Raw genomic sequence first — 252,275 nt, 5'->3', positions numbered from 1 at the left:
GGTCTGGGGTTGGGACAGGACCCTATGCCGTCCACTGGGACACACATGGCCTCACCCAAAGGCAACAACATCCCAGGAAAACCTCTGTACCCCTGCCTATGGCTGATGTTTTGGACGCCCACCCTAGTTCTTTCTGAGGCCCATTGCTTCTTTCCCCAGGACGGAAGCACCCCCAACCTGAGCAGAAGCAGCCTCAGCCTGTGCTCAGAGGGGCTCGGGGGTCCCAGGAGCCACTGTGACCAATGGCAGGTGGGAGTTGGTGGCTGCAAGTCCAGCTCTCTCGCCCTTCGGTGAGACCGTGCTGAATCGGGTTCTCTGCCGTCTCCCAGAGAACCCCCGGAGGAGTGAGCCCCAGGGTTCCACAGTCACGATCTGCTCATGGATGCATCCGGCATTGGTGTCCGTCCCTTCCCTGCTTCACTCTCTCACCCCTGCTGCTTCCTGAGGTCATTTCCCCAAAAAACTACCGATACGCAAATCCTTGTGTTAGAGTCTGATTCTTGGGAAACTCAACCTAAGACTTGGCAACTCCTGCTGGCTCTGCTCTGCTCTGGCATTTGGAACATTCTTTACTCCTCATTGATCTTACCCCCAGGGACACATGAGAGGCCATTGTCTTGTCCCAGGCACTCACTCCATTCCCAGATCTCTGGTGTGCCCTGCCCTCCTTTCTCTGGCTCCCCATGCCCTGTCCTAACCTTTGCGTAAAGACCCATCTGTGCTTTCTTTTCTGGTTTTGCACAGTTGGCCGCCATTATGTTCGGGTTCTCTTCTCCAGCCATTTCCCTGATTCCTCAGGCATTTATCACTCTGCATAAGAGACTGTCAGTTGCTGTCTTCCACCTCTCATCTGCCCCCGTGCAATCCGCTCTTCCTTTAAGCCAGATGATAAAGACGGAAACCCCCAAGGAGTTTGCCGGAATCATTCAGTGAGCTCGAGGGTGGAGGAGACAAGAACAGTGCCAACACCCACCCGGTGCTCGGTTGGCCCCCCGCTGCTGGTTATACATCAGAGGTGTCCTAGTGCACCTTGGATTGAGTTCTGCTCCTTATTTGGGGCCTGGGACCAGGAGGGTGGCCCAGAGAGGCAGCTCAGCCTGGCTCTTGTGGGTGGAGCAGTATGTCTCATGATACATTCACAGAAATCATACTGTTGGATGGATTCCTACTGGCCCAATTGATGGCCAACTATCAGCTTGGAGTGGTCCATGACACAGCAGCCATCTTGCTAACAGCAACAACAAAGGCAACAATAATAATAACAGTTATTTCTTGACCTTCAAATGACTTTCCATTTCCCATGCACAGAGAAAGCCAAAAACTTTACAGTGGCCACAAGGTCATATGTAATCAGCTCTCCTTTCCTTCTTTCCTGATCTTATCTTTTCCTCCTCTCTTTTTCTTGCCCCAGTAATGTGAAATACAAGATACAAATAGAGGAGAGATAAACAAGGAGGACAAACCAGAAAATATTCAACTTATTCTTAATTAGGGTTTCTGAGAAAGAAAACAGAAATATGGGAGAAAAATTGTACACATATGTATTAGAGCAAAACTTTCCTGAAATAAATACACAGATTAAATAGGCAAAGTCTCAGGGGAAAAAAGCCTGCAAAATAACGAATGCCAAGATATAGTTATTGAACTTTAATGCTAAGAGAAGGACCAGAGTGTCCGTGAGCTTTTCTTGGAGGAAGAAAGAAGAAAGCAAGAGAAAAACCAGTTGATATGAATTCCTGTCACCCAAGCGATAAATCAAACACAGGACCCAGAGTTGGAGAAGCTCCATAAAGAGACTAATGATGAACATCTAGCCCATTTAAATGCCCAAGTGATTCAAAACAAATGCAAGAATTATGGTTCTGAAATAGAATGCAAGTTGTATCAAATTTAATATTGAATTCCTCTATAATCATAAAAGTGTCATAACCAGGTGGTAGAAATGGAGGAATGTTAGAAACATGCACAAGGACATAGATTTCCTTTTCATCATAATTCATTCACTCAACAAATATTAGTTGAGCACTTACTATGTGTCAGAACAAGGAAAAGTCCCTGCTCTCATGGAGCTAATATTCTACTGGGCACTAAGACAATTATTCCTGCTACTTGCCTCGTTTGGGGTCCTGTTATGAATCCCTTGAAGAGTTTCAGAACCCACCATGCTTGTCCATGCTTTTAAGTGTCCTTTTTGCCTGGAACGCTTTTCCCACCCTTCTTCTGTTTTGCTTTGTTAACTCCCACTCAACTTTAGATACTCAGTTTAGGCATTACCTCTTCCAGGAAGCCTTCCCTGATCTCACACTCTGGCTGTTTTAGGTATCCTTCAAATGTGACTTCTTCAGCCACATCTCCTCTCCTTACCCCTGAGAGCTTTTGCTATCTTGATATTTATCATACTTATTGTAAGTGGCTTTTATTCATCTGTCAATTCTTCTAGAAGCTGAACTATTCAAGACATAGATTATGTCTTTTGTGTCTTTGTATTCTGAGCGCAGTGCCAAGCAGAGAAATAAGTACTAAATACTGTAAATGTTTATTAAACAGATAGATAAGTAGATGAACTGAGGCTGGATGGATGGGAGGATGGATGGATGGATGGATGAATAAGTCGGTGAATGGATGATGAATGAAAGAATGGATAGATAAATAGTTTAATGGACAGATGGATGGATGATAGTTGTATGGATGGATGAAAAATTAAAGAATGGATAGATAGATTAGTTGAATGTAGGTATACATGTATGTATTTATGAATGAATTAAAGAATGGGTGGATGGACAGTTGGATGGATGATGGATTAAAGAATGGATAGATAGTTGAATGCATGCATGGATGGATGGGTGAGTGGATGGAAGGATGGATGGAAGGAAGGTAGCGGATGAGCTGGTCTCTCCTCGTGCAGCATCACCCTCTGTAATCCACACTTCATCTTATTGTCATAACCTAGAAATCTAAGCATGTCACACAGTGCTCTCAATCTTTCTCCTTCATCCCACTGGCCACTTAATAAAGTCCAGGCTTTTTACTGTGACGTATGATGCCCTCTGTGATCTGGTTTCTTCTCTCCTCTCCAGGCTCCTGTCTCAAAGCCACGTCAGCCCTCGACTCAGCCAACACTTGTTACATATAAGCAGCCACATGCTCTAATCTGGAATGACAGTCAGCTCCTTGACACGACCTCTAACTGGCCTCTTCTCCCCTTTATGCTTTTTTTTTTTTTTTTTTTTTTTTGCGGTATGCGGGCCTCTCACTGTTATGGCCTCTCCCGTTGTGGAGCACAGGCTCCGGATGCGCAGGCTCAGTGGCCGTGACTCACGGGCCCAGCCGCTCCGCAGCATGTGGGATCTTCCCAGACCGGGGCACGAACCCGTGTCCCCTGCATTGGCAGGCAGACTCTCAACCACTGCGCCACCAGGGAAGCCCCCCCGCTTTATGCTTTTGCTTTTCCTCCTCCCTCTTCTTGGAATTTCTCAGGCTTCTTTTTCTCCTTGGTTGTCCTGCCACTCCCTGCATAGAATTACATCTTTACAACCGAAACTCTCTAATTTGCTTATTTGTTTACTTGTTTGTCATCTGTACTAGCCTGTGAATTCCTTGAGAAAACAGCCCTAAATACTGTTCACTTTAGAATAAGATACTACACCTGGCAAAGAATAGGTACTCAGTAAATATGTGTGAAAATATAATTGTGTGATAGGCGGACTAATGGCCCCTAAAAATGTCCACGTCCTAATCCCCAAAACCTGTGAATATCTCACTTTACGTAGCAAAAGGGACGTTTAGACAGGGAAATTGTCCTGGATGATCTGGGTGGGAGCAAAGTAACCACAAAGGGCCTTCAGAGATGGAAGAGGAGGGTGCAAGAGTCAGAAAAGGAGACACGATAGAAGCAGCTGTCCCAGTGAAGTGACTGCTGACTTTGAAAGTGGAGGGAGGAGGTGGGGGGAGAGGTGAATTAGGAGTTTGGGATTAACAGATAACACACACTACTGTAGATAAGAGAGATAATCAACAAGGACCTACTGTAGAGCGCAGAGGACTCTCTTCAATACTCTGTAATGACCTATATGGGAAAAGAATCTGAAAAAGAATGGATATATGGAGAGTTCCCTGGTGGTCCAGTGGTTAAGACTCCATGCTCCCAATGCAGGGGGCATGGGTTCAATCACTGGTCAGGGAAGACCCCGCATGCTGTGTGGCAGGGCCAATTTTTTTTTTAACTTAAAAATTAAAAAAATAAAAAGAATGGATATATGTATTGTATAACTGAATCACTTTGCTGTACAACTGAAACTAACACAACATTGTAAATCAACTCTACCTACCTCAATATAAAATAAAAATTAAATTAAATTAAAAAAAGAGAAAATGAAGGGAGGGGCCACAGGTCAATGAATGCAGGCCGACTCTAGAAGCTGGAAGAGACAAAGAAGCAAAATTTCCCCAGGGCCTCCAGAAGGAACACGGTCCTGCTGACACCTTGATTTTAGCTCATGGAGTCCCACTTAGGACTTCCGACCCCCAGAACTGTAAGATCCTAAGTTTGTGTTGTTTTAAGGCACTGACTACTTGTTACAGCAGCAATAGGAAAATATCGCAAAAGGAATAGCTAATATATATATATATATTTTTTGCGGTACGCGGGCCTCTCACTGCTGTGGCCTCTCCCGTTGCGGAGCACAGGCTCCGGACGTGCAGGCTCAGCGGCCATGGCTCACGGTTCCAGCCGCTCCGCGGCATGTGGGATCTTCCCGGACCAGGGCATGAACCCCCGTCCCCTGCATCCGCAGGCGGACTCTCAACCACTGTGTCACCAGGGAAGCCCAGCCTGCTGCATTTGTTGTGTCATTTAGGCTGAGAAGTGACGTGACAGTCACATGCATACTAAGTGGCAGTGGGGATTGGAACTCTGGCTCCAGAGCCCCAGCTCTTAGCTGCTCCCCTGAATTAAAGGGTTTGGGCATCCTCACCTCTGTGATCTCAAGACACTGTAGTTGTAGTTGACTGTGTTAGTGTTGATTCTGAGGAAGAATCTAAAAGGATCTTATTTCCTTCCTAATCCAGACCCCGGAGGTAGGAACCTCTCTTTCTTCTTTCCCTTTCCTTTTTACCTTCTTTCTCCCTCCTTCCCCGAGGAGGAAGCTGGCAGGAAAACAGCTGGAGCAGAGGTTTGTCCTCGCTGGGAGCCAAGTGAGCTGAGAGGCAGGTCGGGGAGCCAGCCAGGCTGTACCCCGCCTCTGCCCTGTGGCCTCCACGCCTGGCTTCCCACTGGGGAGCAGAGGTTTTAGGGTGCCAAGGAGGCCTAGGGCGCTGGCCAGGTGGGCTGTGGCTTTTCCCAGAAATCGTCACTCTGTGCCAGACGTCTCCTGGAATCCACGCTGCTCGCCTGTGCCAGGCGGAGTTCTGGTTCTGCAGCTCTGGCCAGCCTGCATGGGAGTGGGCACCAACCGGGACCTTGGGGCAGGACAGGCTTCCAGGTCCTTCTCCAGAGCTCTGCTAGAGGTCTAAACCCACGGCTCCTGTGAGCACAGAGCAGAGCAAGAGGAAATGTGGACAGCGAATAGGTGGAAGACACAGCTCCCCTTGCCAGCAATCAAAGAAACGTACACCAGTTACCTGTCACATTCGTGAAGTTAAAAATGCTAATACTCTCAAAGGTCTTGAAATAAATGTGCTAGAAATCAATTTAGGCTTATGTATTATTTGGAAAACTTCATACTCTCTGACCCACTAATTCCACTCCTAGGGACTCATATTCAAAAGGGAAGGAAGACAAAGCAGACATCTGAGCAATGATTTATGTAGAAACATCATCAATGCCATGTTAGGTATAAGAATAAAAAAAGGAACAATACAAAAGTTAAATTAGGGGTAATTCTGTATGATGGTAGGCTACATAGACTATAAAATGAATATTTTATAGGACTTCAACAGCATGAGAAACTTTTACTGATAAAGGATTATGTGAAAATGAGAAATTACAAACCTATACATACTGTGTGATTCAATAAGGATGCGGACACACACACACACACACACACACACACACACACATTTTTAAAAGAATACACCAGAATGCCTAAGCATGGTTATCTCTGTGACTACTAGGTATAGCTTTTATTTTCTTTCTTATAATTCTTTATGTTATCCCAAATGACATTATATTAAGTTTTGGTTACTTCTTTTTTTTTTTTTTGGTTGCTGCAGGTGGGCTCCTTAGTTGCGGCTCGCCAGCTCCTTAGTTGTGGCATGCGAACTCTTAGTTGCGGCACGCACATGGGATGTAGTTCCCCGATCAAGGATCGAACCCCCTGCGTGGGGATCACAGAGTCTTATCCACTGCGCCACCAGGGAAGTACCTTGGTTACTTTTAAGTCAGAATAAACATAGGTGTTATTTGTTTAACCCACATCAGAGATACTCTGTCTCCTTCATGCATCATGTTTACCAAGTGCTGACGCTTCTGTCAGTACTAATAAACCCAGGTGTTACCGAGATGCTCAGGCCACGGCAGGCAAGCCTGCAAGGAGCCCTCAAGTTCACGGAGGCGGCAAGAGCTGCGGCCAGCCCAGGGACACCGAACCCTCCTGAGCCACCTCTTCTTATAAAAAGAGGCAGGTCTGTCTGTGAGCTCCACCAAAGCTGCACGTTGAAACAATCGGCCCCGGGATGCATCAGCTAACCTCACCCTGGCTTCACACGTGCCTTTCTGGGAAGGACTCCAGGCCCCTCAGGTGGACATTTATATTTTTGGAAACAAAACTGATCAACAACAGGCAAAAGCATTCTTTGCCTCCAGTTTCAGAAACCCAGCTCTGATCTCACAAGGTGGTGTCTCAGACTCCTTCTTCCCCTCATCGGGCAGCCCCGGGTGTCCAGGCTCCTTCCCTTCTCCTTCCTGCTGTGTAGACGGTGCTCTTTCCCCAGAAGACCTGGCCGTGTGGACGGGAGGCTGAGAGCAGAGCGGGAGGCAGAGGCCTGAGTCTGAAGTCCAGTTTCGCCACTTACAAGCTGCATAACCTTGAGCAAATTACTAAACCTCTTCAAGCTCAGTTTCCTCATCTGAAAAATGCTTCCTCTTTCAAAGAAATGGATATGTGAGTGTTCATCAATTACTGAGTTCTTACTGTGTGTGGGCCCCCTGGTACAGAGGGCAAGAGGCCGTGCTGGTAAACCACACTCTGCAAAAGAAGAAAAAAGCCCTGGTGTGTGGCCTTTGCCAGATGCTGTGGTGTAAACACACCCACTATCATCCATTTCAAGCTACCAACAGTTTAACTGGTTGGCAAGATTCCTGCATCTTTAACAATCAGGTTCTCATGAGCTTCTGCACTCCATCTGTCCCCCGAGGACAAACTTAATCCTGATCTTCATGGGATCCCGGTTTAATGGGAGAAAATCAAGAACTCTTTGTATGGTAATTTAATATATATCTGTCCCACCTCTAGGCTTTGTGATGGCAAAGACTATTTTTATTTTTAAAAAAACTTTTTTGGGGGGCTTCCCTGGTGGCGCAGTGCTTGAGAGTCCACCTGCTGATGCAGGGGACATGGGTTCGTGCCCTGGTCCGGGGAGATCCCACATGCCGCGGAGCGGCTGGGCCCATAAGCCATGGCCGCTGAGGCTACGCGTCCGGAGCCTGTGTTCCACAACGGGAGAAGCCACAACAGTGAGAGGCCCGCGTACCGCAAAAAAAACACAACTTTTTCTTGCCATGTTATCTTTATTTTTGTGGGGGAGGGGGGTGCCCCATGGCTCGGACCTTAGCTCCCCGACCAGGGGTCGAACCTGCGCCCCCTGCAGTGAAAGCAGAGTCTTAACTGCTGGACTGCCAGGGAAGAGCCTTGCTGTGTTATCTTTAGTCCTGGCAGATAGGAAGGTGCTTAATAACACCAGTAACGTGTTGAATGAATGAATAAATGTCTTCAATAAAAAACCAAAATGATCGAATGCTGAGTTAAATGCTGAGATGCAGAGTAAGAAGGAAAAAGTCTTTTCAGTAGGTGGCCTCTCGGAGGAAAATATATTTAAGAATTAAACAAAACAATATTTTTATAGGATGTAGCACCGTTGTCCATTATATAGAAACTACTCAATAACTCAATATATGATACCTAATGTTCCCTTTCTTTGTTCTTTGAGGCCAAATCTCATCACTATCCCAGTCCAAATGGTACGTCACTTCCTGTCACCGTTTCCTCTAACTTTCTTCCCCCTACCATGACCCTCTGTGGGGACCCCCGTGGCGGCCCTGCCCTAGCTTCCTGGAGGGGTCTGCATCTTCTCTCGCCCATGGCTCTGGTGGCTGAACAGAGGCACCTGCGCATTCTCATACCCACGCTCTGGAATGTTCTGGCTCTTGCTGCCCAGCCGAGAGTGTTGGGTCTTCTCTCCAACAGGGGTGGCCTGGGAGCCTGAGGCTGCTGGGAGGAAGAGTGCAAGGGTAGAACTGGCCTGTGTAAGGTCACAGGTCTACGCAGGGCATAGCCCTGGTTAGGAAGACCTGGCCAGTTACCTGACTGCCACCTTGGGCAAATCCCCATGCTTTGGCATTTCAGCTTCCTAATCTATAGAATGAGGGTTTGGACCCAACGGTGTCTGTGCCTCCTTCAAGTTCTAACGTGTTACGTTCATATCAGTTGACACTCTCCGAAATGTCCTTCAGACTCTCTGGGCCTCAAGAACAAGCTGTGCCCGGGAATTCCCTGGAGGTCCAGTGGTTAGGGGGTCCGTGCTTCCACTGCAGGGGCCACGGGTTCAACCCCTGGCCGGGGAACTGAGATCCCGCATGCCGTGCGCGGCATGGCCAAAAGAACAAGCTGTGCCTTAAACACGGCCATCAAATAGCCTCTGGCAAGCACACACAGCCTGGACCCCGTGTCCTGGCAGAAGGCAGATCTGACAAATGGAGGTGTCACCTCTGCTGTTCTCCCCCAGAATTTCTTCCCATCTCTCCAGGGGTCAGCATCTCTGGAGTCTCCTGCAAGCAACATGTGGCTCCACAGAATCTTAGGCCACTGAGGAGGCCCACATACGTCAATCTTTTCTCTTTTTTTTTTTTTAACAAATTTTAATTTTTAAATTTATTTTAAAATTTATTTTTATTTTTTGGGCTATGCTGAGTGGCTTGTGGGATCTTAGTTCTCCAAGCAGGGGTTGAACCCAGGCCATAGCAGTGAAAACGCAGGGTCCTAACCGTTGGACTGCCAGGGAATTCCCTCAAACATTTCTTAATACCCCACGTGTGGAAGTCCAATCTCTCCTCAAAAGCTTCCAGCCGTGGGGAGCTCCCTACCATACAGAATGAGGCTTTCCATTGTTGGGGGTCTCCAAGGGTGGGTTTGAGGGCTGTGGAGCTGATAGGAGAGAAAGGAGCCCACCCCTACTAAGCACCTCCTATGCACCAGCCACGCAGGGCACAGCATTCTGTCAATCACCTTACTGAGTCCTTCTAATCTGGGGAGGCACGACTCACTCTCCTCATTTCAGATCTGAGGAAACTGAGGCTCTGAGACACTGAGACACTCACTTGAGGACACACAGCTGGGATGCCTGAACCTGGCTCTTTGCCTCATGCCACATGCTGCCTGGTGCACAGAGCCTGAGCCTGACACCACTGGGATGGCCACCCCTGTCCCGTGTCCACCTGAACGATGCCCCTCACCAGCCGGACATGCCTCTCTTAGAAACCCTGGGTCACTGGGACCCCCCTGAGGGCAAACTCACACCAACCTGGGTGACATCTGGGGACGGAGGGGAAGGGGACCTTCATTTACTGGGTACTTGTCAGGCAGCCCAAACTCCTTCATCTACTTCCCTTCCATCCTATCACATACTCCTGAGCACAGGCAGTAGCGTTCATGGTTAATAAGCATTTGTCAAAAGGACAAAGGCATGTCCCTTGCAGAGGCAGACACGGGGGCCTTGAGAGGTGGGGTGACCCACAGCAGGTAAGGAGAGCTGGGTCCAGAACCCAAGACCGGCTGGCTCAGGGCTCAGGCCCCCATCCCCACAGGAAGCTGCATGTTCTCAACTATGTCGGATTTGCCCCCAGCCCAAAGTCCCCAGGGAGACTGGGCCCAGTGAACGGTGTTTATAAAAGGCAGGTATGGAAGCCTCTGGATGCAGGTTACTCATTACATTTTATTAAATGCTGATAGCGCCAACCCTCATAAATAGGCCAAGGGGTGCTAAGTCATCAAAAGGCCAAGTCAGACAAACAAGAGCCTTACTGATTAACCAAGCCCTGCTTTCCAGGCCTGCCAGCTGCTCAGCAGCCTTGGGGAGGCCAACACCGCCATCTCTGCCAAGGTAGCCAAGGATCAAAGGCTGGGCTTGTTTGGGGGCCACTGTCAGGAATCTTGAAAAACAGGAGTGGAAAGGGCCCCTGGAGTCTCCCAAAGGCCCTGTTGGGGGTGAGTATTTTTCAGGGCAGGTGCTCCTTGAGTCCTGCCTCCTCTGACACCACGAGGCCCACTGGAGAGAAGCTGGCTGTCCCCCACCCTGGCCCCAGGCAGCTTGGGGACTAGGCGGTCTCCCTTCCCACTGGACCCAGGGCCTCAGCTGCCATCTCTGTCCTGGCTCTCATGCTGGCTCCAGGTTGGGGACACTGGCAAACATTCTCTGGCACTCCCAACATGAGCCCACAGTTCGTGTTGGCTTCAGAGTTTCATGAATAATATTTGTAGAGAGACAGAAAAACGGGAAGAAAAATGACCACCAAGAGAAGCAAACAACAACCTCAAAGAAGTGCTGGAATCTTCCAAAGTCCCCACGGCACTGTCTTAGCTGATGGGCGTATGAGCTTCCTATGGCTGCTGTAACAAATGGCCACCAACTTGGGGGCTTAAAGCAAAAGGAATTGGCTACCTTATATTTCTGGGGGTCAGGAGTCCAAAATGAGACTGTGTTCCTTCTGGAGGCTTGAGGGGAGAATCATTTGCTTGGTCTTTCCAGCTTCCAGAGGCTGCCCACCGTTCCTCGGCTCAGGGCCCTGCATCATTCTGCCGTCACATCTCCCTCTGGGATGCTGCCACTCCTGCCTCCTTCTTATAAGGACCCTTGCGACCACATTAAGCCCAGCCAGATAATGCAGGACGATCTTTCCACCTCAAGACCCTTAACTTAATCACATCTGCAAAATCCCTCTTGCTACCATGTAAGGTAACATGTTCCCAGCTTCTGGGGTCAGGATGTGGACATCTTTGGGGAGGGGGCCATTATTTAGGGGGGCACAGTGGGTTTGAGCGCTCTCTGCAATGAGCACTGACAGCCCCATTGTCCTAAGGTCACCAAGCTTCCCACTGACCCTAGACACAGGAATCCCAGAATCTCCTTCCTTATGGCCTGCTCCCCAGGCCGGGAGGAGCCTTCCCTGAGGCTGACATGGCGCAGCTGTGCTCGGCGGGGGTGGCACTCATGCTGCCAGGAATCAGCCCCTCTGGGCACATCCTCACCCTTGGATCCTGATGGAGCTCTAGCTCTAGCTTCTATTCTCTTTTTTTTTTTTTTTTTAAAGAAGATGTTGGGGGTAGGAGTTTATTAATTTATTTATTTATTTTTGCTGTGTTGGCTCTTTGTTTCTGTGCGAGGCCTTTCTCTAGTTGTGGCAAGTGGGGGCCACTCTTCATTGCGGTGCGCGGGCCTCTCACTATCGCGACCTCTCTTGTGGTGGAGCATAGGCTCCAGACACGCAGGCTAAGTAGTTGTGGCTCACGGGCCCAGTTGCTCCACGGCATGTGGGATCTTCCCAGACCAGGGCTCGAACCCGTGTCCCCTGCATTAGCAGGCAGATTCTCAACCACTGCGCCACCAGGGAAGTCCTCTAGCTTCTATTCTCAACCAGGGCTCCTCTCTCAGCCTTGGCTTTGGAACCAGACTTGGCCAGGCCAAGGTCATGAGTAACACTGGACAGATTACTCCCGTCTCTGACCCTCCATTTCCTCATGCACACAAGAGTGTCAATGCCATCTCCTCCCCAAAGCTATTGTGAGGATTGGAAATGGCAAACTGTAATTCAGATAACTCAGACACCCATAAAGGTCTCTTTGCCCTTTGGAATAAGGACAAGATCTCTGAAAAACACAGCTCGGATTCTGGCACTCCCTGCCTGAAATGCTTCAGCGGCTTCCGGTAGCGCTTGGGTTAACATCAGGCTCCCTCCCGAGGCTTCCTGGAACAGCAGAGCCAGGCCCCTGCCCACCTCTCTCCTCTCACCCCAAATCATCCCCACCGGCCCACTTCCTTTCCTTACATACATCAAACCCACTTCTGGGATTTGTCCTTCTCTTTCTGTCCAGAACACTCTCACCCAGCTATGTGAACCAGCCTCCCTCTCGCCCTTCGGCTCTTAGCTCAAATCCCATCTCTTAGGAGCATTCAGTCTGAGTCGGTTCCTCCACTTCCTCTCCATCTGCACACCGTGTCTCTTTCCTTCATCACACATGTCACTTTCCTCCTCCTCCTGGACATCCATCTGGACCACACCTCCCGCCTTCCTTGCAGTGAGATGTGGTCACATGTCTGTGCCCTCTCCGCCAGTGGCACGTGGGCAGGAGGGGTGCCCACCGTTACATCAGTCTGTTATACAGATCTCCTGCACGGTCCTCCCTGCTCTCTGCTCCCATCTATAAGGCCAAGTACAGAGGATCTGGGGAGGATTAGGAGGTCCTAGCAGATGGGGAGGGGGCCACATTTGAGTAAAGCCTGCACCCCCTAATCTGAGAAGACCTGATAAACACCTGTATTGGATTTCTCCATAAGAAATACAGTTTTATTGTTTTAAGCGGCTGAGATTTGGGGGTTGTTGGCCAATCCTGACATTTTTGTTTGTATCTGCTTCCTTGTTTATTGTCTATCTCACTAAAATGTCAACTCCAGGAGCACAGGGGCACTGGATGTCTTGGTCCCTGTTGTTGTCTCAGCTCCGAGCACAGTGTCTCTGACACAAGGTAGGTGCACAACCTAAGCTTTTTGAATTAATAAATACATGAGTGAATGAATAAAGTTGGCCTGACTCCCCTTTCTATGTTCTATAGAAATCCGAAGCCCACCCCACGGTTTTGCAAATTCCCATGGACTTGGGCTCAAGGGTTCAGAGTTCTGGCGTTTTGCTCCCCTTTCCGCTGGATTATTTAAGTCTAAGCATCTTCATTTCATCATATTCACAGTTTGATAAGTCAAGCGTGGAAACCCATCTCTTTCTGTGTGCGCATGCTCACATAGAGCCATGCACATGCACACACCAGCCCAAGACTGACTAAAGTTCATGGAGGGAAGAGGATGACATTGCACGCAACATCCAAATGAAGTCAACAACTCATTTTCACTTTCTGGGGCCACCCACTGCTCCGCCCAGGCACTCTCCCCAGCCATTTCCCTCTCTATGTTGTTCTCACCGCATGGCCCTTTTCTGGTTCTCTTTTTCCTCCTCCTCCTCTCCTCTCTCTCCTCATGGCAGATTGCGCCAAGATTGCAGCATCTTCTCCCATTGTGCACGCTCTTCAGCTATGGGACCTCTCCACCCTCCCGTCAAGAGGTGGAGTCTCCGTCCTCCTCTTAACTCTGAGCAGGTCTGTGGCTGCTTCACCCCGATACAATGAGGGGGAGGTCACATCACGTGATTTCTGAGCCCAGGTCATGACAGGAAGTGCAGCTTCTGCCTCGTCCACTGGGATGCTTGCTTTCGGGAACCTTGGCTGACATGTAAGAGGTCCAGCTCCCCTGAGGCCGCCATAGTGTAAAGAAGCCCAGACCACGTGGAGATGCCATGATGCTGGCTGTGGTCACCCGCTCCAGCTGAGGCTACACCAGCCACCAAACTGGTGAGTGCAGATGCCTTTTGTTGCTACCTGCTGTTGAGACACCCCATTCGGCTGAGTCTTCCCAGCTGAGCCACCTGTCTGTGCTCCACCCCAATTTCCAACCCACAGAATTCATGAGCGTAATAAAATTGGGGTTTTCCAACAGCAGGTCTGGGGGGGCTTTGCTCTCCGGTAATACAGCAATTGAAACATCCCTTCCCAGCTCTCCCAGAGGCAAAAAAAGATTTTCCTCATTTTCTTAAGCATCCCATTAGCCACTTCTTTTGTTGTCCCAAGTCTCTGCCCTCAGGGTCTCAGATTCCATCCCAAGTAGCTTATTAAGGTATTTTCCTAAACAAAACTTCTCTCTGGGATGTGTCCTGATGCCAGCAATTAAGATAGCAGAATGTTTTATTTCTGCCAATTTTTTGAGTGCTTGGCATCTAGAGATGCTGAATTAATGTTAGTTTTGAATTCCGTCTTCTTCTTCGAACTCCTGGGGAGCTGGAAGATGAATAGAAGGCTGGGGTAAGGGAGCAACTTTAGAATTCCAGAAATAAGCCATTGGATCCTGCTGGACTCGGCATTTATACCAAGCAGGATCCAGCAACGAAAGAGCCCTTACCAGGAAGTTTAATAGAGAACATTTAATACAGAAAGTTATTATTATTTTTTTTCCTGAGGAGCCATGCAATTTTTTTTATTAGTTTCTGCTTTATAACAAAGTGAATCAGTCATACATATACATCTGTTCCCACATCCCTTCCCTCTTGCGTCTCCCTCCCTCCCACCCTCCCTATTCCACCCCTCCAGGCGGTGCACGGAGCTGATCTCCCTGTGCTATGCGGCTGCTTCCCACTAGCTATCTACCTTACGTTTGGTAGTGTATATATGTCCATGCCACTCTCTCGCTTTGTCACAGCTTACCCTTCCCCCAGAAAGTTAGGTACAGTAGTGTAGGAAGAATTGAGAGGCCTTACATGTAGGGTCGCCAGATAAAATACAGGACAGCCAGTTAAATTTGCATTTCAGGTAAGCAAGAATTTTTTTTTTTCACGTAAGTATGTGCCATGTAATATTTGGGAATACTTACTTATACTAAAAAAACGATGTGGGGCTTCCCTGGTGGCGCAGTGGTTGAGAGTCCGCCTGCCGATGCAGGGGACACGGGTTCCTGCCCTGGTCTGGGAAGATCCCACATGCCGTGGAGTGGCTGGGCCCGTGAACCACGGCCGCTGAGCCTGCGCGTCCGGAGCCTGTGCTCCGCAACAAAATGATGTGCTGTTTATCTGAAATGCAAATTTAACTGGGCTTCCTGTATTTTTATTTCTTAATTCTGGTAAACTCTACTCGTGGGAAACTCTGAGGCAACCTAGAGTTCAGCAATAGCAGGAAGCATCCCTTCCTGGGGCTGGGGGACAAAAAAGGAGGGGCTATTACCAGGGTCCAGGGGCTGAGGCTGCTCCCTGGAGCTGGTACCGTGGCAGGGAATGCCTCGCTGGGGCTGGGGCCCAAAGCTAGGAGAAGTTCCTCAGCCTCTAGGCTATTTTCCCAAACAACTAGATTCTGTGGCGCGAGGTTGGCCTGGCCGTTTCTGGGCAGTAGCTGCCACGGCTTTATTAGTGGAAGAAGCTAACAAGCTTACCTTCAGACAGCCACTGGAAGTCCAGACCCCTCATCAAGTACAAGGGATTCTGGAAATTAAAGGCCACCATTGCCTAACTGGAAGCTGCCTTACTAAGTACCAGGCTTTACTCCTTGACTCCCCAGAACTAACCCTTAAAACCTGACGCACCCTCAACCCGGCTACACTGATGCCTGCTGAGGCCCGGAACTAACACATTCCTGCCCTGAAACCCTTGACCAGGTTTAGACCTGTAGGCCTGATCTAACAGATCAGGCCACAGAAAACCCTGAGGAAGAACGGTTTACTGATGGCAGCACTTTCGGAGGGCAGGGTATGCTACTGTGAGCGTTTACATTGTTAATATAGAAGCAAAACCTTTGCCACCTAACACTGCAGCCCAGAGGGCTGAGCTAATAACCCTAACTGGAGCCTTAACCTTAGGGGAAGTAAATTATAAATATATACACAGACTCAAAATATGCCTTCCTTGTGTTACATGCCCACGCAGCTATCTGGAAGGAAGGGGGACTTTTAAATGCAAAAAATCCCCTGTAAATTACGGGCCTGAGATTTTATATCTTATAGAAGCTGCTCAAAAACCAAAACTAGTAGCAGCCCTTCACTGCCACGGGTACCAAAAGGAAATTCTCAAGTTACCCAAGGGAACAACGGGGCAGATCGGGAAGCAAAGAAAGCAGCCCTGAGGCCCACACCAGGTAGAAACCAACACTGAGAAAATTCGACAACAAGCCACTTGGCTTCAGCAGGCAATTAACCACCAATCCTTGCTATTTGATATGGGTGAGGAAATTGAAAACTGGTTCTCTAGTTTGTTCTCTTGGATCCCACAAGGTAAAAAAAACTTTCTGGGGACTTCCCTGGTGGCGCAATGGTTAAGAATCGCCTGCCAATGCAGGGAAAACAAGTTCGAGCCCTGGTCCGGGAAGATCCCTCATGCCGTGGAGCAACTAAGGCATGTGTCACGACTACTAAGCCTGCGCTCTAGAGCCCATGAGCCGCAACAACTGAAGCCCACGCGCCTAAAGCCCGTGCTCCGCAACAAGAGAAGCCACCACAATGAGAAGCCCGCACACCACAACGAAGAGTAGCCCCTGCTCACCGCAACTAGAGAAAGCCTGCGTGCAGCAACAAAGACCCAATGCAGCCAAAAATAAAATTTAAATAAATTTAAAAAATAAACTTTCTGGCAGGAGGCTTTTATTTTCTTATAACCCTTTTCTTTTCAGTCATACTGACTTATGCTGTTTCATCTAGTGCCCCATTGTCTTCCCTACTGTTGTAAACCTGTGACTAAGATTTTCTGTCCAAGAAGGAGACCTGGGACCAACGGGTCCAGACCTTCCATTCTAAAAATAGAGAAACACATTAAACTTTAACCCTGAGATTAACAAAAATACATACCCAAGCAGAATGGCTTTTTGGCAGGGGTGACATCACCTCCCCTGTCTGGTCAACGGTTAAGGAAGCCCTCCCAAAGTTAAGCTGGTTCCTTCCCTTTCCAGGCCCTTTAATGGCTATTGTTGTTCTTCTCCTTTTTGGCCCTTGTTTATTTAACCTTTTGATTGAGTTCGTGTCTTCTAGGCTCCAATAGTTTGAAGTAAGGCTCATGATGACTCAAGAATTCAACCCATTCCAGCGGAGGGTGGCCCAGGTCCCTACAGGTCCTTGGAACAGTCAGCAAGGGACTTCTACACCTCTAGGGGAGGCTAGGGTCTGTGGCCCCTGTCCAGGAGGAAGAATTTTCAGAAGAAGAGACCTCTGGCCCCTTACCCCTTAAGAATAAGAGTGTAGGGTCTCTCAGGGGGAAATGAGACCGGCAGGGACCTGGGACCCTTTGCTGCAGTGCTTCAGTGCTCACACCTGGACAAACCTCTCCTCCAGCAAGAAAATACAAAGAAACTATAAGGGACTAAAAATAATTTCATGCATGCACAGTTGGGGCAAATTCTGGACAAAAGGTACAAAAGACCAAAAAACTCAACTGCCACTTCTGAAGATCTGGGAGCAAAAACAGGGCATTGGGAGCAAAAGCTGGGTACTGAGCATGCCCCCTGCACTCAACACCACCTAAGTGGTGGGCAAAACACCTAAGCTACCCCTCCAGCCCGACTCCTGGACACACCCCTACCCTCACCCCACATAAGGAGCAATCTCACCCCCCAACCCGGGAGCCAGCAAGCAAGGGAACCTGTTGTTTGTTCTCACTGCCCGCTGCTGCAGCAGGGGCCCCAATAAAGCTTGCCTGAAAAAAAAAAAAAATATATATATATATATATATATATATATGACTTCTTTAACCATTTCTTGAGCGAGCCCTCACAATATTTGTGGCATCATATTGAGCAATTCATAAGCATCATGTCCTTCAATCCTTAACCAAACTTCAAGGAAGACACGACTCTTTTGCACATTTTACAGAGGAAGACATTGAGGCTCAGTGAGATTAGGAAATTTGCCCCAAATCCCACGTAAAGTACATGGCAGGGTCAGGTCTTTGCTATACCAGCAGGAGGTACTTCAGCCCTGTGGGCAGGATGGGAGTCAGAGAACCACAGCAACATCAATTCATCATAGACTGTTGGGTCTGGAAGGGACGCCATCTTGATCCATGTCCATAGGCTCTGGCTAACAAAGTACCTGAAATGCCTTCTCATTCTTGGTCTTCCTAAAGGCATTCAATCCATTAGTTCTTCCATTCCAACACCCCCAGACTCACCTGTTGGCAGTCCCGTGTGGTAGAAAACAGCAGAGTATACTAGTTAAGAGCTTGAACTATGGAGTCAAAGGGCCGCTTCAAATCCTGGCTCTGTCATTTACTAGCTCTGTGACTTTGGGCAAATTCCTGAAGCTCTCTGTGCCCCTCACTCTTCATTTATAAAATGGGGCTGATGATGACAATGACGATGGTGACAATGATAATGATGGTGTCTACATTACAGGTAGGGTCACCACGCACAGTCACTGCTGCAGGCTGCATATGGGTCGCTGCTCAAGGCTGTCTCTACAAGCAACAGGCCAGGAGCAACCCTGCCCATAGCTGTGCACCTTCAGTGGATTCATCCATGGGGGGAACCAGTACAGCGCCCAGCCCATAATCTGCACCTGATAAATGTCAGCTGTTATTATATATATACTACAGAATTGACTAAGTGCGGGGCACTATGGGAAGCACTGAGTGTACAAACCTAAAAGCCCCCGTGAACCGTGTGATAGGGGAGGGGAGAGGGGGGCGGGGAACCACACCGTTTTAGCAAGTTGTACTGCGTGCTGATTAGGGCACTGTCGTTAGCCCAGGGGGACAAAGGAGAGAAGGGACCAGTTCTGGCTGGAAATAAACATCAGGACTGGGAAGGAGTTGGTCTTATAGAAAAGGGCATCAGAGGCAGGAGTAGACAGGGTGTAGGCATGGAGGTGGGGCGTGACGGGCAGGTGTCCGAGGGAAGGCGGGGAGAAGGGGCGTGCAAGATGCAGAAGGCTGGAGAGGTTGGCAAGAGGCAGGGCCCTCACAAGGAACCCTGGCTGTCTTCAGTGACAGGGAAGCTTTTCAAGTTGAGAAGTTGAAAAATCTCAACAGGAGGGCAGGAAGGAGCATGCTTGGTGTCAAGCCTGTCACTGTTTTCCTTGCCCCACCAGCACCGATCGGCCATCACTTTGTTGCACTGAGGCTGGCATGCCAAGTAATTTACACACAGGGTCCCAGGCATCCGGACTTACTGAGCGCTTTCTCTTGGGTCAGTTTTGCATGTGAACAGAGACCTTCAAAGCCTAATGAAGGGTGGCAGTGCTATGTGTTGTGAGGTCTTGGATAAGCCACCGCTCCTCCCTAAACGTGGAGCTGGTGCCCTCTGCTCCCGGCTGTATGCACGGGTGCAAGCAGCAAATATGGTTGTGGACACGAATGCATAAGGGGAAAGTCAGAATTTGGAATACTGCGTGATATTCCTGGGGACCCCTGACTCCTAGCACAAAGTACCCCCCCGATCCGTCCACCCCTCATCCCTACCCCAGGTGGATCCTTCCAGGTGATGTATCTTGGTCCAAGACTGCTGACCTGAGACTTCGGCCTTGGGAAAACCCCTCCATGCCACCTAAGGCCCCAGGCTCCGAGTCCCATAGAGGATCAGATTAGGAGAGGCCTTCTGGGATTGGGTCGTCTAAAGCCCTTACTTTATGGCCGAGAGAACCAGGGTCAGAGAAGGGACAGGGAAATCCTATGGCTTTCCAGTGGGTCTGGGATGACGCAGGGAGGACTCTCCGACCTTCACACTTCTTGCCCCCCATCCTTCAGGTTCAGCTTCATCTCTTCCATTTACCTGTCCACCTATCCAGCCAGCAATTTTTTTTTTTTATTTTTTTTTTTTTGTGGTACGCGTGCCTCTCACCACTGTGGCCTCTCCCGTTGCGGAGCACAGGCTCCGGATGTGCAGGCTCAGCGGCCATGGCCCAAGGGCCCAGCCACTCCGCGGCATGTGGGATCCTCCCGGACCGGGGCACGAACCCGCGTCCCCTGCATCGGCAGGCGGACTCAACCACTGCACCACCAGGGAAGCCCTGAGCCAGCATTTTTAAAGTGATGCCTTTTCCCATTCAGCCAGCACTGCCCGAGCACCTGCCAGCTACCAGGCACTGTGAGAACACAAGGAGGACTCCCCCAACCCTGACTAAGAGCTGCTAATTTTAAAATAAATAAATAAATAAACCATTTTATTTATTTATTTATTTTTTATTTTTTGGCTGCACCACACGGTATGTGGGACCTCCCTGACCAGGGATCGAATCCGTGTCCCCTGCAGTGGAAGCGTGGATTCTTAACCCCTGGACCCCCAGGGAACTCCGCAAAGAAACAATTTTGGTGCAGAATAAGCATGTTCTTCTGAGGATGGATGGCTGTCCTGGGAGCTCTGGAAGCAGGATGAGACATGAGATGTAGGTGCCAGGAGGGAAGGGGTGATCCATCCTTCAGACCAAGCTGAGAGGGCAGTGAATGGCTTTCCTGTGGCCCAGAAGGCTGCTCCTGTCCCCATCCAGCCAGTTAACACCAAAGCAGGAAGGGAGGTGGTCCACGGCAGGCCAGCAAGGAGATGGCTGGCGGAGCTGGAGGTTGGGGACGGGGCTGGGACAGGGCTTTGGTCACCTGGTCACCTGGGCTGGGACTCGGAGCCCCCGGGGAAGAATCTGACCAGAGGCATCACCTGATCAGCTCTGCTCTTTCTAACCTTCCACTCTCAGCCGTGCCTACGTGCGTCAGGACGGAGAAACTTCCACTGTTTATGCAACTATGACCTGGAGAGGCTGCGCTGTTCATTTGCTACCTTTATTCGGAAAGTTCAGCTGGTAAAGGGGAGCCATGTGTTTGGAACAGGAAGTCGGATTTCCAGGACGTGCCTGCAGTCACAGCTCTATTTCTGGAACAATTCTCGGGCTCCAATTTCTTTAGAAAACTTAAATGAAACCCTGCAAGGCCAGCTTTTCTCTCTCGTTGTCTCTGGTCCTGACTCGCCCTCCCTGCCTTCTCCCCGTCCCTCCTGCCCTTTGCAGAGACCCGGCTGTGGGGAATGTGTAACCTGGACACCTTCCTTCGGGGCTTCGAAAAGAATCCCCTACCCATCGGACACAAGGCTGGACAGCTGCCCAGGGACTCCACCCAGAGGGGGCTCCCGTCTCCCTAACCTCTGGCCATGGGCCCAGTGATGCAAACACTGGCCCCTAGATTCTTCCCCAAAGCTGGACAGTCAGGGAATCTGGTCCAATCTTTCTCCTGCTGCTAAGACCCTGTTAGACTCTGAGCAAGCCTTTAACATGCTGGGCCCTGGTTTCCACGTCCATAAAAAGGGATTATTAATCCACAGTCTGCCCCCCTCACAGGGCTCATCAAATGGGAGAATACAGGAAAACAATTATTGATTACTATTTTAATCTTTTAACTTATGCGAAATGTAGATAATATATAAGTAAGCATTTTAAAGTATACTATCTAGTGGCATGTGGTACTTTCACAATGGTGTGCAATTACCGCTTCTATTTAGTTCCATGACACTTGCATCAACCCAGAACATACCTCTGTACCCGCTGAGCAGTTACTCCCAGCCCTCCCCTTGACCCCACCTCCAGCCCTTCCTGTCTCTGGATTGACAAAGTATGGATAGTTCACAAGAATGGACTCATATCATAGGTGACCTTTTGTGTCTGGCTTTATTTGCTTAGCATAATAATCCACATTGCAGTGTGTATCAGTACTTCACTCCTTTTTATGGCTGAATAATATTCCATTGTGTGTGTACATCACAATCTACCCACTCTTCTGCTGATAGACACTTGGGTTGTTTCCACCTTTGGGCTATTTGAATAGCACTGTTACAAACATTAGTATGACAATAGCTGACTGATACAATCAAGTTTGGGTTTTAGTAGATTACATGCATGTGGATAATGAATTGGAGAGTGACAAGACCAGTAGCAGAGAGAGGACTTTATAGTTAGTAGGTCCTTGATATTATCTAATTGGAAGGTAATAAGGAAGGCTTAATGGGGGCTGAGGGAATGGAGCCGGGGAGAAGAGTAGATGTGAGCAATACATGTTCTAGAAGCAGAATGGACAGGGTTTGGGGGTGGGATAGCTGTGGTGGGTGAGAGAGAGGGAGCCCCAGGGATGCTACCTTGCACATCTGTTTTGCAGACCAGAGAGGCCAGTGGAGACCCCAGGAGCAAGAGCAAGGGAGAAAGATGATGGATTTGGTTTGGATTTGTGGAACGTGAAGGGCTTTGGGACATAGAAAGGAGGATATGCAGAAGACACATGGATATGTGGGTCTGAGGGAGGAGAAAGGGAAAAAATAGAGAGTCGTGGCACCAGCAGTGAGGGGCAGTGTGACTGTAATTTGTAAGAAGAGGACCAAAGACGGCGTCTTAGGAAGCCCAGATATATGAAGATGAAGTGGGAGATGGGGAACGTGCAAAGGTCCAAGAAGGAATCAGAGAGGAAGGAGGCATGCCACAGAAGCTGGCCCTTCAGCTGGGGAGGCCCTTTCCCTGATTTTCCCTTTTTGGTAAACTCCTATTATACCCTCAGCACCCAGCTGAGTGTGACCATCTTCTCTTTTTGGAGCTGCACCAGTATGGCTGCACCCTCCACCCCAGTCTGGTCAACACTCTTGGCCAAGGTGAAAATTAACCTTCTGGCATCCCCGGGCATTCCCCGGACTGGGCTGGCTCTTCTGTGATGAATCAGCCCATGGGGCTCACCTCCAAAATGCCTCGGTTTAGAGCAAAGCTGAGTTCCCTGTCCCCATGGCCTTGGTGGCAGATGGAGCACACATAATCCTTAGTCATGACTCATTTCATTCCTAGCATAGTTTATCTCTAGGAGCTTGTCCTCTGTATGTCCCACGGCCTTAGGTGCCTCAAAGGTGTTTGACAGCTATTTTGGGAGACACTGCAAGGGGCTTAGGGGTTCCGAGTGCAGGCTCAGAGCCTGACTGCCTGGTTTACATTCAGGGTCCACTGCTGATGGGCTGTGTGCCCCTGGACAAGGTGGTCTACCTCTCAGAGTTTTGGCGGGTTTTTTTAACTTTTTATTTTACATCGGAGCATAGTTGATTAACAATGTTGTGTTAGTTTCAGGTGTACAGCAAAGTGATTCAGTTAAACATATACGAGTATCTACTTTTTCAAATTCTTTTCCCATTTAGGTTGTTACATAATATTGAGCAGAGTTCCCTGTGCTATACAGTAGGTCCTCCTTCATTATTCATGGTTACTCATTTTAAATATAGCAGTGTGCACATGTCCATCCCAAACTCTCTAGCTATCCCTCCCCCCGACCCTTCCCCCTGGCAACAAGTTCTCTGAGAGTGTTTCTGCCTTGTAAATAAGTTCACCTGTATCATTTTTTTTAAGATTCTGCATATAAGGTAAATCATATGATATTTGTCTTTCTTTGTCTGACTTACTTCACTCAGTATGACAATCTCTAGGTCCATCTATGTTGCTGCAAATGGCATTATTTCATTCTTTTTAATGGCTGAGTAATATTCCACTGTATACCTGTACCACATCTTCTTTATCCATTCCTCCGTCAATGAACATTTAGGTTGCTCTCATGTCTTGGCTATTATAAATAGTGCTGCAATGAACACTGGGGTGCATGTGTCCTTTCGGACCATGTTTTTCTCCAGATATATGCCCAGGAGAAGGATTGCAGCATCATATGGTAGCTTTATTTTTAGTTTTTTAAGGAACCTCCATACTGTTCTCCACAGAGGCTGTTTTGGGTTTGTTTTTGCAGGTCTTTTTTCTTCCCTTCCTCTCTTGTGGTTTGATGACCATTTTCAGTGTTGTGTTTGTGTTGCTCTTTCTTTTTTATCTGTAAAATGTGCATGCCAGGAAGAATACTTGCCCCTGGAATTGTGTAGCATGTAAGTTACATCCTGCAAACACTACAAACAGACTGGAACCTGGGAGATATTTAATAAATGTTAGCATTCATTCTATTTAAACTGAATAAATTCCCAAAGGCTCACTTAGTCAAGCAACACAATTTTTGAGTGCCTACTACATGCCTGCTACTGTGCTAGGAGCCGGGAATTCAGAAGGGAAGAAATTGACACCATTCCTGGCCTCAGGGAACTTCTGTTTGTGACTTTGGGCAAGTAGGAGATTAGATGTCCTTCGGTATAAAGGCTTGAAACACATAGATTTTGTCCAGATCCTCCAACGTACAGATCTGGAAACGGAGACCCCAGAGCCAGTGTGTGGTCCAGCTGCCATGCTGTCTGCAAGAATGGGAATGGCTTGGAGTCACTGGCAAACTCCACCCTCTCTTCCCAGTGTGTCTTCCCTGACGTCCAAATTGCTCTTAGCATCTACCAAACGTGGTTCTCTGGCCTTTGCTCAGACAGCTACCAAAAGAGAGCTCACTTCCTTCCTGGGACAGCAGCTCATGCCATCGCCGGGGGGTCTACATTGGGAAGAACCGTCTTGCACAGAAGGAGCCGGACAAAGGTAATGCTAACAGCCGCCTGGACACACCAAGCTTCTCATCTGCACAACAGCCCTTCGGATAATAGAAGGCATTGATGAAGACGAGGCTGAACAGCCTTGATTCCACTACCCCTGTCTCTGGGGTCCTTCCCTAGGGTCTGGGCTGGCCTGTCTGCATTTCGCTGAGCCTGCAGAACGGAGCGCTCTGCCCAGGCACACTCAGGACTCACAGGGCAGAGCCAGGGGGCCTCTCACCAGCAGCTCTCTGATGTCTGTGACGTCAAGGAAAGACATGGGTGGAGATACTGCTCCTCTCCTATCCCAGACACTCCACCGCATTCCCAGCCTCCCTTGCAGCTTTGTTTGGACCACGTGGGTCGTTCTGGCCACTAGACCTTGAGTGGAAGTGGTGGGTGTGGACTCCAAGTTAAGATTTAGTGAGTCATTCCCATCCCCTTGTCCCCTTGCCAGTGACCTTGAAGGCCACGGATTGAAGCTGAAGCTGGTACTGTCACAGGATGAAAACAACAGGGCAGCGCAAGTCACCACATGGAGGGCCCATGTAGGGAAATTGCCAAACCCACCAGACTCTGACACAGCAAGAAATACACGCCTGTCATCTGTTCTAAGTCACTGGGATTCTCGGGCTTATTTGTCGCTGCAGCACTAGGCTGTTGTATCCTGACTGATGGAGTCAGGTCTGATCTTGAATCCTCTGATCCCTCGTGGCGTATGTGGCCACAGGCAAGTAGCTAACAGTCTCTGAGCCTCAGATCTTCCGTGAAGGCGGTAGCACTATCGCATCCAAGGGGCTCTTGTGAGAACTGAATGAGAAAATGCATGAGGAATGCCTGGTACAGAGAAAGAACTCAGAAAGTGTGATGTTGCCATCTTCGCTTTCCGTGTACTTTTTCATTTAATACTCATTCTACAGATTAAGAAACTAAGTCCAAGAAATCAGGTTTACCCCATAGATTAGAAAGCTAACGAGTCGCAGAGAAAGGGTGGGAGTTTGAAGCTAGTGAAATTCTGAGGTCTGGAGGTACAGCAGGGGCCTGGGCCCAGGTACGCTGTGTGACAATGCGACACCATGTAAAGCTTTTTAGCCAGTCCTCATTTGCTTGGGGTTTTGACCTTTTCCAACTGCGTCCAGGCTTTTCCTCTTGACCCAGTTCTCTTGGCTGAGTGACAAAGATCTCAATCTCCTTATCTGGAAGTGGTGGACTTGATAATAACCAAGTCTTTTTAAGTTCTGACCTGGGTGTGTGTGTTTTTTCATGTGGTTTTCAAACCCTTTCTGTGTTGAAAATCCGGCTGAAGGCGATTCCATTGCACCCTCTGGTGGCCACTGTCTCTCCGTGTTCTGGTCAGGCTCTTTCAGTGTGGAGCAAAGCAGACAGTCCCCCGTCCTCACACTCCTGTGGGGAACTCAGCACCTTGCTGTTGAAGTCCTGGCACTACCCCTCCCACCCTGACAAGTTACTTCATCTCCTGGAATCTCAGTTTCCTTGTTCAATTCTCCTCTAGAAGGAACGGTGCCTTTTGGCAGGATTGCTGCAGGATTAAATGAGACTAACGTAGGCAAAGCACTTAGCGTGTGAAAGGGAACTCTGATCATTATTAATAATCTCCCGCTTTTCCTGGTGTTACCGTTGTCTCCCCTATAAGACTGTGACCTTCTGATGGTGCAGAACCTGTCTTGCCGAGCCCCCAGTGGCTCTCGGTACATATTTATCAAATGAAGTGTATGTGTACATAACGTATGTTAGTTTCTCATACACTCCCATGAGACAGGCAAATCAGGAATCATCGTTCCTACTTTACAGAAAAGGTCCATGTCTTTGACTCCCAGGACCTGTGTGTACCTGTGATCCAGCCAAGCCTCCTTCTTGGGGGACTTACAAAGGAAAGGAACCTTCCAGCGATCCACAAATCTACACCACCTCTAGCTCCCTGTTTTGGATAAAGTTTCAGGAAAGCCAGTCCAAATGTTTTAAAACATGGAGGGGAAGGAGTTCTCAGAACTGGTCGGTCCCCACAGGAAGCTGAGCCTGGACATACGTGGATCTGAAGGTGCCCTCAGGGCACTCAACTTACCACAGTGATAGGTTATACGTAAGCACCCCTTCCCCAGGGCTGGAGAAAGGATGCTCTGAATTGATAGCAATCAGGACCCTTTGCTGAGGCCTTCCGCAAGCCAGGAAGTGTGCTGGGCATGGGGCGTCCAGGGGATCCCTGGCCTTGAAAAGAGGGTGGTAGCTCGTTGCCCTGTTTTGTGAAATGTGCCTGGATGGTCCTGTGGACACGACTGCCACCCCAGCCTATGGCCACTCACGTCCAGCTCTCAGCAGCAGTGTCCAGGGTGAGGACCATGTCTCCGTTGGCCACACTGATGTTTCTGGACATCACACACGCCCACTCCCGAAACCCTCCTTTGCAGCATGTGCCATCTGGGTGCAACACGTGCCTTTCCCTATCACTGGTACCCACAGTCTTGCTGTCTACTTTCCCTCGTTCGCGGCAGACTGCAAATTGGGGATGTGAGTTTCTACCAACTTGTGCCCTTGGCCTGCAGGCTTCCAGCCAGATCCACGGCCTCCAAGGTCCATAGCCTGACAAGGCCCAGGTCTCTGATTCCAAATGGCTGGGGCCTTAGGGCCTCAAGTCCACCTTACTGTCCTGAGCTCTGGGGTCATGGCAAGATTGCTTCAGGAGCCAGTCAAAATCAAATGCTAATTGTACTTTAGGTCAAGCTGAATTGGAGAGTGCGGCTTAAAACTGGAGCAGAATATTCAATTCCCTTTTGCTTATCTCATCCAATTGAACTGACTTTTCTATCACTGATTGCAGCAGCCAGGACAGCCTGAGCAGTGAGCCACATGGAGTTCTGGAGATGGGGGAGAGATGGGGGGAGGGATGTGCTTCCCAGAGCCCAGCTGGGATCTGGTTTTGCTGAGCTGCCTTCTCACTAGGTATCTTCTTAAAAGGGCACTAATCCCATTATGGGGCCTCATCTAAACCTAACCATCCCCCAAAGGCCTCATTTCTAAATACCATCACACTGGGGGTGAAGGCTTCAACATACGGATTTTGGGGACACAATTCAGTCCGTAGCAGTGGGACTGGAGTTGAGTGTAACCAGTCTCTGAATCCTTCCATGTGACCACAGATAAAAGGTGTGGCGAGGTGCCTAGCCTCTCTGAGAAGCAGGTTACCTGGAATTTGCTGATTCCATGAGGATCTGATGCTTCAGCCGAAGATGACCAAACAGCTGTGACTCTGACATGTGGAAGGGGCATCGTCTTGCTCTTCAGGGCTCCAGAGTTTGGACAGACCCAGTGGTGGGCTTTGGGGGCGGGGTCGGGGGGAGAGGGGAAAAATGCATCATCATCATCGTCCCACAGATGGATACTGATAAAGTAGGGCTGGTTAGTACCCGAGCCCCGGAGGTGTTTGGTGGGCGCTGACTCAGTGAACGAAGCAGAAGTGAAGGAGAAGCTGGCCCTTCCCCAGTGGGTACAGAGGGACCCACGAATCAGTGGTGGTGTTTCTTCTCAGGCCCTTAGAAGTACAGCATCCTGGACCTCACATGACCTCCTTGCTTAGGAAGGGACAGACCTTTGGTGACATGACTTTAGTGAATCCTGGTGTAAATAAACCACCTTCCAAAGGCATTTGGAGGACAGGGCGCCAGAGGGCCTGGGGACGCCTCCACTTGGTGGGTGACACTCGGGCGGATGGGACAGGCACGCTCTGAGAGAACTACTCCCTCACGCACAGGGGCCAAGTGACATCTGAGGCAGATCCCTAAACACAGCTGGACATGAAAAAGGATGATGAAAAAGAAAGGAAAAGAAAAAATGAGGGGGCGTGTATGGAAAAACACTGAGGATCGTTGAATCTAACACCTGGGATCATATACTCTCTCCTTTCAAGCTTTGTGTACATGTAAAGATCCTTATGGTAGAAAGTTAAAAGAAATTAGAATTTTTTTGGTTGGTTTTTTATCTATTTTTAAAAATTTAACTAACTTATTATTTTTTTAATTTTAAAATAATTTTTATACAAGTTTTAAAGGTTACTTTCCATTTACAGTTATTACAAAATATTGTCTATATTTCCCGTGTTGTACAATACACCCCTGAGTCTATCTTTTTTTTTTTTTTTTTCTTGCGGTACGCGGGCCTCTCACTGTTGTGGCCTCTCCCGTTGCGGAGCACAGGCTCCAGACGCGCAGGCTCAGTGGCCATGGCTCACGGGCCCTCACGGGCCCAGCCGCTCCGCGGCATGTGGGATCTTCCCAGACCAGGGCACGAACCCGTGTCCCCTGCATCGGCAGGCGGACTCTCAACCACTGCGCCACCAGGGAAGCCCGATCTTACACCCAGTAGTTTGTACCTCCCTCCTCCCACCTCTTGCCCTCCAGATTGCTGCCCCCCATCCCAGCCCATAACCACTGGTTTGTTCTCTATATCTGTGAGTCTGTTTCTTTTTTGTTATTACTAGTTTTTGTATATTTTAGATTCCACATATAAGTGATATCATGCAGTATTTGTTTTTCTGTCTGACTTACCTCACTTAGAGTCATGCCCTCCAAATCATCCATGCTGTAGTAAATGACAAAATCTTGTTGTTGTTGTTGTTGTTTTTTATCCCATTAGCTCTTTGTTGAACAATCAAGTGCGTGTTTGGAGCAGCCTGAGGGGTGTTGTCGGGTGGATTTCCCCAGGGTTCCCACAACCAAATCCTGGGGGACCTGCGTTTGTGGGAAGGGTCGGGCGGTGCAGAGTAGGCTGGCTTTGGCTTGTCTCGGGTGCCTGAAGGGTCGCGAAGAAGTGCCTTTAGATCCTCGGGGCTCCCTGTGGAGGGCCCTGGCTGATTCCTTTCCCTGCTGGGGGGCCCATGGAGTGAAGAGTTCCTGCCTGGCCGAGCTCATCCAGTGGGGCTGGGGTCCATGTGTCGGCACCTCGTGGTCACTTGTCCACATTGCAGCTCTAATGTGATATCAACTAGAAATAAATTTGGGGTAAGATGGGTCTCTGATGTAGTGGAGGGTCAGGAAGCCCGTGAACCATTGATGAGAGAAGGTCCCAGGTATGGTATAACTCATTTAACCCTGAACGCCTGTTTATAGGGGAGGTACTTCATCACCCCAACTTTATCCATAAGGAAATATGCACAGAGAGGTTAAATAACTCACTCACACTCACACAGCTAATATGTAGGACCCCAGGCAGCCTGACTCCTGGGCGCCTGTGTTCATCTCTGTACCGTCCCGCCTCCGGGGGCTGCCTTCAGAAAGTCACCACAGACAAACTTCTCAATTGACTCGGGAGGTGTCACCGCAGAGAGCAGGGAGCCCCAGATCTGGAGAGGGAAGGCTTGGCTTGCACCTTACCTCTCCCCTCAGCTGCCTGCACCCATTCACCAGCTCTGCAGTGCTGCTGAGAGAGTTCAAGATCGTGCCTAGGGAGGCACTGTGCAAACTGTAAAGTGCCACGCAAATCGGGAAGTAGTATTATTTACACCAACTTTACAGAGTCCTGGTAGTGGATTGTTGGATCTATTTTAAAAAATTGGGCAGTTTGTGCCAACTCTGGATCAGACTTGCATCCATTCATGGACGAGCCTTCCTGGGGAAGGATGGACACTAACTCTGCCCACACTGGGCTATTCCATTCAGCAAACGCCTGGAGCAGCGGGCTTGTGTCTCCTCCAGCCTCCTACGATGCATCTATGCTTGATTTCACACTCCCTCTGCTGGCCCGTAGAGTGGTCCCCATTGGACAGATGAGGCAGCTGAAGTTCAGAGAGGTTGGGCGACTTTGCCACAGTCACACAGCAGGGAGAAGGCACGGGTGCATCTGAGGAGAGGCTGTCTCTCCATGTCCTGAACATCTGGGCACTTGGTTCAAGGCAGACACTAACACAGGAGGCGTCTTTTTAGGACTGAAAACATCTCCTGAGTGGAAACCAAAAGAGATGGCACCGAGGTACAGCCCTCACAGAAAAACGACAGACACACCCAAACAATAAAATAGCTCTTCTTTATTCACTTTGATTCGGATCATTGGAAATGTTCAACAATAAATTAAAAATAAAAACAGAGCAGAGGCTGAGGAAGGCAGACTCTTGCCAACTTCATTCAAAAAGCATCCAGATGAACAAACATTTAGCTGCAAAACATGGGAGTGAGGCAATGGGGGGCAAAGAAAGCAGATTTTAAAACACCACCAACCAACCCAACAAGATTGCAAAGAGGAAAAAGTGCTCAGGAAACTTTGGCTTTGACATGAATTCAGTTAAGTGCTAACGTGATGGTGCACCCATATCCACCTTACCGGGGCCCAGTGAGGGCTCCCAGGTTAAAGCTGATGTCTGGACCAGGACGTTGGGCAGGAGGGCGACAATGGCAGTTCAGAAGCTGAGCAACGGGGTCAAGTTCAACACGAGAACAGACCTCTGATGGTCTGGGAGGGAAACAGGAGGCCAGAGGCTGGCTGCATGTAGGAAATGCAGTGCTTTGGCTAAGGACAGGCTATGTGATGCTGCTTTGCCTGGCCCGCTGTGCCTCCTACAACCTCTTCTTTTTTTTGAAGAGGTGTCGTGGACTGCCCCCCAGGAGGGCTCAAAACTTGTTAGCCCAGACCCCAGGAGAGGATGACCAACCAGTGGCCTGAGGCCACGTCTGCTGCAAACCAGATTCCATGATGGACACAGTGACGTCCCCGAACTCTTTGGAGGAGCGAGGACAGTTGCTGGTCCCTGATGGCACGTGGCTGGAGTCCAGCCATCTCTGGCTTCCCTGGAGAAAGCATTTCCGACCACAACCATGAGACGGAGAGTGCCCTCTTTTCAGTTTTCCACTTTTCCTTTGGGTTCAGGCTGCCTTGAAGAGAACAGTTAAAGCAAACATCACAGTTCTAAATATTCTCTGCGATTCTATTCCACCTTTGATCCAGAGGCCCAGATTGCGTCGAGGTAGGATTGGCCTCTCGCTGGTCCTTCTGGCCACGGCAGAGCCTGGGATGCCATCAAGTCCCCGAACCCACCCCCACTCCCTGCGACAAAAATCCTCTCCCCCCTTCTAACCTGGCTTCTCTCTTTTAGGTCCTATTTCCTTGGATCTGGCTTCTCCCACTAAGCCCAGCCCACGTGGTTTGCTGGACGATGCCTGATAAAGCCAGGGTTTCAAAAGGCATCAATTCAAGAACTTTTTTCTCTTCCCTAGATTACTACAAACCCACCCTCCTTTCTTCCCCTACAGGTGGGTGACGGCAGGGGCTCCAGGGGTCTTGTGGCTGCAGGCATTGCTTTGCTCCAGCTGAGAAAGCAGCCTCTGCACTCCCTGGGGGAGTCAGATGTCTGGGATGTCGGTGACATCTTTCTCCCTCATCAGTTCAGCCTTTTGGCTTCAGGCTCAGCAGTGATTGTTGCAAGCTTTGTGCCTGGGGCTGGTCTCCAAGGAGCTCTCTGTCCGCGGGGTGGACAGGGCCCTGGGCTGGGATCCCGGAGCCCCGGGGAGCCCAACTGCGTATACTGTTCATGCAAGAGCCTCCTCGTGTGGGTGCTTCTCGTCCTCCAGCCGATGGCCAAATCCCCCTGGGAAACACTCTTGTCCAGTTCTCAGCCACCTTTACCCCGTTATGGGCCCCGCTGGTTTAAGGCAATGGTGCATTAATCCCGGCCACAATGGCTGGCTGGATTCGGTTAGGTAGCCGTTGTTAAGCCACAAGATGATGTCTGTCCCAGCTCTGGGAAAGCATGATGCTATGTCCTCCACTGGAAGGATGGTGTGAGAAGGCCGAGGTTACAGCTTGCCTCGGGTCACCGTGGGCAGCCTGAGAACGAAGCCCGGTGGTGAGAGGCTTGTAGTCCGAAACCTACACCGACTACGGCTCTTTGAGGGGCTGGATGAGCCTGGCTGGGAAAGCCCACCTCTAGATATTATAACGTGGAGCCAAGAACACCCTATTTTGGCTCAAAATCTGTTTCACAATTGGTTCACTTTTGCAATCACTTGCCTTCTCTGGCGGTGCTTTTCTCATCTGTAAAATGGGATCCAAGGGCTGAAAGACATCTCACAGTGAACAGCCTAGTGGGAAGGAGAGGTGGAGTGGGGACCAGGCGGCCGACCCAGGTGGCGTGCAGCTCAGCTGTGGACACCTGTCTGCTCTGGGGACCTGACTCAGCACATCCAGGAAAGTTGGGTGCTCTCTCTGACCCCATCATCCTGAACAGACTTGGCTTTCAGGAGAAGGAGAGAGTGAGCTCAGGGGTCAGCCCACACCACTCCCTGCGCCAGTGTCCATTTCTGCAAGGTTTGTCCCTGGGATTAATCAGCCAACCAGCACGTTTGCTGAATTCTTCACGTCAAGTACTCCCATGAGCTCTAGCCTCTGAGGATTTATGCTCAGAATAATGACCTCACAGCAATTTACAAGCCTTTTATCAGTCAAGAGGGTCTTCAATTTTGCAGAATTTTAAAGCTGGAACAGGTTTTTGTTTGTTAGCTTTTAAAAAACACTTTCTGGATCCTGAATCTTTGAGAATCAAATAAAAACTGGAACCTCTCTCCAGGAAAATACTCATATACAGGGACTCAGGGGAAAAACAAACGTGGTGTGTGACTTCTAGGGATGCTTGTGAATGCCCGTTGCTATCTGTGGTCCGTGACCTTCATAATTCCTCCCTCCCCATTTGCAGAGGGAGAAAGTGAGGCTGGGGAGGGCAGGACTTATCCAGAGGGCTGCAGGGAGCAGCAGAGGCAGGCTCCTGGCTTCCCAGACCAGGACACGGTCACAAGTCCTCAAAGTATCAGTGGCCTTTTAGAAAACGCTCTTGACAGAAAAAACGGACTGGTTTTTTTTGTTTGTTTGTTTGTTTTGTTTTGATTAAATGTCAGCAACTGGAGCCAAAGCTCCCTGTCCTTTTACGCCTGTGACTCCACTCCCCACCCGGCCCCAAGACAGTGCCGCTGCGTTTGGGATTCCTAGCCTGAGGCTCAATCTAAGCCCGTAATGAGAGAGAAGAAAGGTAGGACTGGGAGAGAAGGAGGCACAGAGCATTCTACAAGCCTACCGACCTGACACCCCAGGATCTGCCCACCAGCAAGCCCTCAAGCCCTAGACACCACGGTACCCCAAGTCTGAGGATTCCTACAAAACTGGCTTTGAGCGCCCACACCCCAGCTGCCAGCTGAAGCGAGAGCAATTGAGTCACAAAGTGCAGATGATGTCAGCTGAATTTTAAAAACAAAACAATAAATAATCAGGAAGGCGGACAAGGAAGGAAGAGCAGCTGGGACGTGAAGGATGAGGTATGACTTCTTCCCTGTGATGGTCACATTCCTAGGATGACCCTGCAACCCCCAGGACACCACACAGGTGGCCAGGAGGGATCTGGCCCAGAGCGTAGACCCCTGGGGGAAACTGCTGGCTGGTGGCGGCCTCCTGCACAGCTCTGGAAGGTGACGGGCACCAAATCCAGCAGTCTGTGAAAATAAGAATGGACAGTCCATGGCTGATGGGCCTCTGGATGGAGCCAAGTATCATCCGAGCTTTATTCCAACTCAGACGCTGGCTCAGGAAACTAGAAAACTGTCCCCAGCTACAGAGTCAGGGGAGTACACGGCTGCGGTGCCCTTTCCCAAGTCGGGGCTTTTGCCTCATTTCAGCCAAGTGCATGCATCTCTCTCGCCAATACAAAGGCACACGGAAGGCGTCAGATCTTCTCTCAGCCATCATGATAAACACAAAGATTGATTACTCAAGGGAACAGCAGCTTGGGAAGGAGACATCTGGATATTTAGAGTCTCTGAAGACCTTTGAGTGAGGAGCCCTCCTGGCCACCATAACTCAGCTGTGGGCAGAAAGGGGAGGCGTGGTGGTCCTACCATGTGAGGGAGGCCCCACATGGCCGTCCTGGGGGGTCATCCTCACCCAGGAACTTCCCAGCGAGAATCAGAGACCTGGCCCCAGACCCCTCCGCAGAGGAGAGTCTCTGTGCATCCTCCCCAGGAGACCATCCTCTTCTTTAGAATGCGGGAATCTTCAGATTGGACCTCTCCCCAGTCTCCCCACCTTCCCCAGCCCGGAACAGCAGCGAGAGGGGTGTCCCCACCCCAGAATGGTTCTGAGACTTGCTCTGCAGCCCTGGCAGGGCTCGGTGACCTTGCTGAGTAGATGCTGTCAATTGGGGTGCAAGAGGCTGCGAGGGGCACCTGGACACACCCCTAAGGCCGGCCCTCCGAGTTCCCAGAGCACAATGGCTCCGGCGAGAAGCTGGAGCCGGATGTGGAGAGGTGTGCTCCGGTGCATCTGTCCTCAGCCCTTCACAGCGTCATCTTCCCTTAAAGATCCGGATTTTGTTGATGGATGCCAAGGCGGCCGTCACATTGGACTCGAAGTCCCCGTCGTGCACCCCAGTCTTTCGAAAAGCCCCTGCCGATGGGTTGTTTTCCCAATAGTGGTGCCAGTTCCCTCTGCTGTCCGCCCCGAAGCCGTACAAGTCCACCTGCCGGGGCAAAGCACAGGTGAGAACTGGACAGCAGGGCTGCAGGTGGACCCTCTAACAAAGAGAGCCGGCAGACACCCCCGGAATCTGTAAACACCACTTCCAAGGATTCACATAAACCCCTCCCCAGGAGCCTGGAACTCCCAGAGGCTTGGTGAAGCAAAGGCAAGTTGAGTAAAAGTCAAGTCCAATGCCAGAAGGCACAGTGGGGGACCACTGCTTGTGGGTGGCCCTGAGGGTGTTGGGTCCGCCTCTGGGGAGGCACAACCTCTTCTCCAAGGCTTGAGGAGCAGGGCTTCGAAGCCCAGCAGCCTACCCCAAATCCCAGCTCTACCTCTTGCTGATACATCCTGCAAGTGCCAAATCACTTCTCTGAGCCTCACTTTCCTCATATGGAAAATGGGGCCAAGAGTGAGGACCACAGTGAGGTGGGCGGTAGGTGCGGATCCCTGTCTTCCCTTAGGCGAATACCCATCTGGTCCAGGGGTCCTCACTGTCCGGTGGGCAGGGCAGCGGGGAGTGCTTCTTACGCATGACAAACTTTTACTGAGCACCTATTCTATGTCAGGTGCTGCATTAACTCCATCAGAGTTCAGGCGGATGCTGGTGCAATCAGGGATGCAGGATTCAGGTTTCAGCCCCTGGCGCTCCTAAATTCTAACAAGCACCAACCGAGCCCCCGTGGGGGACAGGGGCTAACGCCGGGGCTCCCTCAGCACAGAGGACGCAGGGGCAGGAGGCCGGAGAGAGCAGAGAGAGCTCTTTCGAGCAAGGGACGCTTGAACTGGGTCTTGGAAAATGAGCAGAAGGTGACCAGGAAGGGACAGGAGGAGGGGCTTCCAGGGAGAGGGAAAGCTATGTGGGCCGCAGCATGGCAGACAGCTTTCAGGGGCGGGGACCCACCAGGGGCAGGAGACAGCTCCGTGGCAAGTGCAGCCTTTTCCGAAAATGCCAGCAGGGACACAGGCCCGCCCCAGAGCACGCGCTAAGGGATGGGAGGGGCATTTCTGAGGCAGAGGCCCACGGGCTCTTTGACCAGCCAGCTGGAGGTAGGGGCTTGGTGGGGAGATGCGAGGCAGGTGTGGTTTCTGGGGTGAGGGGCAGGTGAAGATGGTGGCAGAACAACCGAGGCAGAGACGGTGGGTGGGCCTTGCTACCCCCTCGACCCCTCCTCCCTGCAGTGTCCACTGATGAGCCTGATGGGGCGAGGGTGGGGTTGGGCTGTACGTGACAAGAAGGGACAGTGGAGTGCCCTGCCTGAACCCAGGGCCAGGGGAGAAGCAGGGGGCACTGCGGTCCCCGTCCTGCTTCACTGTCCAGGGGCAGCGAGCACCCCAGATCATTGATGGAAACCCAGGCCCAGGCTGGCGGACGGTGAGGCGAGTCCACGATTGGAAACACACGGTTGGCAAAATCACTGATTCTCAACCTCCGTGAACGGTGGAACCCCTGGGTGCCGGGTTCCCAACCTCAGGAATTCTGGTGGAAGTGGGCTGGGCTGGGGCCTGGGGGCCGGCATTTAGCTCCGCAGATGATCCTGATGAGCAACTGAGATCAAAACCACAACCCCAGACAGCTCCCCCGATTATAATATACTCCTGGGGACAAGATATGCTTATTTTGCCCCCAGATCAGATCTGAGCTTCCATCTGCTGGGCCAGGCTCTGCCTTGGGACCTCACACACCAAGAGAACACGGTTACTCCCCAAAACTTCCTGTGTGGGAGACAGTGCAAGCCTCACCGTAGAGACAGGATTGGAGCTTCTAGAAGAGACAGGCTATGCCGGGGCCGGGAGGGGGGATGGGGGTCTGCCTGACTGCAGGCGCTCTCGCCGCCCCTCTTGAGAACACGGAATGAGGAGCCCTCGGTCCCCGACCCCCTGCGGGGGGCAGGCAGGCATGGGGGAGGGGGTCCTACCTCATCACAGATGTGTAGTGAGAAGATGACCGAGAGGATGCCGGTGGATGGGTACCGCCCGTGGCCCTGCAGCCAGGTGTCGAAGACATACTTGATGAAGGCTGGGTGGTAAATCAGGATCTGCGGGAGGGGAGGACACGGTGAGGGGTCTGGAGAAGGATACCAGGCATGTGTTAGGGGCCACACGCTACTGTAACCTCAGGGGACCCTGTGTGACCGGAACTCATAACCCTGCACTTGGGGTGGGGGGTTTACGTACTAGTGGAGGAGATGGACCGTGACCTAAATCACAGAGACACAGAGGACGCTAGAAAAGAATGACGAGACTGTGGAGACAAACAGAGCAGAGGAAGGAGATAAGGCGCTGGGGTGAGAAGGCTTGCAGACAAGGTGACATCTGAATTACAATCCAATGAGGCCAAGGAGTGGGACAGAGGCTGCAGGAGAAGGTTCCAGGGAAGAGCATGAGCTGGGGGACAAGGACACTCCTGTCACACTGCAGGAAGGCACCGAGCCACCCGTTCTGCCTAACATGGGCCTGAATGATCTCCAGTCCCTAAAATGACCCCACATGCCAGCTCTCCCTCTCCTCATGTTACAGATGAGGAAACCGAGGCTCAGAGAAGCTAAGTGACATGCTCAGTGTCACACAGCCACCATCGGGAAGACATCAGCTCCAGCCATACAGTGAACTAGCTGTGTGTCTCTGGGCAAGTTACCTGCCCTCTCTGAACTCGATCTCTCCATCTACACATGACAGTGTATACAAAGGTCTGGTGTGGTGGACACTTCATTTCCTCCATCCCTCTGCCCTTTGCCCACGTCTTAGCCAACCCCATTCCCGGGCCCACTGGGGAAGGTGCAGATATGGAGACAGGTGACGAGGTCTGGCTTTGAGATGCTCATGCTGTGGGGCAGTGGTTCTCGAACAGCACCAGAATCCCTGGGGGGCTTGTAAAAACCCAGCGTTTCTGATTCAGCAGATCTGGGGTGGCCTGAGGATCTGCATTGGTGACAAGCTCCCGGGTGGTGCTGCAGGTCCAGGCGCCACGCTTAGGGAACCTCTCCAGTGTTCGTCTCTCCACTCTCTAAGTGGAGGGCCACCCCCCCACCAGCCCGGGGTCCCAGGGGCTCTCCGCCGCCAGATGCTGGCAGAGCGGGGAGATGGTGCTCTCTGCCCTCACGCGGAGCCTTGAAAGCAAGGCTGAGCTCAGAGGACAAGGCACCTGAGCCTCGACTCACCTTATCCTTTTTCACCTTGATCTTCGTGGGGACAGGAATGTAGGTGCTGCGGGAGGACAAGGCAGGTGGTTAATGCGGGAGGGGGCTGGCGGCCTGGGCATCAGCTGGTAGCGGCAGCTGGAGAGGCAGGTGGGGCAAGCGGGAAAGCACACTCATTCCCCAAGGGACCCCACCTCCTCGCAGTGGCCCATTATGGACACCAGAGGGCGATCGTGGCTCATTCGAGGACCTGCTGCTGCATTATGCCGCCTTCTCCCAGAAAGTTTAAGAAGGGGGATTGCTCCAAGCCGTGCACACAACACAGGAAGCACGGAGCCCACAACACCCATCCCCCGCTGCTGGGACGCTGGCTGATAGGCCCACAATCAATGGCCCCCTTTTCATCTGCAAGATTTCACGTGCCCCCAAGATGACGGTATACGTGCCTGGCCACCTGGCCTCACGTTGCATCTACCTCGGGGACAAGTCACGTTCCAGCCTGTGGGACCAGGAGGAAGGAGCCGGCAGCGGAGCCCTGGCTGGTCCAGCTCCACCCCTGGCTGAGCCCGCTTCCCTCACTGCCCTCCTCCTCCGAGCACAGCCCCCCGGTTTCCCGCACCCAAATCCCTCGGGCTTCCTATTCCTAACCAGGCCTCAGACAAGGAGCCTTTTGGCCATCTGGGCACTAAGCCACTTCTCTTCAGGCAGGTGCGAGCCTGGCTCTGCGTAGGGGCCAAGTGGAGGCTGGAGGTCATGAGAAGGACTAGCGGGAATTCACTGAGACCCGTGCCAAGTGCCCGGAACAAATCAGAAGATGTGAGCTCCTCGGTGCTAAAGGCAGCCGGAGCCGACGTGCTCCGCGCCCAGTCTCCCCGCCCACCCCGCCCAGCGCAGCCGGGGCCATTTTGACGGTTTGATAAGCGGGGGTGGGCGGCGGCTGCCATCAACAGGGAGCACCCCAGAGATGAGGACGGGGTCACAACTAACACGTGCTGTGCCCTTTCCAGCGGGGCTCCCTCTCCCGAGGGGTTTCCAGGGTGTCTGGGGAAGCAAACCTGGGAGGTCTATTCGGGGGAGCGGGAAGTCGCGAGGAAGAGGAAGGCCTGAGCTCTGGGTGCATCGGGGTGATGGGAGGAGGGGTCCCAAGAAGAGCCGGAGGGTCTGGAGGCGGCCGGGGGGCTGGGGCTCTGCCCTCCAGGAGGAGGCCTGGGGAGGGGAGGTGTTCCGGGGGAGGAACAGCACGAGCGTAGCTGTAGGGGGTGGCGGGGGGCTCAGAGGCCCTCACACAGCAAGGAGCAGCAGCGGGACAAGCAGTGACCCTCATCCAGACGCCCCGAGGGGACTTACTGGGAGATGGTGCCTGTGGTGGTAGCGCTGACCACCCACTGCAGGTCGATGGTCTTGAAGGGGACCAGGACCATGCTGACGTTCTCCGCCAGCTCCCGGAAGCTCTCGGGGTACACGAGGTGGTGGGTGGTCTTGCTGCCCACGTCGGCCTCGAACCCTGCCGTGGGGGCCTTGTTCATCCTGGGAGAGGGAGGGAGAGAGGACAGGCATCACACTGGGGCACCGATGCTGAGGGTCAGCTTCAGCTCTGTGAGGCTGCGCTGTGCCCCTTCCACTGGGCCCCAACTTACGCATCTGTAAAATGGGGGCGATTGCGGCACAGCTCAGAGGCTTTTGCAACCTTTTTCTCATTTATGATCTCGAGGGAGCCTGACCACCGCCACCATCGATGGCCTACTCCGTCCTGGTCCAGTGACGCACATCACTGACGCTTAATGATGACGGTGTCCAGTACATACTTTATGGTCCTATTCTTATGGCCAAAGAAGTCTGAGTGCAAAGAATGTATCCCAGGACACAGAGGAACCCAGAGGCAGCCTTGAACTCAGGGCCTGTCTGACCCTGAACCTGACTCTTTCCCCTTCACCATGGACATTCCTACTGGACACCAGGTACACTGAGGCTCCCTGAGGCCAGGTAAGTGGTCTAAAGACATAAAGTCAGAGACCAGAGAAACAGCGGATGGTTCTAGAAGGCGCCTATGCTTCTCACCTGAGTCACTGGTGCCCCTGGGTCGAGTGACTGGTGTGGGGATGACAAGAAACGCGGGAGAGACGTGGGGCATCTTCCTGGAATATCCATTTTACTTGGTGACAGGGAAACATATTTTACATTAAAAGTATATAGTTATGTTATGGCCTAGATGGCAAAACAGAGATGGCTTTTGTTTTATTTATTTTTTTTGGCTTGTGCAGCTTGTGGGATCTTAGTTCCCAGACCAGGGATCGAACCCCGGCCCCTGGCAGTGAGAGTGCCGAGTCCTAACCACTGGACCGCCAGGGAATTCCCAGACAGGGATGGATTTTAAAGATTAAACAAGAGTCCTCAAGTTAGCCTTGCCCTCTGGCCAGGCCTCTCAAGGCCAAGCTCCCAGTCCCCTGGGTGCCTCTGTGTATGGTTTCCTCTCTCCATCCAGAGAGGCCCTGTTGGTCCATCTGCAATGCAGATGGGGAAATTGAGGCCCAGAGGGGGCAGGGAGGGGCCCGAGGTCCCCAGGTAAGGCTGGGTATACCCGGACTGGGGTCTTGACCTCCTGACGCTGAGCCATGAAGCCCCCTGCAGCTCCAGGGGCCCGGAGGGCAGCGGGGCGGCCTGGGGGGGTGAGGGGCTGGCACTCACCTGAGCACGAAGTCGTGACTGTCTATCTGAGGCCCGTACCAGGACTCTCTCAGGTTGCCAGAGTTGCCCACGACGGCACAGCGCCGACAGCCCACCAAACTCTTCTCCAGCAGGGGGTCCACGTTCCCGGGCACCACCTGGAACAGCTCCTTGATGGTGTCATTCAAGTTACTGGGCTGCTTCTCCCGCTGGAGCCTCTGTGGGCGGAGGATGCAGGACACAGTCAGCCTGGATGTGTCACCTTTGGCCCCCGCTGCTGGGCCCTGAACCCCCTGTGGTTGGTGACCCAGCCCCTCCCAAGTACCCTTCTCTCCGCTGGGCACCAGGAGAGGCAGGCGGCTCAGACAGCCACCTCCCCTGCCACGAGCCCAAGGGCCACTCAGGGAGATGGGAAGGCAAGAGATCACTCACTCATTCTACAAAGGTTTATTGAGCACCTACTATGTGCGAGGTACAGCTCTGGCCTCGACGCAGTGAGACTGGCTGGTATGAGTAAAGCACATGGGAGAAGGGTCGGGTGACCCTCCACGCTCGCCTCCCCTCCCCTCTGTTCCCCTCACCCTCCCGCCTCTCAGCTCCCACAGCCCCAGGACCACCGGGCTCCAGCCAGACTCAAGAGTCAGCCCTTTGCTGGATGCATCAAGGAGTCCAATGTCTGCTTAACAAATTGTTTTCACACCCACACCCAAGGTCACCTGCCCTGGGACCTCTCTGACCCACAGGTGGAGGCAAACACCGGGTTTATCCTGAGGGTGACCAGCCACCTGGTTGGCCCAGGGGTTTCCCTAGAAGCAGGAATCTCAGTGCTAAAAATGGGACGAGCGGGTCGCCCTATTGAGCCCTCTCTCTGTACACCCACATCCATCCACTGCCTCAGGGGGAGCTCGGCCACGCTGCATGGTGACCACTCGCTGAGGCACATTACTCCCCCACTCAAGAGTGAAACCTGGAGAGATTTCCTAAGATCCATCGCATCTGCCTGTGTCACCAAGCCACAGGGCTGTGTCACTTCAAAGGCAGATGAGAAAGGATGCTCTGGGGCCCAGGTCGGTTGAGCACGTGTCCCGAATCCAAAGCAGGATTTGAAACCAGGCTTTTATAAACCCACCTTGAAGTCTCTCCCGCAACATCACCCCTGCCTCAGAGCCCTGGAACCTTGACCTTTGGAAAGCCCAGTCCCTGAGCTTGGGGAGGGGTAGGTGGCTGTGGGGTGAGTCCCACCAGTCACTCCCAGCCCCAGGGACAGGAGAGGGGCTGGGTGAGAAAAGTGAGGCTAGCAGCTGCTTTGGCCACTGTCTAGGAGGTCAGTGACGGGGGGGATTGCGTAGGGAGATCCCCAGGCGTCTGCATCTGGTCCCCACCTGGCATTGGAGGAATCAGCATCCCCAAGGAGAGGCACACCAGGAGACCTGGATGGCCCTCTAGATAAAACCACCTAGCATCTCCTCTAGCCTAAGACACTCACATGCTGCGAGAGCCACAGGCAACGACATCAGGACCGCAGACACACTTCTACTTAGAAACATCACTGGTTACAATAAAAGAAAAAGGGAAAATAGCAAGCGTTGGTGAGGACGTGGAGTATCTGGAACACTCGGGCTTTTGCTGGTGGGAATGTAAACTGGTGCAGCCACTGTGGAAAACGGTTTGGTGGTTTCTCGGCAATTCCATTTCTAAGTATTAAAAAGAACTGAAATCAGGGAATTCCCTGGCAGTCCAGTGGTTTGGACTCCATGCTGAGGGCCCAGGTTTAATCCCTGGTCGGGGAACTAAGGTCCCACAAACTGCAAGGTGAGGCCAAAACAAAAACAAAAACAAACCAAAAAAAGAACTGAAACCAGGGTCATGAGCACATACTTGTTCACTCGTGTTCATTGCAGCGTTACTCACAATAGCCAAAAGGTGGAAACAACCCAAGTGTCCATTGACGGATGAATGAATAAACAAAATGTGGGACATCCAGACAATGGAATATCATTCAGTTATAAAAAAGGGACATGCTGATATATGCTCCCAATGGATGAATCTTGAAAACACTTATGCTAAGTGTTATTTCACTGGCTTATTTGCCGGACACAGAAGGACACATATTGTACAATTCCACTTACAGGAGATACTAGAATCGCCAGATTCTAGCATGTAGAATGGTGGCTGCCTGAGGGATGAGAGGGGTGCTGAGGGGGGTGGTTATTTATTAATGGGTACAAGGGGCTTTTGTTGGAGGTGACGAAAGTGCCAGGTACGGGTAGTGGTGATGGTAACCCAACATCGTGAATGCATTTAATGCCATGGAATTGCACACTTATAAAACAGTTGATAAATATTATGTTATGTATATTTTACCACAATAAGACAAAAACTATATCCAGATGAAACACCTCTGATCGGATCTCCTGGGGCAGCTCCAGGCTCCTGAACCCACGATCACCTGGGCAACAGAGCCATTTCTCACAGGCTCCCAGGTGATGCCGCTACTGATGCAGGGACCACACTCTGAGAACCCCTGGGATCGAGGACCACAGCCAAGCCGCCTGGCAGGGACCTCCTCGGGGGCCCCCACCCAGGAAGAGCCCTGACAATGTGAAGATGCACTCAGAACCAGAGGGTGTCCTCCATCCATGTCATTACCTCGGGGAGCATGACACTGCATGCTGGGTTAAGGGAGCAACACGGCATTCTTTAATCCAGCGCTCAGCAATATTTACTGAGCACCTACTATGTGACACATGTGCCTGCTTTGCCTCGGGGGCCCCGGGGTTTGAAGGCTCACAGCCGGCAGGGTACCCACGCTGGGAGTGCAGCATCACGTTGTCCCGTCCACCTACTACTGACTTAACCCCTCTTTAACGATTCACTTTAAAAAGTAAGTTTATTTTTAAAGGAAATCTCATATTTCTGCCACAAGCGGAAAGCAAGAGTTACTTGGCAAAAGTTAAAAAATCTGTCCAAAAAAAAGGGAAAGTGTCCAATACAATGAAAACAAAACCACTTTATTCGATTCCAGCTCCATCCTGTTGCTTGCCCAGGCAAGCCGCCCTCCTCTGCTAGAACCAAGATGGGCAGGTGTTAAAGAAGCACATCGTGAAACAAGGAGCGACATTTAATCCTTGCAACTTCAAAGATGGAAAGAGAATTAAAGCCGAATGACTTCCTCGCCCTGAGCGTGATGCGATGCTCTTAAAGGCCCTGCCCCTGTATCACCAGGAATCACGCTGCCGCACCGGCTCACACTTCAGGAACCTTGGCTCTGTTTCAGACCCTCACTGGCAGGAATGGAGATTGAGGCCCAGAGAGGGAAAGATCTAGGCCACGGGGTGAGTACAGAGCTGAGCAGAACTCGGGGACAGCGGGCTGGAATCGAGCTGTGTCTCTGGGGATTAGAGCCCTAAAGCATCCACTCACCAGCTGGGGTAGATGAGGCTGGTCAAGTACCGCTATGTCCCTGTCGTCCTTGGGAAGGAACTCTCTGACTTCTCTGCCTTTTGTAAATGACAACGGAAGTCCCAGAGGGCTGCTGACATGTACGCAGGAGAGGAAGGGCAGAAGTTCCAAGACACCCTCTCCCCTCTCACTCTTCCTGCCTAGTTTCCAAGCGGTGTATTTCTTTGTGTACAATCAGCGCTCAAGCAGTGGCTGCTGCTGGTTGTCAGAGGCTCCCTGAGGAAGCATCACGTCTTAAGGCAGAGCCTGGAGGCAGAGGCTGAGACAGCCAGCATCACCCCACTGCTGCAGGACACGGGGGACTTCGCGATACCCAAGGCACCTGAGCTGTCAGCCCCCAGCTCCTGAAGGCTTCTTCCTGATTCCCCCTCGCCTGCCCTCCCTCCCATGTGGGTCTGGAGGAGCAGCAGTGGGCAAGAGGACGGGAAAACAAGGGTGCCTTGGGGCGGGGGCCGGGTCCCAGGCCTGGCTCTGTATGGATGGCTGAGTGACCTCAGTCAAGTCCTTCCCCTTCGTCCCGGAGACAAAGTAGGAGAAGAGGCAGGAGACACGAGGGGTATGCTGCAAACCAGGGCTCCGAGGAGGTCTGGGGAACAGCGTGTCTAGGGCCAGCCCCTCGGACACCTGGCATCAATCACCTTCTGCGGGTTCCCTGCCAGCCGAGCATCCTTCAGGGCATTTCCCACCAGGCTCGTCATACTTTAAAAGCAGGGGCTCTGTGTTTGGGGTCCTAAATCTGGATCTGTCAGAGATCGTCCTGGCTGTCTGGGGGCCTTTATGCAGAGCTACGGTGCCTGCTGGAATTCCCAGGGTGGTTTTTATTTCAATATTCTGTGTCTCCGTCTGGAGGGACGGGAGTGCTTGTCAGATGTGGTGCCCTGATTCTTTATTCAAAACATGTGGTCTGTGTGTTGTCAAGGAACCCAGAAGCTCTAAAGCCCTGCTCCTTTCTGTTGATTTCTATTCATGAGGAACCTTCTCGCCTTCCTTCCTACCCTGCAAAATCCCTTCCAAGAGGCTAAACTCCAGCAAAGAAGGACTGCACATAACGGCTGGGGTGGGGACGTGGGAGGACAATTTGATGAAACGGTAAGAGCCACATGGGAAAACATTCAGCCTTCCTATGTGCTGAAAGAATGCAAATTCATTTCCCCTTGCCCATTAAACCAGCAAAAATAAATAAAAATGTTAAAACCTAATGTTTGTGGTGCTATAGAGAAACCTGGTGAGGTGACTATTATTACCTCAATCTGAGAATCTGAGATGAAGAGCTTCCTCAACATCACTCTTGATAAAATATAGAAAGTCAGGAGCAAAACCCAGGGACCCTGGGTGCCTATCACCTATCACCCTGCCTTCTGATGATCTGTTTTCCCTTCTCTCCCAACCATCCCTGCAAGCTAAAAAGGGAAGGCTGTTTTGTTCCATCTCAATATATTGGCATCTAATAGATGCTCAATAAGTCTTCAATGAATGGATATTTCTCACTCCTCTTCAATCCACTTTGCACTGAACAACTAGATCAGATCATGGACCTCCCCTAGTTAAAATTCTACAGTGGTTTCCTGTGGCACTGAGAACAAACCCCAGACTCCTGGCTGTGGGTCCTGCCCACTCCCAGATGTCCCCGCTCACGGCCACACACAGCTCCAGATCCTCCAAGACACCAAGCGGATGCTGCCCCAGTGCTCTTGCACTCGCTGTCCCCGTGCCCGGCGGCACTTTCCCCAGATCCTCCCGCAGCCGGCGCCCTCTCTGCCTTTGGGTCTCAGCTCAATTCCTGGCTGCTCAGAGACCTTCCCGATGAGCCCAGTTACAGAGGCCCCTGCCCCAAGTTTCTCCCAAACCCCTTTGATCCTCCTCCGAGCACTTCTATCTGAGTCTATCTTGTTTATTTGTTTCTTATCTGTCTCTCTCTTCCAGAATATAATTCCATGAGAATAAGGATCTGTTTTTTTTTTTTTTGCTTCTCCATACCCAGAGTGGGTTAAATAGTGGCCTCTAAACAGATATGTCCAAGTCCTAATCCCTGGAACCTGTGAATGAGACTTTATTTGGAAAAGGGGTCTTTGCAGATGTCATTAAGGAATTCAAGATGAGGCACCTGGAGAAACCGACCCCGCTGACACCTTGAGCTCAGGCTTCTGCCTCCGGAATCGCGAGAGAATGTGTTTCTGTTGCCGTAAGCCACCAAGCGTGCCTTCACCTGTTACGGCAGACACAGGGAACTGCTACAGGGCCCTCTGCTCTGATTTATAACATATACAGGAGATGCTCAATAACAGAGGCTGAATGCATGAACGAACGAACGTACGGATGACCAGTATTCTGAATCCTGCCAAGCGCCTGGCAGGGCCCCTGGTGCACGCTTGGGCCTGAGCGTTTGGCAGCCAGGGGCCACCCACATCTCACCCCCAGACCCACACTTAGCCCCGGCTCTCACCAGCCACCAGTTGTAGGTGTCTTCATCCAGGAGCGCATTCTTGGCCGTCAGCAGCGGCTGCAGGGACCGGTTGAATCTCTCATCGAACCAGGAGGACACCCTGCGCTGTCCGATGCAGCGGGCGCAGGTGCAGGGCCTGTGGGGGTAATTCACGAGCCTCCTGAAGTTCTCCGAGAGCTCGAGGACCATCTGCTTGGGGAACCACGCAGTGGTCACCATGGTGTGGGAGTAGTTCAGGAAGAAGGAGGTGAGGAAGATGAAGAGGATGAGGAACGTGAGCACTTTGAGAGTTCTTTTCCTCATGGTCACCATTTCTGCTTTCCTGATGGGGGGCCTCCCAGGGATGGGCTGGAGGAAACCAGGCCTAATTGAGGAGGAACTTCCAAGAAAGATCCCAGAGACAGAGGATCGATTGTAAGGCAAGGCGGTGACACCCAGGGAGCCTCAAAGCCTCCTACGGCCACTGCTGCTGGGCAACGGCCACCCGGCTGTGCTCATCACCCGTGATACTCAAAGGCTAAGTGGACCACTTGTGGCGGGGTGCCTCTGCTGGCATATAATTTGTCTTTTCAGGAAATAAAGTGGCCTGCTTCGTCAGCAATCCTTAAACAGCCAATAATGTCTTCTGATGAAGCTTTAATCGAAACTTGATAACAGTGATTTCCTTTCCCATACAAGGGGGTTGAGGGGTAATTAATCCTTGTGACAGTCCAGGGTCCCTCAGAGGTGAGGGCCTCGAAGGAGGGGTCGTGGTACAGGACAGGGGCAAGCTGTCTTTGTCACTGCCCTCCAGAGAAGACGGTGTGTGACGATCCTTAATTAGAACTTGGTCTTGCCCATGCTGTCACCAGAGATGCGGCAGTGAAGCAGCCGGCTTGACAAAGGCACTGAGGGTTGTCTGTCATCTGCACAGAAAAGGAGGAAGAAAACAGGATGAACTTCTATTACTTTTTTATAAAAACCATTTCTCTCTCTCCACTTCCTCCCATCATCTTCCGTTCTGTTGTCAAGCCAATGTGGCAGGTGGCTACAGACAATTTTTTACCCTTTTGAGCCTCAGCGTGTGCATGTGTACAGTGGGATGTTAACGACTATTTTCTTCAAGGTTGCTAAGAGACACGGAAGGTGGCCCACCCATCTTTCCTGCAACCAGAACCTAGTACATTGAAGAATCAGACCTAAGTTTGTGAAGTGAGTTAATAATACACGTACAGTGCCAGGTACACAGAGATTGCCAAGTACATGCTACTTTCTCTCTGCTTCACTCTCTCTCTCTCAGATTCTAAAGTTCAACCACAACCAAAATGGTATGCTTAGGGGGTGGCCCAGGCTTCCACCTGGTCCAGGTTCAAGTACTGGTTTACCAGTTGTATGGCTTTGGGAAAGTTATTCAACCTCCCTGACCCTCAATTTTCCCTTCTGTAAAGTGGGATAATAATAGCTCCACTTACAGAATGGTTATGAAGATAAGACAAAATGCTATATGCTGGGACTTCCCTGGTGGTGCAGTGGCTGAGAATCTGCCTGCCAATGCAGGGGACACAGGTTCGAGCCTTGGTCCAGGAAGATCCCACTTGCCGCGGAGCAACTAAGCCCGTACGCCACAACTACTGAGCCTGTGCTCTAGAGCCCACGTGACACAACTACTGAGCCCACGTGCTACAACTACTGAAGCTCGCACGCCTAGAGCCCGTGCTCCACAGCAAGAGAAGCCACCGCAATGAGAAGCACGTGCACCACAACGAAGAGTAGCCCCCGCTCGCCGCAACTAGAGAAAGCCTGCGCACAGCAACGAAGACCCAACGCAGCCAACAATAAATAAATAAATTAATTAATTTTTAAAAATGCTATATGCTGAGTTTCTGGTATTCATTAAGTAACTGCTAAACTTTCATTTTCCATTTTCAATGTAGAATGAATGTTCTTGGATGAGCCAGTAAGAGCCAAACAGGATGGTACACTCATACATATCTATTTCCTCGGATGACTGACAAAGTATACCATCAGCTAGATAGGGGTTTCCGAGGTTGTCCTAAGAAGAAACGGAGATTCAGAGAGATTAAATGACTTTCCCAAGGTCATGGGGAAAGTAAGAAGCAGGGCCTGAATCCAGATCCACACCCCTCTGACTCCATGCACCTGGAGGGGCCAGGGTACCAGAAACACGAGCAGGAGGTCTGCCCTGGACGGGACACCCTGTCTGTAAACTGGGCTCCAGATGACCATAGCTGGAGGGATACAGAAAAAGCTGGGAGTTATTTAATCAAAGAAAGCAAACCAGGACCCCTCAAATGCTTGTAACACAAGTTCCCACACCTCACTGACTTTCCGGGCTTCTGCAGAGTGCAGCTGTGGCCACACCTCTGCACCCGAACATGATTCCCTTTGGTACTTGCCTGGAATGTGCCCCTATCTCTATCGGTCTGATCAATTCCTTCCCCATCCTCAACATGTAGACTATCAACAAGCAGGATACATGTTTTCCAGGAAAGCAACAGTGGAAGGGAGATTGATTACCTTTTTGGTAGAAAGAGGGGCAGCTCAAAAATCAGATTAAGTCCACAGTGCCTTCCTGGAGACAGCCAGGGCTCAGGATGTGCTGCTTCCACTGCTTCCTCGACACCTCAGCCCAGGTGGCAACGTCTCTCCATTTGCCTACTGCTCCACTTCCTACTTGTCATGACAACGTGACTTGTATGTTGAACCTAATGGTGTCCAGAGCTGTCCCTTCCAGCTGTCCCCTGCTTCTCCATCAAGCAACCAGCTCTGTCATCTGAGTTAGATTAACCTGCTTATCCTCCAGGGCAGGCTCTGATTTAACTTGGCAGGCAGAGGGTTCCCACCCCTCCTACCGCAGTAATTGGTCCAGGGATGGATATGTACCCTAATTCATCTGGAGTGAAACTCCTGGGCAAAGAAACGTCCTTTTGCTCTGGCCAGTTTGCTGTTTGGATGCGAGGTCAGGGTCGTACTGGACATTTTGCTAGCTCACTGGAAGAGGCGAACAGTGTTGAATCCCCAGTCAATCCAGCCCTGCAGCCCACCCTGTGCCTTGACTTTTCAGGGGCATGAGAGAATAAAGCCCCTTTGTTGTGTAAAGCAGATTGTAACTTGAAGCAACATGACTGGCCCACGGGTCACAGTTGCTCCTGCCTCTGGGCACCTACCCAGACTGTTCCTACCGTGCGGAAAATCCACCGCACCCCACTTGGCTCTGATTCATTCTTCAGGACTCAGCTGGCACTGAACCTGGAGGGAGGCCTGCCCACTGCTGGCCTGCGTAGGGGCCTCTCCTGGCCTCCACAGCATCCTGGCTCCACTCTGCCTGTGCTGTGCACTTAATCTGTCTCCTCCCTGAGCTGGGAGCTCCAGGAGGGTAGAAACTCAGTCCCACTCATTGTCGTGGCCCGGAAACCGGGAACACACATGGCATGAAGGAATGCAGAGGTGAATAAAGGGAAAGAGCCGCCAACTCAGAGTGGAGACCTGAGCAAGAACGCACAGACTAAGAGTCGGAAGATTCTGATTCTCATCAGGCTGCACGACCCAGTTGCTGTGTGACTGTGAACAAGTCACCGACCCTCTCTGAACCATCCCTTCAACAGGAACATGGGGCTGACAACACAGATTCTGCCCATTGCTCAAGGCTATTAACCAAGCAAGGTCTGTCCATTCACGTGATTCACTCGCTGCATATTTGCTGGGGCCCTGAGCTGTGCCAGGCTCTGGGCTGGGTGGTGAGGGACCCGTCATGAAAGATTCTAAGGTGGGAGCTTCCCAGGCATCTGCAAGGCTCCAGTGCCTTTGGGAGAAAGGAGGCTGGTGTCCTTGGATTGGAGAGGAGCATGTATGTGGCATGTATGTGGGTGGGTTCGAGGGTGTGTGGGACTCAGAAGCCATGATCAAGCCTAAGTTTCTCTGAGGGATATGGAGACCACTGGAGGGTCTAAGCAGAGGACTCACGTGGTCTCATTACATTTGTCTTTGTCACGAGCAGGGCCCATGATGCTCTTATTGACTCTGTATCCTGATGCCAAGGGCAGAGACAAGTTCACTGAAATAGATGATTACTGAATCACGTTGATCAAATAAAATTCTGAAGGAGAGGTTAGGTTCCCTACAACGTCCCAGCTCCACGAGAGATATTAATGTTCTACACTGATGCTGGCGGAGGCCGGGGGAAGGTGTGGTGAAAGTTGGGACAGAGAGCAAGGCTGAGCTGCCGAGGTACAGATTGTGACACCCTCCTCCCGTCCAGCTGGGACGTCCTGGGAGCTGCATCTCTGAGGCCAGGGTGCTCGTTCTGAGCCCACCTACCAGCAGACACTTCCAGGCTGGTATCAATTAGCACTTTGGAAAGCCCTGGAAAAAAACTGCAGTGGAAAAGTAAGAACAGCCCTCCACCTTCCCCCCAGCCCCAGGGAAGAAAGGAGGAATGCGTGACTTTCTGTACTCTGCGATGTGAGGCAGCCTGCTACACACGGGGAGCACCAGCCCTGGCTCCCGGAGATGGAACTGAGGCCAGTACACCATGGGCCACAGATCTCCACGAGCCAAGAGTGCAGCCAGGGACGGAGGCTGGCCAAGCCTCCCAAAACAAAGAGGACGAGGAGAGGGAGGGGGGAGGAGGACACAGCTCCCTGTCCCGTCTGCAGAGAGACAGTCATCTCACGGCCACAGACGGGAGTTCTGGGAGAGGCACACAGGACGTGGATGTGATGGTCTAACGGGGTCACTGCAAAAAGCTGACACAAGCTGGTGCCCTTTCAAGAACTCACAAAGTAAGGATTCCCCAAAGGAGGGTCCCTAATGAAGATATACCCCCCCTACCCCGTCAATAAGGAGAGGGCAGCAATTACCAGCCACTGAGAGAAGAGTTGTTTCCAATACTTGGAAAACCAAATGAACGGACAGTACGGGTTTGCGAAAGTTTATTTAATGCCTGCTGAACTGCACAGTAGTTCTCACAAGGCTGGGATGCCCTCCTAGCTCTCTGCATAGCCTCCTGCCCTATGACTGTTGGTGAAATGACCGAGTGAACGCTAGGTTGTCGGTAATATCAGCACTTCTAATAAAGAGCTGCCATGACCATCCTCCACGGGATCCTCACGTCATCTGGGTGAAGTGAGCCATCATGCTTATTTCTCTGAAAGGAGAAACTGAGGTTCAGAGAAGGCAAGTGACTTGTCCAAGGTCACACAGCGAGATGGTGGCAAAGTCAGCACTTTGCTCCAGGCTCCTGCCTCCTCCTGGGCTGTCCTCTGTAGACACAGCTAATTGTTCTACTTCCATCAGGACTTGCTCTCGTTTTCATTCCCTTTCTTGTCATTTCTTTGGGTTTGTAACCTGTCTTCTTTTCAGCTTCCTGAGATGGATACTACCTGGTCCGTCCTCTCTTCTGCTGTGTCTAATCTGTTTAAATTATATACTATATTCATTTCAGTTGTGTTTTTCAGTTCTAGCATTTCCATCTGAGTAATTTTTTTAAACAAGTTCTAGGTTTCAGGTGAAAATCTGCACCTTGTCATCTATCTTCCTCCAATGATCCATCCCAGTTATTTAAAGACCGTCTAACCCTCGTGCCAGTTGGAGGAGAGGTGGGTCTATTTCCGTTGTCTACTTTCTCTCCTTCTCTCTCTTTGGTCATTTGGTTCTGTCTCCTGGCACGCCTGGCAACAGTGGATACTGCCCGTGTTGGAAGTGTAGCAGTTGAGGATAAGGCTGTCCCTATTCAGGGAGGCATTCGTGTGCTCCTGGAGCTGGGTAGAGCACGGGCACACTACCTTGTTCCAATTGGTGACCAGGACGATTGGGGCCACACTTTGTCTTCACGATGACTAGTTATTTCTGGCTTGCCCTTACTTCCAGGGCATAGCCCTTCTTAAAGGAAAGCCAGGATGCCTACCAAGGACCTCTTCCTTGCACGTTCTCACTACCAATTTCTGTCTCCCCTACACTGTGAGATTGTCAAAAACTCAGTCTAGCTTTTCAACCTCTCAGCTGCTGTTTCCAGCTTGTTTCCTTAGGCTCTGGTCCCACGCAACTTAAATTCCGGCAAATGCCTTGAAAGGAAAAAGAGGTGCGGAATAATGACTCTCTGCCTGTGGTTTCTGTTGCTCTAGGTTCTTGGCCCCTTCATTTTAGCTGACTTGGTAGTCCTGCACTGCATTTTTATTTCATTTCTTTACTATTATGTTTTATTTCCAGCCTCGTGAGACTGCTCAACACCGAGCTGCTTCTCTCCGTCTGTCCTCTGGAGCCTCCCACGAGCCAGTGCATCCCTTGGGCGGGCGGGCGGGAGGAAGCATCAGGCTCACCCCCGACCATTTCTCTCCTTCCAGGGGTCTTCGTCCCTCAAGTCCTGGCTGCCTGGTTGTTCTCTAAAACCTTCAAAGAGCTGAATTTCTATCTTATCCAGCTCTTATAGTCCTTGGTGGGATAAGTGGTCTGACACAAGCTTCAGCCACAGCCAGAAGTGGAAGGCATGGAATCTTTTCTTTGCCACTCTGTGTGCTTGGCGTGGTGTCCTGCACATGATGAGGGCTTGGTGAATCCGGAGAAGGGGGAGGGGCAGAGAGTCCCCAGAGGTGCCAGGGCAAAGCTCCTTGCACCAGCTGAGTGAGCAGACGGTGGGAGGGAAGGAAACAAACCAACAAGCAGAGGGTTGCAGCTGCAGCCTCTCATCTGCCACCACTTCCCTGTCCCCGAAGAGGCCCAGCCCCATCTGCTTTCACTTTGCTTCCTCACACACCAGCTTTGGGACACACAGCGAGATGACTTGCTGGCTCAACCGTCCTGAGAACATGAGGAGCAGTGGTGGGGAATTAGCATCTGTGAACCTGCTGATCACGGAAAACTGGATCCCACCAGGGTCCTGGCTGGCTTTACATGGAGGCACAGGGTGGCATGAAATCAGAACACTGGTGAAGGGCTCCCAAACCTTCCATCAGAGAAGAACAACTCTGGGGGAGTGGCCAAGATGGTGGAGTAGGAAGCCCTTAAGTCCACCTCCTCCCATGGGCCAAATAAAATTACAACTATTTACAGAATAACTATTGATGAGAAAGACCAGAATCTAGCAGAAAAGATCTTCTACAACTAAAGACATAAAGAAGGAACCACAATGAGATGGGTAGGTGGGGCAGTCTTACGTTATATTCAGGACCTCAGGTAGGCAACCCACAAACGGGAGGGTTATTACAGCCGCAGAGATCCTCCCCAAGGAGCGAGGGGTCTGAGCCCACACTGGCCTCCCCAGCCTGGGGGTCCTGAACCAGGAAGACGAGCCCTCAAAACGTCTGGCTTTGAAGGCAAGCAGAGCTTGCTCTGGGGAGAGCCAGAGGACTGTGGAAAATAGAGCCTCTGCTCTCGAAGGGCACATACAAAACCTCATACGCTCCGGGACCCAGGGCAGAAGCAGTAACTTGAAAGGAACTTGGGTCAGACCCTAATGCTGATCTTGGAGAGGCTCCCGGAGAGGCAGGAGGCAACTGGAGCTCACCCTGCGGACACAGACACTAGAGACAGCCTTTTTGGGATGCTCGTTCTACCACGAGGATGCCGGTGCTGGCAGCACCATTTTGGAATCCTCTCTATAGCTTATTAGCACCAGGACCCAGCCCTGCTCAACAGTCTTTGGGCACCAGTACTGGGATGCCTCCGGCCAAACAACTAACGGGGCAAGGTCACAGCCCCACCCACCAGCAGGCCAACACACTAACTCTGAGACCCCCAGGGCCCTGCAGCCAGAGACCCTGGAACCCAGCTCTTCCCATCAGCAGACTGACACTAGCCCCAGGAGGCCTTGGGCCCCAGCCCAGCCCACCAGCAGGCCAACAACCAGACCCAGGAACCTTCCTCCCACCCACCACCGAGCCCCAGCCCTGCCCACCAGTAGGCAGGCCAACACCAGCTCCAAGACACTTCAGACACCTCAGCTAGCTGCCCTGGGATCCAGCCCCACTTACCAGCTGGCTGACACCAGCTTTGGGACACCCTGGACCCTGTAGCTAGCCATGTCAGGATCTGACCCTGGCCACAGCAGGATAACACTAGATCCAGGAACCTCGGAGCTGCAACCACTCACCCTGGAACCCAGCTCCATCTACCAGTGGGCCAGCACTAGCCCTGGGGTCCCCTAGGGACCCATGGCTAGGTGCCTCATTACCCAACCACTCCCACCTGTGGCTGGCACACTCCATACAATGCAGGGCCTGGCAATCCCCCAGACTGGGGGCCGGCCACACCTACCAGGCCACCCACAGTAGTTAGCCTGCCACAATAGAGAGACCCACACAGCCCACATAGGGGGCACTCCCTCTGTTCCATCTCCCAAGACTAAATCAGGAATAAATATAAAATATGAAGAGACCAATGACCAGTAATGAAACTGAATCAGTAATAAGACAAACAAACAAACAAAAACCTCCCAACAATCAAAAGTCCAGGATCAGATTGCTTCACAGATAAACTCTACCAAACATTCTGAAAAGAGTTAACACCCTTCCTTCTCAAACTATATCAAAATATTGCAGAGGAAGGAACACTTCTGAGCTCATTCTATGAGGCCAGCATGATACCAAAACCAGAAAAAGATATCACACACAAAAATATTACAGGCCAAATATCACTGATGAACATAGATGTAAAAATCCTCAGGATTTCCCTGGTGGCCCAGTGGTTAAGAATCCGCCTGCCAATGCAGGGGACATGGGTTCATGCCCTGGCCTGGGAAGATCCCACGTGCCGTGAAGCAACTAAACCCGTGAGCCACCACTACTGAGCCTGCGCTCTAGAGCCTATGAGCCACAACTACTGAAGCCCACGCACCACAACTACTGAAGCCCATGCGCCTAGAGCCCAAGCTCTGCAACAAGATAAGCCACCGCAATGAGAAGCCTGCGCACCGCAACGAAGAGTAGCCCCCGCTCACTGCAACTAGAGAAAGCCCGCACACAGCAACAAAGACCCAACACAGCCCAAAATAAATAAACGAATTAATTTTAAAAATCCTCAACAAAATATTAGTAAACCATTCAACAATACATTAAAAGAACATATACCATGATCAAGTGGGATTTCTCCCCAAAATGGAAGGATAGTTCAATATCCACAAATCAATCAATATAATATATGACATTAGCAAACTGAAGAATACAAATCACATGATCATCTCAATAGATGCAGAAAAAGCTTTTGATAAAATTCAACATCCATTTATGACAAAAACTCTCAACAAAGTGGGTATAGAGAGAACATATCTCAACATAATAAACACCATATATGACAAACCCACAGCTAACACCATACTCAATGGTGAAAAGATAAAAGCATTTCCTCTAAGGTCAGGAAAAATACAAGGATGCCCACTCTCACCAGCTTTATCCAACATAGTACTGGAGTTATTAGCCACAGCACTTAGACAAGAAAAAATAATAATAAAAGGAATAAAAATTCCTTTGTTAGGAAGGAAGAAGTAAAACTGTCACTGTTTGCAGAGGACATGATACTATACATAGAAAATTCTAAAGAGGCCTCCAAAATCCTAAATCAATTCATAATGAATTCAGTAAAGTTGCAGGATACAAAATTAATATACAGAAGTCTGTTCCATATCCATACACTAACAGCAAACTATCAGAAATAGAAATTAAGAAAACAATCTCACTTAAATTACTTCAAAAAGAATAAAATATCTATGTATAAATCTAACTAAGGAGGTAAAAAAGACCTATCTATACTTGAAATTATCAACAAAACAAAAAGGCTGCCTACTGAATGAGAGAAGATATTTACAAATGATATAGCTGATAAGGGATTAATATCCAAAACATACAAAGAACTCATACAACTCAACATCAAAAACATATAACCCAATTAAAAAATGGGCAGAAGACCTGAATATATGTTCTTCCAACAAAGACATACAGATGGTTGACAGGCACATGAAAAGACGCCTAACATCACTAGTCATCGGGGAAATGCAAATCAAAACCACCATGGTATCACGTCATGCTGGTCAGAAAAGCTATTATCAGAAAAGTACCACAGGGCTTTCTTGGTGGTGCAGTGGTTGGGAATCCGCCTGCCAATGCAGGGGACACAGGTTCGAGCCCTGGTCCGGGAGGATGCCACATGCGCCGTGGAGCAACTAAGCCCATGCACTACAACTACTGAGTCTGTGCTCTAGAGCCCGTGTGCCGCAACTACTGAGCCCACACGCTGCAACTACTGAAGCCTGCGCACCTAGAGCCTGTGCTCCGCAACAAGACAAGCCATTGCACTAAGAAGCCCACGCACCGCAACAAAGAGTAGCCCCCACTCACCGCAACTAGAGAAAGCCCACACAGGAATGAAGACCCAATGCATCCAAAAATAAATAACTAAAGTAAATACATTTTCTAAAAAAGTATCGCAAATAACAAGTGTTGGTGAGGATGTGGAGAAAAGGGAACCATTGTGCATTGTCAGTGAGAATGTAAATTGGTGCAATCACTATCGAAAATAATATGGAGATTCCTAAAAATATTTAAAATAGAACTATCGTACGATCCAGCAATTCCAGTTCTGGGTATTTATCCAAAGAAAACAAAAACATTAATTACAAAATATATACGCAGCCCTATGTTCACTGCAGCATAATTTACAACAGCCAAGATATGGAAGCAATCTGAGTGCCCATCAACAGATGAGTGGATAAAGAAGATGTGCATAAATAACTGTGCCATGAAGCAGATTTGCAATAGCATGGATGGACATGGAGGGTATCATGGTTAGTGAAGTTAGAAAGAGAAAGACAAATACTGTATGGTATCGATTACATGTGGAATCTAAAAAACAACAAATGAACAAACATAAAACAGAAATAGTCACAGACACAGAGAGCAAACAGGTGGTTGCCAGAGGGTAGGGGAGTGAAGGAAGAAAGAAATAGGGAAAGCAGATTAAGAGGTAACAAACTTCCAGTTGCAAAATAAATGAGTCAGGGGAAAGAAAATATACAGTGTGGGGAATAGTCAATAACTTTGTAATATCTTTGTATGGTGACATATCATAACTAGAATTATTATGGTGAGCCCTTTGAAATGTACAGAAATATGGAATCACTATGTTGTGTAATAGGAACTAACATAGGGTTGTAGGTCAATTATACATTTATTATTATTATTATTATACATTTTTTATACATTATTATACATTTATATAATTATACAATTATTCAAAGACAAACAAACAAACCAACTCACAGAAAAAGAGATCAGATTTGTGGTTACCAGTTCCCACTCCTCCCACCCTCTCTGGTAGGAGTGGGAACAGGATGAAGGCAGTCAAAAGGTACAAACTTCCGGTTATAAGATAAAGAAGTGCTAGGGATGTGACGTACTACACGATAAAGACAATGAACACTGTTGTGTGTTACATAGGAAAGTTGTGAAGAGAGCAAACCCTAAGCGTTTTCACCACAGGAAACATTTTTTTCTACTTCTTTTATTTTGTATCTATATGAGATGTTGGATGTTCACTAAATCTACTGTGGTCATCATTTCACGATGTATGTTAAGTCTAATCATACTGTACACCTTAAACAGTGCTGTATGTCAATTATATCTCAATAAAACTGGAAGAAAAAAACTCCAAAGAGCTCCAAATGACGAATAAAACATAAATTAAAAACAGAAGAACCATCTTTCCTGCACTGTTCTGCAGCCCCTGGTCACTGGACACTAGGAATCCATCTATTCTGGTTCTGTGCCACTGGATCATGGCCAATGGTTGTTGGAATAAAAGATGGCCCAGACAAACCTGGGTTCAAATCCCAACTCTTCCCATTCCCAGTTTTGTTCTCATGGGCAAAGCACTGCATCTCTCTAATACTCGGTTTCTGAATCCACAAAGTGGGACTAATAATGCCCAAATGGAAGGTTGCTGTAGGATAAAAATTATTGGCACAAAAGCGACCAGCTTGGTTTCTGGGACACAGAGAGGGTACGTTATAAATGTCAGTTCTCTTCCCTCCGTAAGTTTCAGGCTCCTCATTTGTAAAAAGTCCAAGAGAGTCCCTGGCTTGCCCTACTGACAGGGTTACATAAAAGACCAAACAAAATCAGGCATGAAAGAACAAGCCAGGGCAATTATGAAAATTATGATTCCGACTCGCTTCATTAGTTGCTTCCATTCCTCAAGGGACGGGACAACCAGCGCTTCATTGCTCTCTGCTCTACCCCTGAGAACCTGCAGGGAAGGGGGTCCCAAAGTAGTCAATGGGCTAGAGGCATAAGGGGTATCTGTAATTCACACGGCCCAGATTCTCTCTTCAAAGGGTTAATTCTCAGGGCATCAACCCGTGTGCCTGTGAGGGTTTTGGGGGCATCCTGATTCCTTCTGCTTGCAGGGACCCCTGCTGGTTAGTGTCTGTGGGACTGGGGATTCCTTCCTCCCTCTGTGCTCTCGGCCCTGTGCCGCAGGGGCTGGATGTCTGGAAACTATATTTCCCAGCTTCCGCTGACCGGAGGGCTCTGGATGCAGTTGAGAATCGGCCAATAAGAGAAGGATAACCACTGCGGGTCGTCCTCCCTCCTGCAGGGGCGGAGGCTGCTGTGTGGCCTGAGCATTGGACCCAGGCCCTCTGCCTCCCTCTGCCCCCTAGTCTGCAGGGCAGCCTCAGATTCTGTGCTGGCTTCCTGTGGCTTCCCGGCCTCTGGGCCCCAGCCTGCAGCATCAGGACCAATATGCCCCCCATCACCTTTCCAACAACTTTGTAAGCACCAGATCCCCTGAACCAAATCCTTTTGCATGAAGTCACTGCCTCAGTGAAGTGTCATCCATCACGTGGGGATAAGGTAGTGTCCACCTCACAGGGTTGGGCCGAGAAAGACTTGAGTCAGTGCAGGTAAAGCTCATAGGTCTGTGCCTGGCACACAGCGAGTGCTCCCTGAATATTACATCTGATTACTGGTATTCCTCCTGCGGTTTCCTGCAGGGAATGCCAACTAACACTCCCACCTGCCCCCTCTCATTTCTGCCCCACTTCATTTAACAGATGTGGAGGCTGAGCTCAGAAAGGGGAAGCGACTCATCCAATGACACACAGCAAAGTCCAGAGCTCAGAGGGGAACCAGGCTCCCAACTCCAAGACGGGCTTGGCCCCTTAGAAGGAACTGGCTGTATTCACGCAGCTGCCCTAGCGTGGCTGTTTCTACACCTCCCAGGGAAGGAGCTCAGAGGGCGTCATGGGCCCAGATGGAGCCATCAGGGGTTGAGGTGGAGAGGTCAGAGGTCAGGAGTTAGTCTGGCTGCTGCAGCCAGGGGTGGGACCCTGCAGGAAAATCCTAAAAGCACCGAGCCCTTTACGGTGTAACCCAGGGGCATTACAGGCGCTGCCTGAGCTTCAAGTGCCCAATGTATAAAATGGGGTAAAAAACCATCCCTGCCTCTGAGGGGGCCGTACGGGGCACGAATTAATCTATTATCAGGGGCCACCTTCCATTCATGGAGGGGCTCTCCTTGCAGACCCTGTTTCAACCACGGTACTGGACAGTCACATGGCACTGGCACCAGCTCCATCTTTCAGAGGTGGGAAGAGAGGCCCACAGCTGTCCATCGACTTGCCCAAGGAGCCGGGATTCTGGGCAAGGGAAGGTCCAGTGGGTGGTGGCCCAGCCCTGAGCCCTGCGACGTCTGAGCTGAGAGAGAGGGACCGTGACAATCTGCACTCCATGGTGGCAGCCCAAGCACTGAACAGGGTTTACGTGCGGCCAGTTCAGGGCCTGGCAGGCAGCGGATGTGAACCCTCCCTTCCCGGTTTTGTTTTCTCCCTGGTCAGCTCCTCCAGCCCATCCCCACCCTCTGAGTCACACACGAAATCAGCAGCCAGGCCCGTCCTGGGCCAGCTCCTGTGCCGTCTCCTGTCCCCGCTCAGGAAGGACCAGCCTCGGCTGCAGCCAGACCCAGGTCCGTCCAGAAAACATCATCCAAGAGAAGCCCTGCCTGGTGCATTGAGGCCTGAGAGATGGCCCCAGGCAGCCAGAGGCAAACAGGCCGTGACACAAAAGTAACACAGGGCTTCCCTGGTGGCGCAGTGGTTGAGAGTCCGCCTGCCGATGCAGGGGACACGGGTTTGGGCCCTTGAACCATGGCCACTGAGCCTGCGTGGCCGGAGCCTGTGCTCCGCAATGGGAGAGGCCGCAACAGTAACAGGCCCGCGTACCACAAAAAAAAAAAAAAAAAAAAAAAGTAACACAGAAATCCTGCCTGACTTTCCAGCCCCCTGGCTTGCCCTACAGATTTCACACACTTAAGGCCAAGACATCAGCTCTTTCCTAGTCCCCGGCCTGCAGGCCTGCCATCCAGGTTTTGACTTTGCGAGCCCCACTCGCAAAGCATGAGCCGATTCCTAAAAATTCACCTCTGCGTACACACATACAGCTATTGTACTGGTTCTGTTTCCCCTGGAGAACCAAATGATACGGGCTCCTTCAGGGCGACGGGGGATCGAGCATGGGATGAGCCAGCGGGCATCCCGAGCAAGTGGTAGTGGCCGGAGGACTGCAGGATGGGCTGGTAACTGGGCAGAGAGAGCCAGGGCCGCCAGGCAGAGGAACCTGCAGGTGCAAAGGCCTGTCAGGAGAGCAGGTGAGTCCGAAGGAACTGAAAGAGAGGTCAAGTCAAGCAGAAACCCAGAGAGGAAGATGCAGGATGGGGCTGGGGGGCGGGCAGGCAAGGTCGGCTGGAGCCACATCTCAGGCACCATGGGAAGCCCCTGCAGGGTCTGAAGCCGCGGGGTCTCTCCTGATCAGGCTCAGGGAGGTCTAGACTTGCCTAAGTCACACCAGTTGGAGGAAAACCAGGGTGACAGCACAGCACCTCCCGCAGTGCCACCCTTGTCCCTGCCCTGCCTGCCAGGGAGGGCCGAATGTGGCAGCCGGGCCTTCCGGGCTCTCGGGAGGTGAGCCGGGCACCTTGACTTCCCTTCCAGACGGTCCCTCCACCTCCCGCACCCTGCCCCGTGCCCAGGGGCTGCACGCACAGGTTCCCACACTGGCGGGCTCCCTGGGGGCTTTGGGCCATGGGGACGCAGAAAGGAGACTGGAGGGAGAAAGGGGGCTGAGGGCAGGTGCTTAGGGCCCTGGCCCCCTCCCTGGGGGGCAGCCAGGACCTGGTGGCCTCTGGCTCCTGTCAAGCGGCCCTGTCTATGCAATGGCTCCATTTGGGGGGTCTCTGTCCTTGTTCTCTTGCCTCTTTAGCCCCAAGGTTAGAAACACCCCAATGTTTTCACTCCCAGGGACCACACTGTCCTGGTGTTTCCCTATCCCTTACCAAGCCCTTGAGAATCACCCTGGCATTAACCTGCCCTCGGTGGCCCACTCTGAGAGCCCCATCTGCATCCTGCAAGCAGTACCGCCTGGAGGTTTGGCCCACAGGGAGCCCTGCCTCCCCACCACTCCTCCCTCCAGAGAAACAAGCTGCTCTGAGAACAGCCCTGGCAGCTCAGAGGATGTGCAGGAAGAGCTGGCGCAGGCCAGCTGGATCCCCCTGTGCCCCGGCTCCCCTCCCTCCTCCTGCGCTTTCTGGAATCCTCCCAACCCTGCCGCTCCCAACGCTGCCTGGGACTCACCCATCGGGAGGCCTCCTTGTCCTCCTCACGCCATTGAGACAGCCTGGGGCAGGGACAGGACTGGGGGCGGGGAGGCTCCCTGTGGGCACCACTCAAGTTCCAGGCTCACCACATTCCAGTTCCCACTAGGGGACGTGCTAACAAGGGGACACCCACCAGCCACCTCCCAACACTGCCTCCCACTGGATCGCAGGGGAATCACAGGGCAAGGCCCCTTGAGCCCTTGGCCGCTCTGGGCAGTGACTGGAGCTTGAACCCCACCCACTCCTGAGCCCCGCTCTGTGACCATTTCACCTGCTCTCTCCCACTTGTCAACTCTCTGACTTCTGCTGGACTTAAATATCCAGATATCAGAGAGAATCCTCATTGTTTTTCCTGCAGACTAAGGACCCTAGAACATCTCTAACCAGGTCTGGTGGCCACTGGTAGTGTCTCCTTCGTCCTGTCTCTGGATTGATTAGGCAGCTGCCACCTTATCCCCATTTATCCATGCAATCCACCCATCTGGCAGTATCAGTATCTGACTCTTTATGTGCCGGACACCTGGCAAGGCACCCAGAGGATCTCCAGGGCAGATACACTTCAAGGCTATGTAGCTTCTTAGGGACCAGCCAGGATGGGAATGAGAGAGTTGCAGGTCATGTGGGGAAGGCAGTGTTATCTTATGGAGAGGGAGCTGGGGTCACACGACTACCGAGGGCTGGGGTGGATTCCCAGCCTTGCTCTTCAGTGCCAGCCTGCCTGGGCACGCGAGGACCCCGCAACACCTCACTGAGCACACCGGCCACGCCTCTCCTCACCGCTAGATGGTGAAGCCAGCCTGGGCCACTCCAGGATCGTATGCATGGCAGTTCATACATATAACTCTGTGCTTGTGAGGGACCAGCATTTCCAAGGAGGGAATCCCAAGGGCCCCAGGGATGCGGGAGTGGCGTGCTGGTGATAACCGAAGGGAGAAGGGAGACAACCTCTGTGGAGGAGGTGGCCATGGAGCCTGGCTTTGAACACAGGGGACCTCTGGCACTGATGGAGGGGAACGGAGAGGGTGGGGTAAACCAGGCAGCTCCCAAAAAGTGCACGGTGGAGGCAGCGGTGATGGGGGCACTTGGCACAGTTATGGAAAACAAGGTGCCCTTAGGAGTGACTTTGGTGGGCAGGGGCCTGGTTATGGAAGTCTTAAGAGATATGGACTTTGGGATGAAGGCAATGGGGAGCCAATGATGCTTTGTGAGCAGCAGACAGTAGTGACACAATTCGCATATGGAGTCTGGACTGGAGAGGGTGCACACAGCGCCCCCTAGAGTCTGGAGAGCAGCCCTGCCTCCGTCTCGGCGCCTTGGGAAGCCTGTTTGGGAGGGCTGTTTCCCCACTCCTGCACCAACTTGACCGTTTGCCCATTTCCCCCACACCCAAGAAGTGTGGCTGACTGGGAGAACCCTCCCCAGAGCTTGCAAATCCTCCTGCCCTCACCCTAGTACCTCTTGCCTGCTCCTTTGCTGGGGAACACTGGAGGAGAAAGCAGAGGTTCCCGGAAGCTCAAGCAGTGCTTCAGAGCAGGTGCTTTGGAGAAGCGCCCCCGAGAAACATGATTGACCAGGATTAGGGTCATATGAGAAGGAGCTGGATAAATTTTCCTATTGTGAGCTGCACAAAAGGAATTTAAATCCACAAATCTTCTTATGTGTGTAGACTGAAGGGTGCTCAATTTGGAGTCCAAAGACATCCGTACAACATCCAAAGCGTGTAACGTGGTCAGGAATTTAAGGGGTTGCCCTGTATAGGCAGCACATCAGGAGGACATGGGTCCCCAGAAGAAAGAGGGATTTCCCTGATGTGGGTGGCACAGAAGTCATGACAAAGGAAAGACGATTCTGAACTCTGAATCTCCACCCCAGGCCCCGCCTCGGGGGTTGGCCCCCGACTCCAAAGAGCTTTGCAGAAGTGAATGGCTGGAGTCCTGACTGGTCTTAAAGAGATAACTTCCTCCCAGGCCCCCTAACTTCATGGGGAGATTTGTACTCTAATGATTAACAAGGGGCTTCCAGAAGGCTCCTGAAGGAGTTGGGGGTCGATCTCTGGTGATGCCCAGAACGGGGATTCAGACTGCCTGATAAACCCAGCAGCCAAAGTGGCGAGGACCCCGGCACCCCCTGCCCACCATGTTCTGGGATGGGCGGGGACCCCAGACAAGCACGTGTCTGGCACAAACCATCCCTGGAAAACAAGGGTGAGAGGGGTATCATGGCATCCAGTGGAGCCGCTGGGATAAAACTGCCCTGGCCCAGGGGACCTCCCTGGCGGTCCGGTGGTTACGACTTTGCCTCCAATGCAGGGGGTGTGGGTTCGATCCCTGGTTGGGGAGCTAAGATCCCACATGCCCCGCGGGCAAAAACCACATAAAACAGAAGCAATATTGTAACAAATTCAATAAAGACTTTAAAAATGGTCCACATCAAAAAAAAATCTTAAAAAAAACCAAAAACTGCCCGGGCCCAGCTTCCCTCCCCATCCCCCAGCTGAGCCCCACTCAGGAGGAAAGGAAAGGCAGCTCAGCCCATTCAACCCCACAGCACTCAGGGCCCAAGCCACCTGCATGGGGCCCCCTCCCGGGCCCGGAACTTGGGAAAGGAGGGAGACCAAAGGAGGGAGACCTTGCCCCCTTGACAAGCGATGACGCAGCAGTCCAGTGGGAGGACCGAGAAGAAGGGTGCCTGGAGCAGATGCACGAGGATGGTGTCATGGGGGCCAGGGAGCTTCCAGGGCAGCTGAGACCAGGAAGCCCGGGAAAGCCTGGGGCAGGAAGTCTGAGAGAACACGGGCCAGCCTGGGGCAGCAGAATCCCAGCGAGCAGGGCAAGAGCAGAGGCCAGGGATGACCTGGCACACAGTGGGAGGATGTGGCAGATGTCCCCAGAGCCCAGCGTAGCTAAGGTGGGCAGGAGGTCTCGGAGCCACAGAAGAGAGGGAGATCCCCGGGTTGCTACCTCTCCGTTTGCACCCACAGCTGGAGAGTCTTGGAGAAGTCTGTGCTAATGTGTGTCGGGGACCTGTCCCTAACATCTACAACTGTGCGCCGGGCACAGAGCTGGGCGCTTCTCCCAGGGCATAAGGGGGTGATGTTGCCTCTGTCATAGCCAACGCTGAGGGCACTTGTGCAAGGGCACACGGCCAGGGATGGACCTGAGATTCAACCCAGAGTCAAAGCTGCACTGCAGCCGCTGTGCCTACTGGGAGGCACTGCCCTGCAGGTATTTGTATCTTATTGGGAGATGTTAGGGAGTCTGGGCAACACCCGGATGACCCTCTCCCGCTGCTGGAGCTCCGGCCCCTCGGTCTCCCTTCTCACATCTGTAACTAACGAATATCATCTAGTAAGTGCTCATAAGTGCTCATCATCCAAGCATTTATTTGACCAAAGGGGCTCAGGCAGGTTAAAGGACCTGCTCACGGTCACCCATCGGGGCAAGCAGTGGATGGAGACAGACAACTCAGGCCAGCATCCATTTCCTGTGGGGGAAGTAGAAAGAGGACGGGGGCTGCAGTTCCAAAGACTGATTAGCTGTGTGACCTTGGACGAGCCACCTGACCACACTGAGCCATACCCAGCCCTTGTGTGCAAAACTGAAACAGTAAAGACCCATGCCTTAGGAGTCCTAAAGGAACGGAATGAGACAAGGACAAGCTTTGGCCTCCATACAGGCCAGTAGCCTATCTGATCCCTCCTCTGTATTAATCCGATTAAGAGCAGACGTATCCTGTGCCCTGACTTTGGGCTGAGTGCAGCTCTTAGAGCTGGTCTAAGAGCTTTATTCCTGCGAACTTGTTGAATCTATTAATACAGCCATTTTACAGATGGAAAAATGGAGGCTCAGGGAGGTTAAGCCATTTGGCCCAGGGCTGTACATTTTGTAGAGTGACACTAAAAGGTGATCCAAGCCATCTGGACCCAAGTGCCTGGGCTCTGCACCAAAGTGCCCTGCAGCCTGACCTGCTTTCACAGCTGGAGTCCTGGCTGGAGCCCATCACCTCCCCTGCGGGTGCATCCATGCCAACTCGACCCCACTCAGGACTATTCCCACCCCCACCCCTCCCCGCAAAGTGCTCACAGCCACTACTTATCCTCTACGCAATGGAAGAGGCAACTCAAGCAGGAGAGAGGGAAAGAGCGAGCTACGCTGACCCCCAGATGGCGAATGCCCCCCTTGTGGTCAGGTGTGCCCCGGGGACGGAGCTGTTCCTCCCCAGCTCCCGAGGGCTTCGAGCGGGAGACTTCAGGGTTTGTCCCCTGCTGCCCATCAAAGGGCCTCCCACTTGGGGAACACAGCACTTTCAAAACCTCTCGTTCTGCCTAATTTGCTTTAAAACACACAGGAGTCCTTTCATCTTCTCCTAAAATGCCTGTGGTGAGAGGCGGGCTTTGAAGAAGCTGGCTGCTGTCCTGGGGTCTCAGAGGCTGGCCAGGATGGCAAGTCCAGGCATGTCTCAGGGTCTGGCGGAGCACACCTGACACCAGTCAGGGTCTCCATCTGAGGGTCCCAGCGCTTCTATTTGCCAGCTAGGTGACCTCGCCCAGCCACGGGGCGGTATCCCGGGTTGACACAGGGACCGCTGGAGTTTGTGGAAGGGACATGGGGGTAACTACACCTCTCTCCAGATGTACAGCACGGGGTGGGAGTGAGGGACGATGAAATCAAATTCATATTTTATGGCAACTCAAGAAAAATTTAAACACAAAAGTTTTCTTTGCCCATTTGGACCTCCTCCTTCTCTTTAGTGGGTGTTGTGCATCTGCATCCAGACCTCCTTGGAAGATAACATTCCTCCTTAATCTCTTAAAGGGTCACAATTCCTTAGGAGATAACCTTTCCTCTTAATCTCGTAAGGGGTCACGATGACCCATGACCCATTACTTGCTTTGGACGTGTAGATCTGGATTGTGTAAACTGCCCATAATACGTCATTTGATATCCAACGCTTTGTCTCAAAAACTTGTATAACTGTGCTCTGACCTTTAACGGGAGGAATAGTCCTCAGAGCTTTCTGAAAGACTGTCTCCTGGGTTATAATCCTCAGGTTAGCTCGAATAAGATTTTCCATTTATTTCTTAGGTGGACTATTGATTCGTTTTTTTCATCCATAGGAACAAGATCTGCAGAGGGGCTGCCCCAGCTGTTTTCTCTGGCTCTAGGAACCTGACCTCTGGGAACCTGACCCTTCTCACCTTCACATCCTTCCCTCTCCCAGTGAATGACCAACATCTTTATCAAGGAAGATACTGGCAGGTGAATTCTACACGGGTGTCTGCGTGTGTGCTGTGAACTAGAGCTGCACATCAAACAGTTTCAATCTCAGTTAAAAAAAGGAATAATCTAAAACCTAGAAGGCTGAATTATTAGAATGAGTTTGCGTCCTCATATAAATGCAAATAATAAGTACATGGTCTTCAGATTCAACTTATATTCACGAGGCCTCCACAATAGGCCCAGATGCTAATTTCCTTCCTATTTTATGGGTAGATAAGCAGGCTTAGTAGAGAATAAGTGCCTTCTGACAAGCCATGACCTGGAATTGGTCCCAAGAACCTTCACTCCCTTTTGTTTCCTGAGCTCAGCCTCTGAAAGCACTCACTGAGCTAAAATCGTCCCTAAAATTTAGAAGAATTCACCCTGAACTCAGGCTCCAGGCATGAAAGGAGTGGGGTCTCTCCCACCTTACACCAGTCTCTCTTCTCTGACCCAGGACTCTCCTGTCTTCTGCCAGCATCCCTGAAACACTAACAAGCTAGCTTATTAGCTTGTTAGTGGAATAAAATCAAACCCCAGACCTTACATCCATGCTTTTCTACTTTCCATATCTTCAACTATTTTGTTATCAACCAAACGACCTTGTTGATGGAGTGGCTTTCTGCCTCCTGTCCCCTCCCAGCTGGTGAATTTCATGTCTCCAGCATCACCTTCCCCCAAATTTCCCTGGTTCCCTCTCTTCCCCTTTTCCCCAGAATTCATACAAGACTGGGATGTATTGGATGGAACGGACCAGAAGAAAATTTGATTTGATTAAAGCAAAGAGTGACATTAGCTTTAGTTAGTAAACATAGAACATGTTTCGCCAATGAATTTGGGGCAGACATTGTGGAAAACAGAAAACGTAGAGAAGTGAAAGTTTCTGAACATTTATATTTTTGTGACCTTGAGAGCGAGCTCAGTCACGGAGTCTCTAGAGTTTGACCAAATGTTCAGGTTGAGCCTGAACTGCCCTTGAGAGCACAGACTGTGTCTTATTTAGTTCTGTGTCTCTGGTGCTGTGCCCTTGGTCCTGGCCCCTCATGGGGGCCTGTTAATGGGCAGATGGACAGGTGGATAGCCCAATGATGCTGATGGGCTTGCTGGTCGACCACCAGGCTCCCTGCACCTTGGGGAGGAAGCAGGGAGGGCTGAGCCTCATGGTACATGAGCTTTTTGACCCTTTCTCATGGGAAACTTTCAAGGAACTCATGGTAACCAGGCAGAACTGCTTTCTGATTATTATTTTTCCATCGAATGATATTAAGTTCACGGAAGACTTAATAAGTCCTTTTGGGCCCTGAGGGAAGATACATATTCCTTTGCTCCCGGAAATGAGTTTCTGGCTCTGCAGACCCAGGTCTCAGATCAGGGGGAGGTGAGGACTATTTGAAGCCCTTACATGAATGCCCGAGGCAGGACGGCCAAGGTCGTGCCCCCTTCATTGGGCCCCTCCCTGCTGAGAGCCCCATGTCTACAGAATCAAAGGGAAGCTGCTGAAACTCTCTGTCCCTGGGCCTGACTACTGCCTGCTTTGAAGCAAAGGCTTGTGGCATTTCAGGATCGCAGAGGGTCATAGGGAGCATCACACATTTCTGCTTTTTCTTTTTTTCCAGGTGCAGAAACTAAGGCTCCGGGGTCGGGGGGAGAAGATGTGACTTGTCCAAGGTTGTAAACGAGAATGTGGTGGCAGCAAGATTCGAAGCTGGGGTCCCTCACTCCCAAAGCATGTCCCTTCTGGCACACCTGGCCCATGAGCTGCTCCAGCAAGAGCTAGACAAGCATCAGTACCAACACAGATACAGAGCAAACGGAGCCCCAGATGGGACGGGCCTGCCCGAGATCGCAGCCTGCTAACAACCATGCCCCCGTCCCCACCCCAGGCTCTGTGGGCTGGAGCCCCCTCTCCTGCGCTCAGCTTGAGGTCAGCAGTACAGCTCCAACCTACTTTCTTGCTCTGTGTCTGTGATTTTGGAATACAGATTCCTGCCCTGCTTGGAAGCATGGGCCTGAAACAGTACATTACAGTGCACGGAAAACCCACAGTCTTGGTTTAAACACACATTTTGAGAATAAATGCAAAGCAAGAATGTGAAACTATTTCAAACGTCACCCAAGAGTGAACCGTGCAAAAAGGATGAAGAAATGAGATAAGTGGTTTCCTGTTAGAGATACACCGTCTCTCTGCCCCATTCCGTTCTGTTTGACTTTTCTTGCTACACAACTGCTACTCCCTGCCACACCCCTAGACACTTGGAAGTGACAGATGGAGGGAACAATGGAGATGATTAGGAACTGTGTTGCTGGAAGGTGGGGAGGCAAGCACATAGAGAATCAGAATCCAAGGGTGCAAAGGTACAATAAACACATGCCCTGCCCCAGGGCTTTTGCGCCTGTCCCTCCCTCTACCTAGAAGGTGTTCTTAAGGTGGAACCCACAGGGCTTGCTCCTTCACTGCGTTCATTCTTCTGCCCAGCTGCCCTCCTAGGAGAGGCCTTCCCTGATCACCCCAAGACAGTCTCGCTGTCAGTATCCCTTTGCTCAGCTGCATTTTCCTTCAGAGCCTTAATCAGAAAAATGACACTCCATTGTATACTGAATTCCTTGTCTGTCTCCTCCCCACCAGGAGGGCAGGAACGTCACCTGTGTCCCTCACTGCTGTGTTCCCCCCTGCTGAGAACAGAGTTAGGGTCTCAACAGATATGTGTGGACTGACGGCAGAGTGAAAAGTGCTCCAAGCTCAGGCGGCAGAGGTTCGTTCTGGTGTGGGCACAGTGAAAACGAGCGAACTTGGTCATTTCCGGGCCTCAGTGTCCTCATATGGTGAATGGGATGATTCCAATGACAAGCTCAACCAGCCTGGCCCATGAACGGCCGGCCACAGCACCCTGCTCAGAGCAGGTGCCCTCCGAACTCTGGACCTTGCGTCTTGAGGTTTCCTCTCCTAGCTGAGCTCTGCTTGTCCCCGCCCAAGCAGATCAGCCGTCCTCAGGGAGAGGAAATCAGGGCCCAGCCTACAGATTTCCTTTGGCTTTTGCAAAAACAGCGAAACCAAAAATACTACAAAACTACACTGTGTATCTGTACAGGGCTCGGAGCTGTGGCCAGCAGGTGTGAGTCCTGCCTGCTGGGATCCTCTGGGGCAGGAAGAGAACACAGAGCACACAGCTCGTGAGCAGGCGCCTGGCTCCGCTGTGGGGTCCACGGGTCTGGTTCCCGAGATCCTGGAGCCTCCGTCTGACCACCCTGGAACAGTAGGATGGCCTCTGCCGGCCACGGGAGGCTCATTCCTGAACCCACGTGTGCATGTGGCTCTGGGCTTGTCCTGACCAGGGTATGCATGGAGGATAGGGTGGTTTTTTGTCAAATGCCACCCCCTTCTCGGCCCTCTGCTCCCACGGCTCTTCCCTGTCAACCAGGAATCTGCATGAGCATCATCAAAGGCTCACCGATGCCCCAGCTGGGAAACCACAGCCGAGGGTCAGCCTTGGCTGCACTTGGTCCATAACCCACTGTACAGATGGGAAAACTGAGGCCCCGTGAAGAGGAGGGCCTTGGCAAAGTCCACACAGTGTGATGTGGCAGAACCAGACCTAGAAACAGCTTTCCAGACTCCTGGACAAGGACAATGGTCATTAGATTGTGGTTTTCATATTTTCTTTAAACTGAATCTCACCCAGGCAGCAAGTAGCTATTGAAACTCAGATTTTCCGGTGGACGCAAGGGTGGGGACTCCTGGCCCAGCTGCTGGGCCTCCTCACCACTCCCAAGGGGGTTTTAAAACCAAAGCCCTTCACAGACCACACCCACTGTCCACTCTAGTAGCCTGTGAATGACACACCCACTTCCACCCCGACTCCAGGGTTTTCTTTGAGGACTTTGGAGACCAAATCAGGTAGTTTATTTGTGGTCAGGTTACTAAATGGGGCTTGTTCATTCTCAAAGGTTTTTCAAAAATGAGTTCTAGGAAATCTTCTGAAAAGGAAGAGAGTAGGTTTCAAAGATGAGAAAGAGGAGATGGAAGAAAGGGGATGTGAGAAGCAAGAGGACCAGGAGAAAGTGGATATGGTCGGAGCCACAGTGAGGATGCAGGAGAGAGGCTGGTGGAGAGCGTGAGCACCCAGTGGGTGCCTATCTGCATGTGGGGTGGAGGTGCTGGGGGCCTCCAGGCTGGACCCACCTCCATGCCTGCCCTGCCTTCCTTCCCACCACGAAGTCAAGGGTCCTGCTTTTGGAATCACAAAGAAAGACCCATTCATCTTCAAAATAGTCTATAGATACAGTCTGTGCATAGAGTATCTGCACTTTATAACGGGGTTATAACACATTTCTTATTTGCACGTGTTGGCTACTTGCTGATGCTACTGAATGTGGCAAAAAGGGGAAACACTTAGTTAACCAAGACTTCTCTATGATTAGACACACATCCCTATCCCTGAACATTGCATGATCGCGTGAGATTAGAAAGGACTGCCTTCTAAACACCCTGTAGGTACGGAGAGCCTACCGTGTCCTGGATGCTGTAAAAGGCATCGGAAGAAATATGATAATAACCAAGACACAGGCCTCCCACGCTTGGGTGGAGGAGGTCGGTCATTTCAGCATGGTTTAAGGCACAGATAACAAGGCGATTAAGAGTACAGATTCTGGTGTCAAAGAGAGCTGGGTTCAAATCCCAGCTCTGCAACTTACCGGCTGTGTGACCTCTGGGGAGTTCCTTAACCTCTCTGAGCCTCAGTTTCTGCATCTGAAAAATAGAAGAAAATACTCAGTCTTAAGGAGAGGGAGTGAAGATCTAACGAGAGTGCCTGCCTTCTACTCAGCTCAGACACAGAGTAAATATTGACTGCTGATGAGAAGAGGCATGCCGCGGTGTGGGGAGGGAACAGCGGTCACCTACAGAGCCCTGCGGGGAGTCAGGGGACCAGAATGTGGAGGCTTCCTGTTCCAAACTGTAAATGAAAGCTCTGTGCTGCCTGATCACCATGACCGCTTCCTGCTCTAGACAGAAGACAGAGGAGGGCGTATTCTGATCCTGAGACTGCTGTGCGCCCCACACTGAGCTAAGATTCTTCACATGTGGTTTAACCTCCCAGCCTCCGATAGGACAGAGGAGGAAACGGAGGGCTCATCAGGCGGAGCCCAGTGGGGTCAGAGCGGGGCTGGAAACCTGTCTGTCGGGTCGAAGCCCTTCTCTACCCAGAGGACAGAGGGCAGACATGAGCAGGTGGCACCTGCAACCGAATTCGTGGCAAGTCCCAGATCACATGTGGGGTGGGAGGGGGTCTGACTCGGGCATATTCTAATTGGCAGCAAACAGCTGCATGTTTTACATTTGCAAAGGGAGAGAGAAGTTGAATCTGAGAGTTAGGAGGTGTCATTGCTATTTTAGCACTTTTTCCTAAATGTGGGGTAGGGGAAGGGCCCGCCCCAAACAACAAGAACGACATTCTAGGGTATTATTAGTAGTAATAAGCCTGCGGGCTTGCAGCTGCTTCAGCCACATGCTGCCTTAGCTCTTGTCCCCTGTGAGGTGTGCAAAACGCTCCTGCTCCTGGGGGTGGTGATGAAAACGACTTTCTGAATGGTCAAGACCTCCGGGTCCTCTTTCTCTCCCCCTCATCTGAGCACACCCGCGACCATGGACCTGAGCTGGCTGACCTCTGCCCGTCAATAATGGATGACCTGTGGACATTAGTATCACATAGCACCCGCCCCGGCCAGCAGGAGGAAGTCCCTGCCCAGGATGGGCCCAACCTGCCTCTGACTCTCCATGGAAACAACAGGAAAGGAGGAATTTTTTTGGTTTTTTATTGAAGTATATCTGATTTACAGTGTTGTGTTAGTGTCCGGTGTAGAGCACAGTGATTCAGTGATATATACATATTCTTTTTCAGATTCTTTTCCCTTATAGGTTATTACAAAATACTGAGTATAGTCCTCTGTGCTATATAGTAGGTCCTTGTTGTTTATCTATTTTATATATATTAGTGTATATATGTTAATCCCAAACTCCTAATTTATCCCTCCCCCCCTTCCCTTTTGGTAACCATAAGCTTGCTTTCTAGGTCTGTGGGTCTATTTCTGTTTTGCAAATAAGTTCATTTGTATCTTTTATTTTAGATTCCACATGTAAGTGATATCATATATTTGTCTTTCTCTTTCTGACTTACTTCACTTAGTGTGATGATAATCTCTAAGTCTATCCATGTTGCTGCAAATGACATTATTTTATTCTTTTTCATGGCTGAGTAATATTCCACGGTGTGTGTGTGTGTGTGTGTGTGTGTGTGTGTGTGTGTGTGTGTGTGAGAGAGAGAGAGAGAGAGAGAGAGAGAGAGAGAGAGAGTGTGTGTGTATAAAGATAACATCTTCTTTATCCATTCATCTGTCGATGGACATTTAGGTTGCTTCCATGTCTTGGCTATTGTCAATAGTGCTGCTATGAAATTTGGGGTGCATGTGTCTTTTCAAATTACAATTTTCTCTGGATATACATCCAGAAAGGAGGAATTTTAAAAAATCATCAAATAGTTTAATTAAAAGTAATTACTTTCCAGAACAAGCAGCACGTATTGTTTGTACCCCTTCTCCCACCACATGCAGGGAGCTATGGGAGACACAGTCCATAATTAACGTCAGGTAAGCCTCAAGGCCATACATGCAGTGGCAAGGGGCACGGGCTGTGAAGCCAGACTGCCAGCTCTGTCACTGCTGGCTGTGCCTCCTTCAGTGAGTAACTTACCCTCAGTTTCCTCATCTGTAAACTAGGAACATTGAGACTGCCTACCTCCTAGGGCTGCTAAGAAGATTAAGAAGGTCAATGAATATAAAGTGACAAGGAGACAGTGCTCTCTAAGGACCAAACTATCATCACCATCACCATGATGTCATCCTCACCATATCATCATCATAATTATATCATCATCATTATTGTCATCATCACCATCATCATCATCACCACCATCATCTCATCATCATCATCACCATCATCATCATCACCATCATCACCATCATCACCATCATCACCATCATCATCATCATCATCATCTCATCATCATCGTCTGCTCTTGGCCAGATGCTGCACATCACATGAGAAGTGTCACTGCTCCCATTTCCCAGATGAGGAAACTGAGCCTGAGATAGATAGCACACACTGAATTATTCATCATGCCAATAATTAATTAGCAATGAGCTGGGAGGAGGCCCAGAACTTTCACATGTTACTCTCTTCTCCATGACACCGTTGGCCTGAGCACACCAGGCAGAGGGCTTGCAAAGGCCAGCTGTCCCCATGTCCTTTAACCTTTTCATCCCCAGGCAATAGTGCCATCTGCTAAACATCCTCAGACACAGCCCTTCCTAAGCAAGGCCAGAAGTGGGAAAGGTAACATGAATGAGGAAAGAAAAACGAACACAGGGTTTTTGAGTGTTGCCATGGAACCCCAAGAGGTCATTCCAAGCTTGTGGTTCTGTGTCAGAAACTTCCCCGGACCCAAAGCAGCGAGGGTAAGTTCTCCCGATGCCCATCCATGCCCAGCCCTGTCACATTATGGTGCTTTGCTGGTGGGGGACGGTATCTGAAGGAGGGAGTTTAGAGAATTATGGCCACCTTGGAGTTTATAACAACATCGTCGTAAAAAAGGATCTCTCTGAGTCTACCCTGGCTCTGAATATTGCCTAACTACCTTGGTATAAGCACAAAGGCCATGAGAAATCTGCTGAGATTTTGTTGACAAACCCGCTCTGTCTAATGTGAGGGATCCTGGTTGGCCTGAGACCGTCACTTGTCCACACAGCAGACTCACAGCACAGCCCAGGGCCTCCTAACCCTGGGTGGCTCCTGTCAACTGCCTCAGGCTTCACGGTAGGATCCCAAAAATATATTTTCTGAGCACCTAGTATGTGCCAGGAATTGGGACACAGGCCAAGGATATAAAGATAAATGGAATGAGAGATCATCTACACAGGGGAACACCCAAAACGTGGGACAAACTACCACCAAGTACTCCCAGCAACCTTGCACCTGTTCAGTGCTCCCAAGCCAGACGTCCTAAGTGCCTGGCCCATCACATTCAAAACAGCCCTACAGAATAAGGCACTGAGTGGTATCTCCCCACCAAATATCTCATATGCTAAAGCCCTAACCTCCAATGTGACTGAATTTGGAGACGGGGCCTTTAGAGAGGGAATTAAGGTTAAGTGAGCTCATAAAGGTGGGACCCTAAGCTCATAGGACTGGTGTCCTTATAAGACGTGCACACACAGAAGGAAGGCTGTGTGAGGACACCATGAGAAGGTGGCAAGAGAGGCCTCGCCAGAAACCAACCCTGGCAGCACCTTGATCTTGGACTCTGAGCCTCCAAAACTGTGAAAAAAAAATACATTTCTTTCATCTAAGCTACCCGGTTTGTGATACTCTGTTACGGCAGCCCTTGGAGGCTAATACAGGGCTATAACTGTCATCCCCATTTTGCAGATGAGGAAGCTGAGGCACAAGCAGGTGACGGACCATACTGAAGGCCACACAACCACTAAGAGGTAGAGCCAGGAGTCAGACCCACGCATCTGGCTGCAGAGCCCAGTGGTTTACGGCCAATTGTATTATGCAAACATTGTTCCCCTCTCTTTGCCCCCAACCCCTCACCATGGGGGACTCTTAACTCCCTGCTCCACTGACGCTGGTTTTGGCCATGTCCCTTGCTTTGGCCAATAGAGTGTGAGCAGACGTGCTCTGTGTGCCACCTCTAAGCAGAAGGTTTAAATTTGATTGTGTGGCTCGCTCAGTTCTGGCGTGAGCACAGCGTGTCCTAGATGGCGACCACCTTCAGCCTGGGCCTCTGACCGAGAAAACTCAAGGAACGTGGCTGAGCCGCAGTCACCCTGCCGTTGATCACAGTCTGCCTGTGATGTGAACAGGAAATAAGCATGTGTTGTACGTCACTGAGATTCGGGGACTCTTTGTTACGCAGCGCCATACACGGTTCCTTCTGCAATTATCCAGTCTCCTTCCAACAAACATTCCATTTTGAAGAACTGAGGAGGTGGTCCGGAGACTTCCAACCCAGGCTCTGCCATTCACCAGCTTTGTGGCTTTGGATAAGCCACTTCACTTCTCCGAGCCTGTTTTCTCATCTGCAAAATGGGCATAATAACAGCACCCCCCCCACACACACACACACATCCCGATCCTGGGGTTGTTGCAGAGACTCAGTGAGAGATGATAGAAAGTTCTCAGCACAGTGTCTGACATAGTAGGTGTCAGTACGGTTGGTAAGTGGGATGGTGGTGTGATGTGTTAAGTCGGAAGGTGGACAGGACTGGATTCGAATCAAGTGGTCCTCTTTCAGCACATCCTTACAGCAAGGGCTGCCTCCATGTCGATCGGGTGGAAGTTTGCATTCTACAGGAGGGGGCAGGGCCGGTCCCATTCAAGAAGGCAGCAAGAAGTAGGCTGCGCGAGGAAGTGCGAGGCACTTGGTTCTCGCAAAGGCAAAGCTGGGCTCTCCCCAGCCCAGAGTCAAGAAAGCCTGGACAGAAAGGAAGGCTGGGAAGGCACCTTGAGGGTCTGGCTTCTCTTCTCCCCGTCCAGTCCCAGTTCCTGGGAAGGGGGAGTGTCTTCCCCAGGGTCACACAGCCACTTAGCATCGGAACTTGGAATAGAACCTTGGTCTCCTGAGATGAGCATCTTCCCTCCGCCTCTTGCTCTTTTACGAGGAAATGTGGCTCATTCCTTCTGCTGGCTTGGAAGGCAAATGTCAAGTTTCTCTATCTCCGTGGGTGGATTTACCAAAACTCAACATAATTTAACAAGCTTTTCTTTGAGTCACTTCAAAATATCTCCCTTGTCTTTCAGGGAGAGTCGATCTCATTCACATGCTCCATGGATCCTGGAATGGGAAGTGGGGTAGTCAACTGTGAATTCAATGCAGGGCATAAAGGAGGAGTTGGTGGGCACTGGATTTGGTTTGGGGTCTTTGTTTCTTGGTCTGCTTTCCCCCAAGCCTTGCGATTGGCATGGGGGGAGAGTGGGGTGGGAAGGTACAGAATCTGCTCTTCAGAGCTGCTGGTCCAGAGTACATGAGACAGGACGCTGTATGTTAGAGAAGAGACAGGAAAGGTGAGCACAGGCTGTGCTAGACAGGGAGGGCTTCAGGGAAGAGGTGAGCCTGGCACTGGTTCTCAAAAGACGGGGAGAATAAGACAAGGTAGAGGAGAAAGAGAATTCCAGAGTCTTGTGGGGTAAAGTTTTGAAAGAGAGCAAGGAGGACAAACATCCCACTTTGATGTTTTTGTTTTTGTTCACAGGGTCGGGGGCAGAGCTGATAATGAGTAATAGGTAGAATCCATGATTTGAACATTCAGGGAGCATCACCGGAGTGTGCCTCAGTTTATCCATCTGCAAAATGGGGAAACTGCAGCCAACTGTATAGGCTTCTGGAGGGTAGTGAAGGATGAAACCCATGTGGGACATCCCAGAGGAGGCCCTGCAAGTAGTCTAGAGTTACACTGCCCAGCACAGCAGTCACTGCTGAAAGGCAATTCTTCATGGGTCTTCCGCACGTCTACGTGTCTTTGGAGCAGAAGCAGCGACAGCTTCTGTTCTGGACTATCTTTTCAGGGATGCAGAGGGAATGGAAGCTAGAGGTGGTGTGTCCCTCTGCAGCAGAGCCCAGGTCTGCTTACCATCCAGTATTATAATAAAGATTATTTTTTATTAGCAATAAATTTGTGTAGGTTTGCTTGCAGACCATTATAAAAGATCATGGATCTTCATCTACAAAGCAAAGCCATGGGACTTGGGAAGCAAGTAAATGATACAAACTAAAGCACAGGCTGCCTTCTGTGTGTGCTATGAGTAATACAGTCCTTTGTATCTGATCCAGGAAGCTCATGTCTTCTGCCAGCATCTGCCAACAGATACTTAACTTACAAGTAGAATAACGTCTTAAGATTTTCAGTTCTTCACAGCCACTGGCCACATGTGGCTATTTTTAATTAAAATGAAATAAAATGTAAAATACAGTTCTTCAGTTGCGACAGCCATATTTCAAGCACTTAATAGCCTCGTATGGTTAGCAGTGACTGGACAGGACAGATGGGAGCCATCCCCATCATTGGGAAAGCTCTATGAAGAGCACTGATCTAATACATAAGGGCACAGGGTATGGGGCCAGACCAGCTTGGGTTCAATCCTTCCTTCTACAATTTCTGGCTCTGAGACTTTCAGCAAGTTATTTCAGCTGAGTTCCCTTTCCTTGTCTGTAAGGCAAGAAAAACAGGGCTGACCTAAGGGTTCTTATGAGGATTCAGCAAGACAACACATACAAAGTGTGCAGCCCAGCCTGCTGAGGGGGTCCCTAAACAGGAACTAATACTTTAGATATTGAGCAAAGGCCAGTTCCCCTTCACACTACAGTGGCAGGTGGTGGCAGGCAACATGGAGTGGTGCAAATGAACAGGAAGCAAGGTGACAAACACAGACAGGCCTAGGAAGTCAAGCCCAAAGGTTTAGCCTGAGGGCAAGTGGGAGCCTCAGAAGACTGTAGGCAGAGGGTGGCCTCTTCTCTGCCCACCCAAGCTCATGGAGGCAGTGTGGGAGGGGAAAGATCACAGGCGTTGGTCTAGAAGACATGGCTGGGATTCCAACACTGTCCCTCTCGAGCTGTGAGGCCCTGGGTAAGTATTTTATCTCGAGAGCCGTGGCTTTCACCTTGCAGACGCTGGCACTGTAAGCCCCACCTCGTGGGGTTGGTGGGAGAGGTAAATGAGATAATACACTTAAAGCTTCTAGAACAGTTCCTGGCATATAGTAGGCACACTAAGAAAGGAAAATCCATTACTTTCTTCTCTGGGCTGGCCTAGAGGACAGGCAGGAAACCTGAGTGGCCTGGAGGGGCAGGGGGTGGTAACCAGGAGCTGCTGGCCTTTCCTCGGGTAGCAGATTACTCGCAGTGACCCTCAGAGACACCTCACCTGGAAAGGCAGGTCGCAAGTTTGAATTCCCTCGCCTGGGGTCAGGCTACGTGGAAGGGGCCGCCAGGTCCCTGGAGAGTGGCCGCTAACACCCCTCAGCTGTTGTGTCTCTTGGCTGCTAGCAGAAGACTGCCCTGGCCAGACGGGAGCTGCCTCGCCCAGGAGGTGACCACCTCTGGCCCCTGCCACCCTGGGCTGCCCCCAGGCTATGACTGAGGGAATCGGGGCTGCACGAAGCTGACCCCCTTTGCCTCCACATGGAACCAGCCCTGTGGTGGGTGCCCTGTATGCTCCAGGGTCCCGTGGGGTCAGGCTGAGGGTTGGCTCCAGCTGAGACACCTCTTTACCCAGCCTCTCTCCTCCCCCTGCCCTGTCCAGCCTCTCTCACCGCCTTCTGGATTCCACAGGCACCAAATCCCTGCCTCGGGCTCTGCTGGGAGGGAACTGGGCCCCCTGCATGAGGCTGGTCTGAGCAGTGACCATCAGGAAGAGAAAGCCTCAAAGTGAAGCGCTCGCTCTCAAGTTCAGATAGCTTTTTCCAGAGTAGGGAGGCTCCCCGACCACCGCCTGGTCCAAACTCTTGGCTTTATACCAAGCAGCAGAAGCCATTGGTCACTTAGCAAAAACTGACTGGGGCCCAGAATGTCCTGGGCTCTGTTCTGGATGCTGGTGACACCACGGTGAACAAGGAAACAGCCTTCTCCTCTGGAAACTTAGGCATCAAATCAAACAGAGCAGATCACGGGAAACACTTCAGCAGCAAAGTCAAGGGGGTGGCGTGACAGTGGATGACAAGGAAGGTGCCACTGGGGTAAACTCCAAGCTGAGCTCCTGAATGAGTCGGCCGTGCAAAGGCAGGGGCGAGGAGACCAGAGTTCAGGCGGAGGGAGAGTCCGTGCAAGATGGTAAGGCAGAAACGAGCTATGCATGTTCAGCCCAAAGGCCAGCGCGGTGCAAGCACACTGGCTAAGGGCTAATTTTACAGGATGGGGTCAGAGAGGGAAGCAGGGCCTGATCATGTGGCCCCGGGAGGGCAGTGGCTTGTCACCCAGCAAATTAGCAAAGGCAAGAGACTCTTCACGACCCCCTTCCTAGTCACCCCCTCTGGGTGAGCTCTGTCCTTGGAAACCAGCGGCACACCAGTCTCACTGGGGTTCCCCAGGCCAAGCCCATCTTTCACGTCGAATATTTCAAAACCAGAGATTAAGACTCGTGAGTAAACCAATTAGCGGCCTTTGGAACATCACCTCCACTTCCCAAAGTGTTTCCCTGGGCTTTCATGTGAAGGCGCCCAGCAGACACGAGACTGATAAATATTTCATCGTCCTTCATTTCATTTCACATCAAATGAAGGGGCGGTGGAAGGCGTGGGGAGGACCTGCTGGAGAGATGAGTCAGGGCAGAGCACGGATGGGCCTTTGGAGGCGGGGCAGCTGCATGTCCTGCGGCTCGCTTGCCTGGCAACCTGCAGCCAGTGCTGAAAGCATCTGGAGCCTCAGTGTCCTCCTCTGGAAGATGAGAGTGCTAGGAACCGTGACAGAGTGGACTGAAGGCGGCTCACATGCTGGGCACACGCTGAGGACAGGTGACCGGGATTCATCACTGACAGAGTCCCGTGACTGGACTCAGGTCCTCCTCTGCCCAGGGCGCCCACCCCAGCTGGGAGCAGCACGGGGACACGGGGACATGGGGAAAAGTGCATCATGGGGAAAGGACAGGGCACGGAGCAGAAATCTGAGGACGCCTGTCTCCAGTGCATCCTTCCTGAGTCCTCACGCTGTGTGATTCACGCAAACAACCGCTGACCTTTTCAAACAAGATTTTAAGTGATAAACAGAAGTGCTTGTTGCCACAGCAGATAGAGGGCAAAGAAAGGAAAACCTTGTCATTTCCCTCTTTAAATCTCCAGCCTTATTATCCAATGCCTGAATTAAATCCCTTTGATATACTTGTACATTTTGGCAGTAAATACTCATCTCAGGGGTTTTAAAAGATCGACAAACACATTTTGAAAATTCTCATCAAGCCGAAGCTTGCTAAGGATGGAAAAGCAAGGTTATCTGAGCTTAGAACGTTCATTAACAGTGTATGCGGAAGTAGATATGCATGAAATCTGCAGTCCCTGTGCAAGATTAACATATGGAATTGTTCTGGAGCGTCTAATAACACAGAAGGGTGACTGTCTTTAATGAGCACCTACTATCTGCCCGGCACTTTACATACAATAGAACATTCACTAACTACTTGGATGTGCACTGTTTCAAACAGTTTATGTGAATAAAGCCATTCAATCTTCCAAACAGCCTGATATTAGGTACCTTATTGTCACCCCATATTTAGGCTAGCACAGAGAGGTGAAGTCACTCATCCAAGGTCACACAGCGAGTAGATGGTAGAGTCAGTACCAGAATCCAGATTGCCGGGCTCCGGAGCTGACGCCAACAGTGACAAACTATCCTAAGGTATCTCCCCTCCTCTTAGCTACAGACCTTGACAGTGACATATCATTACTTCCATTCTTAAGGAAAGTCCATCAAGTCGCAGAAGGAGAAGGGCTTTTCCCAGGTCACAGGCCAGATATGAGTCAACTCAGGGACAGTCCAGGTCCCAAGCCTCATTTCTGCAGTGTGTCCCAAGGCTAAGCAAGTTAGGGGTGGGTGGGAAGTGAGCTGGGAGGAAAGGAAGACAAGGCCATTTGGCCTCTTCAAATTCAGAGAACCAAACGCATCTCCCTATTTGCCCTTTGCCAAACGAGTTCGGGTTTTCAAGTGAATAATTAAGATTCTTAACAGGAAATCTGTATCTTAGGCACAGCACTGGGTATGAGGATATCTTCAAAATAGGACCAGAAGAAAAGGGTGGAGGAGTCTCCTTTCGCTTAGTATAAAAGTCGCATGTGATTCTCTAAGATCAGGCTGGCAACCCAGTCCATGGAAGGGTCCAGACTGGGGGGAAGGGACTGGTGGCTTCTGTGGAAGTAGGGGGTTCTCACTTGGGGTCCTATTGCCAAGGACTGGCTGGTGGACTAGACAGGTCTCTCAGGACATGACGGGCCCAGTAACCCCTGAGAACACAGTTTTCAAGGTCAGGGAGAAGCACAGAACGACAGCGCTGTCCCCACTTCAGCCACCCCTGCTCGGAGGTCCCACCAGGCCCCCAGGCTCTGGCTTTGCCTCTGCCTGCATCAGTGCCCCGCCCACTTCTCCTGCTGGGGACCTAAGACTGACCAAGATGCAGGTCGATGCCAGCACGTCCAGGATGCCTCATCCAGAACCACCCGTTTATACCACTTTTGAGTACTTTTTTCTTCTTTTTTTTGTTTGTTTTTGCGTTTTATCTTGGAATGGAGAAGGTCCATGCTTAGTGTAAAACTCCATATTTACATCAAGGAAAAGGCTGAACACACAAGAAATGTAAACTTCTCTAAGGCAAGGGTTGGTAAACTACAGCCTGCAGGCTGGTCACCTGCTTCTATAAATAAACTTTTATTGGAACACCATTGTGCACATTCATTTCCGTATTGTCGATGGCTGCTTTTGTGCTCCAAGGGCAGAGAGTTGAGTAGTTGTAACAGAGACTCTCAAAGGCTCTCAAAGCCTAAAATGTTTACTACCTGTCCCTTTATATAAAAAGATGGCTTTTTTTTTTTTTTTTGATCCCTGACCTATGGGACCAAATGCCTTGAACTAATTTTTTTTTTTTTAAGGGGAAAGGACATAAAAGGCAAATCAGCACAAAAGGAAGGCAGGTGACCCATCAACTCTCAAGAACACTTCAACTTCACTACTAACCAAAGTCATTCAAACAGCAAAGAGACATCATTTCTTACATATCAGAATCTCAAGGATGCCGACCCCTGACCCCTAGTTCCCTCTTTGCATGACCCCTCCTGCCCTGCACAGCACACTCCCAGGCAACCCACAGTTGACTCACTGTGGTTTCGGGCTCACAGACACGCTCAGAGTGGACCAGCGCTGCCTGCACTGGCTCAGCGTCACCCTGGGAGCACGATGCACAGAGTGGATGCGCCCTCCGAGCTGTGGGAGACGAATGAAGGGATGGCATCAGGAGGTATAAGAGCCACCTGGTCGCTTTCCTCCCTTCCAACTGCTGCCCAGTCTCCTTCTGGTGAGTCCCTCTCCTCCTCCGCGGGCCCTCATGGGATGGTAAACACCACAACGTGAGCACAGGGGTCCCTGGAGACTCCTCAGGCTTCTGCATTCTCGGGCAGTGAGATTCGCTCCTGGGGCCTTGACCTCTGAGCACATGAGTGAGGCTGGAAGGAATGGGTGGGCAAGGTTCTGAATTCCTGGGGCACTAGGTGGAGACATGGGGTCCAGACATCCCATGGGTTTGCCTGCTAAGACCCTGCCTTTCTAGTCCAGGGCTCAGGGCCTTCTCTTCAATCCTGCAGCTCGCCCACAGTTTCATAGAGAGAGGGAGGCCACACTGGCCCCTCCGCCAATCCAAAGCCCTACTGGCAAAATCCATCTCCCTCTCACTGTCCAGCCAACCCTACTCATACCTCACAGCCCAGATGACCTACCCTCCCTTCCTTAACGTTTTTTGGGGTGATCCAGCCTCCTCCTCCCCACCGTCCTCTTCATTTTCTGGACCTCTCGTTCCCCCACCCACAGTCCTGGCCTCACTAGAAGGGCCTGTCTCAGAGGGTGAGCTCCTTGCCACCATCTTGGGGGAGAGCACCTTTCAAGAAAGGGCAGGCAGCTCGCCCTCCCTCCAGAGACCCACACCCACTCCTGGAGTCCTCGGCCACCTCTCTCTGCGTCACCCTCACATGTTCTCCCCTGCCCTCTCTGTTCCCATCCTGCTAACCCAATATCTGTGCTTGAACTCTCCAAGTTCATTCTGCCTCAGGGCCTTTGCACTTGCTGACTATACTGACTCCTTCTCCTCCTTCCTTTCCCAGCTCAAATGCCACCCTCTGGGGAGAAGGAATAGAAGGGCAAAAGTAGTTCACGTTTCTCTAGCCTTTTCGTTGGCAATTTAGATCCATCCACTCGATTACACTCTCATAATAGCTCTGCGATAGCAGCAGGGCCACAGCAATGGACACGGGCAGCCCAGTGTCAGAGCTGGGACATCGTGAACTGGACTGCTATTCACTCTCAACTCCAAGCTCAGGTTCACTTCCCTAAGCCATGTGTCTGACCACAAACGAGAGAAGACACCCCCACTCCGCCTGAGACTTCACAGGCAGACTCTAAGGATGCCAGTTCAAGGGCAATCAGACTCCAGGCACTCAGTCGAAGAGACCCTTTACAAAGAGGCCAGAGCTGATCTCTGCACCGTCGCTGCTCAAAGTGTTAGTTCAGCAAATGTACAAACAGCTCTCCTGCCAGCAGGAGCACCCTGGCATCCCTGTCCCGCTGCGTGCCAACCGTTTCCTGCCGAATGAGAAGTCAGAATTTGCCCTGTGCCACACTCTTGGTCAGGCTTTCACCGAAACCATTCCAGGGTTGTTTTTGGCAACACAGTCGCTGGACAATCCCATGCAGGAGGGCCCAGAAGCCTGGCCCTACCCCAGGCCCTCACATGCCCAGAGGGCTGTTTCAAGAGATAATGGCTCCCATGGGGCTTGAGGTTTCTAAGCCAGACTCTGCCATTACCAGCTGTGTGACTTAGAGCTGGTCCCTTTCCTTCCCTGGGCTTCAGTTCCTGCCTTGGCAAAAGGTGGGGATAGGAGACCACTGGGATGTTGGACTACGCTTTACGTCCCTCAGGGTCACTACCTCCCCAGGAGCCTTTGGCAAAAGTTCCCAAATTCTGAACCTCAGTTTCCCAATCAGTCAAATGTTGTATCAAATCAGAAGATACGGCAACTGCTGTTTTACAAACCGATTCTGTCTGTGCCATACAGCCATTGACAAAACTTTGAATTAGCTATAATTTTCAAAAATCAGAAAGCTTTACATAAAAATCTGGGCCTCAAGCTTCTTTTGATAAAGAAGGGGAAAATCCAGGAACCCTGGGCTCACATTCCCCAATTCCCACGGCTGAGCAGCAGCCATCTCCTTTGGTCAGAACCTGGTCGATTTTCTAGTTTGCTGCAGGCCCCACTATTCCCTATTGTCTTACTAGGTCTCTTTATCTGTTCATATCACCCACCTGGTCCCTATGAACCTAGGGGACTATGACTCCTGGACTGGAGGTCCTAAAGGTCTCCGCTGCTCCTGCTTTCTGTGACTCTCCTGATATTATTCATACACACTAGTGCTACCCTGCCATACCCTGGGGTAGAGAGTGGAGGGCCGCCCAGCTTGAGGCTGAGACCTCCAGGGCTTCCTCCCACTGCCTGGCTGAAGGGAGAGGCCCTGCCTCTGCCAGGATTCCGATCCCCTGGTCAGCGGAAAGATGATAGCCTCTGGAACACACCTACCAGCCATCAGGCCGTGTGGAGCTCCCTGCGGCCACTGCAGCCTCCTATAATTACCTGCAGTGTGTAATAAAGCCCCATTTAGAAACCTTAGAAAGGACCCCACAAGGAGAACTGTTTCCTGGATAACTTCCTGATCACAGAATTTCAGGGTTGGAAGGGACTTTAAAAAAGCATCTAGACCCACCATCTGATGCTTAAATCTCCTCCAGAGAGGCTGACAAGATTCATTCCAGGTCTTACTATTTGCCCAGCACCGTCAGAAGCTGAAAATATAAAAAAGCAGCAAATGCAGCCTCAACTGCGAGTCCTCCCAGGCTGTGGAGGCCAGTCTGGCAAACAGACAGTGAGAATGCAGGATGGCACGGGCTTTCACACCCAACAGCTACCAGGAACTCGGCCATACTATTTGTCAAACACTCTGCATAAATAATCTCAGCTACTTCTCAAGAAAACTCTCCCAGGAGGTGCTATTCTTTTGTTATTTCCTCAACTTTTTGTTTTATTCACAATATAACTACAACACACACCACACATTAACATTTTCTCCATCACGTTCTTAAGCCTAGACAATCAACAAAACAAAAATCAAACTATGATTTGTGTAGATTTGTCAGTTTCCATATGAAAATATTCCCATTATGGCCAATTTCAAGCTACAGGGAATTGGGAAGAGATATACAGTAGACAACGTTATATAGCGCTTACACAGACAGTAAAACAGACCTAAGTAACCCAGTAACATAGATATTACTCATATGTACTAAAGCAATAACAAAGTGATGAATTTCAAGTATTTATTCAGGAGGTGCTATCCTTAACCTCTCATTTGCAGGTGAGGACTCTGAGGCTCAGAGAGGTTAAGGCCCTTGGTCAAGGTTGCACAGCCTATAGATGTTGGAGCAGGCTTTGATCCCAGCAATTTGAGACTCCAGAACTGGGTTTGTAAACACAACCTTAGTCTGCTATTCTGAAGGACAGCCCGGGGAGCAGAGAGGAGAGACTGGGGAGCAGCGCCTGCTGAGGGGACAAAAGTCTGTCCTGAATCCTGAAGGACATGCAAAAGACAGAGTAAGCCCGAGGTGGACGAAGGGCCAGGCTGAGGGCTGGGCCGGTGCAGAGGTCTGGGGCCTCATTAGTAATCAGAGAAATGCCAATAAAAACAGGATGAGACATCGCTTGACACCTATTAGCTTGGCAAAAAAATCATCAGGCGCTGCGATGCCAACTGTCGGTGGGTGGCGGCAGACGTGAGAACTCATGCCCTGCTGATAGGAAGGTGGACTCGGCAGCTGTCCTAGGACACCACCTGGCAGTACCGGGGCAAGTTACACATAGGCATCCTCTATGCCCCAGCAATGCCACTCCCACCTATCCAAAGTGTTAAGGAATCTATCCAGCAAATTCTGGAATGTTCTTACGTATGTTAAAGGAAGATAAATTCTGGTTCACAAAGAATTTATTAAAACATGGGGAAATGTTTCTGTTGTAAGGCCAAGGAGGCAGGAGGCAGGAAATACATGAGCTGAGAACAGAGCCACCTTGTAGGGTAACCCGGGAAGTGTCCGGGATTACATGCCAGGCATATTTAATTCAATAAATCAATGCGCTCAGGTCCTGTTACCTCTGACAACCATGTTCTGGGGAGCTTTGGTCTGATCTTTACATTTTCCCGCATTCATTCATTCATCCATTCATTCATTCAATATATATTTACTGAACACCTGTTAAATGTCAGGTAATGTGTCAAGAGGCAACACAATGGATGAAGGGAGCTTAAGTTCTAGGCGCGAAAGACAATCAACAAAGAAGTAAACGTGTAACACGTCAGGTGTCCAGAGACCAGTGATGGAGAATAAAGGACGGGGCATGGGCGGAGAGTGCAGGGAGTGGGAATGTGCACACGCAGCTGGATGATGTTGTGGATACACCCTGCAGGGAACCCCGTCTCGCTAGAGGCAGCCCCAAAGCTTCTGCGTCCTGCCACGTCTGCTCTCCTAGGGCTCCTAGTCGTACCAGCTTCAGGTGAAACTTCATTTAGCTCCTGAGGACTCGAGCTGCTTCGAAGTCATCGAGAAGAGACACTGAGTCTGGTCCATCTGGTACCTTTCCTCTGAGTCAGGAACACATGGTTTCAGATCCTTTTTCAGCAGAAGCATGAGCCCCCTGCAGCAGAGGTGCTGTCACTGCCAGCTCTGCTCACCACAGTCTCCAACAAGAGGACATTCATGTTCGGCATCAAAAGCCTCAACAAGTACTCAGCTTCCACCCTGGAGTCCCCTTCTAGGGATCTATTCCCAGAAGTGGCTCAACATGTGGACAGAGTTTTGTGCCCAAAGAGGTTTATCACCGTGTTAGTTTTTTTTTCTTCCAGTCTTATTGAGATGGAATTGACATACAGCACTGCATAAGTTTAAGGTGTACAGCATCATGGTTTGACTTGCATACATCATGAAATGATAAGTTTAGTGAACATCCATCCTCTCATGCAGATACAAAATTAAAGAAATAGAAAACATTTTGTGATAAGAACTCAGGATTTAGTCTCTTAACAATTTTTATATATAACATACAGCAGTGTTAATTACATTTACCGTGTTGTACGTTACATCCCTAGTACTTATTTATCTTATAACCGGAAGTTTGTACCTTTTGACCACCTACATCCAATTCTCCCTCCCTCACCTTCCCCCCTGGTAACCACAAATCTCACCTCTTTTTTTTTTTTTTTTTGCGGTACACGGGCCTCTCACTGTTGTGGCCTCTCCCGTTGGGGAGCACAGGCTCCGGACGCGCAGGCTCAGCGGCCATGGCTCACGGGCCCAGTCGCTACACGGCATGTGGTATCTTCCCGGACCGGGGCACGAACCCGTGTCCCCTGCATCGGCAGGTGGACTCTCAACCGCTGCGCCACCAGGGAAGCCCTCATCTCTTTTTTATGGGTTTGTTTGTATGTTTGATTATTTTTGAAGTGTAATTGACCTACTGCACTATGTTAGTTCCTGTTAGTTCCTAGCGATTTTTTTCCATATATGTCAAATGATCACCACGATAAGTCTAGTTATGATATGTCACCATGCAAAGATATTATATCGTTACTGACTATATTCCCCACACTGTATATTTCATACCTGTGACTCATTTATTTTGCAGCTGGAAGTTTGTACCTCTTACTCTCCCTCACCTATTTCTTTCCTCTCTTCCCCTCCTTCTCCTCTGGCAACCACGTGTTCGTTCTCTGTATCTATAACTCTGTTTTGGTTTTGCTATATTTGTTCGTTTGTTTTGTTTTTTAGATTCCACATATAAGTGAAATCACACAGTATTTGTCTTTCTCTGTCTGACTCATTTCACTTAAATAATACCCTCTAGGTCCACCCACATTATTGTAAATGGCAAGATTTCATTCTTTTTTTATGGCCGAGTAATATCCCATTGTATATATTATATATACCACATCTTCTTTATCCATCATCATGTTATTTTTAATAGCAAAATGCCACAGAGCTCCAACACGCTCCACCATAAGGAAATTACTAAGTGCATCATGGTATGAGCGAATATCTGTTATACCATGGAAAAGTCTGCATCTTCAATAATGCTCATGAAGAATTTAAACAGGAGAAAACATCTGCTATACTGTTAAATTGTTAAAAGACAAAGGAAACAATATCAGAATCAGAATGACAGTTTTAACAATAGAGGAACCGAAAAACATACAGTTAAAGGAAATTCTCTAAAATGTTAAGATAGGTACTTTCTGGGAGAAGTGGTTCTGTAGGATTTTTTATCTTCACACTCTTCTCTCTTCTCAGGATTTTCTTCAGTGATCATGGCTACTTTTATGATCGTGAAATAAAACTACCAACACTCCCCAACCCTAAAAAATGGTGGCACCTTCAAAACGTTCTCCAGCCACCCAACGCTCAGCTCTAGGACCTTGACCTAGCAATCTCTCAAGGCTGTATTTAATGAGAAAGCCTCCTAGGATTTGGGATTTCATTTCCAGAAGCTCAGACGCAAAGAAGAGAAGGAAAAATAGAAAGCAATACAGGATGTCAGCAAGGGTGTGTCAGAATGCAGACCCAGCCAGGGTGGACCTGGCTCCCAGGAAAGAGGGCTTGGGAACACTGTCCCTGGATTCTGAGGCTCCCTAGGGCCCCGCCCAGCCCCCAGTCCCCTCTCCAACCCCAGCTAAAAGCCTGTGGCGACTGCTTCACTTTCACCCAGGAGCACAGAGAGGTCCTTCCTCGCCTTTCAAAGCACTGTCCCTGGCTCAATATGGGTGAAGCTCCTTGCACTATCCTTGTGGGAATGTATTACAGTGTCATGTATTATACGCCACAGCAGAAGGTCTGAGGCTCAGAGAGGTCAACCGACTTGCCCGAGGCCACACAGCTGGTAAGAGACAAAGCAAGGCATGGGACTCAGGCTTCTGCTCTGACCCCCGGAGGACTTCACCCCACACCACAGCTGGCCCAGGAGCCCAGCAATGGCATCTGGAAGCCTGGGTTCAAATCCCAGCAGAGTCGCTCAGCCTCCGTGGGAGTCTCGCTAGTTAACCCCTAGGAGCCCAGGTTCCATCCGTGAACGGGAGACAAACCTAATACTGACCCTAGGGGTCAAATGCTAAGCCGCTGGTACCCTGTAAGCACATAATCAATACTATTATTGTTGTTATTTGTCACTTTTGTCCTTCCTGGAGTTAGGTCCCTCTCTGGCCTCCTGGTGTGCCCCAGCACACTGGCCCCCTCCTTCCACCCTCCCAGGCCGAGGAAAGGGCCTCGCCAGCTCCATCCCCAGACCAGCGTGGAGAACGTGCTGGGCAAACGAGCCATGGAGTAAAGAGACCAGGACAGCATCACAAGAGGAGGGTCAGCTCTGCTGAGACATTTGCGGAGCATTTCCAAACTCTGCTTTTTGGCTTCATGTGGCTGCTTTCTGGCCAACTGTGCTCAATTCGTGTCTAATTCCAAACAGATGGGTCTGGCCCCACCCTCACCCGGCTCAGTCTCTCCCCACCTCCTCCACGGGCCTCCCGCCTTCAGACCAGACCAGAGGGGTGCTGCCCGGCCTCCTGGGGAGGGTGGGGCGCAGCCCTTCCTGGGGGTGTTGCTCAGTCCTCCGAACACCACAGAGGCGGAGACTGAGAGGTCCAGGCCCACATAAGCCAAAGGACAGACAGGCCCGCCCTGTCCCTGTGCGTGCCTCTTTCACAGCACATGTCACACGGCAACAACCACGCCTGTGCGCAGCTGTTGCTCCCTCCACGCTGAGAGGCAGGAAAGTCTAGTGGTTAAGCACATAGACTCTGGGGCCAAGAGGCCTGAGTCTGAAACTGGCTCTACCAAATCTTTGCTGGGCACCCCTGGGCAAGTCTCTTAACCTCTCTGTGCCTTTTTCTCCTTTCTCTGTAAAGCAGGGATTGTGATGTTAAAACTAGCACCTGCCTCAACGGGGCCCTGCAAGGATGGATCGGGAGTTTATGTAAAGACTGAGAAGAATCATGCCATAGACGGAGACCAGCCATGTTTCCCGCTCTGTGTCAAATGCACAGTCAACTCCCATGGGATTCCCAGGAATTCCCTAGGGTCTGCACTGGGGTCAGTGCTCTTCCAGGGTAATATTTATGACTGGTAAAAATATATATATACCTGTTTGTTTGTTGGTTGGTTTGTTTTTTGCACTACGTGGGCCTCTCACTGCTGTGGCCTCTCCCACTGCGGAGCACAGGCTCCGGACGTGCAGGCTCAGCGGCCGTGGCTCACGGGCCCAGCCGCTCCACGGCATGTGGGATCTTCCCGGACCGGGGCACGAACCCGTGTCCCCTGCATCGGCAGGCGGACTCTCAACCACTGCATCACCAGGGAAGCCCCCTATATACCTGTTTTTAATGAAGGTTGAGCAAGTTATTATCACCCTAAATTTTCAGATGAAAATCGGAAACACAGAGAGGTTAAGAACTTGTCCAAGGTCACCCAGCCTGTAAGTGGTAGAACCAGGACACAAACCCAGAAAGTGTTCCCAGGACAGAGCTTTAACCACCAGGCAACACTGCCACCTCCAGCTGACATCACCGTTTTGCAGGTAAGTGGACTCTGCCACTTCCTTTAGTTCTCCCAAAGGTAGCCTTGCATTGGAAGGCAGGCCTGGACCCTAGGCAGCCTGCATTTTGACAAGCTCCTAAGCTGAAGACTCTCCCACCTTTGCAGACCTGACAACTCCCCAGCCCTGGGCACCAGAGACCCTCACCTTCTGCCGTTCCCTCTTCCATCACTCATTCCCCAGCCAGTATCCAGGGTCTGGGCTCCTACAGATTGTTCTAGATCAAGAGAAAGGAAGCTAGAAAGAGTTGATGAAGACTTCAAGGCTCCCCAAGCATTCAGAGCCAGCAAATCCATGCAGAGGCTTCAATAACGGGTTGTCTAATCACCATTGCTTCTTTCTTTTCATCCAGACATCTGTCTCCACAGAAAAAAGGCATCCACTGAAGGGCCAGGGGCCTAATTCCTGTGGGTTCCTGAGATACAATTACATGTCAGAGAGAAACCGAGCGAATACTGGGACTTTCGGGCAACAGAGAAACCACTGTAAAACCCTGCAATTACAGGGCAAAAGCAAAAAAGTGAGCTGCCACGGCCCCTGGGGTAGAAATAGCCCAGCGTGGTTTCCTGGATTTGCAATACTGCCCAAGATGAGGTCAGAGCGCCCACTCACAAGAGGAATCATGGGACGAAGTTCTACAGCTGAGTGCAATGGGAGGGGTGCTCGCAGTTCCCTGGTGCAGAGGGGGTGAGGGAGCTGCAGGGAGGGAATGAGGAAGTGGGGACCAGAGGCCATACTTGCTGAAGGCTGAGGGCTCTGTGATGGCTGGACACTCAGATACATCAGTGTACTTGGTTCTAAGAACAACTCAGCTGAGTGGGGCCTGTAGCCCCAGTTGCCAGATGAGAAACCAGAGGGTCAGAGATTTGCCCCAGCCCATCAGAGTACTGATTCTTGAGCCCAGATCCGGCTGATTCCGGGCCCAGAAACCCATCCATGTTAACGAAGGTGTGCGTCTGTATTGCCACCTCCTGGAGAAGGGGCTGCTTTTTAACAAAGGGTAAGGTGAGAGGCTATATTACTCTGGGTGGGAGGAGAGAGCTCGCCTCTGTTTTTCTGCAGGTCCCAGGCCAAAGGAGGGGTTTGGGCTTGTGGATAAAATCACTGGATTGGAAACCGAAACCCTGCTTCAAATCTTGCCTCTACTACCAATGCTGTGTGATCTTGGGCAGATTACTTCAGTTCTCTGTGCAACGGTGTCCCACCTGGAGAAAGGGGGTTGGGGTGGTGGGTGAGTCTGATCCACTCTGGCTCCCTCAAGCTCTCTGTCTTTCCTACTGCCTGTCAGCTTGGCATGGAGGTTATGAGCTAAGGCTCTGTGGCAGATTGCTGGGTTCAAATCCCAGCTTCGCCCCCATGTGGTGTAACTCCTGTGACACATCAGGATCATAACATCCCCAGCATAGGCAGTTATGACAATTAAATAACGTGTGTGAATCGTACTTGGAGCATACAAGGCGCTGCCTAAGTGCATGTCAGGACTCAAGCCAAGGCCACGCAGAGCCCGGGACCATCCCCATGCAGGAAGGGAACAGCTTGCCTCCAGATGGGTCTCGTACCTCAATGCCTCCTTTTCAGGGACTGACAGCAGACAGGAAGTTCCAGGTGCCCCCAGCCTGCTCTCAGCTCTGTGGTTAAGGCCGGGTGGCTTAGAAGTCTGTGGGCTAGGGCCAGGAAGGAGGCATTCCTAGGATGTCGGCAGTCTGGAGGGCTGAGCTGAATCCTCCCAGGGTCACCTCAAGCAGATGGCACCCATCCTCACCCCATTAAAATCAGTGCAGAAATGGTGCACCTTGAGGAGGGGATTTGCTTTCCTGCCCAGGGGCCCCAGAGCCCACGCCCAGCCCCTCCTCAGCATTTGGTGCTGGCAGGGAAGAGGCAGGGACCAGCCCGGATTGCTAGGCTCAGGACCTGCAGGAACATCATTCCCCCTCTCACTGACTGGTCCCACGTCCCGGCGGCCAGCCCTGTGTCAGGCACGCGCCAGTCCCTGAGGGTGCGATGCTGAGTGCAAACACTCTCTGCTCAGGGAGAGCCCCTGTCCAGCGAGGGGGACCCAAGGCATTAGCAAACAATGCATACGTCTGCTAGTCAAGCTGTTTTCCTCTACAGCCAAGGCTAAGACCAGGATTCAGCGAATGACCACCCGTGGGCCCAATCTGGCCGGCCGCCTGTTTGGGCAAATGCAGTTTTCTTGGAACACAACGACGCCTGTTCATTTATGTACTGCCTGCGGCTGCTTTTGCGCTGCCATGGGAGATCTGAGCAGACACAACACAGACGATCTGGCCCACAAAAACGCAAATATTTACTATCTCCGGCCGTTTACAGAAAGAAGAGTTCACTGCCCCTGTTCTAGACCGCAAGGGCTCCGACGGCAGGGCCACGCGAATCCTTCTGGCACATCAGAGGCTCTTCGTCCCTTGTGGGAGATGAAAACAGCCACCAAGATGGGGCGGGGCCAGCGCTAAAGGGGAGGGGTCAACGGGGACAGTTTCCCGAGGAGGTGGCCCTTTCGTTGAGTTAGTAATGGCCGGCAGGTGACCTGCTGGGTGGAGAAATAGGGCAAGGGCACTCCTGGCAGAGGGATGGCCTTGCAAGGACGCATGGGCACTGTAGGTACTGAGCGGGTGGATGGGCGCATGCAGGGTGAGGGTGCGCAGAAGCACCGCACAGCCCGGCGTTGAAGGCTTCGGGGGCAAACCTTGTAGCGGTGGGTACTCACCCCCAGCTCTCTCCAGACACAGCGAAGATGACACACACAGAGTTCAGGCTGCACACAGAGTTCAGGCTGCCGTTCCCTGCCGTGTGGAATTTAGCATCTAGTGGGGGAATGTGACCGGCAAATGCCACGCAGAATGTGCTGAGTGCCTGGGAGGGGCACGAGAGAATTTGAGCGGGCTCTGATGAAGGACAGAGGTCAGTCTGTTTGGGGACAAGATGAAAAGGGTCCTACAGGAGAGCTGGAATTTGAGAAAGGCCCTAGGGTCTCTTACAGGCTGGGGGTGGTGTTCCTGAACAAGGGTTAGAGGTCATGAAACCCAGGACCAGCTGCAGCCCACCTGGCAGATAGAAAATTGAAAGACCCACCTCATGGGTCTTAATGTGGCAGGCAGATTAATTTCCGTCTGAGGCTGGAGACGCGAGGCTAGGGGCCAACGTGGGCTGTCACGGGAGCCCGGAGGAGGGGCTCCAGGCCCAGGCAGGGGTTCGGGGCTGGTTTCCCAGAGGACGGGAGGCTGAATAATTGGAGGAGCATAGGGAATTAGTCACAGGAAGTCACTGAAGTCCATCAAGACACACAGGGTCACCCTTGGAGACAAGTGTCACCCAAAGGTCAAGGCGGCCCCTACAATCGGCCCTCCCCTTTCCCCCCTGACCACCTACCGGTCCCTCACTCACTCTGCAGGGCTGGTCAAATTCGCCAGGCACACTCCTGCCGGTCTAGGGCCTGGCCGTGGCTGTCCCCCCCAGCTGCCCACCTGGATCAGGTCCTCACTGCCTCTAGGTCTCTGCTCACCTTCCTGCTCTCAGTGTGGCCAGCCCATCACCTCCACCGACAGCGCTCCCAAGTCCTCTCCTAGCTTCTCGCTCTCTCTCACAGCACGTCCAATCTTCCTACAGATCCCTGAATCTATGTGCTAACTTGGTCATTTATCAGAAGTCATCCCCACCGAGATGTACATTTCACAAGGGATTGCTGTCAGTCAGTTGACTGAGGCAGCCCCAGCTTTCTGCACCCTGCCTGGCACAAGGGGGCATCCAATCAATATTTGTTAGTAGAATCAATGAATAAAGCGGGCAGAAGAGAAGGAGCCAGCGTTTTATTAAGAGACCCCTCCCTCCCCCAGCCAATTCCTTCTTCACACGCTCAAAAGATGTGGCTGGATAATCCACACCGATCTTTTATCTTTTTTTTCTTTTTGAACCGCTGTGTATTTTCGAAGCCTAAGGGAATGCATATGCCTTTGTAAAGCTCACACTGAGAGCTTCCAGACTAAAAGCATTTCAGGAAAACACTCCCAGTGTGAGCCACCATGCCACTGACAGAGCATCCTGTGAGCCGTCAGGAGCAGCCTGGGATTTCTGGGGAATCCCTGGGGCCAGGCACCGGGGGCTCCTGCTTTGATTTCTGCCCCAGCGGCAAGATGTCCTCAATCAGAGGCTAAATGAAGACAGTCACTTCACCAGCAAAGGGAGGAAGGGAAAATGAGGAGGGCAGTTGGGAGCTGTCACCAAGCCCTTCATCGGGGCTCCAGGGAGCACGAGCTGGGACAGACACGTGGCCCCTGCGCCCCACAGCTAAGTTCTCGTCCGGGTCCCGTCTTGCTGGTCATGCTCCACGAGGCAGACCCTGAGCACAATGTGACTGTGCCCTCAGTGCGCCCACCGGCGTGAGGGGACAGAAATGCTGCCTTAAGATGTGGCTCTGTTTAAGATTCAGATTCTTAGAAATGAAGTGAAATGGTAACTTTTGCTGTAGTGACTTAAAATTGTTTTTTATTGGCTTCAGTATATATATATATATATGTATAGAGTATGATATGTATACATACACATATGCACATATATAGTGTATATATAGTATGACATGTATACATACACATATGTATAGCGTACGTATAGAACATATGTATACATATGCATACACATATAGCATGTATGCGCATATGTATGGATGGATACATAGCATTTAATAAGTACCAGGCACTGTTCTCTTAAGAGCGTCATACCTATCAGCTCATTTAATTCGCATAATAACCCTGAGAAATAGGTACTATTATCCCATTTTATAGAGGATGGAAGTGAAGCACAGAAAAGCTACATATCTTGCCTAAGGTCACCCAACTGGATGCAGATGAGCCTGAGATGTGACCTCTCCTCACCCCACAGCAGCCTGCTTGCAAAGCCATACTTTTAACCTTGTACTTGTGCTTTGTAAATTATGTACCAGGGACCCCAGGGGGTCAATAAGCCCTTCCAGGGAGTCCATGACACCAAAACCATTTTCATAGTGATAATCAGACATCATTAGCTTTTTCAGTCTCACTCTCTTGGGCTTTTGCTCAAGGGCACCGAACCACTAAAAGGGTGAAAAACTGTGGTAGAGATTAATGATTAAATTGGAACGGAGCACAAGATTGCTGACACTGGAATGGCAAACATTTTGTTTAGAAATTAGTTAATTATTGAGTTTACCTGCCTTCTTTTTGTGGGTTTTTCCCCAAAATAATGAGAAATTAGAAGGCTTAGAGCTGTTGCCTTGGTAACAGTACTGGACAATACTGACATCTTAAAATGATGTTGGTACCACTGTCCAATAAATGAATATTCACATTGTTTGTGGAATTTTGCATTAACTCGTTGTATGAGAACCGCCAAGTTTATTTAGCAGGATGTGGGTGAATACACGTGACTCTATTACTAGGAAATGGATATGGCTCTGCCTGAGATGTGACCTCCCCTCCTCCCACAGCAGCCTGCTTGCAAAGCCATATTCTTGTACTTGTGCATTGTAAATTATGTTCCAGGGACCCCAGGGGGTAAATAAGCCCTTCCAGGGAGTCCATGATATCAAATCGATTTTCATAGTGATAATAAAACATCATTTGCTTTTTCAGTCTCAGGGGTTTCCCAGAGGCAAGTGGCGTGGGATTTCAGCACAGGCCGAGGCAACAGCAGACTGAGGACCCAGTTGACTTCCTTTAAGACAGACATGGAGGAGATCTGTAAGACAATACTACTTTTCTCACGAATTTTCTTTTTTGTTTGGGAAAGTAGCTGGTTTTCATCACACTTATGTTACCATGTGATGGACTTATTATCATTTTTTTGTTGTTTTTTATATGTACTTAGATTTATTACAACTTCTGGATAATTTGAACCTTTTTCATCATGTGCCGACCCTCTCTATTGTGGTTTTTTTTGGGGGGGGCTGCGTTGGGTCTTTGTTGCTGTGTGCAGGCTTTCTCTAGTTGCGGCGAGCAGGGGCTACTCTTCGTTGCGGTGCGTGGGTTTCTCATTGCGGTGGCTTCTCGTTGCAGAGCACGGGCTCTAGGCGTGCGGGCTTCAGTAGTTGTGGCACGCGGGCTCAGTAGTTGTGGCTCACGGGCTCTAGAGTGCAGGCTCAGTAGTTGTGGCTCACGGGCTTAGTTGCTCCGCGGCATGTGGGATCTTCTCGGACCAGGGCTCAAACTCGTGTCCCCTGCACTGGAAGGCAGATTCTTAACCACCGCACCAGCAGGGAAGTCCCTATCGTTATTTTTAAAGTAATAAATATGTAAAGAATTTCTCAATTTTAATAACTAACACAATACACGTTAAAAGATATAAGACACAAAAGCTATTTGGGACCATCAGTAATGTTTAAGAGTGTAAAGAGGCCTTGAAAACAAAAAAGTTTAAGAACTGCTGCTACGCTACCTGATACCAAATCTCCCTTGGGTTTTTTTTTGTCTTTTTTTTGGCTGGGCCGCACAGGCGTGATCCTAGTTCCCTAATCAGGGATTGAACCTGCACCCCTTGCAGTGGAAGCACGGAGCCCTAACCCCTGGACCGCCAGGGAAGTCCTCCCTCGGGGTTTTTGAAGAGGGCATCTTGGCAATTTGGAGGAGACTATTCTTCCTGCCCAGGGAAGGACTGGCCATGTTGCAAGATGTATAGCATCCCTGACTGCTATCTACCTAATGCCAGAAGACTCCACAGGTGCTATGACAGCCAACGTGCCTCTCCCTATGTGTGTGAGTGCGTGTGAGTGTCTGTGTGTGCGTGTATTGGGGGTGGGTGAACACTGGACCCAGCTGAGAGCACACGCGCTCGCCCTCACAAGATCCCACTGCTCCTGCCTCTGGCCTTTGCACTGGTCCTTCTCCCAGGCCCAGCAGAAAGTCTCTTCCAGCTCCTGTCCCCCGTCTGCCTTCCCCTCTTTGTTCCATGACAAAGTCACAACTGGTAATAGGTGGCAAGGACCTCTTTCCTGGGAATTTATCCCAAGGACATAGTCCAAATGAAGGAAAATGCTAAAAGCAGGAAGATGTTCAGTGCAGCGTTGTTTACAATAACGATGATGATGATGATCTACACGGACACATATCAGACAGAAATATGCAGTCACAGAGACGGATAAGTCATATGGTACTGCTACTTGATGGATCACTACACAGCCACACAGTATGACAGTTGTTCAGGACAACTCCAGAAACACTCACTGAGTGCCACCTCCTTGGCTGGGGTACCGGGGACTCAGTGGGGAAGGAGATGGCCCCTGCCCTCAAGGAGGTCCCAGTTAAGCGACTGTCCACCTGCTGTGGCTCCCTGTGGTTGGTACAGGGAGCCAATTCCATACATCCAACCACTAGAAGGAAGAAGTCCATCTCCCCTGCCCCCAAAGGCCTTCCCGATCATCCTTCTCTTTTTCTGATGGCCAATCCCCCAGCAATGAGGATATTTTTAGCGCCTGTGAGAAAGTGTTTACATGAAGGCCATTGAGCCACAAGGTGACGTGTCTCTTCCCTGCACAGTGTACAGGACATGCTGGCCAAATGGATTTCAGACTGGCTGGCTTTGGGTCCCTACCATGTCCTTCTTCCTCTTTCTCATGGTCCAGATCCAAAAGGGCAGTGGGCTATCCTGGCAGGACATGCTTGCTTAACTTAGGCGGAGGCAGGCAGATCTATAAATAGCAGGTGTTCTGCAAGCAGGCAGGCCGAGCTGCGAGCAACACAGAGATGGTGGCCAGTCCCAACGTTAAAGAGCCATGAGCCTCCAGACATGGGATCCCCCATCTCCAGTTCTCCAAAAGTTGGAGGTAGAGGAAGTGTGGCAGGCTGAGGGAGGCCCGAGGGGGGGCCAAAGGAGAGAGAAACGATCCCCAAGGAGGTGCAGGCCTGTGTCCAGCTCAGCAGAGAGGTCAGCTAGCTGGACACCGCGTTGACCAAACCAACAGCCGGGGCTGGCTCTCTGTGGCTGAGACAAGTGGACAAACCATGCCCGCTTTCAAATGCCCATTCTTGGCCCTCAAGATGCAGAGATGCACCCGGCCCAGGTGGCTTCTCAGCAAGTCCCCACGAAGGATGAATTACACATTCCTGTTCCCCATGGAGCTCCCCGGCCAACAGGGAAAACAGACACGCACACGGGCCGTGCACCACAAGCAGTGGGGTCAGTGGGATGAAAGCCAGCCACACACTCACACACACACACACACCCCACACACACACACACACACACACACGGTGTTTTGGGGCACGTAGAGGGCAGAGCAGGGAAGGACTCCTGGAAGAGACAATGCTGGAATTGAGTTTTGAAGGAGAGAAGATTGAAGCAGGAAAGTAAAAGAAGGGTATTCTTTTTTTTTGCGGTACGCGGGCCTCTCACTGCCGTGGCCTCTCCCGCTGCGGAGCACAGGCTCCGGATGCGCAGGCCCAGCGGCCATGGCCCACGGGCCCAGCCGCTCCGCGGCATGTGGGATCCTCCCAGACCGGGGCACGAACCCGCGCTCCCTGCATCGGCAGGCGGGCTCTCAACCACTGCGCCACCAGGGAAGCCCTAACCTTGGGTTTCTTTCGAAGTTCCCTGATGGTCTTTGCCGAGGTGCATCTTGCAATCATAATAAGAACCACAAGAACCAGAGAGCAGTGAGAAGGCCAGGGGACATGGGCGGGGTCTCCGGTGGTAGTGGCCTTGTCCGTCCTGCTGTGGAATTTGGACTAGGTCCCGAGGCCATAAGGGAAATGGTCACTGCAAGCTGGAAAGGCACAGTTGGATACCCTTCAGGAACAAAGGCTATTGTGAATGCTCCAATGCTTATCAACTGGGCCTGATTAGAATAGAAATTAAGCTTTTGAAGATGACTCAGTCTGTGGGTTTGGCTCCTAAAAGGACGCAGTAAACTTCCATGCATTGGGTGGATGCCCTCTTCCTGTACGCAGTAAACTTCCATGCATTGGGTGGATGCCCTCTTCCTGTGACCCTAGTGTTGTCAAGGCCTCCAGGCCTGTTCGCAGCAGCTACCCCTGGGATGTCCATCCTTTCACGGAAGAGATGTCTTTGCTGTAGCTGGACATCCTTCCCTCCTACCCTCACAGCTCACCCACGTCCCACCAGTGAGGCTCAGCTCTAATGTAATAATAATAATAACACAGCTGTAACTTATCCAGCATTGGCTATGGGCCAGGCACCGTGCCCAGCTCTTAGAATCATCGCCTCATTTAATTCTCACGACCCCTCGTAGGTGGGGTACTGGGATTGTCTCCTTTCTTACAGACCAGGAATCTGAGCCACAGAGAAGCAAAATGCCTGCCCAAGAGCTGGAGAGGGACAGACGCTGGTGCCTGCCAGGGGGATCCCACTCCAGGGCCTTGAACTTGCTACAGCTTGCATGTCCCCGTGGGGTCTATCTCCCCTGGTGGGTGGGACTGGCCCCATTTATCAAGAGAACAAAGCTCAGCAGGCTAAGGACGCACAGCTGGCAATTGGAGAGCTGTCCTGAAGCTTTTTCTTTGGACTCTAGGGCCCTTGTTTTCTCCCTTCCAGCCCGACTGTCCACCGAGGCTGTATCTTTAAACATCCAGGGAGGAGGGCACTCCCTGCAGCTGTCAGGAGCCTGACCTTTTCTAGAAGATGGTAATGACGTGAGGTATTCCCGCTGACAACTGTGAAGAGCCACTCTGAAGTCCAGGAGGTCTGTGGGTCCCTGGTTCATTTTACAAATGAGGCAACAGGTGTTGGGCGGGGCTGGATCTGGGGCCGGGGGCCAATCAGGGCCTCCGGAAGGTACGCATAGGGCAACAAAGAGGGAGAGAGCACAGACAGACTGTGCAATCAGAAGCTGGACCATCAGTAATCAACAGGAGAGCAGAAACCATGCTTGAGTTTGTCACCACCACATTCTCAGTACCAGGCGCATAACAGGGTCTCAGTTAAAACCTATTGAATGGATGCGTGAACGAAATGAGCCATTCTAACCGCCACCCAGGAGAGGGTACAAAGGCTGAGAGGGGGTTCAAGCACTGCTAAAACTATTGACAGTGTTATTTCTTATGTATCCCACCTTCACACCTAATCAAAGCATTTCAGCATGCTGGTAAGAACTCTGTGTATGGATCAAACACTTATTAGCCCATTCTACGGATGTACCATAGCCACTCTCCCATGCTGGCCCCTCCGGATGTTTCCAGAATGTTGCTAGAAAAGAGTTAAACAGCGAGGACTCTGGAGAGGCAGTGCAGCAAGGGCACGGAGCCCTGGAGGCAGGCTATGTAGCTTGAAAGCCTGGCTCCTCCACTTATTAGCTGTGCATCTGTGAGTGAGGTACCTAACCACGCTGTGCCTTGGTTCCATCATCAGTAAAACAGGGAGAATGTCAGCAGCTGGCATGCAGAGTGGCTGTAGTGTTAAAGGTGTCAATAGGGTTAAAGGTGTCAATATTGGGGGCTGTCAGGAGAGCGTATGAGCCCCGGTGAGCCCTCTGTAAAGTGCTCACAGCCACTCCACCAGCGCTTACGCTCCTGAAGGCCAGGCGATTCCACAGAACACCGTCCCAGAAGTGGGATCACAAGGTCAGCCTGCAGAACTTTAAGGAAAGCACCTTTGAAAATCTCAGCAGCGCTAAGAGAAAAAGGGTCTTTAGCCCAAGAACAAGGGTTCGGGGGACCCAGAAGATGAGGCTGCCCTATCACCAGAATTCCAGAATTCCCACTGCCAGCCTTTCTGCCATGTGTTCATCCAGCCTCCTGCAGGAAACAAACCCTCGTGCCCTCTCACCTCTCCCAGAGGAGGCCTGGGCCAGGCCAAGGAAGGGTAAGCACCAGGGGCCCTCAGTGGCTCCCCATTAATCTAGGGCTTGCATTTTAAATTCCTAACCTTGTATTCTTCTTCTTAAAGAGAACTCCCAAATTGTATTAGCTTCAGGCATCACAGAACTCGGAACTGCATCTCGACATACCACTGATTTATTAATCCATCTGTTTCTCCCACTAAATTATTAACATCTTGAAGACATAGCCCTTATTTTATTCTGTCACACCTCCAGTGTCGGCACAGTGCCGGGCACCTAGGTGTGTTTGCTGAATGAATGAATGAGGGGATGAGAAGGAAAACACTCCGTGAACTGAAATCTGTTAATTTCACTCATTCCACTTGGATTCCCTCCTCAAAATCGCCCAGAACAAGTTAATCCTTTTCCACCTGACAGCCTCTCAGATATTCAAAGATGGGTCCTCTCTTTCAGGAAAACAACCCTCCTGTAACTCGTGCTCTTTTCTTAAAGGTTATCAGCAACAGAAATTCCACCAGGCTTTCCACTGCTGTCCATTTTCATATCTAAAGACTGCCAGGCTGTGCTCTTATCTACGCAGAATGCCTTGGCCTGCAGCCTGTCTGTGGTCCAGCTGATAACATTTATTTTGGGGGAGGAAATGCTTGAGTTCTGAGGGAGAGAGCCCATGCATGTGACTCTTCAGGCCTGAAAGGAGGCACTGGAGAAGACAGGCCTGGCTCTGCAGGGGGCAGGCCACAGCCCCTGGAGGAGAGTAAATGAGTCCCCTGCCTGTCCTCTGATCGGCAGCCCCTGCTCTCCCCCCGCTTCACCGTCTGTTCTCTCCCATCAGCAGTGGGACGTGGTTCCATAAACATCTCCTCAGAGTGACCTTCCTGGACCACCACACCTACACTGTGATCTCCCCCAGGGTCCCCCTGCTGGCCCCCCATCCTGCTATTTTTTCCTGCTCACGGCCAATCCCTTCCCTTCCCCGCTGTTTGCTAGGATGTGAACTCCCTGGGTCTTTGTCTGCCTAGAACAGTGCCTGGCACATAACAGATCTCAGAGATTTTTTTTTTTTTTTTTTTTTTTTTTTTTTTTTTTGCGGTATGTGGGCCTCTCACTGTTGTGGCCTCTCCCATTGTGGAGCACAGGCTCCGGACGCGCAGGCTCAACGGCCATGGCTCACGGGCCCAGCTGCTCCGCAGCATGTGGGATCTTCCCGGACTGGGGCACGAACCTGTGTCCCCTGCATTGGCAGGTGGACTCTCAACAACTGCACCACCAGGGAAGCCCAGAGATATTTGTTGATGAACAAATGACACTAGCATTTACCCACCGCACATTCTGCATATACTCTGCTGGGTGCTGGGGGTACAAATGTGTTCACGTTAACGCCTCTGTGCGTAAGTTGCTCGGCCGGGGAAAACCCCATTGCAAGAGAGGAAATGCCCTCTCCCCAGTTCCGTAATCACACCCTCAACCTGATCAAGGTCTCTGCAAGCATTGGACAGCGGTCACATGCCACCCCCTACAGAAACACACACACACACACCAGCCATCACACACAGATGCACATTTCCACCACACGCATCTCTGCACACCCTGTTGTACGTTATGTGATTCCATCAGTGACGCAGACCGTAAGCACAGCTCCCTGGGTGTGAAGGAGGTAGCCGTCCACCCACGTATTTTGCCTTTCTTGCTGCTGGAGGGCCAGAGACCCCAGGTCCAGGTCCGTGGGGACAAACGCTCCCCCACCTTTTGCTCTTTTTTTTTGTTCTGGGACAGTACTGTCTCCCACGGCCATCTGATCAAATGTCAACCCGCAGACAGGCACTCTCTGCAAGCTTGCCCTGTTCACTAGCTGCATCACCTTGTACCAGTTAATGAGCTTTTCAGAATCTTGCTTCCTCCTCTGAACTTGGGCCAGTGGGATTTTGTGAGCAGTAACAGCAAGGAAAGGGTCTGGAATAGGACCCGATCCACGGTTAAATAAATGTGGTGGGCAGTGGAATTGACAGTGGGGGCAGGGTGACTCTTCAGCATCACTTAGACAGATATGAATTTCAAGAACGTTCTAGCATCACTGTGTGCCTCGTCTGGCTAAATCTCCTTCTGCATGCAGGAAAAGACACCTTGATCGCTCCTCACGACTGGAAGAAGGCAGGACGGTTAGGACACCCCAGGCAGGCGCCTTGTTTTCCTCTCTTCCTCCTTCCACCAACCACACAACTGGGGAGGTGCCCCGACTCCGTCTGTGGGTTGCTCCCCAGGGTCCCCCGTGCACTGGCGCTCCCACCCTCACTGCTACTATCAGCAGCTCCCACCCATCTTCCAGCTTGAAGACCATCTGTTCTCTGGGGCTCTCCCCAACCCTCTCCTGCTTGATTTATCTCAACTCTCAGCCGGAAAGATGGGTGGTGGTGTCCCCAGAGCACTAGTGGGGAAACTGACATGGCTTGGACAGAGAAGGCACTTGCCCCAGACCTAACAAACAGTGGACCTGACCTCTCCCTGGTCCTTGCTGACCCCCTTGACCTCCGGGTGAGAGGTGCCCTCGTGGCCTTCCTGTGGGCTACACTGACTTTGTCTTCAGAGGAGGGAGATGCTGACAGGCTGGGCAGCCTCTCCCGGGGCCTCCTGATGGGCACTGTTCTGTGTCTGCCAGAACTGAGAAGAATCGTGAAATACGCATGGGTTTGTCTTCTAGGCAACCACGGCCTAATTAAGGAGGCTTAACTGTGTACTTTGGGACAAGACTTTGTGGATGAGGGGAAAGAAGGGAGGAAGAAAAAGAAAGAAGGGAGAGTGAGAGGGAGGGAAGGAAGGCAGGGAGGGAGGAAGGAAGGAAGGGAGGGAGAGAGGGGGGGAGGGAGGGAAAGTGAGAGGGAGGGAAGGAAAACAGGGAGGGAAGACTTCTGGGCTGACCGTGAAAACCCTGGGCTGGAGGACAGGCTGGCATCACACAGGTTCTGTCCCTGGTGGATGTGACCCGAGTGCCAGCATTAAGTGTCCTATTTATAGCCCCCGAAATAGCGTTCTTTTGGGCCTCTTATCTGATTCTCAGAACAATGTGAAGGGAGGGTGGGAGGAACGTAGGTGGCGTGAGGTCAGACACTGGCAGGGCGGGGGTGGCTGGAGGGGACCGGTCCCCACCCGGGGGGCCACTTCCATGAGCCTCAGTGTTCTCAACTGCCGAAATACTGTTAACAAGAAGGACCGAAAAGCCCTGTTTAGAAGGTTAAACGAGTCCAGAATGTCCAGCATTTCCTGGGCAGAAACTCGGAAAGGATAAAAGGGCAGAGAGATGGCAGAATTCACAAAAGCCAACCCTGACTTGCTCAGAGGGAGGTCTCGGGGAGACTGGGGGTCAGGGGGTGGTCTGGGAGGCTGAGGTGTAGACACGATGGGGGTCCCTAGAGGAGGGGGCCCGCCCAGTGGGGTCATCTAGGAGTCCTGGCACCCGGGTCCGTGCCTGCTGCCGTGTCCCCTGCTCTGGCGTGCAGATGGGCACCAGAAGCTCTAGGACACCCTGAGGTGCCCAAGTCGGGCGGAAAAGCCAGCGGTGAAAGTCGGCCGTGGCAGCCTTGAACGAAGGGCTGGCTTCTCACCCTGGCTCTACCTGCTAACGGGCTGAGGAATCACACGGGTCAGGCCTCCGTCTGAGCTGTCTTAGCAATGAAATACAGGGCAGGGAATGGCTAAACTGTCATGTCCAAAGTCTCAGGTGGACCTCGTCTACCACTAGTGTCCAGGGGCCACACCATAGCTTCTTAAGCCCAGCCAACTTTCCCAGCCTTAAATTTAGACAGCTCCGGAGACCCCCACCCTACCACCTCCTCCAGGAAGTCCTCTGTGGTTGGAAGCTCTCTATGAGGAAGAGCTTTCTAATCCACAGAGGTGTCCAGAGGTCAGAGGGCCACTGTGTGGGGCAGAGATCTGGCCATCACTGGCAGCATTCAAGCAGAGGAGGGATAACCACATAGTAGAGTTGAAGTGAGGAAACTTCAGTGGGAAGCTGAGCAAGGGATTTTCTAACTCAAAAGATGATGATCATAGCATGTACTCAGCAGGCACTTTAAAGTAGGCACGCTGCAGAGCCCTGTTCTAAACACTCTCCACGTATTAACTCATTTACCCACCAAGAGGTAGGTACTATTATTATCCGTATTTTATAGATGAGGCAATGGAGGCACAGAGAGGTTACGGAACACACTGAAGGTCACACAGCAAGGAGCTGGCAGAGCCAGTACTTCTATGGAGTGAATCAGTGAATGACTCAGTGGATAAATAATTGACGTCTGGGAGAGGATGGCTGAACAAGGGCGCTGCTAAGGATCTTCACAAATGCTTGGATGTTACAATTCCTTCTGATTTCACGCTCTTTAAATGTGCAACCTTTGTAACTTGCTGTCCTTTAATCGACTCACACACAACTTCCTTCCAACATCTCCTATAACGGTTACAGCTTATGTTCAGAGAAGAAGAGAAAACCCCTTTACTCCATCCCAGGGGCAGGTTCCCAACGATGCAGGGGTATTCTGATATTCCAAACTGTCCCCAGGGCCAGTACATTTTTTTCTCCTTGTTTGGATGTTTGGCATTATAGAGACATCAGTCTAATTTCTATAATCCTGTAGTTCACAAATGGTTTTCACTTAGCTCAGTCTGTTCCCTTTCATAGGTTACAGACAGAAAAATAGAAGCGGCCCTTATGTTGGAACCAATTCTTCAAACCATCCTGGGGCTTCCCTGGTGGTGCAGTGGTTGACAGTCCCTCTGCCGATGCAGGGGACGCGGGTTTGTGCCCCGGTCCGGGAAGATCCCACGTGCCGCGGAGCGGCTGGGCCCGCGAGCCATGGCCGCTGAGCCTGCGCGTCTGGAGCCTGTGCTCCGCAACGGGAGAGCCCACAAGAGTGAGAGGCCCGCGTATCGCAAAACAAAACAAAACAAAAGAAAAAAACCTTCTGAAAGGTGTGTTTTTCATTTGAAATTTCCCTCAGGTGTGGTGCACAGCCGCGCTACCTTCTAATCTCTCCTTTTCGTTTTAATTTCCTTTTTTGTCAAAAGACTGAAGTTTAAAATTTAAGGATATGCTTCAGAAACACCCAGGAATACCCCCCACTAAGACATTCTTGTTGGTGGCAACTAACATGTTTCCCAAGCAACAGTTTTCATTCATCAAGCTCTCCACCAGGTGGTAGGATTAACAGCGTTTTCAAGTAACAGGAACAACAAACACTTCTCTCCACTGTGAAGATGTTATTAAAAGGCAAGTTTTCAGTGTTGCAACAGCAACTTTTACTGTTCATTTTCCTTGAAGCAGATTTGCCCGAGTGACACCTGTCTAGGGATCTGGGTAGGTTTCCACCCCCTGATGACAAACTTTATACCAAGCCTTCCTGCTCAGTCCTTTCTCAGTCCCCAGGCACCACACTGTGGGGCTCTCTGAATTCAATTTATGCGGACAAGTCAAAGGATGAGTGCTTGCAGTCAGCAACGCAGGGATCCACATGGAGATCTGAGAATCCAGCCAGACTATCGAGGGTTAAATAAACCCATCCAACCAGCCCCAAATGGTGAATTGGGGAAAAGGCTTGGAGGCCCAGGCCTCGGCAAATAGCATGTGGAGAAAAATTAGAACCTCTTTCCAAAAAGGATGTTACAGGACTTGGGTCCATGTGTCATGCCTGTCGGGTGGGATGGCACATGTCTTGGGCTACAGTTGGGAACAGATACCTGGTCTGATGTGTTTCATAGCTGCACCTCTTGGGACAGCTGCCCCCCTTCCTGGTTCCCCTGATCTAGAGACACAGGATGATCCTGGCAATCACACAGCATGCTGCTTCCTGAGATCTTGGGCTTCGGGCAGATATGGAACAATCATGAATTCTGGCTCTGCCGCTTTCTAGCTATGTGATCTTGGGCAAGTGGCTTCACTTCTGTGAGCCTGTTTCCACATCAGTAAAATGGGTTAGGAAAAAAGTACAAAACAGTGATTTACAGGGCTGTTATAAAGACTAGGGAATCTAATATTAAAGAAATGATCAGCTCTGAGGAGGGAATGTGTACATCTTAGCTCAGTGGGGGTAGAAGTGCTGATGGCAGGCCCTGAGCACAGGGGAACCCAGAGACCACCTATCACTAGGCTCCAAGGTTGAACTCTTGGGGTTTTCTAGAAAATCCAACAAGTGAAACTGTAGTCTTTGAAATCTTACTCAAGGACAGAACACACACAGTAACCTCTTTGCTCACTGACAGTTCACCACTTTACCCCCAGAAATGGGCAGGCAAGCTTCCCTGTTCCCAGACTGCCTGCAGGTTTCTTCTCTCCTCTTTGCTTTCTCCTAAAAACTCTATTCATGCAGTTGTTCTATGACTTTAACTCCATGTACTAGCTGACTCCCTCCCCTGGAAGAAAATCATTTACAGGCAAAATAATTAAATAGCAGGGAAATTATCTAGCAAAATGTCTGAGTTATTGGTTGGCAGCTCCTTTCTGGAGGTTCCACTGTTATCTGCCTCCCTGAGTCTCACCAGCAGAACCCCACCTTGATGCTCTAAGCCTCCCCTGGGGGCGGCACTCTCTGGCTTCCTAATAATGCTAAAGCTGGTTCTTGGCCAAGTCTGTTTCTGGTCAGGTTCATCCATACTTACTTGGCATGAACTGTAAATGGCAGTTGTGGTTGTTATGTGCTGCTGTGTTGTGTTATGTCATGCTGTGTTGTATTGTGTTGTTATGATGATAAAGTTTTGGTTCCCTAAGTTGACTCTAGGATCTAATGGGGATGCTGAGACTTAGTTTATGGGATTTTTTTGCCACTGTTCTCAGACTCAGCCAAGTGGATGGAGGGAGAAGGGGCGAGGTAGAGACAGCAAGGCCCTGAGGGGCCAGGATGCAGGGAGGTGGCTCCACCAAGGTCAGAGGCCATATCCTAAGCCCATGTGGACCTGCTCACCTGACTGACCTTCAGCTTCCTCACCTGTACAGTTCAAGGTGGGAAGGGAGGGTGGTGGGAGCTCCAAAGGGTGAGTGGAGGAAGATGTGTGATGGGGCTTCAAGGCAGCTGGAAATGTGGGCTTATTCCTTCCCCAGGAGTCACCTACTTCCCATGAGGGTAATTCCAGGAACACGGAAGATCCGGGTGTGGGCAAGACCATGTGACCTTGGGTACGTCTACAAAATGGGGAGGGCCCTGATCCCAGTGGAGCACACAGAAGAGACGAACGGAGGTCCAAATAGGGTCAGATGCCAACGGCTATGAGTGCGGAGGTGACCTGTCTTCATCCTGTCATGTCCTTGAGAGGTGCCAAGGAAGCCCTTGGCCTCTGGCTGCTGGGAGGGCTCACCTCTTGGTGACACAGGGATTGTGGCGGGGGGGGCAGGCAGGACAGAGCCAGGCGGCAGGGTGTATCCTCCTGTCTCCTCCCTGCCAGGGGGAAGGGGGAGGCTCTTCCACAAGCTTCTATCAGCTCCTACTGCCGTGCTCTCCTGGTTCCTCTCGCCCATCCCTCCCTTTGCCTCCTCTGGGGGGGGATGGGAATGGTGGGGTGTGGTCACTGGGCCCAGGTACTGCTACATCCCTTGCTGATTTCCCTAAATACTGCTCCCAGCTCTGTAAACACACTTTGCTAAAACTTTCCACTCAGTTTGAGGTACATCTTTTCTACGGGAACACAAGATGATCTGAAGTTTAGAATACTGGCCACTGCACTGGGCACACACTAAACATTGAATAAAAAGTAGATGTTACTCAATTTATAATCAAGAAGCCCTGTTCATCAGCCTCATCCTGTCTTGGGGGATTCATATTACCCTCTACTCGTTGAGGAAATGGAGATTCAGAGCTTAAGTGTGTGGATGAAAAATGCTGCTGCTGTATCAGCAAATACAGGATGCTGCAGCCATCAAGACACTACAGTCACCCCTGAGGGAGCCCAGGATGGCAACAAACCCTCAGACCCTGCAGCCACCCCTAAAGGTACATCCGGAGGGGACTCAGGATGGGAGAGAACAGGATACTGGCCCTAGAGAGCTGAGGTGCACATCAAAGGAATGACTTCAGTGAGCCCAGACACGCATCTTCCCATACACAGAAAAGTGCCAAATTCATTCACTTGAGATGTCTGGTTTTCTTTCATTAGCGGTAATCTTTTGTTGTTCGAACTACCTGGTCTTTGAGGCAAAAACCCCTCTACAACCTGGTTCCTCCCTGACCTACTTCGGGCAGTCCCTCAGAGTGATCTGAGAAGCTGTCTCCCCGGCTTGAAGTTCTCAGAAAGTCCACCAAAAAAACCATAATTATCAACCTCGACTTTTAGGTTGTGCCTTTTTTTTCCATCGACAGATAATGTCCCCAAGGTCATGGGCAGGAGCAGGTAGAATAGGATCAGGACTTGGGTGGAGCCCTTCTGAACCCTGGGCCAGCGGTCCCCCTAACGGGAGGAAATATCCTGACACCAGGGCCGTCCCTCTAACACTTGTCCCTGGGTTGACACTACAGAGCCCACTCCAGGCGCCTTCAACTTCGACACACGCCACACAGCCTGCTGACCAGCCAGGCCACCTGAGCCAGGACAGGCTCAGGGCGCAAAGCATCCCTCTCCCCCCAACCCAGGTACCACCCTCCGGGGAACTCTCCTGGTCGTGCCTGAGGGAAAAAGAAAACTTTAAAAGCTTACGCAACCTGCAGGAATGAGAAAAGAATGCTACGACCCCAACCCAGCTATTCTGCCTTGCTGCTTCCAGGGTGGGTTTTCTACCCACCATTGAACATTAAAGCCAGCCTCAGGTTTCAAGTGTTCTTCCACGAGCTTCCTAAAACTTTCCACCTCCAGTCACCTCTTCTATTCCCACGTGCTCTGTCCTGAGGCAGTATCTCCAGCCAGCAGCACTTCCTCTTAGAACCCTCTGGAACCAGACTGTTAACTGGGCCCCGGGAGGCCCTGGGAGCCCAGCCCCACAGGCAATGTCCTCTCACGCATGACCTCGCTCCATCCTCATAGTGGCCCACTTTCTGGGGGGATAATCGCCCACCTGCAGCTCAGATTTGGCCAACGGAGGGGAAGGGCTTGCCCGAGCTCACCCAGCTCGACCTGGGTGGTGTGATCCTGAAACCCCGGGTGCTTTCCCCCCACGCTGCCTGCTGTGCCATTTCACTGCACTCTCCCAAATCAGCTCCTCCAACCTGATACTCGTCTAAGGACGAGCATTAGAGAGAAAGCATCGAATTTTATTTTATTTATTTATTTATTTATTTATTTATTTATTTATTTATTTATTTTTTGCGGTACGCGGGCCTCTCACTGCTGTGGCCTCTCCCGTTGCGGAGCACAGGCTCCGGACGCACAGGCTCAGCGGTCATGGCTCACGGGCCCAGCCACTCCGCGGCATGTGGGATCTTCCCGGACCAGGGCACGAACCCATGTCCCCCTGCATCGGCAGGCAGACTCTCAACCACTGCGCCACCAGGGAAGCCCTCGAATTTTACTCTTTAAAGCCAAAGCAGCCACTGGCATTCTTACACGCCATCACTCTGAAGCCCAGAGCCTTTGGAGGATCGCAGAGTCCAGGGACCTGCACTCTGGCTGAGTAGCAAGGATGAATCCCACAGAAGCAAACAGGAGATCAGTGCGGGAACCGGGGGCCAAAGCACCGAACCCCTAAAATCCCCAGTTCCCTCCCCTCTGCTGAACCATGCACAAGAGACCTCTGGCCATTCTGTTATTTTACTTTATTTTTCTTGCGCACACAGGGCACACGCCACTTTGACTCAATACCAGTTCTATGCATTCAAGAAAATACTCTTGCTCTCCTGCAGTCTGACTTATGCCTGGAAGAATTCCCCAAGGTACCCGTGGGTTGTCTCCTCAATGAATCCTTCCATGGGTCCCCCAGGTAGAGGAATCCCTTCTCTTCTCTGTCAAAACCCTGCCTCGGCCAGTGCCTATTTCTGCTCTAGTGCAAACCCCACTGTAGAGTAACTCTTCATGTCCCCGTGCACCTCCCCATGACACCGTGACCTCTGGCGGGGTGGGGATGGAGGGGACAAGGACTGACCACATGTCCTTCCATCTCTATAGTTCTAGCACCTTGCATGGTGCCTGGGAGACAATAAGTTCCTAATAAATGTTGGTTCAACCCAAACAATCCAACCAGGTGGAACCGGAAGGTTGATGATGCCGACTCCTACGTACCTCCCCACCAGCCAGTCAGAAGAATGGCCACCAGCTGATCACACCCTCTGTGAACCATTACCATAAAACTTCTCACTACCCCCTCCAGGTTGGGACACATAGTTTTGAGGGCATTAGCCCGCTGTGGCCCCCTTTGCCGGGCAAAGCAATAAAGCTATTCTTTTCTACTTCACCCAAAACTCTGTCTCCGAGAGTTAATTCAGTGTCAGGGTACAGAGGCCGGATTTAGCTTCATCTCCAAGGATATATTTGTCTCCAACAATGAAAAAGAGACATAAGTGTTTGGAAATGAGTGGGCTTGGGGAAGGGGGAGCCCAGACAGCTCATCTATTTAAAGTCTGAGACCAGCCAGCAGTCTAGATCAGCTGTCACTGCAGGCCCCTGTGACCTCCCCACGGGGCCTCAGTATTTTTGCATGAAATGAAAGAGTTAGTTGAACAAAATGATTTCTAAGAACATCTCAGCTCTTACAGTGGGAATCACCTAGGTCCTGGAGAGGTCCCTGTGGTCCCTATTTGCAATATGCATCATTGGAGAGTCCTTACAGATGTCACCGCAGAGCTGGAAACTTCTGGGCCCTCTCTCCATACCCAATGCTGAGAATGGCTGGAGAATAACTTTGCCAAGTGAGGGTGGGCTTCTCAAGGCTCCAGGAGTGAAAGGGGGTACACAGTTGGCATAGGGTGGGCTAGGGTTGTCTGTGATGCCAGGGATGCCTGGAGCATTCGGAGGATGGAGCTGGAGGCAAAAGCACATAGGAGGGGGGCACTGTCTTCATAAAGAAAGGCTCTAATGGCCCCGAGGTGATGTCAGCAGAGCTCCACACCTCTCATTGCTCAGAGTGACACAGACCCAGAGCCTGAAACAGTCTGGGTGTCAAGTGGTCACATAATTGAGAGCTGGCCCTGGGGCTAGAACACAGGCTCTTGCTGGGGCCCAAGGCTGGGCTCCTGGGACCAAATTGAGCAGGAGAAAGCACCCAGATCCTCCGCTCTGCAAGGGGGTTGGCAGTGCTGGAGGTTCCACAGGGTTCCATAGCTGACCAAAGTGTAGAGAAGCCTTATTCTAGAGTAATTCTTTGTGACCAAGCCAGCTCTTCCACCGGCCTGTGGCTGTGTGTGTGCAGATGCATACGGAGAACTCACTGGGAAGCCGTGTATGGACAAGATAACTGGTCGATTTTATTTTTTGCTTTCTTGGCTGCTTTTTGTGGTATGGGAGGGGGCCTAGAAGAGGGTTAAGGTTTAGATCCTGCAAGGCAAAACCCCTGTCCAAATATAATGCCTTTGAGTCAGCAACGGGTTCAGACAGAGTTAACTGACCAGAAGATTAAGGGGCCCCTTCCTACGGGGCTGCAGACAGCTTGTCTCCAGGTGATGTTCCTGGCGCTGGTGGTGGAGAGAGGAGAGGGACACCCACCTGGCGCAGAGTCCCACGCACCCGCGAGGCCCCAGGACCTCCGAGGAACCCTCTTCACTCGGCCCACCGATGGATCCAGCCCACCAAAGCTGGGGCACCGAAGGCTCCGACGACCAGTACTAGGCGGGTCCCCGACTTCAGGCCTTCAGGTGCTGGTGAGCCCAGCCGGGGAGTGCCCGGCCTGTACCTCCAAAATGGAAACCGTCCTAAGGTCAGCAGGAGGCAGCTTAAGAGCCAGCTTCCGTCTGCTGATAGAGCTTGCAGGAGCATAATCTTCAGCCCTTAAAGAAATTCCTCTGCCATCACTTCTGGCAACATTTCCTGTTTTTTTCTCTAAACCCAGTGCTCCAGGGGGGTGCTAACCCCCCACCAGCGGAGGGAAGTGAAGGTAAGACTCTGCTGAGGCCCAGGCCCTGGCCTTGCCCCAGCGCAGACCTGGACAGCAAATGCAGGCCTAGCACAACACAGGGGCAGCATATTCCCACGCATGTGGGATCGTTCAAAGGTCAGGAAAGGACCCCCTACTTATTCGGTCACGTATTCAGCAAAATAAATTTTTCTTATGATGAAATTCCTTTCCCCCAGACTTGAAATCAAGGCATGTGAATATATACATACACATATGTAGTATGTGAACGTACGTATGTATATCTATTTATACACACACACTCACTCAATTACACGTAATGTTTATCTTGGGTAACATATTTGTAAGGTAAGAGCAATGACCCCATTTTACCCCCACTCCGCACCCAGATCGGGGCATGTTATGGTGAATCAGGTCGGTCTTTTCAGCTAACCGCAGGATTTCAGAAAAAGGCCGGGCCATGGTGTTTGGGGGTAGGAACCAGAGGTGCAGGGCGCGACCCCAGGCACCCTGCCGCCGCGCCCCTTCCAGTCGGAACCAAGAGGCAATCTCCAGAGTAGTCGGCAGGGGGCAGTGCACCTTGCCTTTTCCGAACGCCGGGAACGCTCTCCCGCAGCTCCTGGGAAAGAAAACCTGGCGGCTTCGCCTCAGCGTCTAAGAAGAACCCACCTTTGAGACCAGCACGTAGTGGGTACGCAAGGTACGTCTAGAAGCCAAAAGCTCTGGGCTGGGTAGATGGATGCGAAATGAATAGTAAACGTGGGGAGAAAGAGGCAAGGTACGTCCCGGCGTCTGCCAGCGCCTTCCCTCGAAGAGGCCTTTTCAGACAGCCTTCGTACGTACCCACTGTGTGTCAGGCGCTACGGCTGTACAACCTTGTTCCCCGCCGACCTCATTTTCCCCGCTGGCGAGTACCGCCCCCCCTCCACCTCAACGCACACACGCGCACACAGGCACACAGCCGCAGAGCGGGAGCGGGTGCTCGCTGTCTCCCTGGGGAACCATCTCTGCACAAATCCGCGTGGCGTGGGACCCGGGAGGGGGATGAGCCGGACGTGGGCACGTGAAAGCCCGGCGGATGCCTGATGCGGCGACGACGCAGCGAGGAGGTCACTGCCCTCAGGGTCAAGGCTGTCTCCCTCTGTGGGACACGCAGAACCCGCCCAGCCCCCAACCACTCGCAGACTTCTGAGCGGGCACGTGTCCGCTAGCCCAGCGACCCCACCAAGCCCCGAGCGTGGAAGGTGCGGTTTGGGACCCTCGCGTAGGAGGGAGCAGAGACTCAGGTCTCCGGCGTAAAAGCAGAACCCAGATAATCCCAACACCCTTCCCAGGAGACCAGGCCGCGGGATACAGCGAAGGCGCCCAGCTGGGGAGCAGCCTCAATCCCCACGTCAAGTTCAGTCGCGCTTCCTCCCGCAAGGTCAAGTTCAAACACACTCTCGCTTAGTGAAAGGAGGAGCTAGAAGTTGCGCCCCTGTCCCGATTCCGAATCAGGTTGTACCCCCATCAGGGCGCTATGCCCCGGTGGCACCGCTTCCCGCTCCTGCGCTCTCCCAAGGAGCGGCCCCTGCGCCGCGCGGGTCACACACCCGAGACGCAGACAAGTTGCTAACTTTTGTCAGATTATTTCGCGGCAGCTGCGGCGCCTACCGGGACTGGGGCGGACCCAGAGTTTCGAGTCGCCACGGGCACCACCCCCGCCACGCTCCCCTTCGCCCACCCTGTCCACCACGCCACGTCCAGCCGTCCTGTCCCGGGTGCCAACCTCTCCACCGTATCCGGAGCAAAGCGGGCCTGCGGTGTCCCCGGGGGCGATGGCCACCTCCTCGATCTGCGCCTGCTCGCAGCGGATTTGGAAGCACGATCCGGATACCATCCCTCGGCCGCCCGACCGGATCACTGGGCGGCCTCCGCGCGCCCCAGCACCCCTGGTTCCGCTCTAAAGCGCCGGAGAGCGACCCCGCTGGCCACTCCGCCTTTCGGCGGCCCCCACCGGGGAGATGCCAGCCCAGCGCCGAGTGCAATGTCACTGGGGCCACCCCCGGGACCGCTGCCCCAGACCCGGTGTAGGCTCCCCGTTGAGCACCCAGCAGCTGCTTTTGAAACGGCTGTAAACCCCTGAGCCCGACCCTCTTCTGCGACCTCCTTCCTCTCCCAAAGACCCCGGCGACACCGCTGCTAAGGAAGGGATCTCCCTACATTTGCCTTCCTCCCTCCCGGCACCTGAGGTCTTCAACCCACTTCCACCCTCCTGTCACACCCTCCTGGATCCTTCTCCACCACTTCTGTCCCCGGGTGCGGACAATCGCCCCTCCACTCGGAGAACACAAGCGAAACTGCCGGAGCCCCAACTCCGGTGGATGCAGCCCCCCGCGCACCCCCGGCTCCGCGCGCTCACTCACCGCGGCCGGAGACACGCGAAAGTTTCCTGGGCTTCGGGGGATGAGGGGATTCAGAGGAGAATCATAAGGGGGTGTCCCGAACACTCGCCCCCTTCCCAGCTCACATCGCCCCTTTCTCCTCTCTCTCCTCCTCCTCTTCTTCCTCGTCCTCCTCGTCTTCCTCCCTCTGGTCTTTGTCTTTGCAAAGTGTCGAAACTGTCTGGCATAGTGGAGCTCCGCCGCCGGAGGCTGGAGCCGGGAAAGCGGGGAGGCGGGGTGAGGATGGGAGTGGTCTCGGGAACACCTTCCCCCGGGTGTAACGGAAGGGGGAGGCGGGCGGGCCGGGGAGGGGCCGGCCGCCGCCAGGAGCCGGGGCGCGCGACGGAGCCGGGCGGGCGCCTCTCCTGCGCGCGGCCCTCCCCTTCCTCCGCCCAGCGCCCGCCCCTCGCGGCCCGGCGCTCTCCCCGGCGTCACTCCCTCCGTCCGGACGCGGTCGGGTTTCCACTCGCTCTGGGCTGCCTGCGAGCCGAATATAGAGCTCCGAGCCACGTGGACTGCTGTCGGCTCGGGTGCGGGGACCGGATCGCCGCCCCGAGAGGGGCTCTGCGGGGACGGCTCGGCGACACTTCGCGCTGGGGCCGCCGCCTTCAGGGTGGGAAGGCTGGGGAAGAGAGGCCAGGGGGGCCGGGGGATCATCCCCGCGGAGGAGGTGACGGCGCCCTGCGAGAGGACGTGGCGGTGCTCAGAAGAGCCCGAGTCGGGTGCCTGGTAGCGAGAAGAGGCCGATCCCCCCTGCTGGCGGCTGTGCAAAGCCACCCCCTTCCTCTAAGGGCGCGGGACTCGCCGTGGGATTTAGGGAGAGGGAGGGGAGGAGCGGGGCTAGGGAGCCGGTGAGGCTCGGGCGGGGGCACAGATAAGAGCCGCGGAGGCGCCACCGCGGCCCGGCCCCCGCCCTCGCCCTCCTGCCCGCCGGTGTTTTTTTCCTCCCAAATGCGGAGGCTGCAGCGTGATCCAGAGCAGGTCAAGCTCTCGGCAGCCGGCAGCTGGACCTCAGGCAGGAGCCAGCCCCAGAGCGACCTGGGGCTGGGGCTTCGAGGACCGGGTCCCCGAGGACCGGGCCCCCTTTCGGGGTCAGGTTTGAGCGGTTTTTGCCCTTCTTTACAGGGAAGTGTGGGCGCTGGAGGCGTCTTGCTCAATGGCAGATTGCCAGTCCTAAGGCTACGTGCAGGACACACGATTTAAGAGGCGTTACCAAAAAATCTGGTTTTACAGTTCTTATCCCCTTATTGGGATTTGTCCTCTTTCACAATTTTCCTGAGGAATGCTAACAGGAAAAAGGCACAGCTTGGCCTAGGGGTCAGTTAATTCGTTCAGCTTCCCTTGCCCCAGTCGGAGAGGTCAGCTTTCTGCAGTGGAGTCGGAGAAAGCTCCTTAGCTCTTCATCAGAGGGATGTGTAGTGTGTGCTTCAGACCAGGACCAGCTGGACCCGACTTCTTGGTTCAAACCTGACACTCCCTGGATGTGTGAAATCGTTAGGGGAAACACTGAAAGCACCAGCCCTGGCCAGGCAAAGACAGTAACAGTCTGCATGAGTTGTTCTACCACAGGAGGTCCTGGTAAGGAACACAGAACTAACAAGCCACCAACATCCGGAATCCAGGAAAGGTCTAAAGGAGATGCCAGTCCACATGGCCTACCAACCTCCCAGAATCCTCCTCGCTGGAATCCATCTTGGCTGAGCGATGCCCGCACCACCAGGAAGGACCCTGAATCAGAATGATTGGCCAGAGACAACCCGGAAACTAACCCGATCAGCATAAAACCCGAGACTGCGAGCCACGTGGCAGAGCCATCCTCCTGGGATCCCTGACCCTCCTGCTCTCCACCCGGGCGCCCCTTCCTGATAAAGTCTCTTGCTTTGTCAGCACGTGTGTCTCCTCGGACAGTTCATTTCCAAGTGTTAGACTAAGAGCCCACTCTCGGGTCCTGCAAGGGGTCCCCCTTCCTGCAACAAAATTAGGCTAGTTTCAGAATCCCTAAGCCTACTAGCTCTGTGCCTCAGTTTCTTCATCTGTGCAAATGGGCTTCATACTGTCCATCTCACAAAGTTGCTGTGATGATTAAGTGAATTTATATATGTCCAACATTAAAAACTCTACTTAGCATATAGTAAATGCTCAATAAAAGTGTGTTGAGTGAATGGTGGATTTCTCCGCCACCAGGTCCCTGCCCACAGCTGGGGGAGGCCTGCCCTAGGGAATGGGGTGGTGGTATGCAGAAGATTTCTGGGAGTTGAAGGAGAAAAAGAGAGATATTCAGAGCAGTAGTAGAGATAACGATTGAAAGGGGCAGGGGAGAGAGTGAGAAAATTCCCTACTAGAAGGGGAAGGAAAAGAGGAATAGAATAGGGCAAGGGTTGGGGGGGGGCGGGGAAGCTGAAACAGAAAGCATACGGATCTGCAAGAGTTCTCCAAGGAGCAGTAGCCCTGCCAAGCTGCACCCGGGCCCTGCTGCCTGGCTAAGTTTCCTGCCTTCCATGAGTTTGCGAGAAAAGTTTTGGGTATTTCGTGATCTGAGACCTCTTGCCTGAACCTACTGGTTTTTGTTTCAGTTCTAGAGGGGGGTGGAGGTGAACCTTCTGGCCTGCCTGGAAGCATCATGTGGGCTTTGCACTTTCTGAGATGTGAGTCAGGGCGTCCACTGCACTTGGCATTCCCCAAAATGCTTCAGTGTATGGGACGAGGGGAGCAGAGAGGGTTCCTAGGAACATCAACTCCTGTTCTCTGCAGCGGCAGCATCTTCCAGCCATGGGAACCTTCTGACATGGACCTCTCAGACTCAGCACCTGGGGGCCTGGCTTGGAACATCAACCAGGTCCAAGTATCCAAAATGTAAGAGTGGTCATCTTGCTGTCTTCACAGGGACAACTGCCTGCAGTGCCCTGTTGATTTTCCTGATTATATAATTGGTGGCGTTTGCCTTCTGATTTGATTCAGCTTGCTGGGGGCAGGAAATGCGTTGTGTTTTGCTCCCTGCTGACTGCAGTCCCCATCTCATACCAGTTACACGCTAGATGCTCAATAAAGACTTCCTGGATGAATTAATAAAGAAATGTTGTTTATTGCAAGGATCAAATAGTAAAATGTACAGGAAAACACTTTGCAAAATAGAAAATGCTTCCGTCATTAAGACTATCCTATTATATCCTAGCAGGAGAGAGGTCAGATTGGGCAAGTAAGTGGCCCCAGATCATCCAGCTGTTGTTCTGCTTTGCAGCCAAGAATCAAAGTCGGCTCTCAGTTTCACCCCTGGGTTCTTGGCAGTTCCCCTAGATGACTGTACAGTGAGATGGAAATTTCTTATTAAGCAACTCTGGTGAAACAAGCATAAATCATCAGCTTATTGATATAAAAAGATGTACATCAGACACATCTTTTCCTAGTCTCTGATGGGTTAACCTGAGAAGGCTTTTTCTAGCCCCACTTCCTTTATTTTTACAATGTATTTCTTACCAGGTAGCACAGAAGGCCTCTTTCCTAGAGTTGTGACATTTTATGAAAGCACTTCTGATACCCTGGCCGGTTTCCAGGAGCCCAGATCTGGGGCTATGTGTCAGGATTGTGTGTCTGTGAACATTCCTCCTTCTCACCCCCAGTGTGTCTCCCAACACAGCCAGCTGGTAACAGTCATGACTGGAGTGACTGCACAGTGAGTTCCCTGGGAGCCCTGATGTTGATTTAATGCTCACCATCACCCCACCCAGCCCCACAATGTCTTCAGAGCAACAGCAAAGCTCTTAGTAATGATGGTTAAGGAAATTGATTTCATCCTTTCCCCATCCCCTTTCTTGGTGCATCAGAGTGGAAAGATCCTAATGGGTTCTGATGCCATCTGGGTGATTGTGCAGAAAAGAAAAGAGCTGCCTTGCTTGTCAAAGGTGAGTTCAGAGCTGCTGGGTACTTGGTGTTTGGTTTTGGGCAGTGTTTTACTTTGGGTTCTTGAGGCTGTGAGGACCTGGCCCAACTTTCCTTAGATTAAAAAAAAGTGATGTAGGGCTGTACAGACTGACTAAAAGTGGGGACCCAGAAGGAGAATGACAGCCTGTCTCTGTGGCCCTCTCTGTCTTTCTCTTTCTCTCCCTTCCCTGTCTCTCTGCTCTCTCCTCGCCTATAGGCATTCCCTGTTTTAAGTCCTGGCATTGCCCTAAAACTTTTCTGTATGCTTATGGCCCCAGCCCCTCTACATCGTGGCAACTGTTCATCCACTCCAAGTTTTAGTTTTTCCAGGAGAGGAATCTGACTGACAGGTCTCATTCTGTTATAGGTCAACAATCCAACTGTGAATAGGCTGCTCAGGCAGCATGTACCCACCTCAAAAATAAATATGTGGATGGAGACCTTTACAGGAGATTTTGCATTGCAGGGAACGTAGGACCCATGAGTCTTCAGTCCCCTTCCAACCCTGAAAATCTCTAGGCATTTGAGTCAGCGGTAGTAAACAGAGTCATACACTACACTGCTCACATATATTAGATCCAACAGCTAAGGCAGCTCATTAGTCTTGTCCAATCATGACTCCCCTAATCTCTTTGCCAGAAATTGGCTCAGGAATAAGTAGATTTAACCCCTGTTTGGATCAACAAGATAGAAATATACTTGGGTCTTCTAGGAAAGAAGTTCTTAAAAGTATGCCTTGGGAAACTACTCTTTATTTCCAGCTGGATATCAACAAGGAAGTATTTTTATTTCAGTTTCTCTGGAAGACATCTTATGCCCCTGCGGGAAGCCATATTGAAACTAAGTAGATCCAGAGCCCAGATCACACTGTACCTGAAGCCTACATTCTAGCCTTTCTTTTGTATGAGCCAATACAGTTATTTTGTTTAAGCCACTTTAGGTCATGGTTCTGTTACCTGTAGCCAGACACTTGATAACCTATATAAAACTACAGCCAGAGTGATTTTCCTGAAGTCCCCCTTCAAGAAAGTCATTCCCCCAAGTCACTTCCAAGCTTTCAACCCTTAAAACTTCAATGGCTCCCATTGCCTTGGGAAGTAAATCCAAATTTCTGAGCCTAACAGTTAAGGTCTTCCTTGATATGGTCCCAATGTATGTTTCTCACTTGTTTCCTTCCACTCTTCCTCTTTGTGATCCCTATATAGCAAACATGACTCAGCCCCAAAGCTCTGGTTAAATTACACGTTTTTGTGTCCTTGAAATCAGCATAGATCTCCCTGTTGCTGGGCTGGTAAAGATTTCCCTAATATCCATCACAGGACTCTTCAACCCCTGAAGTATACAAAGGTCCAGAGTTCTAACACAGGGCCTGGTACGAGGGAACTCTGCTTAGCAGCATTCACTATATCAGCACAGCCTCCTGCTGGTCTAGGCTGCCCAACCCATAAAGGACCATGGCTCCTAAACACCCCTGTCATGTGGTCCAGGCTTCCTGGATGTGTTAGTTTCCTAGGGCTGCCAGTACAAACTGCCACAAACCGGGTGACCAAAAACAGCAGAAATTTATTTTCTCACAGTTCAGGAAGCCAGAAGTCTGAAATCAAGGTGTCAGGAGGATTGGTTCCTTTTGGAAGCTCTGAGAGAATGTCTCCTGTCTCTCTCTCAGCTTCTGGTGGCTTCTGGCAGTCCTTGGCCTTCCTTGGCTTGTGGAAGCATCACTTTGATCTCTGAGCCTATCTTCATATAGCTATGTGTATGTGTCTGTGTGAGTCTGTGTGTGTCTGTGTGTGTGTGTGTGTGTGTGTGTCTGTATGTATCTTCTCCTCTTGTAGGGACACCAGGATTTAGGGGGCCCACCCTAATCCAGTATAACCACATCTTAATTTATTTAATTAATTACATGGGCAAAGACCCTATTTCCAAATAAGGTCAGATTCTGAGGTTCCCAGGGGAACATGAATTTTAGAGGACACTATTCAACCCACAATTCCAGGGACACTTGACTTTCCTGCTCACCCCTCTTCAGGGTGCTGCCCTTGAGTGGTGGCTCCCCTCTGCAGACCTCCAGCTGACCTCCAGCCTCAGAGATCCTTTTTGTCACTTTCCCTCCTGGTGTTCTCAGAAGTACGCTCCTCTCTACTTTTCCTTTGTACATGGATTGAAACAGGATTTCAAAGAATTCCTACTTCTAATTTTCCCTTTGGCAAAAGTCTTTGAGGCAAAGAAACATCCAAGGCCTGGTTTGAAATGGGGAAAATAGGAACACAAAGGGAACAAAACCCACTAATAGGTAAATAGAGTGTCCTGCCATGCCTGTCATACCTGTGGTCTCACACATCACCAGTCCTAGAAAACGCACCACCAGGCTCTGCATATGGACAGTCGGTGCCCTTGAAGGCTCTCCATCAGCCTGACCCCAGCTGTCTCACTGTCCCCACATGAAACCGTTACTGTCATCCCCTGTGTAGCTTTTGTCTCTTCCCTTTATGAAATCCTGTGTCTTTCTTAGAATCTTTTATTCCTTGTAGCTTTGTAGTTTATTTGCATATTAAGCTACATTTCCAATAAGATGGAAAAGTCCTGGAGAAAAGGTGCAATCCTTCATTCATCCAACACAAATTTATTGAGCACCTACTAAGTGTCAGATACTGTGCCAAGTGCTGGGGACAAGGAGGTGGACATAGTTTCAGCCCCCAAGGAGCCCACACTTTGCAGGAGACTGATGGTGGCTGGTTATTCACCACATTTGGGTAGCACCGTGATAAACTAACAAGTGGGTATAGTGAGATCACAAACAGGTTGTTGGTTTGCAACCTCAGGAGCTTTTTGGGTGAAATATGAAACCAGCCCCATAGGTGGAGGCAAGAAGAGACCAAAGAGAGAAGCAGACACACCAGACTGGTAGGTGGCAGGTTTAATAAGTATGGAAACTTACGAAGTTTGTTTTGGGCAACAAGACCAGTAGATTTCTGCACCTGCCAGTCAGAATCTTGAGTTTACAGAGGGGCCTTAAAGGGGCTCAGTGACATACACCATCCAGAGGGCCTCAACCACACATGCTTTCTCAAGGCTACGTCCTTGAAAACAGCTCCCACTGTGGGCATGACGGGCAGAGTTCATCCCAAGGACAGGGGAGGGGGAGGAGCCTCCAACTGCCTGGGTCCAGCTCAGGGGTCAACCCAAGTTCATGTCCTCTTGATGACCTCCTCCAACATTTTCTTTTCTGTGACCGGTTTTTACAATTTTATATGTTTCCTTTCTTTTTTTTTTTTTTTTTTTTTTGTAATATGCCCTGAGCGGTCAGCAATGAGTTTTGCTGGCATGAAAGTGGACTGTTTGGTGGCTGCCTGGCTGTACTGGAAGCAGATACTACAGCAGTAATAAAGGTACGTGTAAAAAAAAAAAAAAAAAAAAAAGCACAGTTAAGATAATGATTTTTAAAATAAGTAACTTTTTTTTTTTTTTTTTTTTAATGAAGTGCCCCATGATCCGAGCCATTTTTTTTAGGCTGGGGATAGGATCATTGAGGGCATTTATTTGTGTTTCTCTGTGACTTAATAAAGATGATATATTGGTAGACTTATCAGGTATGAACATATATTATTTTGTTGGATAATAGCCTAGGTGTCTCTTTGGGAGGCAATAATAATGTTTAAGGCCATTTTATTTGGGAGGACTGCTTTTTTTTATCAGAGAGATGTTAATGTTTGGTAAGGGCAGGCTTTGTTGGCTATAACTTAAGGCTTTTGGGTGAATTTAGTAAGAGGGTTCGTATGTGTGATAATGTTTTCCAGACCAGTGGAGGGAAAAAAGATGGCGGCCAGGCCAACTGATTGCACAAGTGGAAAACAGAATGTGTCCACCTGGCCTTGAGGAGGGGGAGGTTGGCTGCTTTAGAAACTCGACCTGGTTGTGGATACCATACAGGCTAGCATCAGTGGGAATTTAAAAAAAAATTTTTTAGGATGTAGGGGCCACCATGGGAATAGGCGCAGAGCATTTGGAGGATCTACATATTTTATAGGGCCTAGGAGCACCCGCATATTTAGAGATAGCGGTGCCTGTGGGCAGGGTGTTCCTTTGTTGTAAATGCACTGATGCCACTTCACCAGAGGTGGATCAGTGGAACATATCTTCAACCCACCCCTTGATAAGAAGGGACGTGCTTATGGCATGCTGTTTCTGGAGGAGTGTTGTGTATGTTATTAGGAGCTGTTACTCTAAGGGGGTATATCTGGTTTCTGTTCCCTTTTAACATTTAAGGTATTTTTTGGTATCCAAATCCTAAGGGTATTTTTTCTTTTGTTGGCTTTGCCACAGAGTCCAATTTTTTACCCCCTGGGTTGTGAGAGGGAGCATCCCAGGAGAACCAGGTAGAAGCTGCATGCCTTTTATGACCTAGCTTCTGAACTAACATAGCATCATTCTTCATGCTCTATTCTCTGAGCCTTGAAGCGGTCACAAGCCTGTCCAGACAGTAGGGAGGGGTTCTCAAACTGTGCTGTAGGGGACCTAAGGGGTTCCATATTGGGTCTCCGTCTGCATTGATCCGTTTCACGAATGTTTGCTGTAGGCTGGGCCCTGGGCTGGATACTGGGGATATGACACAATCAGTGACTGATTACCATTACGAAAAGTACTTCAAAAGAGAAGCCCAAGAAGGGGTAAGATAGGGAGTCGACAAAGGTGGTTTAAACCGTCGTACCTGTGCTTCCCATTGGGTTGCCGTTTGGGCAAACCCTTCCCAGGATTGAAACCACTGGCTTAGGCGATCTCTAAGGGTCCATGCAACCACGAACCTTTGTTCTATGATACTTTTCAATGATTTTACTTCGGAGTAAAATCAAAACAGGCAGAATGCAATTACTGGATTTGAAGGCTGTCCAAGACCCCAAGGTTAACACGTCATTTTTGAAAAGAAATTGTGGGGCTCTTTAGGGATCAAAAATGTTCTATATCATGGTTTTATGACATTTAAAAACCAGCACCTTACCCTGGGAAATTGAGTGAAAGAACAGACCGAGAAGGGTGAAATGTAGCCCTGCTTGCTAAAGGAAGCAGCCAAGCATAGAGGTGCAGGGCGGGGCTCTGGACTCCGATATGTGTGCTGAAGCTGCTTGTCAGATGATTCACGCTTTCTGAGCCTTCTAGTTTCCATCTGCAGAATGGGCATGTGGTACGTGCCTCTCAGAGACCTTTTAAGGAGAAAGATTATATATAAAAAGTTACTGTTTCACTGCCAGATACTTACTAAGTATTCAATAAATGATGACCATTATTCATTTAAGTATCTTTCGAATGCATATGATACTTGTCAATGTTCCTGCAGATGTTTTATAAATGAGAATAGAAAGTCACACAGTTTAAGAGTTGCCCAGTATCTGGGCTTTGCCGGGCCAGCAGCTTCTCTCTGAGGGAAGAAAGCCTTGTACTTCTTCCTTTTTTAAAATACATGCCCATGGTGGTGGCCTTCAAAATTTGAGTTTGCCTATTTTTTCCCCCAAAGGAGAGTGAGTGATTTTTCCCAGTTGAAACCAAGCCTAAATATTCAAATTTGGGATATAAGTGTTCCATGTTTTAAAAGAATGAAGATGGCATCAATATATGTTAATGAGAAATAAAAAAAGAGGCCCTGAAATTATTTCTCTGTATTTTTGATAGTTTAATAGGTTAACTTTCCTTGAGACTAAATCTGCAAACATCTTTTATTCCCCCCTCTTTTGGTAATTAAAACAATACAGAGAATGCACAAGGGCTGGAGTACCTCTATAACTCAGTGGTTTATAGGGTGGAGCTGCATGTATGAACTTGGGCAAAACATTTAGCTTCAGCTTGCTTGTGTCTAAAATAAGGATAATGATAGGATCAACCCTCTTGGATTGTTGGGAAGGTTAAAGAAGAAGATAATTATTAAATACACCATGCACATAGTAAGTATAGTAAGTTTAGCTATTGCTATTTTTATGTGTATCAATGTACTAAGTATTTATAAATTAATATTAGCTTCTTGCACTTAATAATCTGCACTTAATGATCCTGGAGGCAGCTATATCTACCTTAAGATTGTGTTGGGAGCTATGGCATCAGTTTTAAGAGACGTGACATCTGCTAGTAATTTGGGCTGCCAATTTGGTAAAATTATTTAAGTCATTAGGGTGCCTTAGGACTGTGGTCCATAGCCAGACCTGGGAGAGGGTGGAATTCCATCAGGCAGTAAAATAGCTAACTGGTAAAAAATCTTGTTGATGGAGGAAAGATTCAGAATCTCATCTATGCAAATCAGATGATAGTATCTGTAGCGGTTAGGATGAGGTTGGGCTGCAGAAAACCTGAAATAACAGTAGCTGAATCCGATAGAAGTTAATTCTCTTTTACAAGTCCTGGTAGGAAGGCTGATATGGCATTCTATTGTTTCAGGGACTCAGGCTTCATCTATCTTGTTCCTCAATAGAGCCTACCATCCGTCCATAAGCTTACTTCCTAGTTCAAATTGGCTGCTGCAGCTCCAGCCATCAAATCTTTATTCCAGGCATTTAGAAAGAGATAAGAGCATGTCCTTTACCTTTCAGGACATCTCCAACAGATTGCCCACACCAATATCTGCTTACATCTCATCCCCCAGGCCACTCCCAGCTGCCTAGCTACAAGGGATGCTGGTAATGTAGTCTTTATCCTGGGAATGTATGTTGAAAGAAGTCGCTATGTGGGGACAATGAGCAGTCTGTGCTGCAGGGTTAAAAGGGGTTAGATCACTCAATTTTGACCTGGGCCAGGAGTGCAGAACCTAATCCCATGTGCAAAGCATGGACTTAGAGTTGCTTGTTGCCATAGTAACCAGAAAAGACTGAACATGCCAACTGTTATGAAGAAAAAAGTTGTCTTTGCATCTCAGATCCTGGGTTCTGGCCAGAAAACTCTGGCTGATAAGCTCCTAAGTTTAGGATGGTACTTACTTACATGTTATAACAACTTGTTTATTCTCCTAGTGCTAAACATTTTTTCGCCCTGGGAAAGTGTAGAAATACACCGAGTGATGGGGAAGTAAATCACAGAAATAATACTTGTGGGAAAATCAGCACATGTTTGGTATTTGAAGTATGTGGTGTAATAAAAAAATATTTTTGACATATTAGAGACAGATTAGCTTGATGACGCCACTTTAAAATGTAACCAAACAGCAGTTTAATATAGACTTGTAAATTTTTATTGGAAAATTTAAAGAAAGAAAATTTGCCATGTTTGATTGTTTAGAAGAATCTAAGAGTCTTTAAACTTGATTTTAAGTTTATTGTTTCACTAGATGTTTTGAATACTTAAGGAAGGGTTTTTTTAAAATTTATTTATTTATTTATTTTTGGCTGTGTTGGGTCTTCATTGCTGTGTGGGCTTTCTTTAGGTGCGGCGAGCAGAGGCTACTCTTCATTGTGGTGCGCGGGCTTCTCATTGCGGTGGCTTCTCTTGTTGTGGAGCACGGGCTCTAGGCATGCGGGCTTCAGTAGTTGTGGCACACGGGCTCAGTAGTTGTGGCTCGCAGGCTCTAGAGCGCAGGCTCAGTAGTTGTGGCACATGGGCTTAGTTGCTCTGCATCATGTGGGATCTTCCCGGACCAGGGCTCGAACCCGTGTCCCCTGCATTGGCAGGTGGATTCTTAACCACTGTGCCACCAGGGAGGTCCCCGAATACTTAAGGAAGGCTTTTGTTTATCATATCGGTATAAGTATTGGAGGAGATTTAATGAATTGAGTTGTTTTATCTGGGTCCATTGTTTAAAGTTATTTAGGTTTCTTTAAACATTGAATAAGCAACTCCCTGATAGTAACTGTTAAAATATAGTCTATGCTAAAAGAGAATTGTAAGTTGAATTCAAAGGCCTAAGGAACAAAATGGATTTCTAAATTTTTTTCATATTAATACATTTAAAAAATCAACCTTAAATATTTTTCTATGTGCAAAAGCTGCCTAATAATGATAATAATAATTATAATAATAATAAACACTGACAGGTTCAACTTTTAAAACTTTTCATTTATTCACATACAAATAAGAGGTCTCTGGTGATAATTTCTTTTTTCTTTTAGTCGTGGAGTTCTCTTGTGTTTGTTTCTTTGTTTGTTGCCTCAAATTAAATCTTATGTGGAATCCAGTGTTGGGCTTGTTTTGAGAAATGACTCTCCCTTATTCCAAGTAGTCTGGGGAGCCTTTCAGATAAGGGACCCTCTCCTTCCTCAGTTACAAGATGGCAGGCATCCCAAGCTAGGCCCGTCACATGTGACACGTCTCCAAAGACATCAATCATTCTTTATTTCCTTCTACCTCGAACACTCAATTTTACCTTCCTACTTCCTGTTTTTCAGCACAGGCGTGAAAAGCCCTGATTCAGAAACCAGGTTTTGTGGGTTCAAATCATGGCTCTGACACTGCCTCGCTGTGTGACCTTGGGTTCATTACTTAAGCTCTCCGAGTCTCAGTGTCCTAATGTATAAAATTAGCATCATACTAATGTCCTCTTTAGTACTGTTGTAAAGATTAAGTGAATTAATACATGTAAAGCTCTTGAATGGCAACTGACATATACTAGGTGGTCAATACATGTTTATTATTATTATTACCTAGTTGCTGAGCTTTCCTTTCAATTATATGAATGAACCCACGGTTTTCCATTGGATTCCTTGTGTCCTCCTTACCTTTTAACTATGCACTATTTCTGTTCCTTGCAAGCAACATTTTCTGGCTGGAAAAACCCCAGTGTAAAAATAGATATCCTCAATGGATGAGGGGGATGACCCGTTGGGCCCCTGTATCTGCTACAGTTGCGTAAGATCACTTCCGTGCGACATGGCCTGAAACCCATTGGATCCAGTCGTGTTAAGGGCTCCTCCTTGGTTTGTGTGCTCTGATTCCCTTCTCCAGTCCCACCTGTCACCCTGGCCATAAGGATCATGTACTGAATAGTGACCTCAACTTCTGGACAGATATCCAAGGAGGGTCTATGATGACAAGAGTCTCGTTAAGACAGAGGAATAAACTCGTAATTGTACAATATATTCAACAAGGGTCAACTTTAGAAGGAGAGGACGAGGAGGAAAAGAATGAGATGGAGACGGGGAAGAAGAAAACCACCACCACTGTCTCAGGACTACCTGGATGTTCCACCGAACCGTTCAGTGTGTTCTCCTATGAGCCCCCCTCATCTACGGGACAAAGGGGACAACTCCACAGCATGGCATGCAGACTGTCCAGGACTGCCTCTGGCTACCTGTCCACTCCCAGTTCTGCTCCTTCTCTCCTCTTCCAGTCATATTTTGTGTTTCATAAGTACCAGACTCCCGCTACATCTTATTTATTCCATGCTCTCTCATGCCTCCACATCTTTGTGTATTTCCTTCCTTCCTTGCTGTCTTGTCCAGCTGGCACAGACCACACATCTTCAAGCCTCATATCACACTCCGTCTTCCCTGAAACAGTCCCTGACTTCCCCAAGCATGCTGCTGAATCTCTGTCCCTACTGCTCTATGCACTATATATGTAACCCCATTTTGCACTCATCAGATGTGACCTCCTTGTGGGCGGGTGTGTGTGTGTGTGTCTCTCCATCATGTTGTACCCACTGCAGCCTAGTCCCTGACCCAGAGCTGGTGGTCCTGAATATTTACTGGACAGGGTCTTCCCCAGACCACACTGTCCTTCTCTGATACGCTTTCCTTCCTTGTGCCTGGCTCTTAGGGCATCACTCCTGCTGGAAATCGGTTGTTGGGGGCGGCAGTTGGTTCAGTTTCTGAATCTCCTTTTAAACGATGCTCTCTGAAAATAGAGACTATCATCCTTTTTCCCTGCTGGGTCTCCAGTGCTTAAAAAGGTGCTCAAATAACCATGCATTAAATAGAATAATAAATCCATCCACTGCTCATTCTGCATATCTGAGTCCAAGCCCACCCTGCACTTAAATAATCTCTGCCAAACAGATGGTCTGTCATGTCCTGGTCGCCCCAACTCAAGGACCTGTCTGAGCTTCCTCGAGAAGCAGAGGCATGTTTCTTGGAATCTGTAGATGCCAGGGTTTGGTGTCAAGATGAAATGATTCTGATACCCGTGAGCAATGAATCTGGTGCTGTGCTACCAAGGCAAAAAGAAAAGAAAGCCTGTCAATGTCACTCTCTGGGGACAGTGGTGACAATATCAAAATAAACTCACAGCAAATGCTATTAGCTTGGACTGAAGGGAAGTGGTTGGGCTTCTGCAGAAATGAGACCCAAAGCAGGGAGATGCTATTACTGGAGCACGTCTCTCTTCCTCACTCCCCCGACCCCTCCATCCTCCAATGGTCATTGGAGGATGACCTCAGCCTTGTCCCCCTTCAGATCTACAGAGAAAGTCTGGGGCTCTGAATTTCTGCCACTGCCATTCTTCTCAGAAGGTGACAAAAGAAACCATGTCTTATTTATTTTATGCAATCGTTCCTTTAATAAAATATGAAGTGTTTCACAGTAACATAGAGAGATCTTGCCAAAAACAAGCAAACAAAAAAAACTTTAAGAAACCCAAACCAAGCATTCATCTATCCAAATTTGTTGGGAAAGCTGAAATAGTCCCACGGAAACCTGTGCTGGGCATCCACCATGGGCCAGATTCAACATGGGATCTGGCAGACAGAGAAATAAGTGAACTCTAACCCAAATGGTATTTTCCCTTCAAAATGCGTGCTTCATTCCTTATCTGGACCCTTATATTCCAGCCCACAGATCAATCCATCTCGTCTCACACTCCGACCCCAGACCATTGGGCAATTGTCCCCCTTTTTCTCATAAGCCATCAAGTATGCAGAAGGACACCCAGTCAGTAATCTACAAATTGCCAAGATGCCACCAGCCCACTCTTCACATCTTTAACACCAGAACTTAGATCTATACAGTCATAGTTTGTCAGCCCTAGAACAGGATATCACTTGGTAGGGCTTTTGAGTCAACTGGATCCAAGTTTGCATTCTCCCCCCACAGCTCACTGTGTAACCACGCACAAGTTACTTAACCTCTCTGAGCCTTCTCTTTCTCATCTGTAAAATGCAGGGAACTCACTGCAACCTCATAGACCTCTTGTGAGGATTAATTATGGCAAAATTTACATAAAACTTAAGACCATTTATACAAGATCATGAAGACCATCCCTGCTGGATTTGCATTAGTACCTGGGTTCTCTTCAAAATATCCAGGATCAGAAATGGTCAGATACTCGACTGTAACTCAAGCCTTTTACTTTATTGATAAAGAAACTGTGGCCCAGAGAAACTCACTAACTTCCTTAGAGTCCTCCATACCAGTTCAAGGGAGAGGCATTTGTTGATTTCCGTGTTTAATAAACACATAATGCTTATACTATATCAGACACTGTTCTAGGTGTTTTACAAATATCAGAACATTTAATATTTACAGAAACCCTATGAGGCAGAAATTATTATCACCTACAGTTTACAAATGAGGAAACGGAAGGGTCAGTAACTTGCCAATTACAGGCTTGTAATTAACAAAAGAAGGATGTAACCCAGGCAGTTGGCTGTAGAGTCTGTGCACTGAACCTGAACCACTGTACTGGTCTCAACTCCTGTAATACTCATCATGCTTCTTCAATATTCATCTACAGTCAATGCCACCTCTTCTCTCCATCTCTCCCCCCTCCTCTCTCTCCCTCCTTCCCTCCAGCCTTTTATCTATCCTAATTAATAATAAAGAGAGTGAAATTACTTTCTCTGAGAATCCCACTGAGCGGAGGCTGAGCAAAAGCCTATGTGTTACTACTTGACTAGAGAGAATTCCAAAGAAGCTGGAGAGAGAGAAAGGGGGAGGTGGGGGGCAGGGAAGAAAGGGGATGAATCCCAAGGTGCATCACCGAGCTGGCCTCCATTTGGTATTGTTTATTCATGAGGGGCTATATCTCTAAGAGGCCTATGAAGTACCAGGAAACAGACAGTTGGGGAGGGGAGGGGAGGGGGTAGGGGGAAGAATGCAGTCCATTGGCTCCCACTTTACATAGGTCAAAGGTTTGCTCCCTGGGGCATTCACTCTCCTACATTCCTGGGCTACTGCTTCGGTCTTGGCCAGGCTCCAGGTGTCTTTCACCTCTGCAGCAGCAGCGTCCCCTGGAGAAGGTTGTCATGAAGGGAGGGGCTACAGCCCTGCAGAGTTGGGGTGGGAAATTGGCCCAGGGTGCACAGAGGGGTCCGTGGGGAGCTGGTCTGCATCCTGGGGGTGGAAGGCGTCTGATACCCCTGCCTTGTGGAGCTGTTGGAGTCTCCTGACATCCAAACCTAGCCAGGAGTTCCCAGTTTCTGGTTCTCATTCCTATTTCATCCTTAGTCTAATTGTCTCCGTAATTTGAGGCAGGTCTCTTCATTTCTCTCACTTTCCCATTTACTAAATGGGATATTATGAAGATCAAATAAGCAAATGAACAGGAAAGGGACACCTCCAGGATGACACAATGGGTTGGTGGTAGAGCCAAAGGAAAAGTATCTAGATTTTGCAGTAAAATTGGGGTACTTCTCAAGCAGCACTCTAGAATAAGAAACTTTTAACCAGCTCCAAGCCAGCCAGCCATGGAAAAGACCCCCCTGTTATAAACATGAGCGATCTGTGAATGGCTGTGCAGCCCCTCACATCACGGCCACACAGCGGGACACAGAAGCTCATCTCGAGTCAAGAAAGTGCATTCTCCTAGGTTAGGTCCCTAACTTCTGAGTTGTCCAAAAAGGTGTATTCTCAACGAATAAACGATGCCCCCGTCTCCAGATGGCACCAGTAGCTGACCAATACTCCCTTCTTTAACTCACTGTGCTCACTGTAGCTCAATTAAGCGTTGTAGATACTTGATAATTTTGGTAAAACACAAGATAAGAAAAATGATCATTTATTAAATACCACTTAGGTACCAGAGACGGTGCTAGGTGCTGTATATTCATTAGAATTGTTAACATACATTATGCACTTCTCTGTTCTGGGCACTGCTTCTCACAGGATAATGTGCCACTTATTCACTCCTCTCAGCAGCCCTGGGAGAGAAGAAGTGGTGTGACTATCTCTATTTTGCAGATGAGGAAAATGAGGCTCACAGTAGCTGAGTCACCTGCCCCACATGGCACAGCTGGTATGAGGTGGAATCAACATTACCCGCCAGGCATCTAGCTCTAGACTTCATGCTCTACACTTCCATTCGCTGCTTTTTGACACTTACCACAACCCAAATCTGGCCCCTGAGCCGACAAGCCACACAGCTGTCTGTAGGATAAAGTGCAAACTCTTTGTGGGATGGGCTACCCAGCCAGCCTCCCAACCCACCAACCTTTTCCATTCTACGCCCCGCAGTGGTGCCAGGAAAATTACCCTTCAAACCCTGATTGGCTACATTCTAGTTATCTGACCTTGAACAGGTCATCTTCACTTCTCTAAAACTCTGTGTCCGTAGCTGCAAAATGAGGGGGAAACCCTTGCCTTTGCAAGAGTCTTATGAAGTGCAACCAGACAAACTATGTAAAAACCCCTAGTTCAAAGCCAGGAACACGATGGAATTTAACCAATGCCCATTTTCTTCCCTTTGCTCTTCTGAACGTAAACAGAGATTAGTTTGCAACTTATGTGCATGCCTCCCACGTGCCCCCAGCTAAAATGCCCCTCCTGCAGGTTTCAGGAGCCTTGGGAGTGAGCACATTGTGTTACATTTATCAGGGAATGTGTCCTCTTCCTGAGTTATTTGAGGGTGAAGGGTTTACCTCTTTGTAACTACCCCAGCGCCCAGCACAGTTTCTGACAAATGCAGGAGCTCAACAGATAAATGTCTGTTGAATAAACAAACGAATAACTGAATACAACCTCTTCTGGTTCATCATAGGAGAGTAATAATGACTGGGTGACTTGAGATTTGACTTGGTTGTACCCGTGCGTGCCTGGATTGATCTCCAGGGGAACATAGTCGAGAGGGATTATTTTTCAGCTTCTCTCTGCTCAGTTCAATTCAACGAACATTTCATTTACATCCACCGTGAGCCTGAAGTGGGAAGAGGGAGAGCCTGACCCTCTTGGAGGACGCACAGCCTTGTCCTAATTTCTGGGCTCATCCTGCCAGCTCTTCCAAACCCCTGCACAGATTAGCCACGTGAGAAGCATTTTGAATGAGTACACGTTTGTCCATGTCCTTTGCCCAGACTAACAGCTCAGCAGAAAAAAGGAAGCGCACAGGCTCCAAGATAAAAGGGCATTTGGAGTGCTTGCCTACCATATTCTTGTTCTCTCTCCCTCACACACACTCACTTACATACACGCTATATTTTCCAGGATTAAGAGGAAGCAATCTCGGGCTTCCCTGGTGGCGCAGTGGTTGAGAGTCCGCTTGCCGATGCAAGGGACACAGGTTCGTGCCCCGGTCCAGGAAGATCCCACATGCCGCGGAGCGGCTGGGCCCGTGAGCCATGGCCGCTGAGCCTGCGCGTCCGGAGCCTGTGCTCTGCAACGGGAGAGGCCGCAGCAGTGAGAGGCCCGCCTACCGCAAAAAAAAAAAAAAAGAAAAGAAAAGAAAGAAAAAGAAAAAAAAAAGAGGAAACAATCTCATTTCAAGTAGCATGGAAATAGTGGGTCTGCCCTATCCTTCCAGCTGGGGTTTTTAAATGGTTTTATGACTGCTTAATCGAGGTTTGCCATGGAACACTTCACACAATCAGGAGGGACATGTCCTGCGCACCCTTCTAAGTGCTCAAGTTGCTTTCAGGGAAAGGCAGCTGCACAAGGAGAAGACAGTGTAATAGGGAAGAACAAATCCGACTCCATATGGGATCTGTTTCTTTTCCTTTAACCTTTGTATTCTCTTGCCTTGGCTGCAAGTTAAGAATGTTGCCTACAGCCTGAAATATACAGGATCACCCATTCTCAAGGCTCTGACCTTTAAAGGTATACCACTTTTCCATTCATATAGAGATTAAAAGTTGCAGAACAGAGAATAACATTTGTCCTCTTGGAGGTTTATAGGAACATTGTGACCTGACCTAGGTGGACAGCCGCAAGAGCAAAGGATTCTGGCACCAAGAAGTTGCAACAACCAACCACAGCCCCTCCTCTTTCAGTGTGAAAGAAGCCTGCATTCTACCTCGGGTAAGACGGTTCTTTGGGACACCATCTTCTCTGCTGCTGGCCTTCCAAATAAAGTCGCTATTCCTTGCCCTAATGCCTGGTCTCTCGACTAATTGGCCTGTCGTGGGGCAAGTAGTAGGAGCTTTGACTTGCTAACTGCAGGACACGAGCAGCGCTGTCCAGATGGGATCCACCCTAATGTCCCAACAGCCTCCTGTGGTTCAGTGCATCAGCGTACAGTGGCATCCACCTCGATTAGGGTGATGTGCAGACAAAGCAGGGCTGGAGGGGTGACCAAGGGTTTACAGACAATCCCATATAATCTAATTTAGCAGGAACCACTTTCAGGTAAGGAAGCGGCATTTCCGGGAGACTGTCTGAGCTTGCATTGGTGAGTGGCAGAGCTGAGCTTCCTCCTCTGTAAACCCATCAACAATTCTACGCAGCTGTGCCTGTGGAGGATGAAATCAGACAAGACATGTCAACTGCCTATGGTGGAAATACCTTTATATAGAGCGCGTGAATCTTCAGTGTAAAGCTCAATGCATTTTACATAAGGATGCACCTACGTACAGAAATGCCACCTCCATCAGACTATGTGACATTCCCAGCATCCCAGCACACCCTATTCTAGGGATCCTTGATGGAAATACCTCTCTTTTGATTCCTCTTCACCCAATATGCGTTACCCCTGGCTTCTATATAAAAGACCTTTGAAATGTAGCACTATATTCGAAAAACAGAAGTTGACTAGAAAATTACCCCAATTTATTGCTGCTCTTGCTGCTATTATTATTTTCACTGGGCATGTACTCAATATAGTTATCAATGATATGATGCCATTTATGAAGAATTTGAGAGACTCCTGACTACAGGGAATTTGAGTTTCCAAGAAGTCATAAAGACATGGCACCATCCTGCAGCCCAGTCACGGTTTGTGAAGCTGGGGAAAGACCCCCGACGTGCTACTTTCCTTGTCCTCTTTCCTGCATTTTGAGAGACACTCTCAGAGACTGCAGGGCTTAGAGGGAAGCCTGCCAAACATAGGGGTCAGTTTTACTCTGAATTGTGCCGCTAACAAATCATGTGGCCCCTGGGCAAGTTGGGCTTCCTTCTGGGGCCTGGGACACCCCATCTGTAAAACCTCAGGATGGATATTTGTCTTGTCTTTCTCTGCGCTTTAAAGGTGAAAATGTCTCAATCTCCAGGACCACCCAGGCCTGGCTCCTTCTAAATCCTCACAGAGTTGGGACATTGCTAACTTATATGGAGTCTCTACGTGATCTGAAAAAGATGCACCTGGTAGGTGGGTGCAGCCCCACAGCTTGGGGGGTGGGTGGCCCCTTCGTGAGAAGAAAAGCCCCAGTTGCTTTGGGCAGGTGTAGGCTTGCACCAGAACACACAAATTGGCCAGAAGAAGGAGGGCTGGATTTCAGCTCACACTCATCCCCTTTACGCAGTGCACAATCTGCAGAACTGTACGCAGCGGCCCTGCAGTCTGTTGTTGCGACAATGCATTTGCAATTTTTTTTTTTTTTTTTTTTTTTTTTTTGCAGTACGCGGGCCTCTCACTGTGTGGCCTCTTGCGCCACAGAGCACAGGCTCCGGACACGCAGGCTCAGTGGCCATGGCTCACGGGCCCAGCCGCTCCGCGGCATGTGGGATCTTCCCAGACCAGGGCACGAACCCGTGTCCCCTGCATCGGCAGGCGGACTCTCAACCACTGCGCCACCAGGGGAGCCCACATTTGCATTTTTTGGAGTCCTTGCTCTGACTGTGTTACTTGGAGATGCAGATTAAATGGAATCTTGTTAGTAAAGTCTTTTCAACCCTGCCTGACATGCTTTTAGGAACCACTCCACCCGGAGGCTCCTCCAACTTGCCCGGTGCCTGCACACACCTCCACCACGCTGCTCTGGAGCCCTGCTCCATGTCTTCCCCTCAGGATTTCAGGAGCTTATGAGGGCAGAGAATGGGTCTGCTGCTTCTTTGTGTTTTCCTCGGCATCCATCACTGTACTGGGCTCAGAAAATATTAGTGAGGGAGGAAGGAAGGGAAGAGGAGGGAAGCAGATGCCAACGAGCAAGTCCGTGGGTCCCTCTCCTCCTTATTTGCCCAGTAGGGCTTCACCTATGCTTCCTCCATCGCACCTGAACTGCAGCTCGTTGACACAGACCTCATGTCTGCAGTCTGTTCTCCTCTACCCACTAGTGTGACCTCAAGGCAGGAAGTAGGCCTTCCTCACCTTTGCATTCTCAAGGCACCTGGCATGTGCCTAGCACCTGGGTGGGGTGCTGATAATGGAGTGGAGATAAATCAAGTTGAGGAAATAATCCACAAAGCGCACTCCACATGCCCCACTGTCTTCTCCTAACACCCCAACTCCACTGCCCAGCCCAGGTGTGAAACAGCCGCCCAGGTCTCTCCTGCTCTTTGCTTCTGTGATGAGCCAGACCTTCTTCACTCCTGACTCAGCTGACTTAGTCTCCCTGATGGGGCCTTGGATGTGAGTCTCCCCACTAGCCATGTCCTCTCCTTCAGGCTGCTGAGTGGACTCTTGGCATTCATGGATTTCCCTTTCTTGGTTTAGACTCTTTATCAAATCACTTCAGAAGGTCCACGATAAAGTTATTTGTTTAGAGCAGTGACACTCCATCCAGGCTTGGCCACTCATTAGCTTTGTGGCTCTGGTCAAATTATTTAGGCTTTCTAAGCCTTGGTTTTCTCATCGGCAAAATGAGACAGCGATGGGGTCTTGCTGGTTTCCTGGGAAGACTGACCAAGACTATCCGTGAAGGTAACTGTGCACATGGTATGCACTCGATACAGGAGGCTGTTCTTAGGACTATTCTCTAATCAAGGACCAGCAAAATTTTCTTTAAAAGTATAAAATTTATTTTTGTTTGTGGACCACAAAAAATATATGCCATGGGTGGATTTGGCCTGTGGGCCACTGTTGTATTAAATATCTGAAGAAGTCATATAACTTTTAATTTTTTCAGTTATTCTTCATTGAATTTTGTGCAGGACAACATGTCTCTCTGTGTGAGTGTGTGTTTTAAGAATTGGAAGATTCAGGACATTTGTGAGCTCTGTCCCTCAATGACCTACTCTATAATCAAATTACAAACTCCCTCTTATTGAGAGTCTGTATGTGACAGGCCTGGTGTCCAGTACTTCATTTATATTATCTAGTTGAACCCCCAGAGGTGGACATCATAATTCCATTTTATAGATGAGAGCTGGGAGGCTCAGCCTGGATAAGTCATTTACCCAGCGTCACCCAGCAAATAAGAAGCAGAACCGGATCCAGTCTCAGTTCTGTACGACCTTAGAGCGTTAGGTTTTCAAGGCTGTTCTCTCCTGACCTCTGCCTTCCCTAGCTGGCCCCTGAGATCCCATCCTGGGTCCTAACCCACCAGCTACACTCCTCCCCTGCCATCCTGGAGAGCGGAGGAAAAGTCTGCTTGGCATGACCTACACTTACGCTGAGACAGGTGGGTCTACTCACCTAGCAGTCTCGACTCCCAGCAGAGCTGGCAAAGAAGGTCTGAAAAGGACCTCAGTCAAGTCCAGAAGATTCTCAAAGAATTGAAGGCAGTAAGGACTCAGCCAATGTTGGATCCCAATTCGCCCAGAGAATTGCAGGTGGGACACAGCTGTCTTATCTGCAGGGCAAGGGCAGGAGGCAAGGCCACTGTGGGAACACAGGGGACTTCCAAAGAGAAACACTGGACTGTTGTGTACGTGTCAATGTGCTCTAGGGTCAAGCTAAGTCAGAAATTCAGATAAAGCAGAGACATATGTCAGAAATGCTAGCTAGATAAATACACCACCAGAAGCGTACTATTGATCTCACTGGGAGAGAACATCTTGTCTTGCCAAAGGTTTCGAGGTCAGCTGTTGGCTGATAAGCAAAACAGATTATAATCTTTTCTGGTTAAATGATATTTCCAAGTTTGGGAGGTCTGCGGTTGACTCAGGATGCTAAGCTTAAGTATGATGATGACTTTTATTATTATCTTTGTTCCTAATGGTAAAAATTCTTCTTGAAAGTCTGAAATGATATGGCATTGACAAATGTTTCCCAAACTGTTATACAAACCCCTCAGGGTTCTTGTTAAAAAAAATGCAGATCCGGACTCAGCAGTTCTGAGATTTTGCATTTCTAACCAGCTCTCAGGGGATACAGACACTGGTGGTCCACGGACCACACTTTGAGTAGCAAGCATCTCCACCCCACACCTGTGTGCACAGCGCTCTGCATCCGAATGGCCTCTAGGATTTACTCAGCATCACTGTGGATTTAACTGTAGCTGGGTTATAGCAGAAAGAGCCCGAGGCTAGGGATCAGGATATCAGAGTCCAAATCTTGGTCTGTCCCTTGTCGGTAATGTGACGTTTGGCAAGTTATTTTGGCTCTCAGCATCTTAGTTTCCTTACTTGTAAAGTAGAGAAAATAAATACTTACTCCATAGAGCTAGCGGGAAGATTCAATGAGCTAACGTGTGTAAAGACACGACACGTTTGTACATGTATCTGGGTCTGAAATCATTCTCAAAGGCAAGCCCTCACTCCAAGCCCCCTCAGGGCACCCCTGGCGGCCACAGACTGGAGCCCGAGGTCCCCTGTTTTGCTCATTTTCCCAGGTGGAATGCGGACCTGGTGCTTGAGAGTTTGGCAAAGCACTTTCTTTTCCCACCTGTTCTTGTCCCTCCCCCAGACTGATGTTCCCCTTCTTCTTCCTCTCTCCTGTCCTTTCTCCCCTCTCCTCTGCTGTCGCCGCCTCCCCGCGTGGTCTCATGGCTGCCCCTAGTTCCCTGCCCCCAAGGTTCTCTTTAGAGATTTGCCCTCCTGTCTGGGCAGGGCCCTTCCAAGGCCCTCCTGCTGTACAGCTCCCTCCAGCATCTGGAACTGGGACCCCTCCTCAGCCCAACAGAGAGGGCAGAAGCTGCTCAGGGAGCCCTCCCCTCACCTCGGTCTTTCTGTTCACACAGCTTTTCCCACTGGCAGCCCCCTACTCCCTCAGGACCAGGCTCATTTCACGTCCAATGTAGGTTCCTCTCACCGGCCCTCCAAAGGCTGCTGTGTTGGTCAGAAGGGACCTCAATTTTCTGCAAGAGGACCCAGGTCTAAATATCAGCCCTGATGATACCACAGGCATGAGCAATGGAAGAAAACAGAGAACTTGGACTTCATCACAATGAAAAACTTTTGTGCATCGAAGGACATTATCAAGAGAGTGAAAGTACAACCTCCAGAATGGGGGAAAATATTTGCAAAGCATATATCTGATAAGGGTCTAGTATCCAAAATATAGAAAGGACTTTTATGATGGAACACACACACACACACACACACACACACACACACAAAGACAAACAACTCAATTAGAAAATGGGCAAGGGATTGGAATAGATATTTCTCCAAAGAAGGTAGACACATGGCAAACAAGCACAGGAAAAGATGCTCCATGTCGTTAGGCATTAGGGAAATGCAAATCAAAACCACAATGAGCTACCACTTTACACCTGCTAGGATGAATGTAAAGATTGTAAAAAAGGAAAATAGCAAGAGTTGTCATGAATGTGGAAAAATTGGAACCCTCATATACTGCTGATGAGAATGTAAAATGGTCCTGCCACTGTGGAAAACAGTTTGGGGGTTCCTCAAAAAGTCAAACATGGAATTAGCATGTCACCCAGAAATTCTACTCTTAGATACATACCCAAAAGAATTGAACAAATTCTTGCACACAGATGTTTATAGCAGTATTATTCACAATAGTCAAAAGGTGGAAACAACCCTAATGTCCATCAATGGATGAATGGATCAGCAAATTGTGGTCTATACATGCAATGAGATATATTAGTCAGTCATAAAGAGGAATGAAGTTCTGATACATGCTACAAGTTGGATGAAACTGGGCAACATTAGCTAACTGAAACGAGCCAGTTCCAGAAGGACAAATATTGTATGATTACATTTATATAAAATATCTCGAATTGGTAAATCAGACCAATAGAACACAGAATGGTGGTTGCCAGGGCCTAGGGGAGGAAGAAATAGGGAATAAATGCTTCATAGGTAAGAGGTTTTATTTTGAGGTGATGACGATGCTTTGGAACTACCTAGACATGGAATTTGTACAACACAGTGAATGTAGCAAATGGCACTGAATTGTACACTTTAAATAAAATGGTTAATTTCACCACAATGGAAAAAAACTATCAGAAGAACTAAAGAATACCAATAAACGTTCTTTTTTCATTAAAAACAGTCCTGAGTATGTCTAACTGTGTGACTTTGGGCAAGTCGCTTGGTTTCTCCGAGCCCATGTCCCCTATTCTGTAAGAGGGGAATGATTGCCTGCCTTGCTGAACTGCTTTGACATTTTGATGAAAATGCATCTAATATCAAATGATTACGAGATATTTCTAATAAGAAATAAAATGATGTCAAATGTACATTTTATGTCAGTCTGAAGTCAACCCTATGCATTTCCTCCTCTCTTATAAGCTCTGTGTTACTCACTGCCTCATACAAAGTCACTTAATTACACCCTCCCTGATCTTTGCCTTTAAGTATTCATCCCCAGCTCTAAATCTTAGCTCTTTATCATAAGTCCCACGAAGGGAGAGATCATTCACCTGCCCCAAGATTCTCAGTGCCGGGCCCGCACCAAAAACATATAATAATGGTAGCAGCTGTTATTTTGGGGTGCTTCCAGTGAGCGGGGCTCTAGGCCAAGCACTTTATCCACAGAGTATTTATTAAATTCTTGCAACAATTCTCTGAGGTAGGTTGGTATCACCATGCCCATTTTACAGATGAGAGGACAGGTGCAGAAGGTGAGTGGTTTCTCCAAGATCACACAACGTGAGTGATAGAGCTGGAATCTGTGGGCAGATTTATGCCAATCCACACCAGAGAGCTCAGTCCCTAGACCACATCCTAAGGACTTTTAGATGCCTTGCTGGATTGAGTTTGACTTGTTTCCACCTTTGAGTGAAACTTGGCAGAAAAAGAAGGCATGTTGACATGGCAGGCTGACACGAAAAGACACCCATTTGACAGTCCAGAGACTTGTACCCTTGACCCAGCTCTGCCATTTTTCTCCCTGGGCCTCAGTTTTCTCATCTGTTCAATGGGAGAGCTGGATTGGTCCTCCGGTTGCTGTAATGCTACGAGTGCCTGTGACAGACTCGTTATTGAAGACTGAGAACTTCAAGCTTCCCTGGTTTTTCTTGAAGATCTTCATTTTTTTTTTCCCCAAGGTGGAGCCAGAAAGAGTCATTTCACTATTTGAGAAATGGCCCCATTCCCATGAGGTCCTCCTCCCCTCAGGACTATGCAGCCCAGAGCCCAGAAGCCTTCACTGTGACCCCATCACAGTCCAGCTCCTCCCGCGGCCCCTCCAGCTTTCTTCCTCCCCGCGGGATGGATGCGCCCACTCCCTAACGCCCGGCCGGCGCCTAAATCTCTTCCTCAGAGTTTGCTCCCCAGGGAGCCCAAGCCAGGACAGGGGTGTCATGGTTATTTCTGTTTTTCAGATGAGAAACAGGGGCTAAGTAGTGGTGTGACTTGCCGCACGTCACAGCTTGTAAGTCCTCGGTCCCCAAGGGGCAGGCCTGCCTCCGTAGTTTAGGGGGACATGGATGCGAGTTCTCTGGGGACAAGAATGACCTACAACATGGGACGAAATGTCAGTTCTGTGTTTTCCTAAAGCCTCGTTCTTCAGTAACGAGTTTCTTCCAGGCCCTCAGGCGTTGCAGCAACGCTCTGGCTACCTGCCCCGCCCCACTGCTCCCAAACAGCCCAGCTCCCTCCTTGGGGGTGTAGTAGCCCTGCCCTTGGCGCTCTTCACGCCCTCGCCTCCGCCACCTGCATTAACACTGTCAGTTTATGGGACTGTCCCCTGAGCGCGTACTCCTTCTGCAAAGGGAGTAACCTGTGTCTCGGCACATCCGGGTCAACATCCCAGCACCTGCCTGTGACACACACGGCCACCATGACCTGAGTCCTGACCCCCTCCAGCATCCTCTCCTGCCTCATTTTCCCCACGCTGAGTCACTTGCATTGATTCTCCCCACAGCATGTATGTGCCGAGCCCCAGCCATGGACCGAGGTGCAGGGGTGACACACATGGATCAAGAAGCCCTGGGTCTTGCTCTGAATGGCTCACGGCAAGGGAACAAGGCAGACCCAGGAACAGACGACTGTCCCCAGTATGATGACTGCCGTGGTGGGAGCAGCCATGGGCGCTGGGAAAACAGAGAGGTGACACTTCACCCCACGGTGCAGGTCATTCCTGCCCTCGTAGCACTCACACTCCAGAGGTAGGGCCACCCATAAGCCAGTGAGTTAAATAAAACGATCAGCGAATACACCAAAAGTACAGAGAATACAGCAGAAGGCAGGCAGGGCAGGAACAGGATGCTGAGGTGGTGGCCTCGAGCCAAGTTCGCAGCACTCTCTCCAGCCGCCATGCTTCTGCATATGCTGTTCCTTCCACCTGTAATATTCTTTGCCCTTTGCCTGGTGAACTCCTACTTACCTCGCAAGACCCAGTCAAAGTCCTCTCCTCTGTCAGTCCTTCTCTGTGCCTCCCAGGAAGTGCCTGCCTCGCTTCCTTTCTCTTATTCGAAGGACCTTCGTTGTTAGAAGCCTAAGCACAGGGCGCTGCATTTGCCTATTTCATTCTCTGTGAAATTCTCCAGGGGAACTGATCACCTCTGCTTCCCCAGTACCTAGTGGTCCCAGTGCAGGGGTGACCCGTGGGCCGAATCTGGCCCTCCACCTGTTTTTATACATAAAGTTTCATTGCACACAGCGGCCTCACTTATTTATTTACAGATTGTGTAGCTCCTTCCCTGCTGCAGTGGCAGAGCTGAGGAATTGTGACAGTGACCCTGTAAACCGCAAAACCTAAAATATTTACTCTCCGGCCCTTGGTGGAACTAGTTTGCCAACACTACCCAAGTACATAGTAAATGTTCAACCAACACTCACTTAAATACAGGAATAGGGATGAAAGGATGAATGACAGAGACTCTTTTCCAGAATCAGATCAGCACTTTAAACTGAAGAAGTGGAGTTGGTTATGCAGTGGCTGGAGAGTCAGACTCGATCCTACCAAACAAGAAGAAAACAAAAACTATAGTTTATTGAGGTATAGTTGATTTATAATGTGTTAGCTTCAGGTGTACAGCAAAGTGACTCAGATATATATATATATTATATATATAAATATAAATTATATAATTATATAATATATATAAAATGTGAATTTTATATATATGTATAAATTCTTTTTCAGAATCTTTTCCATTGTAGGTTATTATAAGATATTGAATAGAGTTCCCTGTGCTATACAGTAGGTCCTTGCTGGTTATCTATTTTATATATAGTAGCGTGTATCTGTTAGTCAACTCCTAATTTATCCCTCCCCCACTTTCCCCTTTGATAACCTTAAATTTGTTTTCTGTCTGTGAGTCTATTTCTGTTTTGTAAATAAGTTCGCTTGTAACATTTTATTTTTAGATTCCACATATAAGAGATATCATATTTGTCTTTCTCTCTCTGACTTACTTCACTTAGTATGACGATAATCTCTAGGTTCACCCGTGTTGCTGCAAATGGCATTATTTCATTGTTTTTTATGGCTGAGAAATATTCCGTTGTATATATGTACCACATCTTCTTTATCCATTCCTCTGTCAGTGGACACTTAGGTTGCTTCCACGTCTTGGCTATTGTAAATAGAGCTGCTGTGAACATTGAGGTTCTAATATTTTTGACTATCTTCTTTCGTGGTTTTTTTTTTTTTTTTTTCATCTTCTGCTCTGCCTTGTAGAAGCAATATCAGTTCCAACGCATGGGTGGTGATTTTAATCCATAAGGTTGTTCCAGCTTGGCTTTAAATTTCTCCAAATCACCTCTTACTCCCTAAGCCCCAAGCCAGGAGGCTGATACTGAGGGGTTGCTGAGAATGGCCGAGGGGAGGATGCTGGCACTTCCTGACCCCCTGCCACACACCAGACACATCACACATGTCATGACACAAGGGCTCCGCAATGGTCCCAGGTGACAGAAACTATAGCTTCACACACACACAGACACTCATGCAGGCACACTGAATGGGATTTATTAATGCCTCTGTCTTGAAGGTAAACAGTGTAAATATTGAAAAATAAAAATATTCATTGCTCAGGGTGCTGCTTGAGATTCCTGAATGTTAGGAGATGTGTTTACAGTTTAGTCCTAGGTCCTGGATATAACCCAGAAATAGGATCGAGCAAAGAACCTGGCTTGTGATGGGTGTCAACATTCATCCATCAAACATTTACTGAGCACCTAACCTTCACTAGGTGTTGAGCTGGGTGCTGGGGGTATGAAGATTAACAAGACGTAGTCCTGATCTCCACGGAGATTTGGAAAGACACACATCAATACAGGGGCAGACCATTCCCTCTGAGAAGTGCTCTGACTGTGTACACGAAAAGTAGAAACTCCACGAGGGCAGAGACACTTGACTTTCCTGTTCACCACCGTGTCATTTGTACCTGTTGTTGTCCCAGGCACATAGCAGGCCCTCATAAACCTGATGTATGGTGAGCATGAGGGTGGGACTGACTTTACTTAGGGAATCAGGGAGGAAGAGGAAGTTGAGTAATACAAGAAACCAGGTTCTCATGCATTTAGTCATTGGTCCATTCATTTGTTCATGCATTCATACATCCTTCATTTTTTATCCATTTAGGTGTTAAGTGAACCATTTGCTTTTGTGATTGGAGGGGAGATGAGTAACAGCTAGATAGCAACAAAACTTGGAACATGCTTCACCAGGGCTAGAGTCAGATGGGCCTCAGAGGAAGAGGGGCCAAACAGCAACGGGATGGTGTGAGGCTTCCCAGAGATGGTGGCACTCAAGCTGGCCTTTAAGGGCAAATGGAAGTTTCCAGAGCCTCAGAGGGGCTGGTGTGAGGGTGTCAGTGAGAAGGTGGGCCCATGAAAATGGAGCTTCCTAAACCCTGAAACCACAATCTTGGTAAAACTGACAACACATCACGATACGACCATGCATATGAATGTGCTTTACAAACTGTGAAGCACCCTGTGAACGACAATGAGATGACTAAGCAGAGTAATAGTGACTTGCATGTTGGTACATTTGGGCTCTACAAATCTGTGGGAGGTGTTGGCTTTGGGTGGAGACATTACCACTCTTGACACCACAGTCATGTGTAGAGCTTGCCACTGGTCAATAAAACACCCGGCTGTTGAACTAGAGAGAGATGGGGCCATAGAGACTTTGTAATCTTCGGGCTTTGTGTGTATTCATTCTTTTACTCACTTCTACACTCATTCATATGTAGCCGTGGAACTTTCTTCATAAGGACTCTTACATGTCATCGCCATATGTAAACCATCCAAAGTGGAGTCAGGCCCTCACCTCTTGATCAGGACCCCCCCACCCCCTTCAACTACCTTGAGCCCCAGTACAGCCTCCACGGTGCTTCAGAACTTCCTAGGAACATCGTCAGAAAACTTCACCTGGAAGGTGGAAAGTGAGGGCAAGTGACCTGCCATAAACTGAGCAGAAAACCCCAAGCTCCTGTTCCCTAGAACAAGGCTCTTTTCCTGAAAGCACCCAGGAAATCCAGCCTCACAACCGGCAAGGGAAGAAACTGTGGTCCAGAGAAGTGGCCCGAGGGCCCTGGCTCCACAGTTAGGATGGTGCACCCTGCTCTAGACCCTTGTTCCCTGACCCCCATCCCAGCTCAGTAGGAGCGGTGGAAAGCTCACAGGTGTGAGGCCTTAAGCAATCAAACTTTAACCCTGCTGCTGTTAGGTAACAACTATACCGTCTTGGGCAACGTGTTTTCCTCTCTGAGACTCAGTTTCCTCATGCCTGAAATGGGAGCATTTGAGAGGATTCAAAGAAACAGTGTGTGTCAAGCACAGGACCCACGGCCAGCACAGAGTGGGTCTTTGATAAATGCTTGTTTCTTTTTCCTCATGGCGCCAAAAGTTTTGCTAGAGATATTTTCCACTTGACCTTGCCGTTTCACACTTGTCAAAAGACAATTAGTCACAGGCATCTCTAGGGCCACAGCGCAGCATTCTCCTTCCTCAAGTCATCAACTCCCTAAAAAGAGTCATCCTTTTAAGGTTACCCAAAGGCCCTAAGGCTTCTGTCCTTCCGTCTGCCTCTTGATTCTACGAGGGGAGGGTTTGTGGATATTGGAACCTCCTGGAACAACAAGAATAACAAGAAAGACCAGGAACGAACAGCAGAAAGTCTCCCAACACACTCTCTGCCCCTCCAGCGGGAACTGTGTACCGGAAAGAAAAAACTGGGCCTGAGGAATGACACAGTCTTCTTTTTTTTTTTTTTTTTTCTTTTGTGGTACGCGGGCCTCTCACTGTTGTGGCCTCTCCCGTTGCGGAGCACAGGCTCAGCGGCCATGGCTCACAGGCCCAGCCACTCTGCGGCAGGTGGGATCTTCCTGGACCGGGGCACGAACCCACGTCCCCTGCATTGGCAGGCGGACTCTCAACCACTGCGCCACCAGGGAAGCCCCACAGTCTTCTTTTTTAATGGCAAAGAACTGGTACAGCAGAAGTGCAAAGTAGTAGGGGCCCCAAGAGACTCTGATGATTTAACACTTTGATTCAGTCCTGTTCACCACTCATCGCTGAGAACCTACTTTCAGCCAAACCCTGGTCTAAACCAGGAGAGGCAAAGCGAGGTTAGAACAATGCTTTCCAGAGGCGACAAGGATCACTCGCTAAAAGCACAGACTCCGGGGCTTCACCCCAGAAGCCTTCGTGGCTATGCTGAATTCAAAGTCACTGCGGGTGGGCGAGCCAGGCAGGTACAGGGGCATCACCATGGGGTAGGTGCCTTACCTGCGGTCCTCAGGTCCTCACCACCTACAGCGGAGGTGCCTCTCAACCCAGGGCTCAGAGAAGGCTCCCTGGGGAGGGTGACGCCAAGCTGAGTCTGAAGGTCAAGGAGGAGCTGGCAGATGAAGGAATGTGAGCATGTGACCAGGGTGGAGAGAGAGTTCTGGGAAGAGGAGGAACAGGGTGGCAGAGAGGGGCAGCCCAGCATCGCCCCCCGTGGGGTGGGTGGTGGGACGAGGCTGGAGATGGAGGGGGCAGCGGATCATGGCGGATCCTGGAAGCTCTCCTGGGAGCTGGCCCCCTACTCTGCGGCTTCGGGGAGCAGTCAGAGGGCTTCCGCGGGGGCACAGTAATATCCAATGCAGATTTCTGAATGAATACCTTGGAGACTTGGAGACGGGGCGGAGCATGTGTTTATAGGGGCAAACCAGGGGCGGGGCAGCTGCTGAGGGAACACCAGTAAGAGCCCGTGAGAGTGGAGGTGGGGAGCCGGGTCCTCCCAGGGACAGTGGGAAAGACTGGGGGGCTCATTGGATCTGGGGGGAATGAGGGAGGCGTGGGGCAGACCTCGGGTCTCTGATTGGGTAGGTGGAGGATCGGGGCGCCGTGCTCTGAGAGGGAGAGAAGGTAGGAGCAGCGGCGTGGTGGCGTGTCCTCCTGGCCTCCCAAACTCCTCTTGACTTGGATGGAAACACTGAAATTAAATTCCCAGAAGGTCAGCTTGATGCTTGTCTTGGAAGGCAGAAGAAATTGTGTTCAGCGTTGCAGAGACTGCGGTTCAAGCTTGCCTGAGAAACATCAGCTCATATTGTCCGAGTTGACGCTCAGAGATGGTCCTAGTCAAAGAACCAGAAGGAGGTGTTTAAGTGATGAGACATTGGACCCCGTCGGATCAGGCCCCCCAGGTGGTCTCTGCCACTTCATTCCCTGTGATGGTGGGCTTGCTATTTCATCTCCCTGCTGGTTTCTTTGTCTGTAAAATGGGGCAGCTCCCGAAATCTGTTGGGTGGTCGTAAAGATCAGAGGAGATGGTGAATGCTACATGTTTAAGACCACGATAGGCTCCTGTGAGCCCAGCAAGTATTTCCCCTTCTAATTAATTACTGTGGCGGAGAGATTTCTAACCCCTGTCTTCCACTCACTGAGGAAACCCAAAGGGAAGAGAAAGTGGCTTTTGAAAGCCAAACAGCCACTTACTGAAAGAGGGAGTTTTCTGTCTCCCCTGGTCCCGAGCTCCCAACGCTCAGCTTGGGGCGCCTTTGGGTCTCCTTCCTAGCAGCCGTGCACTGGGAAGTGGAAAACCCTCAGGTGGCTTCTGGGATTACTGCCATGGAGCTTCTTTGTGGATGTCAAAGCAGGAGATACAAGCCAACAGCATACACGTTCCCCCTGCCCCAGGGACTGCGGAGGCCACTGCAAAGTTTGGTTTTACGAGGCCCCACCGAAAACGTGGATGGTCAAGGACAGAAAAAAATACGTTTAACTGCTTCTCTTATCTATCCAGTGATAATGGCCACTTTGATACGTGTTCCCTCATGAGCTAACATTACATCCAGACACAACCAGTATATTTAACGAGTGTTTAGTGAACATACACTACGAGCAAATGGAACGCTAGGCGTTTTCCCCTATTTGCCCTCACCGAGGCCTCATGACCTCTGTCCGGGTGGGTGATGGCCATGTTACAGCTGAGGAAGCAGGGGTCCACTTACTTGGGCAAACAAGTATCATGGCCAGGGAGGGAGCCAGATGCCCCGGCTCTGTGTCCGGTGTCCTTTTCACCCCAGTAAATTCCCCCGCCCTGACAGAACGGACTGGTTGTTCAAACCATTGTTGATTTTACCCTAACTTGGCTGTTCACACAGCCCTTCGGCTGTCATTTCCTTGATTGACCACTGGACCCATTTAGCTGCACTGTGGTCAGACTGGTTGTGCGTGTGCAGGTGTAGAAATCCTGATGACCTCATTTCTCCCAGGATCTTGCAGGTTCTGGGGGTCCTGGTGGGAGTCAAGGAGCAGGAAGCCGGGGGCCGGAATTCCCCCTGCACCGCCCCACTGGAACCTTCAGGGATGTACCCGTTGGGTTTTCCCGGAGGGGAAGAGAAGAAAGGTCAGGATGAATCGGGAGGTACCGTGATGAACCTTTAGCAGGAGACAAGTCCTGTGGAGGCACACAGGTTCAGTGGGTTGACTGGGGCTGAGCTGGGTTCAGATCCCACTTCTGGCACCTCCTAAGTGAGGAAGCCCAGACATCAGGGTTGGCTTGGCGTCTCCAAGTCTCCATCTCCACATCTGAGAATAGGGCTGTGACAAAAGCTTTCAGGGATTACACTGAGGATTAAAAATAATCTTCTACTGTAAAACCATATTCACACTCAACCCTTGACCTCAGGTGCCAGGCACAGAGCTGGCTGCTTAAGTGTGGCTTCCTGAACCAGGCTGCCTGGGGTCAAGTTTAGGCAGTGACCTTGAAGCACTTCATTTAACCTAAGTCTCAGTGTCCTAATCTGAACATAGGGATAGTAACAGGACTTACGTCGTAGGCTATGCTGAGAATTAAGTGTATGCAAAACACAGCTCTTTTTTTTTTTTTTTTTTTTTTTTTGCGGTATGTGGGCCTCTCACTGCTGTGGCCTCTCCCATTGTGGAGCACAGGCTCCGGACGCGCAGGCTCAGCGGCCATGGCCCACGGGCCCAGCCGCTCCGCAGCATGTGGGATCCTCCCAGACCAGGGCACGAACCCGTGTCCCCTGCATCGGCAGGCGGACTCTCAACCACTGCGCCACCAGGGAAGCCCCAAAACACAGCTCTTAGCCCAAGAGTAGAAGCTGAGAAAGCCAGTAGAAGGAGGTACTTTATGGGGTGGTCCAGAGTTTTAAGACAATGACTAAGTCCTAGCCACCAAAACACTGCTGCACGGCGTTGCTGTGAGCGCAAGAAACATTAGTACGTGAGAAGAACACAAAGGTAAGGTCAGATCTCGTGGCTGTACTCATCGTCATGGTCGTCTGGGTCCATGTCCTCTGGCTTCTAAGACCATCGTGGCACATAAGAGAAGCCAGGTCACCCCCAAGCTTGGTTCAGCATGCGGCACATTGATGGGGTTCCCTGTGTGCTTGCTGAGTTGCGTAAGTGTCTTCCAGGTGGGACTGATTTCCTAGGACTCTAGGCCGCCACACTCGATGTGGGGTGAGAGCTTCACCCGTGTTCGCTACTATTATCGTCTGCTAAGGGCATCCCAAATGTCATCTCTCCTTTCCCGGGAAGGAAAAGAAATGGTTGTTTGCAATATCCTTTATCTAACATTTTTAATAGGCAGTTTGCTGTATTTTTAAGAAGAAATGGAAATTAAGCCATCTCCAGGAAACATTTTTTTTCCCTCTCTCAGTCTCCGCATTTGCACAATGCCCTTCAATTAAACCTGAAATCAAATCCCGTTCCCCTTGAGTGGTCAATTTAATATCTGCAAGTTTCCCGGGAGGAAGATTAGGAGGAGTGATTGATTCTGTGAGGCTTCCACTGTCTCCATAGAGATGCTCTTGAGCACCCACACTCTCCAGTTTGGGGCCTGGCACACAGCCTGGACCACCCTAGGTCCCTCTCCTGTGCCTTCTTCATGGTGGCTCTGACCCGGACGTAGTCTCTTTCTCTGAATATCCTAGCCTACACAGCGGCTGGTGCCTTTTATGTCTGTCCTTGTTCCGTGCCATTCTGCCTCTCAGGGTTGGCGCATCCCCCGGCTCCACCCACACTCCATCCTGGACTCTGAGTAGGGCGTCTCTGGTCCTCTTCGCCCGGGATCCCTCCTCCGCTCTCTGATCAATGGGATCCCCACCTTCCTTTGCGGCACCACCTGGTGCGCGTGCTTTGCCCCTGCCGCTCCCGCTGCCCTCGACACAGAAGCCAAGGTCCTAACCGAGGTTTCTCAGGTCCCGCCAGCTCTCACGTCCTGCCCTCCTCTGTCGGGGTCTCCTCCCCATTACTCAGTAGGGTCAAGCCGGGGGACATGTGCTGTCCTTCAGAGCTGTCAAGTCCATCCCTGCCCAGGGCCTCGGGGAGGCTCTTCCCACTGCTGCATTCCCTCTGACCTGAGTCCTCAGCAACTTCGGCTTCTGTACAACGTTGTCTCTTTCTTGGGGGGGATCTCCCCAGACAACCTTTTTTTTTTTTTTTTTTGCGGTAGGAGGGCCTCTCACTGTTGCAGCCTCTCCCATTGCGGAGCACAGGCTCCAGACACGCAGGCCGCTGCTCAGCGGCCATGTCTCACGGGCCCAGCCGTTCCGCGGCATGTGGGATCTTCCCGGGCCGGGGCACGAACCTGTGTCCCCGACATCGGCAGGTGGACTCTCAGCCACTGCGCCACCAGGGAAGCCCAGACAACCTTTTTAATGTAGCAACCGCTGCCCCCTCCCGCAGGCACCACACCCCCATTCCTTGGTTTATTTTGCTCTCCAGCATTTGCACGTATGCATCTGCCCAGATGTGTTCTTATTTGAAAGCTCACTGAGGGCAGGGACTTCTCTTTTTTTTGTTTGTTTGTCCTGATGCATCCTCATCTGTCAGAGCAGTGCTTAGCTCACAGTGTTCCTTAATGAATGTTCTGGAATGAATGTAGTTTGGAAAGGCCTGATTCATCCCTCTGACTCCAGGGGTGGGCAGGTAACCCAAGCCTGCCTACCCAGGCAGCATCTTCTACCCGTTGGAAGCAGGGATAAGCCCAGGGAGGCACGAGGCCCTGGTCACGCCAGTAAGAGTCAGCCCAGGGGCTACAGGGAAAGAAGCTCTTTTCTTCTGTGGAGGTGCTGAACTGACAACATATGGGCTCCCAGCTAAAGGAGGCCATTTTACTGTTACTTAGGGAAACGGGCCCAAGGAGAAAGCTTGGTGAGCAAAGCAAAGCTGAGAGATGGAGAGAAACCTGCCTCAGGGCCTTTACAGAAGCTCTTCTTTCTGTTAACTCTCCTGGATTCATCCATACCTGAATCTTTACCTCTACCTGAATCTCTACATGTTCACTCGGACCAATGAAATCTCTCTTTTGTTTAAGCCAAGTTGAGTTAAGCCCCTTGCAACAGAAAGAGCTGTGACTAGTTTCAGTTAAAATGCTCTGTTGATCCTCCTGGAAGACGAGGTGTTCATTCTTTCCCCTCTCTTGCTCTGCACGTTGCATATTTCTCCTTGGTGGCTCTCATCGTTGTGTTGTCATGTATTACTGGCCTGTCCAATCCTCACCGGTCGGGGCATTCCTTGAGGGTAGGGCCACATATGAGTCATTTTTAGACATTCCATAGCGAAAACAAAGTCAGGCACATTTAGACATCTCATACCTAAAACAAAGTTAGGTATATAGCTGGTGCCCAATAAATATTTGTTGCATGAACAACTGAATGAATGAAATTAGCCCATTTCATTCTCCTGGGTAAGTTTCCTTTAGATATTCTTCTATTTTTAAACATATCTAACTCAAATATTTTGGGGGGCCTCAGCAGACTTCTCCAATCCTGATGTCTTTCCAAGTGTGTGTGACTTCTTGAAAAGCCAATGCAGAACAGGCTGAGATGGCTGCTTTATTCTCTACCAGACCCTAGCCCACATTGTTTAGAGAAATGGCATTTCAAACATTAAGCTCAGCAAACTGAGCCCTGCAGTGAATTAGAAATTCCTATGGATTAAACAATACCTTTTATTTCAAACACACAGAGTCAAAGAGTGAGTTTATGTTTTTAATAAGCTGTTCCATATTCTGGATTTGATTTGATTTGATTTCTCAAAACGTAATGAAAGGAAAATTGGGAGTGGGGGAATAATTTATTAATGCTTGTCCACATGGCCTAAGTGTCCATCAGTGAATTATATTTGGACGGGGGGAGGTCGGAGAGTGGGTATTGTTTAATGCTTCAGGGGGTGCTTCAGTCTCCTAAATCGTAGATCAATGAGAAAGTGATGGGGGAGGCTGTCTTGTTTTGAGCAACAGAACAATGGGCAGCTCCTGGCTTGGAATCCTTCCCGTCTTCCCATGGTTCGATGGGCAGATGGCCCCATTTTCAGTCCCTGGCATTCCCGTTCCCAGCCTAGTGCAGCAGGGGCACAAGAATATCAACAGCCTCCAGAGGAACTTGAAATTAATTCAAGACGTAGCAGGTCTCAGAGTGAGGGCATCCTGTACTCCTTGCAGAATGATTCCTCTGGGGGAAAGAGGCAGAAAACGCCATCAGCTGTCCCTCCTCTCGTGGGGAGGGGGCAGCCCCAGCCCTTCACCCTCACCTGCCCTGTGCCTAGGAAGTCCAAAGAGCTGTTTCTAAGAGCCCCAGCACAGACGGCTGGGACAGGGGATGGTTCAAGCGCTCTAGGACCCTCGCAGTAGAGATCTGGAGACGGTTTCAACCTCCGTTCTGCCACCCGCTTTGTGTGTTCTTGGCAAAGTCATGAGCCTCTAGACTCTGGTCAGGTAGAACACTGCCCTGGAAGGTAACTTCTAAGACCCCTCTCCGCCCATGGGATTTCTCTCTATTGTAATTGATTCACATAAACAGTAGGGATTAGTCGGCTAGCAGCAGGGAGAGAGAACTGTTAAACCTACAGCAAGAGGAGCTGGCTGGTCCAGCCTGTCTCTGGGAGCACCTGTGAGCTGTTCAACTGTAAAGGCAGTGTACACTGGCCTGGGTTTGTCCTCAGCCTCAGGGATTATGGCCTGACTTATCCCTATTAACTCCCGGACCTGCTAACCTAATTAGCTCGCTGACAGCCATCAGTGTCCTGCTGCAAATCCTTCTTGGCCCCTGCTGCTGGAGGCTGGAGTCCCAGCTTTCATACTTACGTTACCGATGTCTCCCCTAGCTGGCTGCGGCCTGCGTCCCACCTAGCTTCATTTCTAGCCATTCCCCACATCCCTTGCCCAGAGAAGTCATGGTTATTCAGGCTTCTGCAGTTACACACGCTGGTCTCTCGGCTTGGATCACCATTTCTCTCCTTCTCTGGTCAGCAAACTCTTACTCAATCTGTAAGAGCCATTTCAAATAACCCCTTCTCTAGGGTGTGTTTTCTGACCTCTCCAGGCACACTGAATATACTCAACTTGCATTGTGCTCATCTCCATCTGTCTATCCTCACTCTCACCTTTGAACCTCTACCCATCTCCAAACGGCCCCTAATCTCCCTGACAAATATTTATTGAAAAGAGCTTGACACCGAGATAGAGATATAGTCGAGAACAACTGTTCTCACGCCAAGAGCAATAAATAAGGACAGTTAGAGTGCAGTATGGCCAGAGCTATGGTGTCAGAAATCATCAAGGGCAGTGGGGGGCCAGAGTGCCCAGCACACCCAGTGGGCAAATATCTGGTTGAACGCGATCCGTCCCCCTCACTAGACTATGGGCTCCTGTGGGCAGAGGTCTGACTAATGATCTCAACACCCCAGCTCTTGTTAGCTGGGTGAGGACACTCAAACTCTGGGCCCTTCAAGCTGAAGTTGTTTAAGAGCCCACAGAGCAACCCTGGCAATCAAAGGGAATGGTGTCTCTTAATAAGTACGGGCCTCCTAATCCAGTTCCAAGAGATAACTGATTTTTCTAAATATATAGACCTTATTTTTTAAAGCTGTTTTAGGTTTACAATAAAATTGAGAGGAGGGTACAGAGATTTCCCATATACCCCCTGCCCAACACATGCACGGCCTCCACCATTATCAACGTCACTCGCTCAGAATGGTGAGGTTTTTACCAAGGATGAACTTACATTGACACATCAGAATTACCCAAAGTCCATAGTTCATCACAGGGTTCACTCTTGGTGTTGTACATTCTATGAGTTTGAAACATGCATAATGTCATGGATCCACCCTTGTAATATTTTCACTGCCCAGAAAAGTCTATGTGCTCTGTTCATCTTAGAGTCTTAGCTTTGGGAACTTTTTCCACCTGACTATTCTCTCACTTAGTTGACTAACACCTTTTGATTTCATCTCACATCTTCCTCTTGTAGAGAAACCTTCTCTGTCTTTTCAGATTCCGGATGCAGTTTTCTATACCGCATTAGTAGCATTATCACAGTTGGCCATATACACTTATTTGTATAATTGTGTAGAAATATACAAATAAGTATATACTTATACACTAGTGTGACTCTTCCTCACTATGGGGACAGGGATCATGCCTGTTTAATTGTTGGTTTTTTTGTTGTTGTTGTTGTTTTTTTGCGGTACACGGACCTCTCACTGTTGTGGCCTCTCCCATTGCGGAGCACAGGCTCCAGACACGCAGGCTCAGCAGCCATGGCTCACGGGCCCAGCCGCTCCACGGCATGTGGGATCTTCCCGGACCGGGGCACGAACCTGTGTCCCCTGCATCAGCAGGCGGACTCTCAACCACTGTGCCACCAGGGAAGCCCTAATCGTTGTTTTTGTTTCTCCACTGTGTCTGTCCCAGAGCTTATCACAGAACCTGGCACATAGAGTAGGTCTTCCCAAGTATTTGCTCTGCAGTGAATGAATGGGAAGGGAAGCTCTGGGATTGGTGCATGGGTCGCCTGCACCTGGCTTCTGCATGGGAAGCGATAGTTGTCAACGGGTCCTCTCTGCTGATGCCCAGCAGCGAAGGGCTGGGATGAGCTGATCACAGAGAGCCGAATTCCCTTCACTTCCTGACAAATACATAGACAGCAGACAATGGGGGTGGAACTGGGGGTAGGGTTGAGCTAGGGATGGGGTGAGAGTATCAAACTATTTTATTTTTTTTTTTGCTGTGCTAAGATTTTAATTGTTTTAAATTTTTTACATTTAATTTTTTTTATACTGGAGCATAGTTGATTTACAATGTTGTGTTAGTTTCAGGTGTACAGCAAAAGTGATTCATTTATACGTATACATATAGCCATTCTTTTTCACACTTTTCTTAGGAGATGTATCCCAGAAACCATATGCCTACAGCTTGGCGTTAAATCATTTGTATCCATGCACTCTAAATCTATACATAGAAATAATGCATATATGTATGTTTCTATAATTTATTTCTACTAACTAGACATTGAGAGTATTATTTGCAGCCACTGAAAAGGTATAACTTGTTTTCTTAAATTATAGGTGGCATATTTATATATAACAAGCACACATAAATTGGGAGTGCAGGTTATAAATACGTAATCCTGTCTGCTGGCATTTGTCGGCTATATGCCGTGTGCCAAGTTCTGTGTTAAGCCCTTTACATACATTATTTCATTTAATCTTTATAGTTATCCTACAGAGAAGATATAAGGCAATGGTTTTCAACTTGCTCTTTTTGGACAGAATCTTCATTGAAAATAAAATATTCTATGGACCCTTCAATATCTAGAACAGATGAAAGTTTTGCCATATGGTTTCAGTAGACCTGGTGACATTCTTATCCTTCCTATCTCCCCATTCCCAGCCCCCACCATCATGTAAACGAGGCAGATGTAAGAGCACTGGACTCCCAGGTGCAGAAGCTCATCATCTGCCAGGTGAGCAACTGGGAGTAAGTGGCTTAAAATCTCTGAGTCCCAGTTTCTTTACCTCTAATATCCCCAAAGTTAATTGTGACAATTAAATGAGATAATGTATCCAAAAACAAAACAAACCCCCAAACCTTCCTAACTCAGTGCCTAGCACAGAATAAGTGCTAAATACTCAGGATCTGAATTTGATTCTGTCTTAGTTTGTGTTCCCCAGAAGCAGACCTTGGAATAAGTCATGTGAAAGTGGCGTATTAGGAGATGTTTGCATAAAAACATTGGTGTGGTTGTGGGGAAGTGGATCTGTGGAGGGAGGAGGTCAGACAAGCTGTGATGCCAAGCAAAGTCCCACAGAGCCTGACTTCGGTTCAGCTCTGCAGGAGAACTCTGGGGACAGTGCAGATCATCCTTTAGAGCTGTCCAGCCCAGGGGCCAGGGAGCTGCAGTATTGATACTCCAGCACCCATCAACTTCAAACTCTTCTCAGGCACTTTGCTCTCTATGCAGACCAGCAAAGTGGGCTCCAGCTGCCTCAGGGCAGCCCTCCAAGGAGGTGATGGAGGGACACAGGTGTTGTTGGGAGTGGAAACATGCTAGGAGCCAGGGGCCTTGAGATGGTTACGTTTTCCTGGGGGATGTGGGTAGAGCCCTGACAGTGGCTGCTACAGAATCCCGATATGTGATGATCTGTAAAAATATCCTGGCACAGTTTACAGGTGGGCTTTATTTGTCATCTGTGCCTTTGCTGGACCAAATCAAAGAGCAGAGTCTAGCCAGCATCCTACGGGCTCTCCCCTTGATGTCTGGTACTTCCTTCTTGGAGTGGCTCCGCTGGCATAGAGATGGAAGACCTCGTTTTCCTGCAGCACAGAGACCCAGCCCCAGGTCACCGGAGACACACCTGCTCACTCTGCTATAGATTTGAACCAGGAGGGAGCATATTTCCAAAGCAGGTGTGTCCAGAAGACAGTCATGGAGCCACACTTTGCGCATTGAGACAAGAGCTTCCCGAGGGCCCATCTCCTCCTGGGTCCTTGGTCCTTTGATCCTCACACCAACTCTACGAGGCATCTTGCTCCTCCCATCCCCATTTTCCACATGGAGACCCTGAGGCTCAGAGAGACTGTGTAACTTCCCTGAGATCTCAGAGCAACCCAAGGCCAGAACAGGTCTTCCAGAACTGACCTTCAAACTTCATCTCACCACTCTGTCCTTCAATTAACCTGGGAGGGAAACTCTAACATGGCTAATTGGAAAGAGACCTCGGGGATATTACTCAATCTGGAGAGTGCACTCTGAGATCCCCAGGTGCTGCCCCTGGAACTTGTCCAGCTGCCCAGTCCTGGAAGACAATGAGACTTCAAGGAGGGACAGTTTCTTTTATCCACCAAATTAACCTATGTCAACTTATTTCCCACTAAATTCCAAGCTGAGGTGCAGAAGCTCTAATTAACACTCAGAAGCAAGGATGCGTCCAATGGGAATGTTTCAAGAACACGTGCACATAAGCTTGTCCTCCAAACCCATTCCTAATACTAATTAGCCCCACGAGTTCTCCAAGGGGCTGTGTGCTCATTTGGAACTCGGTGATGAGCTCTGTCTAGGAGATCTCTTCGTCTGCATTATTAGTGCCTTGCCAGTGGCCAGAGGGGACCGTGGAATTGTCAGCGGCTCCCTGTGGCCTGGCAGGTCAAGCCCAAGCCCTCCACAAAGGGACTCTGCCCAGTGGGCTTTCCCACGTTCAACTCTGACATGGTAGGGTTAGTTCTGGGACCACCGAGGCACCATATGTGGTGGACACTGTCCCAGTCCAGGAAGTATCATTGACCTCCCACCCTACTGCACTAACCTCAGATCTAAATGTACATTCTGGAAGCTTTGTGCCCAGAGATGGAGGACTTCACAAGAGTATGGGGTTGGCAGATGGAAAACCAAACATCTCCCAGCAACACCCCAGTTTTTTCCCCTGGCGTTTATGATTACTTCTCTGTAGCTCAGTTTCCTTAGCTGTAAAATGGGAAATTAATCCCTACAACAACCTTATCTCATAGGCTGGTCGTGAGGACTAAATAATTAAAAACCTATAAAACACTCAGAAGGGTGCCTGGCACATAGTAAGCACGAAAAGAAATGTTAGCCCTTGGTGTTAAGATTTTCCCACTTCTGTGATTTCATCTCTGATTAAACTTCCTGTAGAGACTGTAAGCTACAACTACCCACCAGGGCACGCTGATCCAAGCTCCCAGGCCTCGGTGGTCACCTCCTCGGGGGCTCCTGTGTCACCTCTCGCTTCTTCTATAATCCATTCTCATCCTGCAGCCATTGTGATGTCTTTAAAAATTAAATCTAATGACATCACAACCATTACTTGTAATTTTATCCCAAGTCCTCATCTACCAATAAGACCGACTTGGACTAGCCTCTGACTACCTCTCCCACCTTTCTTACTACACCCTGCTTGGTTCATACTTCTGCAGTGACCTGGGAACTCATGAGCTTGCTGCTTCCTCAGGGCCTGCCTCCCTTTCCTCCTGGACGCTTCACCACTCAGTTCTTTCAGGTCTCATTTGAAAGCTTACTTCACTAGAGAGGCCAACTGAATGTGTTCCCAAGAGGGGACAGGGTGACAGGACATTCAAAATGATGGTTTAAAATAGCAGTTGAAGAGCAAGGGCAGTTTAATCCAGGGACAGGCAGCTGGGGGTGATGGGACAGGATTGAAATTGGGATCGTCAAGCTTCTTCGTGGCTGTCACGTGGGACAAGAGCAAATGTGCTTTGTGAAACTTTGTGAGGCTACCTGGGAAAACCAGGACAAAGGACAGGAAACCACAGAGAGACACGTCTTTCAGCTTCGCCTCAGGGAGAACATTCCACGTCAGAACTGTCCAGAGCTGAGTGAACAGCCTCAGGAGCTTGGAAAAATTCCAGACTGAAGCTTCTAGGTTTCCTGAGTTTGTTCCTGGGTATCCTGGGGGCGGGGGGTGGGAGGCAAGCTGGCTAGTCCAGGATCCTGCGTTTCCTCTTCCTTTGCAGCTGCTGAGACTTGAGAAGCCTGCGGATGAGGTTCTCGTGTTCTCTAAGATGCAGGGTCTTTCTGCACTCATTACATGGAGATAGAAATATTTGGCTTCAGAGTTTTTCAGGACATTTTATGAGACAGAATCTCTGCAGTGGGAGCTGTACTGACCCCCGCCTCTCTCTGCCTTGGGCTCCCACGGCACCTTGCACGTAGGTTTATCTTGGCAATTAGCACAAGGTAGTTTAAGGATATGATTGATACCTCCAAAAAGTGAGTTTCTTAGGTGTAGAGTTCAGGTCTTATTTATTTCTGTATCCCTAGCTGAGTTCAGCATGTGTGTGTGTGTGTGTGTGTGTGTGTGTTTCTACACATGGGATAAGCAAGGTGTGTGAATGATGGTCAAGATGCAACTTTCAAACATTAAGCAGCTGAAGTTATTGTCTTCTGACCCTCATTGCAAGCTCTGCTGGGCTCATAAGTTTTCTGCTCACAGAAAAGCAGACATTTGCCTCACTTTGCGTCTTGATTTAGAAATCCCCAGGGAGTCTCAGTCCCACCTAATTATTAAGACTCTCAACTGCCTTAGTGTGCAGTCTTCTCCCTTCTCACACCTTGGCTGGGTCTCAGGATGAAGCCTGTAGCGGCAAAGGGAAGCATGGATGGCTTCTGTTCCGTTTCTCTGCCTGGCTTTGCTTCTTTCTACCTCCATGGCCAGGTTCTGGTGTGTCATAGAAAATACAAGTCTCAAGAGCTGTCCTAGTCATAAGGTGGCTTTGTTCCTTCTGGTTTGACTGTTGCTTTAAGCTGACTCTTTCTCCTGTGGGCTCTACAGAAAGCCCTCCCTGGCCCTCTCCTGTACCCCACTGACTGGCTCCTTCCCACCCTCCACTGAGAAGGATTACAGCTGTTCTAAGATGCTCACTCCAGCTGACGTTTAGCAGAGTCACTGCCAAAGATGCATGAATGTGCCCTCTAGCCCTACACGAGCAGACCTATTCCAATGGAACAGCGCACTCCTGGCCTCCAACCAGAGCAGTTGGGCATCTTCTTTAGTGGCTTAGGCAGAAATCAGACCTCTTTCATCCTGTGCCCACTGCAGATAGCATGGAACAGGTCCTCTCAGTCCCCTGGAAGCCCCTCTCTCTGGAGCTGTGTGTGGGAGGTAGGTAGCATCCAGCCTAGGTCAGAAGGACATGGGTTCTCATGGATTCACATTGCTCTTGTCAAAGAAGTTTCTTCACCAATCTTTTATCTTCTTTCTGACCTTGACCTTCCAACTGAGGAATTCAAAGCTTGTAGGACAGGCTTTTCTCCATCCCTCTTTTAAGTTCTGTGCGTCTGTGTGTGGGCCTTTCCCACCCTTCCGTTGGTGTCTGGTTCAGTACCCCGTGTGGTCCAGGAACAGCATTCAAGCCAAGGCAGGAAGAATCCTGTAATAACAGCCTCTGCTATGATGTGCCACGTGCTCATGCTGGGTAGTGAACAAAGCTGCAAAGGGGAACGAGGCAAAGCTTGTGCTCTGGAGTTGTGCCCGGTTTGGTGGGAAAGAAAGATTGAGAGAGAGAGAGAGAGAGAGAGAGAGAGAGAGAGCGCTTTAGTTGGCCAGTGTTTACTGAAGGTCTCTGCGATGTCAGGCATGATGCTAGGTTCTCTGCAGGTGAGGAAAATAGACATGGTCTTGACATCTGTGGGGACCAGATGGAGTGCAGGGGGAGGAAGAAAGCTGAAGGCAGACAGGTACCGTTGGGAGGAACACATCATTTATGCTCCTGTCCGTGACTGTTAGGACTTTGGCTTTAACTCCAATAGGGAGTTATGGGGAGGCTTTTTTTTTTTACATCTTTATTGGAGTATAATTATTTTACAATGGTGTGTTAGTTTCTGCTGTATAACAAAGTGAATCAGCTATACATAAACATACATCCCCATATCCTCTCTCTCTTGCGTCTCCCTCCCACCCTCCCTATCCCACCCTTCTAGGTGGTCACAAAGCACCGAGCTGATCTCCCTGTGCTATGCGGCTGCTTCCCACTAGCTATCTACCTTACGTTTGGTAGTGTATATATGTCCATGCCACTCTCTCGCTTTGTCCCAGCTTACCCTTCCCCCTCCCCATATCCTCAAGTCCATTCTCTAGTAGGTCTGTGTCTTCAGGGGAGGCTTTAAAGTGTAACACGATCTGATTTATATTTCAAAAGGGTCTCTCTGGCTGCTGTACTGAAGGGGCACAGGACAGAGGCAGGGAGCCCAGCTTGGTGGCTATTGAAATAATGCAGTGGGCAGCGTGTGAGTGCTGGAGGTTGGTGAGAAGTGATCAGCTTCTGAATAGATTTGGAGGAGGAGATGGAGCCGACATCGGCTGATCCATCTGACGTGGAGGTGACTTCAGGGCTTTGGGCTGAGATCCCCAAAGAATAAAACGACCACTAACTGATATGGGGGCAACTGTGGGAGGAAAAGTCGGGAGAGGGGCTGGGAATCGGGAATTTGGGTCAAGTCTGAGAGGCCTATTGGACAGCCCAGTGGAGATGTCTGTGTTCAGGATAGAGATCAGAATTCTCTTCAGTAGAGCTTGGGGTGTCATCAAGGAATAGATGGTGTTAAAACCACGAGTCTTGAGGCAACGTTTGGCTCAGAGTAACATCTCACTGGGGATTCACCATTGTTTTTCCTGCTGTTATTATTATTTTTCCCACTTTTTTTTTTTTTTTTTTTTTTTTTTTTTTGCCACACCGTGTTGCATGATCTTAGCTCCCTGACCAGGGATCGAACCTGTGCCCCCTGCAGTGGAAGCGTGAAGTCTTAACCACTGGACCGCCAGGGAAGTCCTTTTTCCCACTTCTCTGAGGCTAGAGAAACCAGAGTTGATGAGTCCTGCGGGTAGATTAGTGACAGTGGGTTGTTAGACATATTCTGGGAGGTGGGAGAGTAGAAAAGAATGTGTGTGTGTGGTTTTTTGTTTGTTTCTTTTGCAGTACACGGGCCTCTCATTGTCGTGGCCTCTCCCGCTGCAGAGCACAGGCTCCGAACGCGCAGGCTCAGCGGCCATGGCTCATGGGCCCAGCTGCTCCGCGGCATGTGGGATCTTCCCGGACCGGGGCACGAACCCGTGTCCCCTGCATTGGCAGGCGGACCCTCCACCACTGCGCCACCAGGGAAGCCCTGTGTGTTTGTTTTTCATGAGCAGCTTAGAATTACTGAATGGCTGAGTGAACCTTCTCCTACAGGGCAGTCAAGAGGACGCATTCCTTATTTGAAAGTCCATCTCTCCTCCTTGACAGTGGCCCCTCAAGGGCAGGAAGTGGATCTCATTCTCCTTGCACCGTGACTGCCCAGAGTGGGGCTGGCACAGAATGAGACCAAGCAAACACCTGAAGGTTCTGGGCCCGGCGCCCTCCCCTTCCTGCTAGCCCTGCCCTCACCTTGACTTTGACTTGGCTGCAAGGGCAGGCAGGTCCCAGCAATAATCAGCAGGGATTTTTCCTGAGAGAAAGCCCTCAGCTGCAGGCCACTCTCAGGGCAGAGGGAGGATGACTGCGGGGTTGGAGAGGCAGGGCCGCGGGGAAGATTTTGTGAAGTTGCTGAAGTTTTCTGGGGATCAAAGCATCTGATGGTGATTCGTGGTTGACAGGAACACCTGGAGTGGGGCTCACACCCCCGACATCCTATCAGGAAGAAGCTTCTCACACACCCGTCCTGTTCCCGAGCTGGGGGACCCACGTTTCTCCACGTCTGGACGCGGGGCCAGCCTTGGCCACTCTCCAGCGAGGCCACTCTGACACCTGCTGTGCTTTCCCAGCAGTGGGGATTGGCCGTTTTGTTCTCTGGCGAGCAAGGTAAGTGCTGTGTGGAAGGTCAGGTCGTCCTGAGGCCCGGCTGAGTTCCCATTGCCTTTCCTCCCTGCCTGTAGGAAACACACCTGCCTTAGTGTCCGCCAAACCTGAATTCAGTTCCCAGCTTGGCTTTCATTAGAAGGCAGTCAGCCTCTCTGAACCTTATTCCTCATCTGAAAAAAAAAAAAAAAAGAGTCATTAATACCCTCATGGGGCCGCGGTAAGGACCAGATGGGGAAAGATGTCAGAAGCCCAGGTCTCGATGGAGAGAGGGCTCAGACAACATGCTGTTCCCGTCTCTTTCTCATCTCCCAGGACTTTGAAATGTACCCCCATCCATCAGGTGCTCTTATCTTTTTCTCTTCCTTGATTCAAGCTGCTTTGGGGCCTGCGTGCTCTTCCGTCTCCCCTCAGAGAACTCTTGCTGAGTCTAGAAGTCCCATCCCCTTTATGAAGCCTTCCTACCTGCCCAGCTCAGGCAGGATTGTGACTCCCTTCTCTGTGGCCCAGCACCTGGCATTTTCTGAATTAGTAATATTTTTAGAGTTTAGGCATTTTTAACTGCAATGCAGCCCACTGGTACTGAAAAATTCTTTAGCACATTAAATTGATATGTGCACACCCATGCGTGCTCACAAGTGCAATTCAACCTTTTAGGCCGTTGGTACCCAAACACTTCTTAGCAACGGCAGACGTGGGCCACCTCTGCTTATGAGACCACTCACAGCATCACTCCTGTGGGGATGCTCCCATCCTTCTCTCTGTAGGAACCACAGGTACTGGGCCTCTGGGACATCACGGACCACTGTTTTTAGCTTAGCAGAATACACCATCATTATTTGTCGGTCATTAAAATAAATTTCCTATCTCTTTTTTTCCTGATATCATTGAGATGTGATTTATAATAACAAAAGATGCTTTTTCCCTGCTGTCGCAGAATTTGGATGAAACCCCAGAGTTGAGGACAAAGGATGACCAGGACCCTCACGTTCTAGAGAGAAATGCAAGCTCCATCGGTGGAAGGCGGGAGGACATGTCCAGTGACCTAGAGATTCACAGGGGAGGGTCAATGGGGGGAGGGGTTTTGGAGATGGGAGATCAGAGGGTTGGGCTCCAAGAGAATGCTGTGTGGAGACCAGGGAGGAGGGCGTGTCAGAAGAGGAGATAGGCAGCTGACCCTCTGGACAGAAGCTTGTGATGCTCTAGCTGCAGGGAGCCCCAGAGGACCTGACACATCCCAGGGTGCTGGGGCCAATGTGAGACAAAGTAGCCACAGCTTCTCTCCTGGAGAAGTTGGAAGGTGGAAGACAGACTGAAGCATTAAGGAGGGGAGGGGAGGTGTTGGGTGAAGCACAGAAGGCAAGGACAGATGGGTTTCCCTGGGGGAAGTTAGCAGGACTTGAAGGGCCCACTCAAGAGAGCCGCCTGTAGGCGTGTGGAACCCAGAAGAAAGTGGCTGCGGGGGTCTGTCTGGAGCTGAGGTGCTTGCTTGACTGGGTGTGGGAGTGCCCATGAGGGGCTCTACAGAACCAGTTCCAGAGGCAGCATTTGGATGCCTGGAGGGCAGAGGGACACACACAGCATCCTCTAAGTTCAAAGACCTGTGCTTCCCTGTGCATCTTCCTTCCTCTTGGCTACCGACCTGGAGGGTCAGTAGAAGCAGCAGAGAGAGTGGGCGCATAGCTTGGAGGGTCCATTTCTTTCTTCTGGTTCCCAAGTCAGGGGGTGGCCCTGACTGATTGGATTGGTGTAGGATGGAAGTTTAAATATTACTCTGGGACCATAATTATTCCTGAAAGTGACCTTAAAGCTCATGGTTCTATCTGAGATATCATTTGGGGGTGGGGAAGGGAGAGATGACAGACTGTCTGAAGCAGTCTATTTTGTAATTGTACCCTACCAAATTTAGCCATTCAATAGAGTAATTACCAAAAAAAAAAAAAAAGTGATGATCATAAAAGCATCCTCCCAGAGTGCTTCTGCTGTTTGCTTCCAGTTTTAGACTCTGAGATAGTCAATCTTTTAGGGTATTTCTATTATAGCGTGCATCATTTCGCAAGGTATGTATTTTTCACTTCTTCCTGAACCATGACTAAGGGGCTCACTGTGCTGCATTAAACACTGGGATGTGGATATGAACGAGGCCTTGCCTGTCCCAGTGAGCTCAGGCCAGCTCGAAAGACGTACAATCCAGTGGTAGCAGGAGCACCTGGACACCTGTAAGGGCAGAGTGCTTTTGAGTCACAGAAGATGGGTCCTGAGCGAAACCTAGTGTGGTCAGGGGGAGACTTCCTGGAAGAGTAGATTTCTTTTTTTTTTTTTTTTCACTTTAAAATGTACTTGAAAAAAGACATTCAAATCTCCTTCTATGTACACTATTTTAAAAAATAAAGAATGGTTAATAGTAACTTCTATGAGTATCATAAGGGCCTTAATTTAGTTCTCCTCTATTTCCCCCTATTCATCTTTGTGCCCTTTATTTTTAAAATGAGTTTATAAATTTACATATTTTATAGGTATATATTGCATTACCTACAATGCCTGATTTTATAAATGCATGTATTTTTTTCTTTACTGCCTTTCCGTTTCCCCTTGCAGCAGTCAGGCTACCTCCCTTTATTTTATTTCAGTTTTATATATACATAAGTAAATATACATGTATATATGTATGTATGTATATATATATATTTTTTCAGATTCTTTCTGGAAGAGTATATTTCCAAGCTGATTCCTCTTCAACAGGTGGGAATTATCCTGGAAGAGAGCAGAGCACACGTGTAGACTGGAGATGTAAAGAGCAGGAAGGTTTGGGAGAAGGGCACCATGTGGCTGGAAGGGGAAAGGAATAGGGAGGAGCAGGGATGATGAGCTGTGGAGAGATACCCTGCCTCCCTTAGGCCTGGCTCAAGCTTCCTTTCTTCTGAAGGTAGGTGAGTCCCTTCTACTATAGACAGAAATATAACGGTCCTTGGTGTGGTCAGATGGCGTTGCTGAAGGAACACATTAGCAACAGCTTGGAGAATGAAGGGTGTGGCCTAGGGGACAGAGCAGTGATGCTAGTTTTAGAGGCAGGGAAACAAGGTGGGCTGCAGCTGCCTTCATCCAGAAGGGAGAATGGGCCTGAGCCAAAGAGGGGGTCATGGGCATTAAACAGATGAGATTCAGAGGCAGGCATTACTTACCCCATTCGCAGAGGGGAAAGGGGTCTTCAGAGAGAATAGGAAACTTGTCTGTGGTCTCCAAATTAAATAAGATTATTTCATTCTTATGACTCTGGCCTTTAGAGCAGAGGAGGTGGAGAAAAGGGACCAAAGAGTCAGAAAAGAATAGCCCTAAAAGGAAAACTATAATGTAATTTCATCAAGATGAGCATGGATTCATCAGTGAATTCACACATCTGCTGAGAACCTTCTTTGTGTGTAATAATGAAATGGGGGAGACCCATGCATGTAAAACTGAGCCCCTTCTTTGGTTGTTCTTATTGGTGGCTCAACCTTTCCAATTCCTTAAGATGTATCTATTCATTTCTTGTTGTCAGATTTCTGTCCTAATAAAGAGCAGCGATATGGTCTGTGCAGTTTTAATGTAAATGTGTTTCTCTGCTTATGTAGATCATCCCTCTCCCCCATGGCCTTCAAATGATCCTGAATTGTAAAATCTTAACGATATTCCCTTGACCCCAGAAATGTGTTTTTTTCCCCGTAGAGAGTTAGATATTTGGAAATAAGCCTCAGGAGCAGCAAGCTGGGTGGCAGGAGGGGAAATCCACTGTTCATTTTGCTAGCCATTACTTTTTAATCTCAGTGTACTCACACTTCTAATTGGCATCATAAAACGTCTCTAGAGAGAGAGAAGCTCAAAACACTTAATAGCTATAATGGTCCTGGATAAAAATAATGAGCTGAAAAAAAACCCTTTAGTTTAAAAAATATGTTTTTCCTTAAATGGTAAAATCCATTAGAAGTAAATGGAAAGGAACTCACATTCAATGCACATCTTTTATGGGCCAGATGCATTGCATATATCACTCTGAAAATATTTCTCAAAACAGGTTGCTAAGTTAGGTAAGATTGACCCCATTTTAAAGAGGGAGAAATTGAAGCTCAAGAGACTTTAGTGATGTGCCCAGCATCAAGCTGCTGTGAATCTGGAGGAAGTGCTCTTTTTATGCCATTGGGCACTAGACCAGGGTCAATACCACATGGCAGGTGGTTGGTTTATGGATTTACCTGCAGTGGAGAAATTTAGGTTGGATGCAAGGAAGAGCTTCCTGATTATTAAATGGTGGAATGTATGGATAAATTACAGATGGCTTTTACTTATTATTTTGATTATGATTATTGGGATTTGCTAGAACGATTTCCTTGCAAAACAGTTTGTACCATTATGTATTGTACATTGTGGTACCAGTACAGCTCTATCATTATAATAATTACCAGTCATCTTCTGGGCATTGTCATGTGACATGTTTTCAAAGATGACCTCCTTTTAGTCCTACAAACTCTTTGGAGTAAGTATCATAATTTCCATTTACATAATGAGAAGCCTGAATCTCAGAGACACAAGAGACTTGTTCAGGTTCACACTAATTGAATACAACTCTGTCTGCCCTGAGAATGTCTGTTCTTTGTAATGTCATGAGAGTCTGAATATGCACTTTTCTCCCGTGATGACAGGAGGATGTATGGTATGAATCCATCAGTTGTCCATCAAGCCTTTGTTTTCTAAAAACATGATGGTGGCATTCCCATGATGGTTTCCAAAAAATAAAACAAATTATGAGGATTAGATGTTGACCCACTTACCAGGGCAGAACTTGGGTGAGATATTGGTGTTGCGAGTGAGATTTCAAGGAAGCAACTCCTTCTGATTTTCACGTACCCAAAAATGATACCTGCAGCCTTCTCGTAAGGAGGTGTCCTTTTCTTCTGCAGGTCAGAAGGGCCTCCACATCTCTTGGTGCTGACCCAAGGTAGGTGCTCAGCAGAAGCCTCCCTTCCCACCTCATAGAGTCATGAGTCCTATCAAGTCCAAGTTAACGTGACTATTCTCCTCAGTCCCCACGGCCACAGCCTTGCTTCAGCTCCATCTCTCTCCTCCCTGAATCTCTGTCTGCAGGATGTCTCCACTGAAATTGGTCCTCCACTTTGCTGCCAGACTAATCTTTTAATGTAAAAAAAAATAATTTATTTTTTAGTTTCTTATTCAATAAATGCATATTCATTCTAGAAAATCTTGAAAGACACACATAAGAAGTCACCCCAGAGAAAAACCATAATTAGATTTTTGGACTATTTGCTTCCAGTTGTTCTGATGTGAACATCTGTATGATAGCTGGAATTAAATATCAGTTGTTACTCGGGTGGATGGGACCCTGGAGCCCAAAGAGGTACAACATCAAAGGAAAGAACCAAATAGAGAGACCAAGCTGTCCTTTCCACTTCCCTACCCAAAGGGAACCAGGACCTACAACATTAAGTTAAATATTTTCCTGCATGTCCAGCCAGAGAGTCCCTAAGACCAGGTGCAGAACCTTCCAAGAAAAGACTATAATTTGTTCAAAATATTTTCTTGAATTCATCCATGCAAGAAAATTATTCTTCCTACTGCTAGAAGGTTTGGCCATGTGATTTGCTTTGGCCAAAAAATAAAAGTGGAAGTGATAGGCACCAAATCTAATGAATGTTTTAAGGTGTTTCCCGATCTCCCTTTTCTCTCTGTCATGAGTCAGGTCTGTCCTCGGTAGGGGCTGCTCCTTAGTCTTGGAATGAATAGGTATGGAGCAGAGATGCACCCTACATGTAGCTTGAGATGAACATGATTGTGAGCAAGAAATGAACCTTTGTGGTTGTAATCCACCAAGATTTTTGGGGAGTGGACTCATTTGTTACTGCAACATAAGCCTAAGCTTACTGATACACTTCTATTACGTCAGGCAAGATAGACACATTAACCCTGGGCAGATAATAAAAGCCGAAGATTGGGAAAATCACAGTAAAACATTTAAATCATGAAGTTCAAGGACACATGGTAGTTGTGAGGATGCAAGTGTACAACATGCTAGGAAAGAGCATGTCCTTGTTAACGTGGAAATTGCTCTAAGGGAGGAACCAGGAAGATGAGATACACTATTGACAGTGTGAGCCACGATTTATCTAGTGCTTCCTGTGCACCAGTAACTCTGCTGAGTGAGATTCCTTCAAGTTCTAGAAGGCAGATGCCCGTCATTAGCAGCATTTTAAAGATCAGGACATTGAGGGTAGGGACGTTAGTAATTTATACACTCACATAGCTCGTACACAGTAGGGCTATAGCTCATACACATCTCTCATGCCAGCATCCGCTCACTCAAACTCCTAAGAGTGAATTCCTGGCCAGGTTACCTGCAGGGTTGCCAATCAGAAGGTAGCTCCTGGCCTAGGCAATGAAGGGAGAGAAGTGATAGTGGCAAGATTCATTAGAGCAACTAGCAACCCCAGAGACCACTGGTCTTCCCTTTTTCATTTTGAAGGAAACCCCTCGAAGGTTTGGTGGGTTTGTCACAGTTGCAAAAATATAGGTCTGGAATTAGAGGCAACGTAAGAATGTACAGAGATTGAAATTATACCCACTCATATTTTCAAGATTTTTTTTCTGGTTGAAAAGGTAAAGCAAATCCTATTAATTATAATTAGTTGGAGAATAAGTGGAAGGAAGCCAGTTGGAACCAGCTTAGGCAACAGGGAGAATTGTTGGGAAGAGGCTGGGGTCGTGCCCAGAGCGGGGGGATAGGAATATGGCGGGGCTCCAGGGTTATGGGAAGGCAGAGCCTGAAACCCAGCAGGACTCTTCCTAGTCTGCTCTTGGCTCTGCTTCTCGTTGGAAAACAGTTCTTTCTTCTCTGTCCCAGACTTGTCCAGCTGCCATCAGCTCTCCAGATCCCGTACCTTATGTTACAGCCACTTGGAGAGATACGGCCTAGTTTCGTTTCCAAAACTCTGGGGAAGAACTTTGATTTGGTGCATTTTATTCAAGGGTCTATCTCTAAACCTTCAGCTGTAGCCTGGGGCGTGGTCTTGTTTCACACGTGCAGCAGCTGTTGTGTTACTGGGTTCATGAGGTAGAAGGTTCCAAAAGAAAAAAAAAAGAAGTGCTGAGAGTAGGGCAGGCAATTCCATAAAGCATCAATACTCTGGGCCCCAGAGAATATTTGGACAAAACAAAAACCAATAAGAACAAAAGCAGAGAATACAAAGGATCCTTCCTCCCAGAGGCAACCAACTGGAACATTCTGGTACATTTCTTTATTATATTTTCCGAATCCACGTTCCACTACATGGTTCAGACCATATCACATATACTAAGTTAAGTACAGTTAACAGACAAATTCTAGGTCTTGTGTGGAAGATGATATGAAGAAGGGTTTACTGTCAGACGATATTCAGCACCGAAGCGTTCATCAGCTTTTCTCACTGAAATCCAAACCCAGCGCAAAGCACAAAACTTCCGGATATTGCTTATAAATTTAAATGTTGCAGTACATATCTTATATAAAGGGATCTCTCTCTCTCTTTTTTTTAACATCTTTATTGGAGTATAATTGCTTTACATTGGTTGTTAGTTTCTGCTGTATAACAAAGTGAATCAGCTATATGCATACGTATATCCCCGTATCTCTTCCCTCTTGCGTCTCCCTCCCTCCCACCCTCCCTATCCCACCCCTCTAGGTGGTCACAAAGCACCGAGCTGATCTCCCTGTGCTATGCGGCTGCTTCCCACTAGCTATCTATTTTACATTTGGTAGTGTATATAAGTCCATGCCACTCTCTCACTTCGTCCCAGCTTACCCTTCCCCCTCCCCGTGTCCTCGAGTCCATTCTCTACGTCTGTGTCTTTATTCCTGTCCTGCCCCTAGGTTCAAGGGATCTCTTTAACGCACTAAACTCACCGAGCCACTGCCCTGGTTAATTCTTTGTTGACTCTTGAATAAGAGCCAAACACTTTGACACAGCAAACATGGCCTTCGGTCAGCTGGCCCTTGCCCTTTTGACCAGCTTTCATCTGAAACTCTCGGCAGATTCATCTGATTGAAGTTTGCTCGTTGATTCATTTACTTACTTACTCATTACACATTTACTAAGGTAGGCACTGGAAATACAGAAATGAGTAAGACCCCTCGTTTTTGCTCAGGGAGCTCATTGCCTCGCAGGGGAAGAGAATGTGTCACCAGGAAATATCCCGAGGGTAGGAAAAGCTGTGATAAAGGGGAACACCATCCCCATCCTTGGGGACCCGGGGCCTGAAAACCTTAAGGACCTTGCAGCGCTGACAGAGCAGAAGTGGGACAGGCTTGCTGTAACTTGATTTGGCTCAGAGAGCAAAGAGTTGGTAAATCTCACCCTCTTCCTGTTCCAACCTTTCTAGGAAGCGGCGCCCAGATCTTCATGCCACCTCCACTGTGGCTCTCTCCTCCTCTTTGCTGTCTATTTCCTTAGCTTCCTCCCATCCCCAGGAGAGAAAGAAGCGTGGAAAAAGGAGCTCGTGTCTTTGCCTCATGGGCACCCCATGAGCCTGCCCTCCTGCACCTGTTCTAGCTGGTGCTGCTGTGGAACTGGTGGGCACTCCCTCTGCATTTCCCCAAGCCCCACCCACTCCACCCCCGAGGCCCGCTAACACTGCAAGGCTGAATAAATCAAGCCTGCCTGCAATGCGTCTGGGCCATTATGCCCTTGTCAGATTGACATGTCACTTTTCCAGTTGTTGAGTTGCCTTCTGCGCGTGTAATTGCAAAAAAGGATCTTTTTCCTTTTGGGTCCATTGCTTCTTTACTAATGGAGCCACGATAAGAAAATGCGTCTAGTCAGTGAAATTAATTACGGAGAGCACTTAATGCCCCTGCCAGAGTGTCTGCACCCAAGTCGTTCTGATTGTAGCAGAGAAAACAGGCTCCCAATCTTCAGATGAACAGGGGTCTGGGGGATCAGGTCAGGAGTCAGGTAGGTCCCTGGACTCTGGGATGAGAGTGTGTGTGTGTGTGTGTGTGTGTGTGTGTGTGTGTGTTGTATGGGTGTTTCTGCATGCATGCTTGTCTTTGGATGTGGGCTCATCTGTGTGTCCATACATGTGTGTGCAGATATATTTACATAGACACCTGTGGGCCTGAGGATGTGCTTGCATGAAGGTGATTGTCTAACACAGAGGTTTCAGGAAGGCAAGAATTCATTCACTACATTTATTTACCAACAGCTGGTATATTACATTCTGACTCTGTGCCAAGGTCTGTGCTAGCACTGGGGAATTTAAAGATGAGTGAAGTTCAGACTTCTACCCTCAAGCAATACATACAGTGAAGAGCAGGATTTCTCAACCACCACACAATCATTTTGGGCCAGTTACTTCTCTGTTGGCTGTCTTGAACATTGTCAGAGGTTTCACAGCATCCCTGGCCTCTACCCACAAGATGCTCGTAGAAACACCCCTACCCCTAGCTGCGACAATCAAAAATGTCCCCCGGGCAATGCCCGATGTCCACTGGCGGGGTGCAGTCACCCCAGTGGAGAAGCACTGTTGCAAGTAAAGGTTGAAGCGGGTAATTTTGGTAGCGTCAAGGGAGCATTTTAAAGGACACTTGGACCAATGCTTTGGGAGCAGTGAAGGGAGGACGAGGCACTCTATCCCCCCCCTTTTTTTTTTGTAGATAAATTTATTTATTTATTTATTTATTTATGGCTGCGTTGGGTCTTCGTTGCTGCGTGCAGGCTTTCTCTAGTTGCGGCGAGAGGGGGGCTACTCTTCGTTGCGGTGCATGGGCTTCTCACTGCAGTGGCTTCTCTTGTTGCGGAGCATGGGCTCTAGGCGCATGGGCTTCAGTAGTTGTGGCACTTGGACTCAGTAGTTGTGACGCACGGGCTTAGTTGCTCCACGGCATGTGGGATCTTCCCAGACCAGGGCTCGAACCTGTGTCCCCTGCATTGGCAGGTGGATCCCTAACCACTGCACCACCAGGGAAGCCCCAGGCACTCTATCCTTATCTGTGAGGGGGGATAAGGAAAAGCAAGGAGGTTTGAAAGGGAAGGTCTTATGATCCCAGGTGACTTGAACGCTCAGAGCACGACCCTTCCTGGAAGGCAGTGCCCGATGGCTCAGAGCGTGGAGGGGCTGGGGACAGATCCAGCTGGCAGCCAGCTCCCTGCTTGCTGCAGGGTCGGGGGATTCAAAGACCCTGTGCTTCTGTCCAGGGTGGAGCCTGGGGTTGGGGAGGGGTACAGGGAGAGATCAGCCCGGCTGAGGTCACGGGAGAGGGTGGGTGGCTTCACGGGAAGGGAGAGGGCTGCCCTGGGCCAGCCCCTGGACCGTGGTTTCAGACCGTGGACGGCACCTACACGCCCTCCTTCTTAATATCACAGACAAGTGAAAACCCGTGGCTCATGGTAGGTTGGTCATTACATCAAAGGAGGGGCGAGCAAATTCCGGGTCTCCCAGCCTGGGTCTGAGGGAGGCGGTCCCCTTCCTCTGTGAACCTTGAGATAAACTTGCCCAATAACTGAGGGCTGGCCAGTAGCCATTGCTGCCCTCCATGTATTCATCCTCTTCCTGTGGCCATAGAAGCTTCTATTTCAGGTTCTCTGTCTGCCTCACATCCTGTTTCTACCATTACGGCTCGGGGCAGCCCTCCCATTTGCTTTGGTGATTCCTGTTTTCCAAATGCTCTGGCGATGATGTCACACCAGGGAAGCTTTTCTCTCAGGCTTGTGAGGGAACAGGTCACCAACTGGGGGCAGAGGGCAGGTGCCACCTATCAGTCACTGGGAGAAAGGATGGCCTCAGGAAGGAGCTCCCCAGGGAGGAAGGATTGGCTTCCCTGTTTTGACTTTCCTTTCTTGGATCGGAAGATGTCTGCGATTACAAAAAGTGGGTAATGTAGGGATCACTCCGTGTGCCCCCCCCCTCCATTGTGAATGGACCCTCCTCCCCTCATCTAAATAAAATATCACTTTTTATTTTACACAGAGTAGATGGATGGGATGGGCGGAAGTGGATTTCTCAAGGCGATCCCCGCAAGCTTCGAGAAGACATGCCCATTTCTTATAGTCACTGTGCCCTAAGGAAGACCCAAGGTGGGTGAGGGGGGCCCTATGGATGCTTTGGAAGGCAGTTGACTTTGGGGGGAAACTGTCCCCTTTGGAGCTGCTGTGGGCTGTACGGTTCAGTTAACCCAGAGCACAGAAGAGGGAGGGGACCCACGGGCCTGGGAGAGGCCCCGTCTGTGCACGGTGAGACCACATGGCTTCATGTCTGTGCCCCACCAGGACCAGGGCCCTGCCTGGCATATACCAGTTGCTCAGACAACACTACAGCTCCCAGAACACACGCGTCTAGTCAATTCCACACCATGGACTCCCTCTGTGATTTTGAGAACGCCTCATTGCTCCCGTCTGTAAAGCGGGGATCTCAATACTCACCCTGGAGTGTTTTGAAGATAAAAACTTGAAAAGGATAAAAGGAAAGAACTGAAGATGAGAAAGCTGCATCTCTGTTACTACTTCTCGAATATTCCAAATGTTAATTCAGAAGCTAAACGTGCCATTTTCCCTACGGGCATTGTTCAGTTCTAATAGCTATCTGGGCTGTACCAACATACATTATCCTCTGGGGCCCAGGAGAGTTATTTGCATTTTGAATAAAAAAAGAAATACAGCCTGTAAATATTTAAATTTTTCCTGAACTGGCCTTTGTGTCAATCAAGTTGTTCAGAACTTACTAGGATGTCATGACCTGGAGGCCATGGTTGGAAAGGGAGCCAGGTGGTCCTGGTGGAAGCAGATCTTTGGCCCATGTAAGTCATACTGTTTCTTTCCCGTTTTCTCCCTTACTTCCTGGTGATTTTGTCCTAGCAGCACCTGAGGGAAACAAGGGGTTCAAGGCCTCTCCTGAGGCTGGCATGCTGGTAGCAGAGGCAGGGGAGAGGAGGTGTATTACAGTTTCCGACAGCTGCTGTAACAGACTACCTACCGCAAACTTAGCAGCTTAAAAGACACACATTTGGCAAAGTTATCTCCAGTTTATTCTCAAATGATTTAGAAAAAAAATCATAAAACACATAGGGGGAAAGTAAAGAACTGGTGAATCTGGATAAAGAATTCTTTGTATGATACTTGCAACTTTTCTGTAAATTTGAAATTATAAAAATTTTTTTTAAATTTAAATCAACTACATTTCTAAATCAAAGCAAAAACAAATGAAATTTAACAAATATAATAATACTGTAAAACACTTAGAAATACATTTAATAAAATATGCGCTATGTCTCCTAATAAAAAAGAGACACACCTTTATTCTCTTATGCTTCTGGAGGTGAAAAGTCTAAAATCGAAGTGTTGGCAGGGCTGCCTCTTCCTGGTGGCTCTGGGGGAGAATCCGTTTTCTTCCCTTTCCAATCTTCTAGAGGCAGCCTGTCCTCCTTTGTCCCTCACCACATTACTCTGACCTCTGCTCTCAGGGTCAGATCACCTTCTCTGACTCTGAGCCTCTCTTAACTGTGACTACGTCGGGCCCACCTGGATCATCTGGGACAATGTCTCTGTCTCAATATCCCTAACTTACTCTCATCTGCAAAGTCCCATTTACCATGTAAAGTGACACATTCACAGGTTCTGGGGATTAGGACATGGGCATCTTTGGAAGGGGCCTAGGCTCAGCCTACCAAGGAGAGTCATTTCCAGAAAGCCCCAGGGAAGAGGTCAGCTCGGGTAGCCTGGCCCCAGGAGGATCTTTCGGTTTGAAATCTCGGAGGTTCCTCGTTGATCTGTGCTAATGGGGACAGCATTTCCTGATATCCTGCCCCCATCCCCAGCCCTGTGTCTCTGGGAACAGGTCTCAGGGACCAGGCCTCTCTTATTCCACCCTCCAGGATGGAATCATGCACAGGCCATGGGATAAACCCTCAGAAAGCTCCAATTTGGAACCCTGGGGCTGGTTACTCTTAAACTTCCACCCCAACCTGGCCCTTGGCGGTTCCCCATTTATTCAGTGAATATGTGTTAGGTGCCTATTCTGAACCAGGCACTGTTCTAAGTGCTGGGGATACATCAGTAACAAAATAGCTGAATAATAAATGTCTGTGCACTGGGTGACATATTGGTGACAGGCATCATTAAGCTCTTCCTTCCCCATGGCCTCCTGCAAACAGAGGCCACTGATTCCTCCCATGCAAACCCAACTGCTTCCCTTCCAGCCCACCCATCCTCCGGAGAGCCAGCAGAGAACTCCTTCTAGACCACAGTCCGACCCTACCAGCCCTTGCCTCACATGGTTCACGGGCTCCCCACTGAGGTGGATGTAGAGTCTGCTTTCCCACGATGCCGATCAAGGTCAATCACGATTTGATCTCTGCATCCCTCCCGTTGGTCTCCGCGGTCCTGGCTCTTCCTTCTACATTCCTTGGGTCTCCCGTATGTATCTCTGTTACTGGGTCCCTCTTCCTGCAGCAACACCAGGACTCCCAACTGCTGATATATAAAAAGGGCTCTGAGACGGATACCAGCATCTTTGCTGACTTCCAGTGGCAGGTTTCTACCACCAAGCCACCAGGCTGTGGCAAGTGTGCCTGCCGCACTTGTTAGGATCCTGGAACTATGTCCTGGGGTGGGTGTGCTGATGAGGGGCAACTGATATAGGGGGGGTTGCAGGCGACGTGACCTAATATATGGACCAGATGCCATCACTAGCTAGCTCTGGTGTGACCATGGACCAGCCACTTCACCTGGGAAAAGACACCGATGGTCCCACCTGGAGTGGACTTCAGGGACACTAGATCGACCAATTTTCTAGTTGTTGGACAAAAGGGCTCAGTTTCCTCATCTCTGCAACGGAAACTTAACGGTTATTGTGCTGCGTGGAGCTAATATGTACACAGTCTCTGGCACATGGGAGGCGCTCACATACAGGAATTGTCATTGCCTCATTGTGTGTGTTGATTTCATCGGCATTTTGCATTCTGCCGTTTGAGCCTCTACAAGCACACGCCCCTTCAGGCCTGTCCTTACCACTTCTCTCGGGGTCTCCCAAGGGCCCAAAAGACGTGGCAGGAGCTACGCTGGTTGTGTCTGAAGTAACAAGACAAGTCAGCCTGGGTCTGAGTTAGGACTCAGTCTATTTTGTATTTTGTAAATTCTGAGTGAAGGGATGGACTCTTCTTCCCGGGATGCATCTAAACCATCACAGGGTAGCCAGAATTTGCCCCATCCATGCTCATTAAATACACACATTCATCCTCAAGATCCATCTCGATGTGAATTCAGCTATCCTTCTTAGCCCCCCTCCGGGGCTCCAGGCTCTCTGGTAGACTTTGCATGCGTGTGGATTTAATGGTCATGACCACCCACAGGTCAGATGCTATTATTGTCCGTCATGACGCAGGAGGAGGAGGGGGGAGAGGAAGAGGAGGAAGTGGAGCCTGGGAGAGATGCTCATTCCAGAGGGGACGAGGGGGCGTCAACAGCAGGCGTGGGGAGGGTGCAGCCAGGAGACACAGGATGCAGCCTCCTCCCCTGACCTTGGTCTAGAAGTCAGGAGCACGCAGAAGGCTGGGACAGGAGCCATAGCAGCAGACTTTCTGGGTGGGAATGATTTGGGTCTCCTCATTCCTGTAACTGAATAAAATGCATTTGTTTCCTCAGCCTGGTGATCACGATTTTCAGTTCTCCTTTGAAAATGCTTCTGGAGCCATCGCCAGTTGAGAAGATTTACTGCTGGAATGAAAATTCCAAGAAGGTGAAATTAGAAACAGTCTGCTGCGGGAGAATATCGTTTCTTGCAGGAGAGCAGGCTTGCTGCTTGGGGAACACTGGGGTTTAGCAGCTGAAGATGAGGAAGGGGCGTGGTGGAGACCCCAACTCCAATTATCGCTATTGCTAATAGGGTCCTTGGTCTCCTTGGGACCTCTGACACCAGTCCCTGCTACACATACATATTAGGAAGGTTACATATTTTCCTACCCCCCTATCCTCAAGCTTTTGTTTTCAGAGAAAATGGAAGACTACTGTAGAGCAAAGATAGTAGTTGGCTTGAAATAGGTACACCATACTGTGTAATCCCGAGAAGAGAAACGGTGGTTGGCATTTAGGAGAAGGGAAAAAGCAGAGCAGAGGGAAGCTTCTGGGAAGTGAGCAGGTGGGTGGAAAAATAAGCAGAAAATGAGGATGCGTCATACAGTCCCAGGGGAAGAGCACAGCCTCTTGAGCCAGGCTGCCAGATGTGAGTCCTGCTCCATCCCTCCCCAGGGGCGTGGCCTCAGTTGACTCATCTGTAAAATGGGACATGATAATAGCACCGATTCAGCAAGTTATCATCAGGACCCAATAAGAAGGCGTTTAGAACATTCAACCTGTTAGAACAATGCCTGGAGTATATATAGCAAGGGTTCAAAAAATGTCAACTGCTGTTAGAAGTGAATTAAAATATCTGAGTAAGGTTGATAAGAGTTAAGAACGCTTAAGCCCAGAATGGTTTGTCATTTGCAAACCTTCACAAGATTTTTAAAGGAAAGTTTACTCTGTATCTCAAGCTCTGGGAGATCACAGGAAGGCCAAGAGGGAAGATTTATATGTGTTTGAAAGGAGTGACCAATCATTCGCTAGGCGTGGAGGATATGGTGTTATATTTTTTAAAAGAACCCTGAACTCACATAACATAGGGCCCAAATCATGGCATTCAGTAAAAGGGTGTCACTTAAAAGGATCCAGAAGCAGCCTTTGCCAGCCTTTAGTCCAGCATCCCTTGTTTCCCCTTGTACAGCTGAGGAAACAGCCTCAGAGACGCAGAAACAGTGCAGACACAAAGCCAGTGGGCGGCAAGACAGCGCCGGGCCCTGGCATCTCCCCTCCTGGAGCTCAAGGCGTTCAGAAAGCAGGGAACCGTTTTTGCCCCTAATCAAGAATATCAGGGTTGTGACCACCTAGAGGGATGGGATAGGGAGGGTGGAAGGGAGACGCAAGAAGGAGGAGATATGGGGATATATGTATATGTATAGCCAGTTCACTTTGCTATAAAGCAGAAACTAACACACCATTGTAAAGCAATTATACTCCAAAAAAGATGTTAAAAAAATACAATAAAGATAACCCTCAAGGCCAAAAAAAAAAAAAAAGAGAGAGAGAATATCAGGGTAATGAAAGCATAGTACCAGCTGGAAACCATAATAAACCCATTTTCTGGATTTCTGCCCCTTGGTTCTTCACAACATACATTCAACTATTGAACCAGAGAGAGACAAACAGAACAAGAGAAAGACAAACAGAAAGCTTTTTCTTCTTTGTCAGTGAAGGTCCTTCCTGCTCCAACCCTTGAACTGGTCCTGAATCATCAGCAGGTGGATTCTGAGAGTGGGATTTCAGTGGTCCAGCTGGAGAGAGAGAGAGAGAGTAAGGGGGTGATGTAATGACCCTGCCTGGCCCAGTGAGGGGCGAGTGTCTGCGGTGGATTCCAGGGAGGCATCACGGGACTGAGTCCCTTTCCCTCCAGGCAGGACCTGGGATTCTGCCTCAGTGTCCCCACACCAGCCCCGTAGCCTCTGTGGCCCTGGCATCAGTATGTACAGAAGGGCCGCCCACCTGAGCCCTCAGCACCACGGTAGTGGTGAACAGTACGAGGAGGATTACGGCTGCTTGAAAGGACAGCTCTGCGGGTCCCAGGGACTGTTCTGAAGACACATGGCCTCACAAGGCTGCCTCATTCTTCAAGATTCCTTGCGTGCCATGGGGTGGGAGCGGCGCTGGGACAAAGAGTTGGCGTTGGTGCACGACGCAACACAACCTAGTCTATTTGGTCTTTTATTTTTGGGCTGTGCTGTGTAGCTTGTGGGATCTCACCACCTTTCTTCTGCCGCTTTCCCTCTGCTGGCCTTCCTGGCTCTTTCATTCTTGATTCTCCCCTCCCCCTATTTTGTGTGTCTGGCTCTTGACCGCGTATTTACACACACACCTCTCTTCCAGTCTTTGCTTTGCACCTTAGAAGAGATGCTCCACAATATTAGGACCGTGGAATTGGATTTCGGTGATGAAAAATACGGTGGTCCTTTCCAAACGCCAAAAGAACAGGTCATAAAGTTCTTCAAAGAGGCACATGCATGATTATAGAACATAGGGCTTTATAGGAAAACATGCAAACAAACTTAGGGAGGCTGAAGTCCTCAAGTAAAAAGATGAATGCCTTAATATATAAATTAAATTAATTAAATAATAAAAATGAAAATTTAAATATATATATTTTATATACCCACATACATGTAACGAATATTGCTAAGTATTTAAAATACATATACTTATAGTGATAAAATATTAGCAAGATTCTAAGGATGAGACCATATGTAACCAAAATGTCGATGATATTTGTGATCCCTGAAAATAGCATAGAAAAAAAAAATCAGTTTTATAAATAATATCCATTTGGCATCCCTTGTGCCCTGGAAACATTTCAGGGCTTCCTCCTCTGAGGTGGGGAGGTGTTCATAATGTGTTTTGTAGCAATTTGCCTTCTTTACCAATAGTTTCCAGCTCTCTGCCCTCTGGTAGGACAGCAGTCCTAGCTTCTTTCGGTGTGGCCATGTGACTGGCCTTGGTCAATGACATGTGAGCAGAAGTGACAAAGCTACATCTGGGTGCAAGCTTTACAGGCCAGTGAGCAACTCGCCAGATTCCCTTCCTTCTGCCAATCACTGGCCATGACTCACACAGTGGCTGCTCCATCTACCTGGTCCCTGAGTGACGGCAGCTCAAGGCAGAGCCCCCAGCCCACCCTCGAGGGACACCTAGCGTAAGAGAGAAGCAAAACTCAGTGGTTTTAAGCCGCAAAGAGTTGGCGTTGTTACACAACGCAACCTAGTCTATTTTGTCTTTTCTTTTTGGCTGTGCCATATGGCTTGCGGGATCTTAGTTCCCCCACCAGAGACTGAACCCACGCACTTGGCTCTGAAAGCACGGAGTCCTAACCACTGGACCGCCAGGGAATTCCCGACCTAGTCTATTTTGACTGATGTGGCACGTGATGTTTTTGGCACACTCCTGCCTTCTATTTTGTGTGTCTGGCTCTTGACCGCGTATTTACTGACCTTTATGATGCCACCCCGTCTGCTCCCTCTCAGGGAACAATCACAGCTCATGGTCTTAAGGTGCGTTATGCACGTTTTTCCTCCTGTTCCCGTCCTAGAAGCTGAGGGGAAACAGACCCTAAGCTTGTGTGTACTTTGTGTCATTTCCTTCCCAACGTGGCGCTGCGAAAAATCTCTACTCTGACCCTGCCAGCCCAGACCTCAATCCATTGTTATTGGTTGTCAGTAAGTTTTATAAGTATTGTAGGTATCGTAAATGTATTCCTCTCAATACTCTTGACCTCCAGCATTGTTGAGAATATAGAGAAGGAAAGGTGTGCGTGTTATAATTTCCCCCATGGGAGTTGAAGTTTGTAAAGGGGTGACTGTGGTTTCTTAATTTCCAAGAGACGTGAATTTCCCAGGGATGTGTTGCGTTTCCACAGTCAAGTTTATCAACCCATCTTTTTCACCATGAAGGTTGTTTCAGTTGAGTCTGGGGCGTAGAGACGTTGGCACCAACAGTTCAGTAAGGGTTGAGCCAAAGTTAAGATCTTTAGTGAGAGGATAGCATTTCCAGAGATGTCCTAGCTAGGAGCCCCCTGAAAGCCGAAGGAGTGGGCACAGGGAATTGTATTTACACGGTTTATTTGGAAGGTGACGTGATGAGGGAGGAGGGACAGTGAACCAGGGAAGAAGCAAAGCCTGATAAGAAGGGTTATAAGGCTGCTGCTGTGGGCAGTGGAGGCTCCCTTCCTCCAGAACCTTCTGTGAAACATCCAGGATGCCAGCCAGAATCGTCAGCACGGAGGGCAGTAGGCTGTTGGGCTTTATTGCGGGTACCACTCAGGGTTGCCCACACCCCTCCACGTCTGAGCTGTTCGTGCCCACAGGCCAGGAATGTGTCACTGCAGGAGTAGTGTGGCTGCCAAGTGTGGACCAGATCCTGTTTTCACAAAGTGAGCCAAAGACCCCCGAAAACATCCACACCAGCTGCAGCTGAAATCCAAGCTGAGGCTGAGAATGTGAGTCAGAGTGACAGTTGTGTCTGTTTTGATGCTCTGATGCGATTTGCAATAAAAACTGGTGTGCCCAGTATTTTTATACAGCACTGTCTTCCGGGAGAGGCAAGCTGGCTGTCAGCCCTGTTGCTAACGTGGGTGAGGTAGGGTAGTGCAGATGCTCCAGAAGGCGGCAAATCCACTTTCCACCAGCTTCCATGGTGGGGGGGGATCATCCAATCCTGATTTTCTGCTAAGTCTGAGGAAACTGAGGCGATGCAGCCCACTTTTCCTGGCAGTTTTCTAACTTTACTCCAGCCCCTCAGGCCAATACCCGCTCCTGGTTTCACCTGGGCTTGGGTCCCTTTGTCCTGCATGGCCCCTGCATGGCCCGTGCTCTGGCTCAGCATAACCCGTAGTGAGACCCAGGTAGAAGGTCTGCCCAGGAGGCCCCCGCTGCTCTGGTGCAGCAGCAATGGGCATCCTGAACCGTGCACGCGTCCCCACGTAGCGGAGGGGCTCAGCCACTCGGAGACGAGCAATCAGAATTGCCGCTGGCAGGGGGGCTGCTGTGCTCTCGTCGCTTTTTGCAATATGCCATCTGTAGGGGAGAAATTGATTTTTAAAATAAACAGGCTTTGTGTAAAATGTATACATACGTATGGTCCCATTAATAAGCTTTGAAAATGCCTTTCTCCGCCCCCCACCCCCGCCAGAAGAGTCGTCAGAGCTGATGCTTCTCTGCAGCTGAGATGCAGGGGTTGGGGCTACGGTTAACCATGAGGAAAGCGGCAGGAGGCCTGCCAAGCCCTTCTTGAACCTTCTAAACTCCCCCCTCAGGAAGGGCACAGTCCTGGGTGAGCATCCTCCTTGAGAAGCATATAATGGGGCTTTTCCAGGCAAGGGGAGGGCTGTGGATACCTTTCTGGTCTTGGACAGACATACAATGTTACACATGCAAATTGAAATGTACACGGGTGACACAAATAGCAACAGTACCAGGACTTGCGGGGCTTTGGTTGACGGCGGCTGCAGCCCAGGTTATTAGTAGGACGCAGCTGCTCACAGAAGAGGAGTAGACCGAATTCTGAGATGATCCCTGCGCTGTTCGTGCTACGTGTCCCCTTGGAGAGGCGATAGGATCCAGTTATTTAATCAAACCTAATCTAGGTGTTGCTGTGAAGATGTTTTATAGATGTGGTTAACATCTCCAATTAGCTGACTTTAAATCATAAAGGTTATTCCTGATGGTGTGGGTGGGCCTCACCCAAGCAGTTGAAGACTTTAAGAGGGAAACCCTGTTTCACAAGAAGAAATTCACTTCAGACTGCAGTATCAACTCGTGCTGGAGTTTCCAGCCCGTTGGCCTGCCCTGCAGGTTTCAGACTTGCCAATAAATCTCTTAACATCAATATATGTATATGCATATGCCTATCCATATCTTCATCTCTCTATGTATCTATATAACCTATGGGTCTTTTCTCTGGAGAACCTCGGCTGATACTATCCCAATAACCCTTGCCCGTGTATATTTTCCTCTTCTTGAGTTTGGATGGAAACTGTGACTACGATGAGACGTTACCCCCATGACTATGGCACCAAGGATTCTGCAGATGTAATTAGGGCTCCAGAGTGTTGACTCTGACATAGAGAGATTATCTGGGTGGGCCCAACCGGGTCCCATGAACTCTTTAATCCTTGATCTAAAAGTCAAAACACAAAGTCAGAGATTTGAGAAGAATTTGATGTGCCATGGCTGGCTTAAAGAAGGAGGGGAATCCCATGGCAAGGAATGTGGGGGGCCCCTTAAAGTTTTGAGAGTGACTCTTGGCTAACAGCTGATAAGGAAGCAGGACCTTAGTCCTATACCTGCAAGGTACTGGGTTCTGCCTGCAAGATTGGATTTACAGACAGGTTTTCCCCTAGAGCCTCCAGGTAAGAATGCAGTCTGGTCGATGCCTTCGTTTCAGCCTTGCGATACCTTGAGCCCCAAGCCTGGTGCCACATCCCTCTCCCTAAACACAAGGACTCCATGAGGCCCAAAGAAGGAGCCCACCCAGGGTGCATGTCCCACCTTCTAGAACATGATCTGGATGTTCAGGATGTAGAATTCCTTCACTCAACAGCCCCAAACCTGATTTCAGGGGCATGTAGGCCTCTACCCATGTGTGACTTCCCGAGGGTGGCCAGTGCAGCTGGCATTCTCATCCCTAGGCCCCGGGGTCAACATGGGTGGCTGCTTAGGGTGGGGTGGCTGGCGTGGGGTGATTGCATGCATGAACACGGGGCCCTTTGTGATACGGGATGGGAGGATGGGAGGATGGGAGGATGGGGGGATGGGAGGACGGAAGTTGGGGAGAAGGGAACAGAGAAGTAGACTACAGGCCAGGAGCCTCCATTTATATCCCAACCTCAAGGCTCTGCAAATGTCCGAGATGGGCTTGACTGTCCATCTATCTTTATCTATCTTTTTTTTTTTTCAGTACACAGGCCTCTCACTGTTGTGTCCTCTCCCGCCACAGAGCACAGGCTCCGGACGCTCAGGCTCAGCGGCCATGGCTCACAGGCCCAGCCGCTCCGCAGCATGTGGGATCTTCCCGGACCGGGGCATGAACCCGTGTCCCCTGCATCAGCAGGTGGACTCTCAACCACTCGCCACCAGGGAAGCCCCTATCTTTATCTATCTTTATGTCTATCTTTCTATCTGTCCATCTATCTGTCTCTCTATCATCAGCATCATTATCTATCATGTATCGATCTGTCCATTACCTATCAATCTCCTTCCTCCCTCCCTCCCTCCCTTCCTTCCTCTTTCATCCACATATTCCCGTTTTGAAAGAACCAGGTCACTCAGGATGCAGGGGGAGGGCTGATTCCAACCTTCAGGATACCTGTTCATCAAGGGTGGGAGAATGGGCCAGAACCCATGCCTCCGGCAGCCCAGGATCCTGCTGCACCAGGGCGAGGACAGGACAGAGCTCCCTGTCAGCCTGGCCACAGGGGAGGGAGAGTCCTGTAGGCCCAGGAAGCTGGCATAGGAGTGGGAACTAGGCTTCCAGGCACAGCTGGGGAGGGGGAGCCCCCAGGTCTGTCCCAGGCCCTCTCTTCACCCTCTTGGGCCACTCCACTACCCTCATCCACACTCATGGCTTCACCTTTCCTTGACCATTTATATCCAGTCCAGACATCCACCTGATGCTCTAGAGCAGGGGCTGGCAAACTATAGCCCCGAGCCCAATCCAACCTGTGCTTGCTTTGTAGGTAAAGTTTTACTGGAACACAGCCATAGTGGCTCCTTTACATGGTAGCTGGGACCACATTCCAGCTACAACAACAGAGTTGAGTAGCTGTAGGAGAGACTGCATGGCTCAAAAAGCCAAAAATAGGGCTTCCCTGGTGGCACAGTGGTTGAGAGTCCGCCTGCCGATGCAGGGGACGCGGGTTCGTGCCCCGGTCCGGGAAGATCCCACATGCCGCGGAGTGGCTGGGCCCGTGAGCCATGGCCACTGGGCCTGCGCGTCCGGAGCCTGTGCTCCGCAGCGGGAGAGGCCACAACAGTGAGAGGCCCGCGTACTGAAAAAAAAAAAAAAAAAAAAGCCAAAAATATGTACCACCTGACCATTTATAGAACAGTTTCTGATCCTGCTCTGGACCCAAACATCTGACTTCTCAACGCAGTTTACTTGTCACCCCCAAGTGCCCCCAAACCCACACTGGCCAAACTACCTTCTCATCCTTCCCACCCTGTCATGGAGGTGGCCATTCTTCCTGTTCAGACTGATGATCCTTTTGCCGTTGGCCTCCCCTCCCCTTCACTGTCTTTCCTCTTTCTTCCTCTTCCACACGGCTCTGCGTTCCCCTCCCCTCCCCCATCCCGTTTCCCCCTTCCCTCCCCTCCTCTTATTCCTTCCTTATTCCCTCCCCTCCTCTCTGACTCTTGCTTCCCCAGTCCATGCTTCCCTCTCCTCCTCTTCCTCCCCTCCAGGTGGATGGCACTGAAATATGGGGTCCCATTACGGCACGCACGACCCTTAACAATTTTGTCCGCCTTAAGCAATTTAAGTCAAATCAATACGCTTCCACTAAGCGCACACCAAGCCCACGGCTGCCGTGATTGAGCCTCACGTGAGCCAGGCACGTGCTAAGCAGTGGACACACACTGTCTGATACATTCACAGTATTCCTTTGAATTGGGTATTATCATTTATAAATGAGCAAAGGAGTCACGTGCAAAGCAGTATATGCAAGCCACTGTGGAGAATGAAACAAATGATTGAGTACACGGTCTATGGCTCTCCAAGATACAGCACCCAATGGAGGGTTAAGACAACATCCCAAAGGATAAGGCAGACTCTAAAGAGGTGGTATACATGCCTTAACCACGTCTCCCGCTCTCCCTTCCCCCATCCTATTGCCTGTTTGGTGTTTCCTTATGGACATGGAGGGTCTTGCAGCTTTGACTACTAGATGCTCAGAAAGGTCTCCAGCACCCACCTCCACACCAGATACTTTGCGGGATGCAACTGGTTTTGTATCCAGTTTTGAGTCTCCATAAGACATCTCAATTTCTTTTGGAAGAAATTATACAGAAATTCATAAATGATGAAAACAATCCTCTTGGCATCCAGGGTGCCAAGCATGATTCCTGATTCATCAGTGCTCTGGGGCAGTGAAAAAGGAGGGGCTGGGGAATGGATGGCCGTACCTCCACTTCTAGGGTGTCCACTTCACAAGTCATTTCACAGCTCTATTGTGCCCTGTTGATAAAAGGGACTAGTACTACCTTCCAGCAGGTTGGCTGGGGCAGGGCACACATGGTGGAGTGTCCAGGGCTGTCTGGAATGTGGTTAGTTTTCAGTAAATGTTAGTGGCTTCTTTAATGAGCATTTTGCTACCAGTTTTCATTGAGCCTTCTTCCTTTGGAAAATCTCAGTGAATCAAAGGCAAACATTAAGTTAATGAGATCATAATCATATTGTAACATTCCCCCCATTTCCAGCAAACACCCAATTGAGGGCAAACTGACTCTGGGCTGTGTTGAAAAAAAAAAGGAGCCTTGGTCCCTGCTCAGTGGGTTCCCTGTCAACATAAGACAGACAGACCAGATGAGCAAGTAACATCGGACCTCCGCAGGGGGCTGAGGATGGTTTCAATCAGCAGGCAGCTGCATACTCGCATTAGCTGATGTCACCGTTCCTGAATTTATTCTGAATGATAACTGCAGTATGTACCAATGCTTTTTTTTTTTAAAGGGAACGCTATTTTATTTATTTATTTATTTATTTATTTATTTATTTTTGGCTGTGTTGGGTCTTCGTTTCTGTGCGAGGGCTTTTTCTGGTTGTGGCGAGCGGGGGCCACTCTTCATTGCGGTGTGCGGGCCTCTCACTATCGCGGCCTTTCTTGTTGCGGAGCACAGGCTCCGGACGCGCAGGCTCAGAAGTTGTGGCTCACGGGCCTAGTTGCTCCGCGGCATGTGGGATCTTCCCAGACCAGGGCTCGAACCCGTGTCTCCTGCATCAGCAGGCGGATTCTCAACCACTGCACCACCAGGGAAGCCCCCAATGCTTTTTTTTTTTTTTTTTGCTGTACGCGGGCCTCTCACTGTTGTGGCCTCTCCCGTTGCGGAGCACAGGCTCCGGACGCACAGGCTCAGCGGCCATGGCTCACGGGCCCAGCCGCTCCGCGGCATATGGGATCCTCCCAGACCGGGGCACGAACCCGTATCCCCTGCATCGGCAGGCGGACTCTCAACCACTGCGCCACCAGGGAGGCCCCCCAATGCTTATTTTTAACTGTTCCTTTTTTTAAATGGAAAGAATGTCATTTTCTTTCTACGGAAGCTCAGCTGCAACATTGTTGCCTCTATAAAGAAAGAAAAAAATAAATAACATGGGACATTCTTCCCCTAACAAGTGGCCACATGAAACCCCAGGCTCTCAGCCTGAAGAGAGAATGTTATTGTATGTTTGGAGCCAATTCTAGCAGCTTGAAGTGTGTGTGTGTGTATGTGTGTGTGTGTATGTGTGTGTGTGTGGATATTCTACATTGTAAGGCAATCTACCTTATAAGAATAAGTTGTTTAGAATGAAGAGTGTTCCCCAAGTATTCTGGACCCCCTCTTTTGTGGGGAATAATAAGCCATAAGAGAATGCCCATGAAAGAGGCAGCTTGGGTTTAGGAAAACTGTTTGTTTTTATTTCATTAAACTTTTTGTTTTGGGATAGTTTTAGATTTACAGAAAAGTTGCTAAGATACTATAAAATGAGTTTCTTTGTACTTTTCAACCAACTTCCCCTAAGGTGTGTATAACTCTGGTATATATAACCAAGGTATCTGAAACTATGGTGCAATGATCAAAACTAAGAAATTAATATTGGTAAAGTATTCTTAACTCACAGACTTCATTCAGATATTAAATATTTTTCTACTTAAGTTCCTTTTTGTCCTGGATTGGATCCCACTGCATTTAATTGTCATGTCATTGGTCTATTCTGATCTGAGATAGTTTCTTAATCTTTCTTTTTCTTTCATGCCCTGGATGGTTATGAAGAATACTAGTCAGGGCTGGAAGGAGGACCCTCCATTTGGAATTGTCTGATTAGATTAGAGTCATAGATTTTTGGGGTTTTTTTGTTTGTTTTTTGCGATACATGGGCCTCTCACTGTTGTGGCCTCTCCCGTTGCGGAGCACAGGCTCCGGACGCGCAGGCTCAGCGGCCATGGCTCACGGGCCCTGCTGCTCCACGGCATGTGGGATCTTCCCGGACCGGGGCACAAACCCGCGTCCCCTGCATCGGCAGGCGGACTCTCAACCACTGCGCCACCAGGGAAGCCCTCGAGTCATAGGTTTTTGAGAAGAGAGCACAGAGGTGAAGTGTCCTTCAGGCTGCCTGATATTGTGGGTATGTGATGTCAACATAAGATATCACTGGTGGTGGGAAATTTGATCACCTGATCGAGGTGGTGTCCGCCGGGTTTCTCCAACATGATGTTACTACTTTCCCCTTTCCACACCTCATTCTTTGGAAGCAAGTCACTAAGTCTAGCCCACAAGACTCCAATCAAGAGGAGAGGAATTAAGCTCTACCTCCCGGTGGGGAGGATGTAATATATTACTTGGAATTTTTGAAGGAAGACTTGGGGAGTCCGGCCTTAGTGGTAGATCTGTCACTATGTGATTTTAGGCCAGTAACTCAAGCTTTCTTGCTCTCAGGTTTTCCTTCTATAAAAAGAGAGGATCCGTGAGATGCACCCCATGGTTTGCCCAACTTGAAAGTCCAGTGCTCAGACTATAGTTAGGACAGTGACCTTTGCAATTAGAAAGATGAGTTTCCAGCTACAGCACATGCTACTAGTACGGCTTTAGATACGTTTCTTAAACGCCATACCTTCAGTTGTCTTGTCTACACAATGGAATGATGGCGATACTGGGGTAGCACCCGTAAGACATTTAGCACAAAGCTTGCTATAGGGACACACAACAAGTTTCAGCTATTATTTTGACCAAACGGAGGCTCAGAAATAAGCTAGTTGAAGTCACTGTCTAATGGTATCAAGAGTTCATAGAATTACTTCCCTGTCCACGTGCTTGAAAAATAACCCAAATCCTTTTCCAGCTTTGTGGAAACATGACACGTATCATAGTAGCATAAGAACATCACCTGCAACCAGCCTTTCCACTGAATTTTGCATAGTCACAGTTTTGGTGAAGAAAATAGAACTCACATTGAATATCACATGGAAAGCTTGGCTCTGGATCAGCTCTTCCACTAAGCTGCAGACTCCCTGCCAGTCTGTGCCTCAGTTTCCTCATCTGCCAAACAAATATGAGCCTTGCAGCTCCCAGCACGGTGACCACCACGTGGTGAACGTCCAGTTCCTGAGCTTGACAGCTGGCTTACACACCATGAACTGCCTATTGCAAAGGATAGAAGTGCACACAGCCTTAATTCTTAAAAGCATAAAGTACCATGACATTCAAAGTGGGTAGCTAAGATCACGACTGTTGTTTGATTTCAGGTAATATAGTTGATGTTTGTACTAGAAATAGACATGAAGCCTTTGCAAGGTGATTAGCATTCCCCTGTAAAAATTAAATAGCTTATATGTGAAATCTAAAATAATGCTACAAATGAACCTATTTACAAAACGGAACTAGAATCACAGATGTAGAAAACAAAATTATGCTTACCAAGGGGAAAAAAGAGAGGGATAAATTGGGAGGTTAGGATTGGCATACACGCTACTATACATAAAATAGATAACTAACAAGAACTTACTGTATAGTACAGAGAACTCTACTCAATGCGCTGTAATGACCTATATGGGAATAGAATCTAAAAAAGAGTGGATATATGTATATGTATAACTGATTCACTTTGCTGTACAGCAGAAACTAACACAACATTGTAAATTAACTATACTCCAATAAAAATTATTACTCCAATAAAAAATTAAATAAATGTACAAGTGCAAAGACCATCAGGTAAAGCTCATTATTTAGGTATGTACTAATTATATGGTGTTGGTAAAACAGTGGTAAAACTGGTGTGCTCTTACACACTGATGTGATGTAAATGGCTAAACTTTTCTTTTTTTTTTTTTTTTTTTGGCGGTACACGGGCCTCTCACTGTTGTGGCCTCTCCCGTTGCGGAGCACAGGCTCCGGACGCGCAGGCTCAGCGGCCATGACTCACGGGCCCAGCCGCTCTGTGGCATGTGGAATCTTCCCGGACCAGGGCACGAACCCGTGTCCCCTGCATCAGCAGGCAGACTCTCAACCACTGCGCCACCAGGGAAGCCCTAAACTTTGTTTTTAAAAATGCATACCGAAATGCAGTCAGCAAGGCGTCAGACTGTTCATATACTTTGATCCAGTGAGCCCATCCAAGGGGGTCAAACCTAAAGAAATAGCTTAACTGAAGAAAATAGCAATGTACATGGAAGTCATATCTAATCATGAAAGAAAGGGAAATAATCTAACAGGAATGGTTAAGAGCCTCATAAACTATTCAGTAACAAGATGCCACTTACAAGGAGTGAAGCAACATACGAAATACTTATGATAGACGGTTTCGTGAAAATAACAGTAAGAACATGATCTGTACATCGTGCTTGGAACTGTGAAAATATATGGGCATGTGGACAGATTCTAGAAGGGAATGTGCAAAAGTGAAAACTTGCTTCTGTGAAGAGAAAAAGAAAGTAATTAGGTAGGAGCTAAACCAATGTTCTTTTAAGTGTCCAAACAAACCTTTCAAGTTAAGGAAAACAGACAAGACTGTTGTTTGAATTTCTCGATGCTCTGGCATAATATACAAGGGCCCCATAAACACCTTCTGCTGTGTATAAATATTTCCCCAACCTCCTTCTTCCCTTATGTGCTCCTCAGATCTCCTCAATAAAATTAATACAGTCAACAGAACAATTTTTAAAGGATGGAGAGAAACAATTTCAGGACGCTATATCTAAGGAGGGAATGAAAGGGTTTTTATTCTTTTCATTCTTCAGTAGCTTGTTAGTCTCAGAGCCTGTGTTATTGAAACCTGAAGGTGACAAGCACTGAGGTGAATCTATTGCTGAGCCTGGATCTTTAATGAGTGCATTGATCAGAGAAGAGATGCAAGAAGGCACAGTGCGGTGACACCTGAATGAATATAAATTTAGCCCTGACTGAAGCTCTTCCACAGTCGGCCTGTTCCCTGATGACAGTGTTAGCGAGAGGAGAGAAAAGCAATTTCGGTCTTCTGTCTTGATTCTCCTCACCCTGCTGGAAATTTTTAAGAAGAGCAAGTTATGACTATTTTACCTCTAAAGGCAACAAGAGCTTGTCAAAGATTCCCTCTCTGGAAGTGACAATGGAGAATGTCTCCTTGGCTCTGATTTTGAATCTGAATCAATCTGTTTTCCTGGAGGAGGAAGTACTTTCAAACCGTTGGAGTTGTCCAGGTATTGGACGGGCTGGCTCATCAGGTAGTGAGTGCCCCATCACCAGAAGAATGCAAACAGGAGGATGTTGGTCAGGTGGCCATATTACTGAGCCCAAGCTCGTACTGCTCACCACATGACAGGCCAATAAATCGAGAGACAAGGTGTTGGGACAAGGCATAGTGGCTTTATTCAGAAAGCCAGCAGACAGAGAAAATGGTGGACTCATGTCCCAAAGAACTATCTTCCCCAGGTTAGAATTCAGGGTTCTTTTATATTAAAAGGGGAGGGGATGTGGTTGGTTGCTGTAAACTTTTTGGTGTCAGAATCCTTTGTTCTTGCAGCTGTGCACATATGTCAGGTTATGATGTTCCTGTAAACCTCCAACAAGACAAATGTTATCCTCTGTTCTGCAACTTCTTATCTCTATATGAATGGAAAAGTGTTAATACTCTTAAAGGTCAGAGCCTTGAGAATGGGGTGTCCTGTAGATTTCAGGATACAGGCAACATTCTTAACTTATAGCAAAAAACAATAGAATACAAAGGTTAAAGAAAAAGAAACAGATCCAATATAGAGTCCGATGTTTTTCTTCCCTCTTACAGCAAGATGTTACAGAGGGGCTTAAGCATGATAAAGAGATCCGGGGAATAGAGGGCTTGGGTCACCTTTCAGATTCCTACCATGTGAGCCCTTTGTCTTTATAGAAAGCCAGCCAGTGGAATGATGAAGATCACAGGGTTTTAGAACCAGACAGATGGAGTTTTGGATTCTGGCTTCACTATGTACTGTGTGATGTTGGATAACTTCCTATCTTAGTCTGTAGGTACATCAGTCTCTTTATCCATCAAATAGAGATTAGAATATTACCTAACTCATAGGTTTGTCACAAGAGTTTAAGTTAAATAACACGTGATGTCAAGTGCTCCTCACAGTGGCCAGAGTGTAATACGTTCTCAGTAAATGTTATCATGATTATGATTATTCAGTGACTTTTCTTTACCTTCAACTACCATACATAGTACCCTTCTTAGGTGTTCTGCATTTTCAGTCATGATATCTCACTTAAACTTCTGATATGGTGCCCCCCACCAAAATCGATCTGTTGAAGTCCTAACCTCTAGTATCTCAAAATGTGACTGTGTTTGGAGAGAGGGCTTTTAAAGAGATAATTAAGGTAAAATGAGGTCCTATGGGAGAGACCTAACCCAATATGACTGTTGTCCTTACAAGAAGAGGAGATTAGCACATGGACATATACAGACGGAAGACCACATGAAGACACAGAGAGAAGATGACCATCTACAACCCAAGGAAAGAGGATTCAGGAGAAACCTGAAGGTGGACCATGGATCTCAGACTTCTAATCTCTAGAATTGTGAGAAAATTAATTTCTGTTCTTTAAGCCACCAGGTCTGAGGTACTTTGTTATGGCAGCCCGAGTGAACTAATATAGTCCTCCACCATCTTGGGGCTTATGGATGATTACTGTCACTTTCCAAAAGAAGATACTGAGGTTCAGAGAGGGGCAGTGACAACTACAGGACCACACAGCTTCCTCAGGGAACTGTCGTTTTCACTGAGTATTATGCTTTAAGTACCTAGTAGAGTATTTAGCACATAGTAGAAGCTCAATAAAAGAGAAAGCCTGCCTGGTGACAGAGCCAGGTCTCCAACGCAGCCTCCCCAACGCATCCCCTGTCCACCATCAGCCCCCTCTGCCATCCTGCTCTGAAATACTATTCCTTGCTCACCTGCTTCCCCTACATGATAAGGCTACTGGTTCTGCTCTTTCTCCCCTTTCTCTCCCTCCAGACTTTGGCACATCAGCATCTTTTCATTTCTGCAGCCTCTTCAGAAGTATTTTTGACACAAACAATAGTCCCGGTTTTTGCCTTTTCAAGAGGCATCAGCACAATCTGAGCAGACACTGGTGACTCAATTTGATCATTGCCTTACAGTAATTCCCTCTGTGAGCCCAGACCTGACAGGCCTCTCTGTGCCATGAAATCTAATACTATTTTAATGCCTTTTAATCTATCTTTTAACAGCCTCCTTGTTTAGAACAGCAGGCCCTGGATGCACAGAGAGTACGTTTTTGAGATCGGTGAGGACAGACGTGTCCTGTCTCAATCAAAGGCTCAGGGAGCCCCGGTCTGGGGTCCTACTGAAATCCCCAAATTTCCGAAAGCTTTCCCCACTGCTCCCCTTTATAATGGCCTCAGCAGGAACTTCCTGGCTGCTTGACAGAGCCTCTGACTGCCTTCTTCCATCTTAATAACTGTCGGGCTCTCCAAACAGGAGGCTGTCAAAATGTTTCTAAAGGGCCAGAGTTGAGCAACTGAGTCCCTGCTATTGCAAGATCATTACAAAAATGACATTTCAGGATGAATGTTGGTGGGGGTGCCGTCAGCCACTTCCTTCAGAATGTATCCCAGATGCCCTCAGGGCAGCAGATCTATCCAGCTGCTCGCTGGGTTCCTTAAGAACTTGGTACATTTCCTAGTGCTGTGTCCCATTTAATATAACAAGCACTCATGAAGATTTATATGAAGCATGCTATTATAGTCATGTCAATGTCTTTCTTTTGGACTATACAGTGAGTTCCTTTGTCTTATTAGGACTTTAGGGTGGGGACACTGTGCCCTGGTCCTAAGGCTCACTCCTTCTGACCTCTGGAGATCCAGACCAAGAGAGCTGCGCATAAAACAATGATAGCCAAATGGGAAATTAATCCACTTTATTCATAGAATAGCTAGGCAAGCAACTTGTATCCTTCACTCCCGAGATCACTGGGAAAACTGAATGGGAAAAAGGAATAAGGCCTGGGTCCTCTGTGGATGCTTTGACTTCCCCCAGAACCCTGCCCTGGGACCCATGTATTTTGACCAGGCCCCAAGAGGGACCCTGAGACCTTTACCACCAGCAACAGAATGGTTGAAGATCAAACAAGACCCTACAGGACAAGCCCTGTCCCAGATGCTTACTGCATGGGGGAGGAAAGTGAAAGAGACAGCCAGCCCTGGATCTGTGTCCTGATGGACATGAGGTCACAGCCTATCAGCTGAGCATTAACTCTTCCCAGTGATTTGGCAGGTTGCCAGAAAGATTCCCCTTTCCTTTATGGGAAAGATGGGAAGACATATTTCCGCTTCCCAAATATAACAGGAACAAAGGAAACTTAAGCAGAGAATATAGAAAGCCTCCAAAGTGATCACAAACATGACAGCTGGATGGAAACTCCAAGAGCATAGGGTCCAAGGCACCACTGTTCAGTTGGCAAAACAGAAGAGTGAAGGGACCTGCCAAAGGCCACATGGTCATCCATGGTCATCCAAAGACTCTATCCTGGAAGCCTACTGATTTGAGAATGTTCCTTGCCTGACGGTTATGGTCCAGTCACTTTGCAGCTCACACTGCAGTGAGGAAAGAGCTGGATCTCCCTGAGTTTATTCCTCTCCCTTTAACTTTCAAATTAAAATGTGTCTTTGAGGAAAGGGAAGGGTCCGAGTTCTATGGAGGAAACTCCTTCCTTAATAAACCTTCCCATCTCAACCATGAGGTTATTGCTAATAGATTTGTTTTCTTGCGATGTCTCAAATTTCCCTTCTCTCCACTGGCTCTCTCTTTACAGCCCAGAGGGCAAGCCAAGAAATGCAGTAGAATATAGCCTTCCAGCCAAGCCACAAGAGAGATAGTAGGTGAGTTTCACGAGATGTATTCACTTTGGGGATGGGATTCCAGGCAAGAAGTCCACCTGATTTCAGCAGCAGAAGGTGGTGGAAAGGGACAGGTTAGCCGCTGCCATGAGATTCCCCCATTTCAGCAGCTGGGGGAGTTGAGACTTGAGGGGACGGGGCCTGGTTCCGAAAGCAAAAGTAGGCATTGCATCTCAGGCCCGCCCAGGAGCAAGACACTTAGAGTTAGGGCTGGAATCCCAGGTCCCAACATGTAGAGACCGAGTTCTTCAACCATAGAGAGATGAGGCCAAAACCATGCCATGCATGACCATTCACATTTCCTAGGGGCCCAGCCAACTACTCAGTTCACCAATGAGCACCAGTCTCTGGTCAACATGCTTAGAAACACTTTCTCTCTCCCATGCGGGGGTGTAGAGGTAGAGCTTGGAAGAAGCAGCATGTGAACTGGTTCCTGAAGGGTGGGCAGAAGTTCAGGCCACTAGTAGAAAGGAAAGTTCTTTCAGAGCAGAGGGAGTTGCACAGACAAAGCACAAAGGTGTACCTTGTCATGGCAAATTTGGGAGCTCTAAATGATTATGTGTAGCTGGAGCTCACTGTCGGGGTGAAAGGGGAGAGGCAGTTGAGTCTGGAAGGATAATTAGAGGCTAGACCATGTAGGGGCTAATGTGTCACTCCAAATTGTGTGTATATATATGCCACTATGTCATTATGTGTGGGGGACTTTGTGTATATTTTTTCATTTAATACAGCATTCTTATGAGAGAGCATCCATTCCCCTCAGAGGGGAAAACTGAGGCCTCGAAACTTTAAATAGGCTGCCCAGGTTGGCCCAGTCAGATGGTGGTAGAACCAAGATTTGAGCCAGGTCTATCTGAATGAAGAACCCATACAGTCTTCTTATTCAATAGCTCCTTTGCATGCCTCTCCCTATCCATATCCTTTCATGAGATTTGTACATGATTTTTGGTTAAACTAATAAATAATATTTGTAGAATTATGACTATGTAAATATAGGTTCTTGTTAGGCTAAGTAAAGTTCAGTTATAGAGACTATAACTTTTTGACTTGCCTGGACATGATAATTGCCTATGGGTTATTTTCTGTGTGACTAGTGTTATCTTTTTCAGTGTTCTTACCTTTTGTCATATGCCTGTCAATAGTTCTTCAAGTACTTAAACATGGTCCTATGCTCTGAAGTTTATTTTTGTGTTACTGAAAACCTGCTTCCTACATCACTATGGATTTCCTTTCCGTCTGACTAGATCACTTTCTCAGCCTGGTACACAATGGCCATCATGGGACTCCCATTTGATAATCTCTCTCCTGAGTTTGATTCTCTGTCTCTCGAATCCTGAGTCTCCCTTTTCTACTCTCTTATTTTACTAGAAAATACATGTAGAAGGACATTTTAAATTATGTTTATTATTAATTTATGATTTTAGTCTTGGCAAGTCTGAAACTTTTTTCTTTCAAAGTTGGTTGATAATATGTTTTTAGATTGGGAAATATACTGTGGATTGGCTCACCCAGCAGCCATTTCATTCTTCTTTAGCTATGCTTTCCTGTAGTCCACAGTCTTGGACATTTAAAATACATTTTCCAGGCTTCCAGCCATGATGCACTAAGTGGTACTAGATTATTCCTCTTGTTTATTTGTAAACAAATAAAAAAGTGGAAAAATATATGAAATAACTGCTTTCAGACAGTGAGGAATGGGCAATGTATAACCTCAATCCCTGGAAGAATGGAAATTCATAAGATGAATCCCTTGATCATCCATCTTGATGCCTGGGACATTCTCTTGACTGTGGCACAGTGAGCTGGAGTCCAAATACAGAACGTGGTCCCACTGAGCTGAGAAAACAGAGCTCTGAGCTCAGGCAGGGCTTGAGACGATGGAACCCTGAGGGTGGGTCATTGGAAAGGAGGAGCCTATGTAGAAAAGGGGTCCCTTAAGTTGATGTGGGAGTCCCTGAGAGTCTGTGGCTGAGGTTTAGCTGTGTGTGCACAGGGCAAGTGACCTAAGTCTTATCATATAGCTGCTGTTATGGTGTTGAGAGCAGAAGAGATACTCTGGGTAAAGCAGTGCTGAGGAGTTGGAGTTCTTGCCCTGCCAGAGAGGAGAAATCCCTTCATACTCCCAGCATCTGGCTGAGACACCAGAAAGAACATGCCTTAAGAGTAACGACCATGCCACAGACCTGCCAGGTTTGAGTCCCACCAAGTTAGAGGGGCTTGGAAAATACCTTGAGATCTGCACAGATCTGAACAAGCAAAGTGTGAAACCAAGCCCTTGCAAGTTCAAGTGATTAACAAGTAATTGAGAGGCTTGCTAATTTCAGAGGATGATCACTGAAGCCAGAGCCCCTATAATTTCCTTCCCACAATGTTCAGTATTCAATAAAATTTTCACTAGACATGTAAAGAAATAGGAAACAGTGATCCATAGTGAAAGAAAATCAGTTAACAGAAGCCAAATCCAAGAGAGTGCGCATGTTGCACTTTGCAAAGACTTTATTATGTTATTTTATATTTTTAGGGAGATAGATTTTTAACTTTATAAGAAACCAACAAACATTTTTCCATAGGAGTTGTACCATTTCTGTTTATCTTTTAGTCCTGTTTTTATTTATTTATTTATTTATTTACTTACTTATTTTTGGCTGCATTGGGTCTTCGTTTCTGCATGCGGGCTTTTCTCTAGTTGCAGTGAGCAGGGGCTACTCTTGGTTGAGGTGCATGGGCTTCCAATTGCAGTGCACGGCTTCTCATTGCAGTGGCTTCTCTTGTTGCGGAACATGGGCTCTACACGCATGGGCTTCAGTAGCTGTGACACACGGGCTCAGTAACTGTGGCTCGCAGGCTCTAGAGCACAGGCTCAGTAGTTGTGGCGCACGGGCTTAGTTGTCCCATGGCATGTGGGATCTTCCCGGACCGGGGCTCAAACCCGTGTCCCCCGCACTGCCCGGTGGATTCCCAACCACTGAGCCACCAGGGAAGTCCTAGTCTTTTGGGGCTCTTTTCATCAGTGATGCCTTTTTATCATGTGCAGGCGCTCAATGAATAGCAGGATTCATTGTAGGATTAGGCCTTCCAGCATTACTACTGTACCACATTGTAGTCAAAATACAAAAAGCCAAAATATAAAAGCTCTTAATACAAATAGGAGTCCACGGAATGAGGGTTTTACAGAAAAATAATCCGTACTACATTTACAATATTTTGTTCTCCCAGTGTTTACAACTAGTGGGGGCAGGTTTTTTCCCTGCTTGTAAAAGTCAAAAAAAAAAAAAAAGGATTCCACTCTGAAGGGAAGTTCCCAGTGCAGGTCAGAGGGCAGGATCCGAGGACACTAACGTCCCAGGCAGCAGAACCCCCAAGCCATTCCAGACCAAACACATGCTACTGTACCATTTTATATATCCAGCAATGGTAAGAGAGTGCCAATTGCTGCCCATTATTAGCAACGACTTTAAAATGACTGTTGGAAATAAGTTCATGTAAAGGAAATTTTGATTTTAATGAGGGAGCAGATAGAAACACCTAACAGAAAAATATAAACTATGAAGAATTCAATGAAAATTCTAGAACTAAAGAGAATGAACAGAAATGAAAAGTCTGCCTAATAAATTTAATAGCAGATGGGAGATGACGGAAGAAAGAATCAGCGAACTTGAAGATGCACCAATAGAAATTGCCCATTTGAAGGAGAGGGAGAGAAAAAAAAAAGATCTGGAAACTGAAGCCTCTGTGTGTGTGTTGTACATGTGTGCCCCTGTGTGGCTTTGCAGGGGCGGATAGGGAATTGCGTGGGTGGCTGTCGGTTCTCAGTGCACAGACTTCCAGCCAATTCCCATGTCCAGCCTCGCTCTTACTTTGTACGTACCTGATGCTCTGCGTGCAGTATCTTTTGGAGGTGCTGCAGGGTAACCTGACTCATTTCCCATTGCTCCGCTCCACTGCTGGCAAACCTGTTTTTCTGCTTTTGACCTCACTTTCTCCTTTATAACCTGGACTTAACAATAATCTTACTTCACAGGAATCCTGAAAGAATTAAATGAGGTAAATCTGGTAAGGAGCGTGGCATAGTGCTTGGCACACAGATTGTTGGTGATAAGTTGGTGTCTATTTTCATCCCCTCCCCCCATCCCACCCTCCCCCCTCCCTTTCTTTCGTCTTTCCCTCCTTTTCCTCTTTCCTCCTCCCAAGCATTATGCATTCATATATTTCAACCTCCTCAGGCTGCTTTCAGGACAGAGGTTTGTAATTACTGCAGCGTGGTGTATAATGTCTGTGGCAAGTTTATTTCTTCTCATAGTTCTTGTAAGTGTTGCTGATGCAGAATGAACGCCTCAGATCACTCAGAGACAAACAAATGAGACGGAAAACCTGCTGGTAATAGAGCTGGATCGGGAGGTGCGTCCATTTTTTAAAAAACTGTTGTCTGTCTTAAACTGTGAGGCCAGTTAGAGGCTTGTCTTGGAGATAACAATCCAGCCCTCTTCTGGAGGCCTGTTTCCTTGTGAACAGCCCTGGCCCTGAGCTGAGAGGGAAGATGGGAGGGTTAGAGCCTGGCCTCAGCCAAGGGCCTCCATCCAGAGAGTGCATCAGAAATGGAAGAGAGCTTGGCAATGAGCCAATCCAGCCATTCCCAGGGGAGGGAAGCTGTGATCCAGATCCAGACAGTGGGGTTGACTTCTCCCAAGGCCAAAGCAGTTAGTGTCTGAGCCTGGAGTAGAACCCAGGTCTCACCTGGCCCAGGTTCCTTCCTAGCTCACCAGGTACAGGAAATGGTCTATTCTTGTTCCTTTCCCTTCTTTTTTTTTTTTTTTGGTGGCGGGGAGGGTACGCGGGCCTCTTGCTGCTGTGGCTTCTCCCGTTGCGGAGCACAGGCTCCGGACGCGCAGGCTCAGCGGCCATGGCTCACGGGCCCAACCGCTCCGCGGCATGTGGGATCCTCCCGGACTGGGGCACGAACTGGAGTCCCCTGCATCAGCAGGCGGACTCTCAACCACTGCGCCACCAGGGAAGCCCTCCTTTCCCTTCTTGCTTCTCCAGTCTACAATTGTCCCCAGCACCCAGCTAGTTGGTTTTGATTCTGTTTTTATTTGTAATGAACTAATTCAGCAAATATTCCTGGTACCTTTCATGGTGCCAGACATCATTCCAGGCACCGCAGATCCAGATGAATGAGCCTGTGTCCCTCTCCTCAAGGTGCTCGCAGGGGTCGGGAAGACTGACACTGAACAGGCTCTTTCAATTCCGTGTGACTGATGGTAGAACACCATATAGTCTGGGGACAACAGAGAAAATAACCCTAAGCCTGCCTCGGGGGCCTCAGAGAGTTTCTGGGTGAGGGGTTGCTTGAACTGAATTTTAAGGAGAGGGGAAAACAGAGCTTGTCAAAGAAGAATCAGGAACGAGTTGGTAGAAGCCACCAATCCAGATGGGGGAAGAAGCCTGAGTGTAATGGTAGAGCTGGGATTTGAACCCAGGTCTGCTTGGGTCCAAAGGCCAAGCTCTCTCCTCTTGGCTACACAACCTCCAGTGCAAAAGGCCATGCTGGAATGGGGGTGATGTTCTACTTGGATCCCAGACAGCTCACACCTCAAGTCCCTTCACCTTTAGAAGGGCCTGAACCCCAAAGAGCAGCCCCTTCTTTCCCCAAACACAAAACCACATAATCCTCTCAGCTCCCTTATGGACTCATCGTGGAGCTGCCCACCCAGGGCCCAGGATCCAAGCTTCTTGCCTCCATCCTGCTCATCTTCCTAGGGTAGACTGTGCCAGGGTGGTGACCATGGCAATGGCATCAGAAGTACAGGGCTTCCAGAGCTAACCAAGTACTCTCCCATGCCTAAAATCCCCTCCAGGAAACGACACATGGGATAATAACAGCAAAGCCAGGTCATGTGGAAAGTCCTTTATATCTTATGTTTTCATTGACTGAATCCTCCGAGCATTCGCAAAGCAAGTGGATTTTTACCATCCCCATTTTAGGTTGAGGAAATTGAGGCTCAGAAAGTTTACGGAACTTTCCCAGTGTCACACAGCGAGTAAGCTGAAACCAAGAGGCAAATTCAGGTATGTCTGACTCCAGAGCCCTCACTCAGACCCCTGCAGGATGCAGTATGATGGGAATGAGGTGAGCAGCCTCTATAGAGATTTCAAATAATTTCTTCAGCATCAACATCTAGCCCCAACATCTGGGGATCAGTATAAAACCCCAGATTCAGGCTTGAAAAAGCCAAAAATAGATGGAAGATACCTGACTTAGGGACAGACCGTGTGCCCAGCATCAGAGCCTTGGTTTGCCACATAATGGTGTGACCCGGATCCTCAAAGCCACGCTCAGAGCCGTTGGTGAGTGGGTGGCCATCAAGGGCATGGGGATTGCACTGTGTTAGCTCTGCTCAGGCCCCGCCCAGGGATACTGCAGCTTCAGAGGTCTCTGGTGATGGAACAGGCTGCCTGTGAACAAGTGAGTCCCCTGTCCCTGGGAGTGTGCAAGCACAGGCAGGTCGGGTGCTTGTCAGGGAAATGGCAGAGGGGATTCCTGCCCCAGGCGGGAGGTGGCTGGGCAGATAAGGTGAAGCTCAGAGAGAAGAAAGGGCTGTCTTGGAGACCCCTCGGTGCTTTCAGGGCAGGATCAGGGTTAGGTCTCTACCTGCAGGGTCTTAACAGCGTAAGGAACTTGAGGGGAAAGTGACGTGCAGGACACTTGGAGCCTGGATGGCAAAAGGAAGAGCTACCACTCGGATGACGAACCCTCAACATCGTGCCCAGCATAACCTGGCCCAGACCAAGGTCCGGGAGTTAGGAAGTAGGGGGTGGACACTTCTAGGCAGCAGGGGATCGGGGTCCCCTTCCACATGGTGAGCTACGTGGACCTCAAGGCTTTGACCCAGAAACCCTGGTTCTACAGGGACAGTGAGCCCTGAGCTTAGACACGAGGTGCACACCGCCCTCCATCAACTACTCCTTTAGGATCGCACAAGACTCTGGTGATTGCATGACCCCACTGCTGCTGTCCCCCTCCGATGATGGACAGGGCAGTGATAAGAGGCACATTCCTGGTTGACCTGGCAGGAGTGGATGGAAGGAGTTGCTGGAAAGGGGTGCCAATGTGAAACAGATCCTGCATGCATGGGAACCCTCGATAGATACGTGAATAAAGGCATCTCTGTGTCCAAGCTGGGAGAGAGGCAAAGACTGGCTGTACCTAATTCCAGGGGCAGGTGACACGGAAGGGTCAGAAATTATAATCAAGTTTCTCCTCTATATTATAGTAATTTTTTTGACTGCCACCTTGTTTGGCTGACAGCAAACATTCCTTTTTTGGAAGATACTTCTCCATTTGGGGGACTATGTCTGAAGGTGCCTTCCCTCCCCCTGCAAAGTGAGGGCTCAGGCCTGAAGCTGGACCTATCGGGAAGCATCTCAGGGTTTGCATCTGGAAGAGTAGGTCAAGAGCAAAGACAGCCATTAAGGACAATCAACCACAGTGTGTCTCATTCAGTTTAGAAGTGTTCGCCTGCCACCGGAGAGCCTCTGTGGGCTGCAAGAAACAGAAGATGCAACTCTTACCTGGCTTGAAAAATAAGAAGCCTATTGGTTCCAGGCACAGATCTTGATTTGGGGTTTGGCTTGAGGAAGGCTTGAGCTGAATTAATTAAGAATACGAGGTTTTCATCTTTTACACTAATAACCACTACATTTCATTCATAGATAGTCCCTCATTCCATTCTCTCTCTCTCTCTCTCTTTTTTTTTTTTTTTCTTTTTTGCGGTACGTGGGCCTCTCACTGTTGTGGCCTCTCCCATTGCGGAGCACAGGCTCCGGACGCGCAGGCTCAGCGGCCATGGCTCACGGTCCCAGCTGCTCCGCGGCATGTGGGATCTTCCCAGACCAGGGCACGAACCCGTGTCCCCTGCATCGGCAGGCGGACTCTCAACCACTGCGCCACCAGGGAAGCCCCTCTCTCTCTTTCTTTCATCACTCATCTCTCTCACCCACGCACACCACCCCCAGGTCCCATGGATCCCAGGGCTTATGCCTTGGGAGTGGACTCAAGTCAGCCTGACTTTGTCAAACTCAGATAAAGTGGGAAGCATTTTAGCTGGAGTTCCATTCCGAAGCCCATTTCATTGGGACTTTCAGACAGAATCTAGGGGTGTGACAGACATGGTGGATACAGTAGAACCCAGATTCTGGTCTGGAGGAAGCCTTAACATCTTTTCAGCGAAGTATGTGCCTCCAAGCTTCTTCCTTGAAGCGACTGGGAGGTTTTCATGGATGCAGGGCAGGAAGCCTACCTTGGGACAGGCAGCACTGCTTAAATCCTGTCCTGGGATGACCTCTCTCATTTGCATAACATCCAGCAAAGCAGGAGAAGGTAGCTTCTTGCCAGTCATTCAATAAATACTTTTTAAGTGTCAACTATGTTGTAGCCGTTGTTTGAGGGCCTGGGATCAGGAGGTGGACAAAGCAGACAAAATCACTGCCCACAGGGACATATTTTTCCAGTGTCCTTCTCTCCTCGGTAATATTCTGTTCATCTTCTTTCCCTATTTATTTATTTATTAAAATTTATTGTATTGAAGTAGAGTTACAATGTTGTGTTAATTTCTGCTGTACAGCAAAGGGATTCAGTGATACATACATACATATATATATATTCTTTTCCATGTGGTTTATCACAGGATATTGAATATAGTTCCCTGTGCTATACAGTAGGACCTTGTTGTTTATCCATTCTGCATATAATAGTTTGCATCTGCTCATCCCAAAAGCCCAATCCACCCCTCCCCACCCTGCTTGGCAACCACAAGTCTGTTCTCTGTGAGTCTGTTTCTGTTTCATAGATAAGTTCATTTGTGTCGTATTTTAGATTCCACATATAAGTGACATCATATGGTATTTGTCTATCTCTTTCTGACTTATTTCACTTAGTATGATAATCTCTAGGTCCAACCACTTTGCTGCAAATGGCATTATTTCATTCTTTTTTGTGGCTGAGTAGTATTCCATTGTATATATGTGGCACACCTTCTTTATCCATTCCTCTGCTGATGGACATTTAGGTTGCTTCCCTGACTTGGCTATTATAAATAGTGCTGCTATGAATATAGGGGTGCATGTGTCTTTTTGAATAGAGTTTTGTTCCGATATATGCCCAGAAGTGGGATTGCAGGATCATATGGCAGCTTTATTTTTAGTTTTTTGAGGAAGCTCCCTACTGATCTCTAGAGTGGCTGCACCAATTGACATTCCCACCAACAGTGTAGGAGGGTTCCCTTTTCTGCACTCCCTCTCCAGCATTTGTAATCTGAAGACTTTTTAATGATGGCCATTCTGACCTGTGTAAGGTGGCACCTCATGGTAGTTGTGATTTGCGTTTCTCTAATAATTATCTGCTCATCATCTGAGACCCACCTTGGAAACCACATCATTCATGCATGCAGCGTGCACACATTCACAGAGTCCATCGACATGTCCCAAATATCTACCAGGCAAGACACTGAACTTTGAAGAGGCATGAGAAAAGGTCTTTTACCCCAAGAAGCTCACAGTGTAGAAGACGGGAGGGGGCAGGTAAACAGGTGGTGATCATGGTGCTCTTGGGGTGATTCGAGAAGCAGAACAGAGTGCTACGGAGCGCAGAAAGGCTGTGAATCCAACCTGAGGGTGAGGGTGTCTGAGGAGGAGGTCTTTCTGGGAGAAGCATGTGGGGGGAAAGCACCCAGGGTTGGGGCAGGGGGTGCATCTCCTCTCCCACCCTGTGGCAACCATGTCAGTCCTTGTCTGGCTCCCCTCCCGACTGTCAGCTCCCAACTCTAGACACCATGTCTCTGTTGTGAAGCCTGGAACAGACAGGAGCTCTCCATGTATGTGTTTCCTGAGCACATGGGAACCATGGGAGGGGAGTGAGAAACGACCTGCCCCCGTCTCCCTCATATGGATGATTATCACAGTGTGACCACAGAGAAGCTCCCTATGACCCCCGACTTGTTCCAGGAAGCCTTCTGCCTTAAACACTGAACAAACCATCCTTCCCCTTTTAAAACTGCCCCAACTGCTTGCCTGATCCTTGCAGCTGATTAAGGATAGTTGAATCTACCTACAGACCAACCAGAAAGTCTCCCCACATCCCAACACCTACCCGCCCCCGCAATCGCTCAGCAATCAGCATTGTCTCGGCATCTCCTCTTTTTCTTCTTACAAAACCGATTCCTTTCCAGCACCTTGAACCCCTGCTGGAATGCAGGTGCCAGCTGAAGGTTTCCCTGCCTCAGGTTTATGAATAAACAGCCTCCATTCACTTTATCTCAGGCTCAGCTGTGTCTTAACTCTTGGGACTGTGCAATGGAAGATTCTGGCTAATTATAACATTGAGAATCACTAAAGTTTACCGAGGATTTACGATGCGTCAACTACAGCTCTCATGACTTTATATGTATTCACAGATTTAAACCACATAAAATGTCCTGTGAAGCGGGCACTTTCATCTTCCTCATGCACATAAATAAACTAAGGTAGAGAGAGGAGAATGGACTTGTGCAAAGGCACACAGCTGGTGAGTGATGGAGCTGGGATTTGAACCCAGCTAGATGATTCTGTACTCTTGCCCACCTTGCTGTGTGATTCTAATTCCGAGGAGAGATCTTTGTTCACATTTCTGAGAGCCAGGCAGCACTTCTGAGTAGGGAACTAATGGCCTGGGAATTTGACCTTTGATAGATGGCTTTGGCGTTCCCGAGAGAGATGGTGGCGTCAGGCTGGGGAGACGGAGGAGGTCTGAACCCAGGCGGGAGTCCCTGAACCGGGGCAATGGTGGCCGGGGTGGAGGCAAGCGTTAGCCTTGAGACACCTCATCAAGGATACTGTCACCTCTCCAGGCTTGAGCAGTTAATGCCAACCACAGACCTTGGAGAGGTGCAGCGTTTCGTAGAAGATGAACACATGGGGGGTGAGGGAAGGAGTCACTCATCAAACCTGTGGCAGAATCGGATGCTGAGAAAGGTTGAATGGCACTTGGTTGTGGACACACGGGCACAAAGCCAGGGTCCCAGGGGCGCAGCTGTCCCTCCTGCCTGTGGCATTTTAGAACAGCTCGGTTTCTCTCCCACCTGTGGCTTAGTGGTAGATCCCGAAAGGGGTATCTTCATTAGAGTCTGAGAGGCACATTTATGTACAGCATCCCTTGTTCCCAGAACAACGGTGAGTCCAGGGTCTATTTCCATCTTGGGGCTGGAGAAGCCAGTTCTTGGCCTCTGAGTCTGGAGCAAGTCGATTACACAAGCTACCTCCACCGTCTGCTCACCTCAGTTAAGAATCTGGGCAAGGTGGTGAAATAGACTCTAAGCGTGTGTGTGTTTTCCTTTTAAAAAAAAATGAAGGCATAAGTTGGAAAACTCACTGCATTCTGGAGAGTGGAGGTGAGCTCTAACACGGCCTTTTTGATCTTCTGAGAGGCCACTTCATGCCAGTCTGATCTGCTTCCAGACTCCAGGAAGCATCGGGCTTGCGTTGACTGGCTGCCCTCTGGAGTTTACGGAGATGAGAGTGTTATCAGGATCTGAAGTCAGTCACTGGCCATTGCTGGGTAAATTGAAATCTGAAATGTGTGGAAGGTGCTTTTGCTTCTTGGGAAAGTGACATCTTCTCTGAGTGCCCTGGGCTCCGAGAAAGTGTTCTTTGCTAAGAAGAGAAGAAATCATACACAGCAGGTAATCAGTCTTCACGTGGTTTCCTCAAAGGATGGCCCCATCTTCCTTGATGACTGCCAGGGGGGCGTAATAATTGGTCGACACTGACGGAAAGCTGGAGAATCCACGTTACCAACGATACAGAACAGTGCAGAGAAATGCACTGTTACTGTGTGTATGCATGTGTGTATGTGTGCGTGGGCATGGCTGCGTGTAGGCACATGTGTGTTTGCACACGTGGGTTGATGTACACACAAATGCATCTCCAGCACTCCTGGTGTCTAAAGGAGGAGCAGATCAAGATGGTTCCTTAGAAACAGCTACTTTCAAGGACGGATAGACGTGGCCTTGCCCTGGGAAGTTCTGAGCATCAGAATGCAGAGCAAAAGGTTACATTCTGGCCCTTGGAAGGGAGGGAGAATAACAGAAGGAAGACTGATCTAGGAAGCAAGGTACTTAAACTTGGTTCTGCCCCCAGCCTGCTTTGTGACATCAGGAAACTCACTGCCCTCTCTGAGCTGTGATTTCCACACACATAAAGTTGTAAAACCCAAACTCCTTGCCAAGGCCTGTGGAGGATGCTGCAGTGTGTGATCCTCCTTCAGGACCGAGCTGCTTGTCTCCTAGCTGCTGAGAGTGCTGGAAGCTTGTGGCTTTTCAGAAATGAAGAGAGTCCCCTTACCCGTGGTCGCACTCCTCTCCCTGGGATGAGCTGGTCACTGGCAACTGGTCAGTGCAGGGTATCCAGCCTGGTCCCCTGTCCTTCAGGCAGGACAACTCTGCAGAATGATCTCAGCTCCAGAGCTCCCTGGGGTGTCAGCTGAGGGTGACTGCATTGCAGCCCAACTTTTCTCTCCTCAAATCCTGCTTCCTTTCCTCTCCCTTCCAAGCTGTGATCCTGAGAGCATCCCCGAAGAATCCCCCTGCATGCTAATCCCCATCTCAGCATCCGTCTCTCTGAGAACCCAGACTAAGGCCCCAGTGGTATGCTCCTCTGTGACCTACCCCTCCTCCCACCCTCCCCTTACTCTCTGCTCCAGCTGTACAGCCTTTCTTCTCTGCATTAAATTAGCCAAGCTTGTTCCCGCCTCAAGGCTTTTGCACATTCCTTCTGCAGGAAAACTCTACCCTCCGTCATTTTTGGCAGTTGTTTTTATCACTTAAATCTCAGCTAAATGGTCATCTTCTCAGCAATGGTCATCTTTCCCTGGCCACCCAGCCCCCCAGTCACTTTCAGTATACCTCCCTGTTTTATTTGCTTCAAGGACCTTATCACCCCCTGACATTGTGTTTATGAATTATTCTATTTATTTTTCATCACCCACTGCATTGGAATGCAAGCTTCCTGAGGGCAGAGACTAAGGCAGGCTTAACCACTGCCCAGGCTCCAGTGTCAACAACTGCATCTGGAATAAAAGTAATCATTCCACAGATACGTATGGAATGAACATGTGACATAGTTGTACCCGCGCAGGGGTCTTAATACTAGAATTTGAGACATCAGTGAACTTAATGTACTAGTTTCCTCGAGCTGCTGTAACAAATGACCATCAGTTGGATGGTTTCAAGCCAAAGAAACATTCTCTCACTGTTCTGGAGGCCAGAAGTCTGAAATCAATGTGTGGGCAGGGCCGTGATCTCTGATGGCTCTAAGGGAGAACCCATCCTTGCCTCGACCAGCATCTGGTGGCTCTAGGTTCCTTGGCTTGTGGGTGCTCCAACCCAATTGCTATCTCTGTGGTCACATAGCCTCCATCTTCACATGGAATTCTCTGGTCTTCTCTTCTATTTCTTACAAGGACACGTGTCACTGGATTTAGGGCCCACTCATAATCTAGGATGATCCTTCTCGAGATGCTTAATTTAATTACATCTGCAAAGACTCTTTTTTTTCCAGATGAGGTCCCCTTTACCCATATGGACATTAGAACATGGACATATCTTTTTTGGGGCCAGCATTCAATCCAATACAGATGGGAACCAAAATGCATCTTCATTTTTATTACCTTCTAACTGAAATTTATAATTTACCTTGATTATGAAAGTAGGCAACAAGCCACAGTCTTATCAGCAGTGCCTGGGACTCTATCACCAATTTATATTGCAGATATTTTCACTGTAGGAATGAAGGATGCTCATCAGTCCTTCAAAAATACAGTCTTCCTCAGACCACCCCCACTAGCCCTTGTTATAGAACCTGCTAATAGACGAGCCCGAATATGATTATTTTACCAATTTGTTGTTAAACTATTTTGGTAACTGTACTGAAATATAATTGGTATCCCTCTAATCTTGCATATTTGTTTTATGAGAAGGGGTCCACAGGAGTTCCAGACAACCAAGGGGGTCCACGGCACACAAAGAGATCGTCTCTGAGGTGACTTTTACTTTTGACCTTTTACTTTTGACCTTCACAGTTGGGCATATGTTTTGGTCACATGTGGAACAGCATCAGAGGCGAGAAGATGAGCCCTGAGGCATTGAGACCCAAGAGCAAAGAGCTGGGTTTGGAGGGAGAAAATGTTCAATTCTCATGATGCTTTACACCCCCTGAGGATGGTTCCCTGTCACCCCACGGTCCTGACAGACAGCAGGGCAGCAGAGAGCATGGAAAGGGCTCAGGGCTTTCGGGGTAATCCAGAAAAGGACTGTCGAATTCCACATTAGAGCCCCTGAACCCACAGCTGGCTGGTGAAAGTTCACAAAATGAATAAACACATAAAGGATTGTCACAACTCCAGTTCAGGAAGAATCCCTCCATAGACAACTGAAACCAGCTCTCTCTCTAAAAACAAACAAACAAAAAAAGCTTCTTCCCATAATCCAGGTGCGAGTCAAGGCTGAAACAACTCTTCAGACACAGAGCTGCTTTTGCTAGAGCATCATAACATTCGGCCGCTCCAGGGCTCCCTGGATCAGGCCGCCGTGGTCCATTAAAGTGAGCAATAAATATTTCATACTCTGAGCTGCAGGGTGCCATTGGCTCCTGCTTGCTTCCTCAGCTGCCTGCAGCTGTGATGCCCTTGTCTCTCCATCAGCTGTGCAGATTATGTTGAAGCCACCTAGATGAGGCCGGCACGCTTTTCCTGCCTGCAAAACAGATGAGATGGCTCTTAAGACCTATGCTTATCTACCCAGAGCTTACTGTTCAACCTGAAATATCTTTTTTCTTGTTTTGTTATTTGCTGGGTTTTTTTGAAGGTGTTTTTATTTTTTAGTTAAAATTTTAAAAAATTTTATATAAATGTTAAAGGTTACTTTCCAGGTACAGTTAGTATAAAATATTGGCTATATTCCTTGTGTTGTACAATACATCCTTGAGCCCATCTTACACCCAGTAGTTTGTACCTCCCACCCCTCAGCCCCCATATTGACCCCCCTCCCACTGAGTTACCACTAGTTTGTTCTTTTATGTTTTATTCACTAGTTTGTTGTATTTTTTAGATGCCACATATAAGTGATACCATATAGTATTTATCTTTCTCTGTCTGACTTATTTCACTGAGCATAATGTCCTCCAAGTCCACCTATATTGCTGCAAATGGCAAAATTTCATTCTTTTTTTATAGCTGAGTCGTATTCCATTGTACGTATTCCCCACTACTTCGCTCAGCCTCCAAGCTGAAATCATTATTAATTAATATGCTTATACCTATTAACATGTGGTGACATGAATTGACGTTAATTCTATGAATCTACTAAATGCCTCCTGTGTGCCAGGTCTGATGCTAGCTGTTATACTGTATCATCTCGCTGTCACTCCCGCAATCCTGCAAAGTAGGCATTGTTATGCACATTTTCCAGGAAACGAACCCAAGGTTCAGAGAATTAATTCGTGTGCCGGAAGGTCCACTTTATGATTGGAAATCAGCAGAGGCAGGACATAACCTCTGGGATTCTCCCTGTCTAACTGCTCTGGATGGAATTTTGCAGATGGAAGCACCTGTTTTGGATTTGCCCCAGGTCTTGGGTTATTCTGATGGTAAAGAAGAGACATCAACCTTGGTGTCAAAGACCTGGAATTGAACCCTCGTCTTCTCACTGTGGCAGTGGTGGGACCAAACAGCGTTGTCGTGGCTTTGGATGATTTTCTTCTCTCTCTCTAAAAAGCATAATAGTACCTAATCTTCAAGCAATTAATCATTAAGGGAAATAACGAATATGAAACTGTCCAGGTCATAATCGCTGCCAAATAATTATTTTAGCTCATTCATTCATTCACCCAACCATTATATTGATTTCTGTGTCTGCCAGGTGCAGTCGGTAAAAACCCTAGTTCCAGAGTTGGACAGGAAGGCAGAGTCCACCACTTACCAACGGTGAAATAGAAAACAATGCAGTTGACCTTTGTAAGCCTCACTTCCCCAACTGTAACAAAAGCACTCCCTTTGTGCCAGCCACACTTTAATCACTTTACACTCATTAACTGATTAAATCTTCAAAATAGCCTTCAAGGTTGGCCTACTTTTTATCCCCTTACTACAGATGAGGAAACTGAGGCACAGGGAGGTTAAAAACTTGGCCAGGGTTACATGGATAGTGAGTGTTAGAATTGGAAATTGATCCCAAAAGCCTGGACAGCAAAGTTCATGATGCTATACTGCTATTTCCCCTCCTAGAGTCACTGTGAGGATGAAATAGGTGTCAAGTGCATGAAAAAGTGTGGTTAACATTCGATACATGTCAGCCACCGTATAGTGGGACAGCCCAGTACTCTGCAGAACAGCTCTTGGGGCTGAGCTCTCTGGATTCTACTCCAGTTCCACCACTAGCTCCTGTGTCCACAACTAGGATGTACAAAATCTTGGGCAAGGGTCTCATTTTCCTCAACAGCAGAAGAGGGACAATAAGAACCTTGTATGTCCAAGGGCTGCTGCAAGCTGGGACAGGTAAGGTATTAGAAGAGTACCCGGACCCTTTTAAGTGCATTACAAGCATTGGCTTTTATTATAAAACTTCTAGCTGCTTTCAGTGTTATGAGTACGCCGGATAGGGGACATGATTTATCCACCGTAGTCTCCCTGAAGCCCACAGCACAACACAGCATGGAGTTTGTGTGCTCATGAGAAATAGGTTGACTTGAATGTTTGCACGACCTGAGATGCTTTGGGTCTCGTTACCTCTTCCTGGTATAAGAAGTTCATGGGACCTCTGCACTGATGAAGTCCTTTCCAAGCAATTTGCTCACATAACCTGCTCCAGTGGAACTGATGCATATGACGGGTGCGAGCAGGAGGGGGTCACGGTGGAGAAGCCTGGGATGGAATGCCCTTGAATATCATTTTTAGCTCCGACATGGAAGGTCTTTGTAATTCGTCTCTGCATTCATTTTGTCAGCCACGGTTGGGTACGTCCATGTCTGTTTATTTCCTTGAGAGAGGCAAAGCTGAACATTTAATTACTCTCTCCTTTTTTTCAGCTCTCCGAAAGCAGGGATTCTTCAGTCATGAGGGCATGGAACACACCCGAAGCCAGGCCATGCAGCCTAAAACTCTCCCTCTCCTCTCTTTCCCCCCCTTTCTTCAGCTTCCTTTAACTTGAACGTCCAAATATCTCTCCAGCGCTCCCCTGCCCTCATACACACCCACTGCCTAAGTCTGCAGTCTTAACCATCTCTCACCTGGGTTCCTACAGCAGCTCTCTCTCTCTGCCTGTCCCCCTTGTCTTCTCCATCTTATAATCCACCCTCCATCCTGTGTCCAAGGCGATTTTCCTAAATAGGACCATTTCACTTGTTTGAAATGCTTCAGTGGCTTCTACCTGCTACGTGCCAGGCCTCGGAAAGAAAGCACTGACTGAGCAAACACAGCCCCTGCCCTCTTGGGATAATAGTACTTAATTACTTAGTAATCGTAATTATTACTTAGTAATAGTAAGTAATAGACAGTCTCGGGGTGGACTGTCTAGTCCATGTTTAATTATTGCACACGATTGTGGCCATTTCCACAAGGCGGACGTCCAGGGGGATTTGAGTGGGCGCACAGGAAGCCTTGCCCCATTGCGGTAGGAAAACAGGCTGCCTGTGGAGTTGCTGTGAGAGCTGAATGCTGACACAGGAGGAATGAGCCAGGCTCTGCAGGGCGCCCAGGGGGTGGGGAGAGCACGTGCTGGGCCAAGATGAGCACCGGGCTCCGTGCTGCCACCGTACTGCAGGCCTTGTTATCCCGGACGGCGGCCACTGGCTTGTCTGTGCGCGTCAGTCTCCCCACTGTCCCCAGAGCTCCCCAGGGGCAGAGGCCTTGCCTTCTCTTATTCTGCATGCCCAGTGTAGTGGACACTTGATAAATATTGTTACAAGGGGATGACTAGATGAAGAAATGGGTGGCCTCTCCCTTTCGTGTTTTCATCGTTTAATTGCAGCCCCCTCCTTCTGGGTCATTTTTGCTCAGTGATGTACTGGGCCTCCTCTTCCTTCTCGCCTGGCCCCAGACCCACCTTTTCTGAGTCAGACACAGAAAATTCAGAGGGAGCCTCTGCAGGTGAATACAAAGGAAGGCAAATGCTTCTGTTTAAACACGAGATGCCGGTGCTTCCTGTCCAATCTGCTTCCCAAGAGTCTGTGAGTTACTGTTCCATGAAATGGCAGGGGTGTGTGGGGGTGTGTGTGTGGTGTGCATATGTATTGTATGGGGTGTGTGTGAGATTTAACACGGTTTAGCAGTGGTTATGTTATAATCCTTGGATCCAAGCTGTAGGTTCGAATCACCCAGATTATCCTTTATTGCTCTGTGGTCACTTGACCTCTTGGATCCCCGGTTTCCTTACCAGTAAAATGGCCATAAATGTCACCTCAGAAATGTTGTGAGGATTAGAGACATTGCATTTAAATCACCTACCATCTAAGGTTTTGATTAATTTCACTACTGAGCTGCCATCCTCAGGGGTCCATCCCATTCCAATGAAGGGCGACGGAAGACATCATATCTGAACCCATCAGCCAGCCCTGTCCAGGGGCCCCTTGAGCTAAGATAAGGGCAGACCAGAGCCAAGGGCTATTGAGCCAGCAGTGTCCTAGTGAAGACAGAATGTCCACCCTGATTTCTTCTTAACAGACTTTGGGGAGGAGCTGGCAGAATTTGGTTTTAATGGAAAACCACAGTGGGTGGCTGAATGCACTTGTCTTCACTAGGTCCTGTGTCTGGAATCACTGGGTCTGGGGCTGAGGTTTCTGAAGCTCCCTTAAGTCACGGAGGAGACCCCTGAGGGGCCTGGGCAATTCCTCTCTGTTTAAACACACACAGTCCTCCAGGCCCTGAGCAGTGTTCTGGTGGAGGATAAAAATCAAAACAGCCCACTCTATATTGTGTGTCTATTGCGTCCCAGATGTTGGGACAGACACGCCAATGCTATAACAGTGAATTCTCACGGTAATTCTCTAAGGCAGTGGGTCTTAACTGGGAATGTTCCCCTTCTCCCCACACACAAACCTCAGGGGACACTTGTCAACCTATGGAGATGTTCCGATTTCCAAAAACCACATAGTCATCTCAATAGATGCAGAAAAAAGCATTTGTCAAAATCTGAAATCCCTTCATTATAAGAAAGCTCAATGAACTAGAAATAGAACTTTCTCAACCTGATAAAGGGCATCTACAAAAAACCCACAGCTAACATCGTATTTAATGATGAGAAACTGAGAGCTTTCCCCTCAAGATCAGAAACAAGACAAGGATGTCTACTCACACCACTTCTGTTCAACACCTTCTGAGGGTCTAGCCAGGGCAAGTATATGGAAAAAAAGAAAGAAAGAAAAGATATCCAGATTGTGAAGGAGGTGAAAAAAAAAAATCTCTATTAGCAGATGGCATGTTCTTGTAAAAATCCTAAGGAATCTACTAAAAAAACTATGAGAACTAATAAATGGGGTTGTATAGTATAAGGTCAATATGAAAAATTGATTGCATTTCTATACATGAGCAATAAACATTCCAGAAATGAAATTAAGAAAACATTCCATTTACAATAACATCAGAGAGAATGAACTATCTGGGAATAAATTTAACACAGGTAGTACAAAAACTCTTAAAAGTACAAAATATTGTTGAAAGAAATTAAAGAAAATCTGAATAAATGGAAAGATATTCCATGTTCTGGATTGGAAGAGTTAATACCGTTAACACGGCAATGTTCCTCAAACTGATCTACGTTTTCAACACAATCCCAGGTGACGTTATTTTTTTTTTGCAGAAACTGACAAGTTGATAATAAAATTGATATGGAACATTTAAGAGACCTAGTATAGCCAAAACAAGCCAGAAAAAAAGAAGAGCAAAGTTAGATCACTCACACTTCCCAATTTCAAAAGTCAGCTGTTAAAAGATAACCGAGGTACATTAAAACGTTCCAGAGTTTGTCTGAGCATGCATCCATTCAAATTGGACAGCGCCAAACTGAGTAGATAGGAGCCCTCCACAGACAGGAGCCAGGGGAGTGGTTTTTATAGAGAATACACAGAAGCAAAGCGAGGAAATTATTTGATTGGCTGGAGCTTGAGCAGTTGCCTTGTTTGGGAAAGGCTGATTGGCTGTTTGTGATTGGTTGTTCTCAGGTTTCATTTTCTTGAATTTGAGTGCATTGACTCTGGTGTAAGTTTCAGTTTGCATGCACAGACTACCAAGGCATTAGAGCCACCCCCGTCTAAAGGCCCCCTTGTTGAATTTCTTTAACACTGTAAACCTACAGTAATCAAGACAGTGGTACTGACACAAGGATAGACGTGTAGATCATTGGAATAGAATTCAGAATCCAGAATTAAATCCTCATATTTCTGGTTAACTGATTTTTCAGCAAGGGTGCCAAGACCATTCAGTGTGGAAAGAATATCCTTTTCAACAAAAGATGCTGGGGCAACCAAATATCCACATGCAAAAGTATGAAGTTGTACCTCTTTTTCACACCATACAGAGTAATTTCAAAATGGATCATAGACCTAAATGTAGACTAAAACTATAAAAATCTTAGAATAAAATACAGGAGTAAATACACATGGCCTTGGGTTAGGCAAAGCCTTCTTAGATATGAGACCAAAAGGACAAATGGCAAAATAGATAAGTTAAACTTCTTCAAAATTAAAAACTTCTGTGCTTGTAGGATGCCACTGAGAAGGTGTAAAGATGACCTACAGAATGGGAGAATAGATTTGCAAACTGTATATCATATAAGAAACTTGTATCTAGAATATATTTTAAAGAACACTTACAAGTTAATAAGAAAAAGACAACCCAATTTAAAAAATGGGCAATCTTCTTTCCAAAGAAGATATGCAAATGGCCAACAAGCATGTGAAAAGATGCTCAACATCCTTCCTCATTAAGGAAATGTAAATCAAAACCTCAATGAGATATTGCTTCGCATCCAGTTGCATTACTATAATAAAAAGTTCAGACCGTAACCAATTTTGGCAAGGATGGGGAGAAATTGGAACGTTTTACACTGCTGGTGTCTGTAGCCACTGTGGAAAATAGTCTGGCAGTTTTCCAAAGGTGAAACAGAATTATTACGTGACTCAGCAATTCCATTCCTAGATATGCACCCAAGAGAAATGAAATTTATGTCCGCACAAAAACCTGTTCGTGAATGCTCATAACAGCATCATTCATAATACCCAAAACATAGAAACAACCCATGTATCCATCACCTGATGAATGGATAAAGAAAAGGTGGTATGTCCATACAGTGGAATATTATCTGGACATGAAAAGGAATAAAGTACTGATACCTGTTACAACTGTGTGCGTGGTGTGTGGACAGAGGAACTTTGAAGACATTATGCTAAATGAAAGAAGCCAGTCACAAAGGACCACATATTATATGAGTCCAATTTTTATGAAATGTCCAGAATCAGCAAATATATAGAGACAAGAAGTAGATTATTGGCTGCCTCCAGCTGGGAGGAAAAAGGTGGGTTGCTGGTCTTATGATGATTCAAGCATACTGGGTCACTTTTAGGGATGATGAAAATATTCTAAAATTGATTGTGGTGATGGTTGCACAATTCTGAATATACTAAAACCTACTGAATTGCATATGTTAAATGTGTAGGGTGTATGGTATGAAAATTATATCTCAATAAAGTTGTTAAAAATAAAAATCAGCCCTCTAGATTCTAAAGTGCTTATTCCGTCCTGGCAGAGGGTGGCTCCTGGAAGCTGCTTTTCCCTGAGACCAGGGTGGGGTCTGGGGACAGGAGCTTCCCTTAGTTCCGATGTGCAGGAAGGGGCTCTGCATTAAGTGCAAGTGCGGCAATGGCATCTCTGGGGACCCCTCCTTCGAGTCCTGTCTCACTACAGATCTGCCTCCTGACCTCATTTATGGTCAGGTTCAGGTTTTTCCTGCGGGACTGGGGCTTCCGCTTTGGTATTTATTCTTAGCACACAGCAAGGGGTCTTGAAAACAGTGGTGGACTTTAAACCTATGCACAACTGGCTGTGAGTTCTGGCTCAGCTCTGTGGAAGCTCTGAGGCACCGGTAAGTCACCTAGCCTCTGTGGGATTCCATCCCTTCCTCTATAAGTTCAAGAGAAACCGAAAAGTAACTTGTATCAGCTTGTGAGAGGGTGAGACAGATGAGGCTGTCAAGTATCGAATTTGGTGTCTGGTCCATGGCAAGTGCTCGGCAATGGTCTCTTCCTTCCTTCTCCCGAATGGTGGAGATGCTGGCACTGCTTTAAGCATCTGGACAGATCTCTCTGAACACTGAGGCAAGCTCGTTTAGTGTCTCATAATAATGATAATGATAAAGAAAACAGCTGTCTCTTATCGAGGGCTTTCTGTTTTCAAGAAAGTTTGCACAACTAAGTTGTTCAGTGCTGGCCCTGCCCCATGCAAGGAGCCTGGGACGAGGCGGCAGGAGGTGGCAGCGGCCTCTGGAGGACTTTCGGGACAGCTGAGCTGGCCTGAGCAGCCCAAGGCCTTTGCACAGCCCAGGCACGTTTCCAGGTCCTCACTATGATCTCCAACCTCCCTCCTGGATCCAGGCTGCTTCCCTATCTTCGCAGGCGCATTCCTCTGGCTTGGGACGCACAGTTCTGATAAGTGCAATGGATGCTCAGGGTCCTTGGGAGGTCAAGGAACTTGGGCCCCAAATGTCATCTGTCCAGTGACAGAAACCAGATGCTGCAGAGGAACTGAAGCCAAAGGGAAAATAAGAAGTTAAATGAAAGGGCCAGGAGCCCGATTCCTCTCCCACCACTGGGCTGAAGAGTCGGAGCAAACGCCCACAGCTCTGCTTGGACCCGCCATATCACCATCGTTTTCTCGGGGTCCCATTGTGAGGGGCCAGGGCTGAGCACCTACTGTCTGCATCCCTGGGTGGGACCCTGGGAGACTCTCAGGGAGAGGGGTGGGCTTACATCTGCGCAAGCCCCTTATCTTGAGGCAGGTGGATAATGGAGTTTGTGGATTGTTGGCAGTCCGTGGACCCCACTGAGGAGCACCTCTCTCAGCCATAAGCAAGGGAAACAACAATACAATATAGCAAAAGCCTAGAGCAGCTGTCATATATTAAGCTTCTATTATGTGCCAGATATCGACCTGGTGTTTATATACATGATCTCATCCAATCCTTAAATCAAGGTAATGTTACCCTTTTTGTTTGCAAATGAGGGGCCTGAGGCTCTGAGTGTCCAGCGACCGGCTAGCTAGTCATGCAGCAGGGCAGCGGGGAAGCAGAGGTTTGCACCCACCTCTCATCTTGGTCCTTTACTCCACGCAACACCCGTGGTAGCTACAAATTGTTCCTTGAGGAATAGAGTCAGGAGGTCATTCCCAGGCCCCCTGACTTGCTTTGGTCAATGAACTATGAGCTGAATGGAAAATTTAAGAGAGAGCTCACAGTTTGCCATGTTTTCTGGCTATAGAAAAGTGGAGAGGTGGGCAGGGGTGAATCTTGAAGACTCTGCTAAGCCTTACACAAGAGCTGAAGCTTTTTTTCTTGTGAGAAATGGGGAACTGTTAAGAGCTGCATTTTAGAAAAATCACCTTAACTGCCCTGTGGATATACCTTGATGTAGAGGGGCTAGCCAGGAGCTGTTCTAATAATATAGGTGAAAGCTGAGGTGAGCTTGACTTAGGGCCATGGTGGAGGGGTGGAGGAGATACACACGTAGAGAATTTAATTGAGTAGATTCTGTAGGACTCGATGGCTAACTGTACATAGGAGGAGGGGGAACAGAGGGCAGCCTCATTCTGAAGCCTGTGGTCTTTCCTCTCTCTGAACTAATGTTCTTTTTTTTTTTTTTTTTTTTTTTTTTTGCGGTAGGCGGGCCTCTCACTGTTGTGGCCTCTCCCGTTGCGGAGCACAGGCTCCGGACGCACAGGCTCAGTGGCCATGGCTCACAGGCCCAGCCGCTCCACGGCATGTGGGATCTTCCCGGACCGGGGCACGAACTCGTGTCCCCTGCATCGGCAGGCAGACTCTCAACCTCTGTGCCGCCAGGGAAGCCCCTGAACTAGTGTTCTTTTGATAAACGCTTTTACATTCAACATCTAATTTGATTCCCCAAATTGTTCTCTAATTTCAGTTGAGCAGATGCTATTTCTGCGTTACAAATGAAGACCCCGAGTCTCAGAGAGGTGACAGGGTGGGTTGCTTAAAAATCAAAGTGCTTGGGGAATTCCCTGGTGGTCCAGAGGTTAGGAGTCCATATGCTTCCACTGCAGAGGGACCGGGTTCGATCCCTGGTGGGGGAACTAAGAACTGCAAGCTGCATGGAGCGGCCCAAAAAAAAAAAAAAAAAAAAAAAATCGAAGTGCTTGAACTCAGGTCTCCTCATTGCCAATCTGTTCTCCTTGCTCGAAATCACCGTGACCTCATTTACTCAGATTTTTTTTTCATCCAAATTGCCACCACTTTTGTTTACTAGATCATAAGATGATGCTGGCCCATTACCCTTGACCTAGTCAAGCCACTACAAAAGACTCCGTGATGCTATTTAGGATGCATTTCCTTGCTGCTTTGTGCAGGTGGCCCTCGCATGGTTGCATAGACAGTGATGGAAACACCAGTTATTGTCAGGCCATGACTTCCAGAGCATCTTCCGAGTTGCCTGGTTGGTGACATCTCTTTCTCATTACAGGCAGCACTGGAGCTCAGCCCAGGCTCCAGCCCAACTGAAGAATCTCCCCCTTCCACTGGAAACCTCCTTGGTTGGGTCCCAAACTGAAGAGGCATAATTCACTGAAAACCAAAATAGTCCAAGTCTGATTCCTGTAGAGATGAATAAATCAATTGCTTCTACTGACCTTCCAGAGAAGGCTGGAATTGCCAAAGGAATGATGATCAGATGTTCCAGTGACACCCAGAAATTGTGACATCAGAGGATTCTTTCACATAGTTTCCTACCCCGGCCTCCGGAGCTGCCGATGCTCAAAGATGTTGACAAGGCAGCAAGGATCTGTGGTCCAGAGGCCCAGTCGCTATACTTAGATATTTTAAGGGTGGAAGTAGTTTTCTTTTTTGAGGGACGGGAGAGGTGGGGAGAAACTAGATAAGAGGGGATTGGTAAGAGGTGGAGCTGCTGCTTTCCAGCCATAGTTACCCCGCTGATTTATCTATGAGTGTTCAGGCATATGCTACACACATAAAAAGCAATATGCTCAAAGGAAGCACCATATACTACAGTCTGGATTTATAAGACTCAAATGAGTGATTTTTATTCCATTGTTAAAGGCTTTCCCCCCCTTCTTACTCTATCAAAGAATTCCTCGTAGGGTTTCTTGAAAGAGCAATCTCAGCCTCTCATGATGCTTTTAAAATGCAATTTATTGCACACGTTTTATTAGCATTCCACTGCTTACTAATGCAGTGCATGTTCAGAATGCCATGCGTCCACCCTTGGAAGGATGCCAGCTTGTGATGTCATTAGTTTGGTATTTGCAGTTGTCTTCATGGTTTTTTGGACAGGCGCGCAGTGAGTCCAGTCTGTGGTGGAGTTTAAAATGGCTTAATTTCTCCAAATCAAACTCAGGGTAAAATACACTATGGAGGCTCCCTGGCAGAGAGGTGATGTGGGTCTTGGAGAGATGGCAGCGTGAAGACCCAGCCTCTGGTGCTTTACTTGACATCAAATGACACGGAGACCTGAGCCAGCATCTCCCTTCTCTGAGTGTCACTTTCCAGAAGAGGAAAGTTAGGAGGAGGGGAGAAGCCAGCGGCTTGACACTTATGTATTTATTCCTATAATTATTTGTTTGTTTATTCTTCAGCTGCTGAATCCTTTCCCCCCAAAACAAAAAATTATTCAGAAGCCCAAAATATAAAGCAAATATAAGCAAGCAGCCCTTGGAGTTCTATGCCCCTGGCCATCCTTTATTCCCATGGAAGACCTTGGGAAAGCAGGTTATAGGGAATTTTTAGGGGAAGGTGATCGCTCAGATGCCTTCTAGTGTGGTGTATACCTGGGTTTCTCTCCAGCCTATTTTAGCCACTTAGTAGCTCTGAGAGCTCAGGGGGTCACAGAGCTTCTGGTCTCTGTTTTCTCATCTGTAAAGTGGGGCACTCATGGTGCACTTGAAGGGTCTGATAAAGAAAAATTCTAGGACATTGTTCAGACACACATATATGCTTACTGTGGTGTGTGTGTAAATGCTGACATTTACTGAGCACTACATACACGATGGAACTAATGAAAGCGCTTTACATGTATTAACCTTGTGAATTCTTACAACACTATGAAGAAAGCACTTTTATTCCCCCTCAATTTATAGATGAAGAAACTGAATCCCAGAGAGACTAGGTAACTTGTTCGAGTTCAAAGAGCTAGTTAGTGATAGATAAGAACTTTGGCAGTTTTATACATATTTGGTTACAGATCTTGTCTGAAAACCTAACCCAGTTTTTAATAACCTGAAATCCAGGTTATTAAACCAGACCTCTGATTCCAGGATTCCACCTCAAAGCCTGTGCTTCCTGCATTCCTACAGCATGACCCCTTTCCAAATGTTTTAATAATTAAAAAAAATAATTTTAATTATTTTTTTCTACCAACTTTTATAATAATTTTATTAGGTGAGATATAATACACCTTTGGGGATTTCAGAGTCAGTGACCAACCAGCGCAGAAGCTCTAGGCCTGGGGGCTCTGCCACAGATCTTTGTCCTGGATGTGAATTGTTTCTTCAATGCTGTATTTTAATCAATCTGAGATGCCACGGATTTTAGGATTTATCCTGCCTGTAGTTGAAGCTTTTAAAATGTAAAAAACCAAAAATCCTGTCTTAAAATCAATGAAATAGAAGGAGAATAATGTGCTCCATGCCTCGATGGAGCCCCTTTTACAGATGGGACAACTGAGTCTCGGTGCGTCTAAGTATCTCATTCAAGGTCACACTGCTGGTTGGTATAGAGCTGGCGCTGAAACCCAGCCTTCAGTCTCCTGTCTTGTGCTTACTTCCTGGGTCATATGGGGCTCCAGAATCGTGACTTTTTACCACTGGGCTTTACTCAGGAGAAGTGATGGCTGCAGAAGAAAGTGCAGCAAGGTGTCTGCCAAATCCCTTGAGGTGCGGGGGGTCCATGGAGAGCGTGCGTGCTGCTTTGCTGGCAGGGATGCCTCCCTGGACCCTACCCGTGATTTGTACCCTAAACCAAAAGAGTAAACAAAGGGAAGGGTCTCGTGTCTTTAGGAGACACATTTTCAAAAGTCAGCAAAAATCAAATAAGTTGTACAAATATTTGGTGAATAACCCACGCTCGTCTTTAGAAGTCAAAGACTGTAGATGTTTGGTGATGTTTCTTCTGAACTATCCAAATATTATCACTAAGGCTGTGGAGGGCAGAGAGAGGAGCAGATGTCCGTTCCCGCAGCCGCATCATCACAGTGCAGAATGGAGGGAGTGTTAACTGGAGGCTGGGGCAGGGTCTCCCTGTGGAATGTTTGGGTTGCTGCAGTATGGAGGAGGGAACATTGGGTGTGCAGTCAGGCAGAGCTGAGTTTGAGTCGTTTCTGAATCATTAGCCATCTGAGTAACCTTAATAAGCTGTTCCAACTCCCTGGATCTCAGTTTCCTCCTCTGTAAAAGGGGTTTTTTTTTGTTTTTGTTTTTGTTCTTGCGGTACGTGGGCCTCTCACTGCTGTGGCCTCTCCCGTTGCGGAGCACAGGCTCCGGACGCGCAGGCTCAGCAGCCGTGGCTCACGGGCCCAGCTGCTCCGCAGCATGTGGGATCCTCCTGGACCGGGGCACGAACCCGTGCCCCCTGCATCGGCAGGTGGACTGTCAACCACTGTGCCACCAGGGAAACCCAAAGGGGGATATTTAATTTAGCCTGCAAGCCATTTGGGAATTCAGTGAGCTGGCATGTGTAACTGTTCTTGACTCAACACAGGAGCTCGATACATCTTTCTTCCCCATCCTTTCTCCATCTGAAACCGTACACCCACTCACCCCTATTACCCATTCCATGCCCTTTTGGGTCCTATGAAAGTTTGGTTTCTCCAGACACAGTGCAGGAGAGCAGGACGTGGGTACCAGTAGTTTATTTTGAAGGTGACCTCAGGAAGCAGCAGGGAGAGAACAGAGATGGAGACAGTAGAGGACAAGCTACCACGAGGGTGTGTTAGACAGGAAGCCAGTGGAGACAATGGAGTCTTGACTTTGTTGGCCATCTGCAGTGTGTCCGGAATGCTTTCCAGAATCGCTCCTTTGAGAACAGAAGGCCAGTGCATTGGCTGAGGGTTGCCCTGGGGATGTTTTCCACCACTGACCCTTCCGCACCCGCACCCAGTTCTTCTGGACCATGCACAGAAAGCAGAAAATACAAAAGCTCTTTTAAGTTCAGTTGCTGGCACCACTGTCCACCATGGTTGTGCCTGAAATTAGATGTGAGCCCAAGGGATTTGACACCAGGTACCAAAAATCATCTGCTACAGGAAATTCAAGACAGACTTCACAAAAATAATCTAATGTCCCTAGACCATAAGAGACTGGGCTTTGCACTCTAGCTGCATCACTAATCGGCTGAAATATCTTGTCTGTGTGACAGCCTTTCAAGCTTCTGTTTCCTCAGCCACAGACTGGGAGGAATTCCCGTAAATTCAATGTGGCGACAAATAGACAAGGACTAAAAGGGTGCCTGGAAGACAGTAAGAACTCAAGAACTACTATGTGTTTTTTTTTTTTTTTTTTTTTTTTTGCGGTAGGCGGGCCTCTCACTGCTGTGGCCTCTCCCCCTGCGGAGCACAGGCTCCGGACGCGCAGGCCCAGCGGCCACGGCTCACGGGCCCAGCCGCTCCGCGGCATGTGGGATCCTCCCAGACCGGGGCACGAACCCGTGTCCCCTGCATCGACAGGCGGGCTCTCAACCACTGCGCCACCAGGGAAGCCCTACTATGTGTTTTTGTTATTATTGTTGGTGGCAGTGGTGGTGTGAGCACTGGGGTTTGGGCTGCAGCCCAGAGCTTTACCTATAATCCGGTTGATTCTAGAGCCTGGTGATGCAAAGTGAGGTCTTCAGACCAGCAGAAGCAGCATCACCCGGGAGCTTGTTAAAATGGAGAATCCTCTCCCCTCTCCCCAGACCTAGGACTTAGAATCTGCATTTTAACTGATCTGTGAGCACATTACATTTTGAGAAGCAGTAGTCTGGTGGGGTGTTTCTAGGCTGGAGGATTAGGAATGTGCCCTGAAGCTCTGGCTCTAGGGAGGAGGAACAGGAATGAGGTGGGAGGATATCAGAGAGATGGGATTGATGGGGCTTGGTGACGGTTTAGACAGGGGCCTGTGAGGAAGGAGGAGGGAGAGGTAGGAGTTTCTAGGCTGTCAGCCTCTTTTCCTTTCCCTTCCAGTGTCTGTGAAGCACCCAGGTCAAGCGATCCAGGACAAATGTAGAAGCAACGGGTCTGGAACTTGGAGAGGTGGAACAGAAAGGTTTCAAATTGTGTGTCACCAGCACATTGTACTAACAACCACCATCTACTGAACACCTTTGATGTGGTGGTAACAGGCAAGGCCCTTTCCCTGCATTATCTGCTTTAACCTGCACGATGCCCTTGCGAGCAAGGTACAGTTCTTGCCCCATTTTACAGATGAGAAAACTGTGATGTGGAGAAGTTGTTTTTTAACCTTGGTCACCCAGGTAATAAGTGGAGAAGGAAGAATTCAAAGCCAAGGAAGGCTGAGTCCAGAGCATGCTCTTTGCCCAGTGATGCTGTGTTACACAGAGAGGACCATGCAATTTCTGGAACATTCATGCCACTTCATTGTTTACTAAGAAATCTCACATCCCCTTTCGTGTTATCCTTACATGGATACTAGCATCACTGTCTTCCTTTTTGTATATGAGGAAACCGAGGCTCAGAGAGAGACGAGGGTGTTGAAGTTTCATAGAGTAAACAGGAGACATTCCATGTCATCTCCACCATACCATGCTGCAGACCCCTGACTCAGCTTACCCTTTGAATATAGTGGCATTAGTTGCCTATTCAACCCCTTTCAAATAGGAGCGCCTTGGTAATGGATGTGATAGCTGGACTGACAGCAGCCACATTTCAATCATGAGGCAACAAGCATGAGGTAATGTGGCAACTGGTAAGAATGGCAGAGAAAACAACCGGAAGGGGCTTAGGTCTCTGAGGCCACAGTCAAAGCAGCCCAACCAATATTAGGAGCTCTCTATCTCCAGACCTTTCCCCATGTGCAAAAACAACAAGAACAAAACAAAAACGAACCCTATTTGTTTAAGCCACTGTTAGTACGGTTTTCTGATTTGCCTGTGAGCATATTCCTAATGGAAACGTCCTTCTAAAAACAAGGACAGTGGCTGTATTGCTTTAATGGTGCTTTTGTGAGAACATCTCAGAACACACACTCATTACTCAATAATGGTGGCCATTACCATCTAGCCGTGTGGCTCTGACTCCAGTCTGAGAAGCTTTCCTGTTTCCCAGGCTAATCTCCACCACAGGGCAATGGCATTCTGCAGGGGTCTCCTGCAGTCAGAGATTATCCCAAGGCAATTAGCCCTCGGCTTCTGAACTCTTTTCCTCTGTGTCTGACATTCATCATCTTGTCAACCTGTCCCAAAGGCTCTTCAGACAAGTCTGGGAATGTCCTGAGGAGTTTCCCAGAGCATGTGTAGTGGATGTCTCCTTTCCTCAAGGCCCTTTCTGGTGTCTCTGAGTGGGCTGCTGGTCCTGAGGAATCTCAGATCCAGAATCCATTTCCGGAGTAATGTCAACCCAGGCTTTCTTCTTTGGGAGGATAGAGGGAGTGAGGAGTGGGCTCTCAAAGGGGCAGAGCTGGACAGTACTGGAGCTGAACAACCAGGTATCTGTGTCACAGGCTCCAAGAGCATCCTTGGCCCCTGGTTGCTGTGATGGTGCCGGTGGATTTGTGAAGTGCATGCCCAGCACCGCTGTGTGGACTGACTGCAAGAGTCATGATGGCTGCAGAGCTGCAAGGCCTCTGGATGTTACTCTGTCCCACCAGCTCTTTATAAAGAAGACACCGAGGAACAGAGAGGTTGAGTAACTTGCTTGAGGTCACACAGCACATAAGGAGTGGAGCCTGGATTATAAAAGAATCTGTCCGATTGGCTCAAAAGCCTTTGACCTACAAGGTTATATCTGATCTGGCTTCTGCCGCCTGTCAGGACATATTGTGCTGTGGCCACACAGGCCACTTGTCTGGTCTCTCATTTTTGAGCTTGTCCTGCCCCAGATCTTTCGCATTCTTTCCTCTGCCTGGGATGCTTGCTTCCCTTCTCATTTTTCAGGTTTCAGCTCATATGTCAATTCATCAAAGAGGATTTCCCTGACCACCCAGTCGAAGACTGCCTCACCCAACTCTGCGAGTCACTTTCTTGCTACAGTTTGCTATTTATTATCTGTCTGAAACCACCTTATCTACAAGTTACTGACTGTCTCTCCTGTGAGAATGTAAACCACAAAAAAACGGAGCTGTCCGCTCTCTCACTGTTATTTTGCGGACACCTCACACTTACCACATAGTAGGTGCTCAATACTATTTTAGGTTTCATGAATTAAATGGTTGGCATTGGGATTCTCATAGAGATAATAGCTGACTATAAAATAAGATGTTAATAGCAGAAAAATGGGGTGTGGAGTATATAGGAACTCTCTGTACTGACTTTACAAGTTTTCTGTAAATCTAAAACTATTCTAAAATTAAAGGTTTATCGGAAACAAACAAACAATAGGAACTCTCTGTACTGACTTTGCAAGTTTTCTGTAAATCTAAAACTATTCTAAAATTAAAGGTTTATTGGAAACAAACAAACAACAACAAAACCCAAAGGGGGTTGCTGGTGTTCACCCTTGCAGCTGGGCAGTGGAGTACAGTCATACGGTTTACATGGCACAGAGCCCCTGGCTGAGCGCAGGAGAGATGGAAGCTTCTGCAAACCATCCCCACCAGGCGGGGGGACCATGGAGAGGACTGTGTCCACCCAGAGGAGCATCTCTTTCTCATGAATCCAAAGGTTGCTTAAAGCGGGGCAGCCCTGCCTTCTTCCACCCCATTCTCCTCTCCTCCTTCTATGTCTGCTTCTTGCTGTGTCCTATCTCCTTTAAAAAATGTTAAACCTTTTCATAGAACTTTACACAGGCTTCTTCTATCACTGTTTCCGAGATGGGGTTTCATGCCGGGAGGGTGCCTTCTGCTGACCAATTGCCTGTGTGCTCATACGTTTGACCTGCTGATATTACGGTTTGCCCTCGTTTTTTTCTCTCCTTCCTTGGGGCAGCATCCATGGTGGCCTCCAGTGGTGCAGTGGGAATAGCCCTGGACTGGGATGCACCACCCTAGGCCGCCATCCCTTCTGTCACTTCAGCGAATCCTTTCTCGTGGCTGACCCTCAATGTCTAAGTGCAGAGCTAGATGGGCTGTGTGACCTTGGGCACGTTACTGCACCTCTCTGTGCTTGATTTCCTCAGTGTGCCTTGGTTTCCTTGTCTGTGAGTTCTCCTTTCATAGGCATGTTGTGAGTTAACACTTGTAAAGTTCTTGGAAAAGTTCTGGGTAAATACTAAGTGCTCAATAAATGCTAGTATAGTCAGCCCTCCACATCTTAGAATCAACCAACTGTGGATTGAAAATACTGGGAAAAAGTTCTAGAAAGTTCCAAAAAGCAAAACTTGAATTTGCCAAGTACAGGCAACTATTTACCTAACATTTACATTGTATTTACAACTATTTACATGGCATTTACATTGTATTAGGTATTATAAGGTAATCTAGAGATGATTTAAATGAGTGGATGTTGAGAATGTGCTGTATGTTATATGCAAATACTACGCCATTTTATATAAGGGACTTGAGCATCCTTGGATTTTGGTGTCCTTGAGGGAGTCGTTCCAGGGCCTCACCTTGGATACGAGTGATGACTGTAATAATAATACATTGTTTATAATAGTTAATAATTATTGCTAGTAATAATTATTATTAGCATGAATTAATTCTTATTAATTCTTCTTATTATAAATATTACACATGCTAATTTGATAAAGCGATCATCCAAAAATACAATTCTAGTCAGGATTTTCCCCTGCATATAAACCTCTGTCACGGTATGAGTTTCCCTTTGCTGCTGTAGTAAACTGTCATAAACTTACTGACTCAAAGAACACAAATGCATTCTATCACAGTTTTGGGGATCAGAAGCCAAAATAGTTTTATGGGACTAAAATCAAGATGTAGGAACGGCTTTTTTCCTTTCTGGAGGCTCAGGGGGTAATTTCCCAGCTCCTAGAGGCTGCCTGCATTCCTTGGTTTTTGGTGGCATCATTCTGACCTCTGCTTCTGCCACATGTCTTCTCTGACCTTCTGGCCTCTCTTTTATAAGGACCCTGATGATTGCATCGGGCCCACCCAGATAATCCAAAATAATCTCCCTATCTCAAGATTATCAATTTAATGAAACCTGCAAATCTCTTTTGCCACGTCACCTAACATACTCACGAGTTCTGAGGGTTAGGAAGGTCTTCGGGGAGGTGCCATTATTCTGCCTACTACAATTCTCTTTAGTGTAAAGCCTGAATTCTTCACACTGGCCTCAGACCTTCTAAAATTTGGAGTCGCTCCAATGCTTTGAGCCTTCAGTCTATTGAATCCCTTTCCACCTCATTTGCTATTTTCCCACAGGCCTGAAATCCCCCCTCCTCACCTTTATCTCCCTGTTTCCATCTGAGAGGCCCCCTACCTTCTCCATAATCCAAATCATATCCTTCCTTCAAGATCCAACTTATCTATGTTAGACAGCCATTGTCACAAAAATGCCACACATCACACCACCACAAAAAGTCAGTGGCTTAAATCCACAAACATTCATTCTCACTCTTGCTTCTGCAGGTTAGCTGGAGATTAGCTGATCTAAGCAGAACTCAGGTGGGATTGGCTCCCAGCGGGAGGGTGGGTTCTTTCATCCTCCCCGACCATGGGTGATGGCAGTAGCGTTAGAAAAAAAAAAAAAAAAAAAAAAGCTTTCTGCAAGCAAGCACGTTCAACTCTGCTCTCTATCAAGCTCACTAACATCGCATTGGCCACAGCAAGTCAAACCTTGCATCGCTGGAACAGGTAATATACTCTGCCCATAGAAGAAGAGGAAGAAGAGCAAATGATTCTGATTATCATAATGTCTCCTCCTCCAGGAAGGCTTCCCAGAGTTCCCCAGCTGCAATCTCTTTCTCCTTCCTTTGGCCTCTCAGAACCCTCTGTGCTTTTCTTATAGCCCTGTGTTTTAGCCATCACATAGTTCATTATCTTTACTAGAGTAGAGATACCTTCTAAATTGTAAGCTGCTTGAGATCTGGACTTGATTCATATTTATGTTACCACTAGTTCCCACCTTCCACCCTGCCCCAAGTGCCTGCTTATTGCTCAGTTAAGGTCTTTTAAAGAAGAGAACAAATACCATCCATCTCTTGGTAGTAGAAGCCCCACCAGACTCACCAGATTGAGAATTCTCTTCTTGATGATATCCACAAGCTTGCAATATTCAGGGCACTGAATTTGGGACCCAGAACACATTCATGACTCCCCGACATTATATTGTTCTCTGTGTCCTAGTTATAAGAGGGAGAAGAAAAGTCTGGCCATTTGACTGAATGACTTTAGGCCACGTTCTCAATGGCCATTTTCGACAAGAGGGATTTTTAAACCAGGGAGGAGGAGACTCTGGGGCAGAACTCAGACACTAGGACTCTTCGGGCACATGACTGTGACTCGCCTCAACCATTTGTCAGATCTGAGCAGCAGTTTTCAAACTTATTTGGCCATAGAACTCCCTTCTCCCACACAACACATATTAACATCCTGTGGGACTCAATGAGGAGGAGGACACTTACCCATGGGCCTATCCACGGTCCACTGAAACCTTGGTTTAAAAAGATTCTTTACTGAGGGGGAAACCCTGCCACCAGGGTTCTCCTCTTAGGACTTTATTCCCAGAGCTTTGCGCCCTGTTAGGATCTGGTTCCACTCCTCCCCAGCAGAGTGACCTCAAGCAGCTAAAGCTCTCTGAGCTCCAGTTTGCTACCTGATAAACAGGGGTAGTGCTAGCCCTTTGCCTGGAGGAAGCTGTGCACGCTGAAGTGTGAAGTTTGCAAGGCGTGCAGCCCATAGCCGTCCCAGAGGGAGGGCTCTGTGATGGCCAATGTGACCTCACTGTGCTCCATGGTGGGGCTGGTCCAGAGGAGGATGCATGGCTGCTTTCCCCAGCCCTGAGCCTGTTGGCATGTTTCCACGTTTCCTCCTCGCAGGCCGGCAGGCTTCTTCACTCCCAGCTGGTGTCTCATAAACCCACAGCTCGGGACGGGTGGGTTTATGCCCTGGAAACGTTGTCTCACATACGCTTCCTGGCAGAGTGGTATCTGCGCTACCCAGAGGGAAGCCGGGCCTGGAAATCTGGGGTAGGGGTGGGGCTGGGGAGTGTACAGGCCCAGACAGGCCCCAAACACTCCCAGTGTATTTCCTGGTGAAGTGGAAGGTAATATCATTTAAAGAGTTACTTGGCAACCACCAGTCTGTTCTGTGTGTCCATGATTTTGTTTCTGTTTCATAGATAGGTTCATTCATTTCATATTTTAGAATATCCTATGATAAACCATAATAGAAAAGAATATTTGAAAAAAGAATGAATATGTGTGTATAACTGAATCACTTTGCTGTCCAGCAGAAAAACACACCATTGGAAATAAACTCTACTTCAATAAAAAATATTAAAACTGAAAAAAGATTTTTAATGAAAAAAAGGGGTACTTGGAAACGAACTAGAAAAATTGATGAAGCTGGGATTCATTTGTGTAGAGGAAGGAGGTCGAAGGAGATTAGACTAATAATAACATAGTAAGGAATATTCATATTGTTCTCTTCCCTCCCTCTTTCTTTCCCTCCCTCTTTTCTTCCATTTTTTTCCCATTCATTCATCCATCTAACATTCACTGAACAACGTGTGCCTCCACCTTAGTGCCCCAGGGTTCTCAGCTACCTGATATGAATCCACCTGTCCCTCAGCTGAGTCCAGCAGATATTTCCTGAGCGGCATCTATGCACCAGCATCGTATAAGCCCTGAGATCCCATGATGGATGAGATATAGTTCCTGCCCCAAAGATCTCTGTCTAAAGCAAGAAACAGATGTACCAACCAGAAATTACAGTGCCCTGAGATACGTGTTAAAAGAACTATGCACACACCCTTCAGGACCTCATCTCCCCACATAGTAAAATAGACGATTTATTTCCATGCTGATTTCCAGTCCTGACACCCCTGTGAACCAAGGCCTTCAGAACGAAAAGTCAGAACAAGCTGCTGGGTCTGCTAACCTGCTAATACCCCGATCAAGCACTCAGGTTCTTCACTGCCTGCCTTTCAGGGGAAAACCTGTGAAAAGTATATATTTAATGCCCTATGAAATAATAATGGGTCTTGCACAGAAAATTTCATCTGAAATTATGGAATTCTCTGTGCCGAACCCATCAAAGGGTGTTTCCCGGATGTGCTTAGTGTCTTACAAGATTGAATAATAAAACATGTCGAGAGATGTGGTGAATATTTATATGAGCTAGGAAAAGTTTGATTCATTCATAAAGGAATATGAGGAAGAGAAAATGAAAAAGTATTGACATTGCATAGAAAAAAATCAATATAAAAGAGACTCAATGAAACATTATAGTTGTCTCTGGGAGGTGGAATTATATGTGATATTTATTTCCTTGTCCATACTTTTATGTATCTCCCCAAAATTCTGCAAATGAGCATGAATTATGTACATTTTTAGAAAATAAAAATTACTTAAAAAGAAAAAAAACTCTCAGTGACTTGAAGATTGGATTGCTAGTGGACTGCCATCTGCCCTGATCTTTCCTGGAGGGGATTCGGAATTGCCTCGTATGAAGTTTTGCTTCTAAAATGAAAATTAAGTAGGTTTGAAATAACCTTATGAGTTGGCTTCCTAAGTAGACAGGGATGTCTTCACCTTTGAAGGTGCTGATGATGCTGAAATGCCAGCCTTCTGCAGAAGAACCCTGCCATAGGACAAAAGTCCACTAAGCAATTATGGGACTTCACAGGGACCTGACACATGCTTTAACCAAGTGGATCAGAAGTGAGTTGACACGTGCTATCACAGATAATAGTAATAAAACCAACAATAACAATGACAAATGCTTATACTGAACTAATGCTTGTTTCAAGCTGAGCTTTGTTCTGTGTTCCTTATATGTTAATTTATTTTAGTGATGATGATTAGCTGAGTGAACCAAAAGAGAGGATTCAAAAAAATTAGGGTCTAGTCATCGCACTTCTTTGGGCTCAGTTCTTTAATCTGTAAAAGGTACATAATGCTTTCTTTTGTGTTGAATTCATCAGAGGGATGACATGGAGGGTGAAGTGAGATGAGTGGGTGAACCTAACTCCCTCACCGACTCATTCATTCATTCACTCATTCAATAAACATTATCATATACTTAGCTTATCCTAATTTTGAAAAGAGAGAGAGGGAATTCTCTCTGCCTGGCAACCTGAAGTTGCCTCGTAATCTTGCAAAGTTCCTCTGAAGGATGTGCCCCATGTCAGCCAATCAGGGACTCCTGGGAAGACCCTTAAACAAGGGGGCTCTTTGGGGATCACAGATGTATGTACGCGACGCATCTTGTAAAGCTCACATCTCAGGAGGCACAGCAGCGCTGAGAGAGGGAAAGAGGCCCAGGGTCTTGACCCTGGGGAATCAGGTGGCTTACGCCATCCTCCATCCCTGGAGCCCTCAGGTACATGAACCAATGCATCTTGTTTGGCTTCTGACCATCGAAACTGATTCAAAATACAAGCTAGAAGAAAAAGCACCAGAACATTAATATTGAAGGCAAGGTGTTTTTATTTCCTGTTTCCTTTTATTTCTGTATTTTAAAAGTGTTCTATCAAGATCATTTTTTTTACTTTTATGATACGAAACAAATAAAATGTAAATGCTTTAAAGGCTGCATTGTGATACTTGCCTTGGACACTACCATCTTCAGGTTGTTTATTTGTCTGTGTTTCTCTCCTTGGGAGCTCCCAGGGTTTCTAGCCTGGGGTCTGGGTTCTATGAGGCCATCAGTCCCTGTTTGTTGAATGTATGCTTGGCAGGTCCCACAAACAGGCTCCCGCACCACTGGTCCAACCACCTCCTCCCTTACCTTCTCTTGTAGAGGCTAGAAAGTTAGATGTTTTATTGTCCAGCATCCTTTGAAGCTAGGAGTGCCTAAATAACTAACACAGCCCTAACCTATCAGGTGTTGACAGAAACACCAGGAGGTGCTTCATTCCCAGAAGAAAAGTGCAGAAGCTCAAGAAGAGGAGACTCTTTGCTTCTGCTCTCTCCCCTTCTTCCTGCCTGTAGCACTGGCATTCTGCCCCTGGGTGCCCATGCAATGTTTGTCTTGCATCCATGGGACACCAAGTATAAGGAAAAGACCAGCACCCTGGAATGGCAGAGCATCAGGAGGGGGTGGGGGCTGGATTCCTGCTAGCACCCCTGAGAACTCTCATTAGCCCTGAACCTGAACTGCTTCCTGCTGGGGTTCTTGTTTTGGAAGATACCTAAGTCCCATTTGTTTTCACCGCTGTGGCCGGATTTCTGTTATAGGCAGTAGATTCACTATCAGACACTGAATGAATGAACGAGGGACCCTAAGTGAACATATGCGGGTGCAGAAGGACATTGGAGGGCATCAGCATTGACTTCAGTCCAATGCCCCAGGTCAAGGCTGATACTCATGGTGTCCCGGGACCTACTTCATTACAAAGCAGACTAGGGTTTCCTGTGAGTCCAGTGTCTAACCTGTTCTCTAAAGAAGAATTTGTTTCTGTGTCGGCAAATGCTAGGTTAAAACGATGTTTCAGGGTAAATCTTGAAATCCTCCTCATTGTTGAGTGAGCCATAAGTACTTGGATTGCAGGAGTGAGCGGCATCCACTTAGACAGGTCAGCCCAATTATGCCAGTGAGGAAACTGTAGCCCAGAGGGGGCTATATTTACTCAGGGTCACACAGCAACTCACAGTAGAGGGGAGCAAGGGCTCTGATACCCTGGCACCAAATGTCCCGTCTCCATCCCCACCAGGATGGTCTGCTGAGCACTCACCAGGGGCAGAGGATGAAATCAGGATGTGAGGAACTTACCGAAAAGATCATCTTTATCTCCCCAAAAAGGAGAGAGAGTGTCTGTACATCTATCAGTAGATCTAGGGACGAGAGGAGAGAAAGGCAGCCAGTTGGGTTGTGAACAATCAACATTCCTCTGTGTGGCGAGGTCTTGAGTGTTTTCTAAGTGCTGCCTTGCTTCATTCTTCACTTGGTCCCCATACATCTCTGTGCAGTAAGGAGAATTAGCACTTCTCCTTCACCGACTGAGAAACCGCTGCTCAGAGGGTCAAGTCCTTGATCCAGCATCTCTTGGTATGGAGCTATCATACTGGGAAGAGCCTGGGAAAGAATAGGTCCTTCAGATGTGAGCCCCAGAACAAGTCTAGGACCCAAGACAGGAATGACAGACCCTGTGACTTTTGAATGATGGAATTTTCTACAAAGTGTGTGATTAGATTTTAAAAATCAAAATCTCCTTACCCTATTCAATCATGGTTTAGCTTCAGAGAGGCTCTGTCTTCATTTTCAATTGCTCTTGAAAGAACTGAGCTCTGCATTCTTTTTCTTATTTGGTTCACACTCTCATCCTCCCTTTTCCTATCTCTTCTGATATGTTATACTACTAATAGTCACACGTGTCAGGGAAACTACGAAAACCCAAATCCTTTTTGTAGAATGCACGGAAGGTTTTTAAAACTCTTTGACTGTCAGTCTAAGGTGTGTCTTTCTCTAAATCTGAAGATGTATTTGTTTATTTTTGCTTTTGTTTCCTTCGCCTTAGCAGACCGATCCAAAAAAAAATATTGCTATGATTTATGTCAAAGAGTGTTCTGCCTATGTTTTCTTCTAAAAGTTTTACGGTTTCACATTCAGGCCTTTAATCCATTTTGAGTTTAGTTTTGTATAGCGTGTGAAAAAATGTTCTAATTTCATTCTTTTACATGTAGCAGTCCAGTTTTCCCAGCACCACTTATTGAAAAGGCTATCTTTTCCTGATTGTATATTCTTGCCTCCTTGGGATTAAAATATACACATTATTATATATAAAACAGATAACCAACAAGGCCCTACTGTATAGCACTGAATCACTGTGCTGTACACCTGAAACTAACACAACATTGTGGATCAACTATACTTCAATTTTAAAAAACTATAAAATGCTGAATAAAATGTTTAAAAAATCTGAAGATGCCTAGTCTCAGAGAAGGAGATGGCTCACCGAACAACATGCAAATGAGCATTGGCAAAACCAATATGCTTTCTCTACATTTCTTCACTTCACAATGTGTCTTTTATGAATATGTAACCATGTGCTAGGCCTATAGAATACACTCACATCATTGCCTAGTTAAAGAATATAAATAAAATAAGTGTTGCTTTGTTAGGAAGTCACCTTTCTTTTTCTCCAGATGACCACCACGTAATCTAACACTTCCTAAAACACCTTATACAAATGTAACATCAATTCCCTTTCTCCTCTGTCTAATCCTTGGATTTCCTGGACATCACCAGTGTTATTGATTCTTGGCCCAGTGCAAATGTTGATGAGATGTGTCACACTCTAACGAAACGCCATTTGAGGAAATAGATCGATAGGGCTGATTACTCACATCACAAAGGAATCCGGGAGAGTGCATTGGAATAATTGGTTGTCTAGAACGTATACCTGTAGAGGGGCCATGTGGTCTGGTGGGGAAAGACCCGGGCTTCTGATTCAGCCCTGCCTCTTTCTGTTTGGGATATCTCTCCACCCTCTTTAAACAATAATGGTAGAAATGGCTGTGGTAGTTGTCAGAATGACCATGACAATGATGATGTCAATGGAAGCTTATAGGGTTGCTTTGTGAACTAATTGAAATGAATAAAAACACAAAACAAACCTAGAGCACAGGGCTAGCCCACTCTTGTCCTGGAAATAAAGAGTAGCTATTATGATTATAATTATGGGAAACCCTCAACCAAGAAGAAAGAAGTGTTTTGAGGAACAGTTAGGTATGACATGGGAAGATCTTGCCCCTGGAGTGTGAGCAGGGTAAGACTCAGAAAAGAGTATATGACTTGGAAGAATTTCTTTTCTGTAAAGCCAGACCCAGGCTCTGTTTGTCTTTGCTCCCTTGGGACACCACCCCCTTACTTCTGGTGGACATTGTCTTTGAGTCGTCCTGATATACTCAGCAAAGTGTCTTCTTTTCCTCCTCAGCCCACCCTTGATTCAGGAGGCTACTGAGAGTCATGGCACTTTGACCACGGTCATTGTCACTAGGGCAGCAACCGCAATTGCATGCCCAGCACAGTGTCTAACACATGGTAGATGCTCAATAAATATTGATGGATGAAATAAAGGGGGGGGAAGGAACCTCAGGTTTTGGGGACAGGAAAGTGACTGAGACCCCCAGGTTAGAGGCAGTGTTAGCTATAGGATTGGGAACTTGAGCTGGACTAGAGAGACTGGGGTTCTGCCCCCCACTCTACCACCCCACATTAACTATGTGACTTTGGCCGAGTCACCTCTCTTTTCAGCATGCTGCCCCTTTGGAACTGGCTCTGGGCCATAAAAGGAACCAAAATAGATGTGACAAGTAAGCTCATTTTCTGTTCTAGGTCCAGATGTCTCATAATGTGATCTCACAATGATATCAAGATTTTCTCTTAGGTGTCATTTGAAGTTGGCAAAAGTTGACATGGAAAAACATGACTTCTTCTTCCCAAGAAATGTTCAGATGCTAGACTCAGAGCCTTCCCAGTCTTCCCTGATTAGCCTTCTGTGGGGAAATTCAATGAAAGCCCTTGAACCAAAGACATTCTAGTTTGGGGAAGTAGAACCTAGGAACAAAATGGGAGTGTGGGATCCCTCTGGCTGATCCTCTGGGAAGGTGAGGATGGAAATCCCACCATAAGTCTAGGAATCTGAGTGTAGAGAGGACATGGCTGCTGCACCAGGAACTTGTAGAGACGTTTTTGGTGCCAGCACAGGGTGGCAGCCACCGAACAGCTGTGACTATATGGCATCTCCAGCCAAGGCAGTTTCCTGAATCTCTATGGCCCTGGTGTGGCATGGAAGGGTGAGACAGGACCATCAGCAGCTCTTAAATGGTAGTCTTGTTGGGCATTGGTTGAGAACACCGCTTCCAAAGGAGGGAAATCCTTACTGCCACCCACAGGCCTACAGGGTCTTGTCCCTGGCCTGGCAACGTCCCATCACTCAGGTTCTAGCTCTCTCTCTTGCCCCTCCAGGACTTTTGTGGTGGCTCTTCCCTCCACAGGAATGCTCTTTTCCTGGCCTGGTTCTCCCTTCTAGCAACTCTGCTCAAATACTTCTTGCTGGGGCGGGCTTCCCCAACCTCCATCTATAAAATAGATCCCTATCCCTCTCTCCAGTCACCTTAACTTTGGGGTCAGTTTCCTGGGGCTGCTGTAACAAGTTACCATACACTTGGTGGCTTAGACCAAAAGAAGTTTATTCTCTCAGACTTCTGGAGACCAGAAGTCCAAAATCAAGGTGTCAGTAGGACCATGCTCCCTGCAAAGGGGAGAGTCCTTGCTTGCCGCTTCCAGCCTCTGGTGGATCCTGGCATTCCTTAGCTAGTGGCCACATCACTGCAGCCTCTGACTCTATCTTCACATGACCTCTTCTCTGTGTGTCCTTTTCTGTCTTTCATAAAGACACTCTCATTAGATTTAGGGTCGAGTGAGACCTCATCTTGATTCTTACCTTAATTACACCTTGAAAGACCCTATTCCCAAATAAGGCCACAGTCTGAGGTTCCAGGTAAATGTAAACTTTTGGGGAACACTATTCAACCCACCATACCCTTCTTTTTCTTTTCTTGCACTCATCGTTGTCTGACAGAATCTCCATTCAGGTTTTTGTTTGTTTGTTTGTTTTCTGACTGCCATTTCAAGAATGCAAGCTGCAAAACTGCAGGGATTTGAGTCTTTTTGTCACTGCCGTTGCTCCCTAATGGGTCCTGGCAACTAAAAGGGGCTCAGTAACCATGTGTGGGCTGGAAATTGGAGCGCAAGTACCCCTGAGGGACTGCCACTGCATCTGTGAGGGGCCCACTGTGTCAGCAACGCCCTGATGGGCTGAGGATTCTCTCAGTCCCTGGAGCCTGAGCCCCGGTCCCTTCGGGTGTTGTCCCCATGGGCGGCTGAGAGGGAATTTCCTGGGGCTGCTCCACCAGCCCGCTCAGCCCAGCAGGCAGAGCTGCAGGTACTCCTTCTAACACACATATATATGGAATTTAAGAAAAAAAAATGGTCATGAAGAACATAGGGGTAAGACAGGAATAAAGACACAGACCTACTAGAGAATGGACTTGAGGATATGGGGAGGGGGAAGGGTAAGCTGTGACAAAGCGAGAGAGTGGCATGGACATATATACACTACCAAATGTAAGGTAGATAGCTAGTGGGAAGCAGCCGCATAGCACAGGGAGATCAGCTCGGTGCTTTATGACCACCTAGAGGGGTGGGATAGGGAGGGTGGGAGAGAGGGAGACGCAAGAGGGAAGAGATATGGGAACATATGTATACGTACAGCTGATTCACTTTGTTATAAAGCAGAAACTAACACACCATTGTAAAGCAATTATACTCCAATAAAGATGTAAAAAAAAAAAAGTAGTTTTTATATGAATTACCTTTTCTACGTTTGTCTGCTCTGATTAAGAAGGGAAAGCACGGGGTGAACTTGACCAGGTGGCTGAGCAATTAGTAATGGCTTTTGCTGTATTTTACGGTCTGTTACTTGTTTTTACATTGCTTTTGGAGTCAAAAGGCCAATCAAATCAAATCAAAAGGTAATGCATACTCACTGAGGAGAAAAAGAAGGCAAAAATGGAAGAGTAAAATATGAGAAGGGAAAAAAACATTGTCTGTTATTCCATACCCATAGGCAACCATCTTTGGTTTCTTCTCAGTCAAATAGTTTTCTATGCCATATGAATCCTGGTTGAGGTCATATCCTACACTCAAGTTTAAATCATGCTCTTTTTTTCCCTTAAAATTAGGCCGTGAGCATTTTCCACATCATTAAAGACTAATAATAGTTACCATTTGGGCAGTGCTACAGTGTGGTGGGTGCCGGGATCAATCTACTCCTTTAATTTGCACAACCATCACAGACAGTTGTGACATAAGGCAGTGGCTGAAGGGACGGGCTCTGGAGCCTGATGACCTAGGTGTCAATCCCAGGTTTATGGTCCCTGAGTTCCGAGACTTTGGGCAAGGTGGGTGTATTCATCTCCTGTGGCTGCCATAGCAAATTACCACAAACTGCGTGGCTAGAAACAACAGAAACATATTCTCTGACAGTTCTGGCTAGAAGTCTGAAATCAAGGCAGGCCCATGTCTTGCTGACATCCGTCACCTTGTAAAATAGGTGGGGTTTAAATTATAATGATGTAGTTTCACAATGAGAATGAGTTTTTCCCTTTTGTATTTACTTTCCTCCTCTGTTTCATACATGGCTATTCGCACCCTAGGTAACATTGTGAATTCTTATTTTTCGATATTAATTTAATGGGTGTAAATTGGTACTTTACGTTAGTCGGTTTGGGGGCAATTTTCAATGGTTGTAGAGAGTGTTCATTTCTGTCCTTTGCTTATTTATATCTTGTGGTCTCAATATACTACATTTCTTACCAGTTTTCATAAGCGCAGAACTGAGTAAAGAATTTAGTCACCGAAAACCAGAGCTGTGACTTTCCCACCAGATTCTGTTTTTTTTTAAATCGTAGCTAAGTGCCTATTTTTATAAGTTTAGCATTTTTGCATAATGTTTTACAGTCATTTTACACTCTTGCTTTTTTTTTCTTTTTTTGAGACTTCTTCAAAAACGTTAAAGTGTAGACGGTCCTCCCTGTTAAAGAGATTTGATAAGAGGGTAACATAACTTAGGATAGGCTTTTAGGTTTTAAACTCTCAGTTTACTTTTTAATTTATCTGGAGGTTATTGTGATATGAAGTGAGATTCCAAGCTCAGTTTTCTTCCCAAATATTAAAATCAGTCTTTTAATTTCCACTTATTGGTTTTCCTTTGCAGTCCACACACACAAACACACACACACACACACACACACACATTCCTTTATGTAATTTTACAGGTAAGAATATTGAGACATCGAGAGGCAAATTAATTTTCATGGAGTCACCTGGTTAAAGGAAGATCTAAGAGGCATCCCATTTCTGTGGATTCCCAATTCAGTGCTGTTCCATCCATCCCATAATACTCTATCCCTTATCTCATAAGACACCACAATTATGACATCACTTATTTCCACTATCCTTCCAATTAGACCTACACCATCCAATATGGTAACCACCAGTCACATGTGGCTATTGAGTACTTGAAATGTCGCTAGTCCCAACTGAGATGTGCTGCAACAATCAAACACATACCGGGTTTTAAAGACTAAGTGTGAAAACAAGAACGTAAAATATCATGAAATATTTTTATATTGAAATGATAATATATCAGATATATTGGATTGAAAAAAATATTAACATTAACTACACCTATTTCTTTTCATTATTTGTTTTTAATTTTTAGTGGAACATAGTTGACATACAATGTTGTGTTAGTTTCAGGTGTACAGCAAAGTGAATCAGTTATACATATACATAGATCCACTCTTTTTTTTTTTTAGATTCTTTTCCCATATAGGCCATTACAGAATATTGAGTGGAGTTCCCTGTGCTCTACAGCAAGTTCTTATTAGTTATCTATTTTATGTATAGTAGTGTGTATATGTCAGTCCCAATCTCCCAATTTATCCCTCCCCCCACCTTATCCCCAGGTAACCATAAGTTTGTCTTCTATACTCATGCCTCTACTTCTGTTTTGTAAATAAGTTCATTTATACCCTCTTTTCACTATTTTTAGTGTGGCTATTAGAAAAATAAAAATTACATGTGTGGCTTGTATTATGTTTCTATTAGTACTGAAAATTAGACAGTCAACTCTATGTGGAGACTGCATTTTGTTTGTATTGTTTTTTCTCACCATCTTATCATGGAACCAAGAAGGATCCCATGGGGCCTTCCTGGGGACAGACTCCTATCTCCCCTGCCTGCCTCTTTTTTGTAGAAAACCTTTAGCCTCCTAGGCCTTCCCTGAGTTACAAAGAGCAACTTTAATCAGAGAAGGTAGAAAATGCAGAAACAAAGGCCAAGAGTTAAGCAAGATAAAGTAATAATCATTTAACCATAAAATAAAGGCAAGGACCTTTTTGTTCCTCCTCAAGGCTGTAGATAATATCCTGAGACAACCCTTGAGTTGTTTTGCAGGTAATAAAACCCCCACCATGTGGAAAAAGTTAATTGCTGACCACCAGCACATAGAATCCATGTGGGTAGGAACTAGAAGATTGATGATATTGACTCTAGGAATACTACCTGGTTATCTCACCACCACCAAGTCAGAAGAATGTCCAAGAGCCGCTCAGGCACCCTGCAACCCTCTGCCTCACCTTGCCTTTAAAAACCCTTCACTGAAAGCCAGTGGGGAGCACGACCTGCCTGTCCTCCTTGCTTGACCTTGCAATAAATGCTGTACTTTCCTTCAGCACAACCTAGTGTCAGTAGATTGGCTTTGCTGTGCGTTGGGCAAGCAGACCCAAGTTTGGTTCAGTAACATTCATAGCAATTAGCACTGTTTGCTGCACATAATAGATGCTCACTAAATATTTGTTAAATGAATGAGTGTGTGAATAAGTAAATATACAACTACAACCACACTCCCCTTGAAAGGATGTGATTTTCAAAAATCATGCTGGTAGAGTCGTTTTTGTTTTCTTCCAAGCTGAAGAGGTTGGTAAGGCCATAGAGTAATGATCAAAAAGGGTCCCTTAGTAACTAGGGATCAACAGGAAACAACCCAGGAGGGGCTACAAACGGAGGCCACATAGGCAGCCTGTTTAAGAACCTTGAATTTTCAACAGGGGAGTCTTACCCCATGGTTCTGGGGGCACCTCAGCTGAACACAGACAAATCTTAGGCTGCCATTCACACAAATGCCATTCTCTCTCTCTCACCGCCCCCCCTCTCCCACGTGTGCGCACACACATGTGAACAGGTTTCACCCTGTAATGCAGCCCCTTCTCATCGTGTGCTTCCTTAACTTTCCTTTAAGCAGAGCCTGTGCAACTATACTTCCTTAGTCAGCCCCCACCATACGTGCAGGTGGATAGCATAGCAGTTTGGGAGCAGACTCAGGACCTGGAGAGCTTGGGTTTGAGTCTTATCCTTTCTACTTATCAGCTCTTTGGTCACATGGAGAAGTTGCTTCACCTCTCTGCCTCGTCGCCCTCATTTATAGAATTAACACTGTGAATATTAATTCTAGAGCGTTTAGGCCGTCAGGCACAGTCATTACTTAGTAGATGCTAATTCTCCCCATCACAGGATGGCAGGGATGCTTGGAATTCATTCTAATTCACAAAACACACTCCCCTTTTTGCTTATCTTTGCTCCTCCCTGGGTCCCATAAGCCACAGTCTGTGAACTCAGACGTACTGTTCTCCCCAGACCCCCAAATTCCTGATGGATAAGGTGGGCGGTGGGCGTCTAGTGAGCACAAGAAGCACATAGCCATGTCTTGCCAGACAGAAGGCAGGGGTTGGCTGTGTAGGGTGATCTAAAGGGCCCTGGATGGAGAGAAGCAGGCTTGAGGTATTGCCAAGGCGTTGCTGCTAACTCATCGCTCGGAATTTCTTCTCTCCGGAAAACAGTTTCCTTACCTCTAAAGAGGAAGGTGTGGAAGCTGATAAGTGTTTCCCAAAGGGTTTTCTGCAAAACTCCAGCCCTATCACGTCATTGTTGAAACATGACCTGTTTTAGTTTGGGTTCCCCACAAAGCGTACTCTGAGAAGTGGTTTGGGCAACAAGTGGATTAATCAGGAACTGATCCCAAGAAGCACGATGAGCGCTGGAGAAGGGAGGGAAGGGGGACAGGAAAGCTATCAGACAGTGCATTAAGGACAGAGCTGCCCTCGTGGGGAGGCGGGACTCCATGCTCCTGGGATCCCTTGAGAGACCGAGGTGAACATTCCATGGGATTGTCCTGACAAGATGAGGAATCTGAGATATTTAACACCGCTGTTGAAGGGTTATTCTTTCAAGTGAGGAGAGAGAAGTTGCTTGAGATCAGAAGCCAGTGGAGAGCACAGAAACTATCCACTGAGGCCCAGGTAACTCCAGGGGGACCAAGACGACATGGCTGGGTTCCACGTCATCTGTTGCACAGACCAAATGCCCACTCCATCTCCCTCTTGGAGAGAAGGACACGCAGCTTCGGGGGGAAGTAGAGTAGAGAGATGAGGATCTCAAGGTTGACTCAAAACCCTGTTACTTAATGGCTGTGGGACTCAGGGTAATGTCTCAATCCTGTTAGACATCAGTTCCCTTGCTGGTAAAGTAAGGATGACAGGGTTGAACAAGGATTAAAAGAGAATAAAATTTACCGAGCCCTTTTCCCAGGGCCCCCCATATAAGTACCCAGTAAATTTTGCACATTTTATTTTATCATTATTCCGCTAAAGGTTATGCAATATTCTGTAGGGAAGAAATTGGTATCACTAGGCTGAGTACACCATTTCCCATCCTGTTTACCTACAGATACCTTTCTTATGCTACAGGAGGTGAGACCTCAGTTTCCTCCCGATGTTATGCTTGTCTGTGAGACGCAGAGGGCACCCCCCCTCTCGCCACAGGACACTGACTCAGCAATAAATCCAGCCATGTTGTTGGCTGGGAAATTGCTAATTTCTTGAGAATCCCTCTGAGCCCTTTTCGCAGAAAGACAATTATGCAAAAAACCCTAAATGATTGCATTCTAACCATGCCTGCATCCTCATCTGGATGTAGATGGGACACACAGGGCCACCACTGGGCCATCAGTGAGCCAGGAGGCCATCCTCCCACCCGTATTTCTCTGCTTTGTAGATGAAAATCAGACAGTTTTTGTTGCTTCCTTTTTTATGGTTATAATTAGAGAACACGCACTTGCAAAGAGATCCACTTCCCCGTGGCAGTAAAAGGCTTTAAGTCAATCTACGTGGCAGATAATATTTACTTATGTTAGGACCTGAGGTGTGGCTCCTAATTTGTGAGTTTTGCTAAACAGGAGAAATAATCTCTACCTCTCTGAAGCTGTTTGAGAGCCAAATGAGAAGACACGTCAATCCTCTTGGTGAACTCTAAAGTACTAAAATAAGTAAATAAGTAAAACATTAGATGCAAGAACAGTTCATGCAAACGTCCAGAAGAACAGAAAAAGTGTTGGCCGGAAGAAAGTGAGACTGAGTTCTTCTAAGCCTTCGGGTATAATATTCGTTTTACAATGTATAGTGTGGAAGGAAGGCTGCTTGCCTGCGGCTGGGGCCTGAGGGGTGGGGAAGTGGGGAGTTCGTGTTTAATGGGGATCGTTTCACTTTGGGAGGACGAAAAGTTCTGAGATGGTTGGTGGTGATGGTGGCACAATGTGAATGCACTTAATGCCACTGAGTTGTACACTTTTAAAAGTGGTTAAAATGCTAAATTTTACATTATATACACTTTACCACAATTAAAAAAATTGAAATTGAAATTAAATAAAGAAGGGGGAAAACATAGCATGGAATAGCTATCATATCTGTCCAGGGGGTAGGGAGTCAATTAGGAACCTAGGCACATGGGATCCTTGCCAGGGCTGTGCCCACCTTCTCGTGGGGAAGACACGTGATGGAGGGAACTTTGTGATCCAGGAAGAGAGGTGTTCCAATGGCAGCTTCCCAGGGGCTATGGAGGCACAGAGAACCCGTGCTGGGGGCGGTGGTTTTCTGGAAACACGTCCTGATCATCAGCCAGGTCGGGCGGAGAGGGAGGTGGATCTGATTCTGGCAGAGGGAAAAGCCAGTCTGAGGCAGGAGAGAGCCCAGGACACACGTGGGAGCCGGAGACAGGCGCAGGGGGCAGCGGGGAGAGCGTGAGGGATGAGGGCTGCGTCACGGATTGGAAAGTGAGAAGCTGCCACATCAGAGGGCCCAGTGAGTCATTTCCCCCAGGGACACTGGGGAGCTATGGGAGCACTCAGAAAGGGGAATGACACACTCAGGTGAGCCTTTCTGCAGCAAACGGCGGCAGCAGTGTGGAGGACGGTGAGGTGACACGGAGCAAGATGGGCCACAGAAAGAACACTCAGGAGGTGTTGCAGTGTCAGGGTGGTGCCCTCTGCGGCCGTGGCAGTGTCCACAGAGCCAAGCAGGCAAATGGCAGAGTGCCTAGGGGTGAAGGATGGAGGAGGATTCCTGGCTAGGTCAACTGGGCAGGTGGGGAGCTGAATACACATTGGCTTCCGGGATGTTTGGGTAGGTGGCTGTTTGGGTGGGTGGATGGATGGATGGATACTGTGATTCCTTTGAAACTTTGCCTTCGAACACACTGTTCACCTCGAGACGTTCTAATTCCTTTTGAGTCATTGCAAATACATTTCAAGGCTCCTCTGACCTTCTCCTTCCAAGCTCCCTCCTTTGGGTTCCCATGGCATCCTGCAATTTCCTTTTCTAAGCACTCTGTTAAGCTCATCAGCTTACTTCTCTGCCTCTATACACTTCAATGAAAGGAGGGACTATATCTTTCTTCTCTGTGCTCCCAGTGTCTGCCTAATAGAGGATGTTAATTAGTACATGTTGAGTGAAGGGACATGTCCCACCAGATTTCCAATCCACCAGATTATAAGCCTCATGAGAGCAAAGCCACGCCTGTCTTGTTCTCCATCCTGTTCCCTGAGTCTGCCTGCCATGCAGGAAGTGTTTGATCATGAGTATTTGGTCCAGTTGAAGCAGCAGGGCTGGCCTCATGCCGAGGTAGAATATGGATTTTCTTAAAGGGTCAGATATGAAAAATGTATCTGAATAAATCTTTGCTCCTAGGAAACTCCCCTAGTACCACGGGACTGCCGATTTTTAGCATTCTTTCTCCATCTTTCTTATACGTAGCTGTGAGAGTGAACTTTTCCCCTCAGGGCTTTGGGACTTAGCACACACACTTACGCACTTTTTCACTCTCTCATTCATTCATATATTCATTTACTCATTTATTTATTCTTTGTCTTTCAATCTGCTCCGGTCACAAAAGCTTAGGGGTTGGTTTGCTGCTTCTAGACACTGTCCTTTAATAGTGATGTGAGGTGATGGCAAAGATGAAGGTTGTCTTGAGGATGTGGTGCTTGTCTGGATGTTCATTAAAAAAAAAAATACTTAGGAGATCTGAGATCTCTTTCTTCCTACTCTTAAAGACCTATGTGAGAAGGAATGGTCTAGGTGAGGTATGGGAAGCAGCTGTCAGTTCCCTGAGAAGAACTGGCTCACCGGCCCGCTGACCTGGCAGCTTCTCACTTTCCAACCCAGTCTTGGCAGCCCTCATCCCTCATGCTCTCCCCGCTGGGGAGAGGCCTAGCCCAACCTAGCTCGGGGAGGCCTGAGTTGGGGTCCCTGCTTCCTGTGTGTGCAGAGCATCCTTGTGGCTGGGTGTGAACCTGGCTGAGATGTTGCGTGCTCATCTTCCATGTGGGGTCATAGGTGGGGACAGGTGAACTCTGAATTTCATTTTAAGTTCCTGGAATCTGAAGGCTGAATCTCTTGCAGTCTTACTTTCCTTTAATCCATCCGTGATGTTTTTTCAGCTAATTTGCTCACCTCTTGAATGGAGGAAACGTGTCTCATTGAGCCATGGCCATGGTCCCAAATACGTCAGGTGTGAATCTTTGCTTGGCTGTCTATCAGCTGTGTGACCACAGAATCGCTTCATAACCTCTGAGCCTCGATGTCCTCCTGAAGTGAGGAGCCCTACACCTGCCTTATGGGTTGTCATGAAAATTACATGCAATGGTTTATGTGAAAACTCCCAGGACCACCTCGGGTACGGGATGCTGTGGTGGGGGGGAGCATAATCATTCATTGCCATTTATTGACAACAAGCTCTGTCATTTTTGGCGTGTGACCTCGGAAAACTGTGTACAAAGAGCCTCGTGTCAACACCCTTCTGGCCAAATAAAACTCACCTTCATGACTCTGTTAGCTGGTACACGTGGAGCTCTTAGAACAATGGCTGCCATATGTAAAGCATTGGCGTTATATAAATGCTAGCAACCATGGGTACTTGTGGTGTGTCCTCCTAGCATCCTGCACAGCCCGCAGCTTAGTTCTCACCAGTGTCCTGTAACTGCCGACCTTCACCTGTCTTGTCCAGCATCTGCAGTAGTGCCTCCCTTCTCCCTCCCCACCCTAAGTTAAGGAGTGCAGAACCCACTGTGGCCTGATGCTCAGCTCTGCAGCGTTGCGTTCAGCTCACCAGCTGGAGTTCCCAGGAGCACTGTCTGAGGAGTCCTGCCCCCGGGCCAGGGCCTCACACTGCACAGCGCGGGGCCTCCCAGCAGTCTGGGGTCTCTTCAGATGACCCCCCCCACCCCCGGGCACACTGTTTGCCTGTGCCTGCTCTCCCTGGGAGCTGGGCAGCCTCCAGGCCCCACTTGCAGTGTGCCAGGGGCATGGGCATGGGGCACAGGGCCCGGGTAATTAGCACGTATCTGTGAGGTGGGTGGAATTACTGGGAAGTCATAACTACTTAAGCTGAGTCTCTGTGGTGATAAAATATTCCAGGAAAATGTCAAGGGCAAAGTGCCGGCAGCCACGTGTCGTTTCTGACTCTGCAGCTGGGGAGAGGATGGTGTTAGGACACATAAGAAAGGGAACGTTTGGGGAGTGTCTGGAATTCCAGTTAGTTCTGAGCTTCTGCCAGGCTGGACCTCACCGACTCGGGGCTGAGTCCATTGTGAAATATTTGGCCAAAGGGGTATTGACATGAGGCTCTTTGTGTAGAGCTTTCCCGCAGGAACCAGGACCTTAAGATAAGTCTCAAAGGGGCTGTTTCCTCTCCCTCATGTGGAGTCTCATGCTAGGAAACAGTGGAGCCTCTTCAGAAAAGATGCTGTGAAATACACCTAGGAGTGCATTTGGGAGTGGGGCAGGGCGGGGGAAGACCCTCGTGTTTGGAGGTCATTTGGATTGTAATATAAACAGATCCCAATTTGCTTTTTATTATGATATCCTTTTGTCCATGCCACGTGGCATGTAGGATCTTAGATCCCCGGTGCACCCCCCTGCCGTGAAGTCCCCGCAATTTGCTTAATTAAGACAAAAAGGTTCCTTTGTACGAAGGATCCTGACCAGCTCAGGGACTGAAGTAAGACTTGAATAACAAAGATGCCCAAAGGAAGAGTCTAGAGTGGTTCCTGAAACCGGAGCTTATGGTGTTTGGGGTCCTCTGAAAGCAGGGGGTGGGCAATCTTTCACTGTAAATATCTTCTGCTCTGGGGGCCACACTCAACTCTGACCTTGTAGAGCAAAAGCAGCCACAGACCACATAAACGAAGGAGCATGCCTGTGTTCCAAGACCTTTGATTTACAAAAGTGGGCACCTGGCAGGTGTGGTCCTCAAGCAGTTTGCGCTGGCCCCTGTGAAGCTGCGGAGAGGGGCATGGCTTTCTCCATCCATCCCCACCCCGAGCTTCTCTCAGCAGTGGGACCACTTGGCCCCCATCCCTGCAAGGTTGATCCTGATTGGTTTAGTACCCCAGGCCTAAGTCAGTCTATTCACTGAGGCACCACTGACCTCAGTGGCTGGCTCAGGATGGCGCAATCAGAGTAAAACAGGGAGTTTTTGCTCATTGAAAGGAGAGATGGTCTCTCAGCTTTCCCTAGATCCCTGCTTCTGTTCATTTGCCCTCCTCCACCACTTCCTCCTCCTGACCCTTCTCTCCCTCACCTCTCTACTTTCTCTCCCTTCATCTTTTCCCTCAGCATCTC

At 48.8% G+C, this 252,275-nt stretch overlaps 2 protein-coding genes across 3 annotated transcripts; both read right to left on the bottom strand.

Moving 5' to 3' along the window:
- Nucleotides 1–30,460: 30,460 nt before the first annotated feature.
- ST3GAL1 (ST3 beta-galactoside alpha-2,3-sialyltransferase 1) lies at nucleotides 30,461–144,980 on the bottom strand. 2 transcript variants are annotated; one of them, XM_082601581.1, is made up of 8 exons: nucleotides 144,775–144,980; nucleotides 72,242–72,296; nucleotides 46,656–47,560; nucleotides 40,772–40,968; nucleotides 39,434–39,613; nucleotides 38,108–38,153; nucleotides 36,866–36,985; nucleotides 30,461–34,947 (listed from the first exon to the last, which is right to left on the bottom strand). In XM_082601581.1, exons 3-8 carry the CDS (start codon nucleotides 46,965–46,967, stop codon nucleotides 34,774–34,776), a joined length of 1,029 nt encoding a protein of 342 aa, XP_082457707.1. In that variant the 5' UTR covers nucleotides 46,968–47,560; nucleotides 72,242–72,296; nucleotides 144,775–144,980; the 3' UTR covers nucleotides 30,461–34,773. The 2 variants fall into 2 exon arrangements, with proteins under 2 accessions (XP_082457707.1, XP_082457706.1); XM_082601580.1 differs by lacking the exon at nucleotides 144,775–144,980 and adding an exon at nucleotides 117,175–117,436.
- A 77,801-nt stretch (nucleotides 144,981–222,781) lies between these two features.
- Nucleotides 222,782–223,024, bottom strand: FAM229B (family with sequence similarity 229 member B; the record flags this gene model as incomplete). The annotated part of the gene is made up of 1 exon (XM_082601360.1): nucleotides 222,782–223,024. One exon carries the CDS (start codon nucleotides 223,022–223,024, stop codon nucleotides 222,782–222,784), a length of 243 nt encoding a protein of 80 aa, XP_082457486.1.
- Between the last annotated feature and the right edge of the window lie 29,251 nt (nucleotides 223,025–252,275).

This window comes from Mesoplodon mirus (assembly GCF_964341445.2).
Source record: "Mesoplodon mirus genome assembly, chromosome: 16".
In the NCBI taxonomy this organism is placed as follows: Eukaryota; Metazoa; Chordata; class Mammalia; order Artiodactyla; family Ziphiidae; genus Mesoplodon; species Mesoplodon mirus.
This window is presented reverse-complemented; position numbering and strand designations above follow the sequence as displayed.

Bases quoted from the DNA above. Each gene is read 5' to 3' on its own strand.
- ST3GAL1 (XM_082601581.1), bottom strand. From the start codon at position 46,967: ATGGTGACCATGAGGAAAAGAACTCTCAAAGTGCTCACGTTCCTCATC. The intron at 40,969-46,655 runs GTGAGAGCCGGG...CTCCGCCCACAG, and splicing joins ACACCTACAACTGGTGGCTG to AGGCTCCAGCGGGAGAAGCA. The intron at 38,154-39,433 runs GTAAGTCCCCTC...GTCCTCCCGCAG, and splicing joins ACCACAGGCACCATCTCCCA to CACCTACATTCCTGTCCCCA.